This window comes from Bubalus bubalis, chromosome 5 (genome assembly GCF_019923935.1).
Source record: "Bubalus bubalis isolate 160015118507 breed Murrah chromosome 5, NDDB_SH_1, whole genome shotgun sequence".
NCBI lineage: Eukaryota > Metazoa > Chordata > Mammalia > Artiodactyla > Bovidae > Bubalus > Bubalus bubalis.
The window spans coordinates 102,474,947-102,763,304 of NC_059161.1; the positions used below are offsets into that span (position 1 = coordinate 102,474,947).

At 38.2% G+C, this 288,358-nt stretch overlaps 4 protein-coding genes across 14 annotated transcripts in view; 3 read left to right on the forward strand and 1 right to left on the reverse strand.

Annotated features, from left to right (window-relative positions):
* Nucleotides 1-2,690, forward strand: part of CCDC179 (coiled-coil domain containing 179) — a 13,573-nt gene extending 10,883 nt beyond the window's left edge. The window contains exon 4 of the mRNA XM_045165813.1: nt 2,492-2,690. Within this exon, the coding sequence (XP_045021748.1) occupies nt 2,492-2,500 (9 nt within the window). The 3' untranslated portion in view covers nt 2,501-2,690. The remainder of the gene's footprint in view (nt 1-2,491) is intronic.
* A 5,616-nt stretch (nt 2,691-8,306) lies between these two features.
* On the forward strand, nt 8,307-17,128 carry LOC102392372 (small VCP interacting protein). Its single transcript, XM_006046441.4, has 4 exons — nt 8,307-8,514; nt 10,565-10,615; nt 11,289-11,402; nt 14,957-17,128. Exons 1-4 carry the CDS (start codon nt 8,461-8,463, stop codon nt 14,969-14,971), a joined length of 234 nt encoding a protein of 77 aa, XP_006046503.1. The 5' UTR covers nt 8,307-8,460; the 3' UTR covers nt 14,972-17,128.
* Nucleotides 17,129-20,936: 3,808 nt separating this feature from the next.
* GAS2 (growth arrest specific 2) lies at nt 20,937-197,150 on the reverse strand. 11 transcript variants are annotated; one of them, XM_044943458.2, is made up of 10 exons: nt 165,208-165,395; nt 163,560-163,742; nt 156,781-156,945; nt 144,868-144,989; nt 121,674-121,815; nt 109,016-109,079; nt 94,411-94,552; nt 86,738-86,845; nt 69,977-70,030; nt 20,937-21,967 (listed from the first exon to the last, which is right to left on the reverse strand). In XM_044943458.2, exons 3-10 carry the CDS (start codon nt 156,923-156,925, stop codon nt 21,749-21,751), a joined length of 996 nt encoding a protein of 331 aa, XP_044799393.1. In that variant the 5' UTR covers nt 156,926-156,945; nt 163,560-163,742; nt 165,208-165,395; the 3' UTR covers nt 20,937-21,748. The 11 variants fall into 11 exon arrangements, 9 of the variants coding, with proteins under 9 accessions (XP_044799393.1, XP_044799395.1, XP_044799392.1 ...); XR_006551328.2 differs by lacking the exons at nt 163,560-163,742; nt 165,208-165,395 and adding exons at nt 72,325-72,448; nt 196,730-197,127 and having other exon boundaries at nt 21,928-21,967; nt 69,977-70,033; XM_044943460.2 differs by lacking the exons at nt 163,560-163,742; nt 165,208-165,395 and adding an exon at nt 197,022-197,150.
* Nucleotides 197,084-198,358, forward strand: FANCF (FA complementation group F). Its single transcript, XM_006046442.4, has one exon. The coding sequence runs from the start codon at nt 197,084-197,086 to the stop codon at nt 198,161-198,163; it is 1,080 nt and encodes a 359-aa protein (XP_006046504.2). The 3' UTR covers nt 198,164-198,358.
* The last annotated feature ends 90,000 nt before the right edge of the window (nt 198,359-288,358 follow it).

Consider the following 288,358-nt stretch of genomic DNA (forward strand, 5'->3'; position numbering starts at 1 on the left):
GTGTTTGTAATCCCATCCCCATGGTCATGATCTCTCTGATATGCATTAAAATATGCTTGCACAACATACCTTTGTTGTTATTCAGTCACTCAGTCGTGTCTCTGTGAGACCCCATGGACTGCAGTATGCCAGTCTTCCCTGTTATTCACTGTCTCCTGAGTTTGCTCAGATTCATGTCCATTGAGTGAGTGATGGCTACCTAACCATCTCATCCTCTGCCTCCCTCTTCTCCTTTGCCATCAGTCTTTCCTAGCATCAAGGTCTTTTCCCAGGAGTCATCTCTTCACATCTGCAGTTATTCCATAGCAAAGGTTAAGGATGTGGGATGTGGGGGAGAAGGGAGCAATGATTCCTGAGACCACATTGCTACAGGGCATGACTTCTGAGCCCTTTAACTCTTGATTCATTTTCATACAATTAGTTTGGTTAACCTTTCCAATCCCTTTTCCAGTGCAGATGTCTCGTGCCATTGGTTTCCTCTTTTTGTGACTTGTCCTCAATTCCAAATCATTATGGCTTTCTGTTAAAAAATTCCCTTTTCTTTCTTGAGCTGCCAGATGTGTCTTATAGAAATGTCTGCAGAATGTTCTTTATCAATTATCCTACCAGCCAGAGAGCTTCCAGAGATAACTGATATCTCTCACAAATACAAATATAAAAAATAAAATGCATGATCCATGAAAAGCCTGAGTTCAATCTGGCACTTAGTATTCATTGTCCTTAATACAAAATTTCGGAAATTATCTTCAGAACATCCAGTTATTTTCTTTTGGCGGCAGTAGGCCATTATCAACGTTTCCTTTTTCTGCAAAAAGAACATGAGGGGGCTCAATGTTCCAAAGTATACACTAAAATTTTGTTTGGTTTAATTTCCAAACCACTGTGGACTGATCACTTTGTAACATACAATCAAAATGCTGTAGCAGTCTCCAATTTTTATAAATGAACACAAATGCTTATTCTCAATTTCTCTACTGATATTATTGCAAAATTGTAATGAATGGAAAACTAGCACCAAAACCTGACTGTACAGAATAATACTGCTTTGAAAAGTGAAAGTCACTCAGTCGTGTCCAATTCTTTGCAACCCCATGGATTGTCCATGGGATTCACCAGGCAAGAACACTAGACTGGGTAGCCTTTCCCTTCTCCAGGGGATCTTCCCAACCCAGGGATCAAACCCAGGTCTCCTGCATTGCAGGTGGATTCTTTACCAGCTAAGCCACAAGGGAGGCCCAAGAATCCTGGAGTGGGTGGCCTATCCCTTCTCCAGCAGATCTTCCTGACCCAGGAATCGAACTGGGGTCTCCTGCATTGCAGGTGGATTCTTTACCAACTGAGCATATCATTTTTCACTTTTTCTTCTCCTTTATCTTTTGCAAATTGTTGTCTTATAAGCAGAACCCCTACTAATACCATCTTCTCTTCTCTTTTTCTTTCTACTTAATCTTTGGCCTCAGAAAAAAGTATATCAACAGTATTTGTACAACTTAAATGATTTGAGATGAAAATAAAGGCCTGAGTCCATACATATAAGTGCTTTACGTAAACACGGATTGTGCCCAGTAGAACAGAAGATGCATGATGACACCAGAGCATCCAATTGGAAAATGTTTGAAAAAATTTTTTGTCTTTTTATCTCTGTAACAAAACTTATCTTCTAATTATATCATTAATTATAATATTCATACATATTAAAATTATCCTGAAGTATTAAGATTAAATTCCTGCTGATAATGGTATACATAAGCTTTCCATTTCCACTTATTTGTCACTCTTATTCACTTCATTTTGGGACATTTCAAGACTTAAAACACTCAACAGGTAAATTAATATACTTTTTCAGTCAATCACAGACCATAAAACTTGGAAAGAAAAATCCTTGTTTAACATCTCTGTCACATCCATTATATTCAGAAATTCCTCTGCCCTCTCTCTAAATTGTTATTTTTGGTTTTTACAGTTTTTTTCTATTTATAGCATTTGTTGCTTGACTTATAGAAAAAAATGTTTATATCATATTTATCCAGATATGATTTATTTGGGGCTTCCCAGGTGTCACCAGTGATAAAGAACCTGCCTGCCAATGCAGGAGACTTAAGAGACGCAGGTTCGATCCCTGGGTCAGGAAGATCCCCTGGAGGAGGGCATGGCAACGCACTCCAGTGTTCTTGCCTAGAGAATTCCAGGGACAGAGGAGCCTGGTGGGCCACAGTCCATGGGGTCGCACAGAGTTGGGCATGACTGACACGACCTAGCACAGCACACATTGCATGTGATTTATTTGATAATAGTTTGCTATTATCATAACTCATATCTGGCTTCTATGTGACTGTTTTAATTTAGAATATTATTTCTAATTCTTTATACAATTATTTTTTGTAAGAAAGTCTTTTAAGACTTTTCCAAGAGAATTTATAGTTTGTATAAATCTTTGTTTTGTACGTTTTGACTGAATTTATTTTTCTCTGTGTATTTTAATCTCTTCTAGTGGACATAAAGTTGAAGTCTGTGTGGAAGAAATCATGCCGGACCACAGATTTCTAACATCAAGTGGCATTTTGTGATGTGATGTCATTCGAAAAAGTAAAGAGAGTGCTCTTCCAGTTAAGCAAAATAAACACAGTGCAACCATTTAACACCTAAGCTACAGGGTCTAGAATTTTATTAAATACGATATCTTACTACCACTTTGGTAATTTGAGAGTGCTTCTTTTCAACAAATAATAATATGCATATGCTTTTGTAAGTGATGTATTCATACTTACGTTTTTGCAACTGGATTTACAACTTATTTAGAGATTTAGCATTATGCTTTAATAATAGGGGAAAATACATTTCCTCTCCTGTATATTTATAATGACTTGTGTTTAAACAAGATGTTTAAAATCTTTAAATAAGTCCTAGTAGAGAGTTTTGTTTCGGTTTGTTTTTTATTGAAGTATGACGTATTGAAGTGTAGTTGACTAACTATTAGATTCAGGTGCACAATGTAGTGATTCAATATTTTTGAAGCTTATACTTCATTTAAAGATACTATAAAATATTGGCTGTTTTCCATGCGCTGTACATTATAACCCTGTATCTTATTTATTTTATACTTCATAGGTTGTACCTAGGAAAGAGTTTTAATATAACTAATGTCTGTATCATATATTGATATTGCAAATAAGACATAGTGTAATTAAAATTTTCATTTAAGGTATTAGTAAAATTTGAATACTGAATTTTTACTTTTATGCAAGAAATAAATCATTACCATATCTGTCTGTAAAATGCTTACTTACTTATATAAGTAATTTCTAACATGAAAAAGGAATTATCACAATTATTTTCTGATAAAAGAATAACCAACTATAGAATGAACATGAATATTATATTCAATGACTGATATGTGGTTTCTTAAATAAAATTTAAAGTGAAATACAGGAAATTCTGCTTCTGGGCATAATGGAAGTACCAGAATTATGTTTCCATAGTAAACAACTAAAAAATAAGACAAAATTCTAAAAACAATGGTTTCAGAAAATAGACAAAAGTCAAAAACAGGTTGTGATCCCTAAGAGGAGAGAACCAAATGAACTCCATTTACTGCCTGAGGAGCATTCCAGAGCAGTCCTTTATGCAGGGAAGAGGATCATAAGCAGAACACAGGAGTTTTCCTGATTGAGAAACAGGGATAAGGATTCAGGCAGTCTGGAGTAACTGGAAACTGTAGGGCAGAAATCCAGGAAGTAAGAAACTGCTGAAAGTAATTGGCAGATCTGTATTATGACCTGCATTTAGTCTGTGTTAAATGCTAAGCTGCATGTGTATAGGGTGAACTCAACAAGGTCAGATTGTTTACTCTTTTTGTACCATCCATGTGCGATATCTAGTGTGCAGTCCATTACTAGGCATGCCAAGGAGTGAAAAATTATAAAACATTAAAAAGGAGGGAATCAACTTAATAGAGATGCCAAAATGAAAAAAGGATGGAATCAGAAGACTCAGTTTAATCATATATTATAAATATGTTGACTATGTTCAGCAATTTAAAGAAAAATGTGAACACAGCAAGGAGAGGAATGGAAGACTAAAAAGATGGAACTTTTAACACTGAAAATATCTGAAATTTTAAAAATTCACTAAATGATATTAACAGTATATTAGATGTAAATAAAAGACATTGAAGATCATGCCAGTATTCTTGCCTGGAGAATCCAATGGACAGAGGAGCCTGATGGGCTATAGTCCTAGGGTTGCAAAGAGTCAGACACTACTGAGAGACTACGTATGAAAGACATTGAAATTGAAGATACAGCAGATAAAGCAACAGAAACAATTCAAACTAAAGCAACGAGAAAAAGACTGGGAAAATGATTAGATGCTCACTGATCTGTGAGACAATATCATGAGGTCTAAGACATGAATAACTAGAGATATGTGAGTGGGGAAGGATGGAAGCAAAAAAAAAAAAATATGCCCAAAATGTCTCCAAATTTGATGAAAACTAACCCCACAGAGATCCAACCAGTCCATTCTGAAGGAGATCAGCCCTGGGATTTCTTTGGAAGGAATGATGATAAAGCTGAAACTCCAGTACTTTGGCCACCTCATGCGAAGAGTTGACTCATTGGAAAAGACTCTGATGCTGGGAGGGATTGGGGGCAGGAGGAGAAGGGGACGACAGAGGATGAGATGGCTGGATGGCATCACTGACTCGATGGACGTGAGTCTGAGTGAATTCCGGGAGCTGGTGATGGACAGGGAGGCCTGGTGTGCTGCAATTCATGGGGTTGCAAAGAGTCGGACACAACTGAGTGACTGAACTGAACTGAACTGAACCCGACAGATTCAAAAAGTGTAATGGACACCAAGCAAAATGAATTCCAAACCTTACCAAATTATCTCATAATCCAATTGCTGAAAAACATTGAAAAAAGAAAACAACAGGGACATGGAGCATATTAAATGCTGAGAAATAAGCATAACAAAATCACAAAGGTCATTATAAATCATGTAACCAAAATGACATCTTTAAAAAACTGATTTAAAACTGATCTTGTCAACCTTACGTGTTATTTGAAGCAAAATACAGTTGTTTTTTTATTTTTTCCCCAGAAAAGGAAAGCCCCCAAAATATCTATCACTAGCAGACTTGCAGGGCAAATTCTTTAAGTAGAAGAAAAATTGTCAGATTCTTGGACCTTCACAAACTGAATAGCTCTGGAAATGATACACATGAATGAATACAAAATCATTTAAACTTCTTTTAGTTTTTAAAAAATAATTGTTTTAAGAAAAAAATCAAGGTATTGTGGCAATAATAACATGCAGGATTAAAATATATGACAATAACAAAGTTCCTTCTAGGAGGAAGTTGAATTTCTCCTTTACTTCTGAGTTTCATATCGTCTACCTGGTCAGTTACTCTAATCATAGTCATCTTTTTAAAATGCAAATTTCAGGAAGGTAATTCTTACTGAAAGAAAAAACAAAACAGGAAAAAATAACTTGGAACTTGACTTGTCAGGACAAATACAAATCTTGAGGTTTGTAAGACATTTAAGTGTCTTTTCTATAAATATTAGTAAAAGGATTAGTCATCTAAACAGGTGACCTTGATTTGTTCCATCCACCAGAAATTCAATTTGAATCCAAAGTCTTGTAACTGATGGGTTTTATATTATTGTAACTTATTCACGGCTAAAATTTTAGAGTGCAAACTATGAGGTGTGTGTTTGTGTCTGTGTGTTTGTATTGTAGAGGTGTGGCATTGCCAATATTAATTTGTAAAAGAGCTCTATTTAATTGGCTTAAAGGAAATTAAGCACATATAAATACTCATAAATACAAAGAAACTAATCCACATGACCTTCTGAATCACATGATCTAGAGTTAATAAATTAAATGAACTAGATTCCATTTTAATGGATGAAAAATTTCAGTTTGTCAGTGTAATTAATACAGACATCTCTTTAGGGTCATCAACATTAAGTATGATACTTTTGTTGTACCTAGGTTTACTCAAAATCAAATAAGACCATATTATTCCTGCTACAAAATTTGTCAGCAAGAAAAACAACTTGATATCAAAGTTTTAAATAAATAAGGTAAATGAGATAGTTTAAGTGAACTCTTTAGGAATAATTATGTTTTGAGTATATTTGTCTAAAATCGTTTCTCCAGATTTATTTGTAACTTGAAACTGCTTAGTTAAATTCAATGATGGGAATTCATGGAATATCCAGATCATTTCCAAATAAGAAACTATAACATTACTGAACAAAAGCTTCCTTTTACAGAGAAACTAAAAATATTCAGAATTATTAATAAATATATTTGGTGCCACACTGAGATATTTTCTTTACGGAACACCTGTTTTAGAAATTACAATTGATATTCACAAGTTTGCCTATCTACAAATTGCTAATGTACATGTTCATAATTGCTTACTTAGTTTTCATTAGAAACTAAGGTTTTTAAGGTTAAGAATTACAATTAAAATATCTAATTAAAACTACTAAAAATTAATAAGGAAAACATCTTTGTATGCAGGAAAAAGAAGGTATAAAGAATGGAAACGCATGGGAAAAGAAAGGATTTTTGTCCTAAAGCTGTTTATTTCTAAAAGGAAAAGAAAATAAGGGACAAATTAATATGGATATAGAAAGTTATCTTTAGACAATGCCTTAGAAAGGCATTCTATGTGTTGGTCAGGGCTGATAAAGAGTAGAATAAATTTAACTGAGTAAATGAATTTTAAGTTGAAAGATAAAATGGTACAAAACCTGAATTTGGCTTTCTCTCTATTAAGGAGACAAAGTTTTTGGAAAATATTGATCTTCTTTTGATAACTAATTGTAAAATTTCTTTACCTTCAACCAGTAATCTGTTATGACTTGCAACATTTGCTTCTTGAAATCTTTGTCACTTTGGTTAAGTGAATAAGTATTGTTCCACAGTGACATATGACCCTATAATATTTGATCAAATGTTTTGAAACATTTTTTATATTTTTGACAAACTCTCCAAATTTCAAATTCTAATCAAAGTTCTTTTGACCTCTTTTAACTTTGGGATGCTTCAGAGAGAACACCTGAAAAATCTGATGAAGAGAAATATTAAACAAATTAGGGTTACTTTGTACATGAAATTATATGTAAGCATTATCAAATGAGTCGTGATAAAACTTAGTTTATTTTGTAAGGGTAAATGTTATTAATATAGATATTCTGGAAATTATGGCCCTCCTAAACATCTAATATGTCTAAGTAAAATATTAACCATAATTCTAGTAATCATACTGAATTTTGTAACTCACAGTAGTAACCAATTTTCTTTGTCAACTGCATTGTAATCAGCTCTTCAATCATGTCTTTCAAACTCTTTTGTCATTTATAGACGGTCACTGTTTTACTCTGATGCTCTTGCAATAAGCGCTTCATATTCAAAAGGATTCATAGAAAGGATTTTTTGACAAGTGCAGTTTTCTGATAACTTTTAGACTGGGTAAAAAAATTAAATAGTTTTACTTGGTGACTTCATAAAGCTGTTAACAGAAGATTAACATCAAGAACCCAGTATGCTGGCATCAAGTTTCCAATGATATGTCCATTTGGCTGTGATATTGTTAACCCATCTTAATTCATTAAAGTAGATGCTCAAGTGATTCTTATACCTATTAAATTTGAAAAGCATTCACTCTAAATATTTCTGAATATTTCAAATATTACTGCTACTCTTGGATGGAAAAATGCATCCAACGCACCAAACAATAATGGGCATCTCAACTAATGCTGCATTCACGCGGCTAAATTCTAAAACATAGTGATAAATTTCATGTTCTGCCCTCTCAACTGGAGTGGTACTGAGAGGCACTTACAGAAATGCGTGCTGACATCAACTTGAAATCTTGGCTTTAAATTCTTGGAAGTCAGAGTCCCTTCTCACAAAAGAGATAACATAAACTATCCCGAGTCATGTCACTCATTTATACAGGGTCAGCCAACTGGAAGCTACAAAGAGTTTTGCAGGCTATAGCCGAACTTTTCCATCCCTTTTCCGCGTGCTGCCCTCAGCAGGTGTTTCCTGAGTCCAAGGCCTGGTCCTAGCGGAGCCTCTGGAGGTATGGGTGGGGAGTTGCCTCAGGGGGGCGGGGCTTAGCTGCAGGGGCGGGGTCGAGGCGGGGCCGGAGTGGAGCCCGGCAACAGTGGGGCGGAGCCGAGCCCAGGAGGAATGGTGGGGGTGGGCGGAGCCGCGGGGACGGGGCGTGAATGTGGGCGGTGTCGCGGGGCGGGATGGGGCGTTGCAGGAGAGGGGCGGGGCAGAGAGGAGCGGCGGGGCGGAGCGACCCGGTCACCAAGCCGCCCGGCGGGGGCGGAGCGAGCGCCGCAGACCTGGGACCCGCGTTTGATCGCGCAGTTCTCACGGCCTGGTTTAGGCGGACCGCGGAGCAGACCCCCGGCCGCGATCCCCATGGGGCTGTGTTTTCCCTGTCCCACCGAGGCCGCGCCTCCCTCGCCGGACCTGGTGAGTAAGGCTGCCTGCCCGCTTCCCCGCGTCAGCCCGCCGGCGCCGCGCGCACCTGTTCCCGGAGGGGCGCGCCGGGAGGCCGGAGCTGCGGCCACGGGACGGGCCGTTGGACGCGGCGGCGCGGGCCGGAGAGCCGCCGGTGGGGACCCAGCTAGCAGAGACGGGTGGCTGCGCCCCGAGGGACCTCGACGTCCTGCCTGCGGGATTTGGGGGCTGTCTCCGCGTCCGTCTCTCTCCCTCTGAAGGCGGCTCCGGTGTCTCTTTACCTTTCGCCGCCGGCAAAATCGGGAATTCGTAGGACGCAGGCGCACGCGGACGGTGCGCTGTGGGGACCACTCCTGGAGATGCGGTAGATGAAGTTAATATGTGAAAAGACATCCCTCTTTCTCCGTGAACTGAGGAGTTTCATCTTGTAGGAGATGTGCATTTTTATGTGTCTGTACCAGCTGTTTAAAGAAGGTGCTGAATAAAGTCTTGTCTATTTCTGCGTTTTATTAGATATTGTATTAGTGAATCTCTCTTTAGTATTTATCTACGTTCTATTTTAAAAAGCATTTTATGTAGTAGAGAATATACAATTTATAAGGTTGCCACGTTTAGCGAATAAAAATACAAGGCATCCTGAAATTTGAATTTTCAGTTTAACGAGAAATGCATCTTAAAAATATGTCGATTTGTCCCCATGCAATATTGGGGGCATACTTGTGCTAGAAAGTAGTCGTTATTTATCTGGATAACTGCAGATGTATCTAGGTGGTTTGTGGTATAGTACATTTATACTTTTTGTAGCTTTCTATTTTTAACAGCCTTTTTACCTTAATAATCCTTACAGGGAATTGTTAACAGAAAACCTAAATTTTAGGTTTATTAATATTTAGCTAAAAATTCTTTGAAGGAAATGAATTGTTTAGGGAAGTACATTAACTCTTCAGCTATTTGATCTTAAGTGCTAAAAACGACCTGGAAGTTGATATGAGAAAATTCACCTTGTCTTCCTTGCTACTGTTGCTTTTAAATGTTCTTAATTTTCTTTATCTGGCTGTTGATAAAAAAACTAATGTGCCAGCAGTTGTTAAGCCCTCCCCGTCACCCCCAGAGATAACCACATGGCAGAATACTTGAATGCCACTTTATCTTTGAGGCTTTTCTTCACCACTCTAAATAAAATAGATCCTCCACTCTACCATCAACCCATCCTTCCATTTTGACCATACTCTTTGTATTTCCCAGAAGCACTTCCTTCAGTCTAATAAATGTACATTTATTTGATTATATATGACTGTCCTCATTGGAATGTAAATTCTATGTGGGTGGAAATATTTCTCTGTATTATTTCACTGCTGTGTTCTCAGCACCGGGAATAGTTCCTAGGTATGATTGTTGCTCAGTAAGTATCCAAAGAATGAATAAGTGAATGAATGTTTTGTGGAAAATGAAATTATTAACACAGCTCCCAAGAGAATGCTGTTTACTGTCGTATATATTTAAATAACTTATAACTTGTGATTAATCTAGGTAGAAAAATAATATTCATGGTGTCTCAACATGGAACAGTACATCTCAAATATCCTTCAGTCCTTCTTGTCCTACACAATGAGATTCATTCTCTTCATTCATGAACTTTTTCTGAAAATACCAGGCTGCCTCAAACTCCTTTTTAATTGGCAGTATCAACCATGTATTTCCTTGCTTGTATTGTTCAATGTCATTTGTTTTATTATTGCCCTGACTAGTTTGTTAGCGCTTAAAAAAAAAGTGCAAATAGATTATTTCACAGGCCAATCTGTGTATGTATGTATGAGATATAAAATGTGTATATATAGATATATGTCTCACCTTGTGCTTACTTAAAGGTACACTGATTGGGAAAATGAAATTCAGAAAGTTGAGTATTTTATAAATGTTATAAGTAATGGCATTCCTAGTGGGACAGTTGAGGCCAGTACTATTTTTATAAACTATTATATTACTGGTAAGATAAAGTATAAAATATCAAGGATCATGTTTGGTTTTATTTAAAACCATATTTCTTACACATTTTTTCTAGGAAGAAAAAAGAGCAAAGCTTGCAGAGGCTGCGGAGAGAAGACAGAAGGAGGTAACAGTAAAATAAAATTCGACCTTAGATGGTTAAATTTGTGCTTTGTTCTCTGTAAATGTCTATTACTAGTAGTATTCTGTAATGAAAATGATATCTGATATCTTACAAATTTAAAGTAAACATTTTTCAGAATGATTTCTGTGTTTCAGTAAATTCATTTAATGCATTAATGTCATTTGTGTGTGTGCTCAGTCATGTCCACTTTTCTGTGATCCCACGGACTGTAGCCAGCCAGTCTCCTCTGTCCATGAGATTGTCTCCACAAGAATCCTAGAGTGGGTCGCCATGGCCTCCTCCAGGGATTTGTTATTTAATGTATGACAATTACCATACACGTGTCTTCCGTTATGTGAGATGCCCCTTTAATAACATTGTTCCTTGAGATGAACTGACTGAGCCTTGTAAAGCACTGACAGTTGTGAAGTAATTTTAGGGGCGAAATGTGTATGGTTGCAAAATACTCAGTGAAGAAATTGTAGTATGTTTTATGTAAAGCTGTTTTAGAAATAGTCTAATTCTTTGTTGCCAGAAAAATAGACCAACCCCTACTCTGCCCCCACATCGAAAGAAAAACCTGAAAGGCAAAAAGCAAAAGACACCTTCCAGACACAGAAAACTAATTTTTGTTGTTTTTCTACAATTTTGTTGTTTATCAACAATTTTCCTGAAGGCTGCATCTCGGGGTATTCTGAATGTTCGGTCTGTGGAAGAAAAGAGAAAGAAAAAGGAAAAAATAGAAAAAGAAATGGCTACATCTGGACCCCCACCAGAAGGTGGACTTAGAGTAAGTATTAAAATTTATTGAAGATTTGATTTACCTGGAATTTTTGAAAACTTGAGTAGTAATCCATTCAATAATTTCCTCCAGAAAATGATTATCAAAGAAATGTGAATTTAAAAGCATGAACAATATAGATTGGAAGAAGTGTCAGTTTATTTGAACATTTCAACATTCATTGGAATAGATTTGTTTTCTTTTTCCCAAAATGAAAATAGATTTTTCTTGTTTATCTTAACCCTATATCTTAATACTTCATACGTACGTGTGTGTGTGTATATGTGTGCTCAGTCATGTCCAACTCTTTGCAACCCCACAGACTGTAGCCCACCAGGCTCCTCTGTCAATGGAATATTCCAGGCAAGAACACTGGAGTGGGTTGCCATTTCCTCCTCTAGGGGATTTTGCCAACCCAGGGACTGAACTTGCGTCTCTTGCATTGGCCGGTGGGTTCTTTGCCACCTGGAAAGCCTACTTACATAATTAATGACAATCTTAACTGTGTAGAAAACTTAAGCAATATGGAAGGGTACAAAGAAGAAAGTAAAAATCACCCAAATTCAGTATCATTTTGACATCATTTCTAATCTCATTTTATATGTCAATTTTATAAAATTGGATTGTACTATAACCTGCTTCAAACTCTTAGTTTTTTTCACTAAATGAAACACAAATTTCTGAATGACTTGAAGTCACATATAATGTTACAAAAATGGATATTTTTTTCTATAGTCAGAAGGTACTTCTTTCGCAGCCCACTCCAGTGTTCTTGCCTGGAGAATCCCAGGGACAGGGGAGCCTGGTGGGCTGCTGTCTATGGGGTCACACAGAGTCGGACACGACTGAAGCGACTTAGCAGCAGCAGCAGCAGCAACCTAACAAAGGGCTTCCCTGATAGCTCAGTTGGTAAAGAATCTGCCTGCAATGCAGAAGACCACAATTTGATTCCTGGGTCGGGAAGATCCCCTGGAGAAGGGATAGGGTACCCACTCCAGTACTTTTGGGCTTCCCTTGTGGCTCAGCTGGTAAAGAATCTACCTGCAATGTAGGAGACCTGGGTTCAATCCCTATGTTGAGAAGATCCCCAGAAGAAGGGAAAGGCTACCCACTCCAGTATTCTGACCTGGAGAATTCCATGGACTGTATTGTCCATGGGGTTGCAAAGAGTCAGACACTATGGAGCGACTTGCACTTTCAACCTAACAAATTTTACATCAGCTTTTGAACTCTTTGGGACGACCCAGAGGGATGGTATGGGGAGGGAGGAGGGAGGAGAGTTCAGTATGGGGAACACATGTATACCTATGGCGGATTCATTTTGATATTTGGCAAAACTAATACAATTTTGTAAAGTTTAAAAATAAAATAAAATAAAAAAAAATAAAAATAAAAAGCAAAAAAAAAAAAAGAGAGAGACAAAGGAGCTTCTGTAATTAAAGCTGAAGTTTTCATGCAATGAAGCCTATAGATTAAAAATAAGTTAGGTCTTAGATTTCTTCTGGTCCCTTCAGAAGTGCGCAAAATGAGAGACATTATCAGTATTAAATTCAGTACCTTTTTTTTCTTTGACCACCTGCATTGCTCATAGCATACAGTGAAGTTCAAAACTTTTGGCGGCTCAGAGCTTCCCTGGTGGCTCAGCTTAACAGCTGCAATCAGAATCAGCCTGCAATGTGGGAGACCTGGGTTCAATCCCTGGGTTGGGAAGGTCCCCTGGAGAAGGGAAAGGCTACCCACTCCACTATTCTGTCCTGGAGAATTCCATGGGTGGTATAGTCTGTGGGATCTCAGAGAGTTGAACACCACTGAGCAACTTTCACTTTCAGGGATAACAGAAGGGAAAATATGAGATAGACAGTAACTTTAATCCTCAAACCCTTTGGCCTGGGGCCATTTAAGGGCCGCTCTCAGATCCCTGGGTTGGGAAGATCCCCTGGAGAAGGAAATGGCAATCGACTTCAGTATTCTTGCGTGGAAAATCCCATGGACAGAGGAGCCTGGTAGGCTACAGTCCCCGGGGTTACAAAGAGTCAGACACAACTGAGCTACTTCTATCCTGTTCTCAGGCCTTGAGTGTCCTGTGGTATAGCCTGATTCTTCCTAACCTGACTCCATAGTATGAGGAAAACAGGACCCTCTCTGTCTTCACACGCTCCACATATTCATCTGCTGACTAACTGCCTCTTACAAGGACAGTTGGCATTGGTAATGCTTACTGTGTTCTGGAAAGGCAGCCTTATTTTATGAAGTCAGTGTGACGATGGCCTCAGGATACAGACTAGCATCAGTTCAGGACATACCAGCAGAGGCGTTCTGGCAGATGCCATTGGCTCATGGGGGACTTTCACAAAAGGCTGGACCTTGGATCTGACCTTGTACCAATCATGATCTCTGAGATGGCGCTTGGCCCTCAGGACTTTTAAACTCCGCAAGGAGTCTGATGTCAAACCAGATTGAGAATCACTGCTCTAGTGTTTGTAATACTAGTCCTAAGGGCTATTTTGTTGAAAATAGAGTGCCATGGTAAAAAACGTTTAAAAATACTGAATGAAGTAAAAGTGAAGAGTTGCTCAGTCGTGTCCGACTCTTTGCGACTCTTTACAGACTCTTTGGACTGTATAAAACATGGACTTTACAGCCTTTCCCTTCTCCAGGGGATCTTCCCAACCCAGGGATTGAACCCAGGTCTCCTACATTGCAGGCAGATTCTTTACCAGCTGAGCCACAAGGGAAGCCCCAAAACACTGAATATTATGTTATATATTGAATACCTTCCTTGGAGATTAAAAAAAGCACAATATTTAAATCCGTAAAAAGTCCTAAAATAAAGGGAAGTAAATTTACTTGAATTCATCTTTAATTTTTAAACTTTATTTAAATAAACATTTTTTTAAAGTATGTTACACCCAATAATGTTTCTTAATATACTTGGAACAGTAGAGACTGGTAAATACGTCTGGTATTATCCCAATGGCTTTTTCAGAACTTACTATTGCAAAATTTAATAAACTGGATTAAGCAGAATACCACGTGTAATAGTTTCTCAAGTTGAGACAGTCAAAGACTTTGTGTGTATTAGTCGCTCAGTTGTGTCCAACTCTTTGCAACCCCATGGACTCCTCTGCCCATAGGATTCTCAAGGCAAGAATACTGGAGTACAGGTTGCCATTTCCTTCTCCAGGCAAAGACTCTGCCAGACCATTATTTAATAATTTCTACCACTTCTTCACTCCCCTGCCTCAAACAAGAATTCCAGTTCCTTTATTTTTACTTTGTAGTTTCATTGTTTTTATTTTGTCTTGTGATGTTTTGTTTGACTGATTATCAGGTATTTGGAACCTAGCTGCTGCCCCTCGTTAACCTGTCCAGATATTTTCTTTCTTTCTCTGTGTACACCCTCTTATATTTTATTTCAGACTTTTGACTATAATATAAAATTTTACTAGTCACTGGCCCTCACAAAGATCATTTTACATTTGTATAGCCCAGATTCCTCTTTTACCTGTTTGTTCACTTTTTAAACAAAATTTAACTTTCCTCTATATTTTTATCTTTTCTAGTGGACAGTTTCATAAAGCACAGCATGAATGGAAGAGTCTACTGCCAGTAACTAATATCTACAATCAAGTGGACATCCTCAATTTAATTTCTTCTCTTTGAATAAATGAAGATTCAGACTTTGTAATTTTAGTGCTCTCAAGTGCAGTGCTTTTTCAAAATTGAATACTGAAAATGCTTTTGATTGTGAGAGTTAGAAAATGGCCAGACCTTTCATTAAATTCTTATTTTCCCTGCCTTTGCTCTTCTGTAGATGGTGGGTGATTTGCCACTTTTTAGTAGTTAAAACATGGACCTAAATAGTGAATATATATTTGTATATTGCATGGAAAAATTCTGCATATGTCTCAGATATTTAAAGTTGCACTTGCATTTTCCCTCCTTTATGAAATGATCTAGCTCTTTATAATTTGCTGCATAACCTTATATCTCATTATTTCATTATATGTGAAGACTTTAGCTTAAACTTGTGGACTTAGTGCCTTTTAAACTGATCATCAGGGAAAATCTTGAAAAATCATTTGAAGGGCTTATATGAAGGAACACTGTAAATTTTTATAACTTACTAAGAAATGAATATTTATTTCTAGAGAACATAAAATATCTCCTAATTTCTATTTCTGTAGCTTATAAAATTAACATACTCTCTTTATAATAAAGTTTTTTTTTTGCTTGCTGAATTTAAAATTATATATTAGTGATGCCATCAGAGGGCAGCGATGTACAATATACAGTATTGGATTCAACTCTATAAAGATTTTTGCAGTAATTGAATGAATTAAATTAAGAATGGATGGGTTATACTTAGTGTGAATGTGTTTGTCCAAATTTTATAGGTGTTTTTATTTTTTATTTATTAAAGAATGCTTACAAGATTTTTACAGATGTGAAATTGCCAAGGCCAGTATGAATGTATGAAAGAAGTATGTAAGTATTGTATTTAAAAAGGTCTACTTTAAACATAAAAATATTGCAGGGTAATTCTGTGTGATGCATTGCCATAAACTTTTTTAGATTTTTGTTCACTGGTAATATTTATTATAACAATTTTAGTTTTTTGAGTTTCTTGATATATAATAAGCTAAAACAGAAGAATTACTATATGTTTTAATTTGGTTGCTCTTTTGGATGACAAGGCCACGGTCTGAGCCCTAAATTACAATTTTCAGGTATTAAATGAAATAAGGATTGTAAATTAAAGAGACCAACTCACCTAACCTACAGAAAGGAAACTGAACTACTATCTCGCTCATCCCTCCCACAAATCTTGTGTTATATTGCAGTATATGATGTATTTTAAAGACTTTGAACTATAATATAGATCTCTTGACTCCTCAATTGGAAAACATCACTTTCTTTGATTATGGAATGAAATATTCTGTGACTATCCAGGCAAGATATGTAGTTATAGACAGGTTCAATTTTCTTTATCCTTTAGAGAATTGGTGGTATGTTTGTTCAGAAAGGATAGTGAAGTCATTGGATTGTATTTTAGAAATAAAATTCTTGACTCTATGAACATGATTAATTTTTTTCAAGGCAGAAAGGAGAAAAGAACATTAATAGATGAATGGGTATGGAACCAGAATATACCATTCCTAGAATGTGTGCATCCTTCCTTCTGTTTTAATATAGAAAAGACAGTTTTATCAGTGTTACAGCTTATAGTTGGGGTTAGTGTAGACAAAAGGCTTACATCTTGGGGATAATGCCCTATTTCTAATAGCAGTTTATATCCAAATACCATGCTTATTTACTGTTGAACCAAGAATGCTGTGCTGGCGAATTGCCTTCTAGTAACAGTGGATATGCCCTTCCAGTCAACCATGGCCTGCCTCCTTGGGTGTAATTGACTGTCCCCAGAACCACATGGGTTGCATGGCTTTTAAGGGGTGATACTCATGTTAGGAATAGTGTTAGGAAGGAGAAGGAAAAAGGGGAGACTGGATGCCTGATAGGAAACCAGTAAGTGACTACTTAAAAAAAAATGTACACACGCACACACATTCTCAAGGAATCTTCCTCAAAGTTATAAATCAGTTTCTGATGAAACCTTAGCTTAGAGCCAATTTCCCATAATTGATAATTTAAATAGGAAAGCATTATAATTCTCAATATGTCACCTAAACTCCCCAACCAAATTACTAAAATAAAACTATAAACAGTAAAATGCTTATATGTATTGACTATCTATCACATTAAGTGCTTAAACCACTGCTTGTTGATTCTAATCATCAAACTGTTACTATGGCTGATAACAAAAAGTTGTGTATTACCACACAGCCCCTGTGTTGACGTGCTGCATGTTTTTTAAAACATCTGTATGTGATTTTTTTGTTTCACTGATTGTATTTGGAATGTAATTTTCCCACACATGGATTTGTTATCAATGCCGTATTGGCTTACAGGGTACAAATATACATTTTCCTATACAAAAAAACTGGCTTTGGCCATTTCTGTTGAACAAATTTTTTTATTTTTACTACATCTTAAATCATTTATAGGTTGGCATGTTTCTTTTCCTATACTCTAAAAAAGAAATGCTATTATTTGTCTCCTGTTTTTTAGAGGAATACTATAATAAACTTCATAGTGAGTCTGTGTATATACATATATGAATTGTAATCCCGACTTTGCACAGAGTGAAGCAACACCCCTGCAGCTAAGAGGTAGCATGGGTGAGATTTTTGTTCATCATTTTTTAATGCTACTGTCAGGCCATTTCTGCAAGCTATGGATCTATTATCCCACCTAAGCCAGGACAAACAGACTTTAAATTACAGAGGAAGTGATGCTTGGCAACAATATGGGCACAGTATGTTTGTAATGTGAATTCCAATATTTGTTTAGTATTTCCAATAGTATTCTGCTAGCAATATGCAAAGTCTTGTATGCAAAGTCTTGTGGCATTTAGATAAGGAGGAAAAAAGAGTTCCTGTTATATGAATAACTTTAGCATTTATAGAGGATTATGACCAAAAGCAATTTAATAACACCTTAAATGATATCTTATTTCTACATGGAAAGTAGTTATAGAATCTTCATAGAGTTTTATGAGAATAAAATATACTTACTATTTATAAAAGAGAGAAAAATGAGAAAAAAAAAAGTGAAAAAAAAAAGCTTTCCTAGTCTTTTATTCTTGAACTTCACTCTGGCATGCAGAGTTTAATGGTTTCTCAGATTATTATTTTGTGATTTTGTTTTTTATTTTGTGTTAAGTAAAGATAGAAGATATATATGGCTGACATATGTATAAACTTATCAGCAGCATTTTTAATAATGGAATATAGTATTTTCTAAAAAAGAGAGTAAATGTTCTAGCTATCATCTTTGGTACTTCAAAAGACTTGGCCATAAGCTATGAATTTTCCTTTTCTGCTCCAACAATTCAAGTTATTTTCACTGATAAGAATTGTGCTGTGCCCTTAGAAGAAAAGGTAACTCGTGTTGGTTTTAGATTTAAACACTATCTGCATAAACAGATCAGTAAGAGGTAAGTAAACATGCATGCCTATCCGAGTTGATATTTAAGGTGATTCCTTGGACATCTCCAAGCAAGCATCTCAAATTCCCAAGATAAGTGTATTTGCTTTAAGTTGATTGAGTAGTACAGTTTTCTCTGATTTTTTCAAAAGCTACTGACACAATCAATTTGCATTTATAGCAGACTTTGAAACTAATGTGTTTCAGATCAGATCAGATCAGATCAGTCACTCAGTCGTGTCCGACTCTTTGCGACCCCATGAATCGGAGCACGCCAGGCCTCCCTGTCCATCACTAACTCCGGAGTTCACTGAGACTCTCGTCCATCGAGTCGGTGATGCCATCCAGCCATCTCATCCTCTGTCGTCCCCTTCTTCTCCTGCCCCCAATCCCTCCCAGCATCAGAGTCTTTTCTAATGAGTCAACTCTTCACATGAGGTGGCCAAAGTACTGGAGTTTCAGCTTTAACATCATTCCTTCCAAAGAAATCTCAGGGCTGATCTCCTTCAGAATGGACTGGTTGGATCTCCTTGTTTAGTGGGGTAGCAAAATGCAAATCATTCTATGCTGTGCTGTGCTAAGTCACTTCAGTTGTGTCTGACTTTGCAACCCCATGGACTGTAGCCCACTAGGCTCCTCTGTCCATGGGGATTCTCCAGGCAGGAATACTGGAGTGGGTTGCCATGCCCTCCTCCAGGGGACCTTCCAAACCCAGGTATCGAACCCAGGCCTCCCGCATTGCAGGCAGATTCTTTACTGTCTGAGCCACCAGGGAAGCCCAAGAATACTGGATTGGGTAGCCTATTTCTTCTCCAGGGAATCTTCTTGACCCAGCGGACAAACCCGCATCTCCTACATTGCAGGCAGATTCTTTACCAGCTAAGCTACCAGCAAAGTCCAAATCATTATATAGAAAAAGTCAATTCTGTCTTTATAATACAAGTAATGAATAATCATGAGGCTTCCCAGGTGGCGCTAGTGGTAAAGAACTCGCTGCAATACAGGAATAATGAGAGGATGTTTGATCCCTGGGTAGGGAAGATTCCCCTGGAGGAGGGGCTGGCAACCCACTCCAGTATTCTTGCCTAGAGAATCCCATGGACAGAGGAGCCTGGCAGGCTATGGTCCATAGGGTTGTAAAGAGTCAGACAGGACTGAAGCAACTTAGCACACAAGAACAATGAGCCATCTGAATCTTCAAACACTGTAAATCATACAATATCATCACATAGGATAAAAATACTTAGGAAAAAGAAAACGAAAAGATCTGAATTAGAAAACTACAAACACTGCTGAGATTTAAAAAAAAAAAATATATGAATGGTGAGAGCATTGCATGTTCATGGATTGAATGGCAGTTCTGTCAAGATAGTCTCAAATTGATAAATAAATGAAACACCCCAGCAAGCTCTTTCAGAGAAATTAATGAATCGATCTAAAACTCATGGAAAATGCAAGATTTAGGATAGTCAAGACAATTTTGATAAAAGGATCTAGTGATTTTCACTAAGAAGTCAATGAGTAAGGGCCATCTACATTTAGTCATTTCCTTCTGAATATAGTCTTATTTCTCCAGATTCTTTTTCAGTGCCATTCAGCTAGCAACTAGACCCCAATGTCAGTTGGGACTGTGTTCTTAGTTCCACTTAAAAAGACCATTGTAGATGTGTAGACAGAATAATGCCACTTCCCCAGAAGATGGGACCCACCCTAATTCCTGGAATCTGGGTCTGTGTTACATAACACAGCAAAAGGTATTTTGTAGCTGTGATTCGGTTAACGACACTAAACGGGGAGATGATACTGGACTATTCAGGTGGACCCAATCTAACCATGTCTGCGTGCTCAGTTGTGTCCAGGTCTCTGTGACCCCATGGACTGTAGCCCACCAGGCTCCTATGTCTACGGCGTTCTCCAGGCAAGAATACTGTTCCCTTCTCCAGGGGGTCTTCCAGATCCAGGGACAAACCCAGGTCCCCTGCATTGCAAGCAGATTCTTTACAGTCTGTTGTTTTTAAAAAGTTTGTGTCTGCTTTGATTAAATCATTCATGTGACAGATACTTCTTCCCTGGCTTTCTGAAGCAAGAAAGGTGGATTCTGTTGTTGCTGAAAAAAATGAAGAAATGACAAATTAACTCTGCCTATTCAGGGCAGCACTCAAAGGACTGGTTATAAAATCTAGACTTTCTGCTAAGAGAACAAACACGACCACCACTCAGCTGCCCAAAGTGAAAAAGTACTAGGTAACCGTAATTAAACGCTTCCTGTAATTCCCAGGGGAAGTTGCTATTTGCAGATGATCTTTATTTCAGAATGAAGCATTGATAATAGAGACAGGGGAAATGTTTCAACATTTATCTTTTTAATTCTTGAATCAGTGAGGACAATATCTTGCTGTTTATGAGTACAAAACAGCCCTGTCCTTGGTATACAAGGGTATACATAAGTCTGTAACATCATTAGCTACAGTAAAATTACTAGACAGCACAGCAAAGTAGGGTTAACTAAAGATACATTTTAATAAGAAAATGCTTTGAAATAACATGAAGTCAATGGACATTTGACTGTACAGTTTATTCTGTCAAAATATAAATGTATGTCAGCTTATGTGTGTGAATTACACAGTCAGTTTCAACACAGCCACGTGCCTAGGATTGTGTGAAACAACTCATAAGCCATTCTCTAAGGGGTGTTGTGAAAACTTCCAAAAGTACCCCGGATATTTGGTCAGAGCTAAGGGATAAACTTTAAGGCAATCTTGCAAGTAAATGTAAACTTTTCTAAAGTGGCCTTTCCAGTAAAGGATTACTGTCGTGAATAGTCTTTACTTTATAGTGCTGTTGGATATTTTTAGTAGCATGTCATCACACTAATTGTCACTTTTTAAAAATCAGCTTTAAAATCCTGCAATTATAATTTTTAAAAAAATGTCTGGGGTGCTTTTATTCTGTAGACTTTGGGCAGGCACTTTCTGTTGATTTTACTGTAAATCCTATTTTCTTCTAATTTTTATCTTTAGCTAGAATTGTATTGCTAAGATTGTGTTCTAAATACTGTGTTCATATATTGAGAAATAATAATTTGCCTACAATTTGTCTAATTTAAATCTAAGTTGAAAATTTCTTTTTAGAGGTCATTTTCTACAGAAGCATTCAAAATAAATAGTGCTACTCTTTGAGCATGTTTCAGCATGATGACATTTTTCTGTCTTTTTCCAAAGTAATTTGTAGAGCATGTGAACTAAACTGACTACTGGAGATGTAGATACAGGCCATTATGAGAGTCCCCTTGTAGTGACCACCTAGTTTCACTTAATTTCCTTCTTAGCCTTATAATTGGCAGAGACCACCAGGTAATTGTCTGGATTCATGTCCTTAAGGGTTGGAGATTTGCTCTGGACGGGGGATGTCTTGCCATCCACACGGGATATCTGCAGCATCCGGCAGGGGTCGTGTTTCAACAAATACCCTGCAAAAGTTTCCCATCCTCCTCCCACGCGGACCATAACATGCTTGTTGTGCAGCATCTGGGGAATGAAAAGAGAGCGAATGAGTGAAATTCTGAGAATTCCTGCAGTATCTCAAATCAGCTTCCAGCTCTAGTGTTGTTACTGTTTTCTGTTTTGTTTTTCAAGCCCCCATTGTTCTTCCACTTCTTGTCTGAGTCAGCATAGAGTTTATGAGAGAAGCTTTGTCTTTTCCAGGCAAGTGGATCATGCATGGTTCACATCCCTGGGTTGCAGCTTTGCCCTGCTGTGGGAATCTATAGGTACAATCCCCTGTTGGTTCAGTGAGTCTAGAGGCTCCTCGCTGACACCTGAGGCTGCATCATAGCCTCCTCATTGTCCCATTTCCTGCTTGCTGCCTCAGATAAGAGCTCCTTTCTCCCCACTTGGTTATTCCCCCCTGAACCAAGACTTTCAAGACCATGGAAATGCCTGCTGTAAAATATATAGAATATAGAATTGGAATAAAGAATACAGATATATACATGTGTGTGTGTTAGTTAGTCGTGACCGACTCTTTGCAACCCCATGGACTGTAGTTCACCAGGCTGTGCTGTCCATGGGATTCTCCAGGCAAGAATTCTGGAATGAATTGCCATTACCTTCTCCAAGATCTATGCATATATGTATGTATTTATATATGTAAATATATGTGTGTATATTTACAGATCTATATGGATTCCCAGGTGGCTCAGTGGCTCAATTCACCTGCCAGTGGAGGGGATGTAGGAGGCATGGGTTCGATCCCTGGGTCAGGAAGATTCCCTGGAGGAGGAAATGGCTACCCACTCCAGTATTCTTGCCTGGAAAATTCCATAGACAGAGGAGCCTTGTGGGCTACCGTCCATAGGGTCACAAAGAATCAGACACAACTGAGTGACTGAGCACACAGGTATGCACAAATATATATATAAATGCAGTACTTGGATGCAATCTCAAAAACGACAGAATGATCTCTGTTCATTTCCAAGGCAAACCATTCAATAACATAGTAATCCAAGTCTATGCCCCAACCAGTAACGCTGAAGAAGCTGAAGTTGAATGGTTCTATGAAGACCTACAAGACCTTTTAGAACTAACACCCAAAAAAGATGTCCTTTTCATTATAGGGGACTGGAATGCAAAAGTAGGAAGTCAAGAAACACCTGGAGTAACAGGCAAATTTGGCCTTGGAATACGGAATGAAGCAGGGCAAAGACTAATAGAGTTTTGCCAAGAAAATGCACTGGTCATAACAAACACCCTCTTCCAACAACACAAGAGAAGACTCTATACATGGACATCACCAGATGGTCAACACCGAAATCAGATTGATTATATTCTTTGCAGCCAAAGATGGAGAAGCAAAAACAAGACCAGGAGCTGACTGTGGCTCAGACCATGAACTCCTTATTGTCAAATTCAGACTTAAATTGAAGAAAGTAGGGAAAACCACTAGACTATTAAGGTATGACCTAAATCAAATCCCTTATGATTATACAGTGGAAGTGAGAAATAGATTTAAGGGCCTAGATCTGATAGATAGAGTGCCTGATGAACTATGGAATGAGGTTCGTGACATTGTACAGGAGATAGGGATCAAGACCATTCCCATAGAAAAGAAATGCAAAAAAGCAAAATGGCTGTCTGGGGACGCCTTACAAATAGCTGTGAAAAGAAGACAAGCGAAAAGCAAAGGAGAAAAGGAAAGATATAAACATCTGAATGCAGAGTTCCAAAAAATAGCAAGAAGAGATAAGAAAACCTTCTTCAGCGATCAATGCAAAGAAATAGAGGAAAACAACAGAATGGGAAAGACTAGGTATCTCTTCAAGAAAATCAGAGATACCAAAGGAACATTTCATGCAAAGATGAGCTCGATAAAGGACAGAAATGGTATGGACCTAACAGAAGCAGAAGATATTAAGAAGAGATGGCAAGAATACACAGAAGGACTGTACAAAAAAGATCTTCACGACCCAGATAATCATGATGGTGTGATCACTGACCTAGAGCCAGACATCCTGGAATGTGAAGTCAAGTGGGCCTTAGAAAGCATCACTACGAACAAAGCTAGTGGAGGTGATGGAATTCCAGTTGAACTATTCCAAACCCTGAAAGATGATGCTGTGAAAGAGCTGCACTCAATATGCCAGAAAATTTGGAAAACTCAGCAGTGGCCACAGGACTGGAAAATGTCAGTTTTCATTCCAATCCCAAAGAAAGGCAATGCCAAAGAATGCTCAAACTACTGCACAATTGCACTCATCTCACGGGCTAGTAAAGTAATGCTCAAAATTCTCCAAGCCAGGCTTCAGCAATATGTGAACCATGAGCTTCCCGATGTTCAAGCTGGTTTTAGAAAAGGCAGAGGAACCAGAGATCAAATTGCCAACATCTGCTGGATCATGGAAAAAGCAAGAGAGTTCCAGAAAAACATCTGTTTCTGCTTTATTGACTATGGCAAAGCCTTTGACTGTGTGGATCACAATAAACTGTGGAAAATTCTGAAAGAGATGGGAATACCAGACCACCTGATCTGCCTCTTGAGAAATTTGTATGCAGGTCAGGAAGCAACAGTTAGAACTGGACATGGAACAACAGACTGGTTCCAAATAGGAAAAGGAGTTCGTCAAGGCTGTATATTGTCACCCTGTTTATTTAACTTCTATGCAGAGTACATCATGAGAAACGCTGGACTGGAAGAAACACAAGCTGGAATCAAGATTGCGGGGAGAAATATCAATCACCTCAGATATGCAGATGACACCACCCTTATGGCAGAAAGTGAAGAGGAACTAAAAAGCCTCTTGATGAAAGTGAAAGAGGAGAGTGACAAAGTTGGCTTAAAGCTCAACATTCAGAAAATGAAGATCATGGCATCCAGTCCCATCACTTCATGGGAAATAGTTGGGGAAACAGTGGAAACAATGTCAGACTTTATTTTGGGGGGCTCCAAAATCACTGCTGATGGTGACTGCAGCCATGAACTTAAAAGACTCTTACTACTTGGAAGGAAAGTTATGACCAACCTAGATAGCATATTCAAAAACAGAGACATTACTTTACCAACAAAGGTTCGTCTAGTCAAGGCTATGGTTTTCCCTGTGGTTATGTATGGATGTGAGAGTTGGATTGTGAAGAAGGCTGAGCGCCGAAGAATTGATGCTTTTGAACTGTGGTGTTGGAGAAGACTCTTGAGAGTCCCTTGGACTACAAGGAGATCCAACCAGTCCAATATGAAGGAGATCAGCCCTGGGTGTTCTTTGGAAGGAATGATGCTAAAGCTGAAACTCCAGTACTTTGGCCACCTCATGCAAAGAGTTGACTCATTGGAAAAGACTCTGATGCTGGGAGGGATTGGGGGCAGGAGGAGAAGGGGACGACAGAGGATGAGATGGCTGGATGGCATCACTGACTCAATGGAGGTGAGTCTCAGTGAACTCTGGGAGTTGGTGATGGACAGGGAGGCCTGGCGTGCTGCGATTCATGGGGTCACAAAGACTCGGACATGACTGAGCGACTGATCTTATCTGATGACTTCTTTGGTGGCTCAGACTGTAAGGAGTCTGCCTGCACTGCTGGAGACCTGGGTTCAAGCCCTGGGTTGGGAAGATCCCCTGGAGAAGGAAATGGCAACCCACTCCAGTATTCTTGCCTGGAAAATCCCATGGACAGAGGAGCCTGGCAGGCCTCAGTCCATGGGATAGCCAAGAGTCAGACACGACTCTGTGACTTGACTTGACTTCAGATATATATATATATATATATACACACACACACACACACATATATTATAAATATATATGCATACATTTCATAGTGATTCAATTATACATATATATGTACATACCTGTATTCTTTTTTCCTATTCTATCCCATTATAGTTTATTTTAAGATATTGAACATAGTTCTCTATGCTATATAGTCAATCCTTGTTATCTGCTTTTGGAATATAATGTTAATGATCCCACAAATACTCAATGGAAAATGGAATTGAAGATGCACTCAGAAAAACTGAAATCTTCCCCAGTCACCCACTGTTGAGGCTTTTGAGGAAAGATTTTATGGAGTGGCCAAATAGTTATGTTTGTCTTTTTCTCATTCTTCCTAGTTAGCATAGAATACCTCCTCAAAACAAAAACAAATAAAAACCTTACTTTCAGCTGCATGAACCATTTAGAGCTCCAGATTAACAAGACTACAGATTGAAAAGGTGAAACATGTGGTTATTTAACATATCTGAGTTGTGGAGGATTGGCACAGTGGGCCAAAGATTTGATCTTAGTAAGAATAAGAGGGCGTACCACACGTTCACCAAAGACCCTGCTGACTTGTCTCCTGCCCAGAATATTACAACAATGGCAATATAATCTTGGGAAGGGGGTATAGGTTTGGGAGGGGATTTGGGAAGCAGTTTTCCAGGTCAGGCTTCCCTGGTGGCTCAGACAGTAAAGAATCCTCCTGCAATGCGGGAGACCTGGGTTTGATCCTGGGCTGGGAAGATCCCCTGGAGGAGGGAAAGGCCTCCCACACCACTATTCTTGTCTGGGTAATTCCATGGACAAAGGAGCCTGGCAGGCTACGGTCTATGGGGTCCCAAAGAGTCAGACACGCCTGCGTGACTTTCACTTCACTTACAGTGCCTCCCCAGGTCCCACCAGTCACACCATGTTCCTGTTGTGTAGGATGAAGATAGTGAGACCCGGATCTTTGACTATGATTTCCTGACTCCCAGTCTAGTGCTCTTCCCCCAAGGGTTCCTCCTTATAAAATCCATCAGGGCGTTTGTAATTTTACTGGCCTATTTTCATTTCACAAGTTCCTGGCTTTGTCTCTACTTCCTGATTTTAAAACTTGGAGTTCCTGAGAGAAAAACAGAAAAGGCCAGTTTCAAAATAGCACTTTGACCCGAGTTGTTCCAACATAGCTGCTTTTGCTTATTGTTGAAGTCCTGGCACCTATCCTTGCAAACTACCTCTAAACATCATTGGCATGAGTGCCCCTGGCAGAATGCCCAAGTTCACTTGACTATCAGCAGTCTGTTTCACCAGAAAGAAACAACCAGTCAGAAGGATTTTTAAACTATCAGTGAATTCTGGAAAATAGAGACAGAAATGCTTTTCAGCCTAGAGTATAAGATTTGGTACAAACTGCTTGCAGATTCTTTCATGAATCCATAGGACCATAGAGAGTGGATCCAACATGAGACAGAGTCATTCTGAATATGAATAACACAGGAATTAAATTTCTGCCCACCTCATCTTCCATACTCTTCCTATAGCTAATCAGCAAACCTACGTTTTGCTCAAGAAAGCCAGTGGTCAAAGTGGGCAAGTTTTAAGCATGGGATGAAAATAACAGAGCTATAGGTGGTTATAGCCTGATTATAGAGATTTGAATCCCATGCCTTTCTTTATAACATGGTCAGTCTCAAGAAATGAATGCCCACCTGGTGTCCATAAACAAATTTATTATTGTTTAACCTAAAAGCAAACAGTGATGATGTCGATATATCTCCCATGTCTGGACTCGCACAGGTGTGAGCTCAGAGTACTCTCACCACTGCAATCATAGAGTTGGCTACTTTTCATGTGTCCTTCCATACTACTCGCCTTGTCTAACATAAGATATCAGTATCAGTATTACTGCCGCTTTACAGTTAGTAAAACTGATGCTCTTAGAAGAACTGATACTCTTATGCGAGATCACAAACAAATCAGTGGCAACACGGGAACAAGAACCCTTTTATCTGTTATACCATATCCACTATCCACTTTCTGTATGAAGCTTCTAGATTTGGATTTTCAAGCTACTTAGTGACTTCCAAGTCACTAATTTAGCACAAGCAAGGAATTATCAATGCCAGAAATAGTTATAAGCCACTTAAATGGATTAAATGCTTATGTAATATGATTTATAGTTTTGCTGTAATAAACTCTAAATAAATATTGCATTTAATTTCAGAAAATTAGCCTTTAGTAGTCCTAAGAAATAAATATGTGTCAAGTACAGGTAATAGGATAAAATATATTTATAGATATGTATCTGTTGGCATAAGAAGAACTGGGCTTTGATTCTCTGTTCAATGTACATATTACAGTTCCTTTATTTCTGATGCTTCATACTGTTGAACAGTTTTGCATTCCCCATTCCAAAAGATAACTCCTTTTGATTAACAGTGCCAATGCACGTGTGGATTGAATATTCAGTCTAGTTGTCTGTTACTACATTTCTCTTGAGTAAAGAAAAATAGAGCTGCTACAAATATCCTGCAAAACTGCATGTTGCCAAGCAGCTGTTTTTGCACACTAGGCCTATTCTAACGTTGCTGTTTTCTACCATCAGCCTCATTCCTCACTGTGCCCTTGATTCTAACAAAGGTAAGATGATTCATTATCAACTTAGCAACATCTCTCAATGCTGAAGGGAAGAAGAACAAAACAACAAAAATCTTGTCTCCACATTTTCCCAAAGGCCTTAATGAAGTTTTATAAGCAGAGCTGGGTTATTGTAAAACATTTTAGTTTTTGATGTCTATGAGTGACATACATACCTTGCCCAGGGAAAATAATCAGTGGGCCTCAAAGTTATGTTTTTGTTTTTTAAATATTTTCTTCCAGTAATGAGAAAAAGATCACCTGTTCTTATCAAGGACATCTTGCTTTATGCCTTTGTCCTTGTAAGATGTTTAATTATGTATCATTTTCTTAGGAGGCCTCTTGCCATCTCCCAGCGAAAGGGGAACTTTTTCTTGGATGACACAGAGTCACAGTATTACAGCACCTACTCTGTGCCAGATAATCTACAAATATACCTTCCTGAAATAAAGAGGATAAAAGACATTGAGGTCATTGGCTGCTACTGCTAAGTCACTTCAGTCGTGTCTGACTCTGTGTGACCCCATAGACGGCAGCCCACCAGGGTCCACCGTCCCTGGGATTCTCCAGGCAAGAACACTGGAGGGGGTTGCCATTTCCTTCTCCAATGCATGAAAGTGAAAAGTGAAAGTGAAGTCGCTCAGTCGTGCCCGACCCTCAGCGACCCCATGGACTGCAGCCTTCCAGGCTCCTCCGTCCATGGGATTTTCCAGGCAAGAGTACTGGAGTGGGGTGCCACTGCCTTCTCCGAGGTCATTGGCAATGGTCTCATTTCACAGATGTACCAACTGGCAGAGTGAGGGTCACACAGGTGGTTCCTGAGAGCCAGGCTAGAAATCACACCTCCTTTACTCCCAATCTATTCTTCCAAAAATTAATATTCTAAAAATGAATCCAATCTTTAAAGGTGGGAGAATCACTTAATATATTGACCCAGCAGTGGTTTATAACACTCTCAGTTAAGTCTTTTGATTTACTGGATTCAGTGCACATCTTGTTAGACTATAATATGTTAACCTACAGCCCACTTTCTAGTACCACCTTTCAATCTTATTTTCCCAACACAGTCAGGTAACAAATTATCCCATAAACAACAACTTCTGTAGCTCATCCAGATACTTAAAGAGAAAAAAAATGGGTTGAAAGGAAGTAGGTTAATTCTCCTATATCAACATACAACATAATAGAAAATTCAAATGTTGTAGAAATGATTAATCAAAAGCTTCCTACAAATTTTGAGTTCATGGCAGGGGGTCTAGTGGTCTGGTTCTTATGATGTGTGATAACAGGACTTCAGGAAAATTATTTTTCCTTTCTAATTATTGGAGCAACAGACTGGAATCATATAATGTGTAGTATTAAGAACTTAAAGCAAGAAAAATATGTATATTTCTTTTTTCTTGGGGACATTAATTAGTCATCAAAAACAATTACATCAACTCACTTTTTGTTGACAAGGCACAGTTGATATTTATGTATGGATCACAGAAAATCATATGTTTTACTAAATGAAAAAACAATGGCCCGATAAAACAGTCAGAAAATATTGTGGATTTATTGGTAATGTATTTGTGTTAAAGGTGACTGGGCTACATAGAGCTGTTATATTACACAAACAGAAAACAAGAAAAACACCATCAACAAAAAGAACTAATAGAAAATGTCTTTTAGGTAAGCAGAGTTCAAAGTTAAATGACCCAGAGGGATGGTATGGGGAGGGAGGAGGGAGGAGGGTTCAGGGTGGGGAACACATGTATACCGGTGGCGGATTCATTTTGATATTTGGCAAAACTAATACAATTATGTAAAGTTTTAAAAATAAAATAAAATTAAAAAAAAAAGTTAAATGCTTTCTGTCCTATCTGATAGCTTCATTTCATAAATTCCCCAGCACAGATCTGCTTGTGTGTTCCCCTCTGTCCTAAGTCACCATTCCTGTGAAACACTTCAGGTGGCACCACCTCATGGGGGAAACACCAACATATCTCTTTCATTCTGATTTGAGTCTTGTGTCCGTGACCTTGAAGACCCAGGGAAGCAGGAGTGTCTGTGTCTGAATGCCAATGTCCTTAGACCTGAAGGATGTGAAAGCGTTCCAGCACAATGCCCTCACCATCGCTCACACTTCACCAATCCCCCCTCCAGTCTAGGGCCACAGAGAGCTTTGTAAGAGGAAAACCTGGCCAAGCTCCTGCCCTGCCAAGGTCCTGGGGTGGTTCTGCACCATCTCCAGTGTTTCTCAGCCATGTTCAGGTCCAGTCCCCCTGAGGAATATGACTCATTCTCATCATCGCAAAAGGCTGTGGGAACAATTCTGGGCAAGCAAGGGTGTGAGTGTACAAGCAGGCCTGAGCGAGTGTGTTTGTGTGTGTAGGGCCGGAACAGAATCTTGCATATCTAGGATGGGCAGAACTACACATAATTTGAGAGACAATTTGTGAATGAGTCTGAGACCTGCCTCCCTTACCTCTGTCCCTCTCCTGCCCCCATGAGAACAACTGGCCTGAGTCACCAAGCACTTTATAGTCCTGCTATTACTTTTTTCCCGCCTTCTTTCTCACTGTGCCTGCACAATCACATACTGTTGTGCCGGTTGCACACTGCACAACTCTGCAGCTATACTGTGGCCCTATTTTTCTGTGTCCATAACCACCCTCCAAATTATTTACCCAGCAAATATTCTGAACGCCTTAGAATACCCTGAAAGGTTCATGCCTTTCTACATGTAGAGGACTGTTCCAGATTCACCAGGAGAATCAAAGTAGGTCTCTTCAGTTGACCATTCAACAAATATTTGTTGAGTGCCAGACAAGTTTATTCCTTGCTAAATTTTATACCCTGAGGACCTAGGACAGGGGAAAATACACAAAGGGCACTCAATAAATGCTTGTTAAGTGGATGAATGAACAATGTTAACACCTGCTAATGCTCCACCCAGGTGTTGCTGCCTTTATGCAATATTTTTGCATTTTCTGACCTTTAGATTATCTTCTTTGGATCTTGAGATTTTCCTGCACAGACCTCAAGCAAAGTACCTAGAATACTTTATTGTCTTATTTCTTAACCTTCTTTCTGACCACCCTAAAGGGTCACATCCTATTTAGCTTTGTGCTCAGTCACTCAGTCGTGTCCAGCTCTTTGCAACCCCATGGACTGTAGCCTGTCAGGCTCCTCTGTTTGTGGAATTCTCCAAGCAAGAATACTGGAGTGGGTTGCCACTTCATTCTCCAGGGGATCTTCCTGACCCAGGGATTGAACTGGGGTCTCCTGCATTGCAGGCGGATTCTTTACAGTCTGAGCCACCAGGGAAGCCCTCAGCTTTGTATATATGGCAACTATTATCATATGTAATATGTAAAAGACATGAGTTATTCATGGAAAGATAAGAAAAGACAAAATGCTTTGTCTTTAACAGAAAGAGTCAAAAAACAGGTTGTGAATGATAATCCACATCAAATATTGCTTAGAGAATTCCTTTGAGAGAGACAGATTTGGGGGTAAGAGTATGAAGCTTTAACAGGGATCATATTTTTTTTTTACATATTCATTAACCCTTTTATTTTTCCCAAATTCTTAGTTGCTATTATTATTTAAACTTTTTATTTTATACTGGAATATAGAGATGGTTGGGCTTCCTAGGTAGTGTTAGTGATAAAGAACCTGCCTGCCAATGCAGGAAACATAAGAGACATGGGTTTGAACCCTGGGTCGGGAAGATCCCTGGAGATCTGGAGAAACCACTCCAGTATTCTTGCCTGGAGAATCCCATGGACAGAGGAGCCTGATGGGCTACTGTCCACTGGGTTGCAGAGAGTTGGACATGACAGAAGAAACTTGAGCATGCACGCATAGAGATGATTGGTGGCATCACTGACTCAGTGGGCATGAATTTGAGGAAACTCCGGAGACAGTGAAGGACAGGGAAGCTTGGTGTGCTGTAGTCCATGGGGTCGCAAAGAGCTGGACACAACTGAGCGACTGAAAAACAATAAATAGATGATTAACCATGCTGTGATAGTTTTGGGTGGACAGCAAAGTGACTCAGCCATACATATTCATGTATCCATTCTCCCCCAAACTTCCCTCCCATCCAGGCTGCCACATAACATTAAGGAGAGCTTCGTATGCTATACAGAAGGTCCTGGTTGGTTAACAAGGATCATATTTGAAAAGGGGATATTGTGCTGAGAGTCAATAGAGCAATGAAGAGGAGAGAAAGCAGAAAGGGAAAGATGGAGAGAAGAAGGAAGTGTCCTGAATGAATCCAGAAGCATGTGATTCTCTTCATTACCTCCCTTAACAAGTTCTGATAACACTGGAAATGCATATTTTAAAAGTATTTTTTCACTACAGTAACAAACTGCTTGATAAAATTTTCACCCCCTCCTCTTTCTCTTTCAACGCTTACTTGCTTGAGGTCACTCTCATTAAGCCCTTCCCTAATCAACTGACCAGAGAGGCTCGTATCTCTGCCCAGTCTGTGAACTTCTCTCCATCTGAGCCATCCTTTTAAGAGGCAACCATCTCTGATGCTGACTGAGGAGAGGAGACAATCCTCCTGAATTTAGATCAGTTTGGCTTCCTGGGACGTTATATGCTTCCTAAACGTCCTTGTCAACCCTGTTCATGGTGTGTTTTTACAAGCCATCATAACTTGAGTGAAAATATTGTTTTTAGAATGCAGTCATTTGCTCTCCAGAGAAAGAGTGTTAAATTAATTTATAGGACAACAGACTCTGTCTTCATCTAATATTCTACTGAAATGGCATATGGTGAAAATTGGACAACTGGGAATTCAGTTCTCTGCCTAAGGTACGCTGACACCTGGAGGAGTGAAATGGCAGGTGTGCAATCCCTCATGTGTCATGATGAAAGGTCGAAACCTCCATCTTCAAGATAAGTGATGACGTGACCTAGGAATAGGGCAACAGAGGCTTTCTTAACCTCAGGTGACACATGAAGGCTCCTTTTTGTCAAAGGTGTGGGGTTCATCTCAACCTCTCTGGCTATTTGAAATTAGAAATGGTTAAATACTACCCAATCAACAAGCTTCTAGAATTATCTCTTTATTGTTTACAAAGCATTTGTCATGTTTGTCGTCTCATTTTTATCTACCTAATCGTCCTTTGGTTTATTATGCTGTTTTCTTAGATAACACTTGAGATCTGAACAACAGTCACCAGAGCAGAAGCTCTGTTTCATCTTTACCAGACTGCCTAGGTATGGATACCACTAACTAGCTGTACAACCCTAAGACATTATTTAATCTCTCTGTGCTTCAGTTTCTTATCTGTGAAATGATTATAATTTAGAGTGTTTTGTATAAAGATATTAATATGTGTAAGCATGTAGCCACATTGCCTGGGGCGTGACACTCAATAGCAACCTGCTATTATTATAATTATTATCAAAAGAATAGTACTGTAATAGTGATGATGATGATGATGATAAACTTCTTATGGATTTTATTTCAGTTAGTTCTTGGAGCTACCCTAAGCACCTTGTATTATTATTGATATTTACAAACGAGAAAATGATAGCTCAGAAAAGTCATGTGAATTGCTCAAAGTCACTTAGCTAGAAAGTGACAAAGTTTAGATTTGAACTTGGCTTTCTCTTACCTCAAAGGCAATACTCATTACCACTAAACTATACCCCCTAAAGTTGCTTCACCAGGAGTCATGATTGTCTGGGTTCTTACCTAGACTCTTCCCTTGGACAATACCTCTTTTCTTTAGGAATAGCTGTTGCCATTTTATAATGTCTCCATTCATGATCATATCAAGACCCAGAACAGAATAAGGAACTTAATACATGCTTGGAAGAATTTATTTAAAGTTGAACCTGATGTTTAACCCATACAAAAATACTGAAACTTAGGTACACTGTACACTTAGGGCTTTGTTCTGGGCCCCATACTCTGAAAGGAAACTGCAGAGCAGAAACCTCTGACAGCTTGCAAAATACTTTCAATTAAACCATTTCATTTTGTTATCACACCTGCCCCAGTGGTTTGAGAGGTTAATATTACTGTTTCCATTGCACAAATGGAGAAATGTTCTCCCCTGGTAGCTCAGATGGTAAAAAAAATCTCCCTGCAATGCAAGAGACCCAGGTTTGATCCCCGAGTCAGGAAGATCCCCTGGAGATGGGAATGGCAACCCACTCCAGTATTCTTGCCTGAAGAATTCCATGGACAGACTATGGGGTCACAAAGAGTCAGACACAACTGAGAGACTAACACTTTCACTTTCAGAGAGGTTAGGTAGGTAGCTCATGGGTACACAGCAAGAACACAGACCTAGTCTTCTGATTCCCAGTTTTGCGATTTTTTTTGTCTTCGGTAATAACATATATCGGGGGAATATAATCCTCAAACCCTTATTTGAAGGGTGAACTGTTGCAGTATCCTAAATGGTAAGAACCAATCATCCAGCATGAACAGGGCCTTGAATCTGAAACCCTCTGGCTCTTAAGGCTGACCAGAAAAAAAATCCCTGGCCTACTTCTGTGATTTCCTTCTGGAGGGGTAAAAAGTTTAATCCTCAGACTCAATATGGACAAATGACTCTCAGTAACTTCTTTCTAGAAGCAAACGTGAGAAGAGCAACTAGCAGATGAGTGTAATGATCGACTGGCAAAAAGTTCCCTCTGCGTCTGTCTGGAAATATGTGTAGGAGCACTGACTGCCAATTGCCTGTCAGGTCTCATCTCCTCATCATGTAAGGTCTCCATTTTCCCACTTCTGCACCGAATGAAATTGAGAATCTTTAGCCACAATCTAATTACCAGTCTGTGGCACCATTTCAGACATGGAAGGCAAAGTTATGATAAATATTTAATAGAACACTCAGCACAGTGAAAGCAACGAGCTGGAAAATGCTGGCGCTGGAAATGCACAGTTGTCTAGAGGGAGGATTTGTGGCTGGGATGTTTCCAACTGAAACTAGACTTCATCCACCCGAAGGATGCAACAGCTATTCAGGAAGGAGACGTGGGCTCCAAGAGGCAATGAAAACCCACCCCTTCCATTAACCAAACGAGGTCATGTGTGACTCAGTCTGAACGCTCATTCTCTCTTCTAAACACCTTTACCAAAAGCCAACAGACTAGAACCAGTGCTGGGAGAGCCAAAGGTTAACATTTGCTGCCAATGATGTACAACAGTGGTTTCCAGCCTGGGGTCCTCCAGGTCCTGAAAAGGAACAACAGGGTCTGGAATCGAGACGCTGGAAAAATGACTACTTTACCACTGGTTTTAATGTATCTTTAGCATTTTGGTAGATCCATTAAAACAGAAAACAAAGTATTACTAAATACATTCAGATCTTTTATGTCGACAAAATACTTGAAAACACAAGTCTCCTTTCTCTAAAAGCCCCATTGAAATGAAAGGCAAGGCATAAAAATGTTTTGAAGCCATCAGGGCAAAGGACATTGAGAGGATGTAACAGAAGACAAGAAAGGTCAAAGACAGTTTTAGAAGATGGAAAAAAGGTAAGTGAATCATAACTGACTAAAGGTGGAGAGAGCTGAAACTAAAAACCCGAAATGACAGCTGACAAAAAGAAGCAAGTCAGATCATGCCTTGAAACTATAGCAAACTCAGGGTTTAAAATCATCAGGTACTTCCATCAGGTGAGGAGAGAAATGTAGCTAAAAGAAAGGGGAGAATCAGCTGAAAATCAGTGTAAGGATCATTTAAGAATTGATGATTTTGAACTGTGGTGTTGGTGAAGACTCCTGAGAGTCCCTTGGACAGCAAGGAGATCCAACCATTCCATCCTAAATGAAATCAGTTCTGAGTATTCATTGGAAAGACTGATGCTGAAGCTGAAACTCCAATACTTTGGCCACCTGATGTGAAGAACTGACTCATTTGAAAAGACCCTGATGCTGGGAAAGATTGAAGGTGGGAGGAGAAGGGGATGACTGAGGATGAGATGGTTGGATGACATCACCGACTCGATGGACATGAGTTTGAGTAAACTCCGGGCATTGGTGATGGACAGGGAGGCCTGGTGTGCTGCCATTCATGGGGTTGCAAAGAGTCAGACATGACTGAAGGACTGAACTGAACTGATAGCAGATTTGCTGCATCCCACGCAAGATGTGCTATGCTATGACTATTCCCCTGGTACCAATGACCACATCATCACAGCAGGGGACTGCAGGTTCATTTTTGTAGGAACTGAATCAGAAAGAACTAGGGGATGACTCAGGCACAGGATGGAAAGAGGGACAGATAGACGATAAAGCCAATCCAGCAAAGTGTTCACTGTAGAACCAGATGGTAGTTTGATGGGTATAGACTTCTCGGTATTGCTTCAAAATTTTTTCACAATAAAATGTGAAAGGAAAAATTCATCCTGAATCTGAATCCAATCTGTTTTCAGCATCGCCGCTGCCAAGTCTCCCTCATCCCAAGTCTCCTTCATCTCATCTGGATCTCTGCAATAACCTTCCAACTGCTCTTCCTGCTCCTGTTCCGCCTTGTCGGTACATTCTCAGCAGAGAAATTAGAGGGATCTTATTCAAACAGAAGTCAGCTCAGGCCACACCTCCACTCAGAACCCTGTCCCGCTCTCCATTTCACTGGGAACACACTAGAGAGTCCTTCCAAATGCCTCCCAGTTCCTGCGTGACCTGGACTCCTGTTACTGCTCCGACTTCATGTGCTACCACTGGGCCCTTCACACGCTATGAGGCAGCCATCTGGCCTCCTTGCTATTTCTCAGACACTCCAGGCCTCTCCAGGCACGCTCTTGACTTAGTGTTCCTCCTGTCTAACAGACACTCTCACTGGATGACTGGTGGGCTAGCTCTGCACCTCTATGACCTTGCTAATCTCTCATCTGCTCAATGAGCCTACCCTAATACTCAGTGAAAAGCAATGAAAGTGAAAGTGTTAGTTGCTCAGTCGTGTCCAGCTCTTTGCAATCCCACAGACTACCTCACCAGGTTCCTCTGTCCATGGGATTTCTCAGGCAAGAATCCTGGAGTGGGTTGCCATTTCCTTCTCCAGGGGATGTTCCCAAACCAGGGATTGAACCTGGGTCCCCTGCATTGCAGGCAGATTCCTTACCATCTGAGCCACCAGGGAAGCCAATTACTCTTAAGGGAAAGGGAGAATTGGGGAGTTTGGGATGGACATGAACACACTGCTGTATTTAAAATGGATGACCAGTGAGGTCATACTGCATAGCACAGGGAACTCTGCTCAATGTTATGTGGTAGCCTGGAGGGGTGGCGAGTTTGGGGGAGAATGGGTACGTGTATACATATGGCTGAGTCCCTTTGCTATTCACCTTAAATATCACAATATTGTTGGCTATACCTCAATACAAAATGCTTTTGGTGCTGAAGACTGTGCTTTCACTCCAGAGGGATGTAGGTTGGATCCCTGGTCAGGGGACAAAGATCCCACATGGCACAAGGCCAAAGTAAAAAATAAATAAATGAATTGGGCCAAGATACTGAAAAATCAAAAAAGTCCAAATAAAAATAAAAACTCCTGCAGTCTCTACTCTGAGCACTCCCGGCTTGCCTTACCTTGCCCTAGTTTTCCTTTCCTGCCCCAGCAGGACATTTGTCACTTTATAGCAAGCTCTAGAACTCACATGTTTATTGTGTTTATTGGACCCATCTCAACTAGGATTGCTAGAATATAAAAAAACAGGACACTCAGTTAAATCTGAATTTCAAAAGAGCAACCTCTCAATCTAAGTATGTCCCCTGCAATGTTTAGCACATATTCATACTAAAAGGTATTGTGGTTTATCTGAAATTCAAATGAAACTGAGCATCCTGTAATTGATCTGGTGACTCTACACACACACACACACACATACACACACATGCACGCACGCACACTCACAGGAATATAAGGTCCTCAAGGAAGCCAGGGATCCTCTGCTTTGTTCTCTGATATATTCTCAAGGCCCCAAACACTGCAGGTTTCAGAGTATATGTTGATTAAATATATGCTGGATGAATGAATGATTACATATTTCTCAGGATGTATGCTTAGAAAACAAGAGAGTAATCCTCAGAAGATGTGTGATGCAGGAAACAGGAACCCAACACCAAAACAAGTTTTTAAAATGTCTCAGATGATGCTGTGAGGCTGACCTGCAGTGGGAGGATATACATGGAGGGGCCAGAAATGAAACCAATAGATGAACTGGTGTGTCTGCCTGTGACATTATAATGGTAATGGGCTTCCCAGTTCTCTCAAGGGATCTGATAGGGGTTTTTAATTATACTTAGGCCAAAAAATAAGACATTATCAACTTCAAGCAAAATAAAAATGGTTAAAAAAAGGAAAAGTAATCGTGACACTACAGTATGTGACAGTTATAAAGCAAATACCGAATACAGTACTGATTTGACCATCAGTGTGGTATCATCTCAGCAAATAGGAGGAAAGTAAGATGTGTGCAGTGGGGTTAAGGGGAGCATAAAATTGCTAAATTGCCATCTTCCCACTCTTGCTACCTTGGTGTTTATGGGCAGACCACAGAAAATGTCTAACATTTAAAAACTAAGAAAGAACAGCTTAATTACATAGTTTAGAAATTTGGAGACAAATGAAAAGAAGAAACAGCTTCCAGAGGTGAAGCTAGTTGCCCATAGGGAGAACTCAGGGGAAGAAAAGAGTGGAAAGGCTGAAGAGGGATGGGGCAGTTTTGCTGTTTTCTGTCATAACTCAGCACCCTTTTATTAACTATATATATATATATGTGTGTGTGTGTGTGTGTGTGTGTGTGTGTGTTTCTTCAAAAAAATTAAAATTTCATTTAAAACCCTCAGTTCTGCTACTTAGGAAACAAAAACAAAAAGGGAAACATAGAATTTCTAGAACACCAACATAGGAAAAATATCCACACATTATTTTAATGCTATGAAACCTTTATACTCTTGCAAACTCGCTGACAGGCTCATATACTTCACTATAAACAGATGCAGTTTTACCTGAAATTACTGCACATTTAATTGTGATTTTTTTTTTCCCTTTTGACATACTTCAGGAGTACTAGGTAATGGAAGACGATTCAGAGTTGAGGTCCAACCTGGCTACCTAATTGCAAATGTTTACTAACATTTCATTAGGACTTTTCCACTTGCAAAATCTTTTGCACCACCATTTCATTTGATTCTCCAACGTTCCATTAAAAATTATTTTCATATTATTCATATTTGGATTTCTCCCAACATTAAACAACATCATAATATCCTCAGATAAGATGGTGACGTGAACTCGGGAAGGAAAAGCTCTGACATTCACATTGTTTCCCTATCGTTTGTTTTATCCTATCCTGTTCCTGCTGACTCTTGAACTATTGTAAGTCTACATGTATAAGCCTTAGCATTTCTCTTCCAGAAGCTTTCTCTCTTCTCTCCATGATCCCTGATCCTTCCTGCTTCTCCCTCCACTCTGATAAGATGCCAATCACTGCCTTGCCTGTGGGCTTCCCTGATAGCTCAGTTGGTAAAGAATCTGCCTACAACACAGGAGACCCTGGTCCAATTCCTGGGTCAGGAAGATCTCCTGGAGAAGGAATAGGCTACCCACTCCAGTATTTTTGGGCTTCCCTGGTGGCTCAGCTGGTAAAGAATCTGCTTGTGATGTGGGAGACCTAGGTTCGATCCCTGGGTTGGGAAGATCGCTGGAGAAGCAAAAGGCTACGCACTCCAGTATTCTGGCCTGGAGAATTCCATGGACTGTACAGTCCATTGGGTGGCAAAATAGTTGGACATGACCGAGCAACTTTCACTTTTCCTTGCCTGTGACCCTCACTATCTCCAAAATCTTCTCTGAGGCACAGAGACACAGAGGCATTGCTCTTCCTTTCAGTTTTTCATGCTATTTAAACTATTCAAGAGCAGAGAAGAAAAATACACACCGATCTCATCAATATATAGGGACTTCCCGGGTGACTCAGTGGTAAAGAACCCGCCTCGCAATACAGGAGCTGAAGAGACCCGGGTTCGATCCCTCGATTGGGAAGATCCCCTGGAGAAGGAAATGGCACCCCACTCCAGTATTCTTGCCTGGAGATCCCATGGACAGAGGAGCCTGGTGGGCTCCTTTTTACCTTTCCTTTTCTTTTTTATTGGATTGCAATTGCTTTACAGTGTTGTGTTAGTTTCTGTTGTACAACATCATGAATCAGACATAGGTATGTGTGTATATATATATATATATGTGTGTGTGTGTGTATATATATATATATATATATCCCATCCCTCTTGAGCCTCCCATGCACCCCCCTATTCCACCCCTCTAGGTCATCACAAAGCACCAAGCTGAGCTCCCTGTGAATATGGTATTTTAAAAACCCTTCATCTTTCCCTTCCATGCAGTTACACTCCTTGCTACATGTTTTAAATAGACTGTGTTATTCTGAACTCAAAAATCTCTCTTTACTGAATATTCTATTTTCAGCCTTCATTTTCCAATAGGAGGAGGTGAAAGTTAGAGATCACTTCCAAATTATTCAGTCTTCCTATAGACCAAGTGCAGAACAATTAATCAATTCATCACTGACTGGGTCTCTCCATCCTTGCTTCAGGGACTGGTCACATGTTAACTTATAAATGAGCCTACTGTTCCCTAGGGCCACCCCAAGATCCCCATAGGGAGAATGATGCAAACTCTCTTGATAAAAGTCACATATAACTAATACTCTAGGAAAGGATTACCTGACAGTGCTCAAATTCATCATTTTCAGACAAGAACTTCCAAAGCATGCATATTTTCTTTGCCCTCAAATTCATTTGCCTTCAAGAATTCAGGTATCTCTTTTTCTCTTACAGTTTACATGACATTTTTCACCAGTCCATCTTTCTTTGCACATTTCCATAATTTTATATCTCTCTTCTCTGTTATATAATTTTCTCATGATTTTGAAAAGTCTTTCATACATGCATGTATGTGTATGAGAGATGTGTGTACAGCTGTGTTACAGCAATAAAAGGTAGAAAAATGATTTTAACACATTTATCCCATCTGATATGAATATATATACATCCATTACCCTGTCTTTTTTTTCTTCAACTATTGTAAGAAAGACATTGTTTGTCTAACTAGGGCCTGGCTGACACAATGGAATACTTTCCATCTAGTTTAGTCCATCGCTCTTAAATAATGTGAATTTTCTCATCACAGAACCCACAGAACAATTCCTCAGCCATGTGGGTTCCTTGGCTACTTCCTTCTCTCTCCTCAACAACCCATGGCCATGTGATGACATGTTCCTGTTGTATTGGGTTGGCCAAAATATTCATTCAGGTTTTTCTTTATCATCTTATGGAGAAAACCCAAGTAAACTTTTTTGGTCAACCCAATACAAGTATCTTCCCATACCTCAAGAACTTACCTGCACAGCTTTACCTCTCTCTGCATGTCAATAAGGAACCTTGATTTTTCTGATTAAACCCTTTCCTGTGTCCTTTTATTCCAAGTTAAATTATGATGTTGAAGGAGCAGTTATACCTGTTTCTCAGTGACTAGGCTATCCTTCCCAATGCTTTGCTTCAAATTCACCCACACCTCCAGTAACGTTGTTCAGTTGCTAAGTCTTGTCTGACTCTTTTGCGAATTGTAGCCCACCAAGCTCCTCTGTCCATGGGACTTTCCAGCAAGAACACTGGAGTGGGTTGTCATTTCCTTCTCCAGGAATGTATGTGTTAACATAAGGGCCTCAGATACAGACTCTGTCCTTAACTTGTTAGCAAAAATGTCACCACTGTAGACAGCTTGAAGCCATTCCCTTATCTGCAGTTTAGGTCTAAGGGAGGCAAAACCAGCGATGATATAACTCGCTGTGATTCTGCTCTGTCTTCTGTCTTAAATGCCCTCTTTGGTTTGTTCTAATATCTTTTAAGGCCACTCAGTGGCCTTCAGAAATGGATGCCTCATATTTTGCCCACTAACTAGTTATTAAAAGCATGACTGTCTGAAGGCCTTAAGACCTCAGCCCTGAGACCTACAAGTTGAGATGGACTTTCTTTGGCAGTGGTCTTTGAAGTGTGACATCTTCACCTAATGCCCTCCTCTACCCTCTTTGCCTAGTTCTCCATTTAGAGAACTCTCCGTGCCCACTATACCTTTACAAGCTCTTTGTACAATTTCATAAAACTCCATTAACCAGCCTCAGCACCTTCACCATCTATTAATTCTTAACTCTCAAACCTACTTCCCTTTCTTACCTGTCTCTCCCATATCCTAAGAGCTGTTCAGGAAGGGAATTTAATCTTGCCTGACCTATCTTTCTTTTCTTTTCATGTTGAATCCATTTGATCTTTTTAATTTAACTTAATTTTAATCATCTCCCACATCCCTTTGTCAGGCTTGTTCTGATAAAGGTTTGCAGAGGATGTTATGAAAGCATATTGGAGATATATACTTTCAGCCTAGTCTTGAGGGGCAAGAGTTCTTGCAAGTATTTGTTGCAGGAAATGATCTGAGTCTTGAAGAAACGTGGAATTTTGCTGGATAAAGAAGGGGCAGAAGAGCATCTCAGGCTAAGGGAAAAGCATGCGCAAAGGGAGAGAAACACAAAGCAGCAGAGTCTGAACACAACACTGAGTCGTTCACTGTTGTTAGTCCATAAGTTCTGTCTGACTCTTTGCAACATCATGGACTGTAGCCCACCAGGTTCCTGTCCATCGGATTTCCCTGGCAAGAATCCTGGAGCAGGGTGCCATTTCCTCCTCCAAGGGATCTTACTGACCCAGGGATCAAATCACATCTCTAGCATTCATATACCCAATTCTTTGTGATCCCATGGACTATAAATAAAGTCCAGGGAATTCTCCAGGCCAGAATACTGGAGTGGGTAGCCTTTTTCTTCTCCAGGGGATCTTCCCAACCCAGGGATTGAACCCAGGTCTCCTGTACTGCAGGCAGATTCTTTACCAGCTGAGCCACAAGGGAAGCCCACCCAGCATTGGCAAATGGGTTCTTTATCACTAAATCACCAGGGAAGCCAGTTCACTGTTACCATGGCTAAAATGTGAGAGGGATCAGGGGTAGACTGTTAGGAGATTAAGCTAGTGAGGTAGAGTGACCAAGTGTAACATGACCTTGAATTATATGCACATGGGACAAAGTGGATCACTGATGGGTTTAACACCTGGAGTAATAGGCAAATTTGGCCTTGAAGATGGAATGAAGCAGGGCAAAGACTAATAGAGTTTTGCCAAGAGAACGCACTGGTCATAGCAAACACCCTCTTCCAACAAAACAAGAGAAGACTCTACATATGGACATTACCAGATGGTCAACACCAAAATCAGATTGATTACTTTCTTTGCAGCCAAAGATGGAGAAGCTCTATACAGTCAGCAAAAACAAGACCAGGAGCTGACTGTGGCTCAGATCATGAACTCCTTATTGCCAAATTTAGACTTAAATTGAAGAAAGTAGGGAAAACCATTAGACCATTCAGTATGACCTAAGTCAAATCCCTTATGATTATACAGTGGAAGTGAGAAATAGATTTAAGGGACTAGATCTGATAGATAGAGTGCCTGATGAACTATGGAATGAGGTTCGTGACATTGTACAGGAGACAGGGATCAAGACCATCCCCAAGAAAAAGAAATGCAAAAAAGCAAAATGGCTGTCTGAGGAGGCCTTACAAATAGCTGTGAAGAGAAGAGAAGCAAAAAGCAAAGGAGAAAAGGAAAGATATAAGCATCTGAATGCAGAGTCCCAAAGAATAGCAAGGAGAGATAAGAAAGCCTTCTTCAGCTATCAATGCAAAGAAATAGAGGAAAATAACAGAATGGGAAAGACTAGGGATCTCTTCAAGAAAATTAGAGATGCCAAGGGCACATTTCATGCAAAGATGGGCCCGATAAAGGACATAAATGGTATGGACCTAACAGAAGCAGAACATATTAAGAAGAGATGGCAAGAATACACAGAAGGACTGTACAAAAAAGATCTTCACGACCCAGATAATCACGATGGTGTGATCACTGACCTAGAGCCAGACATCCTGGAATGTGAAGTCAAGTAGGCCTTAGAAAGCATCACTACGAACAAAGCTAGTAGAGGGGATGGAATTCCAGTTGAGCTATTTCAAATCCTGAAAGATGATGCTGTGAAAGTGCTGTACTCAATATGCCAGCAAATTTGGAAATCTCAGCAGTGGCCACAGGACTGGCAAAAGTCAGTTTTCATTCCAATCCCAAAGAAAGGCAATGCCAAAGAATGCTCAAACTACTGCACAATTGCACTCATCTCACATGCTAGTAAAGTAATGCTCAAAATTCTCCAAGACAGGCTTCAGCAATATGTGAACCGTGAACTTCCTGATGTTCAAGCTGGTTTTAGAAAAGGCAGAGGAACCAGAGATCAAATTGCCAACATCTGCTGGATCATGGAAAAAGCAAGAGAGTTCCAGAAAAACATCTATTTCTGCTTTATTGACTATGCCAAAGCCTTTGACTGTGTGGATCACAATAAACTGTGGAAAATTCTGAAAGAGATGGGAATACCAGACCACCTGACCTGCCTCTTGAGAAACCTATATGGAGGTCAGGAAGCAACAGTTAGAACTGGACATGGAACAACAGACTGGTTTCAAATAGGAAAAGGAGTACGTCAAGGCTGTATATTGTCACCCTGCTTATTTAACTTATATGCAGAGTACATCATGAGAAATGCTGGACTGGAAGAAGCACAAGCTGGAATCAAGATTGCCAAGAGAAATATCAATCACCTCAGATATGCAGATGATACCACCCTTATGGCAGAAAGTGAAGAGGAACTAAAGAGCCTCTTGATGAAAGTGAAAGAGGAGACTGAAAAAGTTGGCTTAAAGCTCAACATTCAGAAAACAAAGATCATGGCATCTGGTCCCATCACTTCATGGCAAATAGATGGGGAAACAGTGTCAGACTTTATTTTTGGGGGCTCCAAAATCACTGCAGATGGTGATTGCAGCCATGAAATTAAAAGATGCTTATTCCTTGGAAGCAAAGTTATGACCAACCTAGATAGCATATTCAAAAGCAGAGACATTACTTTGCCAACAAAGGTCCATCTAGTCAAGGCTATGGTTTTTCCAGTGGTCATGTATGGATGTGAGAGTTGGACTATGAAGAAAGCTGAGGGCTGAAGAATTGATGCTTTTGAACTGTGGTGTTGGAGAAGACTCTTGAGAGTCCCTTGGACTGCAAGGAGATCCAACCAGTCCATTCTGAAGGAGATCAGTCCTGGGTGTTCATTGGAAGGACTGATGCTGAAGCTGAAACTCCAATACTTTGGCCACCTCATGCGAAAAGTTGACTCATTGGAAAAGACCCTGATGCTGGGAGGGATTGGGGGCAGGAGGATAAGGGGACGACAGAGGATGAGATGGCTGGATGGCATCACTGACTCCATGGACATGAGTTTGAGTAAACTCTGGGAGTTAATGATGGACAGGGAGTCCTGACATGCTGCGATTCATGAGTTTGCAAAGAGTCGGACACAACTAAGCGACTGAATTGACTGACTGACTGATGGGTCTAAAGCAAGCTACTGGCATGACAAAATTTCTCTCACCTGAAGACTTCCAGCAGATCCACAGAACAGTAAAGTCTTGGAGTAAAAGAAATTGGGTAAGAGATTTTTACAGTATTTAGGAAGGAGCTGAAATGACTGAGGCTTGGACTGAGCTGAAGAGAAAGGGAGGATTTTTACAAACTCTGAGTTGGGGGTGGGATAATATGTTCTCATTTTTTACAAGCTCACTGTAGCTGCCCTGTGATGACTACATAGAAAGGAGGACAGAGTAGATGAAGTAGGCCAGTTTGGAAGCTATTGCATGGTCCAAGTTGAAGCTGGTTGCCTGGGCTGGAGGGGTGCACCTGCTAGAAAAGTTATCTTCATGTCCCAGTTACCTCATTCTCAACTTGCCTCCCCCCTACACCCCTCCCCGCCAGGACTCATGTTATCCTTTTCCAGAATACACCACAGATGCACAGATGCGAATCGTCTTCCTCTCTGATATGATGCAAGCCAGGCGAAATGCGGATGCTATACATTCCCCATTGACAGAGGAAAAAAGTGAGAGACAGGAGGCAAACTGCCTTGCCAAATATTTCATTCCTTTAGAGCAACTTCCGGGAGAAGTTCTGTGGTCCATGCTTTTATATCATGCCAAGTTAGAAAAACACTTCGTCATAAGTAACGTGTTATAATCAACCTTCACTCTAAACTGTCGCTTAGTTTATAACTCAGTATGCAATTGGGTGTAATGGGTTGGCCAAAAAGTTCATTCAGGATTTTCCATGACAGCATGCAGAAAAACCCAAATGAGCTTTTTGGCCAACCCAGTATAGAGTGGGATAATTTTCTAGTCTAGGGGGTGATCATATGGCCTCAGGAAGTAGGGTTTTTCTCTACTGCAGCTGACTGATTATTGACTAGCAGTCGATTTTCTAAAAACATGTCATATTAGCGTCATTCCTGATAACATGACACCTAATAGGTTCACGTTCCTCTTCTTCATCTATCACAATTGTAGTCAAAATAGTTATGTAAAGCTTTATTTAACTTCTTTCTCCATCACAACTTTAATCTATTTTGGAAAAACAGGTCAACTAGCATTACCTCTCTAGTGACTGGCATGATCCCCAGCACAGAACACTAACTAAAAACATCTATTAAACAATAACATATAATTATTGAGTACTTACTAATTAGCAGACACTGTGCTAAGGAATTTAAATGTGACATCTCATTTATTTTCATACTAATTTCTTGAAGTAGGTATAGCTACTCTCTTCAGTTTACAGTAGAAGAAAATTAAACCTAGAGATGTTGTTATTTAATCACAAAATTTAGAAAGTAGCAGAACTGGGATTCAAATTCAGACCACTTATTAATATATGATACTGTCTCTCTTGAATATATGAGTGAATGAAAAAAATCAATGAATAGATGGAATGAATTGACAATTCACCAGGCACCATATAATCTGTCTTCAACTAGTGCAAACACTAGACTTAATGAAATTGGGTCATTTGTAGAGATATGGATGAACCTGGAGTTTGTCAGAGTGGAGTCAGAAAGAGCAAATACTGTACATTAAGGCATACATGTCAACTCTAGAAAAATGGTATAGATGAGCCTATTGCCAAGACGTGAGTAGAGACACAGACGTAGAGAATGGACATGTGTGTGGGGCAGTGGGGGGTGGGGGAGCGACAAATTGGGAGATTGGGATTGACATATATAAGTTATCATAAAATAGATAGCTAGTGGGAACCCACTTTAAAGCACAGGAAGCTCAGTTCGGTGCTCTGTGATGACCTTGACGGGTGGGATGGAGGGGGTGGAAAAGAAGTCCAAGAAGGAGGGGATAATGTGTGTGTGTGTGTGTGTGTGTGTGTGATTCATTTTATTGTATAACAGAAACTAGCATAGCATTGTAAAGCAGTTGTACTCCAGTTTAAAAAATATTTTAAAAACTAAGAAGCATAAAAATCACCTATTTGTAAGTAATTACCATAATATGGTTTCGCATTTGTTTCTTAACCCAGGGACATTTGGTAATTTCTGGAGACATTTTTGGTTTTCTCCACTAGGAGGGGGAGTTGCACTGGCATCTAGGGGGCAGAGGCCACAGACGCTTCTAAACCTCCTCCTACAGACGTGACTTGGCAGCAGCAGCAGCACAACGCACAGGACAGCCCCCCACAATAAGGAACTGTCTGGTCCACTATGTCAGTTGCGTCAAATTTGAGACCTTGCTCTCTATCATATGGCTCTTCATATGAAGCCAAATCATATTGAAACCACTCCTGTTTAAGAAAAAAAAAATCCTCATCAGATCACACAACATGCAAAACTCACTAAATAACACTTTCCTACAGAAATAACTGCATATGAATTTGAGCAAACCCTGGGAGACAGTGTGCAGAGGAGCCTGGCATGCTACAGTCCACGGGGTCGCAAAGAGTTGGACACAACTTAGTGCCTGAACAACAACATAGAAACAATAAGAGTGGTAACAGAGGACAAGTGGTGACAACATTCCTTCTTCCTGTAGATCAGCAATGCTTTGCTAAAATGCAAAACTGATGAGGAAATAGTCACCGTTTCGTGTTGTAGATATGCCCTGACACCTTAACGACAGACAAGTCACCTGCCCAGTAAGGAGCCAGTAACCCATTCTGCTTGGGTTGGCAGGTATTCACTATTACATACTTGAAAAGGGAAGGGAAACAAATTCCTACAGATACACGTCAATGTTATTTAACATCTGTTTCAAAATGATTAACAAGGTACCAAGCCGGTTTCCAACCCTGAATACCAGACAACGAAAGGAAGGCATAGCAAGACTGCAGTTGTTAGATCTAGACTCTAGGTGGCAGCAGCACATAAGCGTGTGGCTTCACCCCTGAAGAAATATTTAGTGCTGCATTGTTTAAATTCTCTTGGAACAAAAGAAGTAAACATGATTTCCCCCAACAATTCTCACCAATGCCTTGTGTTTCTTTTACTGGACTGAAAATTATTAAGCTGCCTTTGTTTTCTGAACAGTGTAGCCTGCCAGTCTCCTCTGTCCATGGAATTCTCCAGGCAAGAAGACTGGAGTGGGTTGCCATTTCCTTCTCTGGGGAATCTTTCTAACCCAGGCATCAAACCTGGGTCTCCTGCATTGCAGGCAGATTCCTTACATCTGAGCCACAGGGAAGCCCCCTGTTTTCTGAATAAATCTTTTGTATTCTTGAATAGTTGTTTCCCTATATAACAAATATTAAGTGTACACATGAGTATGCATACATATAATTATATATATGAACATAAATTGCATATATTATATGTAATTATATAAAATTATACATCTGCCATTTATAATAGTGATGTTGAACATAATCCAATAATATTTGTCACTCTTTGTTGAGCATTTTCTCACTTAATACTTTTAATCATCTTATGTGGAATGTATTAGCTTTTTCCTTTTGTAGTTTAATTTCCAAGGATGAAAAAGATCAAAGAGCCTGGCCAGGGTCAGACAGCATAATGAGCACCAGAAGTGAGATTCATATTATACATTTCAGAGAGCCCAAAGTCTGTGAGCTTTTTGAGGTTAGGGATTTTATCTTAATTTCTATTCTTCCTCACCAAACATAGATAAGTGCTACAAATGTATTGCATCAGTTGCAAAAACAGTTTGTGCCCATTTCCTGGTGTTAGGGAAAAATAAATTCATATGGGAAAATGAAGGCAAATACTAGGATGCATGTTAAAAAGATTACCAGGCCCCACCCCAGACTAATTAAATCAAGCATTTCTCATGAAGGCGAGTTTTCTTAAAGGTCTCCAGGTTATTCTAACATGCAGCAAGTGTTGAGAATCTATAGGGTAGTGACTATGAGAGTCAAACTTTCAGTAGTTTGAGATGCCTTTTCTCAGTTTTTGATATGTTCTCAAAGACAGAACTGAAAATGCCAAATAGCTGTGGAAAAGGTTATGAAGGTGATGTTTGCCACTGAAGGAGACACAAGTTTGCAGCCCACTAAAGCCATTAACACCCCATCCAATCTGTGGTCTATTCCTTTTGTGATTTTGTGACTTCAGTGACAGAGGCAGCAACCTATTTTTGTCTATTTCCATAAACAGCATATCCATGCAAGGGTGACATTCATAGAAGTTTGGTGCGGTGGTAAAGTATCTGCCTGCCAATACAGGAGACACAAGATACATGGGCTCAAATAAATCCTGGAGAGGGTGTGGAGAAAAGGGAACCCTCTTACACTGTTGGTGGGATTGCAAACTAGAACAGCCACTATGGAGAACAGAGTGGAGATTCCTTAAAAACTGGAAATAGAACTGCCATATGACACAGCAGTCCCACTGCTGGGCATACACACCGAGGAAACCAGAATTGAAAGAGACACGTGTACCCCAATGTTCATCGCAGCACTGTTTACAATAGCCAGGACATGGAAACAACCTAGATGTCCATCAGCAGATGAATGGATAAGAAAGCTCTGGTACATATATACACAATGGAGTATTATTCAGCCATTAAAAAGAATACATTTGAATCAGTTCTAATGAGGTGGATGAAACTGGAGCCTATTATACAGAGTGAAGTAAGTCAGAAAGAAAAATACCAATACAGTATATTAACACATATTCATGGAACTTAGAAAGATGGTAAAGACGACCCTATATTCAAGACAGCAAAAGAGACACAGATGTAAATAACATACTTTTGGACTCTGTGGGAGAAGGCAAGGGTGGGATGATTTGAGAGAATAGCTTTGAAACATGTATATTACCATATGTGAAATAGATCACCAGTCCAAGTCTGATGCATGAAACCGGGCACTCAAAGCCGGTGCACGGGGACGACCCAGAGGGATGGGATGGGGAGGGAAGTGGGAGAGGGGTTCAGGATGCGGGACACATGTACACCCATGGCTGATTCATGTCAATATATGGCAGAAACCACCACAATACTGCAAAGTAATTAGCCTCCAATTAAAATTAATTAATTAATTTTAACATATAAAAAGATATACAGGTTCAATCCCTAGGTCAGGAAGATCCTTTGGAGTAGAAAATGGCAGTTCAGTCCAGTATTCTTGCCTAGAAAATTCCATGGAGAGAGGAGCCTCACTGGTTACAGTTCTGTGCTGTGCTTAGTTGCTCAGTCATGTTTGACTCTTTGCAACCCCATGGACTATAGCCCGCCAGGCTCCTCTGTGCATGGGGATTCTCCAGGCAAAAATACCGGACGGGTTACCATGGCCCTCTCCAGAAGATGTTCCCAACCCAGGGATGGAACCCAGGTCTCCTGCATTGCAGGTGGATTCTTTACCAGCTGAGCCACCAGGAAAGCCAGGGGTCGCAAAGAGTTGGACATAACTGAGCGCACATACATGCAGAGTGGTAGACACAGTTAGAATCATTTCTGCCCTACATCACTGATTATATTCTAGGACCTCAGCAACAAGTCCAAGGTACATCTTTAGATATGATTAATTATTAATACTAACTCCAAATTACTATTATTGAACACAGATCCTCACAAATAATGAATAAGCAATAACCTTTTGGAGAATGAGTAAGCGGACGAATGGACTTAGAGTGACTTATTGAGTGAAGAAATCCCTGACTGGTCTTTTAGTTAATCTTCAAAAACCCACCTCAAGACTATTTAGTTATCTCTACCAATATTTCTATCTAACCAGTTGTTTAAAAATAAAGATTGATTTGACAGCTCAGATAAACTTCTCCGTTCCCCATTTTTTTTTTTTAAACGCCACTGATGTAAATGTAGAACTGAACTCAGAAATAAAGGTCTGAGAAGCTTTGTGATTGTTTTAACATAACTATGAGATATAATGAAGAACATTCCAAGCTCTTCTGAGGTGGCTCAACAAAGGTGGCTTGCCTCTGGGAAGATGAGAGAATGGGTTTTTTTTTGTTCATTTGTTTGCTTTGGTTTGCCTTGGCCAAACTATGAAAAACTATGTCATTCTGCAGGCCTTATTTAAGAAGACTGACTCCTATGTATTGTGCTCATTATGTTAAGAATCTATTCTGAACTACATATAACTAACTCATAGTCAATGTCAGCATGACAGCAATTTCTAGACTTGTTAACATGTTGACATCTTCCAGAATTATAATGCCAATTCCCACATAAAAGTAAAACCATCCATGTTAATTGTTTCTTTGTTTTGTCATTTATATTCCTGTAGACTCCTCATCCTGAATAGTGGCACTCAGGAAGCTAACAGTTCTTCCAATGAACGTGGCATAACATCCAGTACTTTGAATGGCAGAGAGCTCAGGGCGAAAACTGCAAGAGCTGCCCCAGAGTAACGAAACTAAAGGTGGAGACACCCTTAGCAGAGTCCCCAAAGAATCTGGTAATCCATACAATGTATCAAGGCACAGCTGTGGAGGTGACGGGGGCATTCCCCAATTCCCAAGACATCAGCAAAGGCCTTTACTCAGCACGTATATTATTCTGCAAGACATCGGCAAAATCCTTTACTCAGCACGTATATTATTCTGTTCTGTATGTAATATTGTTCTTAAATATTAAGCAGGTGGTGCTTCAGTACCTTCTGGCAGGCCCTGTTATGAATAGCTCTGATACAGCAGGAATGTGTCAGGAGTAAGGAAAAGCAGTTTCCAATGAGGATACTATGTCAGAGTGAATCAGGGAGACTGAGTGAGTGTGTGAGAGGGGACGGAGTACCCTCCCACCCAGAAGGTGGATAAAGAAGAGTGAGAGGGCACTAGATACCTTGTGCCACTGATCGTCTTTATCCACGCAGCCTGCAAGGATGTATTTTCTGAGTGTGTGGGTTGTTTGACTTCTGCTTTTTTCTGTCAGCAGCAAAGATATTGTGAAGTGCGAGTCTGTGATACACAGAGCAGGTTGGACTGAGATGACAAAGCAGCCACAACTCACGCAGGCCAAACAAGCTGTCCTTGGCATTCAGAATCCTGAAGATCAAGCATTTACGGCATAACAGGAGGATTTTGGAGTTTTAAATATCCCTCCACCTTTTCGTTCTCCAAGAGTAAGGCTGTTCTGGCAATTTAACCCCAGGCTTTTGCCTGTCTCAGGTTTACTGGAGCCTTCCGTGGCCAGGCCAGGAGATGAAATATGGTCTGCAAACGACTCTAAGCCGTGATTTCAGAGGCAACAACTAATTGAGAAAGAGTGTCAAGAGAGATGCCCCAGTAATGAAGGTTACACGCCCTTAAAGGAGGGTGAAGATGGGAGAGAGAGGAGGAAAAGACCCATTGTGAGAACATGTGTGCAGGACTAGGCTTGATCCCCAGGCCTAGTGGAGGAAGGACAGCGCCAGCTTCTAGAGCACCCAGAGGGCATGGCCAGGATGGCGAAGAACCTAGCAAACTGTGGTTGTGAGAAGGGCGGAGTGGACTCCATAGAGTGGTCAGCTGCCACTTACAGTTTGTGTGTGTGTTAGTCATTCAGTCGTGTCCAACTCTGCAACTCCAAAGACTGTAGCCCGCCAGGCTCCTCTGTCCATAGGATTCTCAAGGCAAGAATCCTGGAGTGGGTTGCCATTTCCTTCTCCAGGGGATCTTCCCAAACCAGAGATTGAACCTGTGTCTCCTTCATTGCAGATGGATTCTTTACCATCTGAGCCAGCAGGGAAGCCACTTACAGTTTAAGCAAGTTCTGCTATATGCCAGGCTCTTAAGGTGCAACAGTCCAGAAGGCAGATATGTCTATATCCATTTTGTAGATAAGGCAACTTAGGCTCACTGAAGAGCAGGAACTTGCAAGACAGACTCTCTGTGTGAGGCAGAGAGCTGGGAAGGAGAAGTCTTGGTTGGGTGGTGAGGAAAGTAAACTACCTAAGCTGCAAAGTACCTTACAGATCAGTATCCCATGCTTTCTTTTACACAGATGCTGACAAGAAGGGTTTAACAATACCACGACTTGCTCAAGATGGTTTTGCGCAGATCACCTGAGTCTCATCTTTGTTGAGTCTTTAAACAGTGCTACCCAATTGGTTTTCAACTAAGGAACTGTTTTACTTAATTTTTCTTTTAAACCCTCATGTTTTGGTGGAATAAGACAACTTTGATGATGATGGTGGTGATGATAAATAACTATTCTTTATTAAGTGACTACTAGTACCCACCACTAGGCTAACAGCCCCCTCTACCTCTCACAACGAATCTGTCATAAATATCATTAATCCCCTGTGTACAGAGGAGAAAATTCATTCTCACAATAGTTGCATGCCTTAAAGTGACAAAACAGGACCAGGGCTCCATCTTATATTTTATTCTAAAATCTGCATACGTTTCCCATATCGTGCTAAAAAGAATTTATCTGCAAAACTTATTCATTAAGAAATAACTTAGTCCCCATTTTAACTAAGCAGAAACAAACAAAAGTCCTATTTAGAATATCCATTGACTGGTATAAAGAAACCTAAATTACAAAGAAAGGCAATGCCAAAGAATATTCAAACTACCGCACAATTGCACACATCTCACACGCTAGTGAAGTAATGCTCAAAATTCTCCAAGCCAGGCTTCAGCAATACATGAACCAAGAGCTTCCAGATGTTCAAGCTGGATTTAGAAAAGGTAGAGGAACCAGAGATCAAACTGCCAACATCTGCTGGATCATTGAAAATGCAAAAGAGTTCCAGAAAAACATCTACTTCTGATTTATTGACTATGCCAAAGCCTTTGACTGTGTGGATCACAATAAACTGTGGAAAATTCTTCAGGAGATGTGAATACCAGACCACCTGACTTGCCTCCTGAGAAATTTGTATGCAGGTCAAGAAGCAACACTTTGAACAGGACGTGGAACAACAGACGGGTTCCAAATTGGGAAAGGACTGTGTCAAGGCTGTATATTATCACCCTGCTTATTTAACTTATATGCAGAGTACATCATGAGAAACGCTGGGTTGGAGGAAGCACAAGTTGGTATCAAGATTTCCAGGAGAAATATCAATAATAACCTCACATATGCAGAGGACACCACGCTTACGGCAGAAAGCAAAGAGGAATTGCTGAGCCTCTTGACAAAAGTGAAAGACGAGAGTGAAAAAGTTGGCTTAAAACTCAACATCCAAAAAACGAAGATCATGGCATCCAGTCCCATCACTTCATGGCAAATAGATGGGAAAACAATGGAAGCAGTGAGAGACTTTATTTTTGGAGGGCTCCAAAATCACTGCAGATGGTGACTGCAGCCATGAAATTAAAAGACGCTTGCACCTTGGAAGAAAAGCTGTGACAAATCTAGACAGCATATTAAAAAGCAGAGATATTACTTTGCCTACAAAGATCTGTCTAGTCAAAGCTATGGTTTTTCCAGTAGTCACATATGGATGTGAGAGTCAGACCTTAAAGAAAGCTGAACACTGAAGAATTGATGCTTTTGAACTGTGGTGTTGGAGAAGACTATTGAGAGTTCCTTGGACTGCAAGGAGATCCAACCAGTCCATCCTAAGGGAAATCAGTCCTGAATATTCATTGGAAGGACTGATGTTGAAGCTGAAGCTCCAATACTTTGGCCACCTGATCCAAAGAATCAACTCACTAGAAAAGACCCTGATGCTAGGAAAGATTGAATTCAGGAGGAGAAGGGTATGACAGAGGATGAGGTGGTTGGATGGCATCACTGACTCGATGGACATGAGTTTGAGCAAGCCCTGGGATTTAGTGATGGAGAGGGAAGCCTGGTGTGCTGCACTCCATGGGGTCACAGAGTTGGACATGACTAAGCAACTCAGCTGAACTAAACTGAAATTACAGTTAATTTAGGTCAAATTATTATTTGTATAATAATTTTTTAATATATTTTTATGTAAATAATATTTATATAATAATTATTCTTCCCATTCTGGCTCAGAGGGTAAAGTGTCTGGCTACAATGCAGGAGACCTGGGTTCAATCCCTAGGTCAGGAAGATCCCCTGGATAAGGAAATGACAACCCACTCCAGTACTCTTGCCTGGAAAATCCCATGGACTGAGAAGCCTGGTAGGCTACAGTCCATGGGGTCGCAAAGAGTCAGACAAGACTGAGCGACTTCACTTTTATATAATTATTAGATTATTATAATAATTTGACCTAACGTCTATGTTTTGGTGAGCTTACGTACCCTTGACATTGGTGAAAGTACAAGTTCCAACTGCTTTTTGAGATACTGAATTTAGCCTATGAACTCCCATTTCTGAAAGCACAAGACATGAGAAATCATGATAACTCAAGGTGAGAACTACTTCATTATATATTATTGAAAATAATTCTTGCTGATTTTATATTCTCGGACTTTACATCACACTGAATTAAATTATAAACCTCAAGGAGTTAATTCACACATTTTTAGCTGAAAGCACAGACCAGCATTTGTGATTTGCTTTCCATTAAGGTTCCCAATAAAAATCTCTGAGATGCTGAAGGCTTACGAATTTCTTTCTATAGAAACAAAGGCTCTATAAATCCTCAAGAGCTTTAGTCTCTTAGAGAAAAAAAAAATTACAAAAGAGGAATGATAGATGAGCCTTGCTAGAAATTTTAATTAAAGCTCTGTGACTGAAAAATTGTGAATCAGGCCAGTGGCAGCTGCACTCAGACATGACCTGCTACCACAGCAGAGGCGGGGACACGTGTCAGGAAACAGACATCCCGAGAGAACAGTCACAGTGCCCTTGAGTTTCATTTCACCTGGCTCTCCATAAGGTCCAGCTTTGAAGGGCCTTGTGGGAGACCTCCCTAGCTCACAGAACAAGTCAGAATACAAAGAAATCGGCTCTTGGTTGCTTAGTGACAGGAGAGTATGGACCACAGCGTGTCTTTAGTGTGTGTGTGCTGGTCCTTGTTTGTCAGAAGACAGGATGCCCCGTCACTCTGCACTGCTCACTGCAGTAATTAAGTAATTAAAAGCCCTGACCATGGAAGTTTCCATCTGAAACTTCTCAAAGAACTAGGATTAAAAAATACAGGCTATCCACATAAATATTATAATAAATGCTCCTCTTCTACGGCAGGCTTTACCAACAAGGCATTTAGGAGATGCATGCTTTCTTATCCATACTTCCACATGTTCACTCCCAGGTTTTGACATGCTCTGGGGGACAGGAGGAAGAACTCGGACTTGATATGACATGAACATGGTTCCATCTTGACTCCATCACTTATTAGCTGTCTGACTCTAGTCTGTTAATCTCTTCATCTAGCTAGCCTTGGGGATTGTTTGTGATAAGGTCAAACTGCCCTTAATTCAAAGTGCTTGGTAAATAGCCAAGCATTAAATAAATATAAAGTGCTGTAAGTAATTTTTCCTTTATTTCTAAACCACACTTGCTCTCCTTTACCATATGTACTGAAAGTTAAATACTTTTATATGGCTGATTGAATTTAATCTGGCTCTAAATTAGAATTAAAGTGCTTGCAAGTCAATACATTTCATGAAAAAGCATGCTATACTTTATTGCAACCATCTTTGTTATGAGAGTCTCCTGTATGGATCCCACTAAAATAGCATAACAAAAATAAAAACCATACTCAGAAGAACAGATCATTTTAGTATCAGTATGAAGTAACTCTTGTGCCTTTAATTTTCACAACAAATTACAGAATCAAAGCCTTAATTTCAAGGCCAAGTTAATGCTTGATGACATGCTAGGTGGTCATTCAGATATGCCCGATCTCTGTGTTGTGTATCCCAATTTCCTGGGAAAGACATGGTGGATCCCTCGACACTCTTATTTTCCTCTATGTGTTAGTCACTTGTCGTGTCCGACTCTTTGCAAACCTACTGACCATAGCCCACCAGGCTCCTCTGTCCGTGGAATGCTTCAGGCAACAATACTGGAGTGGGTTGCCATGCCCTTCTCCTACTTTCCTCTAAGGCAGTAGAAATCTAAATTGGACACACCACTGCCTGGAATAAAGACTAATTTCTCAGTTTCTCGGGCAGGTAGATATGACTACATATCTAAGTTACAGCCAATGAGATGTAAGCAGAAGACTCAAGTGAGTCAGGGATTTTCTGTAAATGTCCCTTCTTCATCCTCCCCTCCATGATTCTGCTGGAAACACAGAGCTACCTGGGACCATATACCTGAGACCCACCAGTAGCGACAGTGGTGTTGAGCTGGAAAAACTGGGTCCCTGAGAACTTGGAGGAGCAGAGTCATCAAACTAGGGCTGGATTCTTATGATGGAGAAATAAACTATCTTTAAGTCATTGATGTTTTGCTTGTTTCTGTTACAGCCAATTTACAAAAATTACTTTTCCACAGATTCGTTTTCAGAGTCCCTCAACTTTCAAAAAATCTGCATTATGCCTTAATGATTATCTGTTTATTTTAGTGCAATACATTTGATAACTATCGATTAGGCAACTTTGATATGCAAGAATAAGTATAGGAGAGTATGTTGCATTGAGGAACCAGTGAGCAGCTCCAACACACGTCACACCTAAGATGCTTAATAGTGAAAGAAGGGGACGTTCCAGCGTGCTTAACAGAAAAACTTAATCTATCCGGGCCCAGTGTGGGGAGGAAGGAAGGTTTGTTGGGGGATGAGACATTAGCAATAACAACTGAAAAATGAGATGTTAAGCGATGGACAGAGAGAGTAGGTGCATTTCAGAAAGTGGAACCATATTTCCAAAGGCCTTTGAGCAGGAAACAGCAGAGAATGTTGAAAAAAAGGGAAGTCAGTTTAGTTAGAACAGAATGGCAACACCGATGAAAAGAGAGTCAAGGTCAAAAACTTCTCATTCTATTCCTCGTTGTCTCTCCATCACCTTCTAAGCTACAAGGATGGGCCCCAAAATGAGAAAAATGACTAGACTTCATAAAGAAGAAAATTCTAGGTCCTGCTTTTCACAATTTTCTTGTGGGTGAGGAGATAGAATTTAAACCCACACCATAGAATCAAAGTATTCCCTGATTTTAGTTTTTTGTTTTTTTCTTTTCCCCCCAAAAAAGGATAAGCACTGAAGTAAGAAAAGATAACACTTAATGGGATCATTGTTTTGCCCTGGTTTATATAAGAATGAACAGACCCAACTAAAATATGCAAGTCATCCCTCTCAACAGAACTCTGCTTGTTCCCCTCCGCTTCCAGTCCTTCTCATTTACAAAGATAAATAAATAAACGAAACTCTCTTCTTTGACAGAATCTGGCTTCTCAGAATTTTTGGTTTCCTACTTCAGAAAATATTAATGCATTTCACTGAGCCAGTGTGGGCCGACATACATTTACCATCTTTCACAGTACTGAGAATAGAGAAAGCTTATTAAAATGATTAAATAATCCACAGAGGACACTAGAGGGCGGGTGTCTCATTTGAATTTGCCGTGATGTCTGCCCATAGACTAACAGCCAACCAGGACCACAGTAAGTAGGCACATCCAGGGTGTTCCCATTTCCCAGAACTGTTCAAAAATAAGGTAAAAAAAAAAAAAAATTGCTATCCTGCTTCTCAAATAAGCCAAGCTTTGTATTTGCTTTTTCTTTCACCTCTAAACAGCTTTCCCTGTTATTTCTCAAGTCTGGCTCCTCCTTAATGTTTAAGTCTCACTCCCAGTATCATCTCCTAGGAGAGGTCATCCCTTAGAGCTTTTCCTAAAAGAAGCTCTCCTGAATCCAATTGCTTTATGTTACATCAAGTGATTCCTTCTACATTCATTAAACCCCAAATTATCTTGTTATATGTGCTTACTTGGGCTTCCCAGGTGGTGCTAGTGGCAAAGAATCTACCTACAATGCAGGAGACCCAGGTTCAACCCCTGGGTCGGGAAGATCCCTTGGAGTAGGAAACGGCAACTCACTCCAGTACACTAGCCTGGAAAATTCCATGGGCAGAAGAGCCCGATGGGCTACAGCCCATGGGGCCACAAATAGTTGGACATGACTAAGCATACAATTGATTGTTGACCAGGGGATTTTTGCAGAAACTAATACTTGTGGCAAAAAGTGAAGAGGAACTAAAAAGCCTCTTGATGAAAGTGAAAGAGGAGAGTGAAAAGTTGGCTTAAAGCTCAACATTCAGAAAACAAAGATCATGGCATCCGGTCCCATCACTTCATGGCAAATAGATGGGGAAACAGTGTCAGACTTTATTTTTCTGGGCTCCAGCATCACTGCAGATGGTGACTGCAGCCATGAAATTAAAAGACGTTTACTCCTTGGAAGGAAAGTTATGACCAACCTAGATAGCATCTTCAAAAGCAGAGGCATTACTTTGCCAACAAAGGTCCATCCATTCAAGGCTATGGTTTTTCCAGTGGTCTTGTATGGGTGTGAGAGTTGGACTGTGAAGAAAGCTGAGTACCGAAGAATTGATGCTTTTGAACTGTGGTGTTGGAGAAGACTCTTGAGAGTCCCTTAGACTGCAAGGAGATCCAACCAGTCCATCCTAAAGGAGACCAGTCCTGGATGTTCACTGGAAGGACTGATGCTAAGGCTGAAACTCCCATACTTTGGCCACCTCATGCGAAGAGTTGACTTATTGGAAAAGACCTTGATGCTGGGAGGGATTGGGGGCAGGAGAAGAAGGGGATGACAGAGGATGGGATGGCTGGATGGCATCACTGACTCGATGGACAAGAGTTTGGGTGAACTTCGGGAGTTGGTGATGGACAGGGAGGCCTAGTGTGCTGTGATTCATGAGGTTGCAAAGAGTCAGACACGACTGAGCGACTGAACTGAACTGAACTGAATACTTGTGGCTGGCAATTTTTATTTTGGCTGGCCCAAAATTAATTCTGCTATTTCACTAACACTTCACAGGTTATTACATTCGATAGTTACACCTGACACACCTATATAGTCCTCTAATTTTCATGAAATGTGGTTTTCAATCCACTCTTCTCTATAAGCAAAAGATGGAGCATTCTCTAGCACCAGGACTTTCATTTTCACTTTTCATATCAGAATCAAGCACTAAGATTTTTCATGTCTCTTTGTTGGTCTAATATTCACACTGTCTGAATCAAACTATATTCTGAAGAACTATCATCTTCTGAAAAACTAGTATATATGTTGCTCAGATAATCAGAGAAAACACCTGCATAAAATTCAAAGAAAAATTACTCTTCACTTAAAATTTTGCCAAGTGTCATTTTTGAAAATATTATGTTTACAATATAATCAAGTACAATACAATATAATAGAACCTAGTGGAGCAAAATGTGAATGATTACAATCATAAGTTGTATAATGAAGCCCTGATCAATTCTAAGCTCTAACAACATAACGTGGTGATGTTAATTGTGTTGTGTTGTGTTGTTGTGTGTGTGTGCTCAGTTCTGTTTGACTCTTTGCCACCCTATGAGCTGTAGCCTACCAGGTTCCTCTCTCCATGGAATTTTCCAGGCAAGAATACTGGAGTGGGTTGCCATTTCCTACTCCAGGTGAATCTTCCCGACCCAGGTATCAAATCTGCCTCTCTTACGTCTCCTACATTAGCAGGAAAATTAGAAAGATTCTTTACCACAAGCATTACCTGGTTTAAAAATGTATTGATACATCTCTGGTCAATAATGTAAAATGTATCTGTCTCTTCTAGAAAGTATACTCCTTAAAGGCAGTGACCTTGTCTTACTACTCAAGTCAGGAGCTAAAAAAGAATTTGTGGAGTATCTGGTGAATGAATGGAAGAGTGGTCAGTTCTTTAAAATGGGTATGATCATAATTTATATTACAGATGACTCACAGAGATTTTATCAAATAACTTGATCAAGGTTTTACAGCCAGTTGATGGAAGAATCACTTGACCTCAGAAAATCTTTTAAGCTATATATGTTTCTTCTTTTAATTTTTGTGTGTGTGGGGGGGAAGTAATGTATATTAAGAAAATCATCATTTTCAAAATTCTATTTTCTTCTTTGACTCTTCCCTCTGTTCTGTCAACATCCAATCAAGTCCACTCTTAAACTGCTATCTATACTGTCCATCCTTTTTCTTTCTATTCTCTCTGCACCATTTTTATTACTGGTCACATTCTGGGAACTATTGGAATAGCCTCCTACTTAGTTTCATTGCCTTTCGTTGCCTCCCTACTTAGTTTCATTCGTTCTGCTCCAATCTCTACCTCTACGTATGTCTCTCCCAGATTAACTGCCTTAAACTTTGACTTTATCATGCTATTGAGTCACATCTCCTGTTCCTATCTGTTGCTATTAGCTTAAGCTGCACATTTTTTGGCTTTTACATTCAAGGCCCTCCCTAGCTGTCCCCAGCCTTTCTCACGTTATTCTCTCCTTAAACTCTCTACATGATCTCCAGTTAGATAGCCCCACTCACTATTCCAACATCTCTAGAGTTCTTCCTATTCTTCAACCATTCTTACCCTATTATTCTCCAAAAACATGCCTTTCCACATTCAAATTGCATTCATTTATCAAATCACTGGAGAATTTCCACCTTCTTTTAGAATGTTATCCAGATAACTCCAGTGTACATGGGTCCACCTGTCTCCAAGTTCATTAGTACCTAGAACAGTGCCAAGCTCATTGTGGGTGCTTAGAAAATTTTTGTCCAGTGAATTACTGAACACGGAGCAGAAACCATGCTCTGTCTTATTGTACCTTTTATTTTGTCTTATTTTATCTATGCTATTAACTCTTGGGTCCCTTTCCAACTGGATCTTTGAGGTCTGAGATCATAGACTCCTATCCAGCTCCTCATACACAGGAAGCAATGCCTCTTATCTGACAGATTACCCGTCATGCTTTAACCAAGTGAGCCTAATGTCACACTGTATTATTGATAAACTTACACTCTCTGATGTGCTTTATGGCTCAGGATTTAACAACTACTACACACATAACAACTGACCCTACAGAGAGGAGACACTGGAAATTCAAAGTATATCCCTCCTTTTTCTTCTGTTAATATTTCACCATCATTAATATACTGTGAAAACAAATTACCAATCTGAGCTATTTCTTCTTCAAATTCTAGCTGCAATTTTTTCTAACTTTTGTGATCCTCATGAAATAATCCCCTAATAGTTATGGTGTGCCAATAATGTAAAGACAACAAGCTAGCCATAGAAACTAGTATATAATAGGGTCCATACACTTCAGGGCAGCACATACAAAAGACATACCAACCGATGTCACTTCTTCTCAATACTATGTGAGTATTGTCAGTTAATAAACGTCATGGAAATTCAGAGGAAGTATAAATTAATGAAGGCTGGGGCATTACAGGAAGATACCTGCAACTCTCTTCAACAACAGTGTAATAATTATTGAGTCTGCTGCTGCTGCTAAGTCACGTCAGTCGTGTCTGACTCTGTGTGACCCCATAGACGGAAGCCCACCAGGCTCCCCCGTCCCTGGGATTCTCCAGGCAAGAACACTGGAGTGGGTTGCCATTTCCGTCTCCAATGCATGAAAGTGAAAAGTGAAAGTGAAGTCGCTCAGTTGTGTCCGACTCTTAGCGGTCCCATGGACTGGAGCCTAGCAGGCTCCTCCATCCATGGGATTTTCCAGGCAAGAGTACTGGAGTAGGGTGCCATCGCCTTCTCCAATTATTGAGTCTATGTACATGTAAATCTGGTCTATATGGTCCCTACCTGCTATAAATATGTAATCTGTGATTTAACTTTAATAGCTTTACCTATGCTTTTAAGAGAAAGATAAATAGATGATATTGACAATTTTCTCTTTAATCACTTGGACATTAATTTAACCCAATCACAAAGAGGCCTTCCCAACTACTGTCACCAAAACGGCAACACACAGTACCTCTCTCCCACATTACAGTGTTCTGTCTCATTTCTTACTAGTTCATGAGAATAGTTAAATTTATTTATTGACCTATGTCAAGAGTCACCAAAATACAACAAATATGAACCTCATTCTACTTTTATAAATAAAGTTTTATTGGAACGCCATCATGTTCACTCATTACATATTGGCTAAGGCTGCTTTTGTGCTAACACAACAGAGCTGAGTAGCTGTGACAGAAACCGTATGGCCCCCAAAGCCTAAATTATTGATATCTAGCTTTTTACGATCTTACCCTTGGCTTATAAGTTTCTTGTTCATTTCCTCACTCTCAGAACATGAAAAGAGAGTTTTTGTTTACTGCTTTAACTGTGACATTTGTACCTGGGACCTAATAGGTGGTTCATTGCTGTTGCTGACCATTCTTGGGGTCTTAATAGGAGGAGGGTAAATAGTGTTAACATAGATCCATGTGAATTCAGCTGTGCATCTGGAATCACTGCTTTCTGGGTATGCATGTAATAAACTCGTATAAAGAAATGTGTAAATGGCCAAAGAATACTCTAGGGAGGATTCTTGGCCCAAAGAACAGTTTTCATAGAAAATACCTTGGTCTCACTGCTGGGCTTACTGGGGGCAGGGTATTTTTTATAGCACTGCTATGCTAAATGAAACATGCACTAAATCACCAGGCAGGCCTGGAACTGAGAATCTGGGTAACATCTGGAGAGTAAGAGTTTAGGGTAACAAATTCCTAAACAAACTTGTTGATAAGAACACCAGCCTGTACCTTTTTATTAATTTATTGTATTCTTGTCAATTGATATTACCCAGAGGTTTTAAAGAAAAAAAAACCACAACAGTTATGAAAACACCAATTTCCCAAGAGTCTCTTTTAGTTTCTAGATATAGCTTAGAATTTTATTCTACGTAAACTTCTCACCAAAGAAACTTTATTAACAAGTGGGAATTCTGACCTACTGAAACGCAGCCAATGCCTCTACGCTAGGCAGACGTGTCAGAATAAGCCAATGTCAACATGTCAATTTTCCAATATTCTGTTTGAGGTACAAAGATGAACTTAATAGTGTCTCAGTGTTAAATAACTACATACCTAGATAGAGAGCTTTGTCTGGGAGGTCATAATATGTATTATTTCTGGAAGTTTTATCAGACGGTCTCCAGGTTGAGCTGACATTGTCATGACCCATACATTCCCCAAGCCAATATGGTTGGATGTATTCCACTAATTTTATATCATTTCAGTTCATTCTCCACACTATAGCCTAAGCGATTTAAAATATAATCTAGTCCTATCTCTTCCTTTCTAAAAATTCCCCAGAATCTCTACATTTCCTTCAGGAGAAAGCCAAAGCCTTCATAATACATGTAGTCTGAGATGGCTCTGTGTGTCTGCTCACATGTCTCGCCTTGCCACAAGCCTCTCATCTCTCCCTCCTCCCCTTGTCCTCCTCTGAAGGCCGAATGTCTAAGAATTTTGGTAATGTCTTATTCTCTCTAGCACCCCCTTCATCACTTTCTATTTCCTCCCTATCTCTTTTCTCTGGTGCTTCTGAGCCCCTGTGCATGCTGTTTCCTTTCTGATTCTGATTGAAACACTTTCCCTTCCCTTTTTTGGCTAACCTTTGCTTATTATTTGAGTCTCATCTCAGACTTTCCTTTCTCCTTATAGCTTTTCTGGATTTCTGAAGTCCAGATTAGATAGAAAAACCCTGTGGTAAATAACGTACTATTGGGAACACCACCCCCATATCTAACTCCCTAAAATGTATCACATGAAAGACGCATGAAAGGTAGAGCTCTAACTTAACTGTGATGTCTTCCCCAACGTGATCTAAATTCTTCAAATCAATAGATTAAATACAGATTTAAGTATTCTCCCAAGTCTCCCAAGCAAGTATTTGTCTCTTAGATAAATCTATAATTGTGTCACTATCAAAAAAAATTACAGGAATTGTTCTTTTAAAATATGGCAAAAGTGCTCTGTTTAAAATGACACACTATAGAGACTTCCCTGGCAGTCCAGAGGTTAAAGCTGCACCTTGCAATGCAGGGACTGTGGGTTTGATCCCTGGTCAAGGAGTGAAGAACCCACATACCCAAAACCAAAACATAAAACAGAAACGATATTGCAACAAATTCAATGAAAAAAACTTTAAAAATGATCAACATAAAAAAATTTTTTTAATAAAAAAAATGGCACACTAAATGTATCTTAATTAAAGACATAAGATTTGTTTTGAAAGCCCTTCACCTTAAGGAAATCAAAGAGGATGAAGGCAAGCCACTTGTAATAAATAGCTCCAATGCCTAGGAATACGAGAAAACACCTGTTTTTCTGGAGACATACTTGTACTAGAGTAAATAGGATTGGAGATAACAATAAGAAGTTGCATTAAAATAAAAATGGAGCATTCATGTGTTTAACTAGAAATGTCTGGGCAGCAAACACTGGGTGGAGGCATGTTAAGCACATCAGCCCATCCCTCACTAGCTCTGGTTATCCAGATGTTGCTAAAATTTAAGTGCCATAACCTAAAATGATGCTTGCCACATTTTTTGTAATCTGCTATGGGTAGAGGGTCAAAAACATGGTATCTTGGGAGTAAAGAAAATCAATCTAAGAAGTGCCAATAATAGGAGGCAGGAAAGGTGATTTTCCTTCAGAGAGAACAATAATTTACACCAAACAAGTCCCAAAGTTGGTGCCTAACATACCCAGCAAGATCTGAAGGTGGCGTAGATATCTGAGACTGAGATCAAGGTATGGCATTAGGTATAAAGAGCAAAGATGACTAGAGCGTAAGTCCCACCTGTGGAAAGGGGTCAGAATGAGGCAAAGAGAACTGAAAACTGGGAAAAGAATCAGATGATGGGACTCAGAAATGAAAATAGTTTGGCAAGCCTCCCTAGCAAGAGTTGGAAGGGCGACAGGGCTGAGATTCTGCAGGGAATAGTGTGAGAGCAAAATGGGACCTCAAAGCAGTGACTGCAGCACCCAGGAGGAAGAACTAGGAGCTTGGCATCTGTTGGGCTCCCGGTATTTCAGCCCTGGGGTCCAAGCTTTCTAAACTGTGCTTGTCACAGCCTAGCAAGCTCTTCCTGTTTTCTCAGAACTGCCTGTGTTCAAGGGTGAAAGAACAGATAACTCCCAAGAGGGTCTGTACCCACCAAATGTAAAGCTCAGCTCCAAACATTTGCTTTGGGCACTAGAGGGTCTCTTGAGAAACCTATATGCAGGTCAGGAAGCAACAGTTAGAACTGGACATGGGACAACAGACTGGTTCCAAATAGGAAAAGGAGTATGTCAAGGCTGTATATTGTCACCCTGTGTATTTAACTTCTATGCAGAGTACATCATGAGAAAAGCTGGGCTGGAAGAAGCACAAGCTGGAATCAAGACTGCCAGGATAAATCTCAATAACCTCAGATATGCAGATGACACCACCCTTAAGGCAGAAAGTGAAGAGGAACTAAAAAGCCTCTTGATGAAAGTGAAAGAAGAGAGTGAAAAAGTTGGCTTAAAGCACAACATTCATAAAACGAAGATCATGGCATCTGGTCCCATCACTACATGGGAAATAGATGGGGAAACAGTGGAAACAGTGGCTGACTGTTTTTTGGGGCTCCAAAGTCACTGCAGATGGTGACTGCAGCCATGAAATTAAAATACGCTTACTCCTTGGAAGCAAAGTTATGACAAACCTAGATAGCATATTCAAAAGCAGAGGCATTACTTTGCCAACAAAGGACCATCTGGTCAAGGCTATGGTTTTTCCAGGGGTCATGTATGGATGTGAGTGTTGGACTGTGAAGAAAGCTGAGTGCTGAAGAATTGATGCTTTTGAACTGTGGTGTTGAAGAAGACTCTTGAGAGTCCCTTGGACTGCAAGGAGATCCAACCAGTCCATCCTAAAGGAGATCAGTCCTGGGTGTTCATTGGAAGGACTGATGCTGAAGCTGAAACTCCAATACTTTGGCCACCTCATGCAAAGAGTTGACTCATTGGAAAAGACTCTGATGCTGGGAGGGATTGGGGGCAGGAGGAGAAGGGGACGACAGAGGATGAGATGGCTGCATGGCATCACCGACTCGAGGAGCTGTTGATGGACCGGGAGGCCTGGCGTGCTGTGATTCATGGGGTCACAAAGAGTCGGACAAGACAGAGCGACTGAACTGAACTGAACTGGGTCTCTGAGGAATGACTCCAGGAAGCGTCTTGATCTTGATTACAGTGCATTTCACTTCGATTAAGAAAATGTCAGTGTTGTCATCCTATGTTTGTATTTAGATTGCAAGAAAAATGAGAGACCAAGATGAGGACTCACTTCCAAAATTTGACAAAGTCTGCTTTCTTCCCCTACTCCTCTTCCCAAGGGAAAATGGGAAGGTAAAGAAAAGAAAATAGAATTCTGTACTGCTCTAACACCCCCAAAAAGAGATATAAACTGCCTCCCAAAGAACTAACCTGTGAGCTCCTTTACAAACCTCCTATAAAATAGACACTGCCTATTGAAATCATACCAACTTGAAATATTTTCTATAGAGATGCACCCTAAAATAGGAAGCACCGTGATGAAGGTTATCAGATAACTACATTCCTGATGTACTCATGCCTTTTTAAAAAACACTTATGAAAAGTTTTTGCTTTGTTTTTTTTTTTTGAGAGAGAAGCAGAGAGAGGTGTGGCAATTTAAGTCATGAAAAGAACAAAGAACACAGAGAAAACTTGTCAGGAACATCTTCTTCTTCAAGACATCTAAAGAATGAAAAGGGAAATTTAACATCCAGCAAGCAAGAGTGGTTCAATTGATTATGGTGATAGATGGCAGTCAAGGCTATCATAGCCAGGTCAGAGCAGTGGATTTAGGTTTCATATTTAGTACTAACTTGCTTCACAAGTCATTATACAATGACTTTCAACAGGTCCAAGGAAAGTTTTGGCTGCTGTTTTTCTATCACCCAACATGATCATGCACCCTAATATTCTAGAATATTTTCAGGTTCATTGAAGAGATTTTAGAAGTGATCTAAGGAAATTCATTTCCTTCTCCTTCTTGCCAGTTATTAATGTGGATAACCAATTAAGTTATATGTCATTGATAGAATTATCACTAATGTGTGACCAATTACTTATATAGTTAAGCATGATCTTTACAAAGAAACACAGCTTACAAACAATATCCTTGAGATTTCTAAAAGTTCTCTGCATATGCAACATACTCATGTATTTGATGAATGAGTGCAGAAATAAATTACAAATCAATAAATGCATTTAACAATACATTTTTGAGATCTAATCTAGTTCTCATAATGTAGTTTCAAGATATACCCATCCTGTTTAAAGAAAAATTGACAAAATGGGACTTTTCTAACTGTTATTTATGTGAAATTGATAAGATTTACTCAAGTAAGCTATTATTTGTGGATCATAATTATTAATATTTAAAAACTAAAAATGAGCCAATATTTATACCTACACTGATAGCCTCAGGGCTTCAAATTTGAGACTTACTCCATTTCTATCTCTGTCATTTTTCTTATAATAAACTAATAAATCACATGTATTAGTTAAAACCCTGCTGATAGATCTGGAGGTTGGATATGGTGTCAGGAACCAAAATTTGGCAAAGATCCATGGGGTTCATGAGTTAAGTCACAAAAGGCAATTTGTACAATGGGAATATAATGGAAATATTCTGAAATCACATGGCATTTCATTTTTATTCCACAAGTATATTATTTTAAATATTTTCAGGCAAAGGCTAAAATGACATTGCATACAGAAACTAAACACAGGTTTACACTTTCAAATAATTTTGATATCAAGCTCAGTAAAGGAACACACTGGAGCAAGGAAATTGCACTAAGAAAAGACAAAAATTACTAGGTTACTGATGGCACCCCACTCCAGTACTCTTGCCTGGAAAATCCCACGGATGGAGGAGCCTGGTGGGCCGCAGTCCATGGGGTCGCTAAGAGTCGGACAAGACTGAGTGACTTCACTTTCACTTTTCACTTTCATGCATTGGAGAAGGCAATGGCAAACCACTCCAGTGTTCTTGCCTGGAGAATCCCAGGGATGCGGGAGCCTCGTGGGCTGCCATCTATGGGGTCACACAGAGTCGGACACGACTGAAGCGACTAAGCAGCAGCAGCAGTAGCCTGCCACCCACCCACCATAAGCCCTAGGTTGCCAGTTTTATAAACTGTTATGGGAATACCAAAGGAGAAGCAGCATTTTAAAACTCTCACTGAAAAATGAAAAAACAACAGGTACAAAATTCACGTTTGGATGCTCAACTTCCCTCACTTGATGGGAGGCCAAGAGTCCACCGCGAAAGCAATATGGAGAAGTTTTCCCCTAAGTTTTTAAATTACTAAATCATTACTTAAACTATCTAAGTGATTACCTTCAACGTCTGCTTTGCTTTGGCTATGGAGACATAGGCACAACCATGAAGACCCTACTGAAACAAGAAGATATGAAGTTCATAAAATGCTCTCTGTCTCAACAGTAGAAAGGCGCATGAATGTTACCTGAAAATGCAAACTGTCATCTTTTTTGACAAGATTAAAGAAAATCTTTACTTTCAAGTTATAATGACTATTCTTACATTTCTTCATATCCTAGAGTCAAAGGAAATTTTAATGCCTAATAATCCACATTAAGTGATAACTAAGGCATACACAATCTGAGAATTGGTAGACACTTTAAAACATAAATGTTTAGAACTATCCATTTTTTGGGGTCCTTCGGTCTCCTGTTCCTTGCTGAATTCTTACTTTAACAACAAGAGATACACATAAGGAAATAATTTTTCCCCAAAACAGACATCAAGTCTGTGTCTCGATTCCACAACTGAAATATACCAGGCTCTAGAGAAGGTTTCATGAAACTGTAGAGAAAATTGTTATGTAAATGCAGTCTTTCTTTTCTCTATGAAATTTCCTATTTTAGGTGTATATCCTGCCATCTTGTTCTGACTTCCCTACTTACTTGACCTCTTGCACTTATTCAAGGTTTCACCATTATATTTCCACTCAAAAAATTGTGTGACATGTGAGTATATTAATACTTCCTTCTGTTGAAATTTAAAATGTACGTAGGTAGTGTATTTATGCAGATTAGAAATCTCACAATGGTCACATATTCACCAGGAGATGCCCAGTTTATCTGAAAGGTGATTGGTTGAAAGCCCTTCAGTTATAATTGAAGGACACGTCCCAGATTCTCTGCCTAAGCATCAGGGTTTCAAAGTAAAGTTATCCTTGGGAAACATTAATTTCCCTTCCATGATTAGATGTTATTATGGCTGTAACTTACTATTCAAGGTTATCTTCCGTTTTGTCCTTAGAATATTTCATCTCTACCATATATGTGTGTGTGTGTGTGTGTGTGTGTGTGTGTTATCCATCAGATCTATGGATGTTGTACATGAAGAAAGATCCCACTCAATCCTTGCTGCCAGCTCATTGTGGGATTTCTTTTTGTTATACGATGTTGAATAAATACAGGAGATAGATGAGCTGCCCAAGACTGGATAAGAGCTCATTCCTCTCTTGGCATCTGAGAACACTTTCGACTCCTTTTCATGTTGGTTGCAGGTTGATAGGGAAATTAGAAGAAGGTAGAAAGATACTTTGTAAATATCACCATGGGAGCAGGATTTTGTGATATTTTCATTGTGGTCCAAAGTGCCTCTGTGCAAGGCTGAAGCCTACTTTAGCTTTAGGTGGACAGGCCAATAACACCCCTAAAGCTCTGTGTGCCATATGTTTTCATAATTTCTCTATTAATCGAGAACTTCAAAAGACCATGATTATCAAAAGAAGAGTACCAGATGGGTAACATTATCATTGGCTTACACATTGGTGGATGATGACAAATTACTGCGTTACTATTTATCTGGATGTTGCAATTTAGAATGGAGTCCTTAGGGACATTATGCCTAATGCCAAAGTTAGAAGAGAATTTGAAATTCCAGGTCTGCCCTTTACCTGCCTTCAAATGAGGCCTTGGAGGTACTATCCAATTATCTCTGCCCCACATACTTTATGGGGCTGGGTTTCAAGAAAAATATGAACAAATGACCATGTTTAGAGTGAAAGTTAGAGACTTAACTCAGGTGTCAGTTTCTGTGAAAATGAAAAAAAAAATTGTAGAGCTAGTTAAAAAAGAGAAGGCATGAGAAAGTCCTTTACATGGTGATATTTCAAATAATTATAATTTTTCCATGGAGTTTATAGCCCCCTAAAATGTGATGTCTGTAATACAAGCTAGATTATAAAACCTCTGGGCAAGAGAGAAGGCACTTCTCCATAACAGCCAAGAGTGCTGGAAGGACAAGGTGTGAGAACCGTGAAGGAAGATTAGAAGTTGGCAAGAGAAGCTGGTATATAAAAGGAAATGAAAGTGAGAGAAAGCTACAGCTAGGAGAAAAGTCATATAATGTAGTGATTTCTTGCTGGTGTTCTTTTAGGGAAATGGGGTAAATATCTCTAAATAACTCACTGTGATTTATTTATTTTTTTGGTAACATTAGGACTTTCATTAGAGTAAAACAAATCGAGTACATATCCTAATGTTAATATTAAACCCAAATTCTTATATCTTGTTCCTCCCCAAATCTACATAAGGAATCTCCTCAAGGTCTTAGTATGCCTCTAACAAGATGGCAGGAAATGACAGAATATATCCTAAACAACATACAACCAAGCTTCAAATGAAAATGTTACTACTACTATAAGTGGAACACACCATTCTAGTGAATAAAAATTTGAAATGAATCAGTAAGGTTTCTTCACTAAAAGTCTTGACAGTTAGATGATGAAGGTACCTTCTGGGTCCAGAACCAAGCAAGATTCCATGATTTACTGAGGAACTGAAATGCAAAATGTCAACTATTAGAAGGGAAAGACAAGGCAAGGTCTATCATGACTGAGACTGCAGAAACTTAACTCACTGACTTTATGAAAAAGAAACCACAAAATAAATGAGTCCTAATTTATTATAGTCAATGTTGTAATGGTAAAATTGCTACCATGCTATGTTCGGTGCAAACTCAAGATAGCTAAGTTATAAAGTATGTTTCTTAATGAATCTGGCTGCATCCTGTTTATGCAACTTGGCCCTTGGAAGGATGATACACAATTTATAATGACAGATATTTCATAGGTTTGTTCTTTGGCTCCTAGAAGACTCATCAATAATTTAACAACATGACACCCTTTCTGTAAAATTGTTTCATATACTTTCACTTAGAAAAACTCATTTTAAAAATTATTCATATTTATATCAGCATAGAACATGTAAACCAACCAAGAAATGTTCTTGTTGGGAAGACTAAAAAAGAAAGAAAGAAAACTCATAAACTTTACAATTTCACATTATTATGTAATGCAAGGGAAATGATTCTTAAATCAAAAACAGAAGAAAAAACAAAGGGTTTCATTTATTCCAAAAATTTACTACTTCAAAGGGGAATTTTACTGTGTGATATTTTCAGTTCAGTTAAATTCAGTCACTCACTTGTGTTCGACTCTTTGTGACCCCACGGACTGTAGTACGCCAGGCTTCCCTGTCCATCACCCACTCCCAGAGCTTACTCAAACTCCGGTCCATTGATTCAGTGATGCCATCCAACCATCTCATCCTCTGTCATCCCCTTCTCCTCCCACCTTCAATCTTTACCAGCATCAGGGTCTTTTCCAATGAATCGGTTCTTCGCATCAGGTGGCCAAAGTATTGGAGTTTCAGCTTCAGCATCAGTCCTTCCAATGAACACCCAGGACTGATCTCCTTTAGGATGGACTGGTTGGATCTCCTTGCAGTCCAAGGGACTCTCAAGAGTCTTCTTCAACACCACAGTTCAAAAGCATCAATTCTTCAGCACTCTGCTGTCTTTATAGTCCAACTCTCACATCCATATATGACAACTGGAAAAACCAAAGCTTTGACTAGATGGACCTTTGTTGGTAAAGTAATGTCTCTGCTTTTTAATATACTGTCTAGGTTGGTCATAGATTTTCTTCCAAGGAGCAAGCATCATTTAGTTTCATGGCTTGCAGTCACCATCTACAGTGATTTTGGAGTGCCCCCGCCAAAATAAAGTCTCTCACTGTTTCCATTGTTTCCCCATCTATTTGCCATGAGGTGATGGGACCAAATGCCATGATCGGTTTTCTGAATGTTGAGTTTTAAGCCAATTTTTCACTCTCCTATTTCTCTTTCATCAAGAGGCTCTTTAGTTCACTTTCTGCCATCAGGGTGGTGTCGTCTGCATATCTTTAGGTTATTGATATTTCTTCCACCAATCTTGATACCAGCTTGTGCTTCATCTAGCCCAGCATTTCACATGATGTACTCTGCATATGAGTTAAATAAGCAGGGTGACTACATACAGCCTTGACATACTCCTTTCCCAATTTGGAATCAGACTGTTGTTCCATATCCGGTTCTAACTGTTGCCTCTTGACCTGCATACAGATTTCTTAGGAGGCAGGTCAGGTGGTCTGGTATTCCCATCTCTTTAAGAATTGTCCACAGTTTGTTGGTGATTCACACAGTCAAAGGCTTTGGCGTAGTCAATAACAAAGAAGTAGATGTTTTTCTGGAACTCTCTTGCTTTTTCGATGATTCGGCAGAGGTTGGCAATTTGATCTCTGGTTCCTCTGACTTTTCTAAATCCAGCTTGAACATCTGGAAGTTCTTGGTTCATGTACTGTTGAAGCCTGGCTTGGAGAATTTTGAGCTTTACTTTGCTAGCATGTGAGATGAGTACAATTGTGTGGTAGTTTGAATATTCTTTGGCATTGCCTTTCTTTGGGACTGGAATGAAAGCTGACCTTTTCCCGTCCTGTGGCCACTGCTGAGTTTTCCAAATGTGCTGGCATATTGAGTGCAGCTCTTTCATAGCATCATCTTTTAGGATTTGAAATAGCTCAACTGGAATTCCATCACCTCCACTAGCTTTGTTCGTAGTCATGCTTTCTAAGGCTCACTTGACTTCGCATTCCAGGATTTCTGGTTCTAGGTGAGTGATCACACTATCATGGTTATCTGGGTCATGAAGATCTTTTTTGTATAGTTCTCCTGTGTATTCTTGCCACTTCTTCATATCTTCTGCTTCTGTTAGGTCCAAACCATTTCTGTCCTTTACTGTGCTCATCTTTGGATGAAAAGTCTCCTTGGTATCTCTAATTTTCTTGAAGCAATCTCTAGTCTTTCCCATTCTATTGTTTTCTTCTATTTCTTTGCACTGATAGCTGAAGAAGGCTTTCTTTTCTCTCCTTGCTATTCTTTGGAAATGTAAATCAATTGGGTATATCTTTCCTTTTCTCCTTTGCCTTTCACTTCTCTTCTTTTCTCAGCTATTTTTAAGGCCTCATCAGACAACCATTTTGCCTTTTTACATTTCTTTTTCTTGGGGATGGTCTTGATCACTGCCTCCTGTACAATGTCACAAACCTCTGTCCATAGGTCTTCAGGGACTCTGTCTATCAGATCTAATCCCTTGAATCTATTTGTCATTTCCACTGTATAATCATAAGGGATTTCATTCAGGTCATCCCTGAATGGTCTAGTGGTTTTCCGTACTTTCTTCAGTCTGAAATTGGCAATAAGGCATTCATGATCTGAGCCACAGTCAGCTCCTGGTCTTGTTTTTGCTGACTGTATACAGCTTCTCCATCTTTGGCTGCAAAGAATATAATCAATCTGATTCTGGTGTTGACCATCTGGTGATGTCCATGTGTAGAGTCTTCTCTTGTGTTGTTGGAAGAGGGTGCTTGCTATGACCAGTTGGTTCTCTTGGCAAAACTCTGTTAGCCTTTGACCTGCTTTGTTTTGTATCCCAAGGCCAAATTTGGTTGTTACTCCATGTATCTCTTGACTTCCTACTTTTGCATTCCCGTCCCCTATAATGAAGAGAATATCTTTTTTTGTGTGTTAGTTCTAGACAGTCTTGTAGGTCTTTATAGAGCCGTTCAACTTCAGCTTCTTCAGCATTACTGGTTGGGGCACAGACTTGGATTACTGTGATACTGAATGGTTTGCCTTGGAAATGAACAGAGATCATTCTGTCATTTTTGAAATTTTGAGATTTGTCTGTTGGCCAAGCATTCTGACAAAACGTGGTCTACTGGAGAAGGGAATGGCAAACCACTTCAGTATTCTTGCCTTGAGAATCCCATGAACAGTATGAAAAGGCAAAGAGGTATGACATGAAAGATAAACTTCCCAGGTCAGGAGGTGCCCAATATGCTACTGGAGAAGAGTGGAGAAATAGCTCCAGAAAGAATGAAGAGGTGAAGCCAAACCAAAAACAACACCCAGCTGTGGATATGACTGGTGATGGAAGTAAAGTCTGATCCTGTAAAGAGCAATTTTGCATAGGAACCTGGAATGTTAGGTCCATGAATCAAGGCAAATTGGAAGTAGTCACATAGGAGATGGTAAGAGTGAACGTCGACATTTTAGGAATCAGTGAACTAAAACAGACTGGGATGCGTGAATTTAACTCAGATGACCATTATATTTACTACTGAGTGCAGAAATCCCTTAGAAGAAATGGAGTAGCCATCATAGTCAAGAAAATAGTCCAAAATGCAGTGATGTTTTAAATGTATGGTATTTAATATTTAAAGAAATATAATTTAATCCTGGATCAGCCACTTACTAGCTGATGGGAAAATTGTTAAATATCTGTTATCTGTAGCTTCATCATCAAGAAAATGTATAAATTAACAATCACACTGATTTTTTCAAAAAGTATTAATGAAAAATATGTGTGCCAAGTTGCTTCAGTTGTGTGTCTGACCCTTTGGACCCCATGGACTGTAGCCTGCCAGGCTCCTCCATCCATTAGGTTCTCTAGGCAAGAATACTGGAATGGGTTCCCATGCCTTCCTCCAGGGGATCTTTGCAAGCCAGGGACTGAACCTGGGTCTCCTGCATTGCAGGCAGGTTCTTTACCATTCTTTGAGCCAGCAGAGAAGCCCCAGTGAAAATATGACATAATGTATAAGTAAGTGCAATTTGGCTTTCCAAGTGGCGCTAGTGGTAAAGAATGCCAGTGCAGGAGACATAGGAGACAGTGGTTGGATCCCTGGGTTGGTAAGATCCCCTGGAGGAAGGCACAGCAACCCACTCCAGTATTCCTGCCTGGAGAATACCATGGACAGAGGAGCCTGGTGTGCTATGGTCCACAGGGTCACAAAGAGTCAGACACAACTGAAGTGTCTTAGCATAGCACACACGGCACAAGTATACCTTACAAACCATACAAAAGAAACACTCTACCCTCCATCAAGTAACACAATTAGGAAAACGTATTATACAAAATTACTCAGAACTTATGTTTAGGGAAAATGATTTCAAAAGGATTAACTGCTATGCCAAAAGTTTTCAGATTGTACTTTGTCACAATCTGTACATAAAAAGCACTTTGTACTTTTTAATAAAGGGTCTAATTTAGACCCTTTATTAAAAATACTAAAAGGTAGAAAAGGCAATTTCATCTCTCCAACCCACCATATCATGGTCAGAAAATCCTTTCATATATAACAAAATTAATGGGATTTAATATTGATAACATAAAAGCAAACTGGAAATGGAAATACATAACTGTAGTAATATGAGAATATCCCTTTGTTCACTCACCAAATAAATCATTTTTTGGGAAATATCTTTCAAATCTGGTCAATATATTGGGGAAAAAATCAATAACTATGTTGAACAATGTGAAAACCATCCTGGTTTTTCTGATTTTGCGTGTGTGTGTGTTGGGGTGTTATTGTTTTCTAAGATTGTTTCTTGGGTAATCTCTTCTAACAGGCATTGGCTATTAAATTCCATGCTTTACCAAACCACAGCAGCAAAGGAATAAGCAAATTAGGAACTACCATTAAGAACAGGTCAATTATCAGTGGATGTTGAAAGCTGAGCAGAATACTCACAGCACGACATGCCAAAGACTAGATAGTCTGAAACAGAATGAAAGCGTATAGTTAAAAACATAGGCTCTGAAATCAGATATGCTGAATTCAAAGAAAGATTTCAACTCCTATAGCTGTGTGACATTTGGGGAGTAATTAACTTCCTAATACTTGGTTTCCTTATTGTCTATATATATACAAAAGAATCCATGATAAATTTGGTACAATGAATTTATCTCAATGGCAGGAAGGTACAGCAATGCAGAAAGTGGGAATAAAAATCATAGGTCCTATGTATTTCCTCAATTGAAGCTGCTTACTTTTCCAGTGTTTTTGTAAGTTTAAATAATTTTATTTGTGGCTAGTAAAAAATATTATCCATTTATTCTAGATGTAGTGGAATGGCAAAAGAAAATGATTCAAGGTGAAATAGAGTCATGCATGTATTGTACAACTTAAAGGCATGGTAAACTTTGCTGATCCAGTTGGATATAAGTAAAAATGCTTATCAGTTCAGTTAAAAGGTAGACATAATATTTTTTTTTTAATCTACTCACTGCTAAGTGGCAAATATTGGCAAATTCTCAAGGAAAAGAGTTTTTGGTTTTGAGCTCTTATTTATTTATTGTTCTTCACACTTGATATACTTCTCTAACTTAAATAGGAATATAGAGAATGGCCCAGATATATTACTCTTTCAATTCTTTTAAGGGATATCAAGTTGTATTTTTTTTATTGTTTTCCAATTTAGTGTCAAATGTAGTATTGGGTGCAATCATGGACAAAGTCTATGATTAGAACATAGTTTTTCTATGTTTAAAGGTTTTCATTCTCAAGGAATAAATCTCAGAAAGGTTAACATCCATTCAGCTGATTTTTTTAATAGCTGTGGTCAATCACTATTTATTTTGCATTCATCTAAGATATATACTTTTCTCTGAAAGAAGAGGTTAAGAAGACATTAACATTTGCAAAGTCCTTTGAGAGATGTGTTACCGAAGTGTAAATTATATCCTATTGGGCCAGCCTCATTGAACATGAATAAATTACAAAGAAATGAGAGTGTCTTTAATGGAGCAAGGACATTATTAAGAAGAAATCTTAAAGTGTTTGAATACATTTTAAATGTTCTTGCTTGCTTTACCTGAATTAGTGTTCAGTTTTGAGGCAGTTGGGCAAAGAAAGGTACTCAGTCTGGAAATATTCATGCCCTAATAGCAGCCATGTTTCTCTCATCATGGATCAGAACATTATAAATGCTTTGAGATTTTATACGTGTATCAGAGGCAAACCTGACCATTTTTTCCCTAAAACTAATATAACCCATTAGACAGTTTTGAAATCATAATCGTGCTCCCATAAATTGCTAAATTATATGAAATATTTATATCCTAGCTATTCAAGAAAATGAATTTTCAACATTCAGCTACTGAGGAAGGGCTGTTTATGCAATGTTTCCACTAAGATAAATGAAAGTTTTACTCCTTGCTACTTGTTTAAAACTCCTTGTCATTTTTACACAAGAACCCATTTTTCATTACCAGGAAAGGTATGCAATTTGAACCATGTTACTTTTTATTCACAGTAAATCAATATATGTCATAAGAGCAGAAAAGAAAGTCACATTACTCCCTATCACTGGACCTTCCCTTAGAGCAAGTCCCAGAAGACAGTGCCAAGTTGGGTTGCTATAGCAACAGAGCTCTGGTACCTCTTTTGCTGGGCTTCTTATAGTGAGTTGTTTTCTACACAGAGGTATAACCCTGAAGATTTTTTATAGTAAAGAAGAAAATACAAAGAATCAATAATAATGTGTGTGGCTTTTCCATTGATTTGTGATGACTTAATTCAAAACTAGTATAATGAAGGTGACTGCATAACATTTCAAATCCCTTTGCTGAGTTCCAATGAAATTATTCATTGCCTTTTCTTTAGGCTTCCTAAGTAGTCAGATTTCTTAAAATATGAAGAAAAAAATATTCAGACTCTTCAGAGTGTTAGAATGAAAACTGATATGGTTTACCCAATTATAAAAATCTGCTATTAAAATGTCTTAAAATTTTCATTTTGATTGGCAAAACTAATACAATTATGTAAAGTTTAAAAATAAAATAAAATTAAAATAATAATAATAATATTAATCCACTTAAAATATCAATAATTAGTAAAAAGATAAGAAAACTATATTAGCAATGTAAAAATTTATCTTTTGACTTCCTCTAAAAAGATATAAGATATAATGATGTTTTCTTCCAAATATCAACATGAATCATCCATAGGTATGAACATGGGAATCCATAGGTCCCTTCCCTCTTGAACCTCCCTCCCATCAAAAATTCTGTAAAGCAATTATACTTCAATTAAAATAAATAAATAAATAAGATATAATGGTGGAAAGTAAGATATCCTACTGTCTTATATAGGCCATATAAACCATTTTGAATAGTGTCTGACATACAGGTAAACACCTAATAATTATTATAATTTTTATTACTACCACAATACAGTCAGGCAAACAAATTAAATCCTTTGCCTTACACTGCATAGTACTATTGATTGTGCAATTGTAATACCTTTTGTATCTAAATATTTGTAAAGTAAAAATGATACAGGGACTACACTACTATATAGTTGAGCCTTAAACTTATTGGAAAAAGTGTGCAATATATGTCAATATATGTCATAAGAGCAGAAAAGAAAGTCACATTACTCCCTATCACTGGACCTTCCCTTAGAGCAAGTCCCAGAAGACAGTGCCAAGTTGGGTTGCTATAGCAACCTTTTTACAGGACTAATCTTGTGAATAAAAATCTGCATCTAATGGACATGTCATAGGCAGGTAGCTTAGAATGGAGTATGTTATGGATGTGGGAGTCAAAACTTAGATTTTGTGCATCATACTATTTACTTAAGACCCTAACCATAATTAAGTCTTTGTCTTTTCATGTATAACAAAAGGATAAAAACATTTTCCCAGCTCAGTGGTAGAGAAGTCAGTGAGATGATGTACATAAAGCACCTGTTATAATGCCTGGTGCAAATGATGTTTATTCAATTTTAGCTGCCTTTCCTTTAAAGTTTTCCAGGCATTTCCTTGAATCATAATTTCCAAATGGAATTTATATATAAAACAGTATAACTTCAACATTTCTTAGAAATACTTTGATATGTGTATGCATGTGTACTCAGTCTTGTCCAACTTTTTGCAACTCCATGGGCTGTATAGCCCGCCAGGCTCCTCTGTCCATGGGACGTTTCCAGGCAAGAATACTGGAGTGAGCTGCCATTTCCTACTCCAGGGGATCTTCCCAACCTAAAGATCAAACTCATGTCTCCTACTTCTGCATTGGCAGACATATTCTTTACCACTATGCCACCTGGGAAGCCACACTTTGATATAAATAGATTTTAACTGTGGCAAACTGCAGAAAACTTTCATATAATTTTATGTTACACATTATTTTTTAATTGATTTGATTGATAATGTCTTTCCCAAAGTATGTTTTCATGACCTCCTAGCCTAGGATAATGCTCTGGGGAAAACAGGTGGCATAGGGACCATTTCCATGTTCAGATACATTCAGAAAATGGTACATAATACATCTCATTCTCATGATTAATATATCACATTAATATGTTCAGCCCTCCAGGAAATCTCAGATAATCCCAGATAAATAAATCAGTATTATTTAGTGTTACTACTACTACTAAGTCGCTTCAGTCGTGCCCGACTCTGTGCAACCCCATAGATGCCAGCCCACCAGGCTCTGCCATCCCTGGGATTCTCCAGGCAAGAACACTGGAGTGGGTTGCCATTTCCTTCTCCAATGCATGAAAGTGAAAAGTGAAAGTGAAGCCGCTCAGTTGTGTCCGACTCTTAGCGACCTCATGGACTGCACCCTACCAGGCTCCTCCGTCCATGGAATTTGCTAGGCAAGAGTACTGGAGTGGGGTGCCATTGCCTTCTCTGTTATTTCGTGCTAAAGAGTATAAATTCAGGAGTTGGACCTTTGAATCTTACTTTCATCACTTCAGCTCAGTTGCTCAGTCGTGTCCAACTCTTTGTGACCCCATGTACCGCAGCACACCAGGCCTCCCTGTCCATCACCAACTCCCAGAGCTTACTCAAACTCATGTCCTTTGAGTTGGTGAAGCCATCCAACCATCTCATCCTCTGTCGTCTGTTTCTCCTCCTGCCTTCAATCTTTCCCAGCACCAGGGCCTTTTCAAATGAGTCAGTTCTTCACATCAGGTGGTCAAAGCTCTGGTGTTTCAGCTTCAGCATCAGTCCTTCTAAGGAATACTCAGGACTGATTTCCTTCAAGAGATCCAACCAGGCCATCCTAAAGTCCAAGGGACTCTCAAGAGTCTTCTCCAACACCACAGTTCAAAAGAATCAATTTTTTGGCACTCAGCTTTGTTTGTAGTCCAACTCTCACATCCATATATGACTACTGGATAACCATAGCTTTGACTAGATGAAACTTTGTTGGTAAAGTAATGTCTCTGCTTTTTAATATACTGTCTAGGTTGGTCATAGATTTTCTTCCAAGGAGCAAGTGTCTTTTAATTTCATGGCTACAGTCACTATCTGCAGTGACTTTGTAGCCCAAGAAAATAAAGTCTCTCACTGTTTCCCCATCTATTTCCCATGAAGTGATGGGACGGATGCCATGATTGGTTTTCTGAATGTTGAGTTTTAAGCCAATTTTTCACTCTTCTCTTTCACTTTCATCAAGAAGCTTTTTAGTTCTTCTTCACTTTCTGCCCATAAGTGGTGTCATCTGCATATCTGAGGTTATTGATATTTCTCCCGGCAGTCTTGATTCCAGCTTGTGCTTCACCCAGCCCAGCATTTCTCATGATGTACGCTGCATATAAGTTAGATAAGCAGGGTGACAATATACAGCCTTGACGTACTCCTTTCCCAATTTGGAACCTGTCTGTTGTTCCATGGCCAGTTCTAACTGTTGCTTCTTGACCTGCATACAGATTTCTCAGAAGAGAGGTCAGGTGGTCTGGTATTTCCATCTCTTTAAGAATTATTCACAGTTTATTGTGATAAACACAAAGGATTTGGCATGGTGAATAAAGCAGAAGTAGATGTTTTTCTGGAACTCTCTTGCTTTTTCGAAGATCCAACATATGTTGGCAATTTGATCTCTGGTTCCTCTGCCTTTTCTAAATCCAGCTTGAATATCTGAAAGTTCACAGTTCACATACTGTTGAAGCCTGGCTTGGAGAATTTTGAGCATTACTTTGCTAGCTTGTGAGATGAGTGCAATTGTGTGGTAGTTTGAATATTCTTTGGCATTGCCTATCTTTGGAACTAGAATGAAAGCTGACCTTTTCCAGTCCTCTGGCCACTGCTGAGTTTTCCAAATGTGCTGGCATATTGAGTGCAGCTCTTTCACAGCATCATCTTTTCAGCTTTGAAATAGCTCAACTGGAATTCCATCACCTCCACTAGTTTTGTTCACAGTGATGCTTCCTAAGGCCCACTTGACTTTGCATTCCAGGATTTCTGGTTCTAGGTGAGTGATCACACCACCGTGTTTATCTGAGTCATGAAGATTTTTTTCGTATAGTTCTGTGTATTCTTGCCACCTCTTCTTAATATCTTCTGTTTCTGTTAGGTTCATACCATTTCTGTCCTTTATTGTGCCCATATTTGCATGAAAAGTTCCCTTGGTATCTCTAATTTTCTTGAAGAGATCTCTAGTCTTTCCCATTCTATTATTTTCCTCTATATCTTTGCACTGATCACTGAGGAAGGCTTTCTTATCTCTCCTTGCTATTCTTTGGAACTCTGCATTCAAATGGGTTATCTTTCCTTTCTTCCTTTGCCTTTTGCTTCTCTTCTTTTCACAACTATTTTTAAGGCCTCGTCAGACAACCATTTTGCCTTTTCCATTTATTTTTCTTGGGGATGGTCTTGATCACTGCCTCCTGTACAATATCACAAACCTCTGTCCATAGTTCTTTAGGCACCCCATCTATCAGATCTAATCGCTTGAATCTATTTGTCACTCCCACTGTATAATTGTAAGGGATTTTATTTAGGTCATACATGAATAATCTCTTGGTTTTCCCTACTTTCATCACTTATGGGGTCGCAAAGAGTCAGACATGACTGAGTGATAGAACTGAACTGAGCTTCATCACCTATTTGCTTATAATCTGGGAAGTTACTCAACCTCTGTGTTTCTCAGCTGTACAATGAGAATGGCAACATTGCACTGAGAAGTTAAAGTGAGATATATCACAGGTGCTAAGATAGAGGCTAATAGAGTCAATTATCAGTAATAAGAGTTATTAAAAAAATCTGTTTAAACCCATGGTCATACCCTTCTTCTTTATGAATAATATTTTTTAACATCTTCTAGAACTATAAATCCTTGAAACACATTTTGAACAACTCTAAATTTAGGGTAGTGGTAAACTGTAATTAAACAAAAAAATTATTCATTGTATTAGTGCCCAAAGCACGAAAAAAGTCAGCTATTTCACCACATGTTAGCCCACTGGCTTGCCCTCATGCTCCACTATCAGAACACGAGAACAACTGTGTTAAGTGTAAAGATCTTACGCCCCATGGAAGTTCTATTCACTGGAGTCATTTACATCCAATTCATGCATTAGCACAGGTCAGTTTATTGTATTAGATTATTTGCATGTCACTAAAAACTGAGCCTGGAAGGAAAGGGATATCAAATGATAAAAACCTTAATGACTATAAAGTTTTTAGTCATTAAAACTTCAGCAGGGAGAAAACTGAGCATATGGCTCACTGATGGGGTCTGAAAAGAGAAGGGCATTTATATTAATATGTTTATACATTTCCTAGGGCTAACTGCAAACAATTTGTGTGAGTTTTCACAATGGAAAAATAAAATAGTAAAGAACAATAAGGAAAGATGAGAGCTTCATCCAAGGAAAAATATGCTACAAGTTCACAACAAAATGCAAAGCCCTCCCTGGTCTAAACAACACCATGGTGCCAATAAACCTCTCTACTCTTGTTCAGAAGATAAAAAGCTTAGATAAAAGATCAGAAAAATGAGCACTGAGCTAATTAATCTGATACATTTTAGAAGTCCATTTATTTATTCTCACATTTGCAACTGTATCAGGTTGCTGACTTCTCTTCTTTTAAAGAATCCTTATTTTTAATATCATCAGAAATAAATGTAGAACAGAAAAAAATTATTCACTCATAACTTAATGCCTTCTGAAAATTAAAAAAATATTTTCAATTATTCCTATTCCCTTTAAGTCTTAATCATATTGGATTTATACACAGATATTTTTATATGTAAATACAATTTCAAAGTCTGTTTTCCCACTTAACATTGTATCTTCAGTTTTTTCTCATGATACAGAGAAGTCTTTAAAATAATCATTCCTAGTACCTCAATGGTTATATACTTCCATGATCAGATATGCAAGTGATTTCTAATTATACTGTTAAAAACCAGATCTTTTCATTCATACAGTTAGTTCTCTCTTTTAGATTAGTGGTTTCAAACTTTAGGATGCATCAGAATCATCTAGAAGGCTTGTTAAAGCACAGGTGTCTGGGCCCCATCCTCAGAGCTTCTGATTCAATAGTCCAGAGACAGGCTCAAGAATTTGCATTTCTAACCATTTCCCAGATGATACTGTTGCATATCTGAGGACCAGTTTTTAAAATTATTGTTAGATTGTTTACATGGAATAGCATCGTTAAAATATTTACATGGAGTTGCACTGAGGTTGACAAATCAAATAGTATAGACATTTTCATGGCATCTAAGACATATTTCTGAAAATCTTCCTACAAGCTTATACAGCTTTATATTGCCAAGTGATTTTTCAGTACTTGAGACCTGGGTAGTTACCAACTAAGTGAATAAACAAAGAACAAAGGAAAATTCTTACCTCTCTCCTCCACAAGGTCATGACATTAGGCTGAAAGCCACCTGTTTACATTTCAAAGATACACAGCATGGCTAAATAGAAATACCTAAATCTCTGTTATTACAGAAGTCAACAAGGAGGTTTCATCATCACTCCAAAGACAGTGAAAAATAATTGATATATTTAAACCTTGGAAGAAAGCAAATTGGTTTCTGTACCATAGACAGAAATTGACTGCATTTAACTTTGTTGGTCTATTCGGTTCAGTTCAGTCAGTTAGTCGTGTCCGACTCTTTGCGACCCTGTGAATTGCAGCACGCCAGGCCTCCCTGTCCATCACCAACTCCTGGAGTTTACCCAAACTTATGTCCATTGAGTCGGTGATACCATCCAGCCATCTCATCCTCTGTCATCCCCTTCTCCTCCTGCCCCCAATCCCTCCTAGCATCAGGGTTATTAGATAGTTCAAAAACAGTGCTGCTCATTGGAAGGTACAATGCCAAATCTGGGGCTTTGAGAAATTGTTTTTGATAAACTAGAAACAAGAGAATTCCCACTGTCAGGGCATTATTAGCATATTTGCCTAAAAGTGACAGTTAAAAACCTTGGAGATATCCCCTTGTACTAAAGAATCCTTTATATTGGGTAGAGATTTCTCCCTCACCTTTAGAGACTTGTGCATATATATCAACATATCTACATAAGCATATAGATGCATTTACATAAGTAAACATTAGATAGCCATGTATGCAAAGTATCCAATCATACATTGGTTTCTACAAATCATTCATTGGCACCGGCCCCCTATTTCTTTATTCTAACCCAGAAAACTAGTAAGATAATGGCAGTCATCATTTAATCACTCTATTGTAATGAGTTTTGACTTTCCTCACCCTGGTTCATAACCCAAACTTTTTCAAAAGTCATATTCAAATAATTTGAAAGTTATCAGGACCTATGGATTGATCATTTCCCAAACTTAAGATATGGAAAACCAGGGCAGAATAGTGTTTCTTATTACCCATTGAAGCAGATTTAGTTCCTTTGAAACTAAATGCCTAGACCAAAAAGGAATTTGTTTTCTCTTCTTTTCCTCATTCAATTTGATTCTATGATCTGTTTGGTGTATATGTAAAAAGATAAAGTTGTATTTATTTAGCCCTCAGCAGTAATTATGTATGATAATAAAAATTTCCATATCTTATGTTCAAACCCAATTGTAAGCACCACCTGGGAAATTCCTGCTTAGTTACTGGTCATATTTTCCCTGTAACCCCCAACTCAAGTTATGTACATGCTCAGGAGAACAAGCTGTCAAGTGAAAAGTGAAAATTTACCCTAATAAAAAGGATCTTCTCTCCGACGCGGTATCTTCCTTGAGAAAGCCTCTCCACGCAGAACTTGCTTGGGCATTTGCAAGGAGGATCTTCAGAAATCCGCTTCACCTGAAATAGAAGAGCTGGCAAGTTCATTCTGCTTAATCAGATCCATTTAGATTAATTTGTTTCACGGGTTCAAAGGCCCCTAAACCATTAACGCGTTTGAATGTGTTCTCTATCAGCCTATGGACATGATGTGAGCACAGAAATATATTAAACCTTAACTATGTAAAGGTCAGGCCCTGAAGGCACTTTGTGCAGGCCAGTAACTGCACTAAGGCCTAAGCGAGCTGATGGCAATGATAATACTGGAGGATAATCGGGAGCAAATCAACTGGCAGTGTAGGGATGATGCGCTGGGGTCTCATATTTAGTGAATTAAGAAGATTGTGTACATTGTGTTGCCAAGAAAGTCTACTGATGGCTAGAACAGCATCTGTATTAACAGTGCATATGCTTCCCTATCATAATTTTAATATTAATTCTACCCATTTTCAAAATAAATGAGAGTTTAAATTTTATTATTATTTTAAAATGAGACTATTGCTTCACCCTATTTTGAACTCTCTTTGTCATCTTTAATTCATCCAGACTAATCTGGCAATTCACTCCTCAGTAATTCCCATCTTCCAAGACCTATTCTCATAGCAGTATCTTACAGCTTACATGTATTTTATAGAATCCATGTCTGACTATCAAATTTTCTGTTTTATCTCCATGTGCATGCATGCTAAGTCACTTCAGTCATGTCTGATTCTTTGTGACCCTATAGATTGTAGGGCTTCTCTGTCCATGGGGTTCTCCCTACTCTTTAAAAAATACAAATACTAAATGATAAATGCAAAATGCTTATAAATAGTTGTGACTACTAAAGACAATATATAGTCCATGGTCTTAGGAATGAGGTTTATTTATGTTTTCCTTTGTTGGGAACCTGCCATGTTGAGTCTCATACCTGTCCTCTCTTAAAGTAACCAACCAACCAGACAATAGAGGGTTCCCTGATAGCTCAGTTGGTAAAGAATCTGCCTGCAATGCAGGAGACCCCAGTTTGATTCCTGGGTCAGGAAGATCTTCTGGAAAAGGGATAGGCTACCCACTCCAGTATTCTTGGGCTTCCCTGGCGGCTCAGCTGGTAAAGAATCCACCTGCAATGCAGGAGACCTGGGTTTGATCCATGGGTTGGGAAGATCCCCTGGAGAAGGGAAAGGCTACCCACTCCAGTATTCTGTCCTGGAGAATTCCATGGACTGCATCGCCCATGGGGTCGCAAAGAGTCGGACACGACTGAGCGACTTTCACTTTCGCAACCAGACAATGCAAAATAATACCTTGTGTATTGAGTCAAAGTTTCCATAGATGGCAGATCTAAATCATGCTCAACCTACATTTGAGAAGCTGCATAGAATAAATTTAGATTCTGAAGGAATTGGCTTGGATACCCCTCATCCAAATCCTTACTTCCACAAAGACATGATTCCTAGAATTTTGTCATCAAAGAAATTCAATCATTTCTTCAAATAGTTTGATGTCTGACTTCAATCAGCACTCCACTAAGCAAAAACTGTGGGAAGGATAACACAGGAACTCACTTGCATGCTGGAATAAAGAACTTACACCACTTGCTTTCCCTATAGTAAGTGAGGCTCCAGAAAGTATGAAAGCATAAGACATTAGAGGGGAAAGCTAGAAAAAGTGGGGGAATCCTGAAGCAAAATTTATCTTAAGAGCTATACAATTATGGGGTCTTTGCTGGTGGTCCAGTGGCTAAAAACTCTGCACTCCCAAGGTAAGGAATGAGGGTTCGATCCCTGGTCAGAGAGCTAAGATCCCACATGCCTCAAGGGCCAAAAAAACCAAAACACAAAACAGAAGCAATACTGTAACAAATTTAGTAAAGACTTTAAAAATGGTCCACATTAAAAAAAAAATCTTAAAAAAAGGAACTATACAATTATGTCTCATGGATGCCTAGAAAGGAGAACCAACACTACTGCTGGGAAAAAGAGAACCAATTTCAGGATATATATTTTCATCAGCTCCTTCTAGACTCCTAATTCTGTCAACATATAAACCTACAATTCTTGTTCCTTATTTGTGTTACAGCACATTGCATCTCAGTGGCTGGTTCACCTTCATGTCTCTTTGCCAGATTGCGAGTTACTTGAGGATTGAGAGAGTACTTCATTATAGTTTTAAGTCCTTGAAATAAAACACAATACCTTAATGGCATATAATGTGTGTTCAATAAATACACATTGCATAAATAAGCACAGGGACTTAGACAGGACACAAGAGTGAATTAGTGTGACAGATCAACTGGATTCAAAGAATTTTAGAGATGGCCTTCATGGAAAAAGTGACATACCTAATTATGTTAGTGATTAGGCCCGTGTCTTTGAGTTCTGAGTTTTTCCTACCACATGATACTTGGGCAATAGATACATCTACCCACTCCCCCAGTATTAATAGTATTCTATCCCTAGGAATTTTTTTTAAGAGATATTCTTGAACAAGATGGTGATAACAGAACAAAAAGTACGACATTCCCTTCTATGATGCAGAACCATAGTCTGGGGTGGAGGTGAGGTTACAGGACCAATGAATGTGTACTGTTTTAGACATTTTAAGTATTCCAATATGTGTATCTCTTTTTCTATGTATTTATAAACATGTTTTAAAACTATAAATAAATATGTAAATAAATTGGGTTTTTTGAAAACAATTGCTAGAAGTAGTACAGCTTTTCTTAGCACCACAATAATTCCATGAGAAAAGAAGGAAAGGAGGGGGAGGAGAAGAGAAGGACTTTGGCCACCTCCCCCCAAAAATATCCAACAATCAGCATCATAAAAGCACATGGCCCAAAGTTTAAGAAACTCATATTTGGCATAGCTTTTCTGCAGCTTAGTAATTGAGCAGACATTAAATTGCTATTCAAGTGGTTCCTCTGCTAAGAAATGACAGTCACAAGTGTGTATGGAAAGTATTTCCATCTTGAAGTGTTTTTAGACAAAATACAGAAACTGTTGGTATCAAATGAAATAAAATACAAGAAACATTTTCTCAAGTGGTCTGTCCTTCTCTAATGTCTTCCTAAGCTTTGAAAATACACTTGCTTTTTTTTAAATCAAGGGCTTTTGTGTAGTTGTGTGAGAGCTGGAGGCAGAAATGGAAGAGACAAGGCCAGACTGTGGGTAATGGAAACATATTGTTAAGTAAACAGTGACTGATGACACCTGTGCTTCTTACATTACCTTGGGATAAGTCAGTCTGGCAGGTGTTCTGTTTTTGGCCAGGAACCCAGCCAGTATTCTGCTGAAATGGGATTTCAAGAGGAGCCTGATTACTCAGAATCATACTATCTCTCATCCCCAGACTGAGGAAGTTGATGGAGAAGAGGAAGAAAGTAAGACTGGTTTCTTAGAACTGTATTCAACTCATTGTGTGGGAACAGGCTCAACACAAGGGAACTAAACCTGACCCCATCATTTTATCACAGCTGAGTCACTTTATCAGGACATCTGGGGAATAAATTAATCTGAATGACTCCACTGTGTTCTGTTCCTCTTAGGATGTCTTGCTTGATTAAAGAAGGTGGGATGTATTACCCACATTAAGGGTCACCTATTTTTTCCCCCAATTTTCCACAAATCTCCTAAGTCAAACAAGGAAATGTGAAGATGCATTGAAAGTTTCTAAACTGGCAGTTATTGTTGGAACTAGTCACTGGAATATGACGTTTTAACACGGGTCTGTCTCTTTTTTTTTTCCTCCTTCTTTCTTTACTCTTTTCTCCATTTTTTTCTTTTTCTTCTTCACTATTCTTCTTTATTCTTCTTTCCCTCTTTTTTGATATAAATAATATCTCTAGAGTATAAATATTCACTATTATTAAATAAACACAGGAACTTTGCAAGCAATATTTTTATACCCCCATTCTAAAGCACATGTTGGAGTATGTGAATTGCAACTCCCCAATGGCTATCTATGCCTCATATGCAGGGAAGCAGTTGCCATATGAACTATTTCCTTTTCATATTTGACATATGAAGCTCTGATTTAAACCATTAGTGAGACCCAAATGGTTTTTCTCTCTGTTCTACTGTCCCTGAAATAAAACACTTTGGTGAAAAACTCTCACTTAAACAGAATGCAAATATTTCAGTGCAGTTTCCCCAGTGTAGTATGAAGGAGACTTTAAGAGGCTTCTGTGGCCAAAGAAGCATGGAAAATTCCAGGTTAAACAAGATCTTATTATAGAACTCATTAGTGCCTTTCATATGCCAGAATGCATTGCCAAACTCTAGGTAGGGACTATAGTAAGCTGTGTTTCTTAAACTAACCTATCCATGGAATTATTCATGCCATGGGCCATCTGGTGGTGTGAGTGTTTGATTAAACATTCTTTGAGAAATGCTGGTTTGAGGACTGCACACACAGCTTTCTAGCTGGCAACAATAGATAAGAATCCACTTAGCACATTTCCTACATTCGATGAAAACCCCCTAACTATACACACGGTTAAGTTCCCAAACCCTGAAAAACTGTAAAGGGAGTTTAAAGCTTCTCGAAAGCCCCTTCCTTGTTTCCAGCTGCAAGAACAGAACCTGGCATAGCGAGAGCAACCACAGAATGAGTCTTGCCATTTTGAAGACAGTCTCTAACTCATGTATGTGCTCTGAACTGGATTATTGGTAAAACTTTTCCAAAATCCCTTTCGTAGTTGTTTCACCACCTTCTTCCCCTGTCCTTCTCCCCTTCTCAAGGATGAGGGGTGGCCACATGGGAGACAAGCTGGTGAAGAAAGGGAACCATTCTAGCTATTTTGCCCAGGCTCAGGTAAACAGCCCAAGGGGCAACATCTCCTCCTCCTTCTGCTAAGTTACAGCAGAGCTGAGAAATGCACATTTTCTCCAGAGCACAGGGCCATTCCAGACAAACAGAAAAAGGGAGAATCTTTTTCAAGCTTTGATTACTCACATTAACAATGTATCCAATTAGCATGGCACTAGATATAGCTGAATAAAATATGGTCCTCGTCTTTGAGAACAAAGACAGTACCTAGAGAAGAACAGGTATTTATGCCCAACATGATAAACACTTCACTAAATGTATAAAAACACTTGAGGAACCAAGGACACATTCGTCAATTTTACCGGGAATGAGAGATGCCAAGAAAACTTTCTATAGAAGACCGTGCAACTTGAGCTTTAGAAGGTGAAACGGTGTCTAAAAGTAGAAACCAAAAATGAGCAGGGTGAGGAAAGCAAATGACGAAAAATACAGGGCATAAAATAATCCTTGGGCATTTGGGCTTAGAGGACAGGTTTACAATAGATACATTACTATGCAAGAATGAACCCAGAGTGTAAAAAGGGCTGGGAAAGACAAAATGGGCCACAACATGGAGGCCTTATGTGACACATACATGAGTGTGGGCTTTACCCTGGACATTATAGAGCTCCCATAAAAATTTAATCAATTCTGAATTCCCTTTAGGTTGATCTTTCTGGTAGCAATAATACTTGTGGAGAATTACGAGAACAGAGTCGTCAACAGGGTCAGACACACCGGAAAGTGGTCTCATAATTTGAGGACTAAAATATTCATTTGATTCACTAATTCATTCATAAGGAGGTTAAGGGTGATGCTGGCCAGACCTCTGACTATAATGCATTAAAGAAAGTGAACACATATATACCTGTGGCTGATTCATTTTGATATTTGGCAAAACTAATACAATTATGTAAAGTTTAAAAATAAAATAAAATTAAAAAAAAAAAAGAAAAGAAAGTGAATGAAGGTAACAGCTTAGAGGAAAAGGACTAAGATCAGAGTAGCCACAGAAAAACACTTTTATAAGAGAAAGACTAAAAGGAAGATCTTACTCTAAATGAAGTCTAATCAAAAAAGTATAATTGAGAAAAAAGAAAAGTTGTTCTTACCAATATATAATGTGCCATTACATACTATTAATACCAAGTTACTCAACTACCTTACAAAATAAAAATGGAATAGTAGGATGCAAGGCATGTGACTGATCTTTAAAAACATTCCTGTGATTTTAACATCCTTTTAGGTGCATTATCGGAGAAGGCAATTGCACCCCACTCCAGTACTCTTGCCTGGAAAATTCCATGGACGGAGGACCCTGGTGGGCTGCAGTCCATGGGGTCGCTAAGAGTTGGACACGACTGAGCGACTCCACTTTCACTTTCATGCATTGGAGAAGGAAATGGCAACCCACTCCAGTGTTCTTGCCTGGAGAATCCCAGGGACGGGGGAGCCTGGTGGGTGGGCTGCCGTCTATGGGGTCGCACAGAGTCAGACACGACTGAATTATATTGAAATGCCCTGCCTATCCTTTCATTTCTGAGTGGACTGAACATAGGAAAACTAAATTAAACTGGTATCGGATAAGATAACTTGATGGGCTAAGTGTATAATGTGCTGCCCTTAGCAGAAATGGGAATTCTCAATCTGTCAGACAAATTGTTATATTTCTGTTCATCTAAATATGCAATATAGGTTATAGTGTCACACAAAAGAGAATAAAAGGTGGGGGAATCTTTCTATATCCAACAGCACCAATCAGTCATTTCCCCAGATCTTTTTGGTTCAGGCCCGAGGGAAAGAAACTCTCAGCCAAGAGCCAGCTGTCCTTTTCAGTTCTGCCTACTCCTCAGAACGGGCATCATGGTTGGTGCTAGCTTCTAAGAACTCTCCCGTGTATGTGAGACATACTGTACATATTGTACCAAAGGATCTTATCTGTGTATGTGAGACATACTTCAGTCTAACATCCCCAAGGTTTCCATTTTCCACAAAACCCAGAGGCAGGTCTGACATTCACACTCCAAACATATGTGCTGAGAAGTAAGTGCATACATGTAATTAGACACACCACTAAAGACCAAGAACGACTTAAGAGACAACGGAAGTAGCCAGGGAATTTTACTTCATCCTGTTTACTGTTACACCCAGAATCTGTTTTCTGGATGAGGAGGTAATGAAAATATTTCCTAATCTGCCAACAACGGTGACTCAAGAACTCTGTTAAGTAGAGGGAGGGTGACCTCAGAGTTAGACAAAATTGGGCTGCAATCTAAGCTTCTCTCTTCCTCTCAGCAGGTCACTCAACTTCACGTCTCAGGTTCCTCAATAAGAAACCTGCCTAACAAGATCACCTGAAGAACTGTGGCAGACCACCTCCTACCCTGGTGCAGAGTCAGTAAAGGACACTTGTCTTCTCCATTGCATTTTGCCTTTCCTTCTTTAACAGTCCTTAAGATCCCATGCCTTCAGACTTCTTATCAATGAATAAGGGAGCAGGAACCAATAGTATCAAGGCTTAAGTGTTTTCAAAGACAATTTTCAGGAGCTGGACTTACTATCCTAAAATTTAAGGTACTACTCAGCAGAATTAAGTGATGCTGTACTTTAAATAAGATAAGTGGCTCAGTTTTGAGTCTTGAATTGCAGGATATAAACTTTCTCATAAGACTCTAAAAGAAATTGCCGTAACATTGGAATAGGTAGAGGTGAGACAGAGAGGAGACTGAATAGAATGAGTTCTGAAGTTCAAAAAGGAGCAAGTACTGGTAAGAAACCCGATGAATTTTACTTACTGCATCATCCAATAAGTTTCCTGTACTCTTTTTTCCAGAAGACTTTGATGAAGGAGAAGGTGAAGGAGAAGGGGCAGAGAGTGTTTCTTCTTGTTCTATCTCTTTTTCCAATTTTATCAAACCAGGAGGCTCCACACCATACCTTTTTAAAAGACACCAGACAAGTAAACATGCATAACTTATAATAATGATGCACTTGACATGCATTCAATTATGAACACCACAAGACCAAACTGCTAACTTTTCAAAATAACACTAATTTTTTTCTGGCTTTCTGGTAGGTACTTAAATTGTCACCCTTTTAAGCAGGAAGAAAATTTTTATATATATACATACATACATACACACATACATAAATATACATACATATATATACACACACACATATGTTTACATGTTTACAGGTATATGTGCTCAGTGTCCTCAGTTGCTTGGTTGTGTCTCTTTTGTGACCCCGTGGACTGTAGCCTGCCTGGCTCCTCTGTCCATGGAGTTTTCCAGGCAAGAATACTGGAGTGGGTAGCCATTTCCTCCTCTAGGGGATCTTCCTAACCCAGGGCTCGAACCCATATCTCTTGCAGTTCCTGCCCTGCAGGCAGATTCTTCAGCACCGCACCATCTTGGAAGCACTCCTGGTTCATAGACTGTGTCTTTTCGCTGTTACCTCGTGTGGCAGAAAGGGTAAGGGGTCTCTGTGGGGTCTCTTTTATAAGAGCACTAATCCCATTCATGAGAACTCCATCCTCATCCCCAAAGCCCTGCTTCCTCATATCATCATAGTAGGCATTAGGTTTCAACAAACTATTTGGGGGGACACAAACATTAAGCCCAGTGTAAAGTCCTAACTTCTAGTACCTCAGAATGTGACTGTATTTGGAAATAGAATCTTTACAAGGAGGTAATTAACATAAAATGAGGTCTTTAGGGTGGGGCCTATTCCAATGTGTCTGGTATCTTTATAAGAAGAGGAAATTTGGACACAGACAAATACAGAGAGATGTCCATGTGAAGATACAGGGACATGACCATCTACCAGCCAAAAGAGACACCTCAGAAGAAACCAACCCTGCTGACACCTTGACCTCAGAACTGTAAGAAAAGAAACTTCTGTTTAAGCCATAAAACCTGTGGTACTTTGTTAAGGCACCCTAGCAAACTACTGCAGTCAACAATTTGCCAAAGTTTCATTAGTCACTGGTATACTGCTATAATTTTTAGAGGAAACCTATACTCCAGAAAACCAAAAGTGTTAAATTTTAAGTCAAAATATCTGTTGAGCAGATTTTTAATTCTCAATACATCATTTTATAATGAAATGTCATTAACATTTTAACATAATTTTATTGCAACACTGAATAATTCTCTGGAATTTATCTTCTATACTTTTTCTTTTCTAATAAGGTTAAAATCTGTTAATAGTAAAAGGAGATTTATACTTTATAATATAGTATACAGCATATAAATAAAATCTTAAACATATTTAATAGTTAATTATATCTCAAAATTTAGTACTTAATGAATTCGTTTCTATATAGTGCTTTCAATCACTTTCTGTTAATTGCTTCCAAAACTTGCAAAGGTGTCAAAGAGGTTGAGGATATCCAAGTAGAGGCTGATAGCAGCTAATACATACTCTTCAGGTGATAGCCTATGCATCAGTAAGTGTGTGTCACAGATGATGAATCTGCAGAAAAGAAGGGCTCCTACAGTAGCCAAGGGGCTTCCCAGGTGGCACAATGATAAACAATCTGCCTGCCAATGCAGGAGATGCAGGAGTACATGGGCTTCAGTCCCTGGGTTAGGAAGGTCCCCTGGAGAAGGAAATGGCAAACCACTCCAGTATTCTTGCCTGGAGAAGCCCATGAACAGAGGACCCTGGCAGGCTACAGTCCCTGGGGTTGCAAAGAGCTGGACACAACTGAGCTCTGAGCACACATACACAGTTGAATCAGGAAATACAGCATGGGTCAGTATAAAATCTTGCAGGACAATATGTACATCAGAGAAAATCACAATGAAGGCCACAATCACAGCTTCCAACAGTATAAATACAAAAAGCAGGTATGGGTTAAGGGGATGCTTATGTCTGTTTAAAGTCATGGCTAAAATCAGACCAAAAGATCCAAGAGAAAACACCAAAATTAAGGCCAGACTTTCATGTACAAAGGTCCATTTGGTATTAAAAAAAAATGCAGATGTCATTGTAGTTAAGTTAGTTACAGCTATATAGGAAAATATATATGAACAGACTCCTAAGAACCTACAAAAATAAATTAAAAGACTCCATGTAGTACATTGATGAGTCAATAACATGAATTACCATGTTAATTTTGTCTTCAAATTTCAGATTTATTAGCTTTAATGATATTAGTGCTGTAACCAAACTCCTATTTTGAATACAAATGTTTTAATGATGGAAATAAAGTCAGAGTCAAGTTGAAAACAGCAAACTTTCCAAATAAAAGTTCTTAAATGAATTTATAGAGAAGAAATTCACTGTTAATTGTATATCTTTATGGACTCAGAATAATGTAGAATGGGTTACACAGCATCATTGATTATTCTCTTAGGAACAACATAACGAAAGCATTTATAGTGTTAGCAAGAAAGAAAATGAATACAGACAAAAATTAAAATGACAATATGGTAAAATTATATGCTGTAAATTATAAATGTCACAGCAGTTTAAAGACAGAGATATAGTTGTTAATAGCATTCACCTCTCTCCTAATCATATTTTCCTTAGAGTAAATGTGAAATTGATTTGATTTCCTCAATACATATCAGTTGTATATTATAATGCCTAGGTGGGGGAGACCAAAGATAATTCTAGAGGATCTTTGAGTTCATGTAGTTATATCCTTTCAGTTTTATAGAATAAATAAAACAGACCCAGAGAAAATACAGAACTAGCTAGGAAAAGGACAAAGACACGATACAGGTTTTTGACTTCAGGTTTTCTCCGATATTTTAATCAGGTGATCACATGTTAAAAAGAAGAGGAAAAAGTCACTTGGCAATTAAAAAAAATAGGCTATGGATTGTCTACAAAGTAAATAATCTATAGAGAGAGAATAAATATGTTGGCAATATGTCCAGTACCTTATATTAAAAAAACATTGTTAAATGTAAAAGTTTAGATTATCACTCTCCCGTTCTAATGGTTTGTTCATTTAACTTACATTACACACGCATCAAGTGCTCTTTGAGAGCTGGAAAACATATCAGAATTTGGTACAAAACAGTTTAAACTGGCACAACTCAAATAATAATTGCTGTTTTGATAACTGCTTCTAGTGAACAGAGTAATTTTTAGCTACATAAATCATTAGCGAAAAGACTTTAGGCGCTATCACATTTCAAACCTTTTAAACAGATTAGCCAGTTAATAGGACGTTTGTAGAAACATGCAATGGACTGCAGATTCTGTAACAGTAGAGACCACTGTCTGATTCACAGCCACCTCAGCAGGTCGTACGAATCCTGGCTCACAACAGGTACTTAATAGCTACTGTCTGAATGGGGAAAAAACTCTGGATTCTCCTATAACAATGTGTTCAGGTTCCAGAAATGAATCAGAGTTCATTGTTTTGGATCTTTAAATGTGTACCACTTTAATAAAACATATCAACATTAAATGTAAATAGGTACCTTACCCCTAAAAAGTGTTCTTCTAGAAGACGTTAAACCTTATTCAAAACTAAAATACATTTTTAACTTTCAAGAGCTCACTAATTACACTTTACTCAACCCAGTGTCTCATACTGTTGACAAGTACCAACAATATTCACTTAGAGATCTGGGTATCATTCTTCCCTGAGGCAGACTTGAGATAACTGTGCCATTAACCTACTCTTTACATTTAGCAAATCACCTTAAGATGTAGCAGAAGAGGGGGAGAGGTGGGGAGGCGGGAAGGAGGGAGGAAGACGAAAGTTAAAAGAATAACTATAAATTGAACATCTTCCATGTGTCTGGACCATTGCGGAATCTTGATATATGTCATTGCTGAGTCTCTGTTTTATTTCACTAAAAAGTGAAAATTCTAATTCCTGTGTTTCAATACAGTTAGAAGGAATAAAAACAGTATCCATTACATACCCAGTACAGTGTCTGACACAGGGCACCACCTCTGAAATGGCTATTGAAAACTGATGTATCAAAGCTTGCACAACCAGTAAACTGCAACATTGGGGTCCTTTTGCCAAAGTTTTAATTTTTTAAAATATATTATGCCATCCAATGATATAATGAAACAGTCTCATAATGAAGATGTAGTTGTATTTATTATGAGAAATGGGATACTCCTGCTGTATCAGTAAACATGGATGTCACAATCATCAGCAATTCCAGTCCTTTAATATGAGCTCCTGAGCCCTAACGGCACTCAGGAAGGAAAGGATTACCTGTGAGCCAACATCCATTAGACTGCAACCCTAAGGAAGTTCAGGACGTGAAAAACAGGATACTGAACCCAGATAGCTGCGATGCATGTGAAAGGAATCATTTCAGTGAGCCCAGACTTTTGCATCTTCCCATAAAAAAAGAAAAACACTAAATTCCTTAACCTGAGATATCTGGCTTCCTTTAATTAAAAATAATCTTTTGATGTTCAGACTGTGCATGTGTGCTAAGTCGCTTCAGTCATGTCAGATTCTTTGCGACCCTATGGGCAGTAACTCGTCAGACTCCTCTCTCCATGGGATTCTCAACACAAGAATCCTGGAGTAGGTTGCCATGCCCTCCTCCTGAACCAGGGATTGAACCCGTGTCTCCTACATCTCCTGCATTGGCAGACTGGATCTTTACCATGGGCCACGGTAAGCCCATGATGTTCAGACTACTTGCCCTTTGGGGTAAAACTTATATATAACCTGGCTCCTCCCCATGCCTCCTTGGAGCAGTTCTCTCAGAGTCACTTGAGATGCTGTCTCCCAGCCATGAAATCCTAAAATTCCCATCACATAAAACATAACTCTCAGCTTTTAGATTGTGAATACTTTTTAAATTTACAATATTGTTATGTTACTATTGTTTGTATCCTTTACCAAAAACTCACATCAGTTCAGTTCAGTCACTCAGTCGTGTCTGACTCTTTATGACCCCATGGACTGCAGCACACCAGGCCTCCCTATCCATCACCAACTCCCAGAGTCCACCCAAACCCATGTTCATTGAGTCGGTGATGCCATCCAACCATCTTATCCCCTGTCGTCCCCTTCTCCTCCTGCATTCAATCTTTCCCAGCATCAGGGTCTTTTCAAATGAGTCAGCTCTTAGCATCAGGTGGCCAAAGTACTGAAGTTTCAGCTTCAACATCAGTTCTTCCAATGAACACCCAGGACTGATTTCCTTTAGGATGGACCGGTTGAAACTCCTTGCAGTCCAAGGGACTCTCAAGAGTCTTCTCCAACACCACAGTTGAAAAACTCACATAGGCTTCCTTTAAATTAATTTTCTCAGAATTGTGGGATAGCAGGAATATCTCAGTGCTGAAGCATAGCAGAAGTTATAAATTAATTTTTGCTACTAACTCACTGGATGAACTTCAACAGGCAATCCTTTTTAATCCCTCTAGACTTATTTAAATTCTTAGTTCCAGCAAGGTATAACATTTTATTATATTTAATGTTCTTAAGAGAATAACATAAACTGGGCAGTGATGCTAGAGGAATTTAACACACTAGAATTCACAGCCAATTAAAAGTCAATCATAAGTGAAAACATCATATTGGAAAATATAAATTAAGTCAATTGGAAAATACGATTTCATTTGTAATTGTAGGTGGATTCATGCCGCCTTTTAGAAACAGGTTGGTTGGGTTGAACAATTTTTTTTTCCTTTTAATATTTTTTTTTAATTTTATTTTATTTTTAAACCTGAAACACTGTATTAGTTTTGCCAAACATCAAAACGAATCATAAAATGAAATAATATGAAAAATGTTATTAAAGTACCAACAGGTTCCACTCCATGTCCAAAACAAAACAAAGTTTCAATGAAGTAGAAAACAACACCACACATGGAAAACTGTGCCCTGGAGATTTTTCTTTATCTGGGGATGCTGAAAATTAGCTATGCCACTGAACATAGAAAATCAGCACTAAGCCCCAAATCTCTGCTTATACTGGCTTTTGAATACTTCAAGCTGCATAAGGTACAGTCAGCCAATCCTGAAATATACACTTAAGTACGACTCATTGGCTTCCTGTCTGTCTGGAGATGTCAACAGGCTGTAAATCATGAAATTCCCCTTGGGTTGGGGCCCTGCACCTGAAGCCAACTTAGTCACTAAAAGGTCTTTTTTTGGCTCTCCAAAAAGTTGTTTCATTCTGGTTTCCATGATTAACCCTATCCCATGCTACATTTTGATTTTGTCTAAACGGTTTTCAAAAATGTATACTGTTGTCTATTCTCATTCAACTACAAGATCTCAAAGCTTTGTAGGAGAAGGAGCAACTGTTGCTTTCAAACTGAATAAGGGTCAACTACTGTTGTCTAGGGTTTCCCTTGTGGCTCAGCTGGTAAAGAGTCTGCCTGCAATGAGGGAGACCTGGGTTCGATCCCTGATTTAGGAAGCTCCCATGAAGAAGGGAAAGGTTACCCACGTGGGTATTCTGGTCTGGAGAATTCCATGTACTGTATAGTCAGTCCTTGGGGTCGCAAAGAGTCAGACAAGACAGAGTGTCTTCCACTCTGTCTTCCACTCTCACTTTCACTGTTGTCTATTCTTGCCCAACTACAAGATTTCAAAACTTAACTGTTGCTTTCAAACTGAATAAGGGTCAACAAAAGACAGCAAGAAGGTTGGATCTGCTAAAAGCAAATCTTTGTATATCCCAGTGACATGAAAGTAGGGAGAATATTGAAAGGGCAGTGTCATATTATCATTTTTGGTCTCATTAAAAAAGTTCTAGGGAAAGGGTCTTGTGGTTAATAACTTCATGATGACATCTTAGAAATAGACTTTACATTTTTCTGACATAGGATATACCTTTTAAGATTGGTCTAGATGAAATAATTGAGCCCCCAAACTAAGCCCTGAACTAGAAAATTTACTTAAACTATTTACTAGATGATAATTTTCAAAGAAAAAACATCTGGGGTCTATTTTATTAGACCTGGCTTGCTGCTGCTGGTAAGTCGCTTCAGTCGTGTCTGCGACTATGCAGACACGTGTCTATGCGACCCCACAGACAGCAGTCCACCAGGCTCCTCCGTCCCTGGGATTCTCCAGGCAAGAATACTGGAGTAGGTTGCCATTTCCTTCTCCAACGCATGCATGCATGCTAAGTCGCTTCAGTCGTGTCCGATTCCATGTGGCCCCATGGACAGCAGCCCACCAGGCTCCTCTGTCCACAGGATTCTCCAGGCAAGAATACTGGAGTGGGTTGCCATTTCCTTTTCCGATTAGACCTGGAGGGATAAAGTTTAGACATTCCCCTTTCTTAAGGCATATAACAGATCACTTAAAGATTCTTGCAAGATAGTTTTTGCCCCATCTTTATTCTGCTTTAAAGTCTGGATGGAAGTTTCACTCAAATGAAAATAAATTTTATTCTTAGCAGTAAGAATCAAGATCTTTAAATAGGATGAGTTAACTAATAACTCCGGTGTAAGAATATTTTAAGTAACATTTCATTATGTCACAAATTAAAATAGGAGGAAATATTCACAAAGTATATTTCTTTTAAACAGTCATAAATTTTGTTCAAAATGAAGCACTCAAAAATAAAAATAAAAAGCTTCCCTCTGATGTTGACTATTTATCATAGCCCCAAACAAAATTAACAAATGTTCTTTTTTACTTTTATCATAAAGCTAATCTTAATTTTTCAGTCTTAAAAAAAGGCTGAATTCATAGTAACTGTTTTAAAATAATGAATATCAAAACACTCTCATTAAACAGATTTTTGAGGTTTCACTGACCTGTTTTTGCTGAGTGTTTTACTTTGCAGAAGGCAAACATGCATATTTTAGACACAGAAACTGACATGGTTTCTGAAATATTAATGGAGGGATTTCACAGTGATGATACCTCTTTGTAGTTGAAAAATAAAGGGAAGTTTTACCCATCAGAGCAAAAATAAGTGGTCTCATTCTCCCATTCCAGAACTCAGAGAAGCCCACAGCTCTCAAGAGAGCTTCACAGAGGGTTCCCAGGCAAGGAATATGGCAGAGAATTAGAAACTTTTAGTTAATCATTTCTGAAGTGATGTTGATGCTTTTAAAATGACATTTATGTAATCCTGAGAAATAAATATTTAGAATCAAACATAAAAAAGCATTATCTATCAGTAGAAAAAACACAAAATTCACAACATTGTGTTGGGATTTTGTCAGGGTCAAACAGCATCTGTTATGTGTACAAATTAATGTTGTGATTCTTGAGAGCTCTCCAAACATCACTTCTAGTTTTGGTTAATGCTATCTTAATTCAATAATGCTGCCCTAATTCAACATCATGGAAAAGTAAAAGGGGAAGGAAGCACCATACAATAATCTAGATAAAGGTTTACTATGTCAAAACAAAAATTTTGGCATAAGATGAGAATGATGAATTTTCCTTTTTTTTTTTTCCTTCAACTATTATGCTTCAACACAGGACTAAGCTAGTGTTGTTTGGGTGTACTGGGTGACTATTTTTAAAGTACAATTGAACTTCCACTAAAATTTTAATAAAATCTTCAAATGTGTCCAAAGAGAAGCTTACACAGACATTTATACTTAAATGTTTGTTCTATCCATTTGGGTATTCAGCTGTTTAACTTTATGCTGCAAACAAAATAACAACCTGAATAATCTCTCAGCCTATTTTCTCTTTTTCATGGTATATGTACAATATTTCATAGCACTCAGGTAGGTAAGGAAGATAAACAAAATTTACAAATTGAACACTGTAATGTGTTGTCTTAATCCTTCGATCGCTGCTTTGTGAAATTAGTAAAATTTTTATAATGCGAATAATCTCTGCTTTTACTGGTACACATGGTCATTAGTGTGGTTAGAAATGTAGCCACCCATTCTTGTCAATAATAATGATAATGAACATAATAATAATAAAGGCAGAGGAAACTTTTGGAGGTGAAACTACATTTATGGCATAGATTATGATGATAGTTTCATAGATGTATACTTATAACCAAACTCATCAAGTTGTTTACTTTAAATATGTGCAGCTTTTTGTATGTTAATCATATACCGATAACATGGCTTTAAAAAATAAATGGAGCAACCCAAAATCTCAATTTTAAAATATTTGAGGAAAAACATACACAAAACACTTCACCTTCAAATTGACGAGGCCATTATGATTCCCTTTCCTTAACCAAGATGTTGTTTTAAATACTATGGCGAGGGATTTTTCACGCCAGACTCAGAGCTAGAGGAAAAGTGATTTCTAACGGGATTTTGTCATTGGGTGGCAAACTTTTCCTTTGGGGACTCGATCATACTACAAATGTTTAGTTCAGCAGGATTCCTAACAGAGTATTCAGTTAATAGCATAATTCAAAAAGTGAATCCAGAAAATAAGTAAATGATGTACACTAAACAGCAGGAAAATGAAAACTCCCAGCTAATTCTGCAGAAAGCGGTCCTCCTTCTTTTTACCTCTATCAGTTCAGTTGCTCAGTCATGTCCAACTCTTTGCAGCCCCATGAACTGCAGGACATCAGGCTTCCCTATCCATCACCAACTACTGGACCTTGCTCCAACCCATGTCCATCAAGGCAAGTGATGCCATCCAACCATCTCATTGTCTGTCATCCCCTTATCCTCCTGCCTTCAACCTTTCCCAGCATGAGGGTCTTTTCCAAGGAGTCAGTTCTTTGCATCAGGTGGCCGAAGTATTGGAGTTTCAGCTTCAGCATCAGTCCTTCAAATGAATATTCAGGGCTGATTTCCTGTAGGATGGACTGACTGGTTTGATTGCAGTCCAATGGACTCTCAAGAGTCTTCTCCAACACCACAGTTCAAAAGCATCAATTCTTTGGTGCTCAGCTTTCTTTATAGTCCAACTCATTCATACACGACTACTGGAAAAGCCATAGCTTTGACTAGACAGACCTTTGTCTGCAAAGTAATGTCTCCTGTGGCGGATTCATTTTGATGTTTGGCAAAACTAATACAGTGTTTCAGGTTTAAAAATAAAATAAAATTAAAAAAATAAAAATAAAAAAAGTAAAATGCTGTCTAGGTTGGTCATAGATCTTTTTTCAAGGAGCAAGCATCTTTTAATTTCATGGCTGCAGTTATCATCTGCAGTGATTTTTGAGCCCCCCCCCCCCCATACCAAATAAAATCTGTCACTGTTTCCATTGTTTCCTCATCTATTTACCATAGAGTGATGGGATGGGATGCCATGATCTTAGTTTTTTGAATGCTGAATTTTAAGCCAGCTTTTCACTTTCATTAAGAGGCTCTTTAGTTCATCTTCCTTTTCTGCCATAGGGTGGTGTCACCTGCATATCTGAGGTTATTGATATTTCTCCTGGCAATCTTGATTCCAGTTTGTGCTTCATCCAGTTCAGCATTTTGCATGATGTATTCTGCATGTAAGTTAAATAAGCAGGGTGACAATATACAGCCTTGACATATATGACACTATACTCCTTTCCCAATTTGGAACCAGTCTGCTGTTCCATACCCGGTTCTAACTGTTGCTTTTTGACCTGAATACAGATTTCTCAGGAGGCAGGTAAGGTGGTCTGGTAGTCCCATCTCTTGAAGAATTGTCCACAGTTTGCTGTGATCTGCACAGTCAAAGGCTTTGGTATAGTCAAGAAAGCAGAAGTAAGTGTTTTTCTGGAATTCTCTTGCTTTTTCAATGATCCAACGGATGTTGGCAATTTGATCTCTGGTTCCTCTGCCTTTTCTAAATCCAGCTTGAACATCTGGAAGTTCACAGGTCACGTACTGTTGAAGACTGGCTTGGAGAATTTTGGGCATTACTTTGCTAGCATGAGATGAGTACAATTGTGCGGTACTTTGAACATTTATTGGCATTGCCCTTCTTTGGTATTGGAATGAAAACTGCCCTTTTCCAGTCCTGTGGCCATTGCTGAGTTTTCCAAATGTGCTGGCACATTGAGTGCAGCTCTTTCACAGCATCACCTTTTAGGATTTGAAATAGCTCAACTGGAATTCCATTACCTCCACTAGCTTTGTTTGTAGTGATGCTTCCTAAGACTCGCTTGACTTCCCACTGCAGGATGTCTGGCTCTAAGTGAGTGAGCACACCATCGTGATTATCTGGGTCATGAATATCTTTTTTGTATAGTTTTTCCGTGTATTCTTGCCACCTTTTCTTAATATCTTCTGCTTCTATTAGGTCCATGCCATTTTTCTCCTTCATTTTGCCCATCTTTGCATGAAATGTTCCCTTGGTATCTCTAATTTTCTTGAAGAGATCTCTAGTCTTTCCCATTCTATGATTTTCCTCTATTTCTTTGCATTGATCACTGAGGAAGGCTTTCTTATCTCTCTTTGCTATTCTTTGGAACTCTGCATTCAAATGGGTATATCTTTCCTTTTCTCCTTTGCCTGTAGCCTCTCTTCTTTTCTCAGCTATTTGTAAGCTATTTCTCAGCTATTTGTTTTACCCCTATAACAACTTTCAGAGTCAGGCCTATTTGACCCACATATTTAGGTTATCAAAGTAACAAAATGGAATATGCTATTTCAGAATATTCTGATATAATTAAAATAAACAAGTACACAAAAAAGTTTTCTGCCTAATCTAATACATAGGAACTCTAGACAACCTCTCTTTTCCTCTCACATTTCAGGGCTAGCAGCTCATTTACTGAGATTCTACTTTGTGTGTCTTCCTCCCTCTTATATTTTTTGAACTTGTTATTGGAGTATAGTTGATTTACAATGTTGCATTAGTTTCAGGCATGCAGAAAAGTGAATCAGTTTTATATATATATATATAACTCCATTCTTTTTAGATTTTTTTTTTCCCATATAGGCCATTACAGAGTATTGAGTAGAGTTCCCTGTGCCGTACAGTAGGTTCTTACTAGCTGCTGCTGCTGCTAAGTCGCTTCAGTAGTGTCCGACTCTGTGCAACCCCACAGACGGCAGCCCACCAGGCTCCCCCGTCCCTGGGATTCTCCAGGCAAGAACACTGGAGTGGGTTGCCATTTCCTTCTCCAATGCATGAAAGTGAAAAGTGAAAGTGAAGTCGCTCAGTCGTGTCCGACTCCTAGTGACACCATGGACTGCAGCCTACCAGGCTCCTCCATCCATGGGATTTTCCAGGCAAGAGTACTGGAGTGGGGTACCAGTGCCGTCTCCGTCTTATTAGATAACTATTTTACATATAGTAGAGTATATATGGGGCTTCCCTGGTGGCTCAGATGGTAAAGCACCTGTCTACAATGCGGGAGACCCGGGTTCGATCCCTGGGTCGGGAAGATCCCCTGGAGAAGGAAATGGCAATCCACTCCAGTACTATTGCCTGGAAAATCCCATGGACAGAGGAGCCTGGTAGGCTACAGTCCATGGGGTCGCAAAGAGTCGGACAGGACTGAGAGACTTCACTTTCACTTTCACTTTTCAGAGTATATATGTCAGTCCTAATCTCCCAATTTATCCCTCCCACCTTATTCCCTTGGTAACTATAAATTTTTCTACATCTGTGACTCTACTTCTATTTCGTAAGATCACCTTTCTCAGGGATATCTGCTGAACCCAAAGACTCAAGGCTGAGCCCTCTGACTGAAAGCTCTTTGTCCTGCAGGACAGCAGGATTAAGCATGGTGGAGGAGTGGTTTAGCAGAGTCTTAGAAGCAACAGGTACCTTTGTCTTGCTCCCTCTCAGAACCCAAGATGGTGACAGAAGGAGAGTGGGGTCCTAAGGACTGTCAGACACTATGAACTAAGCCTGAGTAGTAGAGGCTTGAGTGGATAGAAGACTAGAGGACCCTCTCTAGAGGCTGTCACACAACAAAGCTGGGAAACTTATAGCAGGGAACAGGGACATCCCTAAGTATCTCAAATTGATTTTTTCACTTCTTATTGAGTGGAGCCTCATTTCTATTTAATTAGAATTGCTTTTAAATAAAAACAATCCTTCTCTCATCCAATTACTATGGCAAAGTACAATCCATACCTTATGAACAATTTGTTAAGATTATGTTGACTATGATGTTTTAAAGAACATGGGATTACTTCTGATTACAGTTGATCTGTTGGATAAAAAAAAAAAAGGAGGCTATTCATTGACAGCAAGTTTTCTGCCCATTGCTGTAATTTCCTGATGTACACACCTTGTATTTTACTTTCCGTGATTTTCTTTATAGCTTTCCCTTTGAGAATTAACACAGAGAGCAAGCTCTTACTTTATCTTATTAATTCATCTTATCTTAACACTACAAATATATCCTGGACTGGATGAGAAAACATCACCTAATTAATTTTGAAGTTTTATCTTGCATCAAGATTTATTCAAATATTTATATCTTCTTTTATAATTCTTTGGGCTCTGTAAAACTGTCAGAAGCCTTGTCTGATGAAAGGAAACCAAATCAAGTCAGCTGGGCTAATAAAGTCCCTTCCTCTGATTATTTAGCTATGGTTATGATTTCTACAAGTACTTTTGGTTTTTTTTTCTAGAAGAAAAATATTCCAAAGATGTCTCTACATATGCAGGATTATATTCTATGCCTTTTTCCAATCAAAATATGGAGATAACTATAAACCTATTAATTGATGCTTTTGAACTGTGGTGTTGGAGAAGACTCTTGAGAGTCCCTTGGACTGCAAGGAGATCCAACCAGTCCATTCTGAAGGAGATCAGCCCTGGGATTTCTTTAGAAGGAATGATGCTAAAACTGAAACTCCAGTACTTTGGCCACCTCATGCAAAGAGTTAACTCATTGGAAGAGACTCTGATGCTGGGAGGGATTGGAGGCAGGAGGAGAAGGGGACGACAGAGGATGAGATGGCTTGATGGCATCACTGACTCAATGGACGTGAGTCTGAGTGAACTCCGGGAGCTGGTGATGGACAGGGAGGCCTGGCATGCTGCGATTCATGGGGTCGCAAAGAGTCAGGACACGACTGGGCGACTGAACTGAACTGAACTGATAAACCTATTCATCCACTCAGGAGTAGAGACTAAAAAGACTGAGGGATCGGCTGCTAAATGGGGAAAGTGAGGAAAAAGGAACAAAAGAGGAGTCTGACAATTATTAAAGACTAAACAGCAAGAAAGCAGTGAAGGAGTTGGGAGACAGAGAGAGAATAATGGGAATCAACTTTCCACTAAGGGAAGTGTATTGTCACATACGACTTCACGTACAATATCCTCTCCAATTTCCCAAAAAAGAGTTGCAGGGAGAATATACTCATTTAAAAGATATTTAGAAAATGTTTAGACATAGTGAGTTGGACAATAAGATCACAAAGTGAAGAATATTGGTAGTCCATTTTTAGTTTGAATAGTTGTTCTCGAGATGTTCATACTGATCATCTTTGAAGAAGTTGCTCCTCAACACCTAAGTTAAATATCAGCAATGAAAAACCAGTAAGCTTCTGAGTTGCTTGGATACTGAGAGGGTCCACATCTTACATAGCAGCAGTAGTATGACCTACCTGGCTGCAATCCGGCCAAGCTCTAGCAAACAGAGACACACTTCTCTGGGTTGCTTGTGGAGGACTGAAAAAGAAGACGAAGGCGGACACTTATACAATAGAAGGGATTGGACAGCAGCTCAATGGGGAACACGCTTGACCCCCCTCACCCCTCAGGGTCCCAGTAAGGGAGCTAGTCTTCATTCTGATATTCACAGAAACCATCCTGTCCCACAGTACACTTAGATCTACTGAAGTCCTAAAGCAGTTTTCAAAACTCTTTGCCCAGCTTCCCTACCAAAAATCATGAGCCTCAGGAATCTCACTCTGAAAATATTTTCTTCAATTAGTCAATATTTGTATGTGAATATTGAAAACATATGTAGTTATAATTCTGATATAAATAGTTGATGAATACTTAAAAACAGCAAACAGAAGACTATGAAGCAAAGATTGTTTAAAACTCCTAACTCTATCTTCACCAGTGATATTAGCAGAAATAATGCAATGAATAAGGATTAAAAATTACATATCACAGCCCTTTGTTATCCTCCAAACAATAATGTAAGGTGAGCACTATGAATCTTGATGTCTTCTCCTATTTTGATTATATTTTAAAAGGAAACACTTTCAACTGACTGAATTTTGTAAATATGTACAAATATATATCGTCAGTCACTTTGGGCCATAAAATGAGCAAATAAGAAGATGGTTCTTTGCAATACTGTTTATTTTCTAATATAATCTGATTACTTAATAAATTTGTTTTACCAGTTTCTTTGGACACATTCAGTAATGCTAACAAGTCATACTTGCATTTGTTGAGGCTACCGGAGGAGTATGTGTTGCTCATACATTTTTTTTTCTTTTTAAACTCAGACTAGAAAAATTTTTTAATGTTATTATATACAATACCTAATAAAGACAAAGATATTAGGGGGAAAAGATTGTATTGAGAATGCTCTTTATATAGACACAATATCCTGATAAAAGAAAATATGAGTTTATTGATAAACTTTAAGAAAAATAGCAATATTGCTTCATCTTTTTTTGCGGGTTGGGGGGAGCCTTCCCTGGTGGCTTGGATGGTAAAGAGTCTGCCTGCAGTGCAGGAGAACCAGGTTCAATCTCTGGGTTGGGAAGATCCCCTGGAGAAGGGAATGGCTACCCACTCCAGGATTCTTGCCTGGAGAATTCAACGGGCAGAAGAGCCTGATGGGCTACAGTCCATTGGGTCCCAATATACTGATAAAAGAAAATAGTAGCTCATTGACAAACTTTAGTATAAATAGCAATATTATTTCAATTCTTTTATTTATTTATTTATTTGGGCAGTGCTGGATCTTCATTGCTGGGCAGGCTTTTCTCTAGTTGTGGCAAGTGGCGGCTACTCTCCAGTTGCATTGCGTGGGCTTCCCATTGCAGTGGCTTCTCTTGTTGCAAAGCATGGGCTTTAAGCAAGTGCACGGATTTCAGTAGTTGTGGCCTTTGGACCCAGTAGTTGTGGCTCCTGAGATCTAGAGCACAGGCTCAACAGCTTCAGCACACAGGCTTAGTTGCTTGACAGCACGTGGGATCTTCCCAGATCAGGGATCAAATCCATGTCTCCTGCATTGGTAGGTGGATTCTTCACCACCGAGCCACCAGGGAAGCCCTGCTTCAATTCTTAAATACACAATTTTATAATAATTTAATTTCCCAGCATTATTTCTATTCCTCCCCAACTTAAATATCTAATTTCTTCTCTCCACAGGCTATGGCAATGGCAATATTTGCCACTGACACCAGAATGGAATTTGTTGGGGCTGTGTGATGAATAGAAAAACATATTTACTTAGATTGTGAAAGTATATGATTTTACTTGGCTTTAAACAAGCAAAAATTATTATCTTGCTATAAAATGTAATTTTTAAAGGCTTTTAAAATATGTTCTAATATCATCGGCAATACTCATTGAAAAGAACTGATTATGGGAAATCTGAATTACAGAGTAATTCCATTCTTGATAATATAAATTTGAGCTTCGGCTAACATTTGGTGAATTGTCATAAAACCCAGGTTGGGGAAGTCTAATATTACTTCTAACTAAAGGGGCTTTTAAAAAAGATATTTAGTACCTCTAATTTAAGTGCACCATTAGATGACTCTGGCTGAATGATACAACTTTTGATATATTAAATCAACTTCAGTGCAATGAAACATATGGACTATAATACCACATGGAAATCAATTTCAAACAGAGAACAATAACAAACATCACAAAACAAAAGCAAATAAATGAAAATCAATCTTCCTGTCTAGTTCATCAGTTTCTTCTGATTTGGACTTTTTATCCTGTCAGTGGGCTTCCCTTGTAGCTCAGTTGGTAAAGAATCTGCCTGCAATGCAGAAGACTTGGGTTCGATTCCTGGGTCAGGAAGATTCCCTGGGGAAGGAAATGACAACCCACTCCAGTATTCTTGCCTGGAGAATCCCATGAACAGAGGACCCTGGCAGGCTACAGTCCATGGGGTTGCAAGAGTCGTACACAACTTAGTGAGTAAACCACCGCCACCGCCACCGCCACCCTGTCAGTGGTACAAAATAACAAATAGGAAAAGGGAGTACATGAAAGTTGAGGAGAGGAAGATGTTTAAGGCCCTGCTAACACACTCATCTTCAGTGAGAAATGTGTGAAGCAAGTAGTTAAAGCTTCAGGAGACTTGGATATAATCTCGTGCATTTTGCGATGGTAACAGTGACAAAATATGAAAATTATTAGTGAATGGACCAAACTGTGCCCATGAGCAGTCAATACCAATCACATAAAGCAACATCTGACCCAACGATCATGATTCTTTAACCAAATTACTGTGCTTAATTGGAGGACTCTATAAGCATTGGAAATAAACAGACATATTCTATGGAAAATACAATTAATTCTGAAGAAAAAAATCAAGTGGGTAATATGACAATGTGGTATGTAGCATGCATTGCTATTGCATATCCAGCTATCCATGTAAAACAGCTTTTGCATGCCAACACTCAAATATCAGTTCTACCATGGACTCATTAGAAAATCAATTTGGAAAACTGAAAAGTAATGGCATGATTCTCCTTTTTATATCCTTAATATAACCAGCTTATACAACTTAGAACAAATGTCTCACTCAGCACCATATCTTAGGGAAATGATAATAGAAAGATTATGTTTTACTTCCCAGTTTTCTTGGAAATGTTATCTTTAATAAAGCAGTTGCTTCAAAACATACCCATAATATTGTCTTATCATGCCTTGGTTCATAATGGCCACAAATACTAATATCATGTTTGATAAATAGTAAGCAATGAATGAGTTAAATCTGCAGAGGGGCTAACCTAGCACAATAACAAGAACAGAGTAGTTAGTTACTCAGTAAACACTATGTCCCAAAATATCAAGGATGGTAACCCTTATGGATCATGAGCGTATCATGTGGTTATAATAGTGGTCGTGACAGTTAAGCTGAATAAAGGCTAAAATCTTGCCTAGCATCTTTAGAAAATGCAAGAATTTATATTATGTTAATGTTTATTCAATTGTAAAAGCAAACACGCTGACCTTACTCTATAAAATTAAATTCAAAAGTCTGTAAGTATCATCTGTGCAATGTGCTGTGTGCTAAGGCACTTCAGTTGTGTCCGATTCTTTGCAACCCTATGGACTGTGGCCCACCAGGCTCCTCTGTCCGTGCGATTCTCCAGGCAAGAATACTGGCGTGGGTTGCCATTCCCTTCTCCAGGGCATCTTGCCAACCCAGGGATCGAACCCAGGTCTCCTATTCTACATGATACCAAAGAAGAGATTATGTTTGGTTTTTGCACTGTAGACCAAAATTAACAGGTAGAAAGAGTATAGTGGCCATAGGATTTGAGCCACAGAAATCTGGTTCTGTCTTTGAGCTCTAAAATTTACTAGTTCCTAATTTGGGGAGATCATAAAATGTCAGTTTTCTGAGGGAAAATAATGGTGTGTATCTTGCAAAATTTTTGTGTGAGTTAAACAAAATATTATTCATTGTTATTCTTAGCCAGTGCTTGGCAGATAGGAAAGACTTCCCAAAGTTAGTTTTCTTTCTTCATTATTATTACTTTTTGTTGTATATTATTAGCTTAAAGATTATCTTTATTTGGCTTAGTTAATGTTAATAACTAATAACATTTTTTCCTGTAAGCATTTTTTTCTGTGCACCCATCATGTGAAAGCCAGCTTACTAAGCAGTAGAAGAAACCTCAGAATTAAAAAAAAAAAAAAAACTACTTTTGATCATTTAAGCTATATAATTTAAAAGTTATTATAATGAGTATATTTTGAATATTCTGTCATGTTGTATCATAAATAGCTAATTCTAAGTTTAATCAAATCTAAGGTTAAGTAGGTCAACTTGGCTGGCATATATAGACAGACAAACAAGCATATATCCTATTATTATTATGGATTTTTGCTAGGTATAAAACTTAAGTAAAAATTATATTAGAACATGTCATTTTATGAAACACTAAACATCTTACCATCAATTTTCCTCCATGTCTGGGAATAAAATAATTTAGATAAGCCCATTTTCAATAAATTACCTAAGCTGATTATATATATTATATATATATATGGATGCATATCTTTATCTGGATGATTAGAAAGAAAACTTTTAGTATATTGCATTTGAACTAAAGACTTTATGTTGTCCCATGTACTACTCATTTTTGATACTTTATTGATTTGTCTTTTCAAAAATACACGCAAATTTCTAGTTATACTGAGGCTTATGGTAAAAAATATTTTTTTTCATTCTATTGCCACATCAATAATATAGCCTTTTGCTTTGAGCTCTGAGTAGAAGGGTTCTTCCCTGGTGGCTCAGCAGTAAAGAATCTGCCTGCAATGCAGGAGCCACAGGAGACGTGAGTTTGATCACTGGGTTGGGAAAATTCCCCTGGTAACCGACTCCAGAGGGAACTCACTCCAGTATTCTTGACTGGAGAATCACATGGATAGAGGAGCCTGGTGGGCTACAGTCCATGAGGTCGCAAAGAGCTGGACATGACTGAAGCGACTTACCATGCACCCATGCATTCATGAGAAGAGAGGATCACTATTGCCTTCTCTCCTCTGAACAAATTTTCTTTAAAACAAATAAAAGCTGTCTTAGTCACTGGTGATTTTTATGCAAAAGGTTTTTATCACTGGTGGCTTCTTTTAAAATAATCAAAACCATTTTGAAAAAATGTATAACGCAGAACCCCTCTGGGAAAAGTAACATAAATCTCTATTCAAAAATATGTGGCAAGAGACTCAATCTTATAACCTAGATTCTATAAAAATCTCATGGGCATCAAATGTCAAATGGAATGCTGCTAGCTCCAGGAATAGAAAATGAGACCTTCTGCTAAAGCAAGGGGTAGAGTTTCAATGTCACAGAATCTGCAAGGATAAAATGCATTAAACCATGAATGTATAGTTTAGCTATATAGCTATTTGGTTTTAACAGATGGACAAAAAATGAAAATATCATTATCTATTTGGTTTAATATATATTAGAAGCAATAATATTCATGCTGGTTTTGAAGGAAATCTATATTTCAGATTTATGTTTAAGATGAAATTTGAAAAGATTATATTTTTGAGTGAATATTAAATTGTAAAAATATCATAAATTAATAGCTTCACACTGTCCTAGAGAAGAGAACAGGTTCTTATACTTAGAAAGAATGACATAGTAGAAGACACAGTAAACTAGATATCAGAAGAATTGGGTTCTAATCCAGGCTACATAATCTCATCTTTAAAACTTGCCTTCTACTTACTCTTTCTTATGAGGTAATTTTATGGGTAAGCACATTTGGTATATGGCAAGCACTCAACAAATTTTACACCTTTGTACTTAAGTGATGATCTGCAGACCAGTAGCACTGGCATCAGCTGGGAGCTTGCTAAAAATGCAAATTATTGGGTCCCATCCCTGACTTATTGAGCAAAATTTAAATTTAAACAGGCTCTCCAGGTGATGAATATGTGCATTAAAGTTTGATAATCATTACACTAATCAATGTTATGATTATTACCATATATGTCAGTTATAATTCTATATCTATTCTGGTTAAAAATATTCAAATGTGATTTGATTCATGGAACATGCTCTAGAAATGTTTAGGATAACGGTGATGACAGTGATGATGATGATGAATGGAGAAAAAAATAATCTGTGCACTGGATTAGCCCTTAATGGGTTTTATGGCATTTATCATCTTCCAGGATCTATAAGGTAGAAAAGATGCCTGCCAAGAAAGTGAAGGGCTGGCTCTCTTAAGTCGTGTTACTCCCTGTAACTCACACACAGAGACCTTTGCATTTAAATGTGGGAAGCAGCTAGCAACATAGGCGACTTAAAAACTGATCTGAGAGAGGCTAAAGAGAAGAAAAGTCAACAAAGCATAAACCCCACAAACTCATGAATGCTGAGTGTGTATGTATCCAGATTTCTCAGAATCACTGTTCACAGTGAAAACAGGATACAGCATCCATATAATTCATATAAAAGGGAGAATTCATTCATGATCTCATCAGTAATGGAAGATGTATAGAATAAAATGTAGTTAATTGCCTCTGCCACCAAGTCAAAAAAATGTCCCAGAGCAAGGAGTGCCCTTTCTGTCTCAACACCCAGACTTGATGTGAAATTAACGGGTTAAGTCACTATCACTCAGAGCAGCAAGTAAGAGTCTCTTCTAATTTTCCTTTCATTTATACTTTATTTTTCCTTTTACTTTAAATCATCATATGAACTTCTAAAATTATCTCATACAAAACATAACTTTCTGTAATACTGGAGGGACATGATCTTCAGAGGAAAATGAAGCTGAATTTCAATCCTAGCTGTGTCACTGAGAAGCAGTATAATACTGGGCAACTTATTTAATTCTCTTGGTCCTAAACTAGCATTTCCATTTATAAAATTAGTGGTTGTTGGGAGATTAGAGATGGTAGCACATATCCACTGCTTGATTATCATTACTGAACATATAGCTATTATTATTGAATACTGCACAGTGAAAATTTGATTCTGGAAAAGCTAGAAGGCTGTCACTTTCCTGATTCAACCCTGACTCCATCAAATCCTTGCTATACCTATTACTCCTGGGAGATATTTTAGTTTTCTCACTCAGATACCATACTACATTTGTGCTGACATAGGGGCAAATGGCTAAATTTGGAAAAAGTTTCTGAGCTCAAATTCAGAATTGAGATGCTGATAAAGTACTTTATAAGGATAGGTGTTACAAAACCCAAAGTCTAAAATAAATTGTTCCTGGGAAGAAACAATGTGAATATAAATAACCCAGAGTTGATCTGGTATCCTGAAATTGTTATCCTACATTAATATTAATAAAAGTAGGTTTCTTTCTACAGAAATATTCTTCCAGTCCTCAATACAGACAACAACAACGACTACCACATGGGATGACTTATCAAACACTTGCAGGCAGGCATAAATTCTTTTTCTGATGCACTAGGTACAAAATGGAAAATGTTAATGTTTAAATATTCACACACAATCCTTTTTACTTTTGTGTAGTGGGATCAAACCCAATACTGTAGGTAGGTCAGTGCTTGACCAATGTTCAATAGGACAAAGAACTGTATAAAACCTATTCTTCAGAGTCATGCATCAAAAAAAGACAGTGCTACACAGCAAACACCAATACAGAAGATAAAAATGAAAAATCACACACATTTGCATGCTAGCACAGCAGATAGCAAACCCTTTTCCTGCTGAGTAGATTCTTTCTCAGAGAAATAGATGAAGCATAGTCATTGGCCTCCAGATCCTATAATTATCCAATAGCATTGTGATATAGACACAATTACAGCAAGCAGAATTTGTGCATTTTTCAAATATTCCCTCCCCCATCCTTTTATTTTTCTCAACTTTCCAGTTCAACCAGAATGTACATAAGTAAAGAAAAATAAACAGATCTGGGGGAAAAATTAAGGTAACTTAGCAATTTCTAATCAGTGGGCTCAAGTAAATTACAAATAACAAATCCTCCATGCAAGAATATCATTCATTTAAAGAAATAGTTTCTACTTAAAATATCTTAGAAAAAAATCATACAAGAGCATCAATTTTAGGACCCATAACAATTTTTTTTAATTGAAAATAAGTCATATATGTCTGGTCCTAATGTACAACAGCCCTTATAATACACTGATGTAGAAAATTCACTGATGTCAATAAATAATTCTCTATGCAATTTTATTGCAATTAAGATTGCAATTGTCTTAATATGAGTAAAATTGTTTATGTTTCATACTACAAGCCATACCTGTTTACTGCCTAAAGTGTGTTAATAGAGAACTGAAGAAGAAAATATTACTTACAATTCAATTACTATTTGTCTTACTTTCAAATTCTGAATATAGCATTTTATTGTTATTTACTAGATGTAAATGCTGAGACCTCATGTTTATATTATATCATAATTTTCCCATATTATTAGTCTCAAAATATTATGAATATTATTTTTCTTGGTATCTATGAATGACTACAGTCTGTTTAAGCTACCACCAAATATCTTCAGTTCATTCATTTTTTTTAACTCATAAACAAAGTTTCCATAGACATTACCTATCTCTACTTCCCTTAAATAAACTTTTAGAAGTAGAACAACTTGATGAAAGAACATGAGCACTTCTGAAGTCTTTAATACATAATGTCAAATTGCCCAAGAAGACAAAAAAGGGCAAAAATTTTCCAATTATTTTTCAGCAATATATAGAAGATCACACTTTCCTCAATGTTTGATACCTTAGTAATAAGTCAAATGCAAATTCAATCTGTGAAAAATTAGCGAGGATTAAGAATTGAATATTTAGTGTTGACTTTCCTCTATACTCAACATTAAATATACAATTCTTAATCGTCACTAATTTATCATAGTTTTTATTTGCATTTGACTTATCACTAAGGTATCAAACATTTTTATCTCTCTTTTGGGCTTTTATAAGTCTTTTATGAAAAAGTTTTTATGACATGTATCCATTTTGCTATTGACTCATTTCTGAAATACTATTCTGGGATATTAGTTAACTCATAATCTAAGAACTGACATTTGACAGAGGAAAAGCTCTCTCTCAAGAATGTCTTAGAAGATAAACGGCAGGTTATGCTCTGTATATGATTGTATCATGTGGCGTAGAGAGTTATCTGCCAAGAATCAAAACAACAAGCATGAGAGAAGCATATGGAATCAGATGCTGTCTATACTCCCCAGTTCATCCCTGGCATCTTTCCCCACCCACTGAGATTTCTTGTCATTAGCTGTCGTGGAAAGAGAACAGACAGAGTGAGTCATGAATTAAGATCCTCTCACAAATAATCGTACCAAAAAAAAAAGCACTGCCACAGAGGGTAACGTATCAGTTGCCACAAAGATAAGAATGCTTTATGCAGGCAAAGACCTTTGAACAGCTAAAGACAGAAGCCTCTTGGTACACACTCAGTACAGTGATCTACCTTATCATTCATTCAAACAGATTTTTCCCCTTTAATCAGGGCATCTTTTCATTTTATTTGCTGGTCAAAACACTAGGACACAAAGGCTGCTCTTCATCTTGTGTGCTACTGAAATGAAATCTTGAGGTAGGGAAAAAAGAAGAAACCCTTGTCCTAAATTCCCTTTCAAAAAGTGAAGTGTGAAAAGACATCAAGCAGAGTACACAGTGTTACTGTTGCAAGAAAGTCAGTTCTGCTGCAGCATCCAAGGCCATCAGCCGTGGCTCAATCACTTCCTCACCCACAGTGAATAATAAGAAAAATCCAAGGAGAATGGATTCTACTTGGGGAAATGGATTTTCTCATTGTCCTTCCTCGTGATTATCATGAACATCTATGGACACAGCTGTTTCCTTTCTCTAAATAATCCTAAAGTCAATACTATCGTATTGGCTCCTTTCTTCCATCTCCACAAGACCTATAATACATCACCTCATGTCCTATTCTAAGCAGCAGAAATTTCAAATTTACCTTTTCATTAAGGAACAAACTAGAAAGCTGAATTATCTGATCTAGTTTGGTACTGAGAGGATTCAAAATTATTTTAAAATTTTTATAGCCTTGAAAAGTTGGTTTTATTAAACTTTCTTGACTATATAAATACATTTTAATTGCAAGGTATAAGCAAAGCTATACTATAGACTTTACTATACTATACTATAAGCAGAATCAAAGATATTTTAACAAAATACTTAACAGTTATTGCATGTAAATTACCATGGGTTTTCTTTTTTATGAAGTCAAATAGGGTGAAGAACTCGACCATTTAAAAACTCTTCTTGACATAATTTTATATGCTACACAGTGTGTATTTATGTACGAGGACAATTATCATATAAACTCAATTATGCTTTATTGTTTCAAGATAAAATGTACTATTTATTACCCAAGTGGGGTTTTTAAAAGTCATCCAAGCTTCTTGGAGTCCAGTTGAAAATTTTACTAATTCAAGTAACAAAAAAAACTTATGGATAGTAAGAAAATTGAGACAAGACCATATTTATATTCATAGTTTCTAGTAGTCCATTTGGCCTACAGAAGTCACTGAAAAATTCTTTCTTGAATGCAAACCCGTGCAATGAACAAAGGAACAGACAATAAATCAGTTTCCCCATGTGGCAATGTAGGAGGACTCCAGGATTTTAAATCATGATGTTATTTGTTCACACCTGAAAAGTGTACTTCTTTTACACTTCAGTTCAGTTCAGTTCAGAAGCTCAGTCGTGTCCGACTCTTTGTGACCCCATGAATCGCAGCACACCAGGCCTCCCTGTCCATCACCAACTTCCAGAGTTCACTCAAACTCACGTCCATCGAGTCGGTGATGCCATTCAGCCACCTCATCCTCTGTCATCCCCTTTTCCTCCTGCCCCCAATCCCTCCCAGGATCAGAGTCTTTTCCATGTTTAAAAATACTAAGTGTATTTTAAATACACAAAACTAACTGATTTTTTAAAAATTTATGGGTATATGTGTGTGTGTATACCCACAGACATTTAATAGCTCTTTCATGGGTTTTTCCCAAAAATAACTTTGCCTCACTCCCTTCCTATAATCCTCCACTCACATAAACCTATAAACCTGAAAGTTAAAATCTATTTGTAAAATTACCAAAGCCCTGAAAAAGAACTATATCTATATATATCTTCCACCAAGTTTTTTCTTTTTTTACTTTGATGTGAGGAAATGGTAAGAACATTCAAAGTCCATTCATACAACAGGCATTCACTTAGCACACTGTTGTATAGGGGACGCTACTGTGCAATTATTCTGGTTTATTTTTTCTTTCAGGTATAAAATGTTCTCCTAGTCTAAGTTCATGTTCTTCTTTTCTCTGCTGAGAGACTTCTCAGAAATTTGATGACAGTCTTTTCGGTACCACATTAACTCCTCTTTATACAAATACAAATTTCCTTAAGTACATAAAATGAGTAAGACTTTAGCTGCCATACCATCCGTTTCCTAGGTTCAGCAGAGGAAGGAATTCTGTTTTGTGAGGCTTCAAGGCAAAGAATATTCTCAATGCTAGGAAGGTAATTTGTATACTTGTTCTCTCTGAAGGATGCTCAGCTTACTTTGATGTTAACATTTGGTATTATGTGGTTTTGTCAATTGATTTTGTTTGTTTTGTTTTGTTTAATTTATTTATTTTAATTGGAGGTTAATTACAATGTAAATTGATTTTTAAAGCCTCAGGCAAAAGAACCAAAGCATTTTCCCCACCCCCTAAATGTCTCCTTTCTTCACTTAGTTCCACCTTACTAAAACTGGTCTTTAATTCCAATATTTTCCATTATAGAGTACCACTGGGGTAGATCTTATATAAAAGATTTGAACATTTAAGGGTACCAAGAAATGTCAAAATACTAAATGGTCCAATGTATGTTTTCTCCCAGGGAAATACAATACCAGGCTCTGTGGTCTGGAAGTGCATTTGCCAAAATTCAATCATAAAACAAAACAAAAACCCCAGAATTATCTGGGTAAGCCTAAGTACTAAGGTATGTGCTAAGACTCTGTGAGCCTGACTCTTTGAGACCCCACCTGTCTTTTCAATTTAATTCCATCATTTTCAATTTGCCCTAATCTCTTGCTTGTTTGCCTAATTTTTAACTAGCAAAAAACAAATTTCACTAACTACAAATAAGCTTAACTAAAATATGTTTCAACAAAGTGCTTATAAGTGATAGTGTTTGCATAATTTTTTAGAGGTAAAAAGACAAAAGTGCTCATGATCGATGGCAGAAACACATGTAGCTATTCTTCTAGCCCAGGTAAGAGCCTGATGGTAAAATTTAACCCTACATTTTCCAAGAATCCCCCCATTTTGTATTGTATATGCTTATTTTTAGCCAGGAAAGAATTCTGCTACTTATGTTCCTGTTATTTTATGCACAAGGTGACCAAGCGTAAGAGGGTGAATTTTTCTACCTTCAAAAACACAAGTTTACAAAAACTCTACAAGTTTACAACAAACTACATTTTTTTTAAGTTAACAAACTGTGAAATGAATCATACAAAGAAGTTAATTTTGAGAGTTATAAACAATATTGTTACAAACAATAATTTTAATATCATATCAACTAAAATTCTAAAAGAAATATACATACCCAAACCTTCCGATTCAAATAGACATGTTTCATCTACTCCTAAATCTCGGCACCAGGATAAGAAATTTGCTGTATTGTCTCTGGCAAAAAAGGAGCCTGAGGGTGCACTGGCTTTGCATGGAATCTTCTTCAAGGGTAGATTCTGAAAAACAAAGAAATCTCACTCTGGCGGAATATCTGGCAGTCATCACAGTGACACATTTATGTTTTCAATAAAATGCTTTGGTATGACCTCACAGCAGTAAATAGATTTGTGAATAGCTATAGGAAAGGATATGAAACACAAATGAAACTTAGTTGGTAATCAAGAGAGTATGAAAACCTATGCCTGTAAACATAAACTTGCCTTTTTAATATCTAGAAGTAAATATACATAAATCCTTTCCCTGGTTCAGACTGCCACTCTCTTTCTCTTCTACTGTTTTTCATGGCGGGGGCAAGGGTGGGGGAGGGACTTATCTTTCATCTGTGTATTCTCAGTACTTCTCATAAAGTATGTATAATTGTATTTATCATTTGTGAAAGAAGAATGAAACACAAATATGAATATGAACATATATAAAATGTAACATACACAGCTCCATTCTTGTGTGCATACATAGACACACAATAAGAATTACACAAGAATTATAAAGTCAAAAGAGAGCAACAGAATTATCTAACCTCCAGAAGACTCTATCACCAATACCAAGAAAAGGAAATATTAAAAATTTTTATCTTTCAACAATAACATTCTACCTTCATTCTTTCAGACTATTTCCTTTTAAATCACAGATCATTGCTGTATTATGTAATACAAAAAAAATTCTGGTTGGATTTCTGCTATCTGAACTTGAAAACATATTTACATTCTGCATCATTTCTCTTCCAGGATAAGAAAACGCTTAAGATAAGGGAGCGTGTGAACCTGGACAGATTTTTCTATTATTAACCTCAAAAATTTTAGCCCTAGAAAGCTCCCTTACCACACCAAATGTTATAAAGAATTGCGTGAGGTATTTTTTGTTCCTTTAATAGAATATAACCAGTTTTCGTGGCATTCCATGAAGTCAGAGTTTGATTCTACATGATGTGAAAGCCTGAGCCAAGTATTTGATGATATGGGCTAGACAGAGCTTTGCCTTTGAAAGCAAAAAAGATCAAGGGAGAAGCATTTTATGATTTAAATTTGTATATAGGATTATTCCTTCTATTCTCTGTGAACAAGAAAATATAAACAAAATGTTGTTGACTGTTGAGGTCATTTACAAAGATGGTTATAAAAAATGAAATGTGGTCTTTGTGTATTGGTGAAGCCTGCAAATATCAAAATATTACTAGGTTTTTCCTGTCCAATGATATTATAGTTACATAACTAATATATTCAGTTACTAAGTCACTCAAAGAGTGTGTCTGTCTAATATCCAAGATCCATCTCTTTGTTGCTAAGTTTGTTTTAGGCTTAGACATAAAAAAATTTTTGCATGAATATACATATATTGAGGAGAAGGGGACGACAGAGGATGAGATGGCTGGATGGCATCACTGACTTGATGGACGTGAGTCTGAGTGAACTCTGGGAGTTGGTGATGGACAGGGAGACCTGGCATGCTACGATTCATGGGGTCGCAAAGAGTCAGACACGACTGAGCGACTGAACTGAACTGAACTGATACAGATACATATAACCATGTGCATGCATGCTCAATTGCTCAGTTGTGTCTGACTCTTTGCAACCCCATGGACTGTAGCCCTCCAGGCTCCTCTGTCCATGGGATTTCCCAGGCAAGAATACTGGAGCCTACTTCAGGAAATGACTTCTCGACCCAGGGATTGAACCCACCTCTCTTGTATCTCCTACATTGGCAAGCAGATTCTTTACTACTAAGCTCCCTGGGAAGCCCACATATAATAATACCGCTTAACCAATTTGGTTAAGTAGTGGCTTTCAAAGAAATGTTTTCCTACATGAATTGTAAAAGCAATAAAAAATAGCATAGTATAATATCACCTTTATAAAATATTCATGAACATCAATTAGTCAATATTTATTAAAACTAAAATACATACATCCTTAAATCTAGCAATTTACTCGTAAGACTATATCTTACAAATATAATAGTATTTTATATTTTGTACTATATCTTGAAAATATAATAGTGTTTAAAAATATATGAACAAGTATATTTGTTGCAATGCTGACTGAATAGAAAAAATAGACATGAATGTGTCAAGAAAGCGATGGTTGAATAGTACATAATACAACACATAATACAATACAATGGACCTCTGTGCAATAATTTTTTAAAAATAAGATAAATGTATATCTGTTGAACCATAAGACGTTCAGTACATACTCTTAGGCAGATAATATACAAACACATATGTACACCACAATTTCATTTTATGATGTGTGTGTATATGCACACATACACAGTATAGATGGCCATATATGCAGTTAAATTGCATATAAATATGTTGGATTATAAATATGAACATTGTGTTTATTTATATAACATTAATTTATGGAAAATTCAAGTAGGATATCCATAAATTAATAGTTATTACCTTTGAGGAAGGTGATTGATGCATAGATGCATTTACATCTTACATAATTCCAAAATATGTAGTAAGATTTTGAGTGACTTTTACATTTTATCAATATTTTCTGATTAAATTCACTTCTAAAGTCTTTCAATTTAATCCATTAGGATATCCAACCAGTCCATTCTGAAGGAGATCAGCCCTGGGATTTCTTTGGAAGGAATGATGCTAAAGCTGAAACTCCAGTCCCTTGGCCACCTCATGCGAAGAGTTGACTCATTGGAAAAGACTTTGATGCTGGGAGGGATTGGGGGCAGGAGAAGAAGCGGACAGCAGAGGATGAGATGGCTGGATGGCATCACTGACTCGATGGAGGTGAGTCTGAGTGAACTCCGGGAGTTGGTGATGGACAGGGAGGCCTGGCGTGCTACGATTCATGGCGTCACAGAGTCAGACACAACTGAGTGATTGATCTGATCTGATCTGATTACCTCTTAAGTGAATCACCTTCTAGGGATTGGGAGTCCAATTACCTGAGTTCAAACCCAGTTGTATCACTTTCTTGCTACAATAGTTTTTGAAAGATTACTTAATGTTTCTGTTCCTCAGTCTCCTCTTCTATTCAACATGTATAGGGGAAAAAAGTGCATCTCATTGACTATGTGTGTGTGAGTGCAAATTAAATAATATAATTCAAGTGAAGGAATGAGTTAAGCAAGGCTGTGGTCTGTGTGGTGCTGGAGAAGACTCTTGCGAGTCCCTTGGACTGCAAGGAGTTCCAACCAGTCCATCCTAAAAGAGACCAGTCCTGGGTGTTCATTGGAAGGACTGATGCTGAGGCTGAAACTCCAATACTTTGGCCACCTCATGCAAAGAGTTGACTCACTGGAAAAGACCCTGATGCTGGGAGGCATTGGGGGCAGGAGGAGAAGGGAACGACAGAGGATGAGATGGCTGGATGGCATCACCGACTCGATACACATGAGTTTGGGTGAACTCCAGGAGTTGGTGATGGACAGGGAGGCCTGGCGTGCTGTGATTCATGGAGTCGCAGAGAGTCGGACACGACTGAGCGACTGAACTGAACTGAACTGAATTGAAGGAGTAAGTGTTCAATAAAGGTTATTATCACTGCCATCAATGCATGGAAAAATATATTGAATTGCCTATGACTTCCTTCTCTTGTATTTTCTTACAAGCATTTGATTTTTTTCTACTATAGGTATAAGAACTCAGGAAAAGATTGGCAAACAATTTATTTGCATCATTCCCCTAAACTTGAATTTCATCTTTTAAATAGTTTTCCAGTAGAACTGTCTGTGATAATATTGGTAGAAATGTTCTATACCTGTGCTACCCATTGTAATTACTAGTGGCATGTGGCCACTGAGCACTTGAGCTGTGCTGATTGTGACTACTTTCTAAATTTTATTTCTTTTTAATCAATTTACACTTAAATAGCCACATGTGACTTGTGGCTATCATATTAGGGAATTCATAATATGGAAAATAAATGCATTATTTGGAGGCTTAGAAAGTCCAATATTTGACCACTTGACTACTTTCCCTCTAACTAATATTGTCCCCATTTCTTTCAAGTCCCCTCAAATCCAGCAGTTCCCCTGGATACAGTTACTGAGATACACAACTATGTTTCTCATTTGGAAAGAGTGGACTTAGGTGCTACAGAGTACAATATGTGCCTGCCCTAGTTACCACACTGTGGGTGTTACAGCTTCAGAAGGACAATAGTAATTAACTATATTTAGAATACTTATAATTTACACCTACAGAACCAGGATATTTTTCATCATTTTACTGCCACAGAGCCAAATACAGTGCTTCACACATAAGCAATCCTGACTGTTGTTTTCTGAAACACGTGGTAGGTGGGGAAGGAACAAATTAGCATTGTGAGTGCCTCCATGCTCCAGGCACACAAAACCTATACTTTCATACAGATTGTGAAATTCTTATAATGTAATGAGAATTACATTATGAGAATGTAATTTCTCATAATGTAATCCTTTTTAATTCTCAAAAAGTAATGCCATGAATTAGGTATATAATAGTATCTCCATTTTCTAAGATGGAAAAACTGAGCTCATACATAGTTGAAATCAAATCATTCAGCCTCTTATACCCATACACTTCTAACTGTTCCATGAAAGCTCACTATTGCCTGGAATTTAATATATTTCAGCACTTGATTTATTTCCCAAGGTTTTAGCCAGGTAGCATTAAAATAAAGAATTGTGTATTTTCTTTCACCTATTAAACCTAGAAAAAATGGAGAGAATGGTATCTGTAGTTCTCCATAGGCAGTGAACTGAAAATTTAATACTAGTAGTTTATTTTTTTAACTTTACTAGTAGTTTAAATAATCCATTTTTCACAAAAGTTTGAGACAAAATATTCCCCTTGATTACATCAAGTAGACATTTTAGATATAAAACAGAAGAGATATATAAAAAAAGAAATGGAAATTGCCAAGAACTAATATCTTTCCTTTTCCAAAGGGTATATAGAATGTACTTTCAAATATGTAGGCAATAAAGTCACTCTTTCCATGATGGAATCAAAGTTTCCACTGTATCCCCTTGCTCCTTTTAGTTTTACCATATATTTTATTGAAAAAAAAACAAACTCTCAATAAAATTATTTCATTGAACATTCACAGTACCAAGGTATATGAACATAACTACCCAGTGGCTTTAGAAAGGATGAAAATATGTTCTTCAAGACCAAATTACTGAAATTAAAAATGGGAAAAATTATTTCTAGTACTGTCAACTTCGTCTGGGGACTCCGCAATAGACTTCATGCCTCAGACAGAGTGAGCTATGATTTAGGACAATAGCAACTGAACTTACTGGCATTGAATTCAAAATCAATCTTTCCTATCCTTTCTCTCTCCAAGATACATTTCACTCTAGAGAATAGGTCCCACAGCAAAATTTGGTATAAATTTCGTGCTGTAACAATATAGGAATATTTACATAAATTAAAAAATATAATTAAACAAGGTTTCTCAGTAAAATTCTGGTGAAAGTGAAACTGTTAGTCACTCAATCATTTCTAGCTCTTTGCGACCCCATGGACTGTAGCCCACCAGGCTCCTCTGTCTATGGGATTCTCCAGGCAAGAATACTGGAGTGGGTTGCCATTCCCTTCTCCAGGGGATCTTCCCAGACTAGAGACTGAGCCCAGATCTCCTGCATTGCAAGTGGATTTGTTACCATCTGAGCCAGCTGGTACACCCTGTGAAGTACCCCTGATACACCCTGTAAAATCATAAAGAAATTATTTAAATTAAAAGCTAGAAAAAGATGTTAAGTATCTTGAATTATTTGAAAGTATTGCTGGTATAAAATAAAATGATACTGGAAATGAAGGTCTAGTGCTCAAAATTCAGGTTTAAAAGATGAGATGGACAATAAAATGTTAAGATATTAATTAATTGAAAACTTCTGTCCACACTATAACCTGCACACATATATTTACAGCAGCTTTATTTATAATTGCCAAAACTTGGAAGCAATCAAGATATCCTCAGTAGGTGGAGAAAAAAATTGCTACATATGTAGAAAATGGAATAATATTCAGTGCTTAAAAAAAAAAAAGATCTATGAAAAGACACAGTAGAACCTTAAATGTATATTACTAAGTAAAAGAAGCCAATCTAAAAAGATTTCATATTGTATAATTCCAACTATATGACATTCTGAAAAAGGTAAAACTATAGAGACAGTTTTATCTTTGTTACCATCGGGTTTCCCTGATAGCTCAGTTTGTAAAGAATCCTCCTGCAATGCAGGAGACCCTGGTTTGATTCCTGGGTTAGGAAGATCCGCTGGAGAAGGGATAGGTTACTCACTCCAGTATTCTGGCCTAGAGAATTCCATGGGTTGTATAGTCCATGAGGTTGCAAAGAGTCAGGCAAGATTGAGAGACTTTCACTATAGAGACCTAAAATAATTAGGGGTTTAAGAGGAGGGAGGTAGGATCAAGTGATTCCTCGTGAGATTCATCACACTGGGTTTTTAGGGCCGTGAAACTATTATGAATGAGACTATAATGGCATGTATATGTCATTATACATTTGTCAGACCCCATAGAATGTACAATACCAAGAGTGAACCCTAAATGGGTTCACAGTGGACTTTGGATGACAATGACACATCAGTGTGGATTCACTGATTATAACAAATGTACCGTTCCTCTATACTTTTTGCTCAATTTTGCTATGAACCTAAAACTATTCCCAAAATTAAATTCTATGAAAAATTTATTATTAATTGACAGTTATTTAAGAAGCACCAGATGCTTTACAGTGGAGAAAATATAGGAAATTCAACAAGAAATGGATTCTTTCCATTTTTATTTGCATTGTGCCTAATTTTACATATACATCCACGTGGGAATCATTATCTAAATGTCATGTTACTATAAAAAGCTTCTGTTCTCCCAACTAATGGCTTACATATGACTAGACAGAGATTAGCTTAAAAATTCCTGAAATCTAGTCCTACACTTGGAAATTCGGTTAATTGGTGAGGCTCTCTAAAAATTTTAAATAGCAAAACTAATACAATTATGTAAAGTTTAAAAATAAAATAAAATTAAAAAAAAAAAAGAAATTTAATCTGATTCAATTCAACCAATCATTATTAAATCACAACTCTACTCCAGTTCTAACATTAGGTACTGGAGGCAGACAAGGCCAAGGTTCATTTCTGGAGACTCTCAGGTTCTTTGAGAACGGACTCAAAACCACAGTATTATATGGTAAGAAATACAATAGAAGTTTAAGTATTTGAACAGAAGCTTAAATTTAGTTCTTTGGAAAATGTTAGGATGTGTCTTTAACTTTGGGGAGAGGTTAATCAGACATCATTATAAAAAAGCCTCACAAAGAAGCAACATTTTACAAAATTGAAGGATTTAAGTTCTCACCAAACCTAAAAAATGAAGAGCAATACATTCCATAAAGTGAAAATCTGACAGAGACATGGGTGTTATGATGAGTATAGAATGCATGTGGAGGAGAAAATGAGACCAGAAAAGTAAATTAGCCCAGGATCACAAGGGTATTTTATGTCTAACAAGAATTGCTAATATTGTAATCTCAGTTCAGTTCAGTTCAGTTCAGTCACTCAGTCGTGTCCGACTCTTTACAACCCCATGAATCACAGCACGCCAGGCCTCCGTGTCCATCACCAACTCCCGGAGTTCACCCAGACTCATGTCCATCGAGTCAGTGATGCCATCCAGCCATCTCATCCTCTGTCATCCCCTTCTCCTCCTGCCCCCAACCTCTCCCAGCATGAGGGTCTTTTCCAATGACTCAACTTCTCGCATGAGGGGGCCAAAGTACTGGAGTTTCAGCTTTAGCATCATTCCTTCCAACGAACACCCAGGGACTGATCTCCTTTATAATGGACTGGTTGGATCTCCTTGCAGTCCAAGGGACTCTCAAGAGTCTTCTCCAACATCACAGTTCAAAAGCATCAATTCTTCGGCACTCAGCCTTCTTCACAGTCCAACTCTCACATCCATACATGACCACTGGAAAAACCATAGCCTTGACTAGACGGACCTTGTTGGCAAAGTAATGTCTCTGCTTTTCAATATGCTATTTAGGGTGGTCATAACTTTCCTTCCAAGGAGTAAGTGTCTTTTAATTTCATGGCTGCAATCACCATCTTCAGTGATTTTGGAGCCCAAAAAAATAAAGTCTGACACTGTTTCCACTGTTTCCCCACCTATTTCCCATGAAATGATGGGACCAGATGCCATGATCTTAGTTTTCTGAATGTTGAGCTTTAAGCCAATTTTTTCACTCTCAACTGCAAGTTATAAACTCAAATACCCAGAAGTCAGGCAGATTAAATAACAGAATGAAGTGACTAGCTCTAAGAGACTATAGGAAGTGGTGGAGACTGTGGAAAACTGAAGAAAGAGCTCATGCTATGTCCAGGAGGAGCAGGCATATTTATTTAGTTCTAAGTCATTGCTTCCACAAAGAAATGCAGTCACAATTTCTTGTTAGATCTTCCAATTTTTTCAGAATAATTTGGAAATCTGGATAGTTTAATATGAAAATACTCCAGATTTAAACAATCAGATCTATAGGCAAATATATGTGGTTTCCAGTTTAAAATCTCCATGTTCATAGTGGGGAATAATTTAAAAATAAAGAAATAAATAACATTTTAAATTAAGAAGTACTAAATCAATTATATGCACACTTTGGAAAATTAATTAGGTCTTTTGTTGTCAAAGTGGAAGGAAGGAATAAAAAAAGGTTTTTTAGACAATTCTACAGAAGTCTGGGCTTCCCTGATGGCTCAGACCATAACAGATCTGCCTGCAATGCAGGAGACTTGGGTTCTATCTCTGGGTCAGGATGATCCCCCAGGGAAGGGAATGGATACCCACTCCAGTATTTTTATCTGGAGAATTCTATGGACAGAGGAGCCCAGTGGGTTATAGTCCATGGAGTCGCAAAGAGTCAGACACAACTGAGCGACCAACACTTTGACTTTTTTTTTCCACAGAAGTAAAAAACAGTCACTTTTCTTTTGCCACTTCCATCTTGGAACACCTCTAAATCACAGCTATAGTATTCAGACTCAAAGAGTAAGGTCTGAATGGAAGGAAGAGAAACATTCTGTGAATATGAAAGATTTCTTAAAGAGAGGAGTGTTAGACTATCAGGTGTGATAGTCCCTCAGAGTCTCAACAAAATTAACAGTAGTTGTTAAGTATTACTTATAGAAACTCAAACAAATTGATGATACTTCAGAAAATGTTTTTGAGAGTGTATGTCAGTTTTCTGTGTCCTTTCTACAATCAAGAAATTACCTTAAGGAAATAGACAGGAAAACTCTTTCCAAATGTATCTTAAATTTTAACTTTCCAACAACATTTTGTACATTCTAAGGTATGATAATTTATGACTATTGGCAGCAGATTTGAAGTTCACAGGGTTCTAATATTTTGGTGAAAACTGCTTTTTAGTACTCATCCATATGATATCCAATAAAGAAAAGCATTTTCAAAAGTCCAAAGATTGCCTTATAGATGGATTCCAGGAAATTCTTTATTTTAGTGCTGATTTCTAAACATTTTTTGAGCAGACTTTTTAAAAATAATTTATGGGACTGCAGAGTTGGGGCATTGTAAATGCCCATAATGGTATCTCCATAGATGCTCAGTAAATTTGGAACACTGGGATTTAAATTTTAGTAATTCAAAGAGGAAAGTTTTAAGGCTGCAAATCATCAGCAATAAGATGGTGATCAAGAATGCTTGTTTAATCTATTTAACCTTTGGAACTTCAAGTTCATCATTTGTAATTTCTTATGAGAATTAAACAAGATATTTTGGAAAATGCCTAATACCAATCCTAGACCATAGTTTATCTCCAATTAACGTTATTTTTTTTCAAATACATGTCTACTTTTAGTCTATTTACACGAAATACCCTGATGAGAGTTGAAAAACAGTTACATCACCACATCTGTAATTAATAAAATAAGCCCACAAATACATAGGAAAAGTTTGAGATTTTACATTCATGAAGAGAAGTGTTAGTCGCTTAGTCATTTTGGACTTTTTGTGATCCTATGGACTGCAGCCGCAAGGCTCCTCTCTCCATGGAATTCTCCAGGCAAGAATACTGGAATGGGTTGCCATTTCCTTCTCCAGGGGATCTTCCCAATCCAGGGACTGAACCCAGGTCTCCTGCATTGCAGGCAGATTCTTTACTGTCTGAGCCACCAAGGAAGCCCACTTATAAAGACAGAGAGCTGCTTATAATATGGCTTCCATGGTTTGTATTAGCTTGGCTTCCACCTACTGACCTTAGGACCGTGGTCCTTTACTCTTCCATAGCCACACTATAGAAAAGTGGCTTCCACAGCCTTCCTTAGGCTTCCACTTCCATAGTGGCTTCCATGGTACATAGTGGCTTCCATGGTCCTTCAGTCTTCCACAGCCACACTAGCTTCTGTTCCCACCTTCCCATCCTCCCCATTCTCCCTCCAACCACACAGCCCTTACACAGAACTGTTCTCTGGCCTTTCTACATCTCTGTCCAATTACCTCCGAATCCCCGATGATGGATCACTTACTCCAAAACACCACCCCTCAATTCCGCTTTATAATTTCTTAAAATCCACAATGTTCAAGTGCTCTTGCTGCCCTGTCCCCATGTGAGATTAACTGATAAGCAACTGTCTCCCCCCAGATGGTTTAGTCCAGGAGGAAGGGAACAGTGTATGGTTTTGTTCACCATCTTATCCTCAGCATCTCTCAAATGGTGCTTATGGAAAATTTGTTGGATAAATACCAGTCTGAGTGTAGCCAAAGCATTTGACCAGCAAAAGGCAACAGAATGGAATGGTTACAAGCACAAACTTTGGAGCTAGGCTGCCTGGATTTGAATCTGAAATCTTGATTTACTACTTATGTAACTTCAAATATGCAAACCAACTTCACTTTATGTTAAATGGCATTAATAATAGTGTCTACATCATAGGGTTGCTATGATGGATGTATGAGTTTATATGAAAAGTTCTTGAAATGCCTGACATGTAGTAAGGTATAAATATATGCTTGTCAGAAAACTGAAACAAAGGGAACCTTTTTAAAAAATGATATAAAATTCAGCCTGTGGCTTCAGTGAACTGTTGGGGGTTTTAATGATCACTAAAACATATAGACATGGTCTCAAAAATATTCCTCATTTCCACTTATATATCTTGCCATCCAAGATAACTATCAAATTATTATATTTCTCTCCCAAACAGAACTTAATTCTGTTAGTTTTGTCCCCACATCATCATAGTTTTTCAAACCTCAAAAAGCATAGTTTTGCTTTGAGTCATCCCTCATCCCTTCTTACTGTGGCCAATAAGTAATCAATCCAACTCACTGCTATTTTCTAATAAATATGTATTCAAATATCCTGCTCTGTGCAATATAGTATTGACATTCTTACTCTAAACACTCTAATATTTTATGTATGAACAAAGGCAGAAACTTCACAAAATATTCTTCCTATCTTTAACCCCAATCCTTCTAACAAAATCTGAACATCATCGTCATATAAACTTTTCTAAATGTAATGCTTTCAGTCTCCAGACTGTCTGCAAATGATTCAAATGCTTAAGCCTTGTAGCTTTGAGGTTTATCAGCTTAATCAGTCCATGTGCCAAATTCTCTCCATGAACTCTTCACATCAATCAAGTGTTCACTACTCCTAGAATATGCTTATATCTTTCCAACTTCAATATTTGGTTCATTAACCACAAAGTTACTTTGTATTTGCCTTTTCTCTCCATCCATCTGTTAACACCAGGTCTGGGAGATTCAAATTTCATTGCTTCCACAGAAACTTCCTGAGCACACTGACAAATTGACTTGTTACCTGAACCCCTATAGAATCTCCTATCTGTATCAGTAGATGATGGTGAACAATGATGTGTTTCAATTTAAGGGTTAAGTCTACAGATGTTTGTGATTTAAAAACAAACAAACAAACAAACAAAAAAACTACTGATCTAATGGTTTATAACTGAATATCTTTTAAGGACTATGGCAATTAAGGCATATTCAAGGTTAATGCTAGAGTCCCCCTCTTACTCATTTGCTTATATTCTTCTTGAGCAGAAATTAAAGGATTGGTATGGCAGAGAGCCCACAGCACTTCCTGGGTACCAATGGGGGCATATTGCACAGTATGTAGAAACCCATGATCTTCCCTCAACACAACTCTTCCCCAGCCTTTTCAATTGTAAAATAAAACACTGTCATCCATTTCTTTATTTATGAAATCCTGAACCAGTCTCCCTTATCTAGTCTATCTAATTCATCACCAAATCCTGCCAAGCCCACCAAGAGTATAGCTCAAAACCATCTACTTCTTTCCAGTATCTCTGCTACCATCCTAGGCTAAACGGACAATAGCTTTCTAAGTGGGTCCTCAGTCCCATTTTCACCTCTTCTAATCCATTCTTCACACTCTAATGTTATCTTTTTAAATACGTGATCATGTTCCTATAGTTTTGTTCTTAAAATAGAGGACAACATCCAACAAAACTTAGCTCTGGTCTCATCTCTTGATGCTCTACTATTAAGTTATAGTATCCATATAGTCATTTACCTTTAGTTCCTCAAAGTTATTCTTTGATATTCAAGGGCTTTCATAAGTGCTATTTTCTTTACTTGAAACATTCACTATTCCCTCTCTGCCTAATGCCCATTCCTATTACAGAATAAGAGAAAAATATTTCTACAAGACTAAGTTAGGTCTTCTTACTTGCTCATATAACTTGGACTTTCCCATACTTGGATGTAACAAAGCTATCATTTACTGCTGGCTTAATTATTAGCTTAAAGTTATTCTCCCTTCCCTGCCACTCCACAAGTTACCTTGTCCAGCATATTTTAGGTGTTCAATAGATGTTTATTGAGCAATTGATAAAGTTTCATCAATGCAATATATGTTATGGTGAAACAAAGTTTGAAAACCATTGACACATGCCATTTATTGAGTGCTTACCACTGATACCTGTATTTTTATACATTCCTATTTTATTTTCATAACTAGATGGTAACCCTTTGAGAGGTGACAGTAATGCTTTACTGTTTTCCTCTTTAGTTATGAACATCTTGAACACAGTTACCGTTCAATAACTATTTGTTGAAAAGTCTAGAAGCTCAACCTTAAGGTACTTTATATAGAGTGGTTAGGTGTCAGCCAAGAGATGACATCTGAACAGAGATGTGAAGGGAGTGAGGGGCAAGTCACACACACGTGTGAAGGAGGACAACCCTAAGGAGACAGAAAAGGAAGTGCAAAGGCCCTGTGGAGGGTGGAACCTGCTTAGTGGGTTCAGAGAACATCAAGGAAGCTCGCACGCCTGCAGCAAAGTTGGGTGAGGGGGAAGTCACAGGGAATCATACCAGATAGGGAGCTGGGAAAGAGAGCGCATAGTGCCTTACTGACTGTTAGCAATATTTCAGCTTTTACTCCACGTATGTCAGTGTGCCATTGGAGAATTTTGAGCGACGAGTTGAAATGATGTAACTTAAGTTTTAAACTATCTGATGATTTAATCCATGTAAAAAGCTTATTTGGCCCAGAGTAAGAATTTAACAAATGCTTGCTTCATTATCCTATCACAGGGAATTCATTTAATCTGAGGGAAAAAGGCCAGACATTTACTTTTAAGTCTTTATAAACAATAAAGCAAATATGACGACATGGGACAAAATGCAGTATTGTTCCTCTCTTATAATTGATAATATAGTTTATATGTATATAATTATACATATATAAATATATACACAAATTGCTACTTATTTCTTATATGGAGCAGTGGTGCTAGCAAGCTATTCATTGGACAAGCAGCCTATGCTGGTGTGAAATTAGACATGACTGGCAAAGTTATATAAACACTGAATACATACTGGACAGCTTCATGCATGATATGTAATGCATTTTCAAACTACTAAGTGAAACAACAGAAGGCATTCATGTAGTCAGCCGCTAAAAGCTTAAGATACATTTGAAAAACCCTATATACTGTAAACTCAGTTACCTCATCTAAAAAACATTATGCCATTAGCCTGTAATGTACCGGTACCACCTCTCTTGGACCACACACACGTCAATATGGTGAGTACTTATATTTTAAATCACCTAGCAATCTCCAGACATGTTTAAATTAAAAAGAAACCCTTTTCCCCTGATTTTCAGCCACTTAAAAATGTTCTTATTATAAAATCTGGGTATGTTCTCCATTAATAAATGGCATGCATAATCATTACTGATTTGTTAAATGACCTGAATTTCTCCAAAGCATTTAGTAACAGCTCATTTTAAATTAATTAATTTTCTACTTTCCATATGGTGAGAGTGACTTTTCTTGACACAATATTCTATATCCACAGTGCTTTGAAACACAGCAGTGACCACAATGAGTGCTATCAAATATCATGAAAATAGTTCCCCAATTACACTATTTTTTACAATTTTGTCTTGCCCATGTGCCTGAATGCGGTTAAAATGCAGGATGTGAGCACGTAAGTGGAAGAGATGATATCATCATGGAAAATTTTGATCAGGTTTGCTTTTATGCTCAGGGGGGCAACATTCTGTTGGTGTTCTGATGCAGATGAAAAAATGTGTATGTCTATGCTTGTGTGTGTGTGTGTGTATGAGCTTCCTTCTAATCCAGGATTTGTTTTAATTTTTTTTTTGCGTTTTCCGGAATTTCAATTCAACATGCTTTATTTTTTGTCTTATGCTTCACATATCTTTAATGCAACCCTCATTCACACTACTAAATAGTATCTTACACTTGGAACTTTTGAAATAGTTTTCCAAAAAGATTTGAAGGAGAGGCCTTTATCAGCAGATCCACATAAACTTGTAACCTCTGAAACTTGGCAAATTTACCTGGCCTTTCTTCTCCCCCTCATTTTGGATTGTGGGAATTCTGTCGAGTTTTACAATGGGGCTAAAAACATCCTCTCTAACGTCTCTTAGCACAAAAAGCTCATCAGACGTAAACTCCAATGTAAAAGGAACATTAGAACTTGGGGGGGAATGACTTGTTTTTGCTCATACAAAAAGGTCAGCACCTACTGGTCTAGGTAAGTAAGAAAGAAGGTAAACATAACAATAATAAATTATATTTTACTTGATCTGAAAATCTATCTACTACCACATACATATATTCTCCCTGCATGCAGGCTAGGTCGCTTCAGTAGTGTCTTGACTCTTTGCGGCACCATGGACTGCAGCCTGCCAGGTTCCTCTGTCCATGGGATTTCCCGGGCAAGGATATAGGAGTGGGTTGCCATACCCTCCCCCAGGGGATCTTCCAGACCCAGGGATCAAACCCGTCTCTTTACGTTTCCTGCATTTGCAGGCAGGTTGTTTATCACTAGTGCCCCCTGGGAAGCCCTTTATATTCTCCCTAACAGAGAGTAAATTCCTGGAGTAGACTATATTCCTTGAGAGTAAATTCCCTGGGTCTATCTTTATGCCATACTCTTTCTCACCAACAACACATATATACATAAATATCCAAATGAATAATATTATCTCCTGTTCCTAACATAAACTCACCAATTATCTATCAAATTTTAAAATGACATACATAAGTAGGACTCAATTATTATGAAATATTTACAGTTTATAATATTCTATATTATTAAAGGCTGATAATATGTGAACTTGCTACCCTTTATGACCATTTTTATCTTTCTTTTTGAGTTATCTATTGTAAATAAAATAACACAATTTTGGAAAGCCAATAGCAATATTTAATGCTTGTTATTCCTGAGCAATGAAATTCTCTGATTCCCTCTTACAGTTTTACAGAAACTTTACTTTTACCTTGGTTGTTAAATAGTGTTTTGGTAGATAGCTAATTAAGGGCTGAGATGAAACAATAGTTCTTATAGTGCCATTTCGCTCACCAACTGTTTTATTGGACTAGAGGGGCAGTTATTGAGAAAAAGATGCAAAGAAAAATAAGAAACAAACATGGCAATTTCATCTTTATGGCTTCTTCTGTGATTGAAAAACACAATCCTTAATTGCTATAACAATACTTCATTTCAGGTCAAAACTATCTCTTGAGAACCTACTACATGAAAGGCCCTACAATTATTCTTCTTCTTAATACTCAATGGTGAACAAACTCATAAAACTATTGGTTATCACTCATCTCATCTTTATTTTATTTTTCAGGAACTATGGCAAACATTATAAACAGGCATTGAAATAAAATCCTCAAAGTGAATAAAACATTTGGATATTAATATGTTCTTTGTATCATCATTTTTAGTTGTAGCTAACACTCTGAACTCAAATAATAAATGTGACATGTGAATATAAAATAACACCTACAATTGACTAAAGAACCAACCTCCTCCACCATTCCCTTACTAACTAGTCTAGACCTCCGTGGTCTATTGCTCAGGCCATCACTCGTGAGTACTTTTAATGTCCTTAGACCCTTGTTCTTCCACTGCACCACCCTAAAATTCTCCAATCTCCTGCTTTGTCCATTCCTTAGAAAGTCAATTTTGTTCCATATGATTTTGTATTAATAGGTCAAAGACTTTTGAGCCAAGCAAAAGCAGCAGAGGAAGGAATTCCCAACTTGATAAGAATTAAGTCTTAAGGATTAAAAAATCATCTCATAATAACATCTGGATCTACAAGTAAATGTCTGCATTAGTCCATTGATTCACTCATTCACTTATTTATTCATCCAAAACATGTCAACTGAGCACCTATATGCCAGTTATTATAATGGACCCATATATGAATGAAACACAAACCATGTTTTCAAGGATCTTAGAGTGGAATAAAGGAATAAATAAAGAACAAAACAAGACAATAGCTAAATATCATAATATGGTGCAGGTGCTCTAACAGACTAGAGCCAATTTGTAGACCTGAGCCCAGTGAATGAAAGGAATGCCGATCTCAAGCCTTTACTGTAAAGCTTCCTTCTAATAATCAAAGTGACCTCAACTGTTTACTATGCTTTAGGGAGACAGATATGCCTTGTGGGGATCAGGAGATAGACAGGTACCTGACCTAAGTCATGTTACACTATGACTACTGTGCCTATGAACACATCAGTGGTTAATTTTATTTATTTTTTTCCTGAACATGTATTTGGTATGGGTATTCTTAGCAGTTTTCAGAATTTTTATTCCTTGAGACAGGGAATAAATTCATATTTGATAGAAGGACCAATTAAGATATCACAATTTTGAAAAAAATTCAGGAATTCATACTACTATCCAGATGTAGTTGTTCCAGATGTGGTCTTTTCACTGAAATGTAAGAATAAATATTCTGGTACTTGGCATGCAACTATTGGTAAGGAAATCCTGACAAATAGAAAACTCCAGAAGCAGTTTACATATACTTGACAAAAATAACAGAGCACTTACGATCTTGCACATCAGCTTCAGCTCTGTGACATAACCTATAGGAACCATGAGGATTTCAACATCCCACAAGATATCAGCTCTTCCACTATCATGATATTTTACTGATTTGATACTGAAGAGCAGAAATAGGAGGAAATCTAGATGACTTCATAAAATATATTCATTCTATCAGGTGTAAGATAAATTCCATGAGTATCCAGGAAGGGAGTTTTGCCAACAAAAAAAAGTTTCTGAGTCCAGCAGAGTAGACAATGTAGGAAAATTGCCTTGTTTGTAAAGGACATCATTCAAGGCTTCCTAGCTAGCTATGGTTGTCTGATGGAGGTTGAATCTCAGTTTTAGGATACTAACGCCAATGAAACTTGAATGGTTTATAACAAACTTAGTGCCAGATAATCAACTTGGCGGTATTTTCAGTTGTACTCAGCAATACTCTACCATGGAGTAAAAGTGTCACCTATGGGATTAGTTCAATCAGGCCTGAAGATCCAGGTAAATTCCATTAGCACATTATTCACTTCCTATCCTACCCACCTTTTCACACTACTTTTCTTCCTCAGTCTGCACATATAAATCCACATCAAGTCTTCTATGCCTAGTTGGCAATGGGTGAAAAAACAATCATTTATGCTATAGCACATAAGCCCCATTCATGTGTATCACTTTTTGCCTGGAAAACCCTATAAATAGAGAAGCCTGGCAGGCTACAGCCTATAGCATCGCAGAGAGTCAGACATGACTGAGCAACTAAGCATGCGAGCCCTGTAAGAAGGCACAGAACAGAAAAAACTCACAAAGATAAAAACCTTAAGCAAGACATTTCGTTATCCCTAAGCTAGAAATGAAAATTTTGTCCAGTGTTCAGGGACTCAGAGAAATAAGGACAAGAGAATTTAACTTTTATAATAGGAAATAATTGACTTTATTCCAAATTTGAAGATATTTATATTTATTTCCTTTAGCTCTAAGGAATTTGACTTTATTACTGACTTTCCTATTTTTTTCTTCTTAAACCCAGGCAGCAAGATAGCCCATCAAAAATCATTTATTTCTATATCATTCTATCTATATTTCCTTCTTCTTGTCATGATTTACTCTGTTGGTTTAATACTGGCAATATATTGGCATTTCAAAATCATGGATTTATTAATAAATATTCAATTATTTTAGTTGCATAGCTAGATACGGATTCCTGTACAATAATCACAGCTGAGATTTTCTTTTCAAAAACCTTTTATCACTTCTACCAAATTTTCCTGTTCTGTCCGAGATATCAGCCATACACACAAATTTCTCAATTTCTCTGAATTCAATCTTGATAAGATATTCTCTCAACAAAATGTGCTATTGATTTTTGAGGGGAAAAACTCTAATATTTATGTTGTATTTAATTCCTGGATGATACAACATCCTCAGGTACTGCGATCTCAGGTATTCTCGATGGGCAAATGTACTCTGGGTATTCTATCTGACTAGGATGTTCTTTCCCCTTTGCGGTAAACAAGGGCTGGATTCCACATTTAGACACTGAAAGCTCAGTTCCTTCCTTGGAGCATAATGCAGCATTTACCAAGTAACAGAACTTCTTTTTTTTTTTCTTTTTCCCTTCATGTACTTCAAACCTGATCTAACCACCCAGGGCTCTTTGAAGTTAAAGGAAGCTCTGAACCTAGGGGAACTCTGATGTCTGGGGTAGAGTCTCTTAAGATAAATGAGACAAACAGAAAGGAATGTTAGGAGAAAAAGAGAGGTTGAATCTTTTGAGTATTTTTGCACCATGTCAATGCCCCAGTGGTTCAGAGAATCGTGTACACAAATCAGCAAGTTATGACTGGAAAGAAAACCAGTAAATATACAATAAGAAAGCGTTCCTGCAATTGTACTCTTTAGACCAGGACATGAAAGTTCATATGTAATATAATGATTACATGGAAGATGTAATCATTATTTTGTTTTGATTGGAGATGCCAAGTTGAGTCAGGCAATTAAGGGTCGAAAGGCATAAAACCTAACCTTGGACTTATCACTTGTTTTGGTTTTCACATCTCAGTAGGGTATTGGAAAGTTAATTCTGTTCAGATTTTTGCTGTTAAAGTTCCTCAGCTCTTGGATTATTAAAATTTATTTTTTATAATGAATTGATCAGATTATGGTATATTTAAACTAATCAAAACCAAATTATACATTCACTTGCAGCCCACTGGACTCAAATGCTTCTACCCAACTATGGCCTAATTTTGTGAAATCTCTGCATTGCTCCCATGCAAAATGAGAAAACCCAAAGGCTAAGATTAACTACTCACAGCTAAAAACATAGAGTGGCTGTTTTTTAAATTGATCCACTAATGCTTGGAAAGAATCATAGGATATAATTTATTTTCATTCAGGGTATTTTATTAAGTCAGAATAGGCTATGAGTCATGCATTTATAACTAAAATATTGAATATGTAAACTGTCTAACCTATTTATTCAATTTACTTGCAAATATTAATAGTGTTTAAATCACTCTTAACACAGACATGCTTCACACATACCAGACATAACTTACTCACTCTAATGTGTTTACACAGCTGTAAAATTCCCAAATTAACTATCAATCAGGAAAAGTAAAAATATTACTACGAGAATAAGAACATGAGATTTAAGCTGCTGTAAAAAAATTACAAAGGACTTCCTACAACGTGACTTCAGATGGGATCAAATTTGTTGTTGATTTTTTTAAGTAATTCTGTTTTAACATCTTCCTAAACATAATAGTTTCACTAATTCAGCAAAGTAATTGGTCAGCTCATCTATCTTTTCCACAGTTGTTCTTAAATTTCAAAATGCCAAGGTGGAAAATAATTACTTACACATGTAAGCAAACTTAATATTGTGACCTTAATATTGTAACCTTCAATTTGAAAGTCTCCTTTTTTTCCTAAGGGAAATAGTCCATTTAAACTCAACTACCTGGGTTTTAGTAAGTCTATGCTAGTTTAAATTTAGATTTAATAATAACAAAATGTTGTAGAATTTCATATAACAACTATTTCTGTTTATAGACAAAGATGGAATGAAAAACCATGAATTGTGACAAAATTATATTTATGAACAATAACAGCTATGAAGATATTAGCCATTTGGCTTTTCATCTTTTGGAAAATTTCTCGTAAAACTCAAAAAAAGAAAAACTAGCTGTCTTTGCATTTTTCATAAAATAAAGCACATGCTATTTTGATTTAAGCTGCTTTGGAAGTAAGTTGTGAAATATATGAATTTTGCCAAGGGCACAGAAGGCAATTCAGTCAAAAGCAATTGTGTTAACTTCTAACTCAGAATAAATTTGACTTTCTAAGCATTGAAAGTTAGGTCATAATAGGTTTTTAAAAATCTACACTTGTTTAATTATGACGATTGAGCTTTTATGCTAAAATATGTTTATCATAATCAAAATACACTTGAGTTTTTTATTCACTTAAATGACTTAGGGTCAAGAAAGTTGTTTAATAAAATCTTGTTGCAGTTTTACTCACTTTGAAAGAAAATTTTCCTTTGTTTCTTTTTATGTTTTATAGTTTTATTATAAAAATAATATAATTTGAAATAAATGTTTCAAAGGAAATAGCTAACAAATTCTTGACCTCTAGCTATCCTCAATATCACACACTTTTATGGAGATTTGGGGCAAATATACTTATATTTGGATATAACAGCTACATGCTAACTCTAAACTTTCACAAAATACTTTTTCTTCTGATTTCCTCTAGTTAATCTAAAATTCTCATCAGGATCTTTTAACTCTCTCAAATTGGGAAGAGAGGTAATGTTTATCATGAGTTTTTTTGTGTCATACTCTCTGGGAGGCACAGATACATGCTTTTTAATCCTACTTTACATATAATGAAGCCAAGGCTCAGACACACCCACTTAATAAATAATAAAACTAGAACCCAAGCAAAATCTGTTCAATATCAAAGCCTTTGTGCAATAGAGTAATGCTTTGGGGGCTGTCTTACCCTTGACAGTCTTATAATTCTATTCAGGGATCTTAGTTTCTGTTTTAAAAATCAGAAATTGACAAAATAAAACCAGAAAACTGTACCTTGTTTACACTTTGTTAATTGGAAGAGTTCACGATCTTAATAAGGAGAAAATGAGCTTTCTTTTCTCAACAATAAATAATACAAATAGAGGTTGCAGGATCTAGCCAACACTAAGGTTATGCTTTCAAACAAGTCTAGGCACAACACTTTTTTTTCCTCTGTTAATTATTTGAGAGTAAATTTTCTATACACATTGTCCTTCTAGGCATCATGTTTTCTCATTAGTGATCAGAAGTAGAGGCCAATTACGTTATAATGGAAGCCACAGAGAAAAATAGGTGTCCTAACAGTTCTAACATTAAATTTGTATTTTCATAAGCAATTTCTTCATGTCTAAGCTATGCACAGAGAACCAAAATGAAAGAGCACTTGACTTGGAAAGAGGACCGCTATGCCAAGTTCTTGCTCCATCATTTACTAGCAGGGTGATCTTTCACAAATCATCTAATCTGCATCTAAATGCAGAAAAATGAACTCAGTGGTTCCCAAACTTTGCTGCACGTCAGAATCACCTGCAGAGTTGTTTAGATACCCCAACCCCCAGATCCCTCTACATATGGATTAAATCGGGATGTTCAGGTAAAGGAGCCAGGCCCCATAGTTTTTAAGGATCTTCAAGTGATTCCTTGGCCCAGCAAGGTTTGGGAGCCACTGAACTAACACTTTCACAGGGCTGTTTTTAAGATGAAAAAAAAAAAAAAAGGAGGGGCTTTGTATATTATGTAATACTTTACAGAGTGATATAAAAAACTAAAGAAAAATTTATCCCCAAACTAACTACAGTGCTATAAAAAGAAATATATTAATTCAAGGAGCTTGATCTTTTGTTTAGATTTTTAGTTCAGTAATCATAAAGAAACTTTACATAATCAGCTTTTCTTTTTCTTTTGCCAGAGTTGCAGAAAGTTTTTTTTCTTTTTCTTTTAAGCTGTCTTAATATTATTTTAACCTCATTTTTTCTTACCTCTTTTCCTTCTCTGTGTAAAATTAAGAAAAGTTTCATCTACATTGTTCCCTTCAAAAATATCTAACACACACTTTTATTATGTGTTTATAATAGCTAGGAAAAGTATTAGAACAATGTGCAAAAAAGAAATCTGAACAGTCAGAAAGAAAATAACTTGTCCATAGTTACTTAGTTCAATCTACTGCTTACTTAAAAAGAGCAAAAAAATTACATATTCCAGATATTTTGTTCCAATATACAGCCATAATAATTCTATTTGGAAACAAAGACCTATTCAGGATGTCTTTCTTAGCTAGATTTTGTTCATTGACTGATGACATATTATTTCTCTGCTACATTTTAAATCAATATATCAGATTCAACCAGTTTTTATACAGTATTTGTTTCCTATTAATGCCAATTTCCATAACCTTCTATTTAATTAAACTTAACCAAAAGGATCATCTGTAATTAGAGTGCAAATAACATATTACCTAATTAGAAAGCACCCTCCATGTTTTGTTGTTAATAGAGGAATTAATGCATCCATTCACAACAAAATCCTCCAATTAAACTCAATTTGTAAGCTATCGCAAACGCAGTCCGCCATCTGACAGTGAGTGATTTTGCCTTGGGATCTTTTACCTTGATGGGCTTGGTAGTGTCCATGCTCTCTTTGAATTTCTCCTGCACAGTTTCTGCAAGTTGACAGAGCAAGGCACCATTATCCAACTTCTCCATAAAAGTCTCTGCCGTAATTTCCTTCCCTGCAATAACAAAAAGAAGTCTTATAAAAGCACAATCATTCCCCAACACAAATGTGACATTCATGCCAACATATTTGATGCAGTTTTAATCACCAAAATTCCATTTCCCGCTGAGTTACATATCTGGGATAAGAGATCACTGAAAAAAAAAAAAATGGCTTCTTTGGAATTTTATGTTTTCCTTTGGTCTCAATTTGATCTCTTTATGAGCCCAATTCTTTTATCTCCTCATATCTAGGAAAGGAAAGTGAAGTCACTCAGTTGTGTCTGACTCTTTGTGACTCCATGGACCGTAGCCTATCAGGCTCCTCCATCCGTGGGATTCTCCAGGCAAGAATACTGGAGTGGATTGCCATTTCCTTCTCCAGGGGATCTTCCCAACCCAAGGAACGAACCCATGTCTTCCTCATTGCAGGCAGATTGTTTACCCTCTGAGCCACCAGGGAAAACCCCTCATATCTAGAAAAACACTGAAATCCTTCACAGTGGCCACTGTTTCTCATGACTAGCAAAAAGTTTCATGAGACTAGCAGAAACCTTCTGGAAAAATATGTACTTGATTGCATGTATTTCCCTTTCACCAAAATCACATATGTACTGACCTTTCCTCCCTGCCTCTTCAGAGCAGTCTCTCAGAGCTATCTGAGGTGCTGTCTTCTCGGCCGCAGTCCTCATTTTGCCCCACATAAAACTTAACTCACAACTCTCACTTTGTCCATTTTTTTAAGTCAACACAATAATACAGGTAAAGTTAATGCAAGTAATAAACTCTCTATAAGAAATCACTATCCCTCTAACCATTCCTCCCCTTTCTGACCCAGTGCTTCAAGTGTGGAATTAGCAAGTTCATATCCCTGCTTTTTTGCCTCTCCTCACAAACATCCATAGCTTCAATTACCAGTCTTATGAACATAATTCACAGTTATCCATCCCTGACATTTCAATGGGTAAAAGTTATTTTCCTTCTTTCTTACATGCTCCCAAAGTATATTTTCTTTCTTCTGTTTTTCTTTCACTTTGTAAAAGCTTTATTGGGATATGATTCACATATCTTACAACTCACACATTCAAAGTACATGCTAAGTCACTTCAGTCATGTCCGACTCTGTGCGACCCCATGGACGGCAGCCCACCAGGCTTCCCCGTCCCTGGGATTCTCCAGGCAAGAACACTGGAGTGGGTTGCCATTTCCTCCTCCAATGCATGAAAGTGAAAAGTGAAAGGGAAGTCGCTCAGTCGTGTCCGACTCTTAGCGACACCATGGACTGCAGCCTACCAGGCTCCTCCATCCATGGGATTTTCCAAGAAAGAGTACTAGAGTGGGGTGCCATTGCCTTCTCCGTCAAAGTACATAATTCAATGAATTTGAATATATTCACAGAATTGTACAATTATCATCACACTCAATGTTAGTACATTTTTGTCAACCCCCCAAAGAAACTGTATTCTTTATCTCTCCTGATTGCTTCATCCCCTCAGCTCTATAAAACCATTAATCTCTTCCTTAAATGTTCCTCAAAACTCCCTTCCCAATGCGCTTTACTTTTCCTAGTTTTGTAATTCTCAGAATGCATGTTTCCTTCTGTTTCTAGAACCATAATCTTAATAAAAAATATTCATAATCTGATACCTAAACTCAATCAACAAGAGCAATGACTAGTCTTCAAATCCTCAACTTCTGTCTCCAGAACATATAATCACCACCAAAGTTAATATTGCTAAACACAATCCTCACTGAGTCAATCTTCATCTTTGTGGCATAGTCCCTAATCTTCTCTTCTACCTAAAAGATAAAACATATACACTGTAATCCAGTATCCTAAGTCTTCTCATATGTTGCTAGTCCACCTTTCTATTTGAATGGCCTTATACCTTGCTCCTGGTCTGCACCCTGCCTTCACAGGTCCATTAGCAGACCTTGCCATTTCCACTCTGATGCCTTTGTTCTAGGCATGGCCTCTGCCTGCAACACCCCCTTATCTTTTATCTGCCTAGCCAAATTCTACTTTTAATCAGAAATACAGAGAGATTCTCCAAGCATACAATTGATTGCCTTTCTGTATGTTCATACTCATGAGTATCACTCAGTCTGACACTCATCAAACTTCCTTTATGGCTGATATGCTTTGCATAAAGTTCCTGTCATCATCAGTACATTAAAAACCTTTAGAGGTATATATCATTTTGCATGTGTGTTCCTAGAGAGGTAAGCAGAATGTTACTTACATAGAATGAACCTAGTAAATTTGTTCAGTGGGCATGTGAATTAACAAATGAAGAAACAAACTCTTGTAAAACTCTGAGAAAATGTTGGGCATTATTTTTGTGAAAAGTAGTTAAGGCAAAAAAATAAAAAGGAGGTATTTTAAAGTTTTACACAGAGAGTCATAGGATTACATTTTATCTTGAGAAAAATGTATGTAGTTCAATTCTGCAAACACTTAAATATAAACCAACTGGAACAAGAGATAAACTACTGGCTTAAAGTTAAACTCACAATATCTAATTCATTTGGTCTTTAAGAAACATCTGTTTTAAATGATTTTTTTTATAGTTTGGGGGGGAAGGGCAGGTGAAAGAGGAAAAAGAATTACTTTTTTTATGTTCTTTTTTCCCTACTGGATAGTTCACATTTTAGCCCTCAGTTAGGATAATGATTTCTGCAGGTGGCAAAACATCAGTAGCTCTAAGTACTCACCACAGAGATAGTCTATACAGAACTATTACTATTTCAAAACTGTATGCAGTTCAACTCAATTAAGGAATTAAAGTAGTAGTCTCAAGATATAAAAAGCCAGCATAACAGAATTTTTATTATATATTCACCATATTGGATTGTATTTTCTAACAATAATAAGAAAGTTATTTTACAAACAAGCATAAAAAATAAATATTAGAAATATTTTTTTAATATGTCAAGGTAAAGAAGGTAAACTTTACCTAAACTTAAAGATTCTATTATAATGTTAAGTGACAAGGGTACAGTAAATTTAAAAGAACTTCTAAGTCATAAAAAGAAAAATGACATTCATTAAAAAGTCATTAGCAATTTACCAAAAGGTATGACTTTTATTTTTTCTGAATTATACCTGAAAAAATTTTTGTTATCCTGCTTTTCATGAATATTTGAGGAATTTTACATTAAACATCTGTACCTAATGAAAAATATATTAGGTGCCAGCTTTCAATTCTGTAAATTTTATAGCTCCAAAAGGTGGGACTTTTTCTTTTGGCTAAAGCAGACACTATTACACACTTCATGGCTGAAATGTATGACTCAAATGAAGGAAAAGTGCAAGCAGAGAATTTTTTTAAACCTTCACATATAACATATTTTCCATCCAACAATTAAGAATCATAAAATATATACTTTAAATATAGTGTATAATTTTAAGAAATCAACTATAATCCTTATATGGGATGATATATTATCATACTTTCTGCATTAATATTACCAAAAATATATTAAAAACAGAATATAAAGTTGATTGATTTTAATCATAACAAATCCAACAGAATAGACTACGAATTACTAATTACAATTTCTCAAGGGAACTCTATACAAAGGTAAAATCTCTGTCAGGCAGAACCAGATCTTTAATATAAATTGTGTAGCTGGCTTGAGACATTAGATGATGCATGCTAGAAATAGTAGTATTCTAGTATCATAGAATTATTTCTTCCCCAATCCTAGCTTTCCTTTTTTTTTTTTTTTTTTGCATAATTAGGGAAAGAAGGGGTAATGAATAGATACAATTAAATGATGGTGGCGTACCAGCCCACACTGGGTTGTCTATATTATTGGCTTGAAGGTTAACTCAAAATAGCCAAGTCTAGAAGAAATATCTTTATTTTCTGGGTTCATAATTCTGGACTTTGATCTTCATACCATCAGTTCAGTCATGACCAGTGCCAGCAGACAGAGATCAGGGAGGTTGGTTAAATATTATGATCAGTCACTTCCTCTTAAAATATGAGGGCACAATGATATGAGATAATCATCTACTGAAATATTTTGTCAGGTAAGTAAAATCAGCACATACTTGTACATACAAGTGTATTTCTCCCAGAAATGTGTGCTAGCCATCATTTCCATAAAGATTATCACCTTTATCTTTTATTTTGCTAGGAAATAATGTTTTCCTCCTAGTAAGTTAGCAGTTTCCTAAAATATGACAGAATCTAATAATGATATTTAACATTTGAGTTCTCACTATATGTCAAGCACTTTACATGAATTCATGTTTTTAATCTCACAAAACCGCAGGGCATTTATATTGTATCCATTTTACAGATGATGAAATTGATGTATTTAGATTAAATAACTTGCTTAAGCTCACACAGTGAATCTGGCTCTTTAACCCAAAAAGTCTAGTTATAGAGTCTATGTTCTTAACCACCATGCTTGGTTAGCATTTGCTAAATATACAAATGACTATTTCCTATAATAGTGCACTCTCTCTAATGCAGTTGTCTTTTTCTTTGTAGAAAACTTCACAGAATCTTTCTCTCTAGAAACTCCCTCAGAAACAAAACAAGACAGAATGGGGTTGAAGATGGTGGTGCTGAGAAATGAACAGCAGTCCAGCTTTCAGACTGGTGAATGATGGAGAATACCATTTAGGCATGCTCTGATATGGAAGGGCTTTTTATGTGGCGCTAGTGGTAAAGAACCCACTGGCCGCTGCAGGGCGGACATGAGAGATGCAGGTTCCATCTCGAGTTGGGTAGATCCCCTGGAGTAGGAAATAGCAACCTTGCAGTATTCTTGACTAGAGAATCCTATAGACAGAGAAGCCTGATAGGCTACAGTTCACAGGGTCACAAAGAATCGGACATGACTGAAGCAACTTAACACAAACACAGGCATGCCCTGATATGTAGCCTGATTCATTGCATAAGAAAACTGGTATATTTTATCTTAAGAGTGATCCAGATATGATCAAATTCTACTCCAGTCTCCACTGCACCTCTCAATCATGGTCTACTTATCCAATTAGAGAACTCAAAGCAACTTGTCTGCTATCAATGCAAATTAGTGTCTTGAGACTGAAATGCAAAGGTTGTAAGATAGGAAATGATGGATTATACCCAGAAACCCTAGATCAGCACCTGCTCCACACAGATTCAGAGTCTACCCCTCATTTGTATCAAGAAAAGACAGAGTCGCTTCCACTGGAAAAGTTGGGTAAAAAGAATTAGGGAGTAACTGCTCTGAAAGCTGTCAACTTGTGAACATAAACTTGATTCTTTAAACTTCTGAACTAGCATAAGATACCACCTTTCCTAAGGAATTTTTATTGACTACATCAAGAATATGAGCTCTCTGCAGGATAAGTACTTAGTAAAATGGTTTTACGAAAAAAGAAAAGAGAGCTGTTCCTACCTTGTTAGACAGCAGCAACTCCACTAAATAGGTGCTTAACTTTTTAATGCTAAAAATGGGATTTTTAGAAATAACTGAAAAAATAAAAATATTAAAATAGGTTGGCCAAAAAGTTCATTCAGGTTTTTCCATAAGATGGTACAGAAAAACACAAACAGACTTGTTGGTCAACCCAATATATTGATCACAGTAAGCATATAACAACTGAATTTTCTTTTATGTGCATCTAGGAAAGTCTAAGAAAGGGGAAATCACTATAACATCAACTGTCATAATGCATTTCTAATTATAAGTAAAATCAATTTAGCTTAGCTTGATTTGTCATATATCTTTTGATTTACTCAAAGTCCCTGCATATATCCAAACATATACACCTATACTCTAACAAATTAAAATCCTTAAGAACAATATCAATTTCTGTGATGTTTAACACCTGCAATCTTTTTTCAAAAGTATACTCCCATGTGATTTATGTGGTGTTATTAAACAAATAATTGAAGATAAAGGTAGACCATCATTTTCAAATGATTAAAGAAATACAAATTAAATAAATAATTTGAGAACATTTATGTTAGTATATGGAGAAGGTAATGGCAACCCACTCCAGCACTCTTGCCTGGAAAATCCCAGGGACGGCGGAGCCTGGTGGGCTGCCGTCTATGGGGTCGCACAGAGTCGGACATGACTGAAGAGACATAGCAGCAGCAGCAGCATGTTACTATATTTATTTCAAAGTTAAGTCAACAACAGTCTTCAGTAGACCATCAACAATGATGTGTGCGTGTATGCTCAGTCACTTCAGTTATGTCCTATTCACAGCCCGCCAGGCTCCTCTGTCCACAGGATTTTCTGGCAGGAATACTGGAGTGGGTCGCCATGCCCTCCTCAAGGGCATCTTCCCCACTCAGGGATCAAACCCGTGCCTCCTGTGTCTCCTGCATTGCAGGCAGATTCTTTACCACTGAGTCACCAGGGAAGCCTAAGCCCCAAAATCATGAAATACATAGAATGTGTCTCATCTATTTAAATGATAAGTAGTTGCTATAATCTGGGACTATTAATTTAATAACATACTGCTTACTCAAAGTGACAAGTCTCTCCCCAAGGTTTATTTGTATAATCATTTGATGTTCAAATATGTCTGAAGGACATAATTAACAAATCATGAACAAAAATAACAAAAACAGAAAGCCAAAACAAAAACAAAAACAGAAATCAAATGTGTATATTTAATATATAGCAAGGGATAATGGTCAGATAAATGTTTAAGAGGCAAGATTCTTTTGCTTCAGGTTTATTTTGCTGTCTTTTCTAAATATTGGTCATAAAACTCCACAGTGCCAGCTATTAGAAACCATACTTGGACTACAAAGATATAGGAGTAGTCAGTAAATATCACCTGGTGATTTTCTCATGAATCAGACTGGTATGCTACCCTATAAACAAATCCTAACTATTATGACAATTTATTCACCTTCACTATTTATCGTAAGACAGGTTTATATCATAATATAAAATTTTTAGTCTGCCATTGCTATATGTGCATGGTTAGTTGTGTCTGACTCTTTGCTACTCCATGGACTGTAGCCCATTAGGCTCCTCTCTTCATGAAATTTTCCAGGCAAGAATACTAGAGTGGGTTGCCATTTCCTGCTCCAGGGGATCTTCCCAACCCAGGGATCAAACCTGTGTCTCGTGCATATTTGACAGGCAGATTCTTTTACCACCGCACCACCAGGGAAGTCCAAATTTTAGTCTAAAAATTAGCTATTGCAAATTTGCTATTGTTACTTTAGGGCATAAATTTTAATATTGCTCTATGAATCAGTGAGGAGAAGGCAATGGCACCCCACTCCAGTACTCTTGCCTGGCAAATCCCATGGACAGAGGGGCCTGGTAGGCTACAGTCCATGGGGTCGCTAAGAGTCGAACATGACTAAGCGACTTCACTTACACTTTTCACTTTCATGCATTGGAAAAGGAAATGGCAACCCACTCCAGTGTTCTTGCCTCTAGAATCCCAGGGACAGAGGAGCCTGATGGGCTTCCGTCTATGGGGTCGCACAGAGTCGGACACGACTGACGCGACTTAGCGGCAGCAGCAGCATGAATCAGTGAAACAACTTTCTTCTCTATCAAATAATTTTTATCCACCCAAAAACCTGAATGCAAAATGAGTGTTCTTTAAGAAGCTCCATCTTTTAATGGACACTTGATATGTAGGAACAAAAAATATGAATTCAGAATATCATTAATATTTATTGAAATACATAGAAGAAAAAAGTTACAGTTTAGTCAAGTATTACTAAAAAGAAATAAGAAATTTTTCTACAAGTAAGGTCCAAACTACAATGGTAAAATCTTATTAAAAGCTTTAATTTAGTATGTGAATTTCTACCTCACCAAAAAATTCAAATGCTTTATTGGGAGATCGGATGAATTTTGAAACTACTTTCAACCTTTTGTCTCTAGGCTTCAACCAAATATCCCTAACCTTCAAGAAGATAAAAATTAAAAATTGAAAGAAGGTTGTATAATAAAATTTGCAAATATTTCTGGGGTGACAAAATGACTAGTAAAAATAATCTTAAAATTTGCTTTAATGGCTCCCTTCTAAAATATACGAATGTTAATTGTATCTATCATGTGTAATAAAAATATATCATAGCCATATATTTTTCTCCCTTCCTTATTATCACCATTCTAGAACATAATGTATTTTATTACCTCTGAATGCTTTATCATTTTAAATAATCTCAAGCTATTGGTCTACTTTCCAGGTCACCATGAGGATATTTACTTAAAATTTATTATTTTCTACTCTTATAAATTCAAGTTAACAGAAGGTGGTACTTTGAGATTCTTTTAAGATTTTTTTTTTTTCTGAGAAAATTTCACAAGCTGTTGGTTGCATTTGTGTTACCAACAACTAATATTGAAAACATTAGCCTTCTTATTCTTTAAAAGAACGATTATTCATTTATGTAAATTGGTTTCTCCTTGTTTGTGCCTATTGATGATTTTAAACTGGGTCTTAAGAGATGGATTTCTTGGAAACTTAGACTTTTGGAACTGGAATGGACATTAGAGATCGTCTACTCCAATCCCTTCATTTTATGGTTGGGGACACTGAGCCCAGAAAAGATAGCTGAGTGACTTTGGGCAAGTTTCCTACCCAGTGCCAGAGCCAGAACCAGAAGCCAGGTCTCCTGACTCCCAGTTAGAAGCCAGGTCTCCTGACTTTTTAGTCCAAGGATATTTCCATTACACATACACTGACTCTCTATTCTTCGAGGCTGTCGTGGGCTGCTCACACTGATCAAGCTACTTTGTAAATGATCACATTCACCAAATAAAATGCTTCTGATGAAAAATCATGGGACTTTGAAACATACCTGTGTAATCAGGCTATACTCTAATTAAGCATGATTTCTCCCTGCCTAGAACATTTCAGGGACTCCTCATAGATCGTGCAATAAATTATAAGCTCCTCAACCTGGTCTTCAAAGCAGCACATGTTCTAGGTCCAACAAATCTCATATATCTCCCTGCCCCTCTCCTTTAATCTATGCTGTTGACACAAGCTTTCATTCTGTTCTTACAACACACCAAACTCCTTCCTATCCAACACATACCTTTCTCTCTATCCAGGCTCTTTCCCATGATTTGTCTGCTTAGCTATTAATTATTCTTTAGATCTCAGTTTCCAATATGTGAAGCAAAAGTCACTCAGTCATGTCTGACTCTTTGCAACTCCCTGGACTATAGCCTGCAAGGCTCCCCTGTCCATGGGGATTCTCCAGGCAAGAACACTGGAGTGGGTAGCCATTCCCTTCTCCAGGGGATCTTCCCAACCCAGGGATCGAACTCAGGTCTCTGGCATTGCAGGCAGATTCTTTACTATCTGAGCCAACAAGGAAGGGCCTTAAAAAGGATTTCCCCCAAGCCCTTATTTGTTTATTTGCCTCACTCCCACCTCCTTGTTTTTACATTCTTATTACAATCTATATCTTATACAGTTTATAGCAAATCCAATTAATTATTCATTGTCACTTATTTAATATTAATTTCATATTCAATCTACTCCAAGCTCTATAAGAACAGGCAATCTGCCTATTCCTAATCACCACTCCACCCTGTAGTACTCAGAAGACTGTGCTGCAATACAATAAACACAAAAGCTAGTATTTACCATAGTTAGCTGATTACTATATGCCACACGTTGTTCTAAAACTGATGATCTCAGCTGACTCTACAACAATCCTCCTGAGGTTGGTACTAGTTCAGTTCAGTTCAGTTGCTCAGTCATGTCCGACTCTTTGCAACCCCATGAATCGCAGCACGCCAGGCCTCCCTGTTCATCACCAACTCCCGCAGTTCACTCAGACTCACGTCCATCGAGTCAGTGATGCCATCCAGCCACCTCATCCTCTGTCACCCCCTTCTCCTCCTGCCCCCAATCCCTCCCAGCATCAGAGTCTTTTCCAATACTGGTATTACACTTATTTAACAGATGACAAAACCCAAGCACATTCAGATACTTACCTGATATCACAAAGCTAGTAAGTGATGGAAATGAGATTTGAATTCAAGCATTCTGATTCCAGAGTCCATTTTATTCAAATAATACATTATGCTGCTGCATACACAAATATTTGTTGAATAAATGAATAAACTTACTCACCAAATCAAATTAATTGTATCACCAGGCTGAATAAATGGAATAACACCACCACACATAGAGTTTATGTCAGGCACTATTCTAAGTAGTGTACATATTTTAATTATTTAATCTCACTGCAACTCTACTCTCATTACCACTTCATAAATGAGGAAACTGAAGCACAGAGATTAAATTACTTGCCCAAGATTGTAATGCTAGTAATTGGCAGATCTGGGGTTCAAATACAGGCAGTTTATGCCAAGTCTGTGCCTTACTTTATACACTGCCATGCTTGTGAGAGCCCATAAATGAAAACAGCTTGAAGTCAATAAAATGCTAATAAAACAATAATCAGTGAACACACAAAAGAGGGAGGAAACCCATCTGTTTAAGTTAAACTGAGTTCCTCTGTATAATGGAGATAAATGCTTTTCCCTTGAATAAATGAAAGATGGCCCTTCCTTCTGGTGGATACAGTTCCATAGCACAGTGATGGTTATTTCTGGGGCATGATGGATGTTAAGGATGCCTTCTACATTTCTCCTCTCACCCCTTAATTAGGCTTCCTCACAAAAGATATCACCTGCATTTATATATGTGGTAGCTCTGGTTAGATGATATAAAACTGTTGAAAACATGAAGAAAAAGGAAACTCTAGGATAAAGGCTTACAAAATGAAAAGCAACATAAAAATCCAGGGCCATGGTGAGCAAAAACAAAAATCTTGCTAAAATGTGCTCAAACCTCACCAAACCTTGTTAAATTTCAGATCCGCAGGGTGCTCTTCTCTTAAACTCTTTCATTTCAGTGGCTAAAAAGTGAGAACAACAACATTTACCTTGAAGGAATCCTTTCAATAATAAGATCATGTTGGTGAAATCCTTTCTGTAAATGATAAAGCACCATGCAAATCCTATGTATATTCAATATTCAAATCTTATATTTTATGAACTCTATAAGGATCCTTTTTTCAGGGCTTAAATCAATTTTGTCCTCTGTGAAAAATTACTAGTGAAATAGTATTGTTTTATATGATGATCCTTTAACTGTATGATTCTACTCTGCACATGGTTGAAATTGTATTCTATGACTATGCCAGCACAGTAGAAACAAAACAAAAAAAAAAAAGAGGCAGCCTTAGCAGGAAGCAATATTTTTCTCAAAGACAGTCCTTTTGGAAAAGTATTTAAAAATAAAAGTGCAATGAAAAGAAAAATTTTAGTTCAAGGTTGGATGACTCCAGTCAGCTCATTTGGACAAAGGAGAGGAGTCATTGTTCCAGAGTCTGGGTTTTCAGCAGTTTTAGAGAGTTGGACATGACTTAGCGACTAAACAACAGAAGATGTATTATAAAATGAGAGCAAAGAAACCAAGTTTTAGAAGCCAGATTTCACAGACTGTGGCTCTTGTGCAGTGTCGAAAGAATAGGCCAAACTGGCCAGTTGCATGAAAGAAAAGTAAAAATAAATCAGATCAGCAAGCGTGTAGATAAAATAAGCAATTTGACCACATAGTTCCACAATCCAATGCATTATATTGGAATAACTAAGCACAGTTAATGTAAGAGACATTGGGAAATCCATTTAAATTTTCCATGTGCTTCAGGTATCCCAGAGGCAAAATGAAACTGATGAAAGTTTTTCTTTCTAAGGTGCTGTCACATGCTTAGGAGAAGGATATTACAGGAGCAGGGGGAATACACTTGTTATCTTTGCTGACAAAACGAGGTCTTATAACCTTACCTAACAGATTGGTTAACCACAAGGCCAGATCTTCTTTCATCGGCAGCAAATTAGCTTCATGTCTGCTGGCCAGCCACTGGCTATACTGATGCATATCAGAAAGGCCAGGTCCACTGCGTACCTTTGGGCTCAGAGCAGTGCACATTATTTATCCACTTGTAATACCTGTTTTGGAAACAAAAGAGCAATTGCTTTTTATACAGACTTCTCTTGTTAAAACCTTGCTAAAAATGGCACAGTAAGGAACACGATCTGCAGACGTTTGGATGACAAGTCAGGTTATTAATTATTAACCCCCCCAGGAAACAACCGTTTGCTCTATCAGTACTGGCCCTTGTTAGTTTTGACCAACTATTTGGTCAGAAACAGCAGCAATCAAAGGTCAAATAGAAAAATCAAACAGTAAGCTCTATGCTTGTAGAAAACATCATATATGGAAAAAAGTCAGTTTTAAAAGCAAGAAATTCCATTAAAATTTTGGTATCCAAATTGTAAACCTCCATTGTTTGGGTTAATTTTTGAAGCCATAAATTTCCACAGAATTTTAGGACTGAATACTAGCAATGACAGTATTTAGAAAATTTCTTATCGACATATGATCACTACTCTTCAAACTATTACCTATGAGATTAAGCATAGCACTTGGTTCTTTAGAGATGGCCAAGCGATCATGTACTTACACTTTAAAAGAGTTGGGTGGGACACAGGGGAGCTTGCACTTTTTAAAAAATTTTTAATTGAAGAATAATTGCTTTACAGTGTTGTGTTAATTTCTGCAGCAAAAACATGAATCTGCTATAAGTATGCATATATAGTTAATGGAAACAAAACCCAAAGAGGAATGGTGACTCAACCAAAATCATAGGGTTAGATCATGGCAGAGTCAGGTTTGAACTTGGGTCTTCATACCCTAAGACCATTACTGTTTTCAGAATGATACATTTTATAATAGTTTCATCAAGTACCCATATTGTAATTCAGGAATTACACCTTAATTCTAATAAATATCATCACAGATTTTCTTTTGTCTTACTTTGTACCTTCCCACTTCATAAGTTTTGCATACCAGGGTTTATTTGTAATCATCTTTAGCATAAAAGTAATTACATATATCTACACAACAAGAAATAAATTCACTCACCTATGAGTAACACAGTCCTCAAAGTGGGTTGCAGGGGGAAAAAATGTATAAATATATAGTTGGCCTTGAATGTAACACTACATTCATTTTTTGCATTATTTATACGACCTCAGACTATAGATATAATAATGGGGCAGTAAAGTAATAAACTCATAAGTTTAACTATGTGTTTAACTCCATTCTATATGCAAATAGTGCCTATAAAATAACCAAACGTATTATGACTGAATAAAAGGAAAATGTTTGCAACTGGCAAGAAGTAAGGTTTATATGCTATAAGAGGGTTTTCAGCTATATTTATTACTAATGGTACTTTAAGTTTACTGGTATAAGTTGTATATAGCCTTGTTGGTTTTAAAATTTGAAACCTTACATAGCATTCTTTTCCAATTAATCTCAAACGTTTCTCAGCCTAGGTTAATTTTTGTCTTTTAAAGACAGCTTTAAAAAAAAATAAGACATTGGTATTCACAAAAATGTAAAATGTGATGGTCTTCCAAACATTTTGCTGCAGCCTTAGAAAAGGCTGCAGGGAGCACGATAAATACCTAAAAAGTGCCATCAATATATAATTTAAAAGCACAATTTCATTTCCAAACAAATTATGCTTTGAATTCTTTTTTTGCACAAAAAGAATTACTACAAATTTTCTTTGAAAATATCTTCTGTAAATCTCTAAAGTGGTAACTAGTGAAAATGTGCAATATTTTATCACCCCTTGCCCTATTCTACTAAATTGTCATTATAGGTGCCAGGATATTGCAATTGTCTATTTTATTTTGCAATTTATCATGAGATTATTCATATAAAGTCCTAAAAGTTTTTTCCAAAACCTGTGACTAAACCAGAAGCCTAAAATATTTTTGCCCTAGTTCTTTAAAAAATAGGTCCAATACCAGTAAAACAAAACACCTCCCGGTAGGTGTTTAGGATCCCTACAAGCTAAGCTAGCCTCAGAAACAAGCATTTTAATAATACATTTAAGCACATGATTCATACATTTAAATAACTAATTGAAATCTTAAAAGGGTTACCTCTAAAATGCCTTTCTTCTCAAGACACAATCTCTCCCACTACTCTCCTGAAAGTGAGAAGTGGGAGTTCAGTAACTTTACCTACATCCTATTATGGGCTCTGCAACTTCCATTGAAGCATCAGAGTCCTATTCTGCTTTGTAAAAGCAAGAAGACACCTCAAATTCTTAAGCTCATTGTCCAGCAGAGAATTCATCAAGGGATAGTTTACAGTAAGCCTAATGGCATGTAACAGTTTCAATGAGCCAGAGGGACACAATCTGTCCCCTCAATACTTCTAAACAGTGAAGTTTTTATTTTCCTTGACAGTGGCACATTTATTTCTCATGTAGTCTGTCCCATATTTTGCCAGAAATGTAATTCAAACTATCTTCTAATATTTACAGATGATTATTAAGTCAAAACAATAATTCAGCAATGCTTGTTATACTGCTTTGTGTATAATCAAAATTATATTTAAAAAATGAAAAAAAAAAAAAAACAGAATCATATTTTCCCAGGTGACAAAGGTGGAGAAAAGTTTAGTGGGCAATTGGCATCTGATAGAAGTTAAACGATTAAACATATGCCAAATATGTAGACATCTAAGTGTTCTTGCCTGGAGAATCCCAAGTACAGGGGAGCCTGGTGGGCTGCCGTCTATGGGGTCACACAGATTCGGACACGACTGAAGCGACTTAGCAGCAGCAGCAGCAAAGTCACTCATAGATAGGGACTCTTGTTTAAGGAACTCTTCTTGTTTAAGTCCCTTTTGAAAAAAACTTAGGATTTTCATCCAAATTCTTCTGATCCTTTTTTCACATTTTAAAACATCGTCAAACTTGGCTTGACTCTACGGTTTAGCTGAGAGTCACTACTTGGTGGTCTTGGATTTAAATGAGGCTGAGATATGAACAGGAACGATGGGCATGGACCCAACTAGCAGGACCAAAATTTGGACTGTGAAAGAACTACCCATGGTGAAGCAGTTTCCAAATGAAAGGATTAAATTGGGGTGAGCAAAGTTCAAATAAATTTAAATTATCCAGATAAAAAGATCACTACAGGATTATAAATGTTTTATAATTTTCAACAAATGTTTAATCCATCTGAATGAGTTGAATTAGCTCACAAAGAACAGATTACAAGGAAAATGTCATTTCTGATCTTTTGAATATATTCAAAAGTATGTGAAAACCACTAGAGATGCCAAGGGGTAGCTTTTAAAGATAGGAAATGAAATGATGAACGATATACTGACTTGAAAAAAAATAGGTTTTGAAGAAAGAAAAAACTTTCTTCTAGAACATATCTAAATACTGGAAGATGTTACTATTAAAATTTCTATAATCTAAATATTTTAAAACTTGGTAAGTAACTTTGGTAATACAAAGCAAAATCTATGCTTTGAAAAAACGGAGTAAGGATTCAAAAGCTTCTTCTATGGCTTCTCCAAACTTTATGGGTCTATCGAAAAATGGATAAATCAACCCTCAGGATTCGGAATTCAGAAAAATAAAACTTAAAGGGAAAAACATGCAGAAATTTAATACAAAATTCTTCAAAGAATGTGTGTGTGTGTATTTTTTTTCTTTCTTTCCATAGACGTGATTCTGGAATAATCATTATGAATATGATGAGACTTGAACTAGCCCAGGGGGAAGAAGAAAAAATTAATGACTCCGTAAGTAAAATATCACATGTTTAAAGACTTGGTTTAGTCTGTTGTTTCAGAATCCCAGCTGAAGACATCAGTTTTGACTCTGAAGAAAAGTTACCTAGACTTTTGCCACCTAGAGGTGTTCTTTGATTATAATCAAAATGGTTTCTGATCTATCTCTAGTCTTTGTTGATGTTATTTTTAAAAATCACATTATTGCATGGAAAATAAATTGGAAAGAAAGAAAAATAAGAACAAAGTGAAACATGTACCCCTACTGTCTGATATTTAATTCTGTTAAGAAGCCTTATTAATAGAATATTAGAGCTGGAATCAGAAGTTCTGAAGTCAAATACTAGCTGTACCACCTTGCTATTTAGTAGTTGTTCTATTCTAGCCCTGTGTCTTTTTCTCTTTGTACTGGAGTTCTCCAGTATGTACATTGGAGGCTAACACCTCACATATACTTGTGAAAATGAAATATTTGTGTTAGTATTTGGCATATATTTTATATTCAACAAATACTTGCTAAATTGAAATCATCACCATAGGAAAGATGCCAAAATAAAGCTTCCATTGACTTATTTTTAAAAGAAAAGAAATTTTGTAACAAAATAGGGATACTTTGTAGAACTCTAAATCACTAAGAAAAGACAAAGGATAAGGGGGAGAAATGAAAACTGATAAAGTATTGATGAAGAATTCCTGGCAGTCCCAGTGGTTAGCACTCTGCACTTTCACTACTGAGGGGCGGGTTCAATCCCTGGTCAGGGAACTAAGATTTTGGAAAAGGAATGGTACAGCCAAAAAAAAAAGATAAAGTATTGGTGAAATAAAACCATAAATAATTGAAAATCCCAACTTTTCTTCATATTGAGAGGTATGAAGACCCCAAGATGATGAATGAAATGTTGAGCTCCAAAATGGGTAATTTACCTGTGTTTTTGACAGCAAATTTTGGTAACATATTACACTTCATTTTAGCAGCAAAGACTTATAAGCCATTAAGATCGAGGAATGCCGTATCTTTTAAATTAAATGTGACAGATGTCACTCCCCCCCAACAGACACACACACAGATGCCTAACTGTGGCCATTTAAAACAGAGTGCTAATGAACCCACAGTCAAGGGTCCTATCACTACAGGCCACCTTTGTTCTAATTTAGAGAATTGACCTCACTTTTATCTAGTCAGTTTTGTGTGCTATAGGAGTAAAGCATGAAGAAAACAAATTTAATAGGCCAATAACACTCTTTTAAAATGAAAAATAAATAAATAAAAACACCTTAAGTCAAACACCCTTCAAAATTCCCAATGTAGAAAATGCTATCTTTCAAGTTAGACTCAAAAATTAACAACCAAGGGTGGCTCTAGATGGCTCTTTCATCATTCTGAGTTCTTTACATCTATGGGATTCATTTTGGCTGACCAATAATAGCTCTACAAAGCTATATATTCTCAACCAATGTCAGGAATGCAAAATTTTACAGAGAATAAAAGTCCAAAATTTAACCAGGAAGGTAATTTTAGATCTTGTAAATGGACCTTTGCTTCTGGCTAAGGGGAGTGAGCAACTTGTCTGAAATTGAAAAGTGCCAAGCATAAAGGCAAAATGACACTAGTTACTACTTTTTCTAATTATGTAATGAAATCTTTAAACTCAAATGGATCTTAGACTTACCAGCCAAATTCCTGGTAATTAAAAAGGGACTGTAGGCTTAAGATGTTTTGGCCGAAGTAACAAGTCTATTTAGTCACAGTCATTAAAGGTATCCTATCCAAGCCCTCCTGCTAGGATATGCTAACACTCAAAGAATGCTAACTCTCTTTCAGGAGTTTCTTTCTTACCGTTCAGCCCCATGATGATTTGCCTTGAACCAAATGATGGTACACCCGCAATAATAATTCCATCTCAAATCATAACCAAAAAATTAAGACTGAGTGGGAATTAATTTCTTATATTTTCTTGGCATAAAAGATATTTAAAGCTTTGCTGTTTTTTTAAATTCTACTAAACCATTTTTTCAAACAATTTAGCTCGTTCTTGGACTCCTACCAGATAAATTTCAGACTTTATTTGAATAGAAAGCCATCTGAAAGTCATTAATCAATTAGAATATTTAAGGACTTACATCCAAATTCATCTAAGTTGAACTTTAATTCATAAAAAGATGATGTTGTATGTGTACGTATGTGTGTGTGTGCATTGTTTGCAATAAAAAAGATTTCTGTTTTCCATAACTATAATGTAGTTGAGAGTTAGCAGAGTTCTACATTCTGTTGAATATATATGTACTCTCATGTAAGGGGAGAGCGTAAGTAAAAACTCAACTGACTTGACTCTGAAAAGATTTAGGACAGAAACATTACACAAGCATCTTACTCTTTTTGCCAAGAGATATTTTCTACCTTTCTCCAGTTCTTTTCTCTAGTCAGAAAACACTGAGTGGAAAATCTTGATAGCTGTCTAGCAGAAATTAAAGGAAACAGCAGGATCTCTGTACCACCATATCAAAACCACAAAGATACCAAAATAACCTTACCACAGGCTCCAGTTTTAACTCCCTCTGCAAACAAATTTGTTAGAGTCTCATTGTTTGACTTCAACCAAGGTAACCTTGGCCTTCCTAAAATTATGCATAAGATACTTAAATAGAAGAACTGACATTGTGCCATAACTGCAAGTTTAACTAAGATTTCCTACCAAGATACTAGGAAACTCAGTGGCAGTCACATAACCTTTTGTACCAGATGAAAGTGTGTCTTGTAAATTTATTTCCCAGCAAAGTACAGCCCACATCACAAAGTATGGTGGTTAGGGCTAAAATGAAGAACTAAACCCCAAGTTTAGCAGCACACAAGCTGAAATGCAAGCTTTCAGAGCCCACTCAGGGAGCGTATGCAAAGCCTGCAGTGTGCATTGCAAAGGCTGCCTGTCCCATGCCTCGGATATCTGTCCCTTACCTTGTCTTAGGCACTGAGAACCAGGATGCCCATGTTGGAGAGGACCACCACAGTCACCACCTCCTCCTCCTCCACAGTTAGGGGGGAGCATTCCTTGAGAAGGAACTCATTGATCAATTTCAAAGACAGGCTGGGCAAACCAGATTCCAGCTGGAGTTAATCAGTGTCCACACTGCTAAGAGGCTGGGAGAGAAAGGCAGTGAGCAGATGGGATGGTTCTCAGCCTGGCCTCTGTGAATCTCAGGGGATAGGTGGGGAGGGAAGGTGGACTTCCTCTGCCTGCCTGGCACCTCCGACCTGTCTGAGCCTTTATTTAACACTAGGCAGCCTAATGGGTGTTCCTGTACACATGCAGATCTTATTTCCTGGGCAAAGATCTCCCAGAGTTGATCTGGCTTTCCTGGAGAGGGATCCTGGGGAGAGGAAGAAGATGACAAGAGAGATGGTAAAGTTTTGCAAACACTTGACTGTAAGAGGATGAAGATGCAGGGGCTGAGAGGATGAAGATGAAAAGGGTGGTAGGGAGGAAAGGCTTTGATTTCCAAAAAGTTTAACGAGAGAAAAATGGACAACCACTCCCTCTCCCTAACCCCATTACACCATAAGGTAGAAAACAATGTTAACCTCTGCTTTTGTCTCCTCTATGGATGTCTGGGCTAGGCTGTGTGTGTGTGTGTGTTTAGTCGCTCAGTCACGACCGACTCTTGGCGACCCCATGGACTGTAGCCCTCCAGTCTCCTCTGTCTATGAAGATTCTCCAGTCAACAATACTGGAGTGGGTTGCCCTGCCCTCCTGCAAGGGATCTTCCCAACCCAGGGATGGAACCCAGGTCTCCCGCATTGCAGGCGGATGCCTTGCCATCTGATCCCCCAGGAAGTCCCTGGGCTAGGCTAATGGCAGTTTATTCTGCTTATAGAATTTAATCTTGCCAGGATAGTTAATGCTTACAAAGCCAAGCTGGCTCTTCGGCTCCCCAAACAATTCCAGATTCCAAAACCTTGCTCTTTGGATCCAAAAATCTCCCCAAAGGAGGTTGATTCATAGGCTAACCTAGCGTTTGTTTATCCATGTAATAAAAGCTCAACTCTGTCAAATTCATCAATGGGACACAGCATCACCCCAAATCGCGCGTGTCGCATTGTTTCCTCCCATCCCGTCCTCCCCCCCGGACTCAAGTAAAACACTCAGGATCAATCCACTAATACCATCCCCCCTCCGCCCTCCTCTCCTCCATGAGAGACAACGCTGAGCAAGCAGACACGGACCCTTCTGCACGACTGCCTAAGTGTGCATTTTGGATCGTGCTAATTAGAAGTCCCTACTTCGGTAGCTGGTTGGCTGAGCCGCCCCCAGCGGGGGCTTCTCTAGGCGGCGGTCGCTGGGACTCCTCCACAATAGGGATGAGGAACACATGGTTGCTTCCGGGGAGTCAGAGGGTCCCCCACCGCAGTGATCACCCACCCAGCGCCAGAGCCCGTCCCGCAGTCCGCAGCACGCCACCCTTCCCAGCCGCGTCCCCGAGGTTATTTGCCAGGACGCCCCCACCGCCCCCGCCGTCCCCCGGGCTGGGATGCAGAGTGCGCGCACCGCGGCGGCAAGCGGGTGGCGGCGGCGGCGTCTGCGAGCGGGGCCCGCCCGCCTGCTCACCCCACGTCCGGAGCTGGGCTGCTGGCGGCGCTCAGCGGCGCCGGGGCTGCGGGCTGGGCTCGCGCGGCGTCTCGGGGCCGGCCCCCTCCCTGCGCGCGTGCTGCTGCAGCAGCTCTCCGCACCCAAGCAGCCCGGCGGCGGCGGCGGCGGCGGCGGCAGCTCCAGCCGCACGGCCCCTCTTCATACTTCTCTGATGGCTCCTCTCGGTGCTGTTTGGGAAAACGATTTTTACCCCCGCCCCGCTGCCAGAAAACAGATTTCCTACATTTCATCAGTCCACGCAGACCGAGCGGAAGTCAAATGCTTACTTTTTCTGGTGGACAGCAAACGCAGTTGACACTGATTTACCCTTCAAACGGGGAGAGATTGTATTACAAGCCCTTGGCAGCAATTCCGAGGTTGGGGCCAAGCTCCAGCCCCCTCCAGGTCCCCCAAACACTAACCTAAGAGAGAAGGGGGCGGGAGGGGCGGGGGTGTGGGGGGGGCGGGTGGAGATCATATTTAACTCGGGGTTTTTCACAGAGGCAATGGCTTTAGCACAATATTAAAATTGGGTGTTGGAAAAGTTTTGCTTTCCTGGCCAGTGATTTTTGCAGACTCGGAGACATGAGCTTTCCAGTAACTTCGGCCACTCTTCGTTCCAAATTGAACAGTTTGATTTCTTACAATTCCCTTTAAATATCAGATTGTATGAGGCTGTTATTCATGGCGGCTGTTTTTGCTTTACACAAGGAAATACAATTCCACCTTTCCTTCTCTTAGTCTGGGCTCAGCATTACGTTGAATGTCATAGACAATTTTCTCCAACTGTTGTTTATTAGGGCACTATTCTGAGATGAAAAGTCTTCCTGTGAAGCAGACAGACGTGCAACTGTCTGTCTCCTTCACCTCTAGTAGGCATGTGACCTCTTGAACTCAGGGTCCTAATTCCCTCCAGTTACTCCTTTCCGTGGAATGTTGTTGAAAAGGATCACTTTTTGTTGTTGTTATTGTTCATCTGTTCATCAGTTTCACAAGCATCTCCATCCAAGGATGGTATGGCACAGGTATTCTAATCTTGTCTTGGATACCATGTTTAAAACGGTGAAGCTCAGCTGATAAGGGATGTGCCTACAAATGCAGGAGACTCCTGTTTGACTCCTGGGTGGAGAAGATCTCCTGGAGAAGGGATAGATTATCCACTCCAGTGTTCTTGGGCTTCCCTGGTGGCTCAGACGGTAAAGAATCTGCCTGCAATGCGGGAAACCTGGGTTCCATGCCTGGATTGGGAAGATCTCCTGGAGGAGGGCATGGCAACCCACTCCAGTATTCTTGCCTGGAGAACCCCCATGGATTCTACAGTCCATGGCTTCACAGAGAGTCCGACACAACTGAGCGACTAAGCACAATGTACCACCAGCCCACCCCAACCTCCCCCACACCTCACACACACAAAAGAAACTACCCGTGTGTGGACACCAGCCAAGTGATGTGGATAATTTTAGATATAATTGGAAAAATGCATTTTGCACTTATTGTTGCTTTCATCTGGAAATGGTTATTTGCTCTAAAACATCTAGAAACTTAATCAGTTCTTTGGTTGTAGTAGCAGGGCAAATCATGAAGAAGGGGAGAAAACAGATGGAAAAGTTTGGTGAAACTGAACTCTAAGCTTTTTATTTTAGTTCAATTGGGTATTGCCGTTAGCTCCATATTTCTCCTTGGGCGTCCCCATAAAAGGGGGGGTGGGGAAGCCATTCCTCATTTTAAGGAGAAACGGCATCATAAAAAGGCCTACCTTACTGCTTACATATGCCTCAATAAGAACAAAACATACAGAATGGATTACTGATGAATTTGAGTAATCACTGTCAAAATAACATTTTTTCAAAATTTAACCAGATAGATATGAGTGTTCCTAGAGCCCCAACAAAGAACTGTTAGTTTCTAAACCTACAAAATGGAAGTAAAATCAAACATCCTTGACAATTTTTCATGATCAAAATATCACCAGCCAATAAATTAAGTATATCCAAAGCATATAATAAAAGTTTAAAAAGTTTAACACCTAGATTTTCAAAGCTCAGAATCTCTTCTACTATCTATCTAAATTTTCTTGTCACATCATTCAATATTGATATTTTAAAAAGTGAAGTGCAAAGACAATAATTTTGTTGATTAAGGGATTTTGTTAATCCCAACTTGGGACAATCAGGAGTCTTCCAGAAGCACTGGGAGAGGATCATCATTCAAATTACTCCCTTTTATGCCTCTTTCTTCCAGGTATTTTACATTTTAAATTCTCCATTATATCAGATCCTCTGTCCTTTGAGCAAAAGCCAAAAGAAAAATACTAGGAGAAATATGTATTTTCTCTTTTAGTATCTAAGAGTTGATACTGAATACTGAATATTCTTCTGGTGACAAAAGAGAAGTAACAAAAGATTTCTGAAGAGGCAGCAAAATGGATTTTCATTTGATTTTTTCCACTTGATCTTTATTTTGTGTTTTTGAAAATCAAATTTCTACTTATGTATTCCAATCAGTTACTTATAAAAATTTTTCAGAAAACCTTTTTGTCTGAGAATTGTCTTGCCTTGTTCTCGACCTAAACACATTTGTGTTAGGAAATCCTAGTGACTCGATGATAACTTCCCTCATGTGAAGGTCAAGGAAGCTAATGTCTCACCTAATGGAGTGAAAAGTGTCTAAATACATTCTTGAAACATAATGGCATAAGTTGGGATGTAAACTGATACAACCACTATGGAAAACAGTATGGCCTTTTCTTTAAAAAACTAGGAATACATCTACCATATGAACCTGCAATCCCACTACTGGGCATACACACTGAGAAAACCATAATTCTAAAAGACCCATGTGCCCCAATGTTCATCACAGCAATGTTTATAATAGCTAGCACATGGAAGCATCCTAGATGTCCATAGACAGATGAATGGATAAAGAAGTCGTGGTACATTTATACAATGGAATATGACTCAGCCATAAAAAGGAACAAATCTGAGTCAGTTGTAATGAAGGTGGATGAACCTAGAGCCTTTTATACAGAGTGAAGTCAGTCAGAAAAACAACTATCATATATTAACATCTATCTATGGAATCTAGAAAAATGTTACTGATGAACCTAGTAGAGAATGGACTTTGGACACAGAGTGGGAAGGGGAGGGTGGGATGAATAGAGAAAGTAGCATTGACACATATATATTATCATGTTTAAAACAGATTGTTAGCAGGAAGTTGCTAAATAACACTGGGAACATCTGGCACTCTGTGATGATCTAGAGAGATGGGATGAGGGGAGGGAAGGGAGGCTCAGGAGGGGATATATATAAAACTATACTTATACATATCTATACACACAGACACACACATACACCCACACACACATAATTACATATATATATATATATATATATTTAAAATTATGGCTGACTAGCACTGCTGTACAGCAGAAACCAACAAAAAAATTGTAAGGCAATTTTCTACAAATTAAAAAAAAAGTGTTCAGTGAGTGTAAATTATTGTCTAGACAATAAAGACAATCTTAGTTCAGTTCAGTTCAGTAGCTCAGTCATGTCCGACTCTTTGCGACCCCCATGAATCTCAGCACGCCAGGCTTCCCTGTCCATCACCAACTCCCAGAGTTCACTCAGACTCACGTACATCGAGTCAGTGATGCCATCCAGCCATCTCATCCTCTGCCGTCCCCTTCTCCTCCTGCCCCCAATCCCTCCCAGCATCAGAGTCTTTTCCAATGAGTCAACTCTTCACATCAGGTGGCCAAAGTACTGGAGTTTCAGCTTTAGCATCATTCCTTCCAAAGAAATCCCAGGGCTGATCTCCTTTAGGATGGACTGGTTGGATCTCCTTGCAGTCCAAGGGACTCTCAGGAGTCTTCTCCAACACCACAGTTCAAAAGCACCAATTCTTCGGTGTTCAGCTTTCTTCACAGTCCAACTCTCACATCCCATACATGACCACAGGAAAAACCATAGCCTTGACTAGACGGACCTTTGTTGGCAAGTACTGTCTCTGCTTTTCAATATGCTATCTAGGTTGGTCATAACTTTTCTTCCAAGGAGTAAGCGTCTTTTAATTTCATGGCTGCAGTCACCATCTGTAGTGATTTTGGAGCCTCCAAAAATAAAGTCTGACACTGTTTCCACTGTTTCCACATCTATTTCCCATGAAGTGATGGGACCAGATGCCATGATCTTCATTTTCTGAATGTTGAGTTTTAAGCCAACTTTTTCACTCTCCTCTTTCACTTTCATCAGGAGGCTTTTTAGTTCCTCCTCACTTTCTGCCATAAGGGTGGTGTCATCTGCATATCTGAGGTTATTGATATTTCTCCTGGCAATCTTGATTCCAGCTTGAGCTTCTTCCAGCCCAGCGTTTCTCAAGATGTACTCTGCATATAAGTTAAATAAGCAGGGTGACAATATACAGCCTTGACGTACTCCTTTTCCTATTTGGAACCAGTCTGTTGTTCCATGTCCAGTTCTAACTGTTGCTTCCAGACCTGCATACAAATTTCTCAAGAGGCAGATCAGGTGGTCTGGTATTCCCATCTCTTGCAGAATTTTCCACAGTTTATTGTGATCCACACAGTCAAAGGCTTTGGCATAGTCAATAAAACAGAAATAGATGTTTTTCTGGAACTCTCTTGCTTTTTCGATGATCTAGTAGATGTTGGCAATTTGATCTCTGGTTCCTCTGCCTTTTCTAAAACCAGCTTGAACATCTGGAAGTTCACGGTTCATGTATTGCTGAAGCCTGGCTTGGAGAATTTTGAGCATTACTTTACTAGCATGGGAGATGAGTGCAATTGTCTGTAGTTTGAGCACTCTTTGGCATTGCCTAAAGACAATCTAGTTAATAAAACTAAAGACAATCTAGTTAATAATCAAAACTAAAGACAATCTAGTTAATAAGAAAAACTAAAGACAATCTAGTTAATAAAAAAAAAGTCAAACCAAATTTAAAGAAAACAAACTTTTTTTTCCTCTTTAAGTTATCACAGTTTTGGAGACTCTAATATTGAGAATTCCTGGGTTACTATGTGTTTCAGGTGTCTCAACTTTCAATGTTGTCTTGAACAGGAACCATGCCTTTTCTCTAAATGTAAGTATATATACATATGAGTGTATATATACATATATGTTTAAAGTGATCAATACAATTATTTTTTTTTCCTTACTTATAGGCTAACTTCCCCTCACTCCTCAACCCCAACTCCCCACTCATGTAAATAATTACACTCACTTATTCTAAAAAGTGGGAAAAACCTTCAATACATGATGGAGATTACCGAGAATTTTGAAATAAGTTAAATAATGTGGGAAGAGACACTGGATTAAAGTAAAATAAATTTCCAAAGGTGACCAAGACGTTCTTCCATCTCTGAATAGCTTCAAAAGGGCATGTAAAGATGACAAGTGATAGCTTTAGATGTAAGAAAAATGATACAGAAAGCAGCATAAAGACAAGCAATGGTGCTGAAGAAATGTAATAATTAGATGATTCACTAACTTAAAGCAATGTAATAAGTGAAAACATTTATTTATGTTTTATTGAAATAATTTATTAGGGATGCAAAATATATTTTCCTACCTAGCTAGTGTCTTGGCCTGTGATATAGGCCTTCAATTGCTTTACATTGAAATAAAATTTTTCAAATGTCGTAAGACAAAGTGGACTTTATAAGTCCTACTATGAAAATTACAAATACTGTTAGGGATAAAAAGTCAATGCTATTACTTTTCATCATTGTTCATATATAAAACTACAAAGGATAAATTAAATGGGAGAAATTTCTCAGGAAAAGTTTAAGATTTACTATCAGTTTGATATGCAACTTACTCTCAATGGAGAACTTTAAACTTTGTAAGTATAACACAACAGTAGCACAGATATCCGTTCCCTACTGGGCAAAACCCATATTTTTGCAAAATGTGTGTTATGTATGAGCATATGTCTTCTAATTTTTACACAGGGGATAGATTGAAATCATTTCATGAAATATATCATTTATCTTGTCTAGTTTAAAAATATCCTATGCAATATATACAGTTATGTGATTTTCTTGTGTAGGTCAGAGTTGTGTTATTTTTCCAAAATTTGTGTGGTTTGTTTCTTTTATTAAATCTTTTATTAAAATATCATGCTATCCTAATTGAAAGAAGTTTGAATTTAATGTCTAAATGAAATATTTTTATAACTTTGTTTTTTTTTAACACTGCTTTCATCTCCAGCATCTTAAATACCATTAAGCCTTAGAGTAGGCGCTCAATAAATAACTGCTGAATGGACAGATGACCATTATAGAAGAAGCCAATCTATTAGGAGGCTTACTACTTAATTGGTTAGATTTTTATATATTGTTTTGAATTTAGTAGTTTGGAACTGGAATAGAAAAAACTAACGTTAAAATAACAGTATAAATGATGGTTTCATTTCCAAGTTCGAATCATTTCATCTGGTTAAATGCAAGTAGATTTCAGTAAAACAGATGCATGCCTCTGTGCCAGGTTTATAAATGAGGTCAGTCTATGTCACCTGTCACTTCATTAAAAACCAAGGTTGATTTGGACTCAAGGTTTAATCATAACCAATACTATGAGTGAGTAAAAAGTAATAGAAAATATTACTACTTCAGGGGCTTTCAAAAAAAATTTTTTTTTACCATGATCCACAATAAGAAATAAATTATGGAAAAGACATATGAAACCACACTCAGAACACAACCAAAACATGTTTCACAAAACAGTACTTACCTTCCCCAATTAATGCACTCTGATATTTTTCTGTTTGGTTTTAATCTTTTCTGTGCCATTCAGTTGAAAAGAAATGCTGCTGTGGAGCTACTAAATTTATTTCATAACCCACAATTTGAAAAAAAAAAAATGTGACTTAAAAACTAAGCTGAGGAGAAAATCAATCAAAATTGAGGTAGGACATCAATGAACAGATGGTTTCATTATAAAGAACAGAACAGATGTGCATACATATATTCTCAGCAGATGACATGATGTAATGTCCGTCACAATATCCCCAACACTGTACACCTCACACCTCCATGCCTTTGCTCATGCTGACTCGAATGATCTTTACCTTTTACTTTCTCCCTTTGAAGAAATCAGATTTCTTCTTCCATGAAGATCAGCTTAATCATCACCCTCTTTGTGGTTTTCTTGATCTCCCTGGCAGAACGTTGCTGTACCTCTGGGTCCAAGGCTCTGGGATATTTTCTATTTCTTTTATACCTCATTGAGAATGTAGTATTGTGATTGTTTTCTTATGCATCTATCTCCTGTACTAAATTGTAAGTCTCTAGAGAGCAGGAACTCCCTAAGGTTGACGAGGTTCAAGCAGGTTGATGAGACAGAAGGGGGAACTGTGCCCATCAAAAGGGAACTAAATGGAAATCCCTCTGTAAAGATGGCAACAGCTATTAATTTTGCATCATTGTGGATAGACACATTTACATTATAAGTGAAATTTTACTGTCACATTTCTTGGGACTCTACTGCAAGTAGACATTGGTACAGTTATCCATTTGTTTTTAACCCTGATAATTATAAATTTAGGATAAGTTTTCCTCCCCTTATAATGGGGTTACTTGTGTCATTTAAGCTGAAAATATTGTAAGTTAATTTAATATACCTAACCTACCAAATGTCATAGCTTAGCCTAACCTATATTAAACACGCACAGAACAGTTACATTAGCTTATAGTTGGACAAACTCATCTAACACACAGCCTATTTTATAATGCAGTATTGAAAATCTCATGAAATTTATCGATGACTGTGCTAAAAGTGAAAAATAGAATGGTTGCATGGGTACAGGATGGTTGTGATTGTAGCAGCTGTTTACATGGATGGTCACATGACTGATGAGGAGCTGTGGCTGCCCCGCATCATGAGAGAGTAACAGAATATCACCAGCCTGAGAAAAGATAAAAATTCAAAATTTGAAGAATTTGAAACACATTCTACTGAATGTGTTTTGCTTTGGCACCATCTTAAAATCAAAAAATCATAAGTTGAACCATCCAAAGCTGAGGACCATCTGTATTTTGCTGAAAGATGAGAAAACTTGCTGAAACTTCCATTACTGAGACTGTAACTTACACAAACATGGAATCTTTGCTACTGCTGATTTATATGAAACATTTAGAGAAATGAGTCGTAAACTTATCAAAGGGCTTTCCTAGTATCAAAGCGTAGAGTGAGCAACAAGCCAAGAAAATAGTACATCTAAATCGAAGTGAATGAACTGTGCAGGAAAGGGTCAGGGTCACTGGGGCTTCTCTTGGCATTAGGAACTGGTGCCCTCCCGCTGTTACCACCATAGCCACATGGACTCTCGAGCCATTTGCAAAGAGATTTCAGTGACCATTATTCCCACTGAAGCTGCCGAGGAACAGACATACTAATTATGCTAGTAATTGTCACGGCAGTTAAAATAATAACCGAGTCCAGATTTGGAGACAGACAGGTCAGGTTCTAACTTCTTCACTTGCTGAAAACCATAGCAAATTACTTAACCTTTCTATCAATTTCCACATCTGTGAAGTGGAGTTAACAAATAGCCCCTCTCATAGGCATCAGTTAAACATTATATCAGATCAGATCAGATCAGATCAGTCGCTCAGTCCTGTCTGACTCTTTGCGACCCCATGAATCGCAGCACACCAGGCCTCCCTGTCCATCACCAACTCCCAGAGTTCACTCAGACTCACGTCCATCAAGTCAGTGATGCCATCCAGCCATCTCATCCTCTGCCGTCCCCTTCTCCTCTTGCCCCCAATCCCTCCCAGCATCAGAGTCTTTTCCAATGAGTCAACTCTTCACATGAGGTGGCCAAAGTATTGGAGTTTCAGCTTCAGCATCATTCCTTCCAAAGAAATCACAGGGCTGATCTCCTTCAGAATGGACTGGTTGGATCTCCTTGCAGTTCAACGGACTCTCAAGAGTCTTCTCCAACACCACAGTTCAAAAGCATCAATTCTTCGGCGTTCAGCCTTCTTCACAGTCCAACTCTCACATCCATACATGACCATTGGAAAAACCATAGCCTTGACTAGACGAACCTTTGTTGGCAAAGTAATGTCTCTGCTTTTCAATATGCTATCTAGGTTGGTCATAACTTTCCTTCCAAGGAGTAAGCGCCTTTTAATTTCATGGCTGCAGTCACCATCTGTAGTGATTTTGGAGCCCCAAAAAATAAAGTCTGACACTGTTTCCACTGTTTCCCCATCTGTTTCCCATGAAGTGGTGGGACCAGATGCCATGATCTTCGTTTTCTGAATGTTGAGCTTTAAGCCAACTTTTTCACTCTCCACTTTCACTTTCATCAAGAGGCTTTTTAGTTCCTCTTCACTTTCTGCCATAAGGGTGGTGTCATCTGCATATCTGAGGTGACTGGTATTTCTCCCGGTAATCTTGATTCCAGCTTGTGCTTCTTCCAGCCCAGCATTTCTCATGATGTACTCTGCATAGAAGTTAAATAAACAGGGTGACAATATACAGCCTTGACGAACTCCTTTTCCTATTTGGAACCAGTCTGCTGTTCCATGTCCAGTTCTAACTGTTGCTTCCTGACCTGCATACAAATTTCTCAAGAGGCAGATCAGGTGGTCTGGTATTCCCATCTCTTGCAGAATTTTCCACAGTTTATTGTGATCCACACAGTCAAAGGCTTTGGCATAGTCAATAAAGCAGAAATAGATGCTTTTCTGGAACTCTCTTGCTTTTTCCATGATCCAGGAGATGTTGGCAATTGATCTCTGGTTCCTCTGCCTTTTCTAAAACCAGCTTGAACATCAGGAAGTTCACGGTTCACATATTGCTGAAGCCTGGCTTGGAGAATTTTGAGCATTACTTTACTAGCATGTGAGATGAGTGCAATTGTGTGGTAGTTTGAGCATTCTTGAACATTATATAAAATAATAATAATACATGTAAAATAGTTTGGTAGTGGTAGTTGAGTCGCCAAGTCATGTCTGACTCTAGTGACCCCATGGACTACAGCTCCTCTGTCCATGGGATTTCCCAGGCAAGAATAGTGGAATGGGTTGCCATTTCCTCCTGAAGGAGACCTCAAACCTGGGTCTCCTGCAATGCAGCTGTATTCTTTACTGACTGAGCCACCAGGGAAGCCAAAAATATTTAGTTTACTGTCTGACATATTGCAAGTGTGACATTAAGGCTGTGTCCTCAGTCATGTCCATCTCTTTGTGACCCTATGGACTGTAGCCTGTCAGGTCCAGGTTCCTCTGTCCATGGGATTCTTAAGGCAAGATTATTGGAGTAGGTTGCCATTTTCTCTTTCAGGGTATCTTCCCAACCCAGGAATTGAACCTGTGTCTCCTGAATCTCCTGCATTGGCAGGTGGATTCTTTACCACTGAGTCACGTGAGAAGCTCAGAAAAAAAAGCTAGGTATTTTATTATTAATCAAGTAACTAAATCATCTTATTGACTCATTATAAAGAATTCTCTGGGATAAAGAAGTTATCATTAAAAATAGAGAAGATCAGAGAATTTTATGTATCCTTTCTCTGAATATGACATTACATTATACACCCTTTAGAAATCCATATTTTGACATTCATTAATCATCCATTCTTCTATCTCCTCTGTGTATTTTTTCTATATAGATGAAGTTGCAGGATCAGATCATAGGTTAATAGGAAAAATGAGCCATTAAACCACACAGGTAGGAGTCAGATTCATGTCTGAGTTTGACTGGTTTGAAGGTCTGGGTTCATTTCCCTCCTTCCTCCCTTCCTTTTTTCATTTCTTTCTTTCTTCCTTCTATCCTTGTTTTCTTTTCTAGTTCTTTATAAGGAGGGAGAAGAGTCTACACATTAAATGAATTTATGTTCAAATGTTTGAAAGTAATAATAAAATACTCTGAAAAAAAAAGTCAAATCATTTTTTAAAAGAGGGTACTGTTTCTGTTGGGCTTCCCTGGTGTCTCAGTTGGTAAAGAATTTGCCTGCATTACAGGTGACCCGGGTTTGAGCCCAGGGTCAGGAAGATCCCCTGGTAAAGGGAATGGCTACCCACTCTAGTATTCTTGCCTGGAGAATTCCATGGACAGAGGAACCTGGCGGGCTCCCCCGTGATCTCCTGAGATCATGGGATCACAAAGAGTCAGACACGACTGAACAACTAACTCACACTGTTTCTGTCAGGTATCCTAACTCAGCTAGAGGTTCCACATCACATAGAATTAAGCCAAATCCTTATAGCAGTATGAGAAAGAACTCACACAAAGAACACAGCAGGAGACACTGAGAAAAGGCTTCAGAGTAAGAAAAGTCAAGAGAAGGTTTCAAACTCTAGACAAAATCATCTCATCTTTTGGATTTAGCTGTAGGAGAAGACAGATGGGAGTCTAGGCAGGCAGCTATTTAATTGGCTCCTGCAACCTAAAGACTAAATAGCCTAGAGACTGAAAGACACATATTAAATAGAATTGGCTTATACGATTATGGATGCTGACATCCCAAGATCTGCAGGGTGAGCTGGCAAATCTGGAGTCCCAGGAAAGCTAATGATGTAGTTCCAGTGTGAAGATCAGCAGTTTCTTCAAGAGCCAGGAAGAGCAAGGTCTCAATTTGATTCTGAAGGCAGGAAAAGGGTAATGTTCCAGTTCAAAGTCCAGTCAGGTAGGAGAAATTCTCACTTACTCTGAGGAGATTCAGGCTTTTTAATTCTATTCATGCCTTCAACTGATTGGATAAAGCCCACCCACATTAGGGAGGACAATCTTCTTTACTCAAGTCTACCAATTGAAATGTTGATCTCATTCAAAGAGCCACCAGAATAATGTCTGACTAAATATCAGGGCACCCTGTGACCCAGTCACAATGACACATAAAATTAACTATCACAGGGGAAATAGATGGAAAGAAGCATTGGTGCTGATTTAAATATTCTAATCCTTGATTCTCAGCAATCTAAATTTCATCATGTTCCATGCAAATTAAGATGCTAGGATGAAAATAATCATGTATTAGCTTGAAAATAAAAAGAAACAAAATGAAAGTAGTATTTCACTGTGGTGGTTTAGTTTCTAAGTCATGTCCAACTCTTGTGACCTCATGTACTACAGCTTGCTGGCTCCTCTGCCCGTGGATTCTCCAGGCAAGAATACTGGAGTGGGTTGCCATTTCCTTCTCCAGGGGATCTTCCTGACCCAGGAATTGAACTCGGGTCTCCTGCATTGCAGGCAGATTCTTTATAGACTGAGCTATGAGGAAAGCCAATATTTCACTATATTCTAATTGAAATGAAGTATAATGACGAGTTCTGACATATACTTTCAGTACATGTTTAAGCACCAAAAGATGTCAATGAATACAAAATAAATGTAAATATTCAACTAATCTTGCAATATAACAAATGTGCATACATGCGGATATGCTCAGCACTGTCCAACTCTTTACAGTCGCATGAACTCTAGTCCCCCAAACTCCTCTGTCCGTGGAATTTTCCAGGCAAGTATCCTGGAGTAGGTTGCATTTCCTTCTCCAACATAACAAATGTAGCCACTGTTCATTTACATATATTAACTGGGATTTTTATCTCTTTACATACATTGAATAGAAAATCAATATTATATCCTGTATCTCTTTACATATGTTGAATAGAAAATCAAGAAGAATCTTTTTTCTGAAACATCTTTCCCTTTAAAGTATCATTTATTCTGCTAGCAACAAATAATGAGGCATGCCTTGTTTTTTTCTGAGGCAAAGTCCCTAACTGCATAGAACTTATATTTTCCCAAAGTAAGACAGAAATTAAACAAATAATCCAATAAAACTAATATACAACATATCAAGTGACAATGGATGGGCTCTGCAGAAAAATAAAGTATGGGGTAAACGTGATGGAAATTGCTGAGAGATGGCAGATGTTATAGGTGGTCATGGAAGGCCTCACTGGTAAAGTGACATCTGAGCCGAAACCCAAAGGAAGTAAGTGCACTAAGTGCAGATTCCCTAAGGACCACTGCAGACAGAGGAATAGCCAATGCAAAGTCACTGAGGCAGGGGAATGCTGCAAATCAAATGTTCCAGAAAATCAAAAAGGCTCCTATGGCAGAGATGAGTAAAGGGTGAGCAGAAGGAAAAGTCAGAGAGATTAGGGGGAGGGCAGTGGTCCAGATCCCATAGGGCCTTGTAAAGAACTCGCCTTTCAGCATTTGAACAGAGTGACTTGATCAGATTTACAGTTTAAAGCTGTCACTCACTCCTGGGTAGAGAACAGACTGCAGGAAGAGTTTGATTAAGTTCAGGGAAAATGGTTTAATATCTATTGTAATAATCCAGGTGAGAGGTAATGGTGACTTGGATGAGTAGGTTAGCAGTGGACTTAGAGTAAGGAATCGAATCCTGGATATCTTTTGAATGGTTCTTCTTTTCTCTTTGCTTCACACTTTTCTCTCAGTTTAAACATTTTGTAATGAAGATGAATTATGTGAGCATCAAATCCCAGTCTATAATATATCACGCATGACATATTCCACTATGAATTTTATTTTATATTATGACTTAAATTTTATCAATGATGGATGACGAGGCAGTGTGCTAAACAGACAATGAGGACCCCTAAATTTTTTCTGTAAGGAATGCTGTAGTTTATTGAAGTGGAAAAGACTTTGGAAGAAGTCATCTTGTTTTGTTTTGCCTTATCTTGTTTTGAGTGGGGTGGAAACTAGGTTTCTAGTTTTGCATAAATTTGATATTGCTATTTGATATTCAAAGGAAGCTCTTGTGTGGTCAGTGGAGCCCAGTAAGAGTGTGAATCAAAAACAACGGAGTCTTTTAAAGGCAAATGTTATGTATACACACAAGTATTCAGTTTCTATTCCTCCTCCTCACAAATACATCAGATTATATAAAGGCTCTCACCTACAAGACTGGGGAATTGCTGAACAAAAGTAAAAATATTCTCATTTCTAATTGTTTAGTTACCAATTGTTTTAGAACTCTTGGGGAGACCTAGTTCATTCCTACATTGTGATTTTAAATCTTCACAAAATGTTTTAGGAATAATGGATGATTATGGACCAAGGTATAAGGCTCACATAATTGGCTGCTACATTTGACAACCAATGCCTTGGGGAAGAAAGAGTGTGAAGAAACAGTAGTCGTGACCTAGAGGTTAAGAAAGAAAATAAGCTCATAAAGAATTTGTGATTCAGGAGATAACCTGCTTTTTCCTTCCCTACAGCTTTCTCTGTTCTTCTTTCCCTTCTTTATATTTAATCTACTCTCTCTGTGTGCATGTGTGTGTGTACGTGACACAGGAGCCTGGCAGGCTACAGTCCATGGGGTCACAAAGAGTCGGACATGATTGAGTGACTGAGCACGCACACACATGGATATGCTCATTTCCCTTTCTGGTCCAAGAAAATATACCATAGTTGCAATTGACTGTTTTTATGCTGTCTTGACCCAGTTTCCAGGCTCTGGGTTGAGAGTCTGGTCAGTTCCCCTCTGAGCAGCCAATTACGTCTGCACCCTGACCACTTCCCTTATTGGGCTCACATACTCTGAACCACAGTGGACTTGCCCTAATCTTCATGGGGCCAGGAATCAGAACCCGGGAGATCCCCTCGCCAATACCCTGGGGGTCCACAAAAGATTTCAAATGAGCCAGTTCACAGGGAGCAAAAACTAACTCAGCCCAGCAGTTTGCCATACAGAGGCTGCCCCCTACAGCTCCAGCTTGCTGGTACCCTGTGCCAGGATAAAACTGCTTCTGTGGCTCTGCCTGGCAGCCTTCTCTCGCTTGGAGCTGCAACAAAGGATTCTGACTTTCATCTATCCAAGGGTCAAGGTGTTTTGATGTGTCCTGCCATGAAAAGAATCCTTACGTTTTACAAAAACAAGAAAAAAGGGATGGAGAACTCTGTTTTTATCCTCGCTACTTCCCTTTCTTCACATCTACACTCCTAGAATTACTCTCCTCTTAAATAATTTCTAGATTTTTTTCTACTTTCTTGTCCTTTCTCTTAAAATGTTCCTTCCGTCTATCTCCTATCTCTATTTCCTCACTATAGAAATACAACAATCATAAGCCCCTGTGCTCATGAATTTCTGTAATTTATTTCAGAATACATTGTCAAAGTTAAAACTAAAAGAGAAGACATGAGTAAAGATTATTAAAACCTTACTAGGGTAAAAATAAAAATGACGATGTCGGGCATTAAAGCTTGAAAGTGCTATAACACACACGTGCACACATATACACACATACAATAGTGACAGAGATCATTAGTGGGGGAGTAATAAGCAATACCTTTGCATGATATCCACTGTAACTTGAACTACCTTGGCCTATTTCCACCAAAATCAATTTTCTCTAGCTTATAACATCTTATGGCTTATGAATAAAGCGTGGAGATGGTTTTCATTTGTTAATACTGTTTTACCCTTTGTTGTGGATTTGTCAAAGCATAAAATTTACTTCTAGATGCTTTTTAAGTTTTTTTTTTTTAATTCCAGTCATTTTTTATAGTTTACGTGGTTTACACGTTTCTTTTTTTCCTCCAATATATGAATACCCTTTTTACATTCAATTTCTCCTTTACACAACTCTGTTTTATTTTTTCCTCCCTTTTCCCCCCCCACATCAATCTTCTTTGCATCATCAGATAATATTTTCAGTGTTCTATGCCTAAGGCAGATCTTCTTAATTGGTGCTACTGTCTGTCATGTACTGAATTAAGAACAACAGCGAAGGCAGTTACCCAACTCTTCTCATTAATGACGTGTTGCTGCAACTCACAAGATGATGGGAAACTTGAAGTTTCATAAAATACAGCCAAGTTTAAGACCCAAAAACCTAAACCCAGAATCAGAAGAGACATCAGCAACTAGTATATGCTACGGTTTTATAGTTCATAGAAGGTATAGATGGGGATTGAAATTAAAAATTTCTAATTTGTTTTCAAATATTTTAGTTTCTTGTTCATGAACAAATTTGATCCGCAGTTTTATTCAGATAATAGGACACTGAGACAGAAGGTAGATGAGTAACTGCCACCCCCACCCACGCCAGAGTAAAGCAATTGGAGACTCATTCCTTATGGATCTAAACTCCATGACGAGACTGGTAGGACAATTAAGGGAAAAGGCTGGGCCCTGCCTAGATCACACATTTCTTCTTCTCAAAGTCAGGAGAACGCCTAGACTACACGTGCACGGAAAGGCTCCTCAGAGACCAAAGGGGAGTGATGTCAAAGGATGTTCTCTGCCCGTATGTCTTTTGGGTAAAATCCATCCTGGCTAAAGAGATGCATACACACATGTGGGAGGATCCTGAGGTGTGCCAAATATGGACTGTGAAATGGGAAAATCAGAATGACTGGCCAAAGGAAATTCAGAAGAAATGCCCCATAAAAGCAATTCAAACCACTAGGAGGATGCAACTCAATGACCTCTCTCTCCCTGAGTCCACCCGTGTCTATCCACGTGTTGTACCTTTTTCCCTCTTAATAAATAGTTCACTTGCTTCACTCCTGTCCCTCTTTGTGGGAATTCTTTCCTGCAAAGCCGAAGGGCCAGAGCCCTTGTCACTGACCACTGGTCTAATGGCTACCATCCCTTGCTTTCACCGCCACAACCCAGCCCAATCTCCGCTGGGAACCCAAGCCCGCTCCAAGGCACTGCAGGCCGAGGCCACCCTAGATCAACACCTCGTAAAGATATTTTTACCGTCTAGTAAATAAAAATATTTCTATGAAACAAGAGGAAAGTATGATCCAAGGAGCACAGGAAGTACAAAGATATACTAGAGACATGTTTACATAATACTCTTCTTCAGAATTATTAATTTATAAAATCTCATATACTCAGTCTTAAGTATTGCACTAATTTTGCTAATTTCAGTAGTTAGTCTTAAAGAGACATGAAAGGTAAGGAAATACAGCTAGGCTCTGTACCAAAAAAAGTACATGATTTACATCTTATGGTTTGGTTTCTTTGCTGAACCAGCAGAGGCGGCATTTATGAGACCTGCCAGAACATACATTAATTTTTTCAATGAAGCGGAGTTTATAAGTGGAACCAAATTATATATGAGAACTATACAGATGTCTCTGTAAATAGAGACAGTCATTTTTTCTAAAACAAATGCCAATTTCCACAATTTGGGGAGCTTATAATTTCAACAAAATACAGTAATTTTTGTTTTTATTCTTGCTTTCAATTTTGGAATTAAAGAATGGGTGGAGACTCTAGTAATGTTTTTGGAATGCTTCTTGCCATATTATAAACTTATCTCAGAAGGTTTCCTATATACTTTTTTAACTATTAGGAAAATCTTTATTAAGTACTTAAGTTGGGTACTATGGGACTACAAAGATGAATCAGACAAACTATTTCCCTTGAAGAATTTTCCTTGGGTGAAGGAAACAGACAAATGAAGACTTAGGTTAAGGCAGATTCTGCTGCTGCTGCTGCTAAGTCGCTTCAGTCGTGTCCGACTCTGTGCGACCCCATAGACGGCAGCCCACCAGGCTCCCCGGTCCCTGGGATTCTCCAGGCAAGAACACTGGAGTGGGTTGCCATTTCCTTCTCCAATGCATGAAAGTGAAAAGTGAAAGTGAAGTCGCTCAGTGGTGTCCGACTCCTAGTGACCCCATGGACTGCAGCCTTCCAGGCTCCTCCATCCATGGGATTTTCCAGGCAAGAGTACTGGAGTGGGGTGCCATTGCCTTCTCCGAAGGCAGATTCTAGAGAAGAGCAAACAGAAGCAAGATCAGCATTGTCTCTGGAATCAGGGTAAGTGTAGTTGTAATAAGGGTGCCCCTAGAGGATAACGTTGGAGAAGGAAATGGCAACCACTCCAGTATTCTTGCCTGGAAAATCCCATGGACGGTGGAACCTGGTAGCCTACAGTCCATGGGGTCGCAAAGAGTCGGACACGACTGAGCGACTTCACTTCACTTAGAGGATAAGGTAGAGGAATTGAATCCATGCATGGAGGTGTGGAAGTATATACAGTCTTCAGGGAATGAGAGGCAGTCTGGGGAGGCTGGGGATTCAGATGATAGAGGGTAGTAATGCAGATGAGGCTCTGATAGTGATTTTTTTTTTTTTTTTGATGTGGACCATTTTTAAAGGTTTTGTATTGACTTTGTTACAATATTGTTTCTGTTTTAAGTTGTTTTTTTGGGGGGGAGGGACAAGGCATGTGGCATCTTAGCTCCCCATCCGGGGATCAAAGCCACACCCTCTGCATTGAAAGGTATAGTCTTAACCACTGGACCACCAAGGAAGTCCCAGATTTTAGATGGTCTCTTAATAGCGTAACTCAAGTTTCAATTCAATTAATTTTCTAACAGATTTGGTTATTAATTCAGAGGTAAACATCACACAGCTACATTTTTTCCCTCTGATGAAAACTTCCGTTTTCTAACCACTAGAAAGAGTTATAAAACTCTCCATTGACCATAACTCTTTATGGTCTGTTCTTTTGTTTCATAATATAAAGATTGAGGAATGCACTTCACATTGAGAAGGAATCTGCTTTAGCAGGAAAAAAAAATAAGTAAAAATTATATTAATTACTTCTCATCACTTTGATCTACGCATTCTTACAGGTTATTTTACGCTTACTTAGAAAGAAAACCACTTAAATAATTTCAAGTAGAGGGGTTTAAAATATTATTGGACCATTAAGTGATAATGACCTTGTCATGGTCCAGGCACGGGTTGGAAAAGAATTTCCAGACATGAGACAGAATGAGAGGGAAATAAAGTTTATTAGAATAGGAGAGGCTGTTAGAACAGCGGGCCAGCTCAAGGGAGAACTGACATTGAACAGAGGTCCTTAGTCCACTTTTATACCCAGGGTACAAGGAGTGGGATGGGGTCTTGCGGGTCATTTCTTGATTAGATGAGCCACATGTGCTGGGTGGGGGAAAAGTAGGGCAAATACCTTCTCCCTAAGGGATAGGAGGGGAGACAGGTTATACTGTTCCATTAATAGTTACAACATGGGGGAGGGAAGGACGATAAGGGTCTGGGTTTTCCATTCCTGCTTTCCAAGATCCTCCTTGGTTTTACCTGCTCTTTCGTCCTTGGCTCACCACAGACCTCACAGTGTTCAGCCAGGTTTTGACTTAAGCACCTTCACCTGGGTATCATCTAAGGCTCCAGTTACAACTGTTGTATAACAAACCACCCCACATTTACTGATGTAGAATAACTACCATATAATTTTGCTAATGAATTCTACGGAAAATATTAGACAGAGCTCTGCCTAGATGGCTCATCTCTGTCCCACAGAGATCAGAGAGAAAGAAGGAACGAGGAACTAACGTCAAAAGGCAGAACAGAGAGGGAGAGGCAGTGGGGAAGAAAAGCTGGACAAAAGCACTTTAGTTTTACAGTCAAGTTTAGTTTACAGTCAAGCAGAAGGGCAGGGTCCTTTAGACAAGCCATTAGTTATAAAGAAAAGCAAGTCAAAGAAACAGTTTCCAACATGGAGTCAGAATTGGCTTTCTCCTGGCAACAGCTGAAAGAGGAAACGGCCACCCACTCCAGTACTCTAGGCTGGAGAATTCCACGGACAGAGCCAGGCTACAGTCCATGGGGGTCACAAAGAGTCAGACATGACTGAGCGACTAACAATGCAACAGTAGGAAAACTCAAACAGTTAAGGATTGGAACAATCTGTAGGCTTTGGCACTCTCATATCTGGTGCCTGGGGTTAAATGAATGAAGGGTTCTCCTTGCAAACTGGCCTTCTATATAGCATGATGGTCAGATTCCCAGAGGGAATGCCGTTAGAGGAATGTCCTGAGAGCAGGCAGGCAAAGAGAACCAGAAAGAAGATGCATGGCCTTTCAGGATCTAGCCCCAGGAGTCACATGGCATCCTTTCTATCATACATTATTAGTCAAACTGGCCACAAGTTTATCCTTTAAATATTTGGATGGAAGACCATCAAATATTTCCAGGCCATGTTTAAAACTGCCATACCTAGTATCTTAATCCTAACTCAGTGAGTGACAGTCCTCCGTCATGTTCGACTCTTTGAGAGCCCAATGACCGTACCCTGCCAGGCTCCTCTGTCCATGGAATTCTCCAGGCAAGAATACTGGAGTGCGTTGCCATTTCCTTCTCCAAAAAGGCTGATGAAAGTGTGTAAAATACTTAGCATGTGAAAATGGTTAAAATGGTAAAATTTAAGTTACATGTTTTTTACAACAACAACAGAAAAAACAACATTTAACAACCAGGAAAAGAATTTGAATAGACATTTCACCAAAGATGATATACAAATGGCCAATCACAAAAGTACTGCTTAACATGATTAGGAAAATGTAAATCAGTCTCAGTGAGATACTACTTCACACCCATTAGGTTGGCTATAATCAAAAAGAAGAATAATAACAAGTGCTGCAGAGGATGTGGAGAAAAGGAATCTTCATATATTGTTGATGCAATTGCTGTAAAATGGTACAACCACTTTGGAAAAGTGGTTTGTCAGTACCTCAAAAATTAAATATAGAGTAGCCATATGATCCAGCAATTTCACTCTTTTGTATATATCCATAAAAACTGAAAATGTTAAGTCCATGCAAAAACAATTGGTTATTTGAAATTTTCTTCTCTCTTAGACTGGGTCTTGCTGATGCAGGTTCTATTTTGACTCGGTTTTTTGTTTTGATTATACTAAGTCTCTTGAGCTGTTTGTAAATTTTGGTCACATCATCCCTTGTCGGTCACATCATTAACAGATTCTATTATATTCATTATTTTAACCCGAGGGCATAATTTGGCACATAGCACAGGTTTAAAAAAATATTAGTTGAAAAAAATGAATAAACTGTTTCCCAAAAGGATTTTGCTTGCCTCATTTTTTTTGTTTTGCCAGTCCTGATGGGTAGAATATCCTTTTCATTCCTCTGTCTACCAATTCATATATATATGAATATATATGGGGCTTTCCTGGTGGCTAAGATGGTAAAGAATATGCTTGCAATTCAGGAGACCTGGGTTCGATCTCTGGGTCGGGAAGATTCTTCTGGAGAAGAGAATGGCAACCCATTCCAGCATTCTTGCCTGGAGAATCCCATGGACAGAGAAGCCTGGTGGGCTACAATCCATGGGGTCACAAAGATATAGTATTTCAATAAGAAAGAGAACTCTCTAGTATCAATTGTATTGAGTAGCTGTTCTAGGTGCCCTGCAAACATGATTGTATTGAGTTAAAACAACTTTGTGACAAATATTATCATCTCCTGTTTGTGAATGAATGGACTCAAAAGTTGAAGTAACTTGCCTGCTGCTGCTGCTGCGGCTAAGTCGCTTCAGTCGTGTCTGACTCTGTGCGACCCCTTACCTGAGGTAAATGTAAAAGCAAAAAAAGGATTAATCCCAGGTGTTAATCCCTGAATCCAACTTTGTTGAACTTGACACTTACTGAACACCATGTATCAGTGGTTATGTTAGGAACCAAAGGTATAAAACTTAGCCCCTACTTTATAGGAGCTCAAAGTCTAATGAAAAGAAGTCTAACCATCATAGAAAGTACATATTTCTCCCACCCCATCACCTTGCATTCCTCTGTCCTGTAAGGTACTACAGAAAGTACTGTGGACATTAAAAATACCAGTAAAGACACTTATCTCATTCAAAAAGTTTAAGCTGGAGCAGAGATGCACAAATCCACTTGAAAATGTAACTGGCCTATGTATTCTTGCCCTTTTTGTGGGAGAGGGACCTGCACAGTGAATGACTACTGAATTCAATCCGGGTGGTCGCAATACAACCAGCATGGAGATGGATCCAGTTGGTTCATGTCATTAAACATTTGGATCATAAAACAAACCTAACTTCTACTGAAAGACAGTAAATGGTAAATGACAAATTAACAATCCAACTACAAATGTTAAAAGAATCTGGAAGTGAAACAGATTACTTTCAGCTGGAACTACCTGGAAAGGCTCATAAAAGAGGGAGGATTTGGTTTGGGTTTTGGAGCATAAAAGGAAGTGTTTCATGTGAAGCAGAAGAGAAGACAATGATTCCAGACGCAAGAAACACTAGCCACAGTAGTTGAGAAACGAAAGAACAAGACTGTGCTGGGCTAGAAATAAGGCTGGGGATTCCCAGGTGGTGCTAGTGGTAAAGAACCCACCTGCCAATGCAGGAGACATAAGAGACATGGGTTCAATCCCTGGGTCGAGAAGATCCCCTGGAGGAAGGCATGGCAACCCACTCCAGTATTCTTGCCTAGATAATTCCCATGGGCAGAGAAGCCTGGCAGGCTATTGTCCACAGGGTCACACAGAGTCGGACACGAATGACACAACTTAGCACACACGCACAGAAACAGGCTAGTTTAGTAAAATTAGAGGTAAGGTGTATTTTAAAGGAAACATTATAAAATAAAGCCTGCATAGGTTTCTAACTATTTTTGAGCTCATGTGCTATGCTATGCTGTCAGTCATGTCTGACTCTTTGTCACCCCATGGACTGTTTCCTACTCAATGGGATCTTCCCAACTCATGGATCTAACCCATCTCTTGCATCTCCTGCACTGTCAGGCAGATTCTTTACCACAGCACACCACTTAGGAAAACCTTTTGAGCTCCTATACTACTTAAAATATTAGCACCCTTTCACTGAGTGCTTAGTATTAAACACAGCTGGTGAGTCTTCTAACCATCTATGGAAACAAATGAGAGCAGAAATGGAAAAAAAAAAAGTCAAAAAGAAAGAAGGAAGACAAAAAGAAGGAAGGAAATTTTAGCATAAGAAAGCAAACTTGGCAGTGTACAAATACTACTTAACTAAGCCACTTACCATGGGTAGAGCATAAAGCAGGCTTTTTGATTTCGGGGTTATTGTCTAAAAGAGATGCCATAGAAAAACAATTTAGCGTAGTCAAATGTCTTATGACTCTGTTTCCAAATACTCTACTTTTCTCAAAATAGAATTTTCTTTTGGCAGTTCAATTGCCTATTTCTTTTAATGCTGTGCTGGCCATTCTTCCAATGTTTTATCATCTGGGTATCAGATTAGTATTCATAGTTTATGTTCCTCAACTATATACCTAATGAGATTATAAAAGGCAGGAATGCATAGATTTAAAATAGAAAATACTTGGACTGTTAGAAGTTTAGTGCTAGATTTAGTGTCCTTTGGGCTCTAAAAAGTAGAGAAGAAAAAGGGGAAATTTGGCAGCCATTACAGGCAATAAAAGGTAAATGGATCTTAAAGCACACAGTTAGAGGTATTCAGTCATCCTGTTAAATTAAGCTCCCCCACCCTTTTCATTAAAATCTGTAAACAAACTAAGTAAAATCATCACATCAGAGAGCCGGAGAAGAACATAATGTTCACGTTAATCATTTCTTGTTATACAGAATTGCAGATATTAACTGATACTCTGGTTGCCTGAAGGATAAGAACACCAAACTGTTTTTCTCCTAAGAATGTTATGCTTTAAAAATCATAATATTTACTAACATCTTTTTTTCTTACTATAAGGTTTGGCATTCTTTATTTGCTTAAATTATATTGTTGCTTGCCATCCCTAACTTTATCATATTTTAATTATTATTTAGGAAAATGTATCTCTGAAAATTTTCTCAATACTTCCTATTACACAGTCAAGTTTAATCTACTACATATATATATTTATGTGTGTATATATATTATTTTTTAAATCTTGTCTTTATTATTTTTACTACCTTCCACTTTCTGCTTTAGAATCCTCTGTAAATTTTGCCTGAACTTCTGGCGTGTTCTAACATGCTGAATTAGCCATGGAATACTGAAATGTCTTCTAAAGGATCCGACTTTTACCAACATCCTGGTAACAGAGATGATGTTCGGTTGTATACATTCCCTCCTCTACGTCCAGCATCAAAAAAACATATGAATACAAGAATTACTAAAAGTAGGGGAAAAGTGAAGATACACCATATTCTAAGATAACCAAAAATAGGGAGTTTTACCCAATGGATCTGTTTAAATAGGGATAGGCAAACTGCTAGAAAACACCATTCGTTAATCCACTCAAAAGAAAAAAGGGAAAAGAAATATTAACTATGGCACTTTTGCTTTAAACATTCTTTTTGCCCCTTAAGTGGAGTGCTTCATCAAATCCAGGGGAATATTCCCTTTAAAGCCTTTCTTTATGCTTAAAATCTGGTAACTAAATGATAAAAGCATTACCAGAAAGAATTTTTACATACCCATAAAATGTCTCTGTGACATTGTGAATTTTGTTTTAATCACTTATTTGTCTTACTTCAGCCAGTTTGTTTTGAAATGCTAGGAACCTGTGGGTAAAATACTCCTTGACACTAATGATATTAGCAGACTAGCTCAATCTAAGAACTTAGATTAAGTCTGGAAGGTATTAAAAAGTTTCTTGATTACTTTTCCACCATATTTGCTACCCAGTGAGAGAATATTAATTATGAAGATCAATTCATTTACTACCTTTTTAAAGAAAGTATAAAATGAGGTGTGTATTTGCATGTACTAAAAGGCCTATTTTTCTTAGCTTTCTTTTTTATATATTAATTCTCTTAGGACATTTCTGGTTATATGTCTGGAAACTTCAGCCATCCAGAAAAAAAGAAGGCTGGGAAATAATGAAAAAAATGTGCTGAAAGAATTCACATAAAAGTTTTGGAGACTTGAAAATGGGAACAACAGACACAAAAAGTTATTGAACCAGGAAAAAAAAAAAAAGGCCTTCCTGGCAGGTACCTATATAGCAATACACTGATAACTGTAGGATAAAAATAAAGGCACCTAGACATTATTACAGTTCTCCTCCATGAAATCAAAATTTTAACTCAAAGGTAAAGAGAGAATCAGATTCATATTTTATCTTTCTGGTTTAAACATTAGGGGAAAAAATTACCAGTTGTAAAAGAAAAATTAAATCTTAAAAATAAATTTAGTTCAATTATTTAGTTCAAGTATCTTCTTAGGAATTACATCTTCTATGCAATTCTTAGGAATTACTTCTATGCAAATACACACATAAACACACATACAGAGGATGGTGCACAATCTGTGTATTGACATATAATGTTAAAACTATATAGAATCAGTTTTTGTTAATATGAATCTCACCATTGGCCCTTAGATACCGATATTTTCCAATAGGGTGTCCAAGCAGTGGAAAAAATAGAATAATGATAAGTCAGATGAGTTTCTTCCAGTGGGATTATTTCCTTTCTTTCTGAATATTAGCAATCCAAGAGATATTAAGTTAAATGTTAAGATTCTAGGAATTGGATGAGAGATTATTTAAGGAAGGGGAGAAATTCTTGTTTAAATTCTGCCTTTTGAATAATTCAATCCATATTTTTCATTACTCTCATGCAACCAAGATATCCTCTGGAGTTACCATAGTATTCACTAATCACTAATAAAATACTCTATTACCTAATTCGCTAACCCAGGGGATCCTGAAGGTGTGAGGAAAGACAGCAATCTGAGATTAAAAAACAAATTCATATGAGTTTCCACTGAGCCGTGATTCACTCTTTTTTCCCTTCTTTTCCATGTATAGGCTTTAGTTGAAATCAATACCAATTCACATTCCATTCCAATGGTAAAGGGATTTCACTCAATCACTTGAATATGCAGAGTAATTTTGATTCTTCCCTCCATTAAGATCTAATGATTCTTCTTCAGAAGGAATTTTCAAGTCTGAGCACCACTCACTCCCCACCCCTTCTTAAATGTTTCCTCTGCTACTTCCTTAGTGAAACTGTCATTTTGTACACCTGAACTACTGCAATGTATCTCTAGTGGACCTCCATTTATAGTCGTTTGTGCCAGCTGGCTACAACCAATTCTCCATGTTGCTTTATAACAGATATGATTGTCATTCTTGTGCTCTAAAACTTGTCAACAGAATCTGAATGCCAATTGAACAGACCCTATTCCTTATTGTAGTATTCCAAGTTCTTCACAATCTGGGTCCATCTGCAAACCCTCCATTTTCCACACATCAGACAGGAGACTTTCAGAATTATAGATTTCACAGGCTTACAATCTATCTATCTTTTATCTAGCTATAGATATATGGATGTATGCTAAGTTGTTTCAATCATATCTGACTCTTTGAGATCCAATGGACTGTAGACTGCCAGGCTCCTCTGTCCATGGGATTCTCCAGGCAAGAATACTGGTGTGGGTTGCCATGCAATCCTCCAGATCTTCATGCCCCAGGGATCAAACCCACATCTCCTGCAGCTTCAGCACTGCAGGCAGATTCTTTACTACTGAGTCACCAGGGAAGCCCATAGATATATGCATATATCTACAAATGGATACCTATAAACACATATAAACTTTCTAAAGTAGATGTTTAAGAAAATAACTGCAAACTTTAATTTTTTTTTCAAATAAAGAAAACACAAAATTGCCTTAAGACATCAACTTTATTAAGAAATACTTTTTCCCTTCACTTAAATTTAGCATACTTATGAAAACACTTCACCTTGTTCTGTCATCTAGATATTTTTCATATATCACTATAATAATGATGACTTTGTCATAGATTGGCAGGAGTGTCTGGCAACTGACAGGTATTTGGGAATCACTGCAGTAGACTAGTCATCATTCCCTAAACACACACTGATTGATAATATTATGACTCACAGACTTATATTAATTATGAGAATGGTTGAAAACACAGATGACTGTATCAGTCAAGACCTTGGCAGGAAACCAGCACAGTCAGCAGGGATTCTGAAGGTAATTTAACAGAGCAGAAGCAAGGTCAGAGTTAAGGAAATCAACAAGATCTGTTAGAGCATCCAGGGATTAGCAACAGCAGGAAGTCCCTGGGGCTGCATGGAATACTAGAATGTATCAGAAGCTAAGGGAGGCCTCAAGGAAATGTAAATGAAAGAACCAGAATCCTGAGCCCTTAGCAGAGAGCAAAGAAAGAAAAAAGCTACATCCCTTGCCTTTTTCTGATGGTCAATGTCTCTCATTGGTCAACTCAGCAGCAAGCCAGAGGGCCAGGGGGACAAGGCTGACAGTTTCAGAAAGGATCATGCCAGTTCTCTGCACAGAACAGGGAAAAGAAAAGAACATGGCTAGGGAAATATGGGAAAGGCAAAAGGAAAATATCTAATCAACCAATTTTCTTCCTGGCTTATTTGCAGAAAATTTAAGGCAAGCTAATTTGAATTGCAGTAGTCTTTATTTTGCCCCCTTTCCTTAGCTAATTGTGTTAGAAAGCCTATATTGGAGCAGTGCTATCCAAAATCTTTGTGTGTTATGGCACATATCAGTCAACCAAAGCGAATTTCGTATGCATACAAACAGTCCTCAGTTTACAAGGGTTTCACTTAAGAATTTTCAACTTTACAATGGTGCAAAAGTGATATGCATTCAGTAGACTCATACTTTGAATTTTGATCTTTTTGCAGGCTACAGCTATGTGGTCTGATTCCATCGCCTGATGCTGGGCAGCTGCAGTGAGTGACAGCTCCCAGTCAGCCATGCAATCACGAGGGTCAACCATCAATACTCTGACAGTCACTCTGTACCCATAAAACCATTATGTTTTCTTTTTTTATATATAGTGCTCAATAAATGTCATGAGATACCTGACATTTTATTATAAAAGAGGCTTTGTGTTACATGATTTTGTTCAACTGTAGGCTACTGTAAGTGTTCTGAGCACATTTAAGGTAGGTGAGGATAAGCTATAGTGTTTGGCAGGTTAGGAGTATTAAACGCAGTTTTCCAAATTCACTGACATATTGAGTGCAGCACTTTCACAGCATCATCATTTAGGATTTGAAATAGCTCAACTGGAATTCCATCACCTCCACTAGCTTTGTTTGTAGTGATGCTTCCTAAGGCCCACTCGACTTCACACTCCAGGATGTCTGGCTCTAGGTGAGTGATTACACCATCACAGTTATCTGGGTCATTAAGATCTTTTTTGTATAGTTCTTCTGTGTATTCTTGCCACCTATTCTTAGTATCTTCTGCTTCTGTTAGGTCCATACCATTTCTGTCCTTTATTGTGCCCATCTTTGCATGAAATGTTCCCTTAGTATCTCTAAGTTTCTTGAAGAGATCTCTAGTCTTTCCCATTCTATTGTTTTCCTCTATTTCTTTACACTGATCACTGAGGAAGGCTTTCTTATTTCTCCTTGCTATTCTTTGGAACCCTGCATTCAGATGGGTATACTTTTCCTTTTCTCCTTTGCCTTTTGCTTCTCTTTTTTCTCGGTTATTTGTAAGGCCTCTTCAAACAACCATTTTGCCTTTTTGCATTTCTTTTTCTTGGGGATGGCCTTAAGATATTTTTAAGCTTATGACTGGTTTAATGAGACAATCCCACCATAAGTTGAGAAAGATCTACATACAAAAGGCTTGGTGAAAAAAATTCTTTTTGCATTCTCTTTATATGATATTTTAAATAGAGATGATTCTACATATTAAGTTTATACAAAACTTCCTAACAATATTTAAGACTAAAATTTTCACATAGGAAAATTAATCATGCTTTCTTTCATATTTTTTTAGTCTTGGTTTTGATGCTTGAAAGGGTCAGTCACAATTCCTGAACAAGACCTTAACAAAGTTCTCTTCTTATTCTTAAGACAGCTGACTAGAAATGTTGTTGATGAAATAGGTAAAACCATTTTTATAGCTTTTTAAAATTTATATGGAATGTGGTTGTATTTAAAGAAAAGATCTTTTTTTCCTTTCCTTATAAAGGCAATAAATGTTGTGAATATGTTAAACATTACTATAATGATGGAAGTGAATGTCAAGTCCAAAAAAAACTTCAAGTCAGGTGTCCCAAAGTTTTAATCAAGTTCTAAATTTCAGAATAAACATGCATTGTCAGGGCAGTCCTTATGCTGCTAGCTTTGAGGCCACTTAAAATCATATCCACTGCAAGTGTCTCAAATTTGTGAAAACAGAGATTTAGGGCCACCATCTAGATCCATGCCCACAGATCTCACCTTCTAATCCTTCCTCCAACACCTTCCTCTGAACTCACAAGTGTTTGCCCTGTCTCTCTGGACATTTAGAACTCCACTGTTAACTTCTTGATGGGCTGCGATGTGCACTCTCTCTAGTCATTGAATAGATGCCCAGCTGGCAGACCACGTCCAAAGAACTGAAGAGTGGATTATCAGATCTCTCATGATCTAAGCAATAACTCCAGTCTCCCAAACTCCACTCCGACTCCCCAAGGCCAAAGAAGATCAATGTTTCTGACATACAATTGTAAACCTTCCCACCGTACACTGATCGAAAAGTTTAAGATCCAGAAAAACACTCGCTTAGTTATAGTTAGTTACCTTTCTGAAAACAATTCCAAAGAGTAAAAAGATCAACATTGTTTTTTTTTCATAAGATATATAAATGTAATATTTTTGAGATTTGGTACGATATTCTACAATCTGATCAGAGTCTAGGTATAGGAACATAGGATGCAAGATAAAGCCATTGGTTCCTGGACTTCATTGTCAAATTACCCTGTACACATCTAATGTCCTCTGTCCATTAAAATTCATTTGATGACTTTCCCCCTTTGAAAGGGAAGCAAGTAAAACAAAGAAATTTTTGATTTTATATAAATAACTCCCACTAAGACATATAATCACCTCTGAGAAAAAGAGTTTGCATTGTCACAAAAAGTGCCAAGTATGTTTGTAAAGTTTCCATAAGAAATCTGTCTTCAAAAGTTGTGTCAGCTTGTTATTTATTGTTGCTACTACAGAATATAGAGACCTACTCAAAACTCAGTCTTGAGTCAAGTAACTGATTTAGGATCAGGTGTAACCACTGCCCATAGTATTTGCCCTCAGAGTGATTGCAAAATGCCAAAGCACTTTCCTTCCATGAAACTGATTCCAGAATGAGAGAAAAAAACCCTCTAAGTCTGCTCTGCCTGAAGATGTAGAGTCCAGGTCTGCTTGTTCCTATAAAAAACATTATTTCCACAAGCAGAGGACTGAAATAAGTGTCAATATGTGAATATAATATTGTTCAGAGTAATACAAAGGGGCATCAGAATCCTATGTTTTCACTGGTCCCCCAGTTCCATAGTGTCCTATAATTTCTGACGTAATGCATATCTTAAAATAACTAAAAATATGAAACCTACCCTAGAGCATGGCACAACTTGATTTTTCAAGTCTTAATAGTCCATAGGAAAAGAATGCATCAGAAATCTCTCAGGACCAACAGTAAATACGGCAATATCAAGCTGTGTGTTTCTTCGCTAAAATTTTTTCCACCTTTGACCATAGAGTGTTGGTGGTTGCTCTTTTATATTAGGGAGGAACAGAATTTGGAGCAGACATGAGAAGATATTCACTCGGAGGCTTATATAACATTAACAATAATAGCAGTGTTCAGAGAGTGTTTATATGCCCCATACACCAGTGTTCTGAAGAGCTGGTATTACTTCGGTATATTTAGTTGAAAGCAACAGAAAATAAAACTGGCCAAAGAAATGGGAATATATAGTGTTATAATCTTAAACAGGGTTAATTTGAGAGTTGTCTTAATCCAATGTATTCCTTGTGATTCTGAAATTCTATTGGTTCAGGGAAGAGATGGATCTGGTAGCTTTAGGCTTCATATAAATATTCAACAGCATCAAGAGGAAGAAACAATTTCTTAAGCATGCTTGATACCCAGCTTGTATACAGCTGCATTATCCAATACAACTATCACTTCATATTGGTCAATGTTCATGATCTACCAACTCTGAAGAGTAAAGTAATCATATAGGCCTCACTGATTAGAATTGATTCACCTGGCCATTTCTGAACAAATTTCTGTCCTCAGGAACCACTAAACATTGGTCCGCTTAAGACTGGGTTTCCTAAATTAATTACTAAATTAAGAGAGGGCTGGATTAACACAATTGGCTCAATGCGGCCTACCCCTCCACTGTGAGCTTCAATCAGTACTCAAAACTTCATCTTTATTATGCAAAGAGAGTAAGGGTAATGATAGAATGGATACTAAAAGACCGCCAAAATACTAAAGATGGCATTTCACATTTATCATTTTTTTTAATCCTCACCAGGATCATATGAGGTAGGCTTTTTGTGAAAGCCTCTTTTTCTGATGCTTGTTTATAAATGCTTAACTCCCACAGTTAAATGCCACTTAGTTCAATAAGTTGGGTGAAGTAAGAGTCAATTTAGCTATTCTGCCTTGGAAATTACAAAAACAAAAACAACAGTGAAACTTTGAAATAAAATTTTAAATTCCTTTAACATTTTAAGAAAGTGTTAATCTTTAAGTTTCACTTAACCTAGAATTCAAGTTCTAATAATGAAAGGTAAGGTCAAGGCCCAGGCTTTAGCATAGTGTCTGGCATTATTTGAGTCAGTACCTTTTTACTAAACTGAAATGAACTTAAATTTTCATTTAATAACATTTTCTTGTATGTAACAGCACGTCTCTGGCTTTCCCCAATTATGATAAACCTTAACACAGTTTTACTCACGCAAAACTCAGGAAATTTCTACTAGAGATTTTTTTCTAAAGCGAAAGGAAGCACGGAGACCTCCGTAAATAGCAGCAGCAGCATCTCCCACGTGGATCCGGTAATTCTCCAGTCCTAGCCCTTCATTCAATCTTCCTTGCTTAAAAATCCTCTCAACATCCATGGTGAAATACAGGCCTTTGCTCAGGCTTAAATTTCCCGGATTCCAGGTACCCGGGATAAGGCCGCTGTGAGATTGACAGGCATTTTACCCAATAGCATTGCAGAGAGGCGTATCATTTGGCCGACGCACCAATCAGCACGCAGAGTCTCCGTCGCCACGGTGAAGACGGAAGTAAGGCCCTGCAGCGCCCCATGGACTCACTCCTGGAGCAATTGGATCGTTTCTCTGAGGTTCTGGCTGTCTCCCGCACAACCCACGTCAGCACTTGGGACCCCGCAACCGTTCGCAGGGCTTTACAGTGGGCTGGCTACCTGCGCCACATCCACAGGCGCTTTGGCCGCCATGCTCGTATTCGCAAAGCTCTGGAGCAGCGACTGCAAAACCAGTGGAAGCAGGAGGGTGACTCTGGGCCCGCTCCAGCCCCGAACTTGGCGAACTTTCAGGCCTTGGGGCACTGTGACCAGCTGCTGTCTCTGCGACTGCTGGCGAACCCGGCCCTCGGGGATGCTTCCTTTCACTGCCTGCTCCAGCAGCTCTTTCCCGGCGCCGGCATTCCGGAAGCCGAGGAGGAGGCGCTCCAGGGCAGCCTGGCCCGCTTCGCCCGCTGCCGGGCCGCTGCCCACTTGCTGCGCTCCCACGCCTACAGAGAGAACCCGGTCCTTCAGAAGGACTCAGTGATGAAGACGCAGGCGGAGCTGCTTCTGAGGCGTCTCCAGGAGGTGGGGGAAGCCGAAGCTGAGGGTCCTGGCAAGCTTCTCAGCCGCCTGTGGGAGCGCCTGCCCCAGAACAACTTCCTGAAGGTGGTGGCGGCCGCGCTGCTGCTGCCGCAGGCATCCCCCCGGCTCCAAGAAGAGGAATTGGGAGTAGGCAGCCCCAAAACACCGGGAGACGAGCGTCAAGAACTGCTTCGTTGGCTTCTGGGGAAATCAGATATCGTGGTTGCCTTTTGCCGCAACCTCCCAGCCGAGCTTTTAACTTCCGTGGCGGGGCGCCATCCAGAGCTGTCCCCTGTCTACCTGGGTCTGCTCACAAACTGGGGTCGCCAACTGCACTATGACCTTCCGAAAGGCCTTTGGATTGGAACTGAGCCCCAGGATGTGCCCTGGGAGGAGCTGTTCAGCAGGTTTCAAAGCCTCTGTCAGGCCCCTCCGCCTCTGAAAGATGAAGTTCTAACTGCCCTGAAGTCCTATAAGGCTCAAGATGGAGATTTCGAAGTCCCTGGTCTTAGCATCTGGACAGACCTGTTGTTAGCTCTTGAGAGTCGTGTATGATATTGCACTGGGGAAGAGAAGTTTTCAGCCCAGGCCCCAGTTCTCTGTGGGCAACATTGTGTTACTGATTACTCGAATGTATGGTTTACAAAATTAAAATTCCTGTTTTCTCACCACATCTGTACTTTCATGTGTCCAAAATATTATTTTAGGTCCTAATATATAATAAAGTAATTGTAACTTAATTACAAATATGTAAACTAACTGCCTTGTAGTGCCATGGATTTTCTGGATAGAGGAGGTAACATTGCAAGTATCCTACCTAAAACCATAGAATTAACAATAGTGTTTAAAACGTGCATTTCTAATAATCCTGAAAATATATATGCTTGTCCCAGAAAAAGTACTTTTCCAGTGACCAACAAGACACTGTTTTTACATTATTAATGCCTTAATTTTGTAGGTTTTTTGTTGTTGTTTTTTTTAAGTCCTCAGAAGTGAAGAGATTTCTTTAACCAACAACATGTGTTGTCAGAAATGGTTTGGAAAGCCAACTGGCCCAGTTGGACTTTAAACCCTGGATTTTGGCCTTGTTAACCTGACATTCTAATAAGTTAACCAGCCTTGTGTGCCTGCGTGCTCAGTTGCCTCTGTCTCTTTGGGACCCCCTTCCAGGCTTCTCTGACCATGGAATTTTCCAGGCAAGAATACTGGAGTAGGTTACCACTTCCTACCAGAGGGGATCTTCCCGACCCAGGGATCAAACCTACATTTTCCTGCATTGGCAGTTGGAACATGTGTTATTCAGAAATTTTGTTTTTCATTTCTGCAAATTGAAAGACCAATTATTTAAAGCATTGCCTTAAAGACAAGGAAAAAAGTTTTTAAAGCATAGAAAATGCAAATCTATGCCTCTGGATTTGATAGCCAAAGAATCAAAACAGACTTCTAAATTAGTACTGCTTCTGCCATTGAGGTTAATACATCACAACCTTGGTGTTAGAATTTCCTTATGTTAAGTGTTGAGTATAAAAATAAAGTTCTCGCTCTTTTCCCTTGGTGATTGCCCTATGGGGGCAGTTTAGAATATTTGTTTAGTATATGTAGGAACCTAATTTTGTGAGTTTACCCAGATGCTCCACACCTGGCAGAGTGATTCCCAATCACCAAATTTAAGAATAATGTATTCGTTTTTATTAGGGGGGATACTACTTCCTGTTCAAGATGTTTTCTTCCGTATCCAGGTTAGTTGGTTGCAAGATTCTTCAGGAAATGTAAAAAATCAGCAAGTTGATTTGAGCAAAAAAATTTGTATAATATAGAATTTTTTTGTTCTGTAGTGAAATCTGGAAGAAAGTACTGTCCCACTAGCAAGTACACTTTCCCAGATAGATAATCCTGTGTTAACACTAAACAAGTTTGTATTTCCTGCAATTTGATTCACTTTTCTAGCTCTAATCCATGTAGGCCATATTTTAGATTTAATTTGCCATGATACAACAGTAAAGACAATTCCTTCTGTTCATTACCTGAAGGTCTTTTTTCAGGAAACAACTCAGTGAAGAGTTCTATTCACACAATTTGTAATATTGACTCATAACCATAAAATTTAGTTTTAAAGAGTGAGACTTTGTAAACTTATTTCCCTATTTCTGCTGCTACATTGCACTTTTATTTAAGATAAAATGATAAAAATGGTTATAGACTAAAGTAAAGAAAAATTTTAAATCTATTTTTATTTTTAGTCTCCATGCTATGTTCATTACATAGGTAACCATATTTAGTCTTCACATCAAGATTGTATTGTTATAAATATAGATATAGGCTAAAGAAAATTAACTACAATACCCAAGCACACAGAAAATAAGCAACATGAAAGTAGAAGCTAATCTGTTATTTCCCCCCACCTAGAGCCTAGAACAGTGCCTGGCATGGCTTGCGGGATCTTAGTTCCCAGACCAGGGATCGAACTTCAGCAGGGCAGTGAGAGCCCTGAGTCCTTATTACTGGGCATCCAGGGAATTCCCTTTAATTTCTATTCTTCATCTTATTTTCAAACAAAGTTCAGTTGTTCAGTCATGTCTAACTCTGGGACCCCATGGACTGCAGCATGTCAGGCTTCCCTGTCCATCACCAACTCTGGGAGCTTACTCAAACTCATGTCAGTAGAGTCAGTGATGCCATCCAACCATCTCATCCTCTGTCGTCCCCTTCTCCTCCTGCCTTCAATCTTTCCCAGCACCAGGGTCTTTTCCAAGGAGTCAGGTCTTCGCATCAGGTGGCCAAAGTATTGATGTTTCAGCTTGTAGCATCAGTCCTTACAATAAATATTCAGGATTGATTTCCTTTAGGATTGACTGGTTGGATCTCCTTGCAGTCCAAGGGACTCTCAAGAGTTTTCTTCAACACCACAGTTCAGAAGCATTAATTCTTTGGTGCTCAACTTTCTTTATAGTCCAACTCTCACATCCACACATGACTACTGGAAAAACCATAGCTTTGACTAGACAAGCCTTTGTCAGCAAAGTAATGTCTCTACTTTTTAGTATGCTGTCTAGGTTGGTCATAGCTTTTCTTCCAAGGAGTAAGCGTCTTTTAATTTCATGGCTGCAGTCACCATCTGCAGTGATTTTGGAGTCCAAAAAAATAAAGTCTGTCACTGTTTCCATTGTTTCCCCATCTATTTGCCTTGAAGTGATGGAACTGGATACCATGATCTTAGTTTTCTGAATGTTGAACAAACAAAGTTGAACTTAAAGTTAAGGACTTAAAAAGATGATACTGATATAGGAATTTTATTATCACTCCAGATATATCTAGGAAGAAAGTGAAAGGAAGGAATGGGAAATTGAATAAATGAATTCAGGATACTTATGAAACAGCAGATAAAATGACTGCATATGTATGTTGTTTTTTGTTACTATTATGGAGGACAAATATCAATGCTCTGTTAGAACTTCCCTCAGGCTGGCTGTATATTTATTAAGTATATTAAAATTTTTAAATCTAAATGCTGTTGTCTAAGAGCTGGCTACTTACTTAGGTTCTGATTCTAATGGAAAATGTGTAATATTTGACTTTGAGTGTAAAATGTGTAATATTTGAGTAAATAAGGCTTTGCATTTGTATGCTGTCATATAGTATACAAAGTTCTACAGTTAAATAATCTTAGCAGAACCTCTTGATATAACTGTTAGGGGAATGTGCTGTGAACTTCAAATTTTATTAATCAAAGAGTTGAGACTACAGTTCAATTTGTCATGAATTTGAGCAAACTTTGGGAGATAGTGGATGATAGAGGAGCCTGGCATGCTGCAATCCATGTGGTTGCAAAGAGTCAGACACAACTTACCGACTGAATAGCAACAACAAATAATGACTCTTTAAGTGGTAAAGTCAACAAGGATCTGGATCTCCTCTAACTTAAATTCACTCCACAAATCATTTTTTTGGGGGGGGTAGATTGGTGATGTGAAAATCAATACAGAACTGGCACATAGGAGAAAATATATTTATCAAATATTATTTAAATTCAGGTTATTATCTACTATTATAACTTTAACCTGGTTTATTCACTTTCAGAGTCAGAGTCTCCTCATCTATAAAATGGAAAAATTCTAGCTTGTGGTTGTCTGGCAGAATGGCAAGGGAGGTTGGATTGGGATATTTGGGACTAGAATGGATAAACAGCAAGGTCCTATCATATAGCACAGGGAAGTATATTCAATATTCTGTAATAAGTCATAATAGAAAAGAATATGAATATATGTGTATATCTTAAACACTTTGCTATATACCAGAAACTAATAAATGTATTATTAATCAACTAAGTGTGTGTATGCTCAGCCATGACTGATTCTTTGTGACCCCACAGACTGTAACCCACCAGGCTCCTTTGCCCATGGAGTTTTCCAGGCAAGAATACTGGAGTGGGTTGCCATTTCCTACTCTAAGGGATCTTCCTGACCCAGGGATCAAACCTACATCTCTTGTGTCTCCTGCATTGGCAGGCAGATTCTTTACCACAGAGCCACCTGGGAAGTTCCCAAACCATCCATGGTGGTGGTGGTTTAGTTGCTAAGTTGTGTCTGACTATTTGATACCACATGGACTGTAGCCTGCCAGGCCCTCCTATCCATGGAATTTCGCAGGCCAGAATACTGGAGTGGGTTACCATTTCCTTCTCCAGCTATACAATACTAAATCAACTATACTTCAATTAAAATAATTCCCCAATATGATCCTGGTTCAAGAAATTTTATCAGTATTTTATTTTATTATATTTTGAGTGAGTTTATGACATGCAGACAAATACAGAATTGTTATAATAAATTGAAACTTTTATTTATAAAATTTTTAAATAACATTTTATTTTTTATTTTCTTAAATTTTAAACTTCTAATTTTGTACTGGGGTATAGACAATTAACAATGTTGTGACAGTTTCATGTGAACCACAAAAGGAGTCAGCCATACATACACAGGTATCCACTCTCCCCAAACTCCCCTCCCATGCAGGGCGCCACATAACATTGAACAGAGCTCCATGTGCTCTACAGTAGGTCTTCGTTTATTTATTTCTGGCTGTGCTGGGTCTTCGTTGCTGCACAGGCTTTTCTCTGGTTGTGGCGAGGGAGGGCTCCTCTCTAGTTGCGGTTCTCGGGCTTCTTACTGCAGTGGCCTCTCTTGCTGTGAAGCACGCGTGGGCTCTCGGCTGCTCGGGCTTCAGTAGTTTGGCACGTGGGCTCAGTAGTTGTGGTTTCTGGATTTTAGAGCACAGGCTTAATTAATAGTTGTGGCACATGAGCTTGGTGGCCCCACAGCACGTGGGATCTTCCCTGACCAGGGATCAAACCCGTGTCTCTTGCATTAGCAGGTGGATTCCTTACACTGAGCCACCAGGGAAGCCCTGAACCTTTTGTTTTGTAGTGAGACTTTCTGCTGTAAAATCTGGCTTTATCCCCCAATGTTTCCTTTCCTGCACTTTTTCTAATGTCTCTTGTGATTCTGATTAGGCCTATATTAAATCTTCTTACACTACTCTTATTCCTACAATCTCTCTCTTTCATAGTTTTTATCTCCTTACTACTCTATGCTTATGTGGAAACTGCTGTTACCTCCTAGAAGACATTTCCCTATCTTCATTTTGGTAATCCTATCTCAGCCCCTGATGGCTCAGTGGTAAAGAATTCACCTGCAATGCAGGAGACACAGGAGATGTGGGTTCGATCCCTGGGTCAGGAAGATCCCCTGGAGGAGGAAAATGGCAACCCACTCCAGTATTCTTGCCTGGAAAACAGAGGAGCCTGGTGGGCTACAGCCCAAAGGGTCACAAAGAGTTGGACACGACTGAGCGACTGAGCATGGCACGGCTCAGCCCCAAGTTTCTGCTAGAAGTGGCCACCCAGACAGAAAGTAAGTTTCCCAGTCTGTCTTGCAATTAGTTACGTGTGGCCATAAAACTAGACTTTGACCACTTGTGTATAAGCAGAATTGATATGCACAACTGAAGGTTCACACTCCAGAAATATGAAATCATTTGCCTTTAATGCTCTGTTTGTCAAACTGGCTGAAGGGTCATGTGGTCCTGGTGAGCTACCTTGAATCACAAGCCTGAGAAAGACTGGAACAACTGCTGAGAAACATAAGGCCAGTGTTCAGGATGGCAGACCAGAGCCCACTTGTCCCATTTATCTTGTTATTAGAGAGAGAAATACGTTTCTTTTTACCCTTCTTTTATCCAAATCACTGCTTTGAGGTGTAGCTGTCACATCAACTTTGCCTATATCCTCAGTAAATATATTGGTATATTCTTATAATCCACTCTTATCTATCTGATGTTTAAGTAATCCATTATGTTTTAAACTTCAACAAACATTTTTTTTCCTATAAGTTTTCTTTGGCTTTTTACCCTCTCAAATCTGTATGGTCATTTTGTATAATCTGATGTTACATGCTTATTTTTTGTGATTCCATTTTTTTTTTACATTGTTATTTTATATTCTGTAGTAAGGCCAGTGTAATAATTTCAAAACCTCAAGTCCCTGGGGATCTAATCCTGTTTGTTGTTTCTATGATTCTCACTCATGATAATTTGTTTCTTTACATATATTGTGAGTTCACATTTGTTTGGTTTAATCTATGGAAACCAAGATGTCTAAATAGGGTATTCTTTCCCCATGAGGGCATTTTCAATAGTTTCTGTCAGTGGTGAACACATGTAATCTAGGGGCACTTTGGCAAGGTTTTTGGCTTAAAGCAAGGAAATTTGACTTCAATTTCCCTACCTTGTGGCTTGCTCAAACTATAAGTTATAAATCTGATTTGCATACTGTTCACGCCTCTTTGCTTTTGGAGATATATATATTTGACGGAGAAAGATATTCTGGAAATTTCCTTTATTTCTTAAAATTTCAACAAAGAATTCGAAGCATATATTATTGAGAATCTAAATGTTTACAGCAGTTGAGTCCTACTGAACATATAGTCATAGCTTTGCCAAAAGCGGAAGGCCTCATTTTTGCTTTCACTCTTGCCGCTCTGAATTTTCCCAATACTCCTCTTAAAGAAGTCAAGGTCACCCATCATCGTTATCATCCCAAATTCAAAGGACATTTTTCTGATCTCAAGTAATTTGACTTAGTAGCATTAGATGTTTTGACCCCTTTCTACTTTTTGAAGCTAGGCTTGAAATTCTGCTCTCAAAACTTGTGTGACATTCCTCTATCCTAGTTTCCTCTTACATTTCTAGCTATATTTTTCTCGTTCTGATTTTTTTTTTTGGCTCCTTCTCCCTGAATCAATCTTCCCCAGGATTTCTCAAAGTGTCTGCTTCCTCTCTTGTACATGCTCTCATCCCAGGTGATCTCATCCCTTTTCCACGGCTTTAAATACTACCCGTATGCTTCCAACCACCCAATTTACATCTGCAACCCAGAGCTCTCATCAGAACTTCAAGGTGAATGTCCTCACCTCAATGTCTCACAAGCCTCTCAAGCCAAATATATGCAAGACAGAATTCTTCATATCCCCACAGAAGCCTGCTTATCCCTATGCATTTCTCACTAAATAGCCAGAAACCTGGGAATTATTCTTGAATTCTTTCACTCACTTAGCTCTCATAGGCAATTTATTAACATATTTCACCTTATCTAAATTTCTACTCATTACTCTAGGATAGGACAGGGTGACCACAGATTCTTATTTTCCCAGGGCAGATGGGGGTTATGCCTGTTGTCCTGGCATAATTGATACAAGTACAGTATGCTTTTTCATTCTCAAAATTCCCTTGTTTGGCTGATTACTCATATGCTCACCCATCTATCACATCTCCGCCAGATCACCACAACGACCTGGCTTATTTATTTGCTTTTTAGCATATTTTACAGTCCATTCTCCACCGAAAAGCTCAAGTAGTCAATTTTCAGTCATGTTCACTGAGAAATTTAAAGTCAATGGGAGAAAAGTTACACAGACTTTAATTACTACGTCTATCTATACTAGCATCTGTACACACACACTTCTTCTTCTGTTGATGGTAATAAGCTATTCTATATTAAGCCAATTTCTATACACTTCAGCCTCATGGGAATTCTTTCAGTTCTTGGAGTAGAGAAGCTGAGCTTTTTCCTGTCTTAGAAACTTCTTATATTGTTAGTTCAGCCAAGAATGTTCTCACCTAGTCTTCACTTCACAGCTTAATTTCATTCTCTCACCATGATGCCTCTATCTAGACATGTTTCACCCTGTTATTCTCCTTCAGACCACCCATTTTCCTATAGTTGTGTTGTTCATGTGTGTCTGTCTTTTCTACTAGAGTGTTAGTTTAGTAAGGACAAAACTGTTGTGCTTGAATGTTCAAGGTTTTCACACTATACTGGCATATATATATGTGAAAGCTCAGTCATGTTCAACTCTTTGTGACCTCATGGACTACACAGTTCATGGAATTCTCCAGGTCAGAATACTGGAGTGGGTAGCCTTTCCCTTCTCCCGGGGATCTTCCCAACCCAGGGATCGAACCCAGGCCTCCAGCATTGCAGGCAGATTTTTTTTACCAGCTGAGCCACAAGGGAAGCCCAAGAAAACTGGAATAGGTAGCCTATCCCTTCCCCAGCACATCTTCCCAACCCAGAAATCGAACCAGGGTCTCCTGCATTGCAGGTGGATTCTTTACCAGCTGATCTACATGTATTTGATACCTATTTATGAATACATAGGAATGGAGCAAACATTTGATTACAGATCACCCTGTAGGTCATATCTTTAAGAACCATAAACCATTTTAGTGCTGGCTATGAGAAGTATCAATCCAAACAACAAGAATGGGGTCCCCCAATATATGGCAATGTTTCCAAACTAGAACCAATCAAACTGAAAAATCTCCAAAAGCTTCTTTGCTGCATTTGAGTTGGATCAACATTCATCAATGTCGGATTTAGTTGCTGTGGTTAAACTGCCCAGTTATACCTCTTTTATGCATTTTTGAGCTCTGAAATAGTGTATCAAAGCTCTAAAATAGTAACTAGTTTATAAATTGAATGTCCCATCTTCCCTTGCACATTGTGGATATAAGGTATTCATATTAACATAAATTAGTTAATGCATATGCTTTAGGAAGAAACCATTGATTTCTCTCAGGAATTAATTGGAAATAATCAATCCCTGTGTTAGTAGTGTGGCAGTAGCATCATTTATCAGATGCTAATTGTCATAGTGGACCTAGAATACCCTTTTGGCTTAGAATTACGGTAGCCCTAAGGAAAGTAGCTTGAATAATTACAATAATTAATGTGCATACAACTGTCTCTTGAAGCGTCATTACTCTCAATATTGGGGTAAAGGTTTGAGTTCAAAAGAGCTTTCAGTGTTTTAAAATCTTATTATGCTTTTATTCTTTTATGTCATGAAGGACCAGGACTAAATCGTAGACATTTTTTAGATGTAGTAATTCAGAAGTATAACCATAGGGATATAAAATGTGAATAATTAGTTTATATTTTATATTTATACATATAATACAAACAGGATTGTCATGTTCTCAATGAAGTCTACGATAATCTCGATGTCAAGCATATATTTGATATTTGAGTTTTATACATCAATATTCAAAATAAATTTTTTCTCAAGTTAAATTTGTTTATCACTATGAAAATGCTTCTCACCTCTTATATATGTATCCTTTCAATTTGATATTTGTGTTGCAAAATGTACTTATTTATTCAATAAGCTACTTATATCTATGATTTAATGCACTAAAATGATATAAACCATTTTAATATATGTTTTGATGTTATAAACCAAATTTTTTATTTCTTAAAAAATACATCTGGAAAACAATGTGAAGGTATAGATATATGCATAGATCAATAATGGATTTTTATCCTCCTTAATTGTTCAAAGCTCTGAGGGCAGCTGTTGAAATGATCATCATTATACCAAGCATCTGACACATTATCAATACTTATTTGGTAACATATTCTGTTTGAAGCTATACATGTATTTATGAGCATTGACAATATGCCACAGTGGAATAAGAATACAGCATATTGTTAGTTTTCACTGAATACAGAAGTAGTCATGGACAAGAATGAATAAACGTTCTTTGTTAATCTCAGACACATTAGATACCTTAAAAAATGTTAACTGAATTTGAATCCACAATAGATGTTAAGATCAGATTTCAAATAAACTATCACTAATAAATTGACTACTAAAATGCAGATATGAAAAACAATGCAGAACTTGTAAGACTATAACTTATAAGACTATAAGTTTTTTTATCGTCTTGAGAGATCTCAAAATTTTGTAAGTAACATTCTTGGCAGAAAGAGAGTATGTTTTCTTTTCTTGCTTAAAAAAAATCATATTGACAATCTTTGATGATCTTCAAAAATATTCAGTAGTGTATGTAAACATTAATAGCCAAGAGAGGGATAAGGCTGAAGGTACACGTTCTCTGGTTTGTTTTTCCAATAATTGCAAAAACATGTGTTCCTGACACTACTGGTTTGAAATTGTTGTTGGAAACATAAAATAAATTACAAGTGACTAACAAGAGCAATTTACAGAAGATACACGATCTAGTTCACTAGTCAGCAGGCATATAGAATTACTATAGTAACCATAACTAATGGAGAGCAGGCGCCGTTCTCTAATTATAGCTAGAAGCACTGGACCTGTGCACTGCACCAGTAAATTGGTCCCCGTAGATTCGAATGTTTTCACTGTTTGTCATTATAGACGTTAGCTAAAGCAGGAGATTTGAAGAACGGCAGTTTCTGCAATTTGTTAAAGGTATTATACCCATTTCTAATCTAGTTCTGTGAAAGGAATATTACAGTTACTGTTACAACATTGCAATTAAAGGATATTTTTAATTTCATTTAACAGTTAAAGAAATTTTAAAAAACAATGTTTTTTTATGATGGAAGAACTAAAGTATATATGTGGAGACAAAAAGGGAAATAAATAAAAAAACTTGTTAAATGGTTTCTTTTATGACTAAGAAATGGTACATTTTCAAATACTGAAAGAAAAGATATGTCAACCCGAAATTCTATATTTGGCTAAATTATTTTTCAGTAATGAAGGAGGAAATCAAGACTTTATATATATTATAAAATAGATATATGTAATTTAATAATATATATAAATGTGCTTAGTCACTCAGTCATGTTCAACTGTTTGTGACCCCAAGGACTGTAGCCTGCCAGGCTCCTCTGTCCAGGCTCCTCCTGGATTCTGCAGGCAAGAATACTGGAGTGGGTTGCCATTTCCTTCTCCAGGGATATATATAAATAATAATATATAATATATAAAGGGCTTCCCTGATAGCTCAGTTGGCAAATCTGATATCTCAGGGTGAGAGATGCTGCTTCCTGGGGTCAAAGTTCTAAACGCTGTTGGTTTAGTCACTAAGTCGTGTCCAGCTCTTGCGATCCCACGGATTGTAGCCCACCAGGCTCCTCTGTCCATGGGATTTTCCAGGCAAGAATACTGGAGTGGATTGCCATTTCTTTCTCCAGGGGATCTTCCCAACCCAGAGATCAAACCCAGGTCTCCTGCATTGTACAGGGATATTTTACCGAAGTCCTAGAAATTCCCACCAAATAAAACACACTTCTCACCTTCAGGTTGTGAATATGTTTTAAGTCTATATAACTAATCACTGAACAGATGATTTAATGAACAATTGCAAAAGGACAGAATAACCAGTTCAGTTCAGTGCAGTTGCTCAATCGTGTTCAACTGTTTGCAACCCCATGAACCGCAGCATGCCAGGCCTCCCTGTCCATCACCAACTCCCGTAGTTTACCCAAACTCATGTCCATTGAGTCAGTGATGCCATCCAACCATCTCATCCTCTGTCGTCTCCTTCTTCTCCCACCTTCAATCTTTCCCAGCATCAAGGTCTTTTTTAGTGAGTCAGCTTTTCGCATCAGGTGGCCAAAACATTGGAGTTTCAGCTTCAACATCAGTCCTTCCAATGAACACCCAGGACTGATTTCCTTTAAGATGGACTGGTTGGATCTCCTTCCAGTCCAAGGGACTCTCAAGAGTCTTCTCCAACACAGTGGCCGCCAACAAAGATTCACTAAGAACAAGTCGTGAAAGAAGGTTACTTGATTTATGTGAGGCCTACTAGGCTAATGGACTTCTCTGGTGACTCAGACAGCAAAAAATCTGCCTGCAGTGCAAGAAACCTGGTTCGATCACTGGGTTGTGAAGATCCCCTGGAGAAGAGAATGGCTACCCACTCCAGTTTTCTTGCCTGGTGAATTCCATGGACAGAGGAGCCCGGCAGGCCCCAGTCATGGGTTCGAAAAGAGTCAGACACGACTGAGTGACTAACACTTTCTTTTCCCTTTCTAGGGTAATACTCTTGGCAATGCCATGAACAAAGCTTATGACTGGGGCAAGAGGCTTGGCAAATTATATCATACAATTTTTGTGTGCCAGATGAAAGAATGTGAGTTAGTTGATTGTTGGTTGAATCTATTGGTTATATGAAGTAAATCTCCTTCCACAACTTACCCTCTGCATACTAGATTTATTCTGCTATATGTCTTTTTTGCTTTAATAATAGTACTTATCACTATTTGAGATCACTTATTTATTTAATTATCCACTTAATTATTTTTTCACAGGATTATATGAAGTAGGTGCCATTATCTTCCTCATTTTATGGATAAAAACTGAGGAATACAAAGGCAAATAACTTAGTCAAGGATATATACCTATGATTACAGTATGATGTTACCTTCCTTTGAGGGGATTAAAAATGATGAGTTCTTATGGGTATATGAGTAGATGTTCAAAACTCAAAAAGGCATACCAGATATTGGACTTACAATTCTTAAATTCCCTTATAAGCTCCACTAGATGGTAAAGCTTTTCTGGGGAAGCAAGCTGAGGGAAGTATACTGTTTAGACATATTCAGTCCTGAAATGAAGAGTCCCAGAGTGACTGAGGCAAATCTAGGACTGATATTAATTAAATAATCATCATTGCATTATTTAAAAGGCAATTTCAATGATTTCAATAAAATTCATGAAATAATTTAAATAGTTGAGATGATTTAGTGGTCTAATGATGCTAATATAAAAATAGATATGTTCCAAAAGGTAGTCAGTTAAGATATATTTTATATATAAATTGAGAGGTTAAGGTTCTGTAGACAGCTGAAAATATGAAATTAGAATTTAAAGAGTTAGAAATACGTATATAGCATTTGACATAATTAGCACTGAGAAATGATGGGCATAAGGCTGAATTAGCTCTCTAAGAAAGTTGGCATAAAAGTTCTGTCCTTAGCCTTGGGCTTCTGGTCTTTAGCACTGACATCTTATATGCTGAGAAAGTCTGCTAGAGTTATGTTAAAAGAAAGAAGAAAGATCTTAGGAGCTGACTTGAAGAAAGATGAGGGGACAAAGGGACAAGATGTCTTGAAAACAATATTTTAAGAAGAGGATGGTCCAAGGTGTCATCTGAAAATAGAAGGTTGAAAGGAATGAAAGTTGCCTTGGATGTGACTAAAAGAAGAGCTTTTGGTAAACTGTGAAGCAGTGATTCCTCAGGCATTGAGACAAGATGGTTTTCAGAAGACTAAAGAGAACATGCCAATGCAACAAAAAGGTAGGAAACAGATCACAGATCACTGACTGACTTACTAAGAACAGAAATATTACAGATTGTTTGCTAAGAAACCTGTATTTGGAACCCTACCAAGGAACAGATATGATTTCTTCATCTGAAAAAAATGGGCTTATAATTGTATCTACCAACAGAATCCTTGTAAGGATAAATACTATAGTGTATGTAAAATATTTAGAATACTGTTTACACATGAAAAGTAATGAGTGATAAATGTTATCATGGAACCAAAGTTGTAGGAGGCAAGCAACAGTGTGTTAGGGTATGTATTTTTGTGAATATGCATATTTAGCATAGTTTCATGAATATATGGAAGGGAGAGCATAATGGAGATTTGTAGTTTATGCCTTCTAAAATGCAGTGTCTCTTCAAGTAACAACACCCCATTTTTGGCTTTAGGAAAACTATACTTTCTATTTTTACAAAGTCCAGCGGGGCTCTGGTTAAGGTAATCTGCTGTCATCTAGGCCAAAATCTGAGAAAAAAAAAAAAAAGGTTGGAGTCAATTCACTTTGCTCATAGTGAGCTGATGGACTTGAGCTCATTCTCGGGATCTTTAGAGCTTCCGTGGTTTCTAGCCCTTTCTTCTTTTTCTTTCATTATTTCCATAAGTCTGTGAGAGATTCATAGGCTTTTGATATGTTATCTTTTCCTTGGCTGATAAAGGGCAATCTCTGTTGTTTGTGACCACATAAACCTATCTGATATGAAGAGGAACCAGGAAGGAGATAGAGATTTGAGACATTCAGTTCAGTTCAGTTCAGTCACTCAGTCATGTCCTACTCTTTGCAACCCCATGAATCACAGCACGCCAGGCCTCCCTGTCCATCACCAACCCCCAGAGTTCACCCAAACTCAGGTGCATCAAGTCGGTGATGCCATCCAGCCATCTCATCCTCTGTCGTCCCCTTCTCCTCCTGCCCCCAATCCCTCCCAGCATCAGGGTCTTTTCCAATGAGTCAACTCTTTGCATGAGGTGGCCAAAGTATGGGAGTTTCACCTTAGCATCAGTCCTTCCAATAAACATTCAGGACGGGTCTCCTTTAGGTTGGACTGGTTGGATCTCCTTGCAGTCCAAGGGACTCTCAAGAGTCTTCTCCAACACCACAGTTCAAAAGCATTAATTCTTCAGCACTCAGCTTTCTTCACAGTTCAACTCTCACATCTATACATGACCACAGGAAAAACCATAGCCTTGACTAGACGGACCTTTGTTGGCAAAGTAATGTCTCTGCTTTTGAATATGCTATCTAGGTTGGTCGTAACTTTCCTTCCAAGGAGTAAGTGTCTTTTAATTTCATGGCTGCAATCACCATCTGCAGTGATTTTGGAGCCCAAAAAAATAAAGTCTGATTTCCCATGAAGTGATGGGACCAAATGCCATGATCTTTGTTTTCTGAATGTTGAGCTTTAAGCCAATTTTTTTACTCTCCACTTTCACTTTCATCAAGAGGCTTTTTAGTTCCTTTTCCCTTTCTGCGCTAAGGGTGGTATCATCTGCATATCTGAAGTTATTGATATTTCTCCAAGCAATCTTGATTCCAGCTTGTGCTTCCTCCAGCCCATCGTTTCTCATGATGTACTCTGCATAGAAGTTAAATAAGCAGGGTGACAATATATAGCCTTGACGTACTCCTTTTCCTATTTGGAACCTGTCTGTAGTTCCATGTCCAGTTCTAACTCTTTCTTCCTGACCTGCATATAGGTTTCTCAAGAGGCAGGTCAGGTGCTCTGGTATTCCCATCTGTTTCAGAATTTTCCTCAGCTTATGATGATCCACACAGTAATAGGCTTTGGCATAGTCAATAAAGCAGAAATAGATGTTTTTCTGGAACTCTCTTGCTTTTTCCATGATCCAGCACATGTTGGCAATTGATCTCTGGTTCCTCTGCCTTTTCTAAAACCAGCTTGAACATCAGGAAGTTCACAGTTAACATATTGCTGAAGCCTGGCTTGGAGAATTTTGAGCATTACTTTACTAGCGTGTGAGATGAGTGCAATTATGCAGCAGTTTGAGCATTCTTTGGCATTGCCTTTCTTTGGGATTGGAATGAAAACTGACTTTTTCCAGTCCTGTGGCCACTGCTGAGTTTTCCAAATGTGCTGGCATATTGAGTGCAGCACTTTCACAGCATCATCTTTCAGGATTTGAAAGAGCTCAACTGGAATTCCATCACCTCCACTAGCTTTGTTCATAGTGATGCTTTCTTAGGCCCACTTGACTTCATATCCAGGATGTCTGGCTCTAGGTCAGTGATCACACCATCGTGATTATCTTGGTCGTGAAGCTCTCTTTTGTACAGTTCTTTCTGTGTATTCTTGCCACCTATTCTTAGTATCTTCTGCTTCTGTTAGGTCCATACCATTTCTGTCCTTTATTGTGCCCATCTTTGCATGAAATGTTCCCTTGTTATCTCTAATTTTCTTGAAGAGATCTCTAGTCTTTCCCATTCTGTTGTTTTCCTCTATTTCTTTGCATTGATCTCTGAGGAAGGCTTTCTTATTTCTCCTTGCTATTCTTTGGAACTCTCCATTCAAATGGGATATTATTCCTTTTCTCCTTTGCTTTTCTCTTCTCTTCTTTTCACTGCTATTTGTAAGGCCTCCTCACACAGCCATTTTGCTTTTTTGCATTTCTTTTCCATGGGGACGGTCTTGATCCCTGTCTCCTGTATAATGTCACAAAGCTCCGTCCATAGTTCATCACACACTCTGTCTATCAGATCTAGTCCCTTAAATCTATTTCTCACTTCCACTGTATAATCATAAGGGATTTGATTTAGGTCATATCTGAATGGTCTAGTGGTTTTCCCTACTTTCTTCAATTTCAATCTGAATTTGGCAATAAGGAGTTCATGATCTGAGCCACATTCAGCTCTGGTCTTGTTTTTGTTGACTGTATAGAGCTTCTCCATCTTTGGCTGCAAAGAATATAATCAATCTGATTTCGGTGTTGACCATCTGGTGATGTCCATGTGTAGAGTCTTCTCTTGTGTTGTTGGAAGAGGGTGTTTGCTATGACCAGTGCATTTTCTTGGCGAAACTCTATTAGTCTTTGCCCTGCTTCATTCCATATTCCAAGGCCAAATTTGCCTGTTACTCAAGGTGTTTCTTGACTTCCTACTTTTGCATTCCAGTCCCCTATAATGAAAAGGACATCTTTTTTGGGTGTTAGTTCTAAAAGGTCTTGTAGGTCTTCATAGAACCGTTCAACTTCAGCTTCTTCAGCGTTACTGGTTGGTGCTGAGGCTTGGATCACCATGATATTGAATGGTTTGCCATTCAATTTAAGACATTAGTGAAAGAATAAGACAGGAGAGAATTCAAGGCAGTGGATGGAAGATATTTGGGAGCAGAAAACAAGTTCCTTTTCATCTAAGATTAGAACATCAGAGAGGGGAGAACACAGGCATGAGAATGACTGAGACAAGAGAGAACAGAAGACAAGACGGTTGAAGTGAAAGATTTTAGAGAACTTAGATGAGAGCACACAAGTGGATAAATGGCTTTGATCTCAGTAGAGAAAAATATTATTGATATGTAGTCATCTGCCATAAGAATGACCCACTCCATTTTTCTTGCCTGGAGAATCCCAGGGACGGAGGAGCCTGGTAGGCTGCCGTCTGTGGGGTCACACAAGAGTCGGACACGACTGAAGCAACTTAGCAGCAGCAGCCATAAGGATGATGGGAAGGAAGTAGGACCTTATGAAGAAAGAAAGCTTGAAATAACCATAATGAGGGGACATCTGTAAAGAGAATTCATAAAACAAGAAGGATTTTTCAGGCTTTGGCAGGACAAAGGGGAAAGAACACTGAGTATGCAAATATACACCTTTTTTCTTATGCTAAAACCACCCAGTATCTGTAAGCCTTATGTAATCCAGGTTCCTTGCTCTTTGGCAGCAAGTAATGATGAAAAATAATCACACCAAGCAAGTTGAAAAATTAGATTTTCAGTTACAGTAAGATGTTTGCATCTCAAAGAGTGATGGAATCTTGGGAATTAGTGGGACAGTACCACAGTGATCTCACAGCGTGTTGTGCCCTGAAGAAACAGAAAAATAATCACATTCATGTCGCATCTGTCAGAAAGGTGCTGGAAACATTATTTATTACCTAATGGCTGCCTCTGTCATTGAAGTATCAAGGCGATTAAAAGGAAAAACTTGAATTATTTATATTCAACACATAACTTTAGGAAAAATATCTTTTAGTTCTTACACTTGATTTTATCTCAACTCTTTAGTCCAGAGCTGAGCAATAGAACCTTTGTGATGATGAAATGCCTTATAATGACAAAGATAACACAAATAATCTATGCCATTCAGTCTTGTAGTCACTACAGTGTTATAGTCACATGTGCTAAGTGAGCACTTGAAATATACTAAGGTACTTGAGGAATTTAATTTTTCATTTTGTTAAACTTAATTATAATTAAGTTAAATTTAAATAGTCCTATGTGATTAAGTAGTTACTGTCTTGGAGAGCACAGTTCTAAATCATATCTACCTTATGCATGTAATGTTATTCTAAAACCATATATGTATGATACAGTATTGGATCATACAGTATCCAAGAACAATCCAAATGGATGGTATGGATAATAATCAAGAACAGCTAAAATAGCTAGGATTTAATTATAGTTTCAGTTGTTTTCAAAAGGAGTACTAATTTTTGTCACATATGCTAGTGTTGCCATGTATTTCCAGTTTAAGCTAAAAAGAAAATAAGTCTCTAAATTCTAAATTAACGAAGATAACTGTTATCAAAACCATTATAATCACAAAAGATAAATATAACACATGTACAATATTTCTTGAGAATTGTACAGTATGTATCAATGTTTAAGAAATAGTTTCAGTATAAAATGTCAGGGATGTGAGCACATTATTCAGATATTTCTATACTGTGTCATATACCTAGCAATGCAACTGCAACCTTTGAGAATGATTTCTCTGCTTTCAGAAATATGCAATCAAATGAGGGACCTAGCATATGTAATTTTAAGGTAGAATTGTAAAGGACCTACATCAGAGTATAGATGAAGAGAGATTAATTCAATCTGGGACATCCTGTTAAAATTTTAAGTGGTGGACAGAAAGATTTGTTCCTAACCATGGGGGTATTATATGAGTTATTATACTAGAATTATAAAATATGGGGAATAAGAATTTATATCTTCTGAGGTTCTTACACTTCTAATTTCTTAGAGTTACACAAAAAAGAAAAAAATCAAAGATATAAGTTCTTATAAATTTTGGTTTCTGTAATAAAATTGCACTTTACTGAAGTCATGAAGAAATTCCAACAATAAATATAATGTAATATTTTATGTAGTTTTGTTAAAATTTTCAATATACATTATATATTTTATTATGCAGACTATGTATTATAATAAATATATTAACTAAATAATAATTGAATCAAGTCACATTTCTCTAGGCCATTTTTAAGAGAAGTAGTGACAGACTCTTCAGTACATTAGTGAACATATATATTTATTAATTAACATTTTTATCTTCTGTGATGCATATCCTAGATTATATATGAAGCACATTTTTGTAACTTAAACTTTTGTAACTTTTAAACTTTACCTTTGATAATATTTTTACTTAAATTGATGGCAGGAATTTCCACAGCATTGATTTAATTGTGCTCCTAATGTGCCTATCAGTCTGGAAAAGTCTACCAACCCATTTAGCAATGCAAATAATAAAATTTAAAATGAAACCTGAGTACATATTAAAATATACACAACATAATAGATTATTTGAACTACGTTCTAATTTTTAAAGATGTAATTAACAAAACTTATTTTTCAATTCTACACATATTTTGCTTTTGAGTCATTTTTCTGGTACATACATCTATTTTTCTAGGGAAGACCAATGATTATGTGAGAGATGACATATTTCTACTGAGTACATATGAGTCATACAGAGTGTAGAATTTAAGAAAAATTTTTGGTCCCAATTTTCCAGTGTTGTATGCCACTTGTCAAATCTCTTCGTATTTTAACTGCTGAAAGAGCTTTTTGGTGAAGCCATGCAAATCATTCATCACTATGATTCAATGCTGAGTGTGAGTGTTGTTTACACGTAATTCTGGCTACATGTTTTTAGAATAAAGAGGTGGCTAGAGAAGAGTTTGTGAGGACTATTTAAGTTGGAGACAGGTTCTACAACTACTCTGCTTCCTGAACTACATGAAGCCAGTTATTGAAAAGTTCACTACCGCATTAAACATAGCACACACATGACTTTAAATCAAGAAAACACAGTTAGCAGTTCCTAAAATATATTTATAATTAAATTTATTATAGTATATATTTCTCTAGTGAAACAGTTAAGAATCTTTAAACTGCTGAGCAACTGTGTTGGTAACAATGAAAACAGTATGAGTCCATTGTAAATATGCCCAACAAGTACACGCCACAAATTTTATAAATCAGTGCATAATATTTTGCACTTAATCATCCTTTAAATTAAATGACTATATCAATACATAACATCTATTTGACAAACAAACCCAGTCTTCCTTATTCATTTTGTTATTCATGCATTTAATTCTTCATTCAGTTAGTCAATACCTTACCATAACTCTTACTGTGTAAGGCCCTGAACAAGAAATTAGCAAATGCATAAGTGTGTTTATTGTATAGCGTAGGCATTTACTTATAAAACTATGTTAACACTTAAGTTACACTAAATTCCAACAGTGGAATACAAAATTATGAAATTTAAAGTTTCTTGTCACTAAAAGTTATAGAAAGCAATTTCATCCACTCATAACTATGAGACTTTAATCAGGTTAACAGCAATTAATAAATAATTTGTTTTGACAATGGAAGTTTAACCAGGACCCTAAGCTATACATTTGCTAAGTGTTTAGTTTTATGTCAAGTAAGCTTTTACTTATTTGATTTCTTTTCTTAAAATTCTATTTATTAAAATATTTGTAATTGCATAAATAATAAATGGAATGCATGAAAATCTTAATCTAGTTATTTGTTCCTATCTGTAAGTACTGGAAATAAAAGAAAAGCAAACCAAAAAATGGAAAAGAAAATAACTTAAAAGCTGGCTTTAAAACGATAAAATCTAGAAGAGGATGGACTGTCATACTAAACTTTGCCTTCTGTACTGAAACATTTGCAAATGGTGCTTCCCTGTCAAGAGCCTTGGGAAAAAAAGATCTTACATGGCAAATACTTACTAATTTCTAGTTTCAATATAATGAGAAAAAGACTGATCTTTCTGATTTTGAAAGTATAAAAAAAAAAAACAACTAACCTAAAATTCGGATCAGCTTTTTTTTTTTTTTTTTAATGTAGAATACTATACAATACTGGGTGAATCATTAAATTCTTTACATTCCATTTAACTCATAGTTCAGTAAGTATGAGGGCTTCCTTGATAGCTCAGTTGGTATAGAATCTGCCTGCAATGCAGGAGACCCCAGTTGGATTCCTGGGTCGGGAGTATTGGCTGGAGAAGGGAAAGGCTACCCACTCTACTATTCCTGGGCTTCCCTTGTGACTCAGCTGGTAAAGAATCTGCCCGCAATGCAGGAGACCCAGGTTGGATTCTTGGGTTAGGAAGAACCCCTGGAGAAGGGAAAGGCTACCTTTCCCTGGTCGGTAGTCTGTCCTGGAGAATTCCATGAACTCTATAGTCCTTGGGGTCACAAAGAGTCAGAAACAACTGAGCGACTTTCACTTTCAGTAAGTATAAGAACAAAAAACCATGTGAGGTATGCAATGAAAATATTTCTTTATTGAATGTGATTTTTCTCATTACTCCCATAAACTATCAAAAGTAATGGAACTATGAAGCTCTCAAAATCAACAGCAAAATGAAATATCTTGATCTACAAGAAGTATTATGATGGAAAAACTGAAAAATGGAAAATGAAATTTTTGACTTTAACCTGGATTGATGATAATTCTCCTTAATTGGTAATAACTGCTGCCTGAAAAGCTGAGCTAAGGATTTTGAAACTTCTTGGGGGTTCCCTGTTTGCTAATTGACTACTCCACAGGGATGACGGAGCAGGAGCATGTGCACCCGTTTTTAACATTGTATGTGTGCTAAGTCGCTTCAGTCGCGTCTGACTCTTTAGGACCCTATGGACTGTAACCTGCCAGGCTCCTTTGTCCATGGGATTCTCCAGGCAAGAATACTGGAGTGGGTTGCCATGCCAGCCTCCAGAGCACCTTCCCGACCCAGGGATGGAAACTGAGTGTCCTACATCTCATGCATTGGCAGGCGGGTTCTTTAGTGCTGCCTGGGAAGTCCGCGTAAATTTTCGCTAGTATTTCTGTGATGATTCAGTGCCAGTCAGTCTCTGTCCTCAACTTAGTTCCACTGAGTCACATCATAAGTAAAGATCACTCATATCTTTACGTAAAGTGAATGGTATGGTAGGGCTTGAGTTCCGTGACTGATCAGGGACAATTGTTCAGAAACAATATTGGTGAATGTAATTATTTTTCTTTTTACCTGGCATATGGTTCTTTTATTGAGGCAAAGAAACCCCTCCTGCTGATTTAGTTATTTTTCACATTTATAAGGTGTAAGGATAGGCTCATATGGTAGATCCATAAAAAGCAGTCAATTGCAAATAACTTATAAAACATGATTTATTTATATTAGTTCCACATTTTCTTTTTTATATAAAACGCATTTTTGTATATTTTGCCAACGTTATTGTATTCTATCATTTAAAATTTACAAACGTTGTGGCTATGCTTTGTTTTTTAGTTTAAGATGAAATTTATTACTTTTAGCTGAAAAGACACTTTCACAATGGGGATACCATATGGCCCAGCCAAGGTAGGCTGCGTTCCTACTCTTGCTGGCCTTGGCTGACTGTCATATCTGTTGATGTACCTTTTCATCAGCAGAGTACAATAAACAGTCTCTACCTTAGGGTCTCAGAGTTTAGCCAAGCATGGAATTTCAGAGGCTGACTTTTCAAGTGAGCTCACCTAAGGTCCTTCCTGTCACATCTCAGTAGTGTTTTTAATATTTCCGTTTTTAATTTCAAAAACAATTTAAATCCATAAAAGCAGCAAAAATAATAAAATTCAGCTTCACATTGCTCTGTCACCTATACCCAGTTTCTCTTCATTTTTCAGAGTTAGCACCTTTAAAAATTTGGTGTGTATTTTTTTTAATATATACATCATGTGATACATATTGTCCAGTTACTTGCTTTTTACACTTAATTATATATATATGTATATCTTATGTATATTTTGGAGATAGTTCCATCTTTGTTCCTATGGACCTAATTCATTACTTCTAATCACTGCATAGTATTCTGTAATGTGAATAGATCATTATATATATTTTATAAATATATAAAACCATTCCTATAGTAAGAACATTTAGATTTCCAATCTATTGTTATTGTAATACGATGATATACATTCCTTTGCAGACATTATTTTATAATGTTAGATCTGCAGGATAGCTCCTGGGTCCCAAGGCATAACTATTTTAAACTTTAAAGCTATCTCCAAATTTCCTCCTCAAAAGGCTATTCTCATTTACAAATGTACAGATATCATTTGATCCAACAACTGTATTCTTAGGAAATTATGCTGCAGATATAGTCTCATCTATGTGATACAACTTATATATACTATTTTTATTGTGCCGTTATACTCAGCCATCAGTTATGTCAAGTCTAAACAATGGAATACTATGAAGCCATACAAAAGAACAAGAAACCTCTCTATGTTTGGGTAAAAATTAAAGTACAGAGCATTATATATTTACTTGTAAATGTATAAAATATTCCTGTAAAAATTCACAGAGGATTTGTCAAATCAATTGTCTGTAAAAGATAAACTGTTGGCAGGAAAGTAGGTGGGAAGGTTTATTATATAGTATTTTGACCCATATGAATATGTTATCTATTCAAAATTAAATAAAACATATAAAAACTAACTTATTAAATTTATATGAATGTATTCTTATCTTATATGATAACCCCTCACTTTAAAATGTATTTCCCTGATTATCAGTGACATTGAGCATCTTATATATGGTGATTACCCATAGGTATTTCTTCTTTGTGAAATATCTTATCCTCTATACCCTATTTTTATTTCACAGAATTTTAGCCTTCTTTTATATTTGAAATGCTAGTATTTTATGTGTTAAAAATGTTCTGAATACTTTCTCTCCAGATTGACTTATTATTTAGCTGTTTTTATAGCATTTTTAATCAAATAATGTTTTAAGTATTTAAAAGCCAATTCTGCTTTTTCTTTACAGTTTCTGGCTTACTTAGGAAAGCTTCCCCTACATTATCAAAAATATCTTTCTCTGTCTTTTAAAATTTTATAGTTTTTGGTTTTTATATTTCTTATGTATATTTTTGTTTATATTTAACTTACTAACATTTAAAGTTGACCTTTATACCATCTGTAATTTATTTTTTCCTTGGGTATAAATGGAGCTCCCATTATCCACCCACTATTCAATAAGTAGTCTATATTTTCTCTGTGGATTTGCAATACTAACTTTTTATATCTTAAAATCTTCATGCAAATGCTTCTAGATTCTCTATTCTGCTTGACAGATCTATTTGTTTTTACTAAAACTACTCTGTTTTAATTGATATGTCTTTATAGTGTGACTTGATATCTTGGAAGATGCTTGCTTGCCTTATTTTTATTGAGATTTTTTTAGCTATTCTGTCACATTTTCTACTTCTTTCATTTGAGAAATATGATCTTATATATATATATGTATATACCCCAAGTATATATGTTATACACATGTACACACACACACATATACACACATACTTCATTTGTTGGTTTCTTAGCTATTTGAGGGTTAAAGATTGCTGGACTTCCCTAGCTCAAAGAGTAAAGAATCTGCCTGCAGTGCAGGAGACCCAGGTTTGTTCTCTGGGTCAGGAAGATCCCCTGGAGAAGAGAATGGTTACCCACTTCAGTATTCTTGCCTGGAGAATCCCGTGGAGAGAGGAGCCTGGTAGGCTATAGTCCGTGGGGCCTCAAAGAGTCGGACACGACTGAAGACTAACACTTTAACTTACTTTTCACTTTCTAAAGAGTGCCTTACGTAACTGAAGTCTCAAAATTTCAGGAGAAAATATTCTATATTTCCTGTCTTTGGGAAAAGCCAATCTCCCCTTTGCTTCCAATCTTAGTATTTTTGGTAACAAGTACGAAAATCATAGTCAACTATTTTTAGTTTCTCACTTCAGATTCAGTTTATGTGCAATGTGAAACATGGGGCTAGAGTTGAGTGCTTGAATTAATAGAACATTTCAGTTTAAGTTTATTTTTACCCTAAGACACTTCTTTCCAGGGGCTTTCCTGGTGGTTCAGTCAGTAAAGAATCTGTCTGCAATGCAGGAGACTGCCTGCAATGCAGGAAACCGGGGTTCCATCCCTGGGTCAGGAAGATCCCCTGAAGAAGGAAATGGCAATCCACTCCAGTATTCTTGCTTGAAGAATCCTATGGACAGAGGAGCCTGGCAGGCTATAGTCCTTGGGGTTGCAAGAGTCAGACATAGTGACTAAACCATCACTACTTTTTCTATGTTCAGCCTCTAAGATTCTGCCAGTCAAGTTATGAAATTTAAATTCACATAGCAATTTTGGACATCATTCATTAGAGCACCAATTCAGTTTTATGTTTCCCATGATCATTAATGAATTTCAGAAAGTGGGACTGCAAACAAAAGAGGCAAACAATTTTTCAAGTCATGTTGTTTCGGACATTCATCATTCTAATCTAAAATACTAGGTTTTAAGCAACTCGGCTATAGTTACCATTCATTCCAATTTCTATAAGTTATATATATATATATATATAATTCATCCTGATTTCTATGTATTTGAGTGCTTACTGACATTTGCCTTATCTTCCTTACTTTCACTGCTTCTCTACTAAAGAGTAATTTTTTAAAAAATGAAACAAAAAATAAAACAACGTAAAAACTCTTGCTAAAAATCATCCTAAATTTCGGGAACCATTGGCATTTCTGTTTAACTTCTCATAGTAAGAAGCCATAAGCACTGGAAGAATCACAGAGAAGAATACTTTCATTGTTAGCAGTTGTCCTGGGAAGGTCTAAACAATAAAGTTTCCCTTGTAATTTAATATTTCAGAGTCTGGCATCTATCATTTTTGTGTCCCCTCCTTTCCTTCTGTATGGTTTGGCTTCGAGCCTCTCAGACCTGTGGCTCTTTATTGGAAGATTGCTTTCAGGCACCGGGGCCTGCTTTGCCAGCACTTGTGGAGAATTAGAAGTGTGTGGGGATTTAAATTTATGTCTCTCCCACTTCTCTGGAGTAGCCTGAAACCAATGAATAAAACTCCAGCTCTCTCTCCTCGAATCAGTACATCTCTGAGACAAGTTTACACTGCAGGAATTCCCTGAAGTTTCCTTTGGTGAAACTGCCTGAGAGCCAGCCCACTTTTGTATGGCTTTCTCCTTTTCCCCAGTCAGTTCCCACCCTCTCACACGTCTTCCTGAAGACATCGCCTTACTAAGCCATTTACCCATGAATCCTTGAATGAAGATCTTTCTTGTGGGCAACCTGACCTAAGACATGACAAACAGAAGCATTTTTGAAAGCAGTTTTAACATTTTATTCTCATTTTCCATTTTCCCCATTAAACAGATTGGCTCTCTATATGTTCTTCTTTAGCACCCCTCCCTTTTTTTTTTTGACTGTAAAACTCTGCTTTTTTCAGTAATTACCCATATCTGGTGGAGAAGGGAATAGTAACCCACTCCAGTATTCTTGTCTGGAAAATCCCATGGACAGGCATGAGGTTGCAAAGAGTCAGACATGACTGAGCATGCGCGCGCGCGCACACACACACACACACACACACACACACACACACACATACACACACCCCTATCTGGTGTCTCTGCCTTTGTTTTTCACTCATCTTCCTTCTCACTAAGACCTACGTTACAACCCTGGGCTTCCTGCATTTGCTAGCAATTTCTACAGGGGGTTGGAAGAAGCAGATTCGGCAAGATTAGGCGTGAGGTTTAACTTCAGTCAGCCTACCAAGAGTTTCTTGAATGTTCAATCTTAGGCAGAGGAGAAAAAGTCAAGAGAATGCATAGCCACCATTTACTGAGTACTTGCCATGTATCAGGCATTCTGCTAAATTCTTATGTATGTAATGTTATTTCTAAATGATATCCATATAAAATGTTGATACTGTTACAGAATTTTTATGTATAAATTATGGTACAAAGAGATAATAATTTTCCTATATTTACTCCATTAGTAAATACAGGAGAAGAATTTGAGCTCATGTCTTTCTGACTCCAATTCATGGTTTTAATCATTATGCAGCATCACGTCACATAAATAAACCCTTTAGGAGTGACTTAGACCCTTGATTCTGAAAGTATAGTCCAAGGAACAGCAACTTCTAAACCCCTTGGGAGCTTATTAGAACTGCAGAACCTTGCACCCCACAAGATCTCTTCCATGAGAATCTGAATTTTAACAAAATCCTCAGGTAATCATATTCACATTTGTTTGAGAAGCACTTGGCTAGAACTCTTGATGTCATCAACCTAGATGGAAATCAGACTGACAGCTATGTCATTCATTTCACAAACTCTGCTTGAAATTTGACTGTGGGCAAGCTTTGTACTTGAGAGAAGTGCTAATATGGATCCATGCCTTTAAGGTGCTAAGAACTGAGTTGGGATCAAATGAGTCAACCAATGAAAATGTTCAAGATTCTCAGCCAGCTTGTCACTGTAAGCTATGGAGTCAGTCACACAGGAAGTGGAGAAATCTACCATCTAGGAAAGTTTAAACCTGATTTTCATTAATCTCACTTTCTTACTCAGATCTTCCTCACATTAGGGATCTCCTGTGTTTGCTTTCAATCACTGCAGAGGGTAGGAGGACTCTAACTGGACAAGATGAGGCTTGGGCTTTAGCCTCTCTTAGCCTCTATGTATTGGAGAAGGCAACGGCACCCCACTCCAGTACTCTTGCCTGGAGGATCCCATGGACGCAGGAGCCTGGTAGGCTGCAGACCATGGGGTCGCGAAGAGTCGGACACAACTGAGCAAATTCCCTTTCACTTTTCACTTTCATGCATTGGAGAAGGAAATGGCAACCCACTCCAGTGTTCTTGCCTAGAGAATCCCAGGGACAGGGGAGCCTGGTGGGCTGCCGTCTATGGGGTCACACAGAGTCGGACACGACTGAAGTGACTTAGCAGCAGCAGCAGCCTCTATGTATATCTGTCTATCTGTCTATCTACCTTTTGCTTGTGTGAAAATTGCTCAGTTGTGTCACTCTTTGTGACCCCGTGGACTATAGCCTGCCAGGCTCCTCTGTCCATGGAATTCTCCAGGCAAGAATACTGGAGTGAGTAGCCATTTCTTTCTCCAGGGGATCTTCCCGACCTCGGGATCAAACCCAGGTCTCCTTCATTGCAGGCAGATTCTTTACTGTCCAAACCACAAGGGAAGCCCCTATTATCTATCTGTAAGGCTATGGTTTTTCCAGTGCTCATGTATGGATGTGAGAGTTGGAATGTGAAGAAAGCTGAGCGCCGAAGAATTGATGCTTTTGAACTGTGGTGTTGGAGAAGACTCTTGAGAGTCCCTTAGACTGCAAGGAGATTCAACCAGTCCATTCTGAAGATCAGCCCTGGGATTTCTTTGGAAGGAATGATGCTAAAGCTGAAACTCCAGTACTTTGGCCACCTCATGCAAAGAGTTGACTCATTGGAAAAGACTCTGATGCTGGGAGGGATTGGGGGCAGGAGGAGAAGGGGACGACAGAAGATGAGATGGCTGGATGGCATCACTGACTCCATGGATGTGAGTCTCAGTGAACTCTGGGAGTTGGTGATGGACAGGGAGACCTGGCGTGCTGCGATTCATGGGGTCGCAAAGAGTCAGACACGACTGAGCGACTGAACTGAACTGAACTGAGCTATCGGCCTATTAGGGCTTCCCTGGTGGCTCAGTTGGTGAAGAATCTGCCTGCAATGCAGGTGACTTGGGTTCGATCCCTGAGTTGGGAAGATCCTCTGGAGAAGGAAATGACAATCCACTTCAGTATTCTTGCCTGGAAAATCCCATGGACCGAGGAGCCTGGTGGACTATAGTCCATGGGATTGCAAAGGGTCGGACACAACTGAGTGACTAACACACACACCCCAATCTATTAGTCATCTATCTATCCCTCTATAAAATATTTTAAAACAGCTAGTGAATAGGATATCTTACCTTGAATCTCAGGTCAGAATTATTTATGCTTTAAAGGACTAGCATTTTGTCATTTATTTACAGTTGATAAAGTTACTTGACCAATCAGGTATGTACCATACTTAAACAATAGGAGGTCTTGTTTTTACCATGACATACCTCTCAAAATGGAAACTCTATATCTATTTTAAAGAGAGAATAGCATTAAAAATAATGAGAACTTGATTATTTCGAGAAAATTAAAATGGAGTCCTAGTCATTTCTGTACTTGCTTTTACTAAACTCCCTTGCGGTTTAAGCACAATTCCTGACAGCTCTAAAACTATCTTACACAAGTAGGTCAAGGATTTATGCAAATATTATCTTGCTAAGTGTGAATATTTATCTTGGACACTGCTAGAATATTTCTCTCCATTTTATAGTTTTAAGGCTTGAGTTACCAGATGTCCATAAAACTACTGGATTACCAAAAGAGTCATGGAAAAAAAAAAAAAAACACAAAACCTCTCTTCCCCATTCCTCAGTCTAGAATTCAAGGTGAAATTTTTGATAATATGGTCACTGAGAACTCAAGAATTGCTATTTTCTTGTCCATGACCCAAGAAGTTGCTAAGCTCTACATTCAAAAGATAGCAGAATAGGTGTTTCTTTTTTATTGACATGTGAAGTACTTGATATTACTTAATGCAGCATTTTGATAAAGCTCAAATGGAAAATCAGCTTAGGTTTGTGATCTGAAAAGAGTCTTCGACTTTTGTTTTAGCCCAGTTGAAAACTTACCTCTAGCTGATCTCTGAGTGAGAAGAAATGAAGTACTATATACAGCATGCAAAGAAGAAATGAGGATCAAAGAGTGAGATGAATCTGCTCTGAAGAAGTAAGACTAAGCTTACTTATTCAGCAGCAGAGCATGCATTTGGGCACATTAGGGCTCCATCAGTATCTGTAATCCACACATTCTATTAATAATATATATTTGTACATGTATGTGTGTGCTCAGTCGCAAAGTTGTGTCCAACTCTTAGCGACCCCATGAACTGTAGCCCACCAGGCTCCTCTCTCCATGGGATTTGTCAGGTAAGAATACTGGTGTGGGATGCCATTTCCTCCTCTAGGGGACCTTCCCAACCCAGGGATCAAACCCATATCTCCTGTGTCTCCTGCACTGATAGATTCTTTACCACTGAATAACCTGGGAAGCCTATATATGTGAATACATGCATATATATATTCTCATTTGGAAAATGCAGGAGTTTTTCCTGGCATTGGAGGATAACTGAGAACTCCCTCTCAGAATTATGACAGCCTGTTCAAGTAGAATTTTTGACATCTCAGTCTAAAGTACTTTCAATTAATTGATTAATTCCACCAAAATCAGAGTTTGACTCAAAGATATTGAGTAGGATCTTAAATATGCAGATTATAAAGTGATGCCCCTTACAATTAAAAAAAAAAGGAAAAATAAATTAAAAAAAATGGTCTTCTTCTAACTTTAAAGTCATAAACATTTATGTTTTAGAAATTAATCTTTGTTTTTATTCTTTAAAAACTCAGGAATAGTGAGTTTAAGTTAACAGATGTAAATAGAAGCCTTCATCTCTCCTCTTGGCCCAAATTAAAAACTTACACCTCTCTGGGTCTGTGAGCAGAAACAGATTTTAAACAGTATATTGCTGCTAAGTCGCTTCATTCGTGTCCGACTCTGTGCGATCCCATAGACAGCAGCCCACCAGGCTCCTCCATCCATGGGATTTTCCAGAAAAGAGTACTGGAGTGGGGTGCCATTGCCTTCTCCAAAAACAGTATATTAGGTTCTTATAAAACCACTAGATGGGCTAGAGGAGCAAGTTCTAGCTTTGGCTCCCCAGAAAAGACTCCTAGAATAAATTGTTGCAAAAATTGCTTATTATGATAAGGAAGCTGGAGAATCAGGAAATCATTACACGAACTACTGGCTCTTGTACCATATTACCTCGTTTACAAACCAATCAGGAAGCTATTGCTTCTACCACATCTCTGCCTCCAGAAAATCATTGCTTAGCAGTGATACGGAGGTCAGGAGGAAACTACAAGAAAGGTTGACTTCAGATCCATGCTTTACCTGCTGATTTGAACCTGTAAAATAAATGCCTGAGACCTTGATAACCCTCTAAGATTCTAAGTTAACCCCCTTAGAATCAATATCAGATCTGGAACCCTAAGGCATCTTCAGAGGAGTTTGAGAAATTCCATTTTCACCTTTCCAGACTCTGTGTACAGGAAAGCACTATAAAAGAAGACAGGGAAAGATGTCAAGTGACTCAATCAAGAGAACAGGATATGGTCCAGTCTCAGAGAACCCTGCAACAAAACCAAGAATGTTTTAATGATTTAAAAAAGTGATATTTATACAGCTATTGTTTTCTTATTTCATTTTCTCTAAAGGAAGTTAAAATGTCAAATTGTTAAGTTAAAGTTCAGATACCTGACAAAAATACATAGCTTGGTAGGTTTAAGTAACAGAAAATGTCATTGACAAAATTATAGAAACCAGGAACAGGAAATATGTTTCAATTTCTAAGTATACTGCTTCCTTAGTCATTATAGAAAAGCATATGAATGACTAATGAAAATGTCTTCTATTCATTACATGTTCTATAATGAGTCTGGGCATTTGGGAACACCTTTTAATTTTTCATGGCTTAATGATTTCTCTAATAACTATTTGGGCAGGAATTTCAACTATGTTAATTACTGACAATGCTGGATAAACCTGGGTAATATTTTAAGATGCAAATCTGAGCCATGAATCTGTTTTTTTCACATTAGCAGACACAATATTAGTCTGTTTGGCTAACAACCCTAGTCCACAATTCTGAAATATATAGGGTAGATGTAAATATCTCAATTGAATTCATTAATACAATTATTCATGCCCTCATTTTTTCCCAAGACTTTTACTTTGCCTTTGATTAAGAATTCTTTGTTCCCTATGGAGAAAATTTAAGGAAGTAAATCAATGGATTTATAATCCCATTGGGTAAAATGGTATCAATGCTCCACTATTTGAAAAATTGAAGTGCTCTTCTAATTATACAAGTTAATCTCATTCCTCAACCTTTTAATTAAACTGCACAGTATTTTCTACAACTTGATATTCATCATAAGTGTAGTATCATACTAAGGCAAAAATACCATATTCCCAAAAGGATATAATTGAGACCTTATCAACCCACACATAAAACAGTCACACTCTAAGACTTATACTGTCTTAGAGTAAGAATAAAGGTGGCTTATATGTGAATGAACAAGGTGGCTTTATTCTTCAAGGTAGCTTGTTTGATGTGGAGCTTTGCTCTAGGGATGCATCTATTAAAAAGGAGAATTATCAAGGATGAGCAGATCTATACATGTGAAGTTTTAATATCAGCACTATCATAGATAGTCATACAAGATCACTGGAAGAAAAGTGCTAAAAGGCCAACACGAAACCAAAGGTGGACCAAAAGAAAGGAAGCACAAAGTGTGAGTCCCACATCTGAGACTCTTTTTTGACAGATCTCTCCAAAGCCTTCACTTCAGTTGGCTCTTCTGGAAACAAGCTACCTATACGTTGAGTCCACCTACATTCTATTGCATCACTGTGTTTTATTTTTTCATGCATTTCCCCACTGTCAGAATTATCTTATTCATTTATTGTTTAATTGTATATCGCCTTCCGGTAGAATATTATCGCTACAAGCACAGATGCCTTGTGTCACTGGTTCCTTGTGTATCTCTCTGGGCCCTAGAACAAAGACTGGTATACAGTAGTCACTCAATAAACATTCCCCGAAAGAATGAATAAATAGATTCTTAGCCAGGTTCTGTCACTTTCTCTGTGAAAGTTTTATACATATATCCCTATGCACATGAATTAATATGAAGCTTCCCAGATTATCTTCAGTTGAGCTTCAATTGAAAATTCCATAAGGGTGTTCCAATACCAGCTTATATCCCTTGGCTCTGTTGCATCTACTGAAACCAGTCGATAAAATTTCAAAACTAATAATTTGACAATTCTGGTGAATGCCAATGCTACAAACAAAATGTGCCTTGTGATTGGATGCTCTAAGAGGGTTTGTGTCACATCTGTTATTTATTGGATATTGCTAATGTATTGGGTCTTCATATCAAGTCACCCTAGATCTATTTTACAGAACATATATTTATATAGAAAATAATAGTAACATTACAAACCTTGGCTTAAGTACTTGGAAAATTCTCTCCCAGGGTTTTGCTTTTCCCATAACAGGAATTATTTTTCCTGCACAATGTTTCTGGCCCCCAAAATGAACATTCCATCTTACCCAGCATTGACTCTCCATTGTTGAATTTGGGTGTCCATTCCTTTCTGTGCATATCATCTCCAGATTTTTATCCTTATTATTACTCATCCTTTTATTAAATTTCTAGTATAATAGTTACAATTTTCAAATTGAGATGTTTTCAATGGGTGGATTGTATTTTTGATGGAAGATTGCCTTAGTAAGAGTGGCAATTTTATAGTTCTGAAAGTCATCAATCTAGACATTGGCTTCCATTTTAAATACAGAAGAAAAGGATTTTTAGAGGTCCATGAAAGGAATTTTTAAAATTATACCAGAAAAAGGGCAAATGCCATGTGGAATAGCTAATTTCTTAGAAAAAACAGACAGTAGGAGAAAATCTGATAATTAAAATATGATCACCTTGTAGTCTAAAGTATTGATAATTTTTACAAAACAATTATTTTAAAGACCTATAGTCAATTTTGAAGAAAAAATTATTCTTAACTTTTATTCAAACATTTTCATTATTAAAGCATTTTAAATAATTCACAAACATCTTTAAAATTAATTTATAAAATAGACTATCATTCCCATCATATTGTGGGACTTATGAGAATCAAAAGTCTTCATCCGAGTACTCTGTCTAAAAACTACATTTTACCTGTACAGGCTCAGAGTAGGAAAGTGAGAGATATATTTGTTATGTCTTGAGAGTTCAGATCTTGTATCTATTTTTTAAGACCTTAGAATTTGTAGTTGAGTTAACCTGGCTTCAAATCCTGATCTTGATAACCAGATTTTGGACAAGTTCTTTAACTCTGAGTTTCCTAATTTATAAAATAAGAAAAACTGTAATACCCACTTCAAAGGTGCTGTCAGGATCAAATGAGAAACTACTAGCCCAGTAACTGAAACAGAGTAAACTATCTCTTATCTCAGCTATTATGATTGTTGGCTTTATTATTCCTTGTCTCCAGAAAAAGTTGCTCCTAAACTACTCTTATTTGTAAAGATCAATCATCAAAATCATTATGATGCATTATAAGATTTTTGGATGAGCGACTAAATATATGAAACTTGAGCTAACCTTAGCAGTTTAAGATTTATCGATTGGTACAAATGAGTGAATAGTCAACTACCTCTCCCTACAAATTTGTTTTATCTTATACCTATCTCAAGTCACTCACTTGTGTTACCTACCAAAATTCTGTAAGCGTTTGAATTCTGAACCTAGGTGTATAAAATAAAAGTTATGCACTTAGCAGCATAATAATATATGCTCTAAGAATATATATATATATATATATATATATACACACACACACACACACATACATGTAAGACTATATTTATATGTGTATACATATATAAGTGTGTGTGTTAGTCCCTCAGGTGTGTTCAACTCTTTGCAACCCCATGGACTGTACCCACAAGGCTCCTCTGTCCACGGGATTCTCCAGGCGAGGATACAGGACTGGGTTGCCATTGCCTGTACTCTAAGAGATTCTAAGCCATGTGAATGTGTTATGTTTATTTTAAAAATATCAACAGAAGCTATAAGGGCTTGGTAGAATTATGGTAGTAGAATTATGGTTTTTTGTTTCATTTTGATTTTTCTAGATAACAAAAGTTTACAGGGAATTCTCTTGTGGTCCAGTGGTTAGGCTTCCATGCTTTCAGTGCTGAGGGTCCAGGTTCAATCCTTGCTTGGGGAACTAAGTTTTCATAAGCCTAATGGCACAGCTGAAAAAAAAAAGTGGTGAAAAAGTTTATAAACAGAAACATTTAAGAGTTATCTCAAAGTGAAAGTGTTAATCCCTCAGTTGTGTCTGACTCTTTGCAACGCCATGGACTGTAGCCCACCAGGCTCCTCTGTCCATGGAATTCTCCAAGCAAGAATACTGGAGTGGGTAGCCATTCCTTCCTCCAGGGAATCTTTCTAACCCAGGGATTGAACCCAGGTTTCCTGCATTGCAGGCAGATTCTTTCCCATCTGAGCCACCAGGGAGCCCAATGGTGCCTATCTTCCTATTTCATTCTCCTGGTCCCAAATTCATGATCTAGTCATAAATGAGGAGAAGGAAATGGCAACCCACTCCAGTGTTCTTGCCTGGAGAATCCCAGGGACAATGATGGAATGAAAATTATTAAAACATTTGTCTTCTTTTATCTCCACATTTTCATTTGTTTAACAAAATTTTGCTTATGAAATCGGAGATAAACAACGCTAATTGTATAACCATGTGTTCGTTCATGAAATCTATAGCCAGTTGTTAAGTGTCATGGGTTTGCAGATACCAATTTAGTCACAGTTTTGCATAGTAGAGGGTTGGTCACATTATAAACTGCATTCCACACGAGATACATATTCGCCCTTGGAAGCTTGGTGTGCACTGATTGAGGAAACCAGGGTTTCTCTGGTGGAATCTGGCTCAGGCTTGGTGGTTGACTCAGGAAAACACCCAGAAACTTGACCCAGTTCTCACTCATTTAACACAGGAGCTATGGATAGAAATGCTTTGAAATACGTCTGCTAATCTATGAATTGTAACAAATCAACTTCAGAGATCATCTGGAACAAACATCCTGTGCTCAATACCATTAAAAGTGAAGACATATTATCAGTTGAAGACATATGACAAGAACTGATTTTCAATAGGGAAGAAACTTGAACCATATCTAATTAACTATCTAGTTTTAGCTTCTTCCAAAAGAACAGTTTGATGCAGTGATAGATACTTCTTTGGTTTGAGGTACACTTCAATATGGGCTCTAAGAGGACTCAACATTTTTTCTTAAATTAAACCATAAAACATTTCAGTACCCTATGCTGTATGGAGATTTATTGGGAAGGTATTCATCTAATAAGAAAAAGGATCGCTTAGGCTTTTTTTAACTTGTGGAAAAGTGAGCCAAATAAATTGGTAAGCTGATGTAAGAGTTCATTGGTCTCACAATATTAAAACTCTTCAGGCTTCAATAGTTAAGATTTATTGAGTTTTTCTTTGTTCTGGGAAATATGCTGAATAATTAATATGCATCATCACATTTAGTCCTCTTAAAACCCTATGAAGAAGGTACTATTATTATTTTCATTTCACACACACTGAGTTTCAGAAAAGTTAAGAAAGTTACCATGAAGCTTGTAAGTGGCCAACCTGGAATTTGAGGTTACGAAGTCAAACTGTATAACATGCATGTGCTCTTAACCAGAAAGCTATACTGATTTTAATAAATGTTCAGTATAGCTGAAGGATATAGTACAGAGCTTGATGGACTCTTTGAGGAGACTGATAACTTATAAATAAGCCTCTTAATTGATTTACAGAGACCTTAAAATAGGGCCACTGCAGATTCCTTGGGCCTCCCAGGTGGTGCTAGTGGTAAAGAACCTGCCTGCCTATGCAGGAGACATAAGAGATGTTGGTTCGATCCCTGGACCAGGAAGATCCCCTGGAGAAAGGCATGATAACCTCTCCAGTATTCTTGTCTGGAGAATCCCACAGAGAGAGGAACCTGGTGGGCTACAGTCCATGGGGTCACAAAAGACATGACCAAAGAGACTTAGCAGGTAGACAGGTGACTTACCTGGGATTCCCAGCAGTTTAACTGAAAGAGCCACCTTCATAGTTTCTAAAAGACCATAATCGCTTTAAAAAGAATAAAAGGTAAGAACTTTGCATGTGGAGGGGCAATTGAGGGGAAATGTGCACTGCTTTGAGTCATGGGAAGATTCCCTTTAATAACCACTGCCATTCATTTGTGGAGTATCCTAGACTGAATTTAAATCTTGTCCTCATTACAAACCTACAATGGCAGGTATTGTTTTGATGAAAAAGCTGAGAGAGGTTAATCAACTCATACAGAGACACACAGGGCTCTGAAAATTTGTCTCCTGTGGCTTTTTTCTGTACCATACTGATAACTTATGATCAATCAAATAAAATTTAGTGACTCTTTGCGACCCCGTGGACTGCAGCCCACCAGGCTCCTCTGTCCATGGGATTCTCCAGTAAGAATACTGGAGTGGGTTGCCATTTCCTTCTCCAGGGGATCTTCCCGACCCAGGAATCGAACCCAGGTCTCCTGCATTGCTGGCAGACGCAGGCAGATGCTCTAACCTCTGAACCACCAGAAAGCCCAGAAAGAAATCTTAATGCATCTTAACTGGTCTTTGCAGGAACTTTCAGCTTTCGAACATCCTAGCCGTACAAAAAGTATGTGGAAAATAGTTGTACAGTCATTCAAAAAGAAATATTGATAAAATATTATCTAAAACTAATAAACAAGAAATAATTGAGACCAATAAGTAAGAATAGAGCTCTGTATGACCCATGCTGGAGAAATCATAACCTTAAGGAATGGAAAAATAACTACAAAATCAAACATGTGAAAGCCCTGGAGTAATATATTCCCCACATTTACTTACTTTAATGTCCTCATAAAAGACACTCTGATTAAAATCATGGCTGGTGAGAAATATGTTTCATGCAAATATGGCTCAAGAAAGGCTGGATAGTGAAAAGGATATGGATAGAATATGATGCTGAAAGCTTAACCCCACTAATCAGTATAAAAACTAAGAAAAATGGAGCTGAGGATCAAAGTAACTTAGAAGGATTAGCAGCAAGATCCTGCAGAAACCTGATGGTCATACTAATTGGAAATATTTTAAGATACTTTAGTATTGTTGACAAAGTGGTCAATGATCTTTCAGGAAATGGAGGTTCTTCCAGCAGAAAGTATTAAGGAACACAAAGACTGGCTCAGGTCAATTCCCCTCTTCTGATTTGGTTATCAATAACACATCACTCCATTGAGTGTCTTAAAGCAATGATAATCATATATTTACCTGGAAGGTTCAGGAGCACCTCAGTCAGTTCTGCTAAGGGTCTGTTATGAGATTATGGTCAGATGTCAGCTAGGGCTACAGAATTTGAAGGTTTAATAGTTGGAGGATTCACTTCAGGTGGATTATTTCAAGATGGGTTTATTTTCTGGCAAGTCAGTGCTGGTAGTCTGTAGGAAGCCTCAGTTTCTATCCTTGCTGACATGTTCACAGCACTGCTTGATTGCCTTCATTGCATGGCAACAGAGCAAGAATTCCAAGAGACCTAGGTGGGAGCTGTCATTTTTATGACCTAGCCTTGCAAGTCGCTCACCACATCTACAGTATTCTACTAACCACATATAACCACCTAGCTTCTTTATGAAAGAGAAATATGGAAGGATGTGAATATGAGGAAGTAAGGACAGTTAGAGACTGGAGAAGGCTAGCTATCCTGTTTTCCAATCTCTTCCCCACAACCTGGAAAAGTGGCCTGTAAACTCTTGCTGACGCCAATGTGAGAGAAGTGTGTGCATCTAAGCCAAGATCAGAATCATAAAAACACAGTGGAAAAATATGTTCAGTTCAGTCGCTCAGTCATGTCTGACTCTTTGCGGCCCATGAATCATAGCATGCCAGGCCTCCCTGTCCATCACCAACTCCCAAAGTTCACTCAGACTCACGTCCATTGAGTCGGTGATGCCATCAAGCCATCTCATCCTCTATCATCCCCTTCTCCTGCCCCCAATCCCTCCCAGCATCAGAGTCTTTTCCAATGAGTCAACTCTTCGCATGAGGTGGCCAAAGTATTGGAGTTTCAGCTTCAGCATCAGTCCATCCAATGAACACCCAGGGCTGATCTCCTTTAGGATGGACTGTCCGGATCTCCTTGCAGTCCAAGGGACTCTCAAGAGTCTTCTCCAACACCACAGTTCAAAAGCATCAATTCTTCGGCGCTCAGCCTTCTTCACAGTCCAACTCTCACATCCATACATGACCACCGGAGAAACCATAACCATGACTAGATAGACTTTTGTTGGCAAAGTAATGTCTCTGCTTTTCAATATGCTGTCTAGGTTGGTCATAACTTTCCTTCCAAGGAGTAAGCATCTTTTAATTTTATGGCTGCAGTCACGATCTGCAGTGATTTTGGAGCCCAGAAAAATAAAGTCTGACACTGTTTCCACTGTTTCCGCATCTATTTCCCATGAAGTGATGGGACCAGATGCCATGATCTTCGTTTTCTGAATGTTGGGCTTTAAGCCAACTTTTTCACTCTCCACTTTCAATTTCATCAAGAGGCTTTTTAGTTCCTCTTCACTTTCTGCCATAAGAGTGGAGTCATTTGCATATCTAAGGTTATTGATATTTCTCCCGGCAATCTTGATTCCAGCTTGTGCTTCTTCCAGCCCAGCGTTTCTCATGATGTACTCTGCATGGAAGTTAAATAAGCAGGGTAACAACATACAGCCTTGACGTACTCCTTTTCCTATTTGGAACCAGTCTGTTCTTCCATGTCCAGTTCTAACTGTTGCTTCCTGAGCTGCATATAGGTTTCTTAAGAGGCAGGTCAGCTGGTCTGGTATTCCCATCTCCTTCAGAATTTTCCACAGTTTATTGTGAGCCACACAGTCAAAGGCTTTGGCATAGTCAATAAAGCAGAAATAGATGTTTTTCTGGAACTCTCTTGCTTTTTTGATGATCCAGCAGATGTTGTTAATTTGATCTCTGGTTCCTCTGCTTTTTCTAAAACCAGCTTGAACATCTGGAAGTTCGCGGTTCACGTATTACTGAAGTCTAGATTGGAGAATTTTGAGCATTACTTTACTAGTGTATGAGATGAGTGAAATTGTGCGATAGTTTAAACATTCTTTGGCATTGCCTTTCTTTGGGATTGGAATGAAAACTGACCTTTTCCAGTCCTGTGGCCACTGCTGAGCTTTCCAAATTTGCTGGCATATTGAGTGCAGCACTTTCACAGCATCATCTTTCAGGATTTGAAATAGCTCACCTGGAATTCCATCACCTCCACTAGCTTTGTTCATAGTGACGTTTTCTAAGGCCCACTTGACTTCACAGGCCAGGATGTCTGGCTCTAGGTGAGTGATCACACCATCGTGATTGTAATTGGTCACATGTATACTTTAAATATTTAGCAAATCTTATCATTATTTTATCCACATTTTATATTATTTTTCTTCAACATCTTTATTATTAAGAAAGTTATTATGTTATTTCATTAGAAATATCTGAATAATACTTACCAGTGTGTGTATGTTAGTTGCTCAGTTGTGTCCAACTCTTTGCGACCCCATAGACTGTAGCCCACCAGGTTTCTCTGTCTATGGAATTCTCCAGGCAAGAATACTGGAGTGGATTGCCATTCCCTTCTCCAAAGGAACTCCCCAACCCAGGAATCAAGCCCTGGATGGGTTTGAATCTCCTGCATGGTAGGAGGATTATTTACCATTTGAGCTACAGAGAAGTCCTAATATTTACCAGGGGTATCCTTTATTGAGTTCATAACAATATGCCAGCCATACATCAAATACACAGAGGTATTGCCTAATTTAAATCTTACAATAACAAAACCATCTTCATTTTGCAGGTAAAGAGGCTGAAGCAAGAAAATTTAAGGAAGATGTGCAAGGCACTGGAGCTGAGATTTGAACTTATATTTATCTGAATCCAAAAATTGTTCCTATTAACTTCTATGCTATTCTTTTAAGATCCTATTGTACTATGATCACCAAATTTAGTGTCCTAACATCAATGGTTTTAGAAAAGGCAGAGGAACCAGAGATCAAACTGCCAACATCTCCTGGATCATCGAAAAAGCAAGAGAGTTCCAGAAAAACATCTATTTCTGCTTTTATTGACTATGCCAAAGCCTTTGACTGTGTGGATCACAATAAACTGTGGAAAATTCTTCAAGAGATGGGAATACCAGACCATCTGACCTGCCTCTTGAGAAATCTGTATGCAGGTCAGGAAGCAACAGTTAGAACTGGACATGGAACAGCAGACTGGTTCCAAATAGGAAAAGGAGTTCGTCAAGGCTGTATATTGTCACCCTGCTCATTTAAATTATATGCAGAGTACATCATGAGAAACGCTGGGCTGGAAGAAGCACAAGCTGGAATCAAGATTGCCGGGAGAAATATCAATAACCTCAGATATGCAGATGACACCACCCTTATGGCAGAAAGTGAAGAGGAACTAAAAAGCCTCTTGATGAAATTGAAAGTGGAGAGTGAAAAAGTTGGCTTAAAGCTCAACATTCAGAAAACGAAGATCATGGCATCTGGTCCCATCACTTCATGGGAAATAGATGGGGAAACAGTGGAAACAGTGTCAGACTTTATTTTTTGGGGTGCTCCAAAATCACTGCAGTTGGTGACTGCAGCCATGAAATTAAAAGACACTTAATTCCTTGGAAGGAAAGTTATGACCAACCTAGATAGCATATTTTAAAGCAGAGACATTATTTTGCCAACAAAGGTCTGTCTAGTCAAGGCTATGGTTTCTCCGGTGGTCATGTATGGATGTGAGAGTTGGACTGTGAAGAAGGCTGAGTGCTGAAGAATTGATGCTTTTGAACTGTGGTGTTGGAGAAGACTCTTGAGAGTCCCTCGGACTGTAAGGAGATCCAACTAGTCAATCCTAAAGGAGACCAGCCTGGGTGTTCTTTGAAAGGAATGATGCTAAAGCTAAAACTCCAGTACTTTGGCCACCTCATGCAAAGAGTTGACTCATTGGAAAAGACTCTGATGCTGGGAGGGATTGGGGGCAGGAGGAAAAAGGGACGACAGAGGATGAGATGGCTGGATGGCATCACTGACTTGATGGATGTGAGTCTGAGTGAACTTTGGGAGTTGGTGATGGACAGGGAGGCCTGGCATGCTGCGATTCATGGGATCGCAAAGAGTCAGACACGACTGAGCGACTGAACTGAACATCAATGGTAGGAAAGGGATAACAAAGTTACTATCAAAAAAGGGAGAGTTACAAGTTATAAGCAATAAGAGAGACTGAAGTGTACTGGGGCATTGGGAGAAATGTAACAGAGCTCGAGAGAGTACAGCCAGGGCAGGGGATATCAAGAAGGGAGACACATTGTAGAGGAAAACGTGATAAGTATGATGATCAGTTCCACAGCCCCTTAAAACATCCAGAGAGGGAAAAAAAGAGAAAATCTAGGAATATCTGGGTTGTATTAGGTGCTAAGGAGAGTGTGTAATAGGAAAGGCAGGCATGTACTCTGAATTCAGGCTAACCAAGGCTCAGATATGGGTTGCACTACCACGATTTTCTTGGTGACCTTTGACCAGTTACTTGAATTTTTTGAGCCTTAGCATTCTAATCTTTAAAGTGGGAATGATAATAATAATATCCACCTAACTGGGTAGTTATAAGAAATAAAATGCCATTAGTAATGCACCTAGGAGAAGGCTTGGCACATAGACATCCAATAAGATCAACATTTACTCTACTCCAGGAACTTTGCTAAGTATTTTATACACATTTTATTTTGTCATTAATACAAGTTTGGATTCTCCACTTTATAACCTAAGATCTTGAAGGACATAAGGGGAGGTGCCTATAACGTCAGAACAACTTAAAGCTGAGCTTAGTCAACCTAAATAGTAATAGCAAATATCCATTCTCCATATGAACTCTTTCATCACAAATGAATATATTCTTGTTTTTTTTTAATTGAAGACTTAAAAATTTTCTCCTTTAGAATTGTGTAATTCCAAAATTACAACATTTTATTTGCTCTTTCATGAATATTTATTAATTAATCCACATTCCCTGTCTTTCTCCCACTGAGCCATATACTCTGTGAGGGCAGACATTTCTCTCCCTGCTTCGTTCTGGAACCCCTAGCATGCAATAGAGAGCACAGTGAGGCCTCAAATATTTATTTAATTAAATAAAAGGAGTTTGAAGAGCTATGCTAAAGAATAGACATAAATTGTTTTGTTATTATAAAACAACACACATATGCATAAGGTTTTATTATCATTAATTTTTTACATTATCTATGCAGATATCATTTCAGCTTTAATCCAAGCTTAAAAAATGGATTTGGACTTTTCTCTACAGGAACGTTAGGCAAAAGTCAGAAAATAAATATAATCTTCCATGAATAAAATCATTTTTTCTCTTTTTAAAACTGGCATTCTTTTACTTAAAATCAGTCTTCTAGCTTTATTGTGGTATACTTGACAAATCAAATTGGAAGATATTTAAAGTGTACACTTGATGATTTCAGGTACAAGCCAGTTGTGTTTTACCAGTCATAGCAGTGTACTATATCCAGTGCAGAAATGGCAAGTATGAAAAATTGATCTATAGGCCTGATATATTTAAGCAGTCACTGGAGGAGCCTGCTGTACCTATTTAAGTCCTAGAATGCCTCCACAGTCTGGTCAAAATGATGGAATCTAGCTCTTGTTTGACTTTCAGTAAAACCACATTGTTAAGCTCTGCAAACCGGCATTGTGCTAAACCAAGCACATTTCCTTTTCCATTTCCTTTGCCATTTCCTTCTCCAGGAGATCTTCCTAATCAGGGATCAAACCTGCGTCTCCTGCATTGGCAGGCAGGTTCTTTGCTGTTGAGCCACCAGGAGGCCTATGGGGCCCATTAGAGGAAGCATATTTTAACATAAAGGACTGAAGTAGCCTAGACAATAGCTAGGATTTTGAACATCAGGAAAAGACAAGGAAGAAGCATTTATTTTTTGTTTATTATTTATTACCTTATTTTAAATAAAGTAATCGTTACTCAGTGCTGAGCAACTGACACAGAAGGTTGATTTGGAGACTACTTTCCAGGTTTTCAGCATTGAGAGGTTATGTATCTCTCTTTCCCAGGGCCTTCCCAGGTGGCTCAATGGTAAGGAATCCTCCTGCCAAAGCAGGAGGCACAAGAGACATGGATTGGCTCCCTGGGAGGAGAAGACCCCCTGGAGTAGGAAATGGCAACCAGTATTCTTGCCTGGAAAATCCCATGAACACAGGATCCTGGTGGGCTACAGTTCAGGGGTTCACAAAAGGTCAGACATGACTGAGTACACACACATATATGTCTCCAAAACCTTGAAATGGGATGTGTCATTGTACCTTACTGGAACAACATGTTTTAAGTTAATATTGCAATATTTATTTTTATGTACAGAAAAATTAGCCTTGTGTGTGTGTGTGTGTGTGTGTGTGTATATATATATATATATATATATATATATAAAATTTGGTTGGAAATTCTTAAACAATTGTTTTTTAAAGCTTCACAGTGTGAATTTTTTTTTTAATATTTATATTTCTGACTACAAAAGCAGTACTTGCATTCAATCATTACTCATTTTCTGAAGATTGACGAGGCGGCTTCCAGTGTAAGACACTGTGTAAACACAACTACCGTGAGTGCTTACAGTGGAAAGGAGTCATATCAGCTGGATAAGTATATGGTTTATTAAAGTAAGAAGGGAGGACATTCATGAGACAGGATATCAAGATAATTGTGGATGTCCTGAATTATGCAGCAGTGTGGGACAGATGCTCTAGGTCTACGTATCATCTAAAAGGGAAGAAGAGGGAAAAGAGCAAAGGCTAGGCTTTTAAGAAATTTTACTGATAAGAAAATGAGCTAATTTTTTCCTTCCCATCATTGGGACCCACATTTTCTAACTGAGAAGTTATTCTGGTATGGCCAGGATAAAGTATTTTCCATCTTGCTTTAGTCATTTCACTGTGCTTATATACTACTACCCAACTTTTGCTGCTAATTATGTATTACATATTCAACAAATAGTCATTGAACATCTATCATTCTTGAATGCCACAGTCAGCTCAGTCAATCAGTAGCGTCTGACTCTTTGTGGCCCCATGAACTGCAGCACACCAAACTTCCCTGTCCATCACCAACTCCTGGAGCTTGCTCAAACTCATATCCATAGAGTCAGTGATGCCATCCAACCATCTCATCCTCTGTCATCTCCTTCTCCTCCCACCTTCAATCTTTCCCAGCATCAGTGTCTTTTCAATGAGTCAGTTCTTTGCATCAGATGACCAAAGTGTTGGAGCTTCAGCATCAGTCCTTCCAATTAATATTCAGGACTGATCTTTAGGATGGACTGGTTGGATCTCCTTGCAGTCCAAGGGACTCTCAAGAGTCTTCTCCAACACCACAGTTCAAAAGCATCAATTCTTCAGTGCTCAGCTTTCTTTATGGTCCAACTCTCACATCCATACATGACTACTGGAAATGCAATGGGAAATAAGAAAAAGTGCCTCTACCGTGAAATTCACAATGTTGTTAAATTGACAAATAGCCATCTATTTCAAGTTTGAAAGGTTTTTGACATCAGAGATTTAAAAGGAAAAATATGTGTATTAATTCTGGGTCTCTCTGAAAATAGCAATGAGTGTAAATATTTTATTTAAGTTTAATCCCATTAATCTGTAGAATTCCAAGACATTGCTGTGACTATTTTTACTATGGTGATATTTTATTCCCTTTGCAAACTTTGTAGATTGATGTTGAACAACAATCAGCATTAGGCTTGCAAAGAACAAAAAGTTCTATTGGGGTCGTAGGAATTGTAACTCAGGAGACACAGATTCAGGTAATACTGAAAGAGTGTTCTTGGTGAGAGAAAGTGTCAGGGGCTTATAAAGGCAGAAGTCATGAGGCTGTACTCTGACGGACATTTATCCTTAAGGGGTGACTGTCAGGAGTTGTTCTAAATAAGGGTCTGATAAGTATCTTGAGTTTCTAGAACATTTGGAAGATGTTTGGAGCCTATGTTAAGACAAGAATCACTGAAGTTCAGATTCCATCCAGGCTGAGAAGTGCATAAGTCCTACTTGCTCAGTGGCCTCTCAGCTTCCCATTCCAGAGAGCTTTCCTAGCAACATCAACTCCATTTTTATTTTCCTTCCATATTAGTTTTAACATAATATAGTTAAGTAATGGCAAAATTATAGTTTTAAAATTATTTTTTCTGTCAGCCTCCCTCCTCCTGATAAACATATCAAAGGTGTGATTTAAATGTAAATCTTAAACCCAATGCTGAACGTGGAGGTATCTCTGATGTGCTCGCATTTAAATAAATACTATAGAAAAGTAGGGCATGGAGAGTTATTGTAATAAAATGATTTGGTGATGAGAAGAAAATGAAACAGCTGGGGCAAGATGGAGCCACAGACTCTGGGGAAAATCAAATTCATGTCCTTACTAATGTTCTTACTAGCTGACTCATTGAAAAACAAATACAATTTATTAGATAAATTTGCTTCAATGAATGTTTTTCTTTTTTCTTTTTTATAGAATCACTGGTGTACTGCTGATCAATATTACAAGGATAGACAGAATAATAAAGATTTTTAATCATGTTAATTACTGATTTTTTTCATTAATTTCAAAAGCTGTTTAAAAAGAAGTGATTACTTACTGTTTCATTTGTATTGATGAAAAAATGAAACTCAATATCTAAAACATTATGAGTTTCTTTTCTTTTTTGTGCTCAGCACATAATAATTTATAATGCATTTTGTTCTAATTAAACTGAACTAAAATTTCAGCTGAAGTACGCATAGGTGCTCTATTGTTTTGTTTAAATAATGACTGGACAGTAACCCAACTTTTTATGCAATACAGAATGGTGAGCAGGTCTGGAAGGCTGCTATTGAGATGGGCAGTGACTTTTTAAAATTTAAATGGAAAGTTCTGATTTGGTGACCTTGCTGTATAATGTGATTTTTTTTTTTTTAATATGTGCATGAGATTTTTCTTTTTTCACAGGGAGGTGAGACCGTGTGCTATGGGGTTTTCTCAGGAGGCCTGTTCTCCTGGCTGGATCTGTATGACAGGTTTAGACATTAAATGACTTTAAGCTTGTCAAAGAAAGGTTATTAAAAATGTCCCTGGCTTTCAGGCTTCGTGCTCAGTAGGAGCCCAAATGCAATCCTATGGGGCTGTCTTTCTATTTAGTCATGTCATTTGGCTCTTTGCCTATAGCAAAAAATGAGACACCATCTGTTATTTCTCACTAATGGCTGTTGGTCCTGAGCTCGCCTGGCTCACTATGCATTTTCTTTTCTCATCAGTGGCTGGACACAGCTTCGCTAACATGGCTCTATTGAGAAGTATGCTTTCTCATCAAATGGGCTTAGAGATGTGGAAGCACTCACACACACTGAAACCCTCTTCAAGTAAGGTGTTGTCATTATTTTATTAACACTGTGAAGTCTATGTAATTTTTTGTATTAAGGTCATCCAGATTATATGTGGAAGCTTCCATTTTGCCGATAACAACAATAGCTCATATTAATTGAAGGCTTACATGAGTTATCCCTTTCATTTTCCCCAAACCCTAGAGCTAGACATTATTCCCTCCATTTTATAGGTTAGAAAACAAGCGAGACAAGTTTATGAAGCTTGCTCAGTTCCACAGCAATAAAGGGCAGAATGAGAATTCACCCAGTTCAAGCCTTCCTCCAGAGCCATACCTCTCAACCACTGTACTCTTACTTCTCCAGGTGACCTGCTGGGCTCTTTAGAGTTATCACCTGAAGCTTGAAGCTTAAAACCACTACAAATCAGAAGCAAGCAATTTTCCCGTGGGTCATTTGGCGCAGCGGTAAAGAATCTGACTGCCAATACGGGAGACATGAGTTCGATCCCTGGGTCAGAAAGATCCCCTGGAGGAGGAAATGGCAACCCACATCAGTATTCTGGCCTGGAAAATTCTAGGGGAGCCTGGCGGGTTGTAGTCCATGGGGTCTCAAAGAGTCAGACGTGACAGCTTGCACTCATGAGGGAAGAAACACCTTCTGCTTAGCTTCGGGAACCATTGTGAATTTCTAGATTTGCAGTTGGAGTCATTAAAAATTCTCCTCGGTTTACAGATGGGGATTCTGAACCCAGGGAAGACCTGGAGTCAGCCTGTTGTCAGGCTCTCAAAAGCAACGCTCGCTTGAAAAACACTGGGCTGATACAACACTTGTCATCAGGGCCATGATGTCTTTTCCATTTCAAAATCTCAGTGAGACAGTGCTCTGGGGACTAACATTTGTTATATAGCAACAGATAACTATTGTACGAGACACAAAGTTGGGTAAATTTTTCAACTAGATATATATTTTCCTCCAAGGCATACTCTTTGTTTTTGTATGCTTTAAAAAACTTGTATTGGTTTCAAAAGTGGGAACTGCAATTATTGCAATAGCTAAAAGAATAAACACCAATTTGATTCTTTCTGGAAGTTCAAATAAGGATTAGTTCCTGAAGACTTGACTATGATTAATGTGAAGCTAAAAAAAAGTGGTTAGCTACCTTCTTGCAATGTCATTTTTGGCAATTTTTCGATGGACATTTACTGCTGATTTAGGTGAACTGTAAATTCTTATGACGTGTTCATCACTAATCAGAACATCAGAGAAGGCGATGGCACCCCACTCCAGTACTCTTGCCTGGAAAATCCCATGGGTGGAGGAGCCTGGAGGGCTGCAGTCCATGGGGTCGCTAGAGTCGGACACGACTGAGCGACTTCACTTTCACTTTTCCCTTTCATGCATTGGAGAAGGCAATGGCAACCCACTCCAGTGTTCTTGCCTGGAGAATCCCAGGGATGGGGGAGCCTGGTGGGCTGTCTATGGGGTCACACAGAGTAGGATACAACTGAAGTGACTTAGCAGCAGCAGCAGCAGCAGACTTATAGTATGTTAAGAGAGGTTGAGCAAAAGGAAGAGTCCATCATCAAATATATTTGGGAAAATTATCTTGAAAATATATGTATCCTTTACTGAGAAAAAAAAAAAACGTAAAAGAATTTTTATCTGTAACATATTGATGTGCATTGTAAATCTCCAGTGGCACGGTATTGTCTAAACTGGTATATCCACGGAAACTCACTTTCTGATGGTTTCACATGAATAGTTTCCCCATGTACATGCATTGGAAAATATTTATCAGAAATCTCAGTTCATACTGATACTTTGTTCTCTCCCCAGTTACAGCCTCTTCTACCTCTCACTTCCTCAGTTGTCCAAAACTCCATGGCTTTGTTCATGTCTTATTTTCTCTCATTTCCCAAATCAACTGACTGACAATTCTGATACATTTTTACCTCCTAACAAGCCCTTGGAAACTATCTGTCTTTCCATTTCCACTGTCCCTACTTCTACTCTTGTCACTATGGTGTCTGGTCTTATACAAGAGTCATAGCTTCCCAACTGATTGCTCTGCCTTTTATCTACACATTATGGCTGAAAAAATCTTCCTAAAATATAAATTGGGCTGGGTAGATCAGTTAGTTTTTCTATGGCTCCACAGGTTCTCCAAAGTGATCTATAAAACCCAGCCTCTTCAGCAAGGTTTTAAAGTCTTCCGTGACCTGACACAGACTACATCTCTCATTCTTCTTATGTTTCAGCCCCATTGAGCCTCTTGTGGTTTCGCAAATAAAAGGGGACTATTTTTCAGTATATATGCTTTTTCTGTTTAATCTACCTAGAGTGTCTGCTTGCCTGTCTACCCTACTCACTGATAAAATTATCACTTTTTCTGCAAAGCTGTGATTAAACTCTTTTGTAAAAACTTTCTGGCTTCTTCAGACCTGGTTATGGATTTGGCCTTTTATTAGTGCAGGGTTCCTTAGCCCTGTGTCTATGGTTCATTTCTCTGGGAAGAGGTCCATGGAGACTGTGGTAGTCAACTCTAAACATGGCACCCAAAGGCCCCTGCTTCCTGGTGTTCATGTTCTTCTGTCGTCTTCTATATTTTATCAAGATTGATCTGTGTGACCAACAGAACACTGGGTAAGTAATGGTGTGTCACTTGTGTGCTGGGTCATAAATAGCATCAAGGCTTTCTCCTCTGTCTTTTTCAAGGATCAATTATTCTGAGGACAACCAACCACCACGTCATGATCAATCCTATGAGGAGGCTCATGTGGCTGGGAACTGAGTTTTTCTGCTGCAGCCTATAGTGAACTCCCTGAGGCTGTCTTCCAATAGTCGTGCGGGGTAAGCTTCATTGGAAACATATCCTCCAGCCCCGGTCAAGCTTTCAGTTGACAGCAGCCCCCAATGGATAGCTTAACTGCAACCTAATCAGAGATTCAAATCTAGAACCATCCAGCTAAGCCACTTTCAGATTCTTGACCTTTAGTAATTATGTGAGATAATAAATGTTTGTCGTGTTAAACTGCTAAGCATTCAGGCAAATATTTGTTTATAGCAACAATACACATGACCATGTTCTCAAAATGGTCCATGACTCAAAAAGGATTAAGAACCTCTGGCACACACGTTGTTCTAGCTACTCTTATTTGTCATTGGGAATCATTTAGTTATTGTGTACTTACTAGGTTCTTCTTACTGTAAGCTACTTGAAAGCAACATAATTGCATTTATCATTGTATCTTCAGTACTGAGCTCAGGGCTAGAAATATAGTAGACAGGTTTTTAAAAGATCTGTTTAATTAAAATAAAGTTTGCCTTTCATGTAGGGATTGAGGCAGATGCCAACTTGTAGGAAAAATGCAAGTCACTGGAAGACCATTTCAAGGACTTTTGATTCTATGGCATGTTTGCTGGGAAGGGACAGGGATTTTCAAGATATCTGAGACCTTTAAAGGAATTCTCTCAGTAAAAGAGATATTTTGTGTGTGTATATATATATATATATATATATATATATATGTGTGTGTGTGTGTGTGTGTGTGTGAAAAAATTGGCATGTTAAAGGACTATACCACTTTTCCTTGTTTCCAAAAATAATTTGAACTTATGTCTTCTATGATGTTAGAGGAAAAAATCCCCCACTCATTGTGAGGTGATCAGGTCAACAGTAAATAAGAACAGTACAAATTAAGTATGTCCTATGTCTTCAGGCTAGTCTGTGTGTGTATGTGTGTGTGTGTATTTGTGTACTTCAGATATTTGTGGCTAGGAGGCAATTAGAAAATGCTATATTTCTATAAAACCTAACATCTGACTTGAAGGAATTCTTCTGGGATTCTATAAAAGGCACACAAGGTTTTTGCATGGGATTAAAGCATATATGCACAAAAAGGGAAGGTACTTTATAATTCTCGATAAACACTGATTAAGATATTTCATATCAACTTTAGCTTATGATTATAAAAACCCATTCTTGTGCTTTATAAAGAAGATGACTTCTTTATCTTCCTTGTTGTTTTTGCAAGAGAAAGAATTCTTCTATAAAAAATAATGGCTGAGTAAACAGTCTAACAAGAGTAATTGTATACACTATCAATGTACAATCAAATAAAATTCTAGAAATTCCAGATAATTCAAAATTATAAAATAAAAAATAATTATAAGGAAGGAATGGACTTATCAAAACAGAGCTGCACTACAACCACTTTCTGTCCATCTGCATTTTTTATTCAGCCGTTGAATGAAAGCTTGCAACTTTATGGGGAAAAATTGATGCTATCTGGTTGGTCTCTGTTTTCTTATCACATTTCAGGTATAAGCATGTTACTGACTCTTGTCACATACAATCATGAAGAGTGAGTCAGTAGTCTTCCACATTTTTACATCCTTTGGGAGGGGCGAAGCCAAGAAAACAGCTTTCTTAAAATGTAAATGTTGTATTCCCTGGACTGTACAACTCTAGCCGGAACTGAGATTTCTGAAAGTCCTTTAATTGATCAGAAAGGAATCTCCAAGACTTTACCTTGTCCTTGGGGAATTTTTAATGGCATTCTTGCACCAGATGTTTGTCCCAGTGGACTAGCTTGCTTTTTGCTGTTGTTTGTTTGTACATTTTTAATGGAGAGAAAGTGATTCACTAAACCTTACTGAGATGGACTTAAATATTCAACAGGCCTGACATCCTTTTATCATCTTTAAGAAGTTCTAACCAGGCTGTGGTCTAGCTTAGACGTAAACAGGTTAGGAGGCAGAAGTTTGCTGCCTTTGCAGTATTGCCTCAGGAGGTTCTCCTTTATTTTAAATTAAACCATTTCCCTACAGCTTTCGCCTGGTGGAACTGTAACAATTTAGTCCCCCTTCCAGCACAGGCTACCTGGAAAGCTCTCAGCCTACTCAACTCCACCCCACTCCTATCCAACCACTGCAGTCTGCTCCAGTAGACAAAACATGCAACTTCCTTGGCTCAGGTTTGTTTCCAGTCTCTTAATGGGCTCCTCTTTCCTGATTTTAGAGCTTAGTGCATGCTCTTTGCCCCTTCCTTCACCCAGGCAACTGTTAACTCACCCTTCAGAGCTCAGCCCAACTGCCACTTCCTCAGAGAAGACTCTCATGCTGTCCATAGAGTCCCAGGGATACTCTATTAAAAGCACTCTGTACATGTTCTTCCTTGCCCTCATTACAGTGATTTTATATCTAACCACAAGATAAATGTCTGTGTTTCCCAGCAGACTCTATGTTCTACAGGGCAGAGCACTCTGGATTCTCAACACTGCCACAGCTCCTTCAATAAGTAGTATTGAATGAATGAATGAATTCCTCAAATGTCATGGGGTATGAACAACTCTTCTTTTTAAAAGAAGAGTTTCTCAGGATGGTTTTGTCTAACAGAGCATGGAATGGGTCTGTCATCTCTGTAAATATTAGGATTATTTTAAATGTAACCCATGATCTCATTTGGCTTCCTTGGTGGCTCAGTGGTAAAGAATCTGCCTGCAATGCAGGAGACTCGAGTTCTATCCCTGGGTCAAGAAGACCCCTTGGAGGAGGAAATGGCACCCCACTGCAGTATTCTTGCCTGGGAATTCCTCGTGGACAGAGGAGCCTGGTGGGCTACAGTTCACTGAGGTCACAAAGAGTCTGACACGAATGAGCACATATACAAAGATGATCTCCTGAGCACTGTGAGCCACCACATCCTGCATCATTCTGGTGACGCATAGAAAATTGGTTCCCTCCAGCGGTGCTATTATATTTTTCACCTCTCCCTGTTTTCTAAATCCAAGCAAAGGAACCAAGTCAGACTTAAACCAAAAGCACCAAGGGTCTTGTCTTTGCATATGAGCAATGTTCTCAGAGAGCAAAAGGAAATTAATTTTAGTCACCACTATCTCCTCCCACACCCAGGGTTTGGTCAGGGTTCTAAGGCAATGGCACCCCACTCCAGTACTCTTGCCCGGAAAAATCCCATGGACGGAGAAGCCTGGAAGGCTGCCGTCCATGGGGTCGCTGAGGGTTGGACACGACTGAGCGACTTCACTTTCACTTTTCACTTTCACGCATTGGAGAAGGAAATGGCAACCCACTCCAGTGTTCTTGCCTGGAGAATCCCAAGGACGGGGGAGCCTGGTGGGCTGCCGTCTATAGGGTCGCACAGAGTCAGACACGACTGAAGCAACTTAGCAGCAGCAGCAGCAGCAGCAGAAGCAGAATTCTAACTACTGAAAGGCAGGTACTTAGTTCTATAGAATGTTTGCAGACTATATAGGCTGACTCTCAGAAGCTGTGGAAGGACAAACTAATTAAAAGTTTTAAAGATTGGCTCAATCCAGTATTAGGAGGAAACACAATGTAGTGTCCATAGGAGCATCTAAGTTCTACATAATTTGTCTACTAAATTTTCTGTTTGCTTGGAAGAACTTAAAATTCAAAGTGGGAGGTAAATAAAAGGTACAAGGGCATGAGAACCCAAGAGAATTGCTGGGGCCACAGAAATTCATTTCAAACAAGGATGATGGTCATTATGACCACATAACTAATCTTTGAGGGCAAAGTGTGTGTGGGATTCTTTATAATAACATCAAGCCAGTAATATAGCCTGGGTAAACTAGGACGTATAAGCATGCTAGAGATGGCTTTATTCTCAGTCCGGTCTGTTTTGACACTGTTTGTTTCTTGCTTAATTTTTCTCATCTGTAAAAAGAGAGCTAATGATATTTACCTTATGAACAATGCCTAACGCACTATTTGACACAGTGTAGACGCTTGGTTTTGGTCACTGTTAGTCATTCTCCTCACCTTCCTCTGAACCTCTTCAGTACTGACTTAGAAATTAAGGGATTGCTCCTGGAAAGGGAATAGTGGAGGGCCAGCAGACACTGCAGAGCGTTGGTCGAGACTGAGAAATCGAGGTCTACCAGGTCAAAGAGAATTTTTTTTTAGTCTGGGTGTTCAGGGGCTGAGTATTGACTTTCTAATTTCCAGGCAATTGTAGAACACAAGAAATTGTCATTGGTCTACTCATATGCCCAAGACTAATCAGAGAGGCTTAGAGTCTTGCAGTAGTCCTTGGGGGGAGGTATTTTTAACAACTCACATTAGAGATCTAAAATAACGAATGTTGCAGCTGTTTGATTTATAAGCCAAGTATTCAGAGAAAGCTGCATAGGAAAAGGAGCAAAGAAGAAGGAATGATTGGTCCATAGATTTGGAAGCCTGGGCCCCATCCCATTGGAATGCTCCCAGGCCATAACACTCAATTCTCCCCAAATCACACTTCATTTTCTTGGTTCATGTATTTAGAATTTTCATTGTTCTTTATATTCTCCAAATACTTTTTCCAAACATTAGAGTTTTGAAGGCAAGTTTCCAGGGAAGGGAGAGAAAACACAAAATGGACAGTGGCTGATTGTTTTTATTTTTTCTTTGAGAGTTTCCAGATAGATTGCCAAATTTAAAAACACAATGACATGCAAAGGATGCAGAAATCAGATGATATATGAGCCAAGCGCAACAAAAAGTAGCTGTGAAAAATGGGATTGTTAGCATCTTCCCTGGGGGGAAATCAGAGAATAAGGGAAACTTTCAGGACTTGCTTCCAACTCTTCCTCACTCATTATTCATAAAATGAAGCTGATACTAAGGCCCTGTGAGGGTGGAGAGTGTCTGTGATCAAGCAACTGAATTCACAAGTTTACTGTTCTAGAGGTAAGTGGAGGGATTTCTGCCTGACCTTTGAGGAACTGGGAGAGGAAAGAAAAGTGGAAAACTGCTTGACCGCTCTCTTCGGTCCCTTGTGGTGAGAAGTGGAATAACGTGATGATTAAGAGTGAGCTAGGCTGCTGGGTTCCAATCTCAGATTTTCCCCTAATTAGCTGTGTGACGTTAAGCATGTTATTTCACCTCTTCACACCACACTTTTCTATAAAGTGGGAGTAATTCAACCTCAGAGGATTTTGGGGATGAATATGCAAAGTTCTTAGGACAAAGTCTATCTCCAAGTAAGTATTCTATGAATGTGGTCTGTTAATATTATTTATGTTGTGATTTATCTCTCTCCTTATCCTCACTTTAGAGGCATCAAAAGTCAATAACCTCGGGCTTAATGGGCCCTACCATTGATTAACCCATTCCACAAACAAAGCCGTGTCTTATCTCTATGGGCCCACTGTTTAGCACAGTGTCTGGGATATGACATTTTATAAATGTTTGTTGAACTGAACAGTTGTACATCTGTATGAGTGATATAGAAAAACGCACCACTTGGGACCCCAGTTTGTCAGGATCTTGGGTTTACTTAAGATAAATAAATGAAAAAAATCTCAATATAGTGCTTACCTCTGACTGCATGAGATGCACTGTGATGTGTTTATTTTACCCTGTTCACTTCTGTTCTGTTCTGTTCTAGTCTAGTGGTGCTGATTTTATAACTATAATAGGCAATTATTAAACACCCTCCCCAATTGCTAGCATATTGATTTGCTTGTATTGATGTCATGGTTCTCATTTTTGGAAATGGAAAGCTTGATCTGTGTCCAAATGCTTGTATGTGGAATCTGAAAAAAAAAAAAAAATAGGGTACAAATAAACTTACCTACAAAAGAGAAAATAGGGTTACAGATGTAGAGGAAAAAAAAAACTAATGATTACCAAGGGGGAAATGAGGGAAGAGATAAATTGGGAGATTGGAATTGACATATGCACACTGCTGCTGCTGCCGCTAAGTCGCTTCAGTTGTGTCCAACTCTGTGCGACCCCATAGACGACAGCCCACCAGGCTCCTCCGTCCCTGGGATTCTCCAGGCAAGATCACTGGAGTGGGTTGCCATTTCCTTCTCCAATGCATGCATGCATGCTAAGTCACATCAGTCGTGTCCGACTCTGTGCGACCCTATGGACAGCAGCCCACCAGGCTCCTCTGTCCACAGGATTCTCTAGGCAAGAATACTGGGATGTGTTGCCATTTTTTTCTCCACGTATGCACACTACTATATATAAAATAGATGACTAATAAGGACCTACTGTATTGCCCAGGGCACGCTACTCAATACTCTCTGGTGGCTTGTTTGGGAAAAGAATCTAAAAAGAGTGGATATATGTAGACGAATAACTGATTCACTTTGCTGAGCAACTGAAACTAACACAACATTGTAAATCAACTAAACTCTAAATAAAAATTTAAACAACAACAACAACAACATTCTTTTGGTTCAGAAAGATTAACTTTTCTGATGAGGTGGAGTACAGGAAGTTCAATAGAAGCCAGGTTACAATGGAGATTTAAACCATCCCCAAAATAGTCTAGCATTGTGAAAGCATTTGGCTTAACCAGCTGTTACTTGAACTCCATCAACCTCCCCCCAAAAGAGATTAAAACCCATTGAAATTAATGGAAGAACCACAATGACTTCTATTTAAAAATTCTCAATCACTGGGAGATGGTATCAAAATTATCCAGGGGGCTGAAGTCATTACATTTCTGAAATCATAAATTTGCGTATGAAAGTTTCATATAGGTAGCTCTCTTACTGCCTTCTCCCTTCCAACCAAAGATTTTATCCATAAATTTGGTAAATGAACCCTCTGGAACCTTGCATGTTGATGTCATTGTGCCAGAGCCTTTCCTCAGGTTAGGCTTGGAGGGTGGGTTTTGAGGGATGAGTTGATAAAGGAGTAAGTGATCAATTGCAGAAAAATAAAATTTTGAGTTCGGTGACCTAGTCTGGATTATATGAAGAAGGGGAAATTCATTAAAAGGTAGAACACATCAGAATGAACCATTCATCCATAAAATCCAAACATATGCTAAGAACTTGCCTTTCCATCTGTGCCTCACGGATTTGGTTTTAATATGGTGTTCCATTTTGAAGGATTTGCTCAATTCAGCAGTTCGAAAATGATTCACAAAGGAAAAGCTTGCATAAAGAGTTCTTGTTTATGTTTTATTAATGGCATTTGCCAACACTCCCATAAAAATGAAAAAAGCCCCCTTGCAACATAACAATCTCTTGTTTTTCAGATTGCTTTTGTGATTGCTGTTTTAGTCTTTATTTTAGGCTTCTTGAGAGTTTTTTTTTTTTTTAATTTGAACACAGTCTTAATAGAATTAATCATTTTTGTCTGCTGACTAAACTCTACCAGGAAGCATCATCTGGCAATTGTCCCCTGTGCTTTTAATTGCTTAATTAACATTCAAATCCAAGGTTTTAGGAAAGGGTTGGTATTATTATAAGTTATGAGGTAGTTAATTGCTGCCATGACACCTTTGAAGCTGTCATATAGTATCTACAAAGAGATTCATGGGAGATGGGTTTAGGTTGAGGTAAAATGAAAACTCACAGATCTTTTAATAAAACTTTGTGAATGATAACCTATAGAATAGTATTCTTCTTCTAGAAAAATGATATTCAACTGTTAAATGTATAATTTGGTACTGTTTATTCAATCCAAAAAGTGAATAGTTCTTTAAAAATATCCATAGACTTATAAATGATTTTCTTTTTTTAGCGATATTTACACAAAATGATTAGGCACCACTGAGTTTAATTTTATTTATGAATTTAAGAGAATTTAATAAACAAGTCCACCTGAAAAAATATGGCACCAGAGAATTTAGTGATGCTTATTTAGTATTAAATGCCCTATACACAGGTACAACTTTGATCTAGTAAAATATTTTGGTGGACAAATATCATCCCCTAAAAATGATTTCAGTTACTTCTAACTCCTGTAGAAACAATTTAATCTATAAATCTTTTAGATTTTGCAATTGAAAAGTAGAAACAATAGTTTAAAGCATTATTTACACAGACTGAAATCAGAAAAAAAATTTATCTGAAAAATGCAAATCAATGAAGAAAGATCAAGATTACAATGGATATATGGATAAAGAGCACAGATACATAATTCACAAAGGTGGAAATATTAAACTAGAATGTGCTGGGGCTGGTGCACTGGGACGACCCAGAGGGATGGAATGGGGAGGGAGGAGGGAGGAGGGTTCAGGATGGGGAACACATGTATACCTGTGGCGGATTCATTTTGATATTTGGCAAATCTAATACAGTTATGTAAAGTTTAAAAATAAAATAAAATTAAAAAAAAAAAAAATAAAAAATAAACTAGAATGTGCAAATAATCTAATAAACAAACAATTAAAGAAGTGAAAATTTAAAAACAGAGCAATGTTCTTTACATCCATTAACTTAACAATTAAAAGTAGAAAATTATAAAAAAGTAGAAATATTTAATGCTATAAAATTGTGGCAATATGTGTATACTCATCATTGGGCACACAGTATATTGATATAACACATTTTAAAAAAATTCATCAGTATTTATTGCTACCTTTTATATCTCTCTCACTAGACAGATGCAGCTGACATCTTATGTTTGATCATTTTTCCAATGAATTTTTTCAAAGGCACTAAAATATTAAATGTACAAACATGCTTTTTTTGTATTATCCATTATTACAAAGAAATTAGAGACAATATTAAGATCAGAAAGTGAAAAGTGGAAGTGCTAGTCATGAACTGTAGTCTGGAGTGGGTAGCCATTCCCTTCTCCAAGGGAACTTCCTGAGCCAGGGATCAAACCTAGATCTCCTGCATTGCAGGTGAATGAATTCTTTACCATCTGAACCACCAGGGAAGCCAATTAACATCAGAAAATGGGGGAAATTAAGTGGTACTATTGGTCAGCTGAGAAAGATAACAATAACAACTATAACTAATATTATTTGTAAAATGATATTAGGTGAATAGTGAAAAATGAAATTACCTTGTGCCAACTATAAGAAAAATATGCATATTACAAAAGAGCATGCTGCTGCTGCTGCTGCTAAGTTGCATCAGTTGTGTCTGATTCTGTGCGACCCCATAGACGGCAGCCCACCAGGCTCCCCGTCCCTGGGATTCTCCAGGCAAGAACACTGGAGTGGGTTGCCAAAAGAGCGTAGAGATATAAAAATGGTTGCTGTGTTGGGGTAGTGGAATTAGAGGAGCTTACTGAGGAAAGCGCTTGCTACAGAGGAGAAGGAAACATCTGGGTTGGGCTGGTATTTGCAAGAGGTACTTTTTTATATACTGACATAGCTTCTCTGAGTTCCAGTTTTCTCTTTTACAAAATGAGGTTATATCTGCTTCATAAAGTTGTTGGTGTTCAGTGACATAAAGCAAGTAGAGTGTTTAATGGCATCTCCAAAACCAAAAAGTGTTCTCATGCTATTCATGGCACTCATGGCATCAAAGAGGTTGTGAAAGAAGTTGAATAACAACACTCATAAATCATTAAAACTTCTTCTTTACTTTAGATGCTGTGATTAGACACTGGTGAGTGCAGTTAATAGCAAAATCTCTGGATCATGGAAATAGACACACAATTTTGTGCAATTCTGAGAGGTAGATGCTAATTACTAGTATAGCCCTTTCTGTACCAAACTAAGAGAGGTTAAGAAACACTAAAAGGAACACAACTAGTAACAGTCATTAGATGAACATTACTAACTGCTTATTTTGTGTAATAAATTGTCAAATCACTTAATAGATGTTTAGTCATGCAATATTGACTAAATATTGTCTAAATACATCACTGATGCTGTTAAAAAACACTTGAAAGCTATGAAATTTCCCAAAGAAAGATAAATATTTGTGCCATATTTGCAATGTTGTATACAGCTTCAAAGGATTGACAGTCCACTGTCAGAACCTTTCTGGAGGAGGGCCTATTTCCTATGATAATAACCACAGGCAGAGTGATGAGGAGTGCTGTGTGGTGACAATTTAGATAAAATGCCTGTTGCAGGGAAGGCCTCTGATGAAATAGTATTTTAGTGAAAACTAAAGGAGATAAAGGAAGAGGCTGTGTAGCTATTGAGAGAAAAGTTTACCAGAGAAAGGAAATAGCAAATGTGAATACTCTGGCATGGGAATTTGTATGGCTTCTTTGACAATCCCATACATGATAATAGTGTCAATCATTATTTAATAGTTGTCTTGCTGGCATCTCCTAAATATTAAGAACTAGGTGAGCACAGATATAAAATAGTCCTCGCCCTTGGTGGATTTAAAATAAAGAATTAAAAATACACATTTTAATGTATGCATTTTGCTGTGCTGTGCTGTGCTAAGTTGTTTCAGTTGTGTCAGACTCTTTGCGACCCCATGGACCGAGCCCACCATGTTCCTCTGTCCATGGGATTCTCCAGGCAAGAATACTGACATGGGTTGCCATTTCCTACTTCAAATGTATGCATTATAAATACCGCAAATTTGAGTGACTAAAAACCACAGTTATTTGTTCTTATAGTTCTTGAGTCAGCAGGCCTGTTGGGAGTTGCATGAAGGTAGGCTGATCTTGTGGAGAAGGCAATGGCACCCCACTCCAGTACTCTTGGCTGGAAAATCCCATGGACGGAGGAGCCTGGTAGGCTCCAGTCCATGGGGTCGCTAAGAGTCAGACAAGACTGAGCGACTTCACTTTCACTTTTCACTTTCATGCATTGGAGAAGGAAATGGCAACCCACTCCAGTGTTCTTGCCTGGAGAATCCCAGGGACGGAGGTGCCTAGTGGGCTGCTGTCTATGGGGTAGCACAGAGTCGGACATGACTGAAGCGACTTGGCAGCAGCAGCAGGCTGACTTGCTCATGCTCTTGTTAGTTGGCTGAAGTCCTTATCTCAAGCTGAGCTTGACTTAGGCACCTATTGTGGAACAGCTCTGCTCCTGATACCCCTCATATTTCCTTTGGAACCAGCCAGTATGTTCTTTTCATTGTCTCAGGAGAAATGCAAACAGGAAGCCCAGTAACTTTTTCAAGCTTTCAGAGCCCAAGACATACCCTGAAGATAAATACTAGTAGCTCACTCAAGCACTTTAATCCTGGTCTGTCATCCTGCTCCTGTACATCCCATTAGCCAAAGCTAGTCATATGGCCAAGCCTAAGGGAATTAACTCTATTCACATTGGGAAAACCATACGAAGGTACAAAAGCAAAGGATAGGGATAGAGAGAGGGTAGAGAATTGGGACCACTTAAAGAGATCTATTAATTCACCATAATAAATACATAACCCAGCAGTTTTCAGAACATGGTCCATTCCATTGGTGGTATGAGAAATGATTTTTCATTGTGTTTGAAATGAAAACCATTGTTTTTATGTTAATAGTATATATTTTTCATATGTTGAATAAAATAATAAGCCCCTGGAGCTTTCTATTGGATTTTCCAGGTTAAAGTATCAGATCAGATCAGATCAGATCAGTCGCTCAGTCGTGTCCGACTCTTTGCGACCCCATGAATCGCAGCACGCCAGGCCTCCCTGTCCATCACCAACTCCCGGAGTTCACTCAGACTCACGTCCATCGAGTCAGTGATGCCATCCAGCCATCTCATCCTCTGTCGTCCCCTTCTCCTCCTGCCCCCAATCCCTCCCAGCATCAGGGTCTTTTCCAATGAATCAACTCTTTGCATGAGGTGGCCAAAGTACTGGAGTTTCAGCTTTAGCATCATTCCTTCCAAAGAAATCCCAGGGCTGATCTCCTTCAGAATGGACTGGTTGGATCTCCTTGCAGTCCAAGGGACTCTCAAGAGTCTTCTCCAACACCACAGTTCAAAAGCATCAATTCTTTGGCGCTCAGCCTTCTTCACAGTCCAACTCTCACATCCATACATGACCATAGGAAAAACCATAGCCTATATAGCTAATAATGGCATGAGTGTATGGTTCTATAGGAAAAAGAAACTCAAGAGAAAGATACGTGAATGAAGTTTGGAAAACATTGCTGGTTGTTGCATAAACAAACCAAGTGGTTGGGAATGAGGAGTAGGGAAAAAATGGAAGGTTCCATGCAAGGGAAACCATTAGAATAACACATTAAACAAGCTGAAATTTATAAGGCAGAGAAGGGAAGGAAGTGTAGTTCAGATGGAGAAAGCAGCATATATAATTGTCCAAAGAGGTAAAACTATATGACAAGCAGTATAATAATGCATCCCATTGATTGGATATCCAATGGGCCAGACCCAAGGCTAGATTCCTTCTGCACAGTATCTGTAACCCCCTGGGTAGTTAGAGAGCCTCAACTCTTTCCCTTAAACCACAAGCAAGGTCAGCACACAACAGGCTCATGGCAAATAACTGCCGGCTAAAAGACTGACTCATAAACTCTTTCAGAAAATTTATATACTGTCTTAATCCAGAACCAAAGTCTCTCAAAGTCAAGCCTCGTTTCAACATTGTTATTTCTTGGAGGAGCAATTTCATCTTTTTTAGGGCTGCCTTGCTTTGTTTTTCAGGGAGAACTCTCTGATTCCCAAATGGCTAACTTTACCCAGGGTTGTAAGAGTTGAATATACACAGGCAAAATAAGACCAGATTCACAATCTGAGAGAAATATTTATAAACTAAGAGACTGGAAACTATATTCAGAAAAATAACTGGAAACTCTTCCTTTAAAATATGAGCCTGAAGAATAGCTACCATCTGCCTCTTTTGGCCCAGGAGGCTGTGTTTGCATCATGCTGCTGACTTCCCCTGTAAAAATCAGTCAAAACAAGGTTTTCAAGGCAACTGCTCTTTTAAGTAAAGTTTTATTTAGTGTGACTGTGCTATATATTTTATGCATTAGAGTCCCCATACTGTCCCCTTTCCAGTTCACCACAGGAGTAAATTATGTCATCTGTTATCCACTGACTCAAAAATCTTAGAACCCCTTAGAATCACCCTTGACACTTCTTTCTTTTATGCTCCACTCCAATCCATCAGGAAATACTGTAACTCAATCTAAAAATTATATCTCAAATTATAAAAATTATATCTCTCTATCCCTTCTATCTGTACTGTTACACAATTTTTTCCCTAAGGCACCATCATCCCTCACCCCCACTGGAATGAAAGCTATATTACAAGCTCCTTCTATACATAGTCACAATAAATAAAACTGCAGCCTTCATCATTCTCTATCCTGCTTTATTTTTCTTCACAACATTGAATTTTTGTTCATATATTACATATTATTCAGAGAAGGCGATGGCACCCCACTCCAGTACTCTTGCCTGGAAAATCCCATGGATGGAGGAGCCCGGTAGGCTGCAGTCCATGGGGTCGCTCAGAGTCGGACAGGACTGAGCGACTTCACTTTCACTTTTCACCTTCATGCATTGGAGAAGGAAATGGCAACCCACTCCAGTATTCTTGCCTGGAGAATCCCAGGGACAGGGGAGCCTGATGGGCTGCCGTCTATGGGGTCGCACAGAGTTGGACATGACTGAAGTGACTTAGCAGCAGCAGCAGCAGCAGCAGCAGCAGCAGCATTACATATTATTAGTTTATTCATCATTGCTCTCTCTTACTAAAATACCAGTTCCTTGAAGTTGGAAATGTGTTTGCTTTGATCATGGTTGTATCTATTTCCTGGTTCTAGAAGAATGCCAGGCACATAATAGATGTTCAATAAACTACTGGTTAAGTGAGCAACTGGTTGATTTCAAATATTTCTCCCAAAGCTGTATCATGATACTTCCAAAAGCCAGATGCTTTTAAATTTAAAAACAAACAAAAAAGCCTTCAACCTTTAGAGCCTTATTATTTCTAACAAACATTTCATATCTATTGCTTCATTTAAATCTGTATATGATAGTTCTATTTGATAAATAAGATACCTGGGACCTACAGATGGTCTATTACTTGATTCAAGCATGTGGTGAGTTGGTTACAGAGCTTTCATTTCAGTTCTCTAGAGTCTTAAACTTAGGATCCTTCCACTGGACCACATATAGACGGTTTTGCCTCTGTTTCAACCTCGGTTACACATGCGTGTGTGCACTTTTAATATGGTGAAATAATACACACTTTGAGTTTCCTGAGTGATTTTTCCCTTCCCTCTTAGAATATCCCAAGAGAGAAGATCATGCTGTTTACTGGAAAGGAAGGAAATAAGTGTGAAATCAGCTCTTCTTGATATGGCAACTGGTTCTCAAGGAGACAAGAGCTCTGAAGAGGTCCAAACCCCCCAGCTATCTAACTTTTGAGACTTAGCCGGGGACTGCAGAGGGTACAGACCTATGAGTATTATCCATTATGATAAGAATCTTCATGAATTTGCTCATTCATCAGGTATTTCTAAATGCGCCTTAAACACCAGGCACTGTGATGGGTGTTCTGGCAGTGTGAAGGATGATCAGGAAAGCTGAGTCTTCCAGAAATTTACAACTGATGGAGATACAAATTCTCAGAAAAAAAGATTAACAGTGGGAAGGAAATACAAGAGACTCCCAAGGAAGTTTTGAGAGCCAAGAAATGAATAATCAGAGACCCAGAAATTAGAACTTATTAGAGGGAGGAAAACCCAGAGGTATGATAAGAAGGTAAGAAGCAACTATATAAGCCTCTAGAATGAACATTTATCGATGTGTGTGTGCAAATACATCCTTTATATTTATGTCCATTTTTATTTTATTCACATGCACCTACTCTCAACCCTGACAGTTTTTATTGAAAAATACTTAAAAAAATACTTCTTACTGCACTATGAGAAGATAATAATAAACTCCACTTCTGTTAAAAATAAAATGATCACAAGCCTTCTGAAATACACATAATATTTCTATTTAAATTGAGATGCTTTACTATTAAAGAAATGCAGTTATTTTTCTCCAGGTATTTTCTGGGTAGAGAGAGGCAAAGTTCTTACATGAATTCCACCTTGTACATGAAACATTCCCCTAGTCATGTTTTGAAATTCACAATGGATGGTACATTTTTCAAAATCACAATGACTTCTGCTAATCCTAGCACACTTCCAGAACTAGTCTATCTCATTCTACCACTAGAGTGCACCACAATATTTATTACCAGCATGGAGAGCCCAGGGACTGTGGTTCAAATAAAGAGTCTCATTTTTTCTATTTGACAATTCAATCACGAGAGCTCGTGCAGTCTAGGATCACCAGTTGATAGAAAAACAAAAAACAAAAACCCAGTTGTTTGAATCAGATGAGGATTATGACTTCAGTTCAGTTCAGTTCAGTTCAGTCACTCAGTGGCCAAAATTTCATGATTCACTCTTTTGGTGTGTGTATTTTGAATTGTAGGTTTGTACTGGGAGTGCAGAAGGGAGTCTGTTTGGCAAATGTAATAGAACAGCTTGAAATATGCAGAGTTGTGGTATGAAATTTGGCAAAAGATCCTTTTAACTTGTCAGTGAGTTAGGGGTGTTGGGCAAATTTCTAAAACACTCTAGGAAAAGTACAATTTTTAAGTCAGACTATTATCAGTATGTGCATGAGTACAAAGTCACTTCAGACTCTTTGTGACCCTACTCACTGTAGCCTTCCAGGCTCCTCTGTCCATGGGATTCTCCAGGCAAGAATACTGGAGTGGGTTGCCGTACCCTCCTCCAGGGGATCTTCCCCCTGCCCAGGGATCAAATCCGTGTCTCTTTAGTCTAACCTGCCTGGTAGGTGGGTTCTTTACCACTAGCAACACTTGGGTATATTTTTATATTATTCAGTCTAGAAATGTCTTAGCACCTAATACATGCTTGACACTGGATGGACTAGATTCTAGGATTAATTTCATATAGATGATTTCATAGGTTACTGATTTGGCATTCTGATTGAAGACTACAAAATACTCTGCTTCCAAATGTATTTCCCCTAGAGTTACTTCCCTGTTAATGTCTTCACCTTAACTTTCATTATTAGAGTCATTGCCTTTGAGTAAAGTAATATTTCCATGATACTTTAAGAAGAAAAATTTACCCAAGAAGTTTAACCCTTTGAACTATTGGTGATGATAATAGCAGCTAACTTTTATTTCAAGTCAACATAAGTAGAAAATTCAAGTGCAATAATCAGTTTATACAAGGTAGTTGCTAGCATCATTATCATAATTTTATAGAGGACAAATGTGAAATTTAAATAGGTTAAATAATTTGCCCTAGATTGCACAGTAGATACATTGAAAAGCCAGATAAACTCAGGCAGTCCACATTCAAAACCATGTTTTTAACTGTTATTTTTATATGATAGTAATTACCAAATTTGTATCTCTAATCTATATATTTCCTCTAAGTTGCAGACATGTGTATATACCTGTCATTTTCACTTGGATGTCTCAAAGGCATCTCAATGATAATGTGTCTAAAATTGATCTCTTTATTTCCATAACCATTCCCCAGAAGTCACACATGGGTACACCTTAAAACAAATATTCCATCTTCCTTACAACTCTGTAAATCTTTCAGTTCAATTAAACTTACCACTTCAAGACATGACCCTGAGAAGCATGTCTACCTCTTTTTGGTCTCTCATCCTCTATATCCAAAATATCTGCAGGTTCTGTTAGTTTTACGTCTAAAATGTATTCCAAATTTGTCCACTCGCCCCTTAATCCAAGCCATCAGCATCACTGCAGTAGCATCCTATCTGTTATCTGTGTTTCCTCTCTCTATCTCTCCATCACAACTCTGTCTACTTTCTACATGGAAATCATTGTTAGCTTTTGTAAGCATAAGTTTAAACTGTTGCCCCCCTCTGTAAAAGCTTTCAATGTTTTACCTTCGGATTTAAATATATATTCTTTATTATGACACAAACGCATTGTCTTCTCTATTTCTAATACCATCTTTGGACTCTCTCATCCCTTGCTCGCAATGTTCAAGTCAGAGTCCTATTCTAATGATCCCATGCAAAGGTCACAAGGACACAGGATGTCTGCGTGCGTTTTCCACTCTGGTATGCTTGACTTCCTAGTTCCTTCCTTGGTTGGCTCTCTCTTATCCTTCAGGTCCCAGCTTAAGCATTGCCCTCTTCTATCTATCCTCCTTGCCCATACTACCAAACGTAGTATCCATTTTCCTCTATTCTATCTGTTGGCCAAAAGTTCATTTGAGTTTTTCAATAAGATGATATGGAAAAAGACGAATAAAGTTTGGTCAACCAAATAGTACTTTGTTTCTGTATCTTACAGTACTGACCAGAATATATAATCATTTTGTTACTATCTCTGCATGTATTTATTTTATTTCCCCATGTCAATGTACATTTCATGAAGTCAGGGAATTTAGATCTCTTATTCTTCATTTTATCACCAGTACCTAACCAAGAACCTGGCTTCCAGGGAACATTCAATAAATTGCTGCTGAATATTCTATTTACAAGGGCTTCCCAGGTGACCCTATTGATCAAGAACTTGTCTGCCAATGCAGAAGAAGTGAGAGACATGGGTTCTATCCCTGGGGCAGGAAGATCCCCTGGAGGAGGGCATGGCAACCCACTCCACTATTCTTGTCTGGAGAACCCCATGGACGGGAGAACCTGGTGAGCTACAGTCCATAAGGTTGTGCAGAGTTGGACATGACTGAAGGGTCTTAGCATGCATGTAGGCATTCTATTCACAAAGAACACACCTGAAAAATCAAGGACATAAAAAGGCTAAAATTCAAAGTTTGTTACAAGATATACTAAGCAAAGACAAACCAAAAGAGTTAAAGAAACTGTTAAGAACAGAAAACACACATATACACTAACTTCAATAGAAAAAAAATACAAATAAATAACCCACAACATGAACTGATTAAAGGAGATAACATGATCATACTTAATAAATGAAGGAAAAGCCTTTGATGAAATTGAATGCTTATTTATGATAATGACTGTCCTAGCAAACTAGGACTAGAAGATAATTTCCTTAAACTGATAAAGGGCATCTTCAGTGCATTTTCAGCAAGCATTTTTTTTTTAAATAGCAAAAGGTTAGAAGCTTTCTTTTTCACATTCACATGCAAAACAAGTTTGTCCACTATCACTGCCCTAAACAGTGTGGTAATAATTTTCTTTTAAATGGAAATATTAAAATTTGGAAAGAAAAATCTTGCCAACAGTCACAAGTAATATGAATGTTTATTTCATAAGTAAGTCAAAAGATCCTGCCTTGAGCAATTAAAATTCAAAAGTCTAAGATTAATATGTCACGATCAATTGCATTTCTATACAAAGAATGTAGACAGTTCCTTAGATCTTGTTTTAATGTGATTTGACCTATTAAAATGCCATCTATTTTTCCCTTTTTACACAACTGACTGGAAACCAAAAGGCTCTCTGAGTCCTCATGCTCTTCTCATCTAAGCCAAAGGAAAAGGTTTTATATTATAGAGTCATTAATTTTTGTAAAGAAAAGAACTAATACAAAGGAGAATAATTATATTTCCTAAAGATGAATGTCTTCTGCAGAAAGAAAATGAGAGCCTATTGCCATTATTTAATTTCGCTGCCTCTCCTTACTCTGCAAATAACCAAGATTTGAAATATTAATACTTTCCATGATTATAAAACTTGCATAAGAATTTATCAAGGCAGGAAGACTAAGTGAAGGTAGTGCCCAGACTAAGTCTCTGAAAGGCGCAGGGACAATTTTCTGTTAAAATTTCCCAACACAAATCTTTTTCCCAGCATTTTTGTCTGAAATTACTTGGGGGAACGTTACTGGATGACTTTGAAAATATAATCATTTTTAGATACAACACCAATGGCACAATCCAAGAAAGAAATAATTGATAAGCAGGACCTCATTAAAATTAAAAACTTTTGCTCAACGAAAGACAATGTGAAGAGAATAAGATGAGCTACAGACTGGGAGAAAATGTTAACAACAGACACAGGTGATAAACAACTGTTAACCTAAAATGTACCGAAAACTCTTAAAATGCAGCAACAGGAAAGCAAACCACCTGATTAAAAAGTGAACCAAAGATCTTAACTGACATTTTATGAAATGTCAGAGGGGAGGGATGGTTCAGAACACAGTGAGGCATGGTCCCAACCCTGAGTACTCTGTGATCCCTGAACTATTTACGACCTCTCCGAAGGCTTAAGTGGGACACGACAAAGCTTTATAAAATACAAGGATGTGATAAAGGAATAGATGGACAACTTGAGGGTTCAGAAACACTTCAAAGAAGATGTATAGAGAGTCCACTATATGACAACTTCTCAGCCAGGAGTTCTGAATATTTAACTTAATCCTTAGCACAAGTCTATGTGTTGAATTAATATTCCTTTTTTATGATGAGGAAACATGTTCAGAAAGGAACATAATTTAGGGGATAAAGCAGTTCTTCATTGGCCTGTAGGTATTTAGAACACACTGTGGAAGCTCTGTGAGGTTTTGCCAGATGAAGAAGAGGGGTTGGCAATGTCATTTCTGGGTTATTTAGGGAATGGCAAATTATTTGCTTTGATTGAATTATAGGAATGAGAGATGAGACTATTTGGGTCTTGGGTACTACCCTTAAGATTTTGTCTTTTATTTTGCAGGCACTGAGAAAGGATGGAATCTTTTGAATAGAGATTGAAGTCTAAAACTTCAATGGCCCTAGAAAACATAAATTGAGAAAAGGAGAGATCAGGCATTGCAGACCAGTTGAGAAAACATACAGATCTTCCTCGAATTACCATGGGATTACGCCCCCATAAAGCTGTTATAAGCTGAAAATATTAAATTGAAAATACATCTAATACACCTAACATACTGAACATCACAACTTAGCCTTGCCTATCTTAAAAGTGCTCAGAACACTTACATTAACCTCAGTTCAATTCAGTTCAGTCGCTCAGTTGTGTCCGACTCTTTTTGACCCCATGAATCACAGCATGCCAGGCCTCCCTGTCCATCACCAACTCCCAGAGTTCACTCAAACTCATGTCCATGGAGTCGGTGATGCCATCCAGCCATCTCATCCTCTGTCGTCTCCTTCTCCTCCTACCCCCAATCCCTCCCAGCATCAGGGTCTTTTCCAATGAGTCAACTCTTCACATGACGTGGCCAAAGTATTGGAGTTTCAGCTTCAGCATCAGTCCTTCCAATGAATACCCAGGACTGATCTCCCTTAGGATGGACTGGTTGGATCTCCTTTCATTAGCCTAGAGTCAGGCAAAATCATCTAACCCCAAACGTCCTATTTTATAATAGAGTGCCAAATATCTCATGAAATTGACTGAATACTGTACTGAGAAATAAAACAGAATGGTTGTATGGATACAGGATAGTTGTTAGTGTTACCAGATGTTTGCCCTCATGATCCTGTGGCTGACCCGGAGCTGTGACTGCTTCCACTGCCCAGCATCATAAGTGAGAAAGACTGCATATTGCTAGCCTGGGAAAAGATAAAAATTCAAAATCTGAAGCATGATTTCTACTGAATGCATATTGCTTTCACATTATCACGGGACAAATCGTAAGTCAGGGACTGTCTGTAGGCAGGGAGAAATGAGACCAGGGGCTCTTCCTAGGCTCCCTATCTATCTAATCTTTTGCCTTGGACATGCCACTTAGCCTCTTTCGGTCTCAATTTCTCATCATAAAATAGAAGAGATTGGAAGGGACGACCTCAAAGGATCCTTTTGAAGAATATAGTTTTGTGTTTCTAAGGTTCTGAGCAGGAGTGGTGGCAGTAGGAAAGAGAGTATGGAATAGAGGGAATAATTTGCTCAGGGCCTTCTGAAACTTTTGTTGCTGCTGCTGCTAAGTTGCTTCAGTTCAGTTCAGTTCAGTCCCTCAGTCGTGTCCGACTCTTTGCGACCCCATAAATCGCAGCACGCCAGGCCTCCCTGTCCATCACCAACTCCGTGTCCTACTCTGTGTGACCTCATAGATGGCAGCCTACCAGGCTCCTCTGTCCATGGGATTCTCTTGACAAGAATACTGGAGTGGGTTGCCATTTCCTTCTCCCTTTGAAACTTCTAGTACAACATAAACATAAATAATTTTACATTGTCAACTGCCAATTGGCACCTGACTGTCAACTACAAACTGGCACTTGCCAAGAGCATTTGCCAGCAACTGAACACCACCACCAACAACGGCATTTGCCATCTGCCTGTACTGCTGCAGCTGCTGACCAACAACCCCTGAAGGAAGTTTAGGGTGGAGAGTGAGGCACTCTGTGGTCCAGGGAAACTGGTGGAATAGGTCTTTAGATGTTAAATATTTTCAGTACAAGATTTCATGATCTCAATCCTGGCATCCCCTCTTATCTAGAAAAGCATTCAATCCCTTCATGGTGACATCCGCTCCTCGTGACTGCCAGATCACCTTGTAAAACACGTGTTTGATTGCATTGAACTCCCCCTTCACCAAAATCTTATACATTGACCTTCCCTCACTGCCTCTTTGGAGCAGTCTCTCAGAGCCATATGAGGTGATGTCTTCTGGGCTGCAGTCCTCATTTTGCCCCAAGTAAAACTTAACTCAAAACCCTCACGTTGTGCGTCTTTTTAATTGACAACACTACCTCCATTTATAGCATCGGGTAAGTTGTTATCAAGTCTCCTCTTGCATCACGAACATGCAACTGGACAACAAACATGGACACACATGTATCAATCGTCCCTCCTACTCAGAAGATGGGATGAAACAATTTCTGTTTATTCCTCCTCTAGTGTCGTTTCTACTCATCCTTTCACACTCGGATGTATTCTCTTGTTTAGTGAGTGTACCTGTTCTTTTATGTTAATGTTTGTTTCCTGTTGCTTTTATTTGTTAAAAGGATACTGTTTATACATAATGGCCTGACTCAGGAAACCCTACTCCTCTGCCTGAATGCCAAACCAAGGTGCTTCTCTTCAGGGAAGCATCCTGACCCTGTCCACTTGTGAATGGCTGCAAGAAAGAAGAAATTAACACATCTGCTCCCAGAGGCAGGCCATTCCAAGAGATATTTGCAAGATTAACAGCCTTTTAACTTTGTTTCCTCACCTCATACCCTTGCTGTGTTCTATAAAAGAAACTAGCATCCAGGCCCTGATAAGATGCTTATTTTGAGACACTAGTCTGCTATGCTCTTGGTCTGCCAGCTTTCCAAATAAAGTCATTATCCTTTGCCTCAGTATCTGTTCTCCTTACTTACTGGTCTATCATGTGGCAAGCAGAGCGAGCTTGGACTCAGGAACAAAATTATACAAAATCATACTCAAGATATTCGAAGATCAATTCATGACTTCAGCATCTTTGCCCCCCTCATCGATAAATTTTCTTCTCTTCCAGTGTTCTACCTTGAAACTGACTGCCATTCACCCAGACTGTCTCCCTCTCCCTCCTGCTTTCAAGGCCAATCACCCATCCTAGAGAGTCTGTCTCTGCGAATATTTCCCTTCAATCTTTCCCTCTTTCTCCCCCTAGCGGATTTTCTTCTCATTTTCCACTGGGATCATTCCAATTGCAACCTAATTCATTTTCCATTGCAACTCATTCACTTTGAATTGACAAACCTATTTCTGATCATTTTACTGTTATACTTAAAACAGTTCAAGTATTTAACTTATAAGTTCACCTCACACTTCACCATTTTATTTATATTTGCAAGTGTATCACTATTTTCTTCATTGTTTCCAAAAATTACTTTAAAATAGGCTTTATATATATATGTGTGTGTGTGTATATATATATATATATATATAAGCTTCCCAGGTGGCCTTAGTGGTAAGGAACTCACCTGCCAATGCAGGAGACTTAAGAGACATGGGCTGGCTCCTCTTACATTCATATATAGGCATATAAATGTATGTGTATATATATGTGTGTGTGTACATACACATACACATGTGCATATATATATATATATATATATATATATATATATATATGGTATATATACACACCCAGAAACATGCTAAGAGATTGGAGGCAGTTACTTTGAGGTAATATTCTCTAGTAAGCCTGGAGAGTAGACAATTTAAATTAAGAACAATTCCATGTATTTCTAATCACCCTTGATCGGGGTAAGGTTTACATACAGGGAGGAAAGATGAGGATCCCACCTAGCGTGTTTGGCTATGATGCCTCTTAACAGAGGTTGCTCAAAATTGCGTAGGACTGAGGTCCAAATTTTCCTTAGGAAAGAGACTGGGCTCCATATAAATAAATGAATAACCAAAGCTTAATGTTCTACACTATTCAATATGACTGGAGATTTTTTGAAATAGGTGTGACTAATCACTCACCATTGTCATAAAAAAAATTCACAATAAAGCAACTTCCTGGTGATCCCTCTGAAGTAAATTAATTGTGAAATGTACTTCCTTAGTAGCTGAGAGATTTGAACTGGTGTTCAGGTCAGTTCAGTCACTCAGTCATGTCCAAATCTTTGCAACCCCATGGATCGCAGCAAGCCAGGCCTCCCTGTCCATCACCAACTCCCAGAGTTTTCTCAAACTCATGCCCATTGAGTTGGTGATGCCATCCAACCATCTCATCCTCTGTCATCCCCTTCTCCTCCTGCCCTCAATCTTTCCCAGCATGAGGGTCTTTTCAAATGAATCAGCTCTTTGCATCAGGTGGCCAAAGTATTGGAGTTTCAGCTTCAACATCAGTCCTTCCAATGAATACCCAGGACTGATATCTTTTAGGATGAACTGGTGGGATCTCCTTACAGTCCAAGGGGCTCTCAATAGTTTTCTCCAAAACCACAGTTCAAAAGCATCAATTCTTCAGCACTCACCTTTCTTTATAGTCCAACACTCACATCCGTACATAACTACTGGAAAAACCATAGCCTTGACTAGATGGACCTTTGTTGGCAAAGTAATGTCTCTGGTTTTTAATATGCTGTCTAGGTTGGTCATAACTTTTCTTCCAAGGAGTAAGCGTCTTTTAATTTCATGGCTGCAGTCACCATCTGCAGTGATTTTGGAGCCCAAAAAAATAAAGTCTGCCACTGTTTCCACTGTTTATCCATCTACTTGCCATGAAGTGATAGGACCAGATGCCATGATCTTCGTTTTCTGAATATTGAGCTTTAAGCCAACTTATTCACTCTCCTCCTTCACTTTCATCTAGAATCTCTTTAGTTCTTCTTCCCTTTCTGCCATAAAGGTGGTGTCATCTGCATATCTGAGGTTATTGATATTTCTCCCAGCAATCTTGATCCCAGTTTGTGCTTCATCCAGCCTGGCATTTCTCATGATGGACTCTGCACGTAAGTTAAATAAGCAGGGTGACAATATACAACCTTGATGTACTCCTTTTCCAATTTGGAACCAGTCTGCTGTTCCATGTTCAGTTCTAACTGTTGCTTCCTGACTGGCATACAGGTTTCTCAAGAGGCAGGTCAGGTGGTCTGGTATTCCCATCTCTTTCAGAATTGTCCACAGCTTGTGGTGATCCACATAGTCAAAGGCTTTGGCATAGTCAATAAGGCAGAAATAGATGTTTTTCTGGAACTCTCTTGCATTTTCCATGATCCAGTGGATGTTGGCAATTTGATCTCTGGTTCCTTTGCCTTTTCTAAAACCACCTTGAATATCTGGAAGTTCATGGTTCACGTATTGTTGAAGCCTGGCTTGGAGAATTTTGAGCATTACTTTACTAGCGTGTGAGATGAGTGCAATTGTGTGGTAGTTTAAGCATTCTTTGGCATTGACTTTCTTTGGGATTGGGATGAAAACTGACCATTTCCAGTCCTGTGGCCACTATTGAGTTTTCCAAATTTGTTGTCATATTGAGTGCAGCACTTTCACAGCATCATCTTTCAGGATTTGAAATAGCTCAACTGGAATTCCATCACCTCCACTAGCTTGTTCATAGTGATGCTTTCTAAGGCCCACTTGACTTCACATTCCAGGATGTCTGGCTCTAGGTGAGTGATCACACCATCGTGATTATCTGGGTCATGTAGATATTTTTTGTACAGTTCTTCTGTATCAGATTGTTAAAAGTAAGTCAATTGAATATTGGGAGACTTCTGTCATAAAAAAATTTAGTTTTAGAAACTTGAATCATTCTTTCTGAAAATAATTAGCGTGTATAACCTATTGCTTTCTAAGGCAACCCTTAGTATGATGCTTCATAATCACATTATTGTCATAGAGAAAAATATTTATCTTTCCTATTCTCAGTGGAAGAATGGTATGCATCTATTTAATACAGAAATGCCAAGTCCTTAATATACACGTTCAAAAGGAGAATAGATAAGAAAGCACAACCCTGGTTTTTATATTGCTTGAAACTTTCATCCAAGAACTTTACTCTTTGGTATTAAGGTTAATGAGCATCTCTGGTCAGGCAGTGGTAAAGAATCCACCTACCAATGCAGGAGACACAGGTTTGATCCCTAGGTCAGGAAGATTTCCTGGAGAAGGAAATGGCAACCCACTTCATTATTCTTGCTTGGAGAACCCCACAGATAGAGGAGCCTGGCGGGCTATAGTCTATGGGGTCACAAAAGAGTCAGATACCACTTAGTGACTAACCAGCATTAGATTAATAGTGAGCTTATAAAAGCTAATTCCACGTACAACTCTCCTTAGACTTTTATCTGCATTAATATGAATAGATAAAACACCTAAGAAAAGGAATTTTTTTTAAAACTTTTACTCAAGTACTTAGTATAAATATAGTTTGAGTGTAAATGCAATAGTTGCCTTGATTGTATCTTGAGAAACATACCAAATTAAACATTTCCCTTGAGTGATGTGAATTCAGTTCAGTAACTCATAATTTCCAAGTTAACCAGAGTCAAAACTTTGAATATTTAACTCTGTCACACCATATTCATGTAGCTTCTACAGATTCTATTTACTCTTTCCCTAAAATGTGCCTTGTGATGGCCTACCTTGATGATTAAAAGAATGCTTTCTGAAGGCATATGCTCTTAGTTTTAGTTTTGGGTCAGCTAATTCCCTACTGTGGTCTTAGGCAAGTTACTTAAACTCACTAAATGTCAGTTTCATATTTGGTAAAAATTAAAATAACCACAATATCTATTTCATGAACTTATTAGGAGGATTCCATAAGACAATGCATATCGAAAATTGAGTGTAGAGCCTGGCGGGCTAATAAGTGTTTGGCACATGTGAGCTGAATAAATGAGTAAATTAAATAAGCAATTAAGAAAACTCAAACAGATTCCATTTTCTCCTCTAGCTTTGACATCTGTGATCTGCACCAACCCTTACTAAAATAGCAAAAAGGGAAAATCATAAAAGTTATAATGAATAATGTATCCTGTGCACTACTGTGTAAAGTTTCAAAGGACAAATTATGCATGAAGAATTCAACAGTTCTCTTTTCACTAAGTGACACATTTAATGAATAAAATGTCTTCAGTTAAAATCATTTCTGTGTTCTTCAAAGAAATATTGGCTGTAGTGCTTAATAAACGTTATTTTAAACAAAGCTATAAAGACATGCTTAATAGTCTCCAAGTCAAAGCAAAGTCCACAAAAGACAGATAAGCTGTAAAAATTTTGAACTGGGAAAATTGATTTTATAATTTTAATGATTGTTTTCAAATGGCATGATGATAGAATTCATTCAATATTTACTGCCTACCATTAATGATAAATGTTTTTCAGTATTGTATACCTACATGATTTATTTCATTCAGTTCAGTTAGTTCAGTCGCTCAGTTGTGTCGGACTCTTTGTGACCTCATAAATCACAGCATGCCAGGCCTCCCTGTCCATCACCAACACCCGGAGTTCACCCAAACCCACGTCCATCGAGTCAGTGATGCCATCCAGCCATCTCATCCTCTGTCATCCCCTTCTCCTCCTGCCCCCAATCCCTCCCAGCATCAAAGTCTTTTCCAATGAGTCAACTCTTCGCATGAGGTGGCCAAAATACTGGAGTTTCAGCTTTAGCATCATTCCTTCCAAAGAACACCCAGGACTGATATCCTTTAAAATGAACTGGTTGGGTCTCCTTGCAGTCCCAGGGACTCTCAAGAGTCTTCTCCAACACCACAATTCATAGGCATCAATTCTTCAGTGCTCCTCTTTCTTCAGAGTCCAACTCTCACATCTATACATGACCACAGGAAAAACCATAGCCTTGACTAGACGATTCTTTGTTGGCAAAGTAATGTCTCTGCTTTTGAATATGCTATTTAGATTGATCATAACTTTCCTTCCAAGGAGTAAGTGTCTTTTAATTTCATGGCTGCAGTCACCATCTGCAGTGATTTGGGAGCTCCAAAAAACAAAGTCTGACACTGTTTCCACTGTTCCCCATCTATTTCCCATGAAGTGATGGGACCAGGTGCCATAATTTTCATTTTCTGAATGTTGAGCTTTAAGCCAACTTTTTCACTCTCCTCTTTCACTTTCATCAAGAGGCTTTTTAGTTCTTCTTCACTTTCTGCCATAAGGGTGGTGTCATCTGCATATCTGCGGTTATTGATATTTCTCCCGGCAATCTTGATTCCAGCTTGTGCTTCTTCAAGCCCAGCATTTCTCATGATATACTCTGAATATAAGTTAAATAAGCAGGGTGACAACATACAGCCTTGACGTGCTCCTTTTCCTATTTGGAACCAGTCTGTTGTTCCATGTCCAGTTCTTACTGTTGCTTCCTGACTTGCCTGCATACAAATTTCTCAAGAGGCAGGTCAGGTGGTCTGGTATTCCCATCTCTTCCAGAGTTTTCCACAGCTTATTGTGATCCACACAGTCAAAGGCTTTGGCATAGTCAATAAAGCAGAAATGGATGTTTTTCTGGAGCTCTCTTGCTTTTTCCATGATCCAGTGGATGTTGGCAATTTGATGTCTGGTTCCTCTGCCTTTTCTAAAACCACCTTGAACATCAGGAAGTTCATGGTTCACATATTGCTGAAGCCTGGCTTGGAGAATTTTGAGCATTACTTCACTAGCATGTGAGATGAGTACAATGTGTGGTAGTTTGAGCATTCTTTGGCATTGTCTTTCTTTGGGATTGGGATGAAAACTGACCTTTGCCAGTCCTGTGGCCACTGCTGAGTTTTCCAAATTTGCTGGCATATTGAGTGCAGCACTTTCATAGCATCATCTTTCAGGATTTGAAATAGCTCAACTGGAATTCCATCACCTCCACTAGCTTTGTTCATAGTGATGCTTTCTAAGGCCCACTTGACTTCACATTCCAGGATGTCTGGCTCTAGGTGAGTGATCACACCATCGTGATTATCTGGGTCGTGAAGCTCTTTTTTGTACAGTTCTTCTCTGTATTGTTGCCACCTCTTTTTAATATCTTCTGCTTCTGTTAGGTCCATACCATTTCTGTCCTTTATCGAGCCCATCTTTGCATGAAATGTTCCCTTGGTATCTCTAATTTTCTTGAAGAGATCTCTAGTCTTTCCATTCTGTTGTCTTCCTCTATTTCTTTGCATTGATTGTTGAGGAAGGCATTCTTCTCTCTCCTTGCTATTCTTTGGAACTCTGCATTCAGATGCTTATATCTTTCCTTTTCTCTTTTGCTTTTCACTTTTCTTCTTTTCACAGCTATTTGTAAGGCCTCCCCAGACAGCCATTTTGCTTTTTGCATTTCTTTTCCATGGGGATGCTCTTGATCCCTATCTCCTGTACAATGTCATGAACCTCAGTCCATAGTTCATTAGGCATTCTATCCCTTAAATCTATTTCTCTCTTCCACTGTATAATCATAAGAGATTTGATTTAGGTCGTACACCCTCTTCCAACAACACAAGAGAAGACTCTACACATGGACATCACCAGATGGTCAACACCGAAATCAGATTGATTATATTCTTTGCAGCCAAAGATGGAGAAGCTCTATACAGTCAACAAAAACAAGACCAGGTGCTGACTGTGGCTCAGATCATGAACTCCTTATTGCCAAATTCAGACTTAAATTGAACTAGGGAAAACCACTAGACCATTCAGGTATGACCTAAATCAAATCCCTTATGATTATACAGTGGAAGAGAGAAATAGATTTAAGGGCCTAGATCTGATAGAGTGCCTGATGAATTATGGAATGAGGTTCATGACATTGTACAGGAGACAGGGATCAAGACCATCCCCATAGAAAAGATATGCAAAAAAGCAAAATGGCTGTCTGGGGAGGCCTTACAGATAGCTGTGAAAAGAAGAGAAGCGAAAAGCAAAGGAGAAAAGGAAAGGTATAAGCATTTGAATGCAGAGTTCCAAAGAATACCAAGAAGAGATAAGAAAGCCTTCATCAGTGGCCAATGCAAAGAAATAGAGGAAAACAACAGAATGGGAAAGACTAGAGATCTCTTCAAGAAAATTAGAGATACCAAGGGAACATTTCATGCAAAGATGGGCTCGATAAAGGACAGAAATGGTATGGACCTAACAGAAGCAGAAGATATTAAGAAGAGGTGACAAGAATACAGAGAAGAATTGTACAAAAAAGATCTTCATGACCCAGATAATCACGATGGTGTGATCGTTCATCTAGAGCCAGACATCCTGGAATGTGAAGTCAAGTGGGCCTTAGAAAGCATCACTATGAACAAAGCTAGTGGAGGTGATGGAATTCCAGTTGAGCTATTTCAAATCCTGAAAGATGATGCTGTGAAAGTGCTGCACTCAGTATGCCAGCAAATTTGGAAAACTCAGCAGTGGCCACAGGACTGGCAAAAGTCAGTTTTCATCCCAATCCCAAAGAAAGGCAATGCCAAAGAATGCTCAAACTACCACACATTGTACTCATCTCACATGCTAGTGAAGTAATGCTCAAAATTCTCCAAGCCAGGGTTCAGCAATATGTGAACCGTGAACTTCCTGATGTTCAAGGTGGTTTTAGAAAAGGCAGAGGAACCAGACATCAAATTGCCAACATCCACTGGATCATGGAAAAAGCAAGAGAGCTCCAGAAAAACATATATTTCTGCTTTATTGACTATGCCAGACCTTTGACTGTGTGGATCACAATAAACTGTGGAAAACTCTGGAAGAGATGGGAATACCAGACCTCCTGACCTGCCTCTTGAGAAATTTGTATGCAGGTCAGGAAGCAACAGTAAGAACTGGACATGGAACAACAGACTAATTCCAAACAGGAAAAGGAGCACGTCAAGGCTGTATGTTGTCACCCTGCTTATTTAACTTATATTCAGAGCACATCATGAGAAACGCTGAGCTTGAAGAAGCACAAGCTGGAATCAAGATTGCCAGGAGAAATATCAATAACCGCAGATATGCAGATGACACCACCCTTTTGGCAGAAAGTGAAGAAGAACTAAAAAGCCTCTTGATGAAAGTGAAAGAGGAGAGTGAAAAAGTTGGCTTAAAGCTCAACATTCAGAAAATGAAAATTATGGCATCTGGTCCCATCACTTCATGGGAAATAGATGGGGAACAGTGGAAACAGTGTCAGACTTTATTTTTGGGGGCTCCAAAATCACTACAGATGGTGACTGCAGCCATGAAATTAAAAGACGCTTGCTCCTTGGAAGGAAAGTTATGACCAACCTAGATAGCATATTCAAAAACAGAGACATTACTTTGCCAAAAAACGTCCGTCTAGTCAAGGCTATGGTTTTTCCTATGGTCATGTATGGATGTGAGAGTTGGACTGTGAAGAAGGCTGAGTGCTGAAGAATTGATGCTTTTGAAGTATGGTGTTGGAGAAGACTCTTGGGAGTCCCTTGGACTGCAAGGAGATCCAACCAGTCCATTCTGAAAGAGATCAGCCCTGGGATTTCTTTGGAGGGAATGATGCTAAAGCTGAAACTCCAGTACTTTGGCCACCTCATGCGAAGAGTTGACTCATTGGAAAAGACTCTGATGCTGGGAGGGACTGGGGGCAAGAGGAGAAGGGGACAACAGAGGATGAGATGGCTGGATGGCATCACTGACTTGATGGATATGAGTCTGGGTGAACTCCGGGAGTTTGTGATGGACAGGGAGGCCTGGAGTGCTGTGATTCATGGGGTTGCAAATAGTTGGACATGACTGAGCCACTGAACTGAACTGAACTGAATAGTCTAGTGGTTTTCCCTACTTTCTTCAATTTAAGTCTGAATTTGGCAATAAGGAGTTCATGATCCAAGCCACAGTCAGCTCCTGGTCTTGTTTTTGCTGACTGTATAGAGCTTCTCCTTCTTTGGCTTCAAAGAATATAATCAATCTGATTTTGGTTTGACTATGTGGTGATGTCCATGTGTAGAGTTTATTTCATTAAAGCCTCATAATAGTCCTGCTGAATTGACATTATAATCCTTTAACAAATGGATACATTATGACTGATACACAGACTACTCTTTTCTTTTTCAAAAAACTGAAATATTAATGACTTACAACTATATTACTTTCAGGAACACAAAATAGTGGTTCAACATTTTTATACACCACAAAACTATCACCACTATCACCTGTCACCATACTAAGTTATTACAATATTATTGACTGTATTCCCTATGTTGTACACTATATTCCTGTGGCTTATTATATTGTGACTAGAAGTTTGCACCTCTTAATCCCTTTTCCTTTGACTGTGTGGATCACAACAAACTGGAAAATTCTTCAAGAGATGGGAATGCCAGACCTTACCTGTCTCCTGAGAAACCTGTATGCAGGTCAAGAAGCAACAGTTAGAACCAGACATGGAATAACAGACTGGTTCCAAATTGGGAAAGGAACAAGTCAAGGCTGAATATTGTCACCCTGCTTATTTAACTTATATGCAGAGTACATCATGAGAAATAATGGACTGGATGAATCACAAGCTGGAATCAATATTTCACAGAGAAATATCAACAGTCTCAGATATGCAGATGATACCACTGTAATGGCAGAAAGCTAAGAGAAACTAAAGAGCCTCTTGATGAAAAGTGAAAGAGTAGAGTGAAAGCGCTGGTTTAAAATTCAACATTCAAAAAAACAAAGATAATGGCATCTGCTCCCATCACTTCATGGCAAATAGATGGGGACAAAATGGAGACGGTGACATTTTTTCTTGGGCTCCAAAATCATTGCAGACAGTGACTGCAGCCATGAAAATAAAAGATGCTTGCTCTTGGAAGAAAAGCTACGACAAACCTAGACAGCATATTAAAAACCAGAGACCACTTTGACAATAAAAGTCTGCCTAGTCAAAGCTATGGTTTTTCCAGTAATAATGTATGAATGTGGGAGTTGGACCACAAAGAAGGCTGAGCACAAAAGAATGGATGCTTTTGAACTGTGGTGCTGGAGAAGACTCTTGAGAGTCCCTTGGACTGCAAGGGGATCAAACCAGTCAATCTTAAAGGAAATCAATTCTGAACATTCATCGAAAGGATCGATGCCGAAGCTGAAACTCCAATACTTTGGCCACCTGATGTGAAGAGCCGACTCACTGGAAAAGATCCTGATGCTGGGAAATATTGAGGGCAGGAGGAGCAGGGGATGATAGAGGATGAGATGGTTGGATGGCATCACTAACTCAATGGATGTGAGTTTGAGCCAACTCCAGGAGATAGTAAAAGACAAGGAAGGCTGTCGTGCTGCAGTCCATGGGGTCACAAATAGTTGGACATGACTTAGCGACTGAGAAACATCAATCCTTTTTTCCACATCCCCTTACTCTACTTCTCTCTGACAACCACCTGTTTGTTCTCTGTACCTATGAGTCTGTTTCAGTTTTGTTATGTTTGTTCATGTGTTTTTTTTTTTTTTTTTGGATTCCACATATAAGTGAAAGCATACAGTATTTATTGCTCTCTGCCTAACTTATTTAGGTTAGCACTATAACCTCTACAGGACCAGAATTTTCTTGACTGCAATGCTCTGATTATTCTTCTATACTTTAGTCTTCAGTGTATAACACTGTCGTAGAACCTATTTTTTTCCTATTATCCTGAATTAAACATCTGATAGTCTATAGATAATTATGAAATAGATTCCCCCTTTAAAAACAAAGTTAAATGGAAATCACCTCTTGCATATCTTATGGTGGAAATGTAAATTGGTAAACTTATTCTCAAGGACCATTTGACAATGTACTTCTCTCCATGGGATGAGTGTAGTTTTCCGCCTCCTTGAAGTTAGATTTGGCCATGTGAGTTGATTTGGCTGAAGGATTTTACTGAGATAAAAAGAAACTTGAAAAGTCGTCATGTGCTTTGCTACTCACTCCTTACTGCCTCGACAACCAGCAGTGCCTAAGATAGCGGCTGCTCTGACAGCCTGGTCCCAGAGTGAAGATGATATGGAGAAGAACTCAAGCAGCCACCGATGATCCACTGTTGTGAACCACTATCATAAGACTCTGTTTGAGTTGCTGCTAACTCAGTATAAACTATCAGAAAATTTTCACTGACAATGTATCCTAATAAAATCATTATATATGTTCACAAAATTTTAGTTAACTTTATCTTCATGTCAGTGAACTTGGAGATAAGCTCAATGCCTATTTAAATGTTCCAAAAAATTGTAGTACATCTAAGTACATCTAGAAATTCAAGATGAAATTAAGTTTAAAAGTTCAAATCTTAATTATTATATAACTTATATATTATGAAATTATTATATAATTGTAAGCTTCCCTGGTGTCTTATATGGTAAAGAATCTGCCTGCAATGTGGGAGATACCAGTTCAATCCCTAGGTTGGTCCTGGAGAAGAAAATGTCTACTCACTCCAATATTCTTGCCTGGGAAATCCCATGGATAGAGGAGCCTGGCGGGCTACAGTCCATGGCGTGGCAAAGAGTCAGACACAACTGAGTGACTAACACTTTCAATTATAATTTTAATTATTATAAATCAACTATTTCTTTCAGAAACAATATACAACACAGTGTTCATAGGGTTTTTTCTAGATGGTTTGCATTTGGTTTAAAATCTTTTTTTTTTTGCATTTCCCAAATTTTTATCAGTAAGCTTTTTCAGAATAATCATGAGAATATCAGCAACAGTAACAAGAAAAAAAAAATCTTATACTTTCTGATCCCTTATACTTTCTGGCTGTTCTCTTTGCATTATGCATCATGCTATGACATTAACGGTAAGCATGTGTATTTCTATAATGAATAGAGGAGAATCCATGAAGTCTTGGTTTTGGCCACTAGGACTCTATCCTCTTGAACCAACAATTGGATACTACTTTGAGGAGTCCAATCATAATGATAGCAGTTTTCTCTGAAAAGTTTGCAAAACTGGAATCTAATGCTCTGGCAAGCTAAGCAAAGGTTTTGTCTCTCTGTCTTTGTTTATTGGCTATAAAAGAAATGTGATGTACTCAAGAGTAGGAGCAAACTATCAAAAATCTGTCTTCTCTGGTATTCCTCAAATTGTGAAGGTCAAGAAAAGCAAAGAAAAACTCAGAGATTGTCACAGACTAGAGGAAACTGGGAAGACATGATAACCAGATACAGTATGGTATACTAAACTGGATCTTGAGAGGGGAAAAGGATAGTAATAAAAAATTAGTAAAAAATCCAAGTCAATTCAAAGTTTAGTTAACAATAATGTACCAGGGTCAGTTTCTTGGTTTTGGCACATATACCAGACTGGGTAATATAAGGTGTTAACAATTGAGGAAATGGATAAGGGATGTGATAGGCAGAATAATGACTTACCAAAAAACCCATGTTCCAAGTTCCGGAAGCTGTGATTATGGTAAATTGTAGAACAAATGGAGTTCGGGTTGCTAATAAGTTGATCTTATAATAGGGAAAAAAAACCTGGATTATCCAGCTGGATATGATGTAATCACAAGTGTCTTTAAAAGAAGAAAAGGCAGATAGAAAAGTCCATCAACTATGCAGTAAAAGAAAGACAAGATTGGGCATTGCTGGCTTTGAAGATGCAAAGTGACCACACATTGAGGATGTATGGAAAAAGGCAAGGATCTGAATATTTTAGGACTTCCAGAAGGAACATAGACCAGTCTGCACCCTAATTTTACCCAATTAGCTACATTTCTGACCTCGAGAATTATAAATTTATTTAGTTTCAAGCCACAGAGTTTGTGACAATTTACTATAATATGTGTAGAAAAGTAATATAAGAGGTATACAGGAATTCTCTGGGTTATTTTTGCAACTGCTCTATAATTATAGTCCTTTTAAAATAAAAAGTTTATTTATTTTTTAAATAAGCAGTGTGCCTTTAGGAAAAGTCAGGTTTCATTCACAGACCTTCAATCATTCAAAGGATTCCTCAAAGAAATACTTAACTCTCATATATGTTTAAAATTTTTGCACACGAGCCCTGGTTTCTTGATCTCATCTCCTGTTCAGTCTCCTCGGCTCTGAGACCTCAGTTGGATGCAACTACCCGTAGCTAGGATTTGACACCCCTCCCACCTCTCATGGATCTCTGACCCCTGCCTCTTCCCTAGTTGTGGCTTTGTCACATCTGCTTAGGTGCTATCAGCTCAGATAGTTGCCACCACATCCCCCGAAGCTGGCAAAAACAACCTTTTTTAAGGTAACACATTTACTAAAGGGTAGAAATTCAGAAAAGAGCTGAGCTGTATTACCATAGCAACCAGACAGAAATGAACACATGCAGGCAACTCATTTGTTGGGGCTACAGAGTATCAGAAAACTGTGGGATCATCAAACTGCTTTGAACAGGCCTCTTTCCCCACCAGACTTCAGCCAGCCCTCTGGTTTTGTGCTATGCTGTCAGCTTGATGTTTTAGGTGGAAGATAGTATCATCTTTAAAGATACAAAGAATAAATGTACCTTAGGAATAAAAGAAAACCACCTTCCAGAAAGAAGGCATTCTCAGCCAAAGGCTTTCCTCAGTTTTGGCTGCTGCATGTTTGCTTTTCTTTTTGTTCTTCACGTCTCCAACCTGGCTGTTTTCTATGTACAGGGTCAGCCTTGGCCTGATACAGGCATTATGGAGAACAATATGAAGGTTCCCTAAACAACTAAAAACAGAGCTACCATATGACTCAGCAATCCCACATATGGGCATATACCCCGAGAAGACCATAATGCAAAAAGATACATGTACCCCAATATTCATTGCAGCCCTGTTACCAGCGCCAGGATGTAGAAGCAATGTAGATGTCCATCAACAGATGAATGGATAAAGAAGATGTGGGACATATATACAATGCAATGCTGTTCATCCATAAAAAAGGAAAGGATTGAGTTATTTATAGAGATGTGGATGGGCCCAGAGTCTATCAGAGAGTAAAATAAGTCAGAAAGAGAAAAGCAAGTATTGGTTATTAATGCATATATATGGGATTTAGAAAAATGGTACAGATGAACCTAGTTCCAGGGCAGGAATAGAGATGCAGATGTAGAGAATGGACATTTGGACACAGCAAGGAAACGGGAGAGTTGAATGAATTGAGTGTCACTGACATATATACACTAGCACATGAAAAATGGATAGCTAATGGGAACCTGCTGTGTAGCACAGGGAGCTCGACCTGGTACCTGATGACCTAGAGGCGTAGGATGCTGGGGAGGGAGATCAGAGGGAGATCCAAGAGGGAGGGTATATGTGTTGCACATATAGCTGATTCACTTCATTGTACAGCAGAAATGAGCACAACCTCATAAAGCAATTATACTCTAAATAAAAATTTTAAAAGTGCCTGTCCACAGATTGCAGGAAGTGTTCTCTATCCCAAATTATTATTCTCAGTCTTATTTTAGGTACCTGAAATGCCATCAGTGGTGTTTTAGGCTTGTGTTCGAATTTCATCTCTACCGTATGTATGCACTACGCGCGGGTTAGTATACCCCGCAGAATACTCCGGGGTATAATCTTTGCCTCTAGGTTTCTATGAAACATCAGTGCCAGATATCAGGTCCTCAAGTTACTATTGATTCTCCTCTTCTCTTCCTTATCTTGATGGTTTTCAACTATACCCTATGAAATACAGGGGAGATAATCAGGAAAGACAACTAAGTTCATGAACTCTCACAACTTCAAACATCCCTAGGGCTACATGAATTCAAATCTTCATCATATAGATATGGAAACTGAAGCCTGTGGATATTATGAGCTCTTCCAGAGATCAAAGCATCAGTTACTGGCTGACTCAGGATCAAAAGCTGGGGTTTCCAAAGCTTTCTATTTCCTCCTCTAGCAGAGAAGGTACTAACTCACACTATGAGTATATGGCATATGGTGGTAATTAGTTGACAAATCCCTAGGAATACACAGAAAGGACATAGCTCAAGGGAAAGACTGCATCCCTGAAAGGAGAATTGCATGTGTGCATGCTCCATTGTGTCCAACTCTTCTTCTTCTTTTTTTTTTTTTTTAATTTTATTTTATTTTTAAACTTTACAATATTGTATTGGTTTTGCCAAACATCGAAATGAATCCACCACAGGTATACATGTGTTCCCCATCCTGAACCCTCCTCCCTCCCCGTACCATCCCTCTGGGTCGTCCCAGTGCACCAGCCCCAAGCATCCAGTATCGTGCATCGAACCTGGACTGGCGACTTGTTTCATACATGATAGTATACATGTTTCAATGCCATTCTCCCAAATCTTCCCACCCTGTCCCTCTCCCACAAAGTCCATAAGACTGTTCTATACATCAGTGTCTCTTTTGCTGTCTCGTATATAGGGTTATTGTTACCATCTTTCTAAATTCCATATATATGTGTTAGTATACTGTATTGGTGTTTTTCTTTCTGGTTTACTTCACTCTGTATAATAGGCTCCAAGCTATCTACAAGCAATAAATGCTGGAGAGGGTGTGGAGAAAAGGGAACCCTCTTGCACTGTTGGTGGGAATGCAAACTAGTACAGCCACTAGGGAGAACAGTGTGGAGAGTCCTTAAAAAACTGGAAATAGAACTGCCTTATTATCCAGCAATCACACTGCTGGGCATACACACTGAGGAAACCAGAAGGGAAAGAGACACATGTACCCCAATGTTCATCGCAGCACTGTTTATAATAGCCAGGACATGGAAGCAACCTAGATGTCCATCAGCAGATGAATGGATAAGAAAGTAGTGGTACATATACACAATGGAGTATTACTCAGCCATTAAAAAGAATTCATTTGAATCAGTTCTAATGAGGTGGATGAAACTGGAGCCTATTATACAACCCTTCTTCTTAATTTGTTTTTGTCTACACTGGGTCCTTGATGCTGCATGTGGACTTTGTCTGGTTGTGGTGAGTGGGGGTTACTCTTGAGTTGCATGTGGAATCTTCCTGGATTGAACTCATGTGCCCTGCATTGGCAGACGAACTCCCAACCACTGGACCACCAGGGAAGTCCGTGTCCGACTCTTTGCTACCCTATGGGCTGCAGCCCACCAGGTTCCTCTGTCCATGGAATTTTCCAGGCCAGGGGATCTTCCCGACCCAGGGATCATACCCACATCTCCTACATTAGCAGGCAGATTTTTTTTTTTTTTTTAACCACTGAGCCAACTGAGAAAGCCCTCAAAAGGGGATTAGGAACACATCAAATATCATGACTCCTTCAAAGGTAATTCAGTTTACTTCACTCCTGGTAAATAATTACCATGCATCTAATTTTCTGGCTCCCCTACTACTTTTTATGTGCCCCAGGAAAAGAAAGCATGGGGATCTTGATTATTTTTGTAATACCAATGCCTAGCACAATGTTTGTCCCATATTACAGCCAAACATTTTGTTTGCATTTTTCCTAATTTATGCTTCTGTAGTGAAAAACCTCCCTGTAAAAGGAATGCAATTAATTATTGTGACTCTATACACTTATATTTATTCATTCAAGATTTAATCATACATTTTAAATTCTCAAATATGGAAATTAAAATATGAAATTATGCATGGTGTGTATTAGCATGCATGTAATCAAAAAATATTGAGTGCAATTAATGTCTAAAAACAAAATATTGTTTTTTGATAGTTTCCATCATAATTTGTCTTATTTTACACGATACCATGAGATATTTTTTGTTGGTTAAAATAACCAGGCTATATCAGATTAACTCTGTGGAAGAACAAAAGTATACCTGGCTGGCATGGTCTGGAATTTGCAGATCTTAAGACACTATAGTATCTTGAGGGAAGAAATTATTCATCATTCTCTAACTTCATCTTCACTGGGTCAACATGAATGGAAAAAAATGCCAAGAATATTTGTTTAATCTTTTTAATAGTGGAGAAAAATAAAATATGCTTGAGAAAATATCCACTGAGAATAGATAACACTTTTTCTTGGATACAATTTATAAGGAAAGGCTGCGTGTGGTCATCAGTCATTCCTTATTCTCTTTTCTAAATAATCTGCTACATCCTTTAGTATGGTTTTGTTTGTATCATTGTAAAAATATCAAGGTATGGATCTATGATTTGTTTTTCACATAAACTCTTTGTTGGTGTATGGGGAAAGGAAAAGTAGAAGGAATGGATTTCTACAGCCCCACTCACATCAGTCTAAATCTTAAAATAATATGTCCTTTGGCAATCGCTAAATCTTGCTATTGGTTTGAAGCAATAAATCTTCCTAGGTGTTGGAAAAAAAAAAAAAGGAACACCATTGTAGTAATGAGATTACTCTGAAAATAAAGCGGTGGATTAGTAAAATCTAATTTGGAAGTGATGAAGTACATGTGATGTCCAAGTAATTATTCCTGCACAGTCTCCGTCCGTGGGGAGCTCAGAGTTATTGGACACTGCACTGTGTTAATGATGCCACTGCCTGACATTTGGGTGAATGTGCTGACTGTCTGCTGTGCCTCCTCTCCTATTGTTAATACTCACCATTGGGCCCTGCATTCATGATGCTGCCACAGACACAGCCAGAGCTGAGCCTCTGTGTGTGTGTTTCAAGTGTCTTCTCCCTTTTAAGCCAATGTTTTTTTTTTTCCATTTTAAAATCTGGGCTGAGACAAAAGTGCTCCCCTGAACACTGTTACATGTGCATCAAAGATCCAATTACATTTCTCTGAGTTTTATTTAATTACCAAGACCAAGTAGATTATTTGACTTCTGTTTGTACTCCCTTGTCTTTCAAAAGCATAAACCTAGACCCACATTTGGCCAAAAGCAGGTTTTCAGGTATGATTACCTCTTGTGATCAGTTAGAAATATTTCTAATAAGTTGTTCTACTTTATATTTTGATAATGGGAATCTCTATTATAAGACATAGAAAAGTGCTTTTTCTGATACAGAATTCTGTAGCTTTAACACACAACTGGTGGCAAAAGATTCGGACACGACTTAGGGACTAAAACAACAACACGATACATAACTAATCTGTCTCCAGTGTCAGGATTGCCTAGGGAAGTTGAAGGATTGAACAAACCCAAAGTAAAGAAAAGACAAATGACCAAAAGCCATTTTCCTTTCAATCCATAAGAGTTTAATCAAGCTTCCCATAAAAGACGTCCCAGGGGACTGACATCAGATAGGTTCAGGAAGGACTTCTCAGAGGAGGAGACACTTGACTGGGTGGGTTACCAGAGGCAAAGGCAAAGTTGGAGAGGACAGAAGGAAGTCCCAGTCAGGAGAATGACTTCAGCAAAGGCTCAGCGATCACATTCAGCTTGGCATGTTGAGAGTTAGACTTTTTTTTTTTTTAGTTTCGCTACCAAATTTAACTAGAACAACCTAAAATAAAAATAATTATAAAATATATGGGGTGTCTCAAGATTACAGTTACCACGTTTCTCTCTCTCCTTATTTGCACATCCATTCTTCTCATTCTCGAAAGACTGGCTTCTTTCTCCTTGTACAAAACAAGAAACATATCCAAGATAGACCCTGCACATTTTTTCTTACACTTTGGACCCTAAGTCCAAATGCCCTGGAGAAGATTGTTTGGTATAGTTTGGGTTAGATTATTTTCCCTGGGACAAATAATAGAGGCTGAGGGAAGG

What these genes read in the sequence shown, in the direction of transcription:
- LOC102392372 (XM_006046441.4), top strand. Translation starts at nt 8,461, where the DNA reads ATGGGGCTGTGTTTTCCCTGTCCCACCGAGGCCGCGCCTCCCTCGCCG. An exon ending in CGCCTCCCTCGCCGGACCTG is followed by an intron (nt 8,515 to 10,564) that starts GTGAGTAAGGCT and finishes CATTTTTTCTAG; the next exon opens with GAAGAAAAAAGAGCAAAGCT. An exon ending in CGGAGAGAAGACAGAAGGAG is followed by an intron (nt 10,616 to 11,288) that starts GTAACAGTAAAA and finishes ATTTTCCTGAAG; the next exon opens with GCTGCATCTCGGGGTATTCT.
- GAS2 (XM_044943460.2), bottom strand. Translation starts at nt 156,925, where the DNA reads ATGTGCACTGCTCTGAGCCCAAAGGTACGCAGTGGACCTGGCCTTTCT. An exon ending in ACACTACCAAGCCCATCAAG is followed by an intron (nt 121,816 to 144,867) that starts GTAAAAGATCCC and finishes TTTGTTTTTCAG; the next exon opens with AATCTACCCTTGAAGAAGAT. An exon ending in AAGCAAAGCAGACGTTGAAG is followed by an intron (nt 21,968 to 69,976) that starts GTAATCACTTAG and finishes TTCATTCCCCAG; the next exon opens with ATGCTGCACAACAAGCATGT.
- FANCF (XM_006046442.4), top strand. Translation starts at nt 197,084, where the DNA reads ATGGACTCACTCCTGGAGCAATTGGATCGTTTCTCTGAGGTTCTGGCT.